At 45.6% G+C, this 288,358-nt stretch overlaps 4 protein-coding genes across 5 annotated transcripts in view; 2 read left to right on the top strand and 2 right to left on the bottom strand.

Moving 5' to 3' along the window:
* The window catches only part of Cdkn2aip (CDKN2A interacting protein), a 3,944-nt gene extending 2,922 nt beyond the window's left edge, over positions 1-1,022 (bottom strand). The window contains exons 1-2 of one of the 2 annotated variants that reach the window (XM_057752966.1): positions 620-1,022; positions 101-231 (exon numbers count right to left, since the gene is read on the bottom strand). In XM_057752966.1, coding sequence (XP_057608949.1) covers positions 101-231; positions 620-876 — 388 coding nt within the window. In that variant the 5' untranslated portion in view covers positions 877-1,022. The remainder of the gene's footprint in view (positions 1-100; positions 232-619) is intronic. The other variant, XM_057752967.1, reaches the window with a different exon arrangement.
* Positions 1,023-98,094: 97,072 nt separating this feature from the next.
* On the top strand, positions 98,095-98,757 carry LOC130863023 (claudin-22-like). The gene has a single exon (XM_057752903.1). The coding sequence runs from the start codon at positions 98,095-98,097 to the stop codon at positions 98,755-98,757; it is 663 nt and encodes a 220-aa protein (XP_057608886.1).
* Positions 98,758-100,245: 1,488 nt separating this feature from the next.
* Positions 100,246-102,375, top strand: LOC130862697 (claudin-22). Its single transcript, XM_057752432.1, has 2 exons — positions 100,246-101,033; positions 101,141-102,375. The coding sequence occupies exon 1, from the start codon at positions 100,314-100,316 to the stop codon at positions 100,974-100,976; it is 663 nt and encodes a 220-aa protein (XP_057608415.1). The 5' UTR covers positions 100,246-100,313; the 3' UTR covers positions 100,977-101,033; positions 101,141-102,375.
* A 19-nt stretch (positions 102,376-102,394) lies between these two features.
* Wwc2 (WW and C2 domain containing 2) lies at positions 102,395-272,333 on the bottom strand. The gene is made up of 23 exons (XM_057752431.1): positions 271,874-272,333; positions 196,377-196,486; positions 173,292-173,495; positions 172,076-172,152; positions 162,075-162,154; positions 157,610-157,739; positions 156,422-156,568; positions 155,201-155,274; positions 151,236-151,478; positions 145,521-145,610; positions 143,851-144,467; positions 139,925-140,054; positions 139,229-139,309; positions 139,065-139,151; positions 134,150-134,342; positions 131,763-131,927; positions 123,807-123,934; positions 121,440-121,632; positions 116,061-116,225; positions 114,463-114,555; positions 111,247-111,489; positions 109,098-109,225; positions 102,395-104,674 (listed from the first exon to the last, which is right to left on the bottom strand). Exons 1-23 carry the CDS (start codon positions 272,002-272,004, stop codon positions 104,608-104,610), a joined length of 3,576 nt encoding a protein of 1,191 aa, XP_057608414.1. The 5' UTR covers positions 272,005-272,333; the 3' UTR covers positions 102,395-104,607.
* Between the last annotated feature and the right edge of the window lie 16,025 nt (positions 272,334-288,358).

Genomic DNA, 288,358 nt, shown 5'->3' with positions numbered 1-288,358 from the left:
AAACTCTGGCTTGTTAAAAATTAGTAAGGACAGCAATTCCTAATTATATCAAGCTTATTTTCTAAACTCCTATGTATGTTCACATCTATGATCTGCTAACCATTGCTACTCGATATCCCTCTTTTCTTCACCTTGGCAACCAGTTCGTCTCGTGTGGTATGGATTGGAGCATCTGTCACTTTGATGCCTTCAGCCATACTAAGAATTTTATCCATAACTTTTTGAGGGTACCTGAAAAAGAAGCAAAAAGTCGCTTTCAAAGAAGTGTTTTGCGAAACGACTGGCAGTGTGCGAGGTGCGGGCCCTCGGAAAACTGCAGTTTCTGGCTGCAATCAAAGCGTACCAACCGCACGACAACTTTATTTCCCCGAGATGCCACAAACAAATGCCTCCGGCGCTCGGGAGGCGAACCCCTAAACCGGGGGTCTCCCGGGTCCCGTCGGCTGCACACACCCCGGGTCCCCCGCCAACACTGAGGTCGGCGCTGCCGCGGACGACCTCCGCGAGCCGCCGGGGCCACAACTTCCCGCGTTTCCCGATCCGCCCTCCGCAGCGACACCGATCTCCGGCAGCGCCCCTCGGGCAGCCCGGAACGGCTGCCTCCCGCTCCCTCACTCACCGGCACCCCAGGAAGACATGGTTTGCCCAGGCCATGGAGAAGGAGACGAGCTGCTGGAGCTGCCGACGGCGGCTTCCGCTCTCCGCGTCGGCCGCGGCTTCCCCGGGCGTCGAGGGGACCAGGTCTCCGGCATTGCGGAGCAGGAACTCCCGGCGGTGGCGCCAGTGTTTGTCCGTCTCGCCCTCGCAGCGCAGCGTCTCCGCCCAGGCGGCTACTCGCGGGTTCTGGCTCAGGTACTCGGCCACGTCCTGCGCCATGTTGGGCCTGCGGGACGAGGAGAGCGCGAGCGCACCGAGCCAAGGGCGGCCGAGCGGCGGGGCGCGGCCCTGTCAGCGCGGCCTGCACCGGCGAGCCTCCCGAGAACGCCCCTCCGGGCAGCCCGAACCCCAAACAACAGAACACGGCGCCGACGAACCGCCCACTTCCGCCGGCCGCCGGCCTGCTCCCTTTTATCACCTCGCCGCCGCCGCGCGCTCGCGCGTCCTTCCGGCGCCAGCCCGTTCTCCCGGGGTGCTTTGCGGCGACGCCGAGCCGCCCGCCACTGGGAGGCAGCGCGAGCTCGGCCGAGGCGGGGCTGAGGCGACCGAGGGGGAGGCGTCCTCCCGCCACCCTGCGAGGGCAGCGCGGCGCCAGGTGCGGCTGGGCCTCGGCGTTCCGGCGGCGCTTTGTGACGCCGCGCTCTGCGTCCGCCCCGGGCCGGGGACAGTGGGCGGGGCGTCCGCCTGCGCGTCTCCGCCCCCGGACGTTCGCAAGGCGCGCGCGGCCAAAATAAACAAAAGCTGGTTTCTCTGCCCGCGCCGCGTGCTATGGGAACTACCGAGTGTGCCGAGCCTCGGGGCGTCTGGGGACGCGGGGACGCCTGTGGGGTCGGGACGTGAAGGAATAACAAGCCTGCGACCAGGCTCTGGGCTTGATTTCCGCGGTTTCTTCGGTTCCGGGGTCCACCCCGACCATACCCGCTTCCTCTAACGTTTTTGATCCGAAAACCATAAAGAGCCCTGTGCCGACGGGCTCTGTAGCTGTATTCTTTGTGGAAATGAACTGTTAGCGCCAGTTGGGCCGAAGCGGAAATGTGCCTGTTTATCGCGTCCGCCCGGCCTCTCTCAGGGCAACGGTGTTTTTTTTTTTTTTTTTTCTGATTTATGTATGTGGATGTTTTCTTGCGTGTATGACTGTGCATCTTGTGCGTGCCTGATGGATGCCCTTGGAGACAAGAGGGTAATGGCTCTCCCGAAGCTGGAGTGACACGGGATTTCGAGCACCATGTGGGTGCTGGGAATTGAACCCAACTCTTTTGGAAGAGTAGCCCATAGTTTTTTTTTTCTTTCTGCTTTTAGGTGGTCACAGTTGAAAGTACCCGACAGTTCTGGCTTGTTAACGTTTCCAAGTCTAGATATTCGTCTAATATTAGTGAACTCAAAGCATGAGTGTAATTATATGTAGTAGTGATGAATTATAAAATTAATTTTCCTTCAGATTTTGTTGTGAAAATGCTTATCAGAATAATCAAGCAAAATGAAGTCATTTTGTTTCTAAACTTGGGTAACCATGAGCCTGTGTCCCAACACTGTTCAGCCTTAATAAATCAAGTAAAAAGGCCAAATTAGCCGGGCGGTTAGTTGAACCCCAGCACTGGGGAGGCAGAGGCAGGTGGGTCTCAGTGAGTGTGAGGCCAGAGTGACTTCCAGGACAGGCTCTAAAAGCTACAGAGAAATCCTGTTAAAAGAACCCAAAAAAAAAAAAAAAAAAGCTCTAAATTAGTGATGGGAAGCAGGAAATGTCTTTCAGTGTGGCCACAAAGATCCCCAGTGACACCCACCCCACCCCAAGTGGGTCTTTGGAGCCCTGAAATGAGATTCAAGCCAAGGAAAAGGATATGCATAATTAAAATATGTGCATTTAAACAGCCATCAGGGTGTGGCCCTGCCCATCATTGAATCTCATTGTATAAGGTGATTGGGACAGTGGTTAGAACCATAAAATCATTTTCAGGATTTCCTTCTCCATAAGATTCTTGGGGGAAATCTCATTTCTTAGGGGGTTTATTGTTTCAGTATTCTAATAGAATGAGACTAAAGAGCCTCTTTAAAATACTTTGTTTTTAGCCCACACGTTTAATCCGGGGAGGGGGAGGTCGGGTATGGGGCGCAACCAGCAGCCCGCTGATCTTTCTGAGTTCAATGTTAGCCTGGTCTGTAGAGCAAGTTCCAGGACAGCCAAGGCTACATAGAGAAGCAAGCCCTGTCTTGAAAAACAAAAGAGAAAGAAAAAGAAAAACCAATCAAACAAAGCTTCATTTCTATCAAGCCAGTTACAATTTTAGATAACAATTTTAGACAAGCAGCAAAAACGCAGCAGCAGGCGATGGTGGTGCACACCTTAACCCCAGCACTTTCAAGGCAGAACACAGGCAAATCTCTGGAATCAGCTTGGTCTGTACAGTGAATTCCAGGACAGCCAGGGCTACATAGAGAAACTCTGAAAGCAAACAAAACACCATGTAATTTATATACATGCTGGAGCAATGAAAACCAGCTATTTCATGAAAACTACATTGCCTTTCCAGCCATACCCGGAAGAAACTACAGCAAGTTCAAAAGAGAAATTGAAGCTTCACTGTTGTTATCCCATAGCTTTACCATTAAGTCTGAAAACTGAAGACTGTAGAAATGCTTACAGTTTAGAAACAATGAATTCCTTGACAAGGGGTTCAAAAAGAAAATACTCAATTTCATAGCTAACGAGACATTTTTTTCCCTGGCCACCCTGTGTCCTCCTACTGGCTGATTTCAAGGCCTTCACAGGAAAGCAAATATATGTAACATTTTAACAGTGAAGTTTTTCTCTTTGGAAACAGAGTCTTGCATTCTCTTAGTTGGCCAGAAACTGGTGATCCTTCTGACTCAGCCTCTAGAGTTTACCTGTCTCAGATTCTCACAGTTATAATAAAAGCAAAAATAGACTGAAAACTACAGTATTTATTTGCAAAAGTCGGGTACTTTACAGGAAAGATATATGTACTTTTGCTTTGGATTTTTTTTTGTTTGTGTTTTTTAAGACAGGTTTTCTCTGTGCAGCTCTGGCTGTCCTGGAACTTGTTCTGTAGACCAGGCTGGCCTCGAACTCAGAGATCCACCTGGTACTTCCTAGTACTGGCATTGAAGGCATGCACCACCACTGCCAGCACTTGTTTTGGATTCTTAAATTGTTCAGTTTAAGACTAGTGAGTGGCTCAGTGGCTCAGAGCCCTGTCCTCCAAGTTCCACCTCTGAGTCCTACATGATGAGCAGAGAACCAGCATCTGCTAATTGTCCTCTGTGGTGGTTTAAAAGAAAACTGTCCCCAAAGAGAGTGGCATTATTAGGAGGTGTTGCCTTGTTGGAGTAGGTCTTGGAGGAAGTGTGCCACTGTGGGGTCTCATACCTGCTCAAGACAAGACCAGTGTTAATTCACCTCCTGTTGCCTTTGGATCAAGATGTAAAGTCTCTCAGCTCCAGCACCATGTCTGCCTGAATGCTGCCCTGCATCTCTCCATGACTGTAATGGATAACATCTCTAAACTGCCAGCAAGCCACTCTAGTGATATTTTGTTTGTAAGCTAACAAACAAAGGTTTCCTGAAGATCAGGGTGCAGAGCTAAGGCATTAGTTAGCCATAGAGGCCAGGCAGTGGTGGCTGACACCTTTAATCCCAGCACTGGGGAAGTGGAAACAGGAAGGGTTATGGCTGGATAGAGAGAGGAAAGTAAGGAGGGATGAGACAGGAGCTCAGAGGCGGTCTGAGGATTCAGTCTGAGCATGCAGTCTGAGGTTTTGTAGATACAGCAACAGTCTGAGGATCCGTAGAGACAAGTTCTCTCTTCCAGTCTGACGATTCAGTAGAGGTAAAGGTCTCTCTAGGTCACTGCTTCTCTGATCCTTCAGCTTTTGCCCCCTAACATCTGACTCTGGGTTCTTATTATTGAGAACAATTAGAATTCATGCTACAAGCCACCACAACTAAATGTTTTCCTTTATAAGAGTTGTCGTGGTCATGGTGTCTCAGTGACACAAGTGACAACAATAATGATTCAAACTGGGTGTGGTAGCATATGTGTGGTAATCCCAGTGCACAGGAACTGAAGGCAAGAAAGCCAGAAATTCGAGGCTTTCTTGACTGTGATGCCGGGAGACTCACTCCATCTCAAGAAACCAAGGGCTAGGGATTTTACTCAGCACTTTCCTGGAATTCAGCAGGCTCTGGGTTCAATCCCCAGCATTGGAAAAAGGAATGTGTGTGTGTGTGTGTGTGTGATTTGAAATGGAAACAAAAAAGAACATTGATTGGCCATCATAGTCAAGAGGGCAGACTGTGGGAGGCAGGGATTCAGTATAATCAGGAAGCCTGTTTCTCTGGCTCTGTTGACCTTGCTTTTTCTGAATTAGCAGGGATCTCAATCCAGTTTTTCAAGGGAATGGCAAATGGTACTTAACTCACTGCATACACTCTTCAGGGCTCAGAGAACTCTGGAGGGAGTGAGCCTGTAATTCGTGACAATTTTTGCCTATCTGCTGAGGTTCCGCTGGGAATTTGTTGAGTTTCCTGGCTCATGTCTCTATGCCTTAAATAAACACTCTGACTAGGGGTATGGGATATTCTAATTATAAAGGTCTGAGTCATATTTCCACCCCAAGAATAATAAAACATGAGAAAGGTCAGAATCATGGAAGAAAAATAACACACTCAATACGTTAAAGAATTTACACCGGAAGCCGGGCGGTGGTGGCGCACGCCTTTAATCCCAGCACTTGGGAGGCAGAGGCAGGCGGATCTCTGTGAGTTCGAGACCAGCCTGGTCTACAGAGCTAGTTCCAGGACAGGCTCCAAAACCACAGAGAAACCCTGTCTCGAAAAACCAAAAAAAAAAAAAAAAAAAAAAAAAAAGAATTTACACCGGAGAAAACGGAGACAACGGTGCTGTGACTCTTAGGAAAGGTTTCCCTACCAAGCTGGGGTCTCACCCTGTAGTCCAGATCGGAGCTAGTTAGTGGTCCTGCTTCACCATCCCAAGCACTGGGGTTCCAGGCACCCCCAGTATGCCCAGATACCCACAAAGGTCTTAAGGAGTGGCGGTAGGCAGGGACACAGGACAGTGTTCTGGGAGGTGCTGGGGCCCAGAGGACTCCCTTTTCTCCACATTTTAACCAAAGTGACAAACGTTTTTTTAAATAGAAATTCTTATATCTCTTTATATGCTATTATGCCATTTCATCTTATCGAGTTCCACATTCCTTCTAATGGCAAAAGGATGAGGCATCACTGCACTTTCCCTCCCCATCCCTTGAGACATTCTATACTTTATCCTAGAATGGGCCTGATTTGAAGCTAGGAAGAACACACAGAGACCAGAGAAGAGTTAATGTCTGGAGGTGTGCAGTTCAGGATGGAGACGCTAATCAATCTGACCCTGATTCTCCAGAAAGTGAGATCTCAATGGGACCTTAAAGACATTTGGAAGCCAGTCTTTAGAAGTGATTAATGATTGTTTAATGCTAGAACAATTGTGGAAAGCCAGCAAATGCCTCTCGCCTTCTTGTTCAGGTCTCTGCCGTCTAGTCTGTATTGCTTCTTGGTGATCTGACTACAGAGAAGGTTGGTGATTTATGAAACACCTAGGAACTGAATCAAGACTTAGTCCAGGGCCTCGGATCACAGCAGGAAAGAGGTACTTAATACCCCGGGCATTTGGGAGTTAGCACTGTGCCTGCAGAGAATCATTGGCTGGTTAGAACTGCCCAACTTGAGCCAGGCAGTGGTGGCGCGCGTGCCTTTAATTCCAGAACTCGGGAGGTAGAGGCAGGTGGATCTCTGTGAGTTCGAGGCCAGCTTGGTCTACAAGATCTAGTTCCAGGACAGCTAGGACTGTTACACAGAGAAACCCTGTCTTGAAAAACCAAAACAAACAGCCAACCAAACAAAAAAAGAACTGCCAAACTTAAGAGATTGGAAAGTTGAAGGTCCAGAGGCTAATTGCCTTACCTTGGGCTAATTCTAGCCCTCTAGAACAGCCATTTCTTGCCCATCTCTGGGCCTTAGCTAACATCTTGTAACTAAGAGATAAAATCCTTTTGGAATCTATTGACTCAGCCGACCATCAGCTTCCACCCACCCCAACAGCTAAGTCTGTGTTCCCAGGCTATGGCCATTCAACATGGCTTCAGAATGAACCATAGCTTACTCCCTTTAAGATAAGAGCTGTGGTTTTTGTGTCAACAGCTTCAGGAAGAAATGTGGAGTTCTCTGCTCCCGGGGCTCCAGTGTATGGATGCATGGTTGCCGTGCTGTAGGCAGCATGTTAGCAGAAAGAAATAGTTCTGAAGGAACCCTGGGCTCAGAGAGCATACATCAAGTCACTTAACTTGGTTTAAGGAGTGTCTTTGTGAGTCAGACATTACTCAGTTCGAATCTTGGTTCCTCAGTAGAAATACTGAGGTCTTAGGCAAATTATTAACTTTTCTAAATTTGTCCCTCTAAATTTGTAAGATGTGGATACAGTCACTTAAGACTCATGAGGAAAAGCAATGCTGTATTTACAATGCACAGTACACAAATTAAACAGATGAATATTTGCTCTTTTTTGATATAGAGTCTCCTGTAGCCCAGGCTGACCTTGAGTTCCCTGTGCAGCCAAGTCCAGCTGCAAATTCCTGACACCCCCTCCTTTACCTTCGAAGTGCCGGGGCTCCAGATGTGCAAACCCAGGCCCGCATTCAGTGAGTGGACTTCAGACACCTGGTGAGTTTTTGCTTGGCAAAGCAATGTAGTCATAGTCTTGTGTTAATATGATTGAATTTGCTTTCTGCTTTAAAGTCCATTCTACCAACTGATGACAAGGGATTCCGGCCTCTCAAGATTTTGCTTTCTTTTCTAGAGGGTCAGAGTGTCCATAACAAGATAGCTCACACAGTGTTGGGGCACAGGAACTGAGCGTGGGAGCCAAGGTGAGGCGCTCCCCGACATTCCCCCCAAATTCATCTCTCTTCGTTGATTTTTACTGTTGTCTTTCTCTACATCATCTCTGTTCCTGAAATCTGGCTGTGCCCGACTCTGAGTTATACAGATTGTGTAAGACAGTGGTTTCTAAGGCGGTGCCTCGCCCTCTACCATTTAACAAGCAGCTTTTGACTCCATTCCGAGGGCGGATCTACAGACAACACCATCTGTCTGGCACCGCCCGCACAGTACAGGCTGATAAAAGACTTATTCCTGGGAATAGAAACGTTATTCAAGCGGGTTGAGACTACAAGGCAACATGGGCACATTAAAATACCAAAGACACCAAACCAGAGAACTTCTTATACTTGTGTCCCCTTCACCTGGGTCTCATCACATAGCACTGAGTAGTTTGTCCCCACTAAACCGTCATCTAATACCTGACATTGCGTCAGTGACCTGCTGTGGAATATTCCTTTACACTGAGATTGCTGTAATAAAAAGCTCAACAGCCAGTAGCTAGGCAGGATTTCCAAGCACAGAAGACGCTGGGAAGAAGAAAGGCAGAATCCACAGCCAGATGCAGAAGCAGCAGCAGAAGCAGTACATAGATGAGTTGAAGGAGCCAGCTTAATTTAAGTTGTAAGAGCTAGCTAGTAACAAGCCTAAGCTATTGGCTGAGCTTTTATAATTAATAAGAAGTCTCCCTGTCATTATTTGTGAGCTGGTGTCCAAAGAAAGCTCCACAGGCAGTGAGCTCCGGGTTGTTCATGGGGCTTTAGCTCAGGTTGGTCCCCACGGTTGGTACAGCCTACCCAGTTGTCATCTGCCCCTCTTCCCGCTCATTCTCTGGATGCTGACCTGCCCAGTTCCGCCCTTTCACCTATGTAGCCAATTACATTTCCACCTCTCATTGGCCTGGCTCTACAGCAGTGGTTCTCAACCTGTGGGTCTCGGCCCCTTTGGGGGTTGAATGACCCTTTCACAGGGTCGCCTAAGGTCATCAGGAAACAGATATTTACAATACAATTCAAATAGTAGCAAAATCACAGTTATGAAATAGCAACAAAAATAATTTTATGACTGGAGGGGTCGCTACCACATGAGGAACTGTGGTCGAGCGAGCGTCACAGCAGTAGGAAGGCTGAGAACCCCTGCTCTGCACCTGCAGCTGTTTCTCTGCAGCTGGATTGGGTTCATTATCCTATCAACACAGACTCTATTTAGATGTCTATCAGCCTGCTGCTGAGAACTCTGGAACCCTGCAGTAGCCTCTTTAACTTGTATCTATCCCTAACCCATATGTGTGATATCTTAGTAATCTCTCTATTGCCTCAGATGATGTTTAGTGGGGCTGACAGCGTCAGAGGCTGAGCCCGTGACCATCGTGACAAGGAGCATGGCCACAGGCAGGCAGGCATAGCGATGGAGCTTGTATCTGGTTCATAAGCAGAAGGCAGAGGGAACGGAGTGAACTTCTGGAATATTAAAGCCCACCCCCAAGCGACACATCTCCTCTACCAAGCCACACCTCTTAATCCTTCCCAAACAGTTCCACCCACCAGGAACCAAGTATTCAAACATATAAGGGTCAATCTCATTCAAACTGCCACATACATATATGGAGATAGATATATTGACTGCATCTGTGTGATATGAGAGTTTATATTACTAATTAAGATCACAATAAAAGAACCTGCATTCACCTCAGCTAGATTACCAACGTAGGTAGGATTATCTGGCAGGTTGCTGCCTTTGAAACTTTATCTTGTGAATTTATTGCTGTTGTTCTTTTTTAAAATAAATTCTAACACTATGAAAAGACAGAAACACTTTCATTTATGTTTCTGACTAGTTCACTAATGACACTGTAGAAGGACCCTCTCAGATTGATGCTTTCTTCCTCCCTGTCTCAGGCACAAATGATCAGTCTGTATTGCTCCTTGGACCTGTTGGGGGTGCTGGAGGAGGCTGTTGCTGTCCCATTTGCCCAGATGTGCCATACAGTTGTTTCTGTTATGTTCCTTTTGGTCATTGTGACAAAACATTAGAATTAAACAAAACAACTTGATGGGTGATCGATCTGGGTCATGGTCTCAGCAGCCTCAGCCCCTGGGCCCCTTGGCTCTGGAACCTCTAGGCTCTGGAAGACAGAGCATCCGGGTAGAAGAGCGCAAACAGCAGCTGAAAATGTGAACATGGCAGGGACGAGACACCTTTCAAAGACACGCCCTCAATGGCTCACTTCCTCCAATCAGACCCCTCCTTCCAGCTTCTACTGTCTTCCAGTATGGGTCCGTCAACGCAGTAACCCACTAATGAAGTCAGAGAACCTCGTGATCCAATCACTTGCCCAAAGCCACACCTCTGAGCATTGCGTGGGAGACCAAGTCTTTAATACATGAGCCTTTCGGAGGGACATTTCATATCCGAATCGCAGTCCATATTGTGTGAGGAGAAGAATATGTTCCCTGGTATCCCTGGGTTCGATGGCAGTGGGGTAAGGACTCCCAGATCTTCCTTCCCTCCCTTATGCGATTCAGTATTGGAGGTGGAGGCAGGACACAGGCCCTTCTGTAGGGAAACACAGCAACCGCCTAGTTCTCTTGTTTTTTTTTCCCAGATCTTTCTCTTTGGAGAATTTCTGGCTATAAGCAGCCTGCTTTTTGTTTTTCAAAACCTACGGTTAGTATGTCTTTTTGGACTTTGGTCTGTAGAAGTCAGGACATCACCTCTTTGGCCTACTACATTCTGCTGCATTGTGCAAGAGCCTACTTCCCAAACAAAGACCCTGCAGACAGATAAAAAAAAAAAAAAAAAAAAAAAAAGCTAGACCCGCTTCTGGAATACCCCAGGAAGAGAGAAGAGGGATCTCCTCAGCTATTGACTCTCACCCCTCCTCAGACATCAATACTGGAGTTTAGTTTGCTTTGTTTCTGTAGACTGGGTATATGTACCCCCGGCTGTCCTGGGACTCACTATATAAACCAGGCTGGCATCAAACTTGTAGAGATCCACCTGCCTCTGCCTCCTGAGTGCTGGGATTAAAGGTATGCACCACCACACCTGGCTCAGTTTTAATTTTAATGAGCAATTACTTCACCTCACGGAATGAGTATAATATGCCAAAGGCAAATGCACAAGTCAATAGTGAATATCTAGGTTGGCGGAGTCTTTGCTTCACTTAAGCAAGTATCTATTAATTAACTCCTGCCAAGGCTTAAGGCACAAAACCTAACAGGAGGGAAAGGAGACAAAGGGGCCCGAGAAGTGTTCAGAGAATGGAATAAATGGGAAGAACGAGCTGGAAGCCGGTGATGGGCGACCGAAAACCACATTATAAAATCTCATCCACTTCTCCTTTTGCCTTCTATGGGACTGTTGGTTGAGTAGGGATGAGTTTTGAAAAACCTCAATTAATTTTAAGGACGGAAACAAAGTAAGTGTTTTCCTTCTCACCAGGGAAGGCAATTTTGATGCTAAACACCTCATTGATGGCGGTAATACCAAGCAGTTAATTTTAAAGATGGGAACAAAAGCCGTGTTTTCCTTCTCACCAGGGAAGGCAGTTTTAAACACCTCATTGAGGGTAGCACTGCCAGGCTCGTTGGGGACTTGATAATAACTCCTATTGACAAGACAATACGGAAAACACAGGGTGAAGCCCCGCACTTAGGCGCATGTCACCCCCACCTCCTAGCTAGCGGAGGCACACTTTCCCTGTTTGCGGAAAGGCGTATTAAGAGGGCAGCGCATTCCAAATAGTTTTACAACGCCAAGTCCCGCGGAAATGAGTTCCAGAGCATACTGCACTGAGTTCAGGGAGACATGGTGTGGTGGAATCGAGTCCATGAGGCTTTGATGAGAGTGGGGTTTTTCTATTCACATTTGTTTGCTTGTTTGTTTATTTATCCAGGCTTTGGCATAAGAGGGGAATCTTCGATTTGTCACTGCCGTCTGGAGCTAGAATCACTGAACAGGGAAAGAATAAAAAGTTCTATTACCTCATGGTCATGGATTTGCCCCTCATGGCGGTGGGTGGGAGTCAGGAAGCATTTTGACAGAACTTTTCACCAAGGGAATGAGTGGAGTCAGGCACTGTAGTTGACAGCTTCAGCTTAGACTCCTAAGAGGAGCGGACTGTTCAGGGTAAGAAGTGCTATCATGGTCTCAGCGGCTCAAGGTCAAAGGATCCCCACCTTGTGTCACCCCGAATTGTCCTGAGAGCCAGTGATCATATGTGCTCAATTTATTGAGTCAGTAAGAAGATACAATATATTCACTAAAAACTAAAGCAACCCAGTTCTAATTATCTAATCGGAAACATTTGAAGACCAGCTGTAGTATGGTAGATTTCTCAGTCTTCTTGGGCCTGACTGAGACGAGGTCCTCACTTTTAGGAAAGGGAGCAAGGTTAGGAAACGGGTGTGGGACAGGCATTGACTAACACTTGAGTTCTGGGCCACCATTCTTTCTTTTCTAGAAGAGAAGGGGTCAGTGACCAACCACTTGAAGTTCCCAGTGTAGACACAAAGATCCTTGATTCCCAGTTTTGATTACTTCCCGTTACTATAACAGAATATCTGAGATAATAAGTTTAGAAAGAGAAAGGTTTTGTTTCGGTACACAGGGTTTTTGTTAGCTTTCTTTCTTTCTTTCTTTCTTTCTTTCTTTCTTTCTTTCTTTCTTTTTTAAAGATTTATTTATTGTGTATACAGTGTTCTGTCTGCATGTGAAGCAGGCCAGAAGAAGGTGCCAGACCTTACTACAGATGGTTGTGAGCCACCATGTGGGTGCTGGGAATTGAACTCAGGACCTCTGGAGGAGTAGCCAGTGCTCTTAACCACTGAGCCATCTCTCCAGCCCTTCCTTCCTTCCTTCCTTCCTTCCTTCCTTCCTTCCTTCCTTCCTTCCTTTCTTTCTTTCTTTTCTTTCTTTCTTTCTTTCTGTCTTCCTTTCTTTCGATTTATTTTTATGTATGTATGTGTGTTCATATATGTATGTTTACTACATATGTGCCTGGCATCCTTGGAGCCTAGAAAAGTGTGTCATATCCTTGAAATTGAAGTTACTGTCAGATTCAAAAGAAACTCCATTTCAGCATATTCCAAAAGGCAGAAGGGACAAGGGGCTATCTGTGGTGGCTGTTAGCACACCCAAGTGCATCCTGGCCTCCAGGCTCCCTCAGTGTCACAAGTACCTGTCACACATTTCCAAGTCCCTGTTAGCACACTAGCCTAGCCCTTCTCACATCCTCCCTACCCTAAACTCCCCAGTTGCTCATTCTCCTTACAACCCTGCTATTTTGGCTATGTTGTTGTCTTCCTCTTAATGCCTACTCTCCTGTTTTCTATCTTCTTCTTTCTCCTCCTCTCTGTCTCCATCTCTCTGTCTGTGCTCTGCCCTTGCTTTTCTCATGGCCATGACCAGTCTGCTGGCCGTGTCCAGTCTACTTCTTTCTCTTTCTGCTCTGGACTCTTCCAGATGCCTCTGACTGCCTCTTGTATCAACAACAAAAGTCTCCCCTTAACCATACTACAGTGTGGTCATGTTGTCAACTTGTACAGTCACAACTGTTGTGAGCTGCCATATGGGTGCTGGGAACCGAACCCCTGTCCTCGGGAAGAACATCTAGCACTCTTAGCTGCTGGCCATCTCTCCAGCCCCATGGATTTTGAAGGTTCCCGTTTATGGCCTTTTGCCTTGGGCCTGTAATGAGGCATATCACAGCGAGAGCCAGTAATGTAACAAAAACATTTACTTTATGGCCAAGAAGCCAAAGAGAAAAGGAGACCCCAAAGGGCACTGCCCTCTAGGCCACCTCCTGAGAGTTTTATACCTCACTCCCAACAATCCCATCCTAAGGACCATGCCTCCAAACCACAGGCCCGTGGGAGGTGCTCAAGATCCCAGAAATAATGTCCAGGGTACAAGGTGGTTTATAGATAATCATTGTGGAGATTGCTGCTGCTTGAAAAGACAAGAAGACAACAGAAAAGAAGCCTTCCCATACCCAAAAGGAGAGACCTTGGGTGCCAGAGTTCCTCAAATGAGGAACTGAGCCCAGGGGAGTGGAAGGCAGAACCCAGGACCCAGGTCTCTTCCCTTGCCTGGGAGGAGAACCTTGCATTAGATGTCTCTGGTCCCATCAGGCACTCTTGAAAGAGAAGTAGGTTTGAATACATCACAAGAAAATATGACAAAACAATAAGACAATGTCAGACAAATGCTCTGTTTTTGAGATTCTCGAAACTAAATGCTTTCTAGAAATAGAACGTGTAGTATTTTTATTTTGTTCCAGAATACTACAGATGCTATTACGTTAGCTTTCACAGTATAATGATGTTTCCCTGCTCAGAGTATAGTGACATCTTTCTCAAGACAACAGATGAACTTCCATAATTTCAAGTGTTAATACAATTTTTCTATGGACTCTGCCACATCACTGTCTAGAGAGTTCACTCTTGAAAGCTTTCGTTTCCCTTGATGGCAGGAGGTTTTCATGGCTGCTCGGTGTTTTCTCAGCTTGGGTGAGTCAGGGGACCTTTGTCATGGTCCTAGGCTCTGCTTCTTGATTTGCTCTCAACTGATACTGCTAACACTTCTTTGAGATCGAAAGAAACCCCACCTGCCAAGAAGTGCTCAGGCCAACATGTCCCTCTTAGCCCCCTCCAATGCACAGGCTAGAGACTCGTCTGTCTCTCCCAATTCTGGAGAGACACTTGGGGACAGCTGGATGTTCCCAGGAGACTACACTCAACGTCCCCAAACCAGGTCTCTTGTTTCAGCAGGAGTCAGGGACTACTCAAGCTTAAGGCTGCTCCCTGGGACTAGCTTGTTGCCCTATCTTGTGACCTTCTGAAGACCCTGGCAGAGCCCCCCCCCACCTCCTTCCCCGCCCACTGCTTGCAAACCAGAAAGGCTTCCAAGCTACAGTAATGGAAACACAGAGATGAGTCTCGTTTTTATAGTACTCGGGGAAATTGTCTTAGAAAATGGACTACTAATACTCTCCCTGATTTTTTTTTCTTTTTCTTTGTAGCCTGTCCTGGGACTAGCTCTTGTAGACCAGGCTGGCCTCGAACTCACAGAGATCCATGTGCCTCTGCCTCCTGAGTGCTGGGGTTAAAGGCGTGCACCACCACTGTCCAGCCTTTCTGATGTCTTCTAAGCAGTATCTTGGGGTTATTGTGATGGTGTTCACTGGCGGAGGCTTTGATGGATAGGGAAATACTTGCTAGTGTCTAATGTCAAGGTATAATGACAGTTTGGAAATACTGGATTAGTCAATCCCTGAAGCACTTCTTTGAGATCACTGATCCCAGGTCTGGAGGATGGAGAGTGGAGGTCTCTTTAGGGATGAAGGGAAAGTAAGGAAATTGACTTCAAATGGCATCTTTGTAACCTGCTTCATCTTTGTGATTTAGATAAGTCTCAGGGCACTGCTGGGCTTGTATGTGTGATAGAAATAAGTAAAGTTCTTGTGTAAATATATTAAAAACATTCAGATTTCCCCAGCCTCTTAGATTCCATTTCAATATCCTCCTGCTGCCTCAAAATATAGCTCACGCTTCATCCTGGGCTTTGAGACACCATCATGAGTATTAGTCATTGCCCAATGAGACAGGCATGGACCATATGGTAGACTTGGTGGAGTTTTCGTGGGCATTCATCACCGGATAATACACAATTTAATAACGTGTTCATTAGCGTTTTGCCTGCTGCATGTCTGTGCGAGAGTGTCAGAAACCCTGGAGAGCTGGAGCTACAGACAGATGTGAGCTGCCGTGTGGGTGCTGGGAATTGAACCCGGGCCCTCCAGAAGAGCAGCCAGTGCTCTTTGCCGCTGAGCCACCTCTCCAGCCCTGCATTTGCCACTGTGAAGGCTGAGTAAGAGCTTGTGCTCAGCTTGGAGCTCATGGATAAGGCACTTTGCCTACTTTCCAGAAACTCACTATACGGAGGGGACACAAGGCCATCAGATGTTCAAATGTATATAAAATATGCATAAATATCACACAAATGCTCCTCCAGGTGCTTTAGGGTTTCAGAGCGGAGGAGGATGAACAGGGTGTGTTTGAGAATGGTCAGGGTAAGGGCGGGTGGGGGTTTATAGAGAAGAGTGGATGGGCTATTAGAGGGCATGAAGAGAGAGGAGGAGAGGAGAACTCCATTACTATAATTGTTTGTCCTCAGGCAATTTACTTAAGACTTGCTTGTTCATCTGTGAAATGGAATAATAGCTGGGACTACATAATGGAAGGTTCTGGTGGGGTGCTGACATGAAAAATTCCATTCATTTCTTAGCACAGTACCCAGAATTTCGTGGCTTTTCCATAAAGAGTGCTGCTATTCATTGTAAACTGTTTTAATTGGAGTCAGTGCTGTGTGTTGGTGAGAACTAAGGGATGTGATGGGAGACAAACATAGAAGATTAGCAAGACGAGACGTTTGTGACTCTGTTGCCCCTGTTACTGCTCGCGCTGTGCCTTTGGTCCGATGTCAAAGTTTGGCTGTTGTTTTTGTTTCTGGAGACAGGGTTTCTCTGTGTAGCCTTGGCTATCCTGGAACTCACTCTGTAGGCCAGACTGGCCTCGAACTCACAGAGATCCAGTAGCCTCTGCCTCCGGGGTGCTGGGATTTAAAGGTGTACACCACCACACTTTTAGAACCCGTACTGTGTCTCTGTTATGTCAGCTTTACATTGCTGTGACAGAATGCTCAGGACAGTCAACTTGTTTTTTTTTTTTTTTCGAGACATGGTTTCTCTGTGGCTTTGGAGCCTGTCCTGGAACTAGCTTTTGTAGACCAGGCTGGCCTCGAACTCACAGAGATCCGCCTGCCTCTGCCTCCCGAGTGCTGGGATTAAAGGCGTGAGCCACCACTGCCCGGCAGGACAGTCAACTTGTAATGAGGAGAGATTTACTTTGACCCATGATCTCAGGGACTCCAGCCTATGGTCAACTGGCTCTGTTGCGTTATGGCCCGCAGTGAGACATGACATCATGTTGGGGAAGCACATAGTGGGGACCAGACGAGGGAACAAACCTCTCTGCACGGTGACTGGGAAACAAAAAGAACCAGAAAAGTAAGGTTTCGATATCCCTTCAAAGGGCATGACTTGAATAACCAGCCTCCCATTAGGTCACTCCTAAGAGTTCTGCCATTTCCTACTAGTGCTCCAGGCTGGTGACCAAGTCTTTCTCATACAGATCTTTGAAGAACACTTCCCGTCCAAACTATAACTCTGTTAAGAACCATCCTGCTGGGGCTGGAGAGATGGCTCAGCAGTTAAGAGCACTGTCTGCTCTTCCAAAGGTCCTGAGTTCAATTCTCAGCAACCACATGGTGGCTCACAACCATCTGTAATGAGGTCTGGTGCCCTCTTCTGGCCTGCAGGCATACAGGCAGACAGAATACTGTATAAATAATAAATAAATAAATATTTTTTTTAAAAAAGAACAATCCTGCTTAGAAAGCAGATGGCATAGCAGGCAAAGGGTGGGCGGGGAAAGAGAAGGCTCTTCCAGCTCAAAGAGTATTGCATCAAATCATGGGGATGGGCAGAGATCCCCCAAGGCAGATGGTTCTAGGTAGCCTGTACCAGAAACACCTGCCCGAGTTCAGGCAAAGAATCACTCTTGGGCAGTAAGATCGGTTCCACTCATTGATCACAGATGTTCATGGAGCGCCCTCCCCTAGGCCTAGCAGGCAAGGCAGAAGCAATTGCGATCTCAGCCTGCGGATGATCTGGGCAGATCTTAGGGCGATACCAGGCATCGAGAGCTACTTAGTGTCAAAGGCCAGAGGATGCTTGGAGAGCCAGAGCAGGGATCTACCGATGAGCAGCCAAGCCATACTGTAGGAGCCAGCCATGATAAGCTAAATATGAACAGACCACCCAAAGGAAGTTCTTTACTTCTAACCATTATCACCTGCCAGAGTAGGACTCAGCCATCGATAAATTTAATACATGCCTGAGTCTCAGTTGTTTACCCTGAAGCAATACTTGGTTGCAGTAAGGACCATGAACTAAGATTACCTGAGCACCACCCAAAAACAGACTCATTCAAAGGAAACGCCTAGCGTTCTAACCGCTGTAGATAGGATCACCTGTCAGCACACACTCACCAGGACACCCCTAGACAAATGTCAGCCAATCAGGGGTCCTAAACCTCAGAAACCCCTCACCCCCCACCTTTGCTACTATAAAACCCTATTGAGCTCAGGGCTCTCCATTTATTCCAATACATTGGACAGGTGGAGAGACTGAGTTTGCAAACTTGAATAAAATAAAAGCTCTTTGCTTTTACATATGGGACTCAGTCTTTTTGTTGACTTTCGCAGAGACTTCATGAATTTGGGCATAACAATACCACTCACCAATCATGTGATCTAGTTATCTAACATTTCCGAGTCTCATTGTTTTTGTTTCAAAAACGAAGTAATGAAGGTACAGCTCCCAGCGGTGCCACGTTAAGCGAAACATCATACTTGATCAGGTCACGACAGAGCACTGGCTTGGAGCACTAGCTTGGAGCACTAGCTTGCTCGCTCTGGAGGTCCCTGAGCCGTCCTGGCAACGGATTGTGACCAACCGGCTTCAGAGATGCTCTGAGACCTTTGGAAATGTGAACAGCTTAAACAATCCTGGGTTCTATTAGGCCTGAAGGCCGATTGCAGATTTCCCCCTCCGCTCTTGGAATTTAACACTTTAACCTGCCCCTGTGTGGGGAGATGCTAGATGGGACTCCCGGCCCTTCCTGCCTTGACACATTCCACTGCAGCACTGAAGAGCCGATAAATAGTAAAGGCTTTATCTGGACTCTCTGATCTCGGGATTTCAAAGACTGTTAGACAAATACCTAGCAGCAGATAAGATTCTTCCTCATTTCCTAGATAAATAGTCTGAGCCCCACTCGCCAGGGAGTAACAGATCCACGCGTGTAATCTAGGTCAAATGCGTCAGAGCGGAGAAAATGTCACAGATGGTGCTGACGCTATGCTTTTCAAATGCGCGTGGGGGTGTAAAAAAAATCACACGCAAAAACCTCTCAAACTGCGCATCTGTGGAGCTGTCCACACAGTCTGACTGGGAAGTCTGGAGGTGGCCCTAAATTCTGAGTTTCAATGTAGGCTGTCCAATGTAGTGTGTGTGTGGTGTGTAGTGTGTGTGTGTGTGTAGTGTGTGCATATTGTGTTTATTACATTTAAAAACTCCTGATCTAGAAGAATCAGAAGATTGTAACTTTTGTTGGATGCATGGTCCCTGGAATGGCCAAGGGAACCTCCTCTGTGGGCTTTATCTAGGAATAAAATCTATAAAATGCATGCCTCACAATTCTGTCCTCTAGGGAAAAGGCATGGCAGATGGAAACTCAAAGGTCTTAGGCTGTGTGTGTGTGTGCGCGCATATGTATGTGTGTTTGCACTGGCAGGATATGTAGCTGTGGCTGGCTCAGATTCACTACGTAGCCCAAGCTGGTCTCGGACTCATGATCCTTCTACATCCACCTGGAGTGCTGGGATTACAGGCATGCACCACTGTACCCAGACTAACTGCTTTTAATAATGAAATAAAACAGTTTTCTAAGGGTGAGTGTGCCCACTCCCAGGTTCGGTGTAGGACACACAGGAAACTACTGTGTAGCCTCTCTTCGAGGCACTTTGAAGTCAGGTCCTGTTGTTCAATGCGCAGAGTGGTAAGCTCAGGCAGGGGCTGCACGTCCAGCTTCAGAGGGCGCCTGGTGTTCCTTCTGTGGCTTTGTGACTAATCTCTACTTGATGCACACACACACACACACACACACACACACACACACACACACACACCCCGACCCGGGGTGAGAAGGACCTGTCCTGGCTCAATTTAGGTCCCGCTGTGAAAACCCATTGAGAACTATCTCTTGCCATCTAAATGATTATACATCTGCAAAGACTTCTAAGAAGCCCAAATTAGGGAACACAGTTCCAGCCATTGGACCTCTTGGCGACCACTATATTCTCTACTTCGTTTTGTCATAATTGGTGTCAGTCTTCACCACAATATGTCACCTGAAAGGGATGACTCTAGAACACACTAAGCCTTCAATCTTTGTTTAGTGAATGAATAAATTATATGACATTGGTCTGTTCATTTGATACTTAACTATTAGTATAGTTTAGTAAGGTGTATAACTACTATTGCTAACTAATTGTTGCATTTATTTACTCCTAAAGTTTAATAACTAATTGTGGTGCTTTGAATAAAAATGACCACCATAGCCTCATAGGGTGTAGCGCTATTAGGAGGTGTGGCCTTATTGGAGGAAGTGCTTCACTGTGGGCAGGTTTTGAGGTCGCAGATGCTCAAGCCATGCCCACTATGGTAGTCTCTTCTTGATGCTTGCAGATCAAGATGTAAAACTCTCGGGAGCTGGAGAGATGGCTCAGAGGTTAAGAGCATGGACTGCTCTTCTGGAGGTCCTGAGTTCAATTCCCAGCAACCACATGGTGGCTCACAACCATCTGTAATGAGATCTGGTGCCCTCTACTGGCATGCGGGCATACATAGAGGCTGAACACTATGTACATAATAAATAAATAAATCTAAAAAAAAAGATGTAAAACTGTCAGCTCTGTGCCCAGCACCATGTCTGCCTGCATGCTGCCATGCTTCCCACCATGGTGATAATGGACTGAACTTCTGAACTGTAAGCCAGCCCCAATTGAATGTTTTTCTTTATAAGAATTGTGATGGTCATGGTGTCTCTTCACAGCAATAAAACCCTAACTAAGATACTAATACTATCTTTTACAGGTGACTATAAATGATACATATTATGTATGTATACTGTAACACACATATACATACATACACACATATACGTTTATTGTAGTGGTTTAAATGGGAATGGCGCTCATTGGCCTTTTATTTTATTTTATTTTTGGTTTTTCAAGACAGGGTTTCTCTGTAACTTTGGAGCCTATCCTGGAACTAGCTCTTGTAGACCAGGCTGGCCTCGAACTCACAAAGATCTGCCTACCTCTGCCTCCCGAGTGCTGGGATTAAAGGCGTGCGCCACCACTGCCTGGCCTAGGCCATTTATTTAAATGCTTATTATTTAAATGCTTGGTCCCCAGGTGCTGGAACTGTTTGGGAAGGATTGGGAGGCATGTCACTTGAGGTGAAGTTTTAAAAGACCACACCATTTCCAGGCCATGCCGCCCACTGTGATGGTCATGGATGAACTTTAACTCTCTGCAATGGTGAGCTCCATAGTAAATGCTTTCTTTTACTTGTTGCCTTGATTATGGTGCTTCATTGCAGCAATGGAAATTCAACTAAGACATATATTATTATATATTTAGTAGTTAGAAGTAGAGAGGCGGCACAGTAGTTAAGAGCACTGGCTGCTCTCCCAGAATACCTGGGTTTGATTACCAGCACCCATGTGGTGGTTCACAATCATCGATAACTCTAGATCCACGGGTTCCGATGCCCTCTTTGGCCTCTGTCTCCATGTGAGGTCACTATAAAAAGTGTCTGTGGAATGACGTGTCACCAGGCTTGGAATATGCCAGCACCTTGGTCTTCCCAGACTCCAGAAGAGCAAGGAGTGAATGTCTATGATTTACAAATTGCCTAGTCTATGGTATTTTGTTATTACAACGGGAGTAGGCTAAGAACCCATTTGCACCATTTCCGCCCTTGAACAATGTTCTTTATTTTTTTTATTTTTATTTATTTTTTTTTTGGTTTTTCGAGACAGGGTTTCTCTGTGGCTTTGGAGCCTGTCCTGGAACTAGCTCTGTAGACCAGGCTGGTCTCGAACTCACAAAGATCCGCCTGCCTCTGCCTCCCAAGTGCTGGGATTAAAGGCGTGCGCCACCACCGCCCGGCTTGAACAATGTTCTTTAGCTAGGACGTTGCTTAAAATTCGAGCCTGTTGCGGATGTGCACGCGGCAAGACGTTCGTCAGATGTTGGTGCCAAGGTCGTACCAACTTCAGGAACAAGACAGGAAACCTTGTGCCGTCTTTTGCATGCCAGAGTGGTGCAGAAGCGCAGACTCCTGGCAGTTCCCACCTGGGCTGGCCTCAGGGAACGTGGGCAGAAAGAGGGACTGAGAACTCCCCTCCCTCAGGCCAATGCTCTGCTTCGCCACAACCCGTTCTGTGTCCAGATGTTTGCCGTGGGAAACAGATTGCGTCTCCAACGGTTTCCCTCTGGCTTGGAAGGTCAGCTCCATAGACATCAAAGTTCGCTTGTCAGAAGCCTGCAGATTTTCCAGTCTCTGTCCCCACCACTGCCCCGAAGCTGTCGCCGTCAGCTCTACACCATGGAAGGTAGAAGGGCTTTGAGTTGCCAATCCAGAGGGAAAAGGCCGTAGTGCATGAGGGCAGAGTCTATCATTGCCTTTCAAAATTGCATTTCCAGCTTGTCTTAAAAGAGAAAAGCAGCCTATAAGCAGCAAAGGGATTAGGCTCTGAATCAAGTTTTCTTTATCTTTGGTGAAGAGGCTTCATTGGAAAGGTTTTATCACAAGTAGGTTGACAGGCCACGACAGTCACTGGCTGCATTGAGAGGGGACCGGAAAGTAATAAAACCCCTCCCTATAACAGGCCCACCTGCGTCTGCAGGGTGAGCTAGATGTCCCAAGCAGCGGGGGTTGATGAGAATACATGGAGACAAGAATAAAAACCCAAATGTCTTGTTACAGCCACGCTTTTCATCCCGAGCCTGACAATTATATTTATCCATATGACATCTAACATGAAAAATGTCTACGTGAGGGAGCGAGGAAGAGTCATTTCACTTCATGAACTCCCCTCATTTCAATATATGGACATTTGCACTAAATTACATAATGTTTTTTTTTTTCCCTTCTAAATTTCACCTTGGGGTTTATGAACGGAATGCCATTCTGGCATGGTTCTAAATGACCAGATGAAGATTTATCATTGGAGTGTAAAGTGGCTGGGATAATACTGACATAGAAATAATTGCTTTTTGGTAGGTGGTCTTGCAGCTTTATGATTAGACCTACAAATTCAATGCCAGCAAGCTGTCCATAGACGCCTGCCCTGGATCTTCATGAAGAATGACCTGTTCCTCCCAGAATCTACCTTCCTGAGGCTCATGGGCTCCGACAGAGCATAACCAGGGCTTTGGATGAACACCCTTCCCTTGCTTTTCCAATGTCACAGCACACATTAGCATGTCACTGTCTTCTCATGAACATGGAACTATGCAGCTGACATGTTCATGTTTTCGAGTTGTACAAACAAAGAAATGGGGGTAACAGAATCATGTGCATTAAATTCTCCCCTTAGAAGTTCACAATATTTAAGAGACCGAAGCCCTCTCTAGGCAACCAGGTCCTGGAAAGGTTTTGTCCCAGGTGAGGGATGTCTCCAAAGAGCTACAAGGGCTAGCACGTATGCACGTGGCCCACAAAGGTGGGTGGCTATGAATATGCTTTTGACTGCATCATGGTTACTTTTCTATCGCTGCAAAGAGACACCACAGACAAAGCAACTTAAAAAAAGGAAATGTTTAAGTTGGGCTTGATGGTTCCAGAGGGTAGTAGAGTCCAAGGCTGTCATGGAGGAGAGCATGGTAGCAAGCAAGTATGGTGCTGGAACAGTAGCTGAGAGCTTACATAGTGAGGCAACAACAACAAGGCAGAGAGAGTCCAAAACTATTGTGGAGGGAGAGAGAGAGAGAAAGAGAGAGAGAAAGAGAGAAAGAGAGGGAGAGAGAGAGAGAAAGAAAGAGAGAGAGAGAAAGAGAGGGAGAGCCATCTAGAATGGTATATATAGGCTTTTGAAACCTTCTCCAACAAAGCCACCCCTCCTAATCCTTCCCAAACAGTTCCACCAACTGGGGACCAAGCATCCAAATGTAAGAGCCTATGGGCCATTCTTATTTAAACCACCAAGGGATAGAATGAAAATTTCATTTGAAGAACTACTCATCGGAAACTCTTTTTTTTTTTTTTAAGATTTATTTATTCATTATGTACACAGTGTTCAGCCTCCATGTATGCCTGCAGGCCAGAAGAGGGCACCAGATCTCATTACAGATGGTTGTGAGCCATCATGTGGTTGCTGGGAATTGAACTCAGGACCTCCAGAAGAGCAATCAGTGCTCTTAACCTCTGAGCCATCTCTCCAGCCCCATCGGAAACTCTTATATGTCAGTCCTGCTCTGGCTTTTGAGGAGATAGAATGAAGAGATACAAATGCTGGCTTCCAGCAATTTATGTCCAGTGGGATTTAGTAAACAAATAAGAAGAGTCATGTGTCTGTTAGCTTTCTTGCCTCTGTGACAGGTTGCCTGGCATAAAAAGAGGAAGGACCAATTGGCTCATGGATTCGGAGGTTTCAGTCCCCTGTGGTGGAGAGGGGGTGGAGGAGCCAGACAGAAAGCAGAGAGAGGAGAGCCTGGGGAAACAGGTCTAACTCTCAGAAACACAATCCCAGTGAACTCCCAGCCAAATTAGCACAGATGGAGATCAAGTGTGGATACCCAATGAAGGCTATTTCACATCCAAACCATAGCAAGAAAGAGCTGTAGAATGTTCACAGTAGCCCATGAGCAAAAGAACTGCCAGAAGGACAGAAACAAGATGATTTCAAGGAAGGTAGAAATAAATGGGCCTGATGCTGACAGTCAATGGTGGGCCCTACTCATCTCTGGCAGACGGAATGAGGGTGTGGCGAAACCAGAGATCAAGGTCCACGAGAAGCTAAGTTTTAGTCCTCTTACAGTGATGCTTATTAAGTACCTGCTTTGTGCTAGGCTGTGTATGGCCACTGGCAATGCCACTTTAGCCATTAATCAATGCCACTCCGGCGGGGAAATGTGGTACAATAACTCAGCCTCCACAACACAATTAGAGGGGCTACGCGCTGGCGCGCGCGGTAAATCCACCCAGGAATTATGCCGGCTTACAGCCTATTAACTTTTACCACTTCCTTAATACAAAGAGAATTTTATTACCAATTATGCAGCAAGTTAAATTAATATTTATAAGAGTCTCGGAGGCCGAGCGGCATGATGAGATTTCTAGACGTGCCTTGCTGGTGCTGGATTTATTTCCCCCTTGCCGCCCGTGGTCCCTCAGTGGGGATGAAAAACACTAAGTAACGGGAACCGTGATTCCCACGAAGGATTTCCCCCCTGAAAAGTGGAAATTGGGGAAAAGCCTTTAAAATCCAGTAAGAAACTTAGTATTGCTTACATTTCTATCATCGAGCTCGTATTTTAGTAACCCCAGGGAAAGTACCATGGAACTGCTCTGGCTGTCCCAGGCCCCGGGAAGTGTGTCACCTTTGGATTCCAGGCAGCCCCAGCCCCTGGGGTTTGTACAATGACCAAAAGTCACACCTTTTCCTGCCCTGAACTTGGCCAGGCCGGTGTCTCCTGAAAACCTTTGCAGTTATTAGCTTTCTTCATCTAGCGTCTTCCTCGTGGCCCAGAAAGCTCTTCAGAGGCAGCTGAGATCCACATGGCTTACACCTAGCCCTGTTAGGTAGGGGAAGGGACCTTTGTGGAAGGCAACAGATGGGAACTGCCTGGACTTTAGTCCCGACATCAAGGGACCTGGCTCGGTAGCCTCTTAGCTGTGTGAACTTGTACGCAAAGCTGGACGCGGTTTCTCCTGGTAAAATGGTGGCACCTTCCTTAGGAGGCTGAGCGAGGATGGAGGGGGCGCGCCTTCATCAAAAGCCAGTTCTTTCCCCTTAGCAAGGCTCCACCCCCTCCACACGCACCCCCTGCAGGGATGGGGTATTGAGGAGCTGGTGAAGGGAAGGGGAGAGGAGGAGAGGAGGTGAGGAGAGCAGGGAGGCAGAAGAGGAGAACTAGCAGGGTATATTGGGGGAGGAGAGGGTACTGAGGAAGATGAGGGGGGGAAGAGATAAACGTGAGTAGCTGAGCGCCTGTGCAGTGAATGACAGGGGTTAGGATGACTGACTGGACCGAGATAAGAAACCAGTCAAGCACCACGGAAATCCTTCCATGGTTTGGGGCAGAAAGTTGTTCTCTAGACTGGGGTAGATAAAGAAATGTCTCGATGGGCCGCACCCAAAGTAATGGCACACTGCTATTGGAGAAAGGTTTCTCTGTCTCCCAACCCAACCACACATGCAGGGCTGATACTGATGGCCACAAGGTCCCTGTGTAGGAGCATCGTGGCCCATCGCGGTTTCTCCAGACCTTCTGGGGGTGTCTTGTGAGCGTCCTGCTGCCGTACCTTCTCATGGAGAGGTGGGAATAACATCTACTCAGTCCAGATCGGGCTCAGACGGCATACCAATGACTCCATCCGAGTCTTGTGTGGTGAGCCAATGAGTTTATTGGGGTTGCTATTGGGAGCTAGAGTGACCCAAGCTGCTGCGTCCCTAAAATTCTCACCCCAGCCCAGGTGAGAATCTACTTATGAGGATGACATCCGAGGGATCCTCTGTGCACCTGGCAGGCAGCGCCACCCGGAGTCCTCCCGCGCACCCAGCGATTGTCTGCTGTTTATAACCCTCTGGGCGGGACCTTCTGAGTCCTGTGGCTTCCCTGTGTGTTTAGGAGTTTTTCTTCCTTTTCTTCAGGAGATAGTATTTCCGTTCTTAGGAAAGAGCTGTCCAGCAACCTCCTTATCCTTCCGGCACTTGTCTTGAAGGATGTTTGAGGGTTGTGGGGAAGCTTTCCTGGGGGTGAAAGGGAGACTGGGGTGGATGAGGTCTCTGCACAATGAGGCTCACATAGGTATCTAAGGCAACAGAATAGAGGTATTGGGAAGGAATATAGAAAAGTGTTCACCATCAAGGCTCCCAAACTCATTTGCTCTTAGTTATGCCGGCAAGGGAAAGTCAGGTTCAATGTTATTAACAAAGTTTAAACAAGAGTGGTGGTGGTGGTGGTGGTGGGGGGGAACGGGACGACAGACGACAGCAAATAGCCACAGAGAGCCCTTTGTAACAGTTTAGTAACATGAACAGACAAACCTTTGATAAACTCCCCAGAGAGCTTAAGTATTTCCCCTCTCTCATGGCCCAGGTAGCGATGCCAGCCGTTCATCCTTGAAACAAGATGACCTACTCCATGAGCCTCAATAAACCCTAATCCTGGAGGAAGGAAGTAGGGTCTGGTTTCCACACTCGCTTAAAAAAAAAAAAGGGCTTTGTTCCTCGGGATTTCTCTTCCAGGATTTGTAACACACGGAGATTTGATTTGGCAGGAAAAGCACCTTCTGAACACAAAGGGTTGTTTTACAAGCTTTGAGCTCCTGTCATTTCCCATTGCGGCCACTGGGTGGCGCTAAAGGAGCCGGGATTGCCAGTAAGACTTGCTTCCAACTCGTGTCGGAGCGATTTGGGGCAAAGTACCAGGACAGGTACACAGGTACCAGGACAGGTGAGTGGGTGGGAAGGAGAAAAGAGTCAGCTCCTTCTCGAGTCCACTTCTAGTATAGACAGTTCATGCTCCGTTCCCCCCTCCATATAAATAAAGAACGAAAGTGTGTTTAGAAAAGCCGCTTTTATTTGGAAAATGTTCTTTTTATTGGAGTGTAAAAGACCAGAGGAACTAAGAATAGGCAGAGGCAGTTTCATTCAAGTGCCCTACTATGCCCCTTCCAGTTTTCTGTCCTTCCAGAAAAAGTTAATGGCGGAGTTTTAAATTTACTCCCTCCGTCTCCTTCCTTTCTTCTTTCCTTCCTCCTGTGTAGTCCTCAGGCCTCGGCACCACCATTGCTCACCAGCAGCCTGCGTTCTGAGTACCAGTCCACCCCCGACGCCTCCCCAGGGACCAGCCGTCTCCTCCTCTCCGCTGCTCTAGGATCTCCGTCCCTAGCCCCATCTCCTCCTTTGGCTACTCTTGGTCTGTCTTTCTTCCCTTCTCAACAAAAGCTGACACTCCCAGCTTGCCTCTTGTCTACTCCGACGCGCTAGTTTGGTGTCCATCCCCGCAGCGCCGCTGAAACCCACAACCCATAGTCAAATCCAGAGATTGGTGCCATTTGGAACTACATTTCCCACAAAGCATTGCAGTAGCAGTAAAAAAGAACTTCAAAGACCCAGGTCATAATATCAGGCTTGGGCCTCAGAGACAAGGTGACCAGAGTTCTATCTTTCCATTTAGTTTACTAAGTCAGGGCAACCTTGGCCAAGTGTCCCGAGTTTTGAGTAGGTCCCCAAGATCAAAGGATCCAGAGGGGAAGATTTTCATTAGTCGCTGTAACAAAATACCTCTGAGCGGAAGATCTTAGAAGAAGAAAAGTGAGGGTTTTGTTGTGGTTGCTTGCTTGTCTTTGTTTGAGACAGACGCAGTCTCACACTTTATGGATAATCTGAAGTTCATTGTCCGTTAGGTGGTCTTTGAACTCTTTCTCATCTAAAGTTCACTGTCCTTTAGGTGGACTTTGAGCTCTTTCTCCTCCAGCATCAGCTTCCTCACTGCTGGGATTGCAGGTGCGCTGCGCCCCGGCGTCCACCTTAGCATGAAGTGTGAACAGGGGTCCGGCGTGCAAGAGGTTCATTGCTGCTCCTGAGGCAGAGGCTAGGGCAGCTGCAGTGGGGCAAGAAGACCGGCTTCCAAGGTGAATCACCCAGCTGTTGGCGAAGCGTCCAAGCTGGGGCTGGGGGAAGGGCCCTTGATTCTTGTCCCTGTAGCTTTTTATGATTTGAGTTTCTTCATAGTGTAGGAGCTAGGGCCCAAGGAAGATTCTTAAGGGACAAGGAATAAAAGTTGTCAGGTTTTTGTTTTAAATTTTTTTTTTAAAAAAAATCATTGTGTGAGCACGTGTGTGTGTGTGTGTGTGTGTGATATTGTGGCAGTGGCATGCACATGGAGGGCAAATGTCAACTTTTAGGAGCTGGTTCTGTCATTGCACCATGGTGTCTTGTGATTAACTCAGGTCCCCTGACTTGGTGGCAAGCCCTTTTACCCAGCGAACCATGTCACTGGCCCATGGCCCAGTTTTTAAGTCCCGGCAGTCTTGCTGTGTTTACGAACCGGCAGTGTTGTACCCAGAGAATTCTCTTCACTAAATGGTAGCAGAGCTGACTTTCAAGAGGAGCCCACGGAGACTGCCTCTCAGAGGGGGCAGCATCAAAGAATTTGAGCCTTTTTGGTTTTCTCTGTCGTTCCTGGTCTGTATGCTGACTCAGTTTCTCCCAGTGTCTTCTCACAAGACTCAGAGTCAGGAGATTCCTGCTCACGCAAGAAAAGCAAAATCATCCTGCCCCCAAGTGGATTTGCTGAAAACTGGAGACAAAACCATAAACAACTCCAAAAGAATATGAGAAGGAGAAGCCAAGCCGGCCCTGTTAGGATTCCCACAGACATGGAAAGACGGTCCGGGGAGCTGGAACTTGCCCTGGGTAGGGAGACTGGTGTTACATACTGTCTATGTAGACCAGGCTAGTCTTGAACTTACAAAGATCCACCTGCCTCTGCCTTCCAAGTGCTGGGAATAAAGGCCTGTACACCATGATGCCAAGCTTTGGACATGTTTGATTAGGAATCTGATTTGCCTTTGATCTGCTCTATGTAAACAAATTGGTTGGCTTAGTAACACATTCTAATTTGTTTAAACAAAAGAGGAGGCCATGAGCGGTGAGTGACACTTGCTGCTAATCTCTATGTTCAGAAGGCACAGGCTGGCGGTTCTCTGTGAGTCAGAGTCCAGCCTGGTCTACACAGTGAGTTCCAGGCCAGCCAGGGATCTATGGTGAGACCCTGTCTCAAAAAAAGTCATAATTTGGAGGTCATGTTTCAAACTCTGCCCTCATTTTTCTTACTATTGGTCCTTATTTTTTTAAGCTGGGACTCAGGGCATGGGGAAGGCAGTCACAAAAGTGGAGCGCAGAAGCTCATGACCATGGCCTTATGCCCTCTTTTATTTCTCTACCCCAATCTTAGGACTTTTTTGCCCATAGCCAAGGCCAAGCTCCTAGGAGAAAGAACAGCTGTCAGAAGTTTGAACTACTGCTCCTTCCACCCTCAAACAGCAAATGCTGGCGTTTTACGTAGTCTGACACCCCCCTTTGATGGCCAAAGCGTGATGGAGTCAAGGGAGAATAATGATTAGAAATGTTGGAGCTAATGAGTCAGGGTGCGTGTGAGCCCAGGGCCCACGGCGGCTGACCTTCCAATCCCGGAGCAGAATACCCGCCTCCTCTGTTATTGTTGCAGGGGGATTATTACTGTTATCGTCATCGGAATGATTTAGTTGTTTTGGTTTGTTTCAAAGGTAACAGAAATTCGTGGTCATGAGGTCCTGGCAGGCCAGGTTTTTCCCTCTGAGACTGGTGACCTAGAAGTGAGGTACCATGCCAACTAGGGTAGGCATCAGGGCGGCAGATCTTAAGCTGAAGCCACTAATTTGCTGGCCCAACCCTGCCAAGGAACCATAAGGGGTAATGACTCTGTCTCTTTCCGGACTCAGACCGATTTGAGCCTGTGACCTTTAGTGACACTGTGCTTTCCACGGCTGTGTACTGAAGGGGAGCGTGATGAGCGGTCAGTGAAGTGACCGTTTCCCATGATGAAGGCAACAAGGACATAAATGCCACAAGGGCTGAGATCTGCAGGGAGAGTGGCTCAGTCAGTGACCACAGTAGCGTTTACACCCGTCAGGTCTGTCTCCCTGAAACAGTCTTCCTTCTGCAAGCACCGTATTAATTTCCTCATGCTCACACACTCCTTCACCCCCATCAGTTCTGGGGTTCAGCAATGACCTTCACTCACTTTATAAATTATTTATAGGCCGGGCGATGGTGGCGCACGCCTTTAATCCCAGCACTCGGGAGGCAGAGGCAGGCGGATCTCTGTGAGTTCGAGACCAGCCTGGTCTACAAGAGCTAGTTCCAGGACAGGCTCCAAAAAACCACAGAGAAACCCTGTCTTGAAAAACCAAAAATAAATAAATAAATAAAATAAATAAATAAATAAATAATTTATAAATTGTAGTGAATCGGGTGAACTCTCATGTTTAAGGAATTTCTCCTCGAAGGGACGAAAGGACCCGGAATGTCACTTGATGTCCGCTTGGGATTCAGGAATCATCCCTTCAGGATCCTACATCTTTCAAAACTTGTCACAGGACTTTGTGAAGGGTCTGTCCGGTCTGTGCTTCAGCCTTGTTGGAGCATCTCAGTCAGAGGGATTGGGGAAATTTTGTCAGGTTTCCCACAGACTTTGCTGTTCCATTGACCAGGGCTCAGTTGTCGGCTACACTTTTTAAAATGATATTCATTCTTCAATTTAAATTATTTTTTATTTCATTTCATATGCATTGGCATTTTACCTCTGTGTATTTTTTGTCTTTTTATGTGCCAGCAGAGGGCATCAGATCTCCAGGACTGGAATCACAGATGTTTGTGAGCAGCTATGTGGGCTGCAGAAATCAAACCCAGGTCCTCTGGAAGTGTCAGACCCTTTTGCTCAAACAAGACTCTCCTTGGGGCTGGAGAGATGGCTCAGCGGTTAAGAGCATTGCCTGCTCTTCCAAAGGTCCTGAGTTCAATTCCCAGCAACCACATGGTGGCTCACAACCATCTGTAAAGAGGTCTGGCGCCCTCTTCTGGCCTGCAGGCATACACGGAGACAGAATATTGTATACATAATGAATAAATATTTAAAAAAAAAAGACTCTCCTTATATTTCAGTGTTAGTATCTAAAACGTAGGGGTTAGGGGCTGAAAAGATGGCTCAGTGGTTAAGGATGCTTATCGCTCTTCCAGAGGACCTGTGCTGTAGAATAATCTTTTTGTACACTGTAAAGATTTGTCACTTGGATTGGTTTAATAAGAAGGTGAATGATCAATAGAGAGGCAGGATTTTCAGGGCAGAGAGGACAGTGAGAAGAAGGATGGAGATAGGGGAAGAAGCCGGATAGAGTGGAAGGAGTCTGCACAAAAGATGGAATAGAGATAAAAACTACATGGTAGAATGTAGATCGGTAAAAATGTGGGCTAGTTTGATGGGTAAGAGCTAGTTAGTAACAAGCCTAAGCTATCAGCCAAGCTTTCATAATTAGTAAGAAGCTTCTACGTGGTTATTAGGGAGCTAGCAGGTGGGACAGAAAACTCTACCTACAGACCTGAATTCAGTTTTTGCCACAGAGGTGGAGCCCTCACAACTGCATACGACTCCAGCTCCAGGGGACCCAACACCCTCTTCTGTCCTCCTCTGTTGCCTTCACATATGTGGTATATATTCATACAGACACACCATATATCCACATAAGCAAAAATAAATCTTTAAAAGGCGAGGATGGATTAAAACACTTGCATCACATAGTTCACTGACTCGTTCCATCAAGATCTTTCTGCCTTAAGTCATTTTGGGACAGGAGTAGGAGGGAGGTGCGGCAGGTAGACAAGATGGCTCAATTGTCCTTTCTCACGGTGGCCTAGCGAATAGGGAAGGAAGCAAAAGAACAGGTGAGTTGAAAAGGTGAGTAACACCCATGCTTAAGCAGGCCCTCGAATGTGATATTTTTTTAGGCTACTGAGAAAAATTGGCCCATATTTTTAGGAGAACAAGTTAGCAACTTGTATTCCAAGATTTGCGGTCTTGGAGCCGGTTATTTCACAGGAGTGGATTTGCTGTTAATACTTGAATTCAAGTCGGAGGACAGCAATTGAGTGGATTTGCTCTTAATATCTGAATTGAAGTCAGAGGACAGCAGGGTATGGGCAGCTGCAAGTCAGGGACTGCAGGGGACACTGAGGTGCTCTCCACATGCGGGGTAGGAAGAGGGGATAGGGTAGGCTGCTGGAGCCCAAGGGGACCGAGGGAGCAGCGTCTGCAGGAGCCAGAGAAAGACAGCGGAGTCCAGACAGCTGGGGGGCGGGGAGGGGGATGGGAGACTGGATATAGGGAGATTGGTGCTGAAGTTCCTGTGTCAAGGTTGAAGGGAACCAAATTTCTCACAGTTTCTCACATTTCTCCAGAAATGGAGAAGTTGAGATGCCCGAGGTGTGGAGTGAGAAATGGGACTATGGATACAGCTTGATGCTAGCAAAGCTTACCAGGGAAAACAGCCCCCTTTCCTAGTCTCAAACACATCTTTTAAAGATCAATGGGCTCCAGCGGCTTTTGTTTTTGCCAACCTTCTGTGGTCAGTTCCTCTTTGATAGTGCTCCTTTAGTCTTGAATCTTGGTCAGCTTGCCCCTGCATTCCCAGGCAGGGGCTAATCCTTTCCCAGCTTCCTCGGTTTTAGGGGTTTTAGGACGCATAGTTTTCAGTCTGTCGAGTTCTCCCCCTCATGTGTTCCATCTTAGAAACCCTGAACCCCCGCCGCCCCGCGTTGACATGGGCTGTGATGGTTTTAATCCTTGACTGATTTGGTAAGCACCTGGGCGATTAGGCAAGCACACTTCTGAGTGTGACTGTGGAGGTGATCCCAGAGGGCATGGATCAAGGAGGGGGCTTGCTTTGTGTGTGGGCAGGGGGCTTGCTTTGTGTGTGGGTAGCATCACCCAATAGGGGGGAAAACTGGATGGAGTTAAAGGAGAAGAACAAACACTACCATTTCCAATGGTACAGTGCATGTCTATGAAATGGACATTCAATACGTCAAATAAAGTCAAGGGTGTTTTGTCTGGGGAGAGGGTGCGCTCTCTCTCCCTCCCTCCCTCCCTCCCTCCCTCCCTCCCTCCCTCCCTCCCTCCCTCCCTCCCTCCCCCCCTCACTCTGTCTATCTCCCTCCCTCCCCCCTCACTCTGTCTATCTCTCTCCCTCCCTCCCCCTCTCACTCTGTCTATCTTCCTCCCTCCCTCCCTCCCTCCCTCCCTCCCTCCCTCCCTCCCCCCTCACTCTGTCTATCTCTCTCTCCCTCCCTCCTTCTCTCTCTCTCTCTCTCTCTCTCTCTCTCTCTCTGCTTCCTGGATCCCATGAGGTGAATAGCTTTTATCATATCTCCTCCCACCCCCATGATGCTCGCCGCTCCTCAAACTCAGTGTAATGCGTTCAGCTGAACTTGATCTGAAACCAATGAGATGGGGAATTAAAATAAGCCTTGTATTCTTCTGAGGTTTTTATGTCAGGAATTCTGTCACAAAGAGAAAAACAAATACGTAGGCATTTCTAATTCACTGTACACTTAGTGTCTACTGCCTCTGGGGTTTGGGTGGCCCACTGCCTGGTAACTAGGAAGGCCTGGGTGGTTATACTTCCTTGTTCTCTGACTAGAAACCAGCCCTCCACCTCCACCAGTTCTCTGTGCCTGTCCATGGGGAGGCGGTGAAACCCACCTCAGAAGTGTGAGATAAGAAGGGATGGAAGCCATTGGTTTCATTGCTTAGAGTATACCTGGCCCAGAGTAAGTTCCCACTAAATCTGTAATATTATGCAGTATATATATATATATATATATATATATATATATATATATATATATAATGTGTCATCAGTCCCTCAAGATGTAGACTTAAATCGGCCCCCTGCCCCCATCCCTCGTTCAGTCTGGGGTGTCTCAGTGCCTTCTGGCTTTTTCAGCACTGCTGCCCTGGTAGGCTCCATGAACTTTTTCAATAAAGGAAGAGACATGCACTAGCACACTTGGGTACACACACAATGTTTAAATAATTAACCAATGGAAAATTAAGAACAGAGAGTTCTCGGTTGGGGCTGGAGGAAAGCCAACCTCTTTCACAAAGAGGAGGCTGAGTGGCTGTGGCAGGGCCCTGAGGGGCAGGGCCAAGGCCAGTCAGCCCGTGTGACTGCCCAAGGGAGGGGAACGCGGATGAATGGGGCAAACCGTGGGTACGTTGTTCTGGTGTTCATGCCTTGCTCAGCTGACCTTGGTGAGGGGTGAGAGCCCTGGCAGGGGGCCCCAGATAGTCATGACCAGGTCCATTGGTGTTCTTGTGTGGTGAGGGGACTGTGCAAGATCCAGAAAGCCCCACGAATGGCCATAAACTAGAAGGCCTCAGCCTGTCTTTCTTTGCTGGCACAGCTTCTGCCGCCCTGGCCAGTTTTAGTCCATGCTTCTGGTATACTGCACAAGCAGCACTTCATCATCTTTGCTGTCAGAGTCGGTCAGCGCGACCTCATTCCCGCTCCCTTGCTCGCCGCCAGGAGAAGCCAAGTGCCTCCTCCGGGAGACAGCTGGGGCTTGAAGGCCCTGCCTCAGCGGCTCCTCATCATGTCAAGATCTCCAAGCAGACACACTTATATTTCAACACTTATATTTGGTCCCATGTCTTTTTTTTAAAGGTTTATTTTATTTTAAACTATGCATATGTATGGAGTGTACACATGTGAGCGCTGGAGCCCTCAGAGTGCAGAGGTGTCGGAGCCCCGGAACTGGAGTTACAGGTGTTTGTGAACAACTCGATACTAAACTCAAGTTCTCTACAAGAACCGTGCTTGGGCCGGGCGGTGGTGGCGCACGCCTTTAATCCCAGCACTTGGGAGGCAGAGGCAGGCGGATCTCTGTGAGTTCGAGACCAGCCTGGTCTACAAGAGCTAGTTCCAGGACAGGCTCCAAAACCATAGAGAAACCCTGTCTCAAAAAACCAAAAAAAAAAGAACCGTGCTTAATCCCGGATCTACCTCTCCGGTTCCACTCCCTGTGTCTTTACTGGGGACGAGGAGAAATGGGGGAAGGACAGATCCTTTGGATCTTTTATTAGATTGTATGTATCATTTCCCATAATGCCCAGAGTCTGTTCCTTCACCTGCTTTCTCTTTACAGACTTTTCTTTCAAAACCCAGAGAGGTGGTTTGGCTGATAAAGGTGTCTGCTGCCAAGCCTGATGACCCAAGGTCAGTCCCTGGCACTCAGGTGGTGGGAGAGAACCAGCTCCTTTATCTCCACACATTTACCTGGATATGAGCTTAAACACACACACATACACCACAGACACACATACACAGACACATACACCACAGACACACATACACAGACACATACACATACACCACAGACATACATACACATACACATACACCACAGACACACATACACAGACACACACACCACAGACACACATACACAGACATACACACGCAAACAGAGACACACATACAGACACACACACATACATCACAGACACACACACGCAAACAGAGACACACATACAGACACACACACATACACCACAGACACACATACACAGACACACACACACACCACAGACACACAGACAAAGACACACACACATACATACACCACAGACACACACACAGAGACACACACACACTCACACGCATACACACAGACAGACAGACACACACGCAAACAGAGACACATACACAGACACACCCACTCACATGCATACACACAGACAGACACACATACACCACAGACACACATACATAGACACACAGACAGACACACACATGCAAACAGAGACACATACACAGACACACACACACTCACACGCATACATACAGACACACACACCACAGACACACATACACAGACACACACACACTTATATGCATACACAAAGACAGACAGTCACACACAGACACATACAGATACACATACGCATGGTAAAGAAATGCAGAAAAGAATTAAAACTCCTGTTTAGTAGCTAAACTTTTTTTTTTTTTTTTTAACTGTTTATACCTTCAGACAAGGTCTCTCTGTTGCTTCTTAGGGCTCCTCTGAGCCTGTATTTCCTGTTACTGTTGTGTTTGTTTATGCCATCGACAGTTCCTAAGTTACTGGCTGGTTCCACTCCCTGGGCGCTAAGTTCACACATTTATTATCTTAATATGTTATCTTCTTATCTTAACTGATTGTTTTATCTTCATGACCACCACAGATTCAGATCTCAGGATCTTGTTTTTCTCACCTCCGGAATCTTCCTGTCCTTCCTGTGGCCGTCACCTCACTCATCCTGCCCCTTACATCTACTTATGGGAAACAGTTCCTTAAGGACAAGCTAAACCTTAGGGTTTCTGCAGCTAGTTTGGCTCGTTAGTTTCAGTAACGCAGCTCCTAGTAACAGGGCGAACAGGAGTTTTGTTCGGTTATGGAACATAGAAGAACAAATCAAAGAAGAGTGGACGGACGGAGAAGGTCAGAATTACTCTGTCCTAGTTTGGTTTTTATTGATGTGATAAACCGTTGATGACAACCGATGGGGAGGAGAGGGTTTATTTCATCTTAAGAGTTACAGCCTGTTGGGGGCTGGAGAGATGGCTCAGTGGTTAAGAGCATTGCCTGCTCTTCCAAAGGTTCTGAGTTCAATTCCCAGCAACCACATGGTGGCTCACAACCATCTGTAATGAGGTCTGGTGCCCCCTTCTGGCCTGCAGACATACACACAGACAGAATATTGTATACATAATAAATAAATAAATGAATAAATAAATATTTAAAAAAAAAAAAGAGTTACAGCCTGTGGTGGTTTGAATGAAAATGGCCCCTATGGGCTCATAGGGAGTGGCATAACTAGGAGGTGTGGTCTTGTTGGAGGATGTATGTCACTGAGGGTGGGCTTTGAGGTGTTAACTACTCAAGCCAGGCTCAGTGTTCTTTTTTTTTTCTTATTTATTTATTATGTATACAATATTCTGTCTGTTTGTATGCCTGCAGGCCAGAAGAGGTGGTGCCCCATTACAGATGGTTGTGAGCCACCATGTGGTTGCTGGGAATTGAACTCAGGACCTTTGGAAGAGCAGGCAATGCTCTTAACCATTGAGCCATCTCTCCAGCCCCAGGCCCAGTGTTCTTCCCATCCCTCCTGCCTGCTGAGAAAGATGCAGACCTCTTAGCTACCTCTCCAGCACCATGTCTGCCTCTGTGCCGCCATATTTCTCGCCATGATGATAATGAACTAAACCTCTGAGCTATAAGCCAACCCCAGTGACGTGTTTTCCTTTATAAGAGCTGCTGTGGTCTCTTCACAGCGATAAAACCCTAAGACGTAGGCCATTAACAAGGGAAGCCAAGGCAGGAGCTCGAAGCAGAGACGGTGGAGGAATCGATTTCCTCTAGTTTGTTTAGCTACCTGCCTTTTATAACCTAGGACGGCCTGTCACACACACACACACACACACACACACACACACACATGCATGCACATACGCACACATACACACACACACGCATGCATGCACACACACATATACACACACACACGTGCATGCACACACACATGTATACCCCTCTACAACAGGAAGTTAGAAATCTGCATGTCTATGGATCCCTGCTGTATCTATTATCCATGACATCCCTTTCATGCTATACAAGTCTATTAACATATGCACACACGGATGTTAGATGAGTTATAATATTCCTACATACAAATCTGCAGTTAGAGTTCAAAAGAATCTCTGTATTTGAGAACAAGAATCTGGGCTTACCCAATGGTTTTGGGAATTCTACCTTCGTGGCCGAGAGCAGCCTTTTTATTGTCATATTGGAATAGGTCTTGGTTTCATGAACCAGGGTAGCATTGGAGTTCTTCATTCAAATTCTCTCTATAATACTTCCTTCTTCCCAAGGCACTCTATACAGAAACAAGTGTAACAAAGATGCTCCGTGTATTAGTTATTCATGGCCCTGCTCCCAAGCTAAGGATCCAAGAGACCCTGAAATCTCATACCGGCAGTTTATTTTGAAGATGAACCTCGGGTCTCCCTCGTACCTTTAGAGAACAGTAGTTTGCTGTCTTGAGCCATTTCCAAGACAGGCCTCAGCCTTGGTGAAATGCTATCTGGGGGCTGTAGCATTTTACTGGGTGGATGCCCAAGGAAGCCGAAGAATAACCGTGTGTGGTTTTCAACAAGATTGCGGGAAGCAATGCTAATAAGATTTCTCTGTCTCTCTCTTTTCATTCAGTATTTGGAAAGTCAAGAGGGTCTTTGTCAGTCTTTTTCCATGGCTCTCTTCCCAGGCCAGGGCTGGAGGGGGGTGGTTAATCTGAATTTAGCGAACCCTCAAGAGATAGGGTATGAAAGTCAGCCGGTAGGCATGCCCACAGTGCCTTGGGACACAGCGGACTCGGCATGTCGGCAGAGGCACTGAGGAGCAACTAGCTCGCTTTTCTCCCCAGGACGGCATATATGGAGTCATTTCTGAGGAGAGATGACAAGGAGAACGTTCTGTTACTCGGAGAGACAGCTGCTGTAGATTCAAGATTCTGAGCCAGTTTCAAACAAAGACGTTGCTCGCCGGCCAAGAGTGGACTCTTTCTTCCGGGTCTAGCCCCGCAGCCCCTCAGAACTCAATTCTGGGCTTTCTCTGTCTCGGGTGCTGTGCCAAGTACTTTCTGTCTTTGCTCGTTTGGTCCCCACCAACGTGATGGCTACGGTAATCTGCAGAGTTTAGCATTCCGCCTAAGATCGTACAGGACTGAAAGGAAGGAACCAGGATCCGAGAGCGAATAGGTGACAGGGATGGCAAGAGCTGGTGACGGGCTGGGGTCGGATAGGTCCGATGTGCCCTATAAGAGTGAGGCTTGACCCTTAGAGGGTGCTGGGTGAGTGGTACAGGCCCTGCTTCTAGGTCTGAGACCACACTTGAGGAAGAACAGCACGCACGTGGGTCACTTATCTGTACAGATTTTTCTTCAATGACTTGTCTGCCCATAGTCTTTGTCATTATTTTTTCTACCGGGGTTTTACTCTCTGTCTTGAAGATTTGTTACTTGTCTAGTCCTCAAATTAAAGGAGATGGTTTTGGTCTGTATGGTTTATTTCTTCTTCTTCTTCTTCTTCTTCTTCTTCTTCTTCTTTTTTTTTTTTTTTTTTTTTTTTTTTTTTTGGTTTTTCGAGACAGGGTTTCTCTGTGGTTTTGGAGCCTGTCCTGGAACTAGCTCTTGTAGACCAGGCTGGTCTTGAACTCACAGAGATCCGCCTGCCTCTGCCTCCCAAGTGCTGGGATTAAAGGCGTGCGCCATCACCGCCCGGCTATATGGTTTATTTCTTTAGCAAATCTTAAAAATACTTATTGTCTGAGCATGTACACGTGCTTATGCCAAGGTGCAGGTGTGGGGTCAAAGGACAAAATGTGAGACCAATCCCTCCTTAATAAAGCTGGATCTGCAGCCATCACTGCTTCTCCTCATGACTGGTGGGCCTGGAGCTCACAGTGTAGATCAGGTTGGCCTCTAAGTCACAGACATCTGCTCGCCTCTGGTTCCAGAGTGCCGGGGTTAAAGTTGTGTGCCACTGCAGTCAGCTTCTGATGTGTTTGTTTGAGACAGGGTCTCTATACATAGCCTTGGCTGTCCTAGAACTCACTATGTAGAGAAGGCTGCTGCTGCTGGTGGTGGTGGCTTTTTTACTCCTTTGCTCTTTGGACGGCTCATCACTCAGCTCTCAAATAAACAATACACACAGAGCCTCATTATTTCTTATGTATGCCTTAGCTTGGCTTATTTCTAACCAGTTTTTCTTAAATTATCCCATCTATCTTTTGCCTCTGGGCTTTTATCTGTCTCTATTCTTTATACCTTTCTTTCCTTCTTGCTCCATGACTTGCTGTGTGGCTGGGTGACTGGCCTCTGATGTCCTCTTCTCCTTCTTTTCTTGCTTCTCTTCCTCTCCTTCCAGATTTCTCCTTCTATTTATTCTCTCTGTCTGGACACCTCCCCACCCCCCATCCTTTCTCCTGCCTCGCTATTGGCCACTCAGCTCTTTATTAGACCATCAGGTGTTTTAGACAGGCAAAGAATCACAGCTTCACAGAGTTAAACAAATGTAACAGAGAAGAATACAATACATCTTTGCATCATTAAAACAAATGTTCCATAGCATAAACAAATGTAATGCATCTTAAAATAATATTCTACAGCACACAGAAATCTGCCTGCCTCTGTCTCCGGAGTGCTGGAATTAAAGGTGACTGCCACCATACACAACCCTGAGTTTTTTTTTTAAGTCAGTGTTTTTATGTATGACTTGGGAACTCTTGTAAAGAAATAAAGACCCAAAGAAATAGTTCACTGCTCATTACTGTCCATTGTAATCATGAAAGTTATGACACAATATAGCATAATCTCAAATGTTAAAATCCTGAAAGATCAAATTCTGTAAAAAAATCTAGAGTCCTCCCAATCAAATCACAATCATGAAAGATTAAAATCCCAAATGTTGAAACTGTAAAAGTCCAAATTCTGAAAACCCCAGTTATTTTGTGCTTGTGTCTGCTGTCTGTTCTCTCTGTCTCTGTGTGTGTTTATGTGTGTCTCTCTGTGTGTATGCAGTGTGTCATCTCTGTCTCTTCCTTTCTCCCTTCCTTCCTCCATTCCCCCCTTGTCCCCCCCCCCTTTCTTTTTGGCTATTCAAGACAGGATTTCTCTCTGTATCCTGGCTGTCCTGAAACTCACTCTGTAGACCAGGTTGGACTCAAACTTAGAGATCTGCCTGCCTCTGCCTCCTGAGTGCTGGGATTAAAGGTGTACACAATGACTACCCGGATTTTTCTTTTTTTTAAAGTCAGGGACTCTCAATATAGTCCTGGCTGTCCTGGAACTCACTTTATAGACCAGTCTGGCCTTGAATTCACAGAGATCCACCTGTCTCTGCCTCCCAATGCTGGGATTAAAGGCATGTATCACCACTGTCCGGCCTTTGTCTCTTTTTCTGTGCCTGTGTCTGTGTCTCTGTCTGTCTGTCTGTCTGTCTGTCTGTCTGTCTGTCTCTCTCTGTGCCTCTCTCTGTGTGTAGGGGCTGTATAAAGAGAAGAAAGCCAAATTCTGGAGAAGGATTAACTACACAATTCAACAATAATAAAAACGTTTAGTTCAAAATGTCACTTGTCTATGTCCCTAGTTGGTAAAACCCTAGGAGCTGTTAATGCATTCAGCTTGAATGAACTGTTAAGAAGGCAGTGAGAACACTGGCGGATGTCGAGGCTTGTAGTGGCCGAGGGAACAGACAGCAGTGTTGCTCTTCCACAGCTGTGTGGCTTGCATCAAACCTGTGGTTTTACATGTGTGCATCTTGAAGAAGTTTCATTTATTTATTTATTTATTTATTATGTATACAATATTCTGTCTGTGTGGATGTCTGCAGGCCCGAAGAGGGCACCAGACCCCATTACAGATGGTTGTGAGCCACCATGTGGTTGCCGGGAATTGAACTCAGGACCTTTGGAAGGGCAGGCAATGCTCTTAACCTCTGAGCCATCTCTCCAGCCCCTTGAAGAAGTTTCTATACTCAGTGACCATAGACAAGATGGGAGACCCAGAATATCATAGAAGAACTTCATGAGTGGAAATGAATGCCCACGTATTGTCTACAGACACCAGTCCCCTAAAGCAAAAGAGCAGCTATCTTGACTTTAAGTTTAAAATATCTTTGAGATTATGAGTTTGGTCAGCTCTCAGTGGATTCCCTCTATATGATCTATAATCTATCACTAAAAGTACACTTTTGTACTTTTAAAAATCATTCTTGGTTTTATTTTTTCAAAAGATTACATTTCTTTGGCCCTCTCTGGCTCCCCTCCCCCATTTTTTCCTTATCTATGATTTTGTTAGCTGTTTAAAAACTGTTTTTCCATACCACACATCTCATCCTTGTGCTATTTCCTATGCTTAAAGTTAATTTGAGGTGTGAAGGCTAGGAGAGAATTGTAATTCTTGTTATACATTTTGCAAATTTGACTTCAGGCAAGTGAATTATCACCGCGTGTTGACTTTGTGTGAAAGCATTATGCAGAAATAATTAACGAAAAATGTTGAAATATCCTAAAAAAGAAAAAAAACAAATCCAGAACAATGTCCTTTTTCTACATTTGTGGAAGACAAAATTTCTCAAGGTCTCAGCTCTCTGGTAAATTAAAAATTAATTTTAATATTAAATTTTAAATTAAAAATGCAATTAAATTTTTAATTAAAAATATTATGCTTGTTTATGTGCATGGGTATGTACAGTTCATGACAAAAGGGGGTGGCAGCCAGGAGCCCACTCTGCAGAATCCCTTCCCTCCACCTGTGTGTCCCAAGGATGGAATTCGGGTCACCATCCTAGGCTTAGCACTTTCAGCCACTGAGCCAGCTCACCAAGCCCAAGTGATGGTTTAAAGAACCATGAGCCTGGGGAAGAGCACACCAATTGATTAGCCAATACCAAATGGCCAGCCCTGAAGACACACGTGCATACATACGGTTCTATGGACGGAGCAGGCTGTATTCATACGTTTAGGAGTATGTAACAACAATTAAAGAAACGAAGGCCATGAATTTGAAAGAAAATGGGGGGTGTTACATGGGAAGGATTGGAGGGAAGAAAGGCAAGGGGGAAATGCTGTGATTATAAGATAAAATTTAAAAATTATTAAAAACAAAACAAAGAGCCCTTGTTGCCCAATGGTGGAAGGCTTACCTAGTATATATAAAGTTGAGTTCAATCTTTAAAATTGTAAAATACAAAACAAAACAAAAATTATTTCATTTCTTTTGTTCCCCCTAGAACTTTAGTTTTGGGATTTTTTTTTTGACTGTTCAGGATCTTGGACTTGAAAACTTTTTTCTTTTGCTTCTTCTTCTTCTTCTTCTTCTTCTTCTTCTTCTTCTTCTTCTTCTTCTTCTTCTTCTTCTTCTTCTTCTTCTTCTTCTTCTTCTTCGGAGACAAGTTTTCTGTTACATAACTCTGGTAGAACTTGAACTCATTACGTAGACCAGGCTGACCTTGAACTCACAGAGACCCACCATGCCCAGCTTGCTTACAATTTCGGCTTTTGAGATTGCTGTTTTGGGGACAGTGTCTTTGTGGATTGTGGCCCGAGCCATAATTTCTACACTGTATTGATAAAGAATAATTAGTTAAGGCAGCAGCTACACCGCATGTGGAGGCTGGAAAGATCGGCTCGCCGGGCCAAGGTCGCAGAATTTTTCTGCTTTTGACTTCTTATCTTTGCGAGTGAGGATGGGCCATCTTCCCAGCATGGGAGAGCTTTGATAGGAGGGTCTCACCTTTTGCTCCCAATAAAAAGCACACAAAGTCCAAAATGACCTTTTGGTACCTGCTGTTCTTTGAATATCATTGGCTCATAAGGTCAAAATGCCAGAAGAGAATATTTTAATCTCTTTGGGAGAGAGAGAAGAAAAGGAGAGAGGGAGGTGCAGACCGCCTTGGTGAGTTACTCTGTCTAGGGTCTGTAACCCGCCTGGCTGGTCAGTTATTCCAGGGTCACGGAGAGGTACCACCTGAAAGACATGGGCAAGAGAGAGGAAGAAGGCCAAGCATAGTTCTTGTCAAAGCCTCCGTTTATTAGAGTCATTGTTACAGCTTATATAGCCCCTGGATGAGAAGCTTGGGGGGCTGGGGCACGGGATCTTGCCGTGTGGTCCAAGCTGGTCATGAGGTCGTTGGCCAGGAGGTTACGATTGGTCAGGTCACGATTCCTTGGTCAGGAAGTCATGAGTTGACACACCTAGTTCTCTAGATAGTTTGGAATGTGAGGCGGCGGATTCCGCTAACAGATAGCTCTCTATTAACAGACAATTTGGGTGTGGGATAGGCTTTGTCAATAAAACAATTCTCAATACAATTGGGAAGTGGAGCCCTCTGCAAAACTCCTCAGGGCGGTGATCCCTATAATAATTTTGGGGGGGACATGGCTTCTGACAGGGAGGAAGGAAAGAAGAAAGAGAGAGATAAAGGGAGGGATGGAGGGAGGGAGGGAGAGAGAGAGAGAGAGAGAGAGATAGGATGGATACAGATTTGGCAGCTCCAGAGAGGAAGACAAGCAGACGGGATGAGATTTAATATCACTAAAAATAAGATAATACCCCTGAGCAGAAGTGATGACCTTAAAACACACAAAAGGGAAGAACGCTATTTGAAGCCGCAGTGCAAGGAAGAGCAAGGGAGCTACTTCCTCCCTGAAGCTCTGAGCCTCTCCCGTGGCTGCTACAAAGAAGGCTTCTATCGTCTGGGACTGTGTATGGAAAGGGTCCCTTGGAAAGTAGAAATGGCGGGGCCTGTGCCTGGCAGTACTTTTTGCTCTGAAATCTACTGCAGCCTTGCAGAAAGGAGGGCTGTAAAAAAATAAAACGTAAAAAACCAATGCTGAACATCACAAACAGAATATCCGGAATGCTGCAACCCCTCAATGAGACAGCATTGTCGGTTGGGGGAGTCACACCCAATGGGGCTCATTTTTCTACATTAGGGCTTAAAGTTGACCCTGGTTTGATATGGTTTATGCTGATGTGTTAGGGTCACCCTCTATCTATAGGGAGATATTCTAAGACCTTCAGTGCATATGTGAAATCACACCAATACCAAGCCAAAAATCCATAGTTTCCTATAATACTTACCTATGATAAAGTCAAATGTATAAACTAGTCTCAATGAGAGGTTAGCCACAATGATATACACTGTATAGTGTGGGTAAAGTTATGTGATATACTATAGTAAAGATACGATAGTGAACTTACATGTGGCCTCTCACAATACTTGATTGTTCACCCTTCTTATGGTGGCAAGAGAGGATAAAATGCTATGTGGTGAGATGAAGGGAAACGAGATGAAGGGAAACAACTCACGGAGACTTGGGTAGGAACATACCTGAACCTTATCCCTGGGACACTGAAACAGTCTGCTGAGTGACAGCCGGAAAGTGACTAAGGAGGGAGTAGCACATACAGTGCGGATACACTGGACGAAGAGGTGACTTATGCTCTGGACAGATCACTGCAGGACAAGCTCAGTAAATAAAATAAAAGCTTAGATGGAAAAGACAATGAATTAGCCGGGCGGTGGTGGCGCACGCCTTTAATCCCAGCACTTGGGAGGCAGAGGCAGGTGGATCTCTGTGAGTTCGAGGCCAGCCTGGTCTACAAGAGCTAGTTCCAGGACAGGAACCAAAAGCTACGGAGAAACCCTGTCTCGAAAAATCAAAAACAAAAACAAAAAACGAAAAGACAATGAATTAACTCAGTCTTCAATATAAGAAAGCTTTTATTCAAGTCATTATTTTTTTTGACAAAAAAAAAAAAGATTCAGCGTAATGCTACATTTCAACACTCTTTACCAAAAAGGAAAAGTCTGCAAGAGTGGGGTTGTGGGAGTCTGAGCAGATCAAGACATTAGCTCAGAGACAGGGAGTTTGTTCTTCCACAGACTTCACCACCTGAAAGCGAGGAGTTCTGTATGGCATCTCAAGCAAAGGACAACTCGCCAAAATAACGAAATGAAAAATGACTGTGAGGCTTCTTTACAGGAAACTTAATCCCAAGAGACACATCAGAGCCTGTTGGACCTGGGCACCACAGGCCCTGGATTCTGAATTCCCACCTAGGATCCTGGCTTCAGTTATTAAGCTTTTCTGTTCATTAGGTACCCTCCTCTTTCTCTTCTTCCAACTTCTCTGCTGAGATTTTCTTCTCTGTCTCCTCCGCCATCTTGTCCTCCTTTTCCTCCCCATCTCCTCCATCTTGTCCTCCATTTCCTCCTTGTCTTGTCCTCCTCTGCCTCCTTCATCTTCTCCTCCTCTGCCTCCTCCTCCATCTTCTTCTCTGCCCCATCTTCTTTCTCCTCTTCTTCCTCTCCTCCTTTCTTTTTTGCCTCTACCACTTTCTTCTCTTCCTCCTCATCTTCCATAAACCTCATCTTCCTGTTGCCTGATCTACTTCTCCTTCTTCTGAACACCTATTTCCTTAGGTCCATCCTTGGGGCTCAGTGCCAGTAAAGTCAATTCTGGGTATGACCCAAGAATCTAGACATTCAGCTGGTATCTCACATGATCCAGATGTGGGTCACAGCTACATGTTGAGAAATTCCAAACCAAGACTCATGGCTCACATAACGGGAGATACCTGACTCTAGTCTGGATAGCTTGCAGGAATCCAGACAGGTCCTGCAGCGCGTGTGAAGAACCCGGAGCGGATCTTTATGTCTTCTGGCCTCCATTCACTTCACATTTTCTGCTCTTCTTCCAGGTCAGGGGTGTGACAAGAGACCCAGGCCAATCAGAGTACCGGATCTCCTTAGCCACACACAGTAATCGTTTGGGAAGATGGCTCACTGCGCTGAGAATATGTCCTGGGCCTTGTTCAGGACTTGAGTCTGAGGGTCTGGTTGCTGGAGCCACAGGCTGCCATGAGTGGGTTATTTCTTTAAGAAGAGGCCAGAGGATGGAAGGTGCAAAGCCAGTTCTGATGGTATTGTTTAAACCACAGTACAGCCATATTGCTAAAGCCAGCCATATCCACTTTTGTATTTTGTTCGGTTTGAATGCGGGGAAAACCTCCCACCTTTTGTTCAGAGCAGCTTGAATGAGTTTTCTGTCTCTTGTCACTGCAAAACTATGACATCACGTGACAAAGCAGCTTATGGTAATGGGAAGACTCACATAAGGGCCACATGTTTGAGAAGAAAACAAAGTAATTAAATTTTAATTTAGATTAGAAGAAGCTATTATGGAGTGTCCTGGGGAGGGGGCATCACCTAATAATTTCTATTATCTGTTGACCATTGACTTATTAGCTTTGGGATTTCTATTCATCATTTCTTACCTGTTTAGGTGCACATGGTAAATATCTACATTTAAAATTGAAGAGGTAAAAAAGAAGTAAAGATGCTGAGGTTGACGCACAGAGAGATCAAGGTCCTTATCTGGGGCCTTACCGCAGGTAGGACCCGCATTGACACATCTCCTCTCTATATCACCAGCTTACTTGGGCATCTCCAAGATCCCATTTCATGAGCCTTCTCAGCTCCTCATTTCTTCCACTGCAGACCACAGTGTGCTCAGATTGCAATCTGCCAGCTTCCTCCTGCCCAGAAACTGACATGGAAGCTCCCAAGCCACAGGCATCAACGTTGACTTTTTGCTTCTTGAAACCGGCTTAATCTTCTTGGTGAGTGAATGAAAACTTGGCTCGCATTCCCTCAGGGAGCCCTCAAGTTCTCCTTGGCCTTCCTTGGAGCCAGTAGAGACTTCCCAGGGTCGCTGTTCAGGTCTGGGAAAGCATTGCTCCAAACAGGCTCAGTCTTGATTTGTTTCTCCCAATGCCCTGCTCTGCCCTGCAAAGGGACACCAGCTCACCCACATTGGGTCACTCCTGGGTGGTATTCTCTTTTCTCCTGCTCCTTCCCCTTGACCAGTTTATTCCATCTCCCTGCTACCCTCCCCCATTTTCAGGCTGTCTTCATTGGCTTCTGGATGGCAGGCTACGGGGCTACAGGAACTGGCGCGTGATTCAGTACATGGGTTGGGGGGATGCTTCAGGCAAGCAGCGTTGGGAACTATGCAGGCACACCCAAGTCCTTTTGATTCTTCTTGTCCTTCCTTCCTTCCTTCCTTCCTTCCTTCCTTCCTTCCTTCCTTCCTTCCTTCCTCTTTCTTTCTTTTCTTCTTTCTTTTTCTTCTTCTTCTCCTCCTTCCATTGTTTTATTTTGTTTTTTGAGACAAGGTTTTTCTGTAAGTCCCTGATTGTCCTGGGAACTCTCTATATAGACCAGGCTGGCCTTGAATTTCCACCTGCCTCTGCCTCCAGAGTGCTGGGATTAAGGGTGCACACCTTAATCCTGGGGAATGATTGGGATGTTGTGATCACTGAGTTGAAAACATATGCCAAATAACATGCTAAATTTACAATATTGCTTAAATCCTTCCACAAATGGTTAATTTAATGAGACCCATGAACGGCCTGATCCTTTTGTATTTAGCAAAACAGACCACTAACACTTAAACCTTAATGCCAGGGATTCTGGGATTTCCGGATTATTTGCATTAACATGGCTCCTGTTTTCTCCACAAGTCACCCACCCTCCAAAAAGGATTCCCCGCAGGAGAGGAGGGTCTTGGAGAGAGGAATCCTGGAGAGTCTGAGGACTTTTATAGCTTTTCTCCTGTCAGCTATCAACTGAATTTTATTGGCATTCTGAGTGGGAAAGAACATTCTGGGCTGTGAAGGGCTGACTGGCACTCTGTCAGGCATTAGCATTCTAGTGCGCCACCCAATAAATGCTAGTTTGGTAACAGCCAAGAGCAAACAGCAAACGCACTCCAACATTTTCAAACCCTCCTCGGAGGGCGGTTACTGTTCCTGGTTGGAAACTTCTAATTATGCTATGGGAACAGGGAGTGTCTGGGGGCAGGGTGTGTGTCGGGAGGAGGGGGGCGCGGGTTGTAGACGCGCATGCTCTCTCCTCCAAAGCAATGCTGGGCTCCTGAGTTGTGAGCTACAAGCTTCTAGCAAAATGCTGAGGCTAAAGAAGAACTCCATAAACATTTACTAATTAACTGTCATGTCTCGCTCATCGAAGCTAGAGATTTTATATCCTCTATCTTGTGAAAAGTCGGAGGTGTGCGTGATCCAAAGCCGCGATACCGTCACGCACTCAAAAAGCATTCATCGCTGTTGACGAAAGGGCAAACTACTTCCCGTCAGATCCAAACAACCAACATGGCTACAGCTACATCCTCTTGGCTCTTTGCCTCTGTTGCCTTTGGAGAGACGGATTCGTTCAGTGTTGGGGTTAATTACTTGTCCTACCATCTCAGGCGCTGGGGCCTGTTCAGGTCACTGAGCAGTTGTGGGGGCGGCTGAGAGGTTCCCTTGGGCTTCCGCTAGGGACTCGGGCTGCTGGAAGCACAGTTAGACTTTTTTTTTTTTTTTTTTTTTTTTTTTTGGTTTTTCGAGACAGGGTTTCTCTGTGGTTTTGGAGCCTGTCCTGGAACTAGCTCTTGTAGACCAGGCTGGTCTCGAACTCACAGAGATCCACCTGCCTCTGCCTCCCAAGTGCTGGGATTAAAGGCGTGCGCCACCACCGCCCGGCACAGTTAGACTTTTAAGGAATGGAAAACTTCGTGAATAAGCTGAGGAGAGAGGAACAAGGGCAGGTCAGGCCAGGCCCCAGAATCGGGCACCCAGAGTTAGGGAGGCTATGAGATGAAGCAGATGAAGTGGACATGGCAAGGGGAGGAGTGATTCTGAGCTAGCAACGAGGTCGGGGACAGTGTGACACGTCCCTTTTCAGGATCCTTTTCAAGGTCCTTGAAGTTCTTGTTACTCCTGAAAATGTGGACAACGTAGGACCCAGGCTTGACAAGCTGAATAGAGGCCTGAGTCTCAGTAGTTTACCCTGGTTCCGAGAAAGACAAACTGAAATTACTCAGGCACCACCCAGGAACAGACACCATCCAAAGGAAATTCCTAAAGTTCTAACCATTGTAGATAGGATCGCCTGCCAGCACACACCCATTGCTTTTCACCAGGACACCCCTAGACAAATGTCAGTCAGTCAGTCAGGTGTCCTGAACCTTGGAAATCGCTCACCCCCACCTTTGCTACTACAAAAACCCAACCCCAACTGAGCTCGGGGCTCTCTGACCACTCCCGTTTGTTCCCGGCCAGTGTGAATGGTGATTGATCCCCTTTTTTATTTAGCCAGGGGTGTTAGATCACGAATTGCAAGCTGTATTTTCTTCTTCCTTCCCAGGTGCACAGGATTTGGATCAATAAATTTTGGCAGTGCCTCTTCTGGGGAGTGACTGAAGGACGCAAGAGGAAGTCTCCAGACCGATTTTAATGACTTTGCTGGAGGCCACTTTTCGGGACCTGTCAAAGGTAGCCACAGAGCAATGAAAGGCCACACTGTTCTGGGTGATGCCCCTGGGCACCTTAGTATGTGAGGGTATGCAACAGGCCAGTTCTTGCAGAAAGATGTGTCAAGGCCAGTGTGACACCATACAGGTGGGACATGGGGGCCCACTGCAGAGGGCTGTCTCTCTCCTCTTACCCCTGAAGTCAGAAGGAGGTCCTCTGAGTTTATTCTGAATGTCATCCAAGAGTGTGCAAAGAAACCAGCAGGTTCGCTTGAGTACTTGTAGGAAAAGGAGACGGCATACTCTCTAGTCGGAATTTCTGCCTGGATCACGTGCATCATTCAGTCTACACTGGGCGAGCATAGGGATTAGTACCAGAGACACTGGGCACACAGCACGGCTTACATCTGGCATTGCAGAGTGAGGTGGTGCTGCTGTGAGGGGCTGCACAGGCACACATGGGAAAGAGAAGCCATTAGAAAGTGTCCTGACCTCTACAGAGTCTTTAGAAATCTTGAACAGCACTGTAGCCTGGTTGGGGACACTCTGGGAGGTACAAGCTTCCTATCACTCCCTAGGTCATTGGACCCTTCTGACTGTTGGCAGGATGGAGACAAGCAGATCCCTTGGGCATGCTTGTTGTTATGGTAAAAATAAAATGGTGCTGTTCCCCAAGTGGCTGTGTCCGGTCCCGAGACCACGGCGGGCCATGAAGGCAGCCAGTCCCAGGCAGAGAGCCCACAGCCCCCTGCAGCCCCACCCCCCAGCCCCTGTGACTCATGGGCTGCAAGGGCCAGTGGATCCTATGCAGGGAGCCACATGATGGGTGAGAGACCTAGATGGATAGGCAGGCCGGGCAAAGTGAGGTTGGATATTTATTTAGTGGGTGATGAAAGGGAAGGGGAGAGGGAGGGAGAAGGGGGATGAGGAGAGAGAGAGAGAGAGAGAGAGAGAGAGAGAGAAGAGAGGAGCCACGGCAGCAGTTACCTTTTTAGGAGAGAGACAGGAAGGGAGAGAGCTCAGGCTGGAAGCAGAAGGGAGATCTGCCTGCCTCAGAGGTAGATGGCAGGAGTGGACGGGCTTGTCTCTTAAAGGGACAGGACAGACCATTACACTAATCCCTTAGCCAATTGGTTAGCTCCATTTATGTGGTAAGGCAATACTGAGTATTGAACCCAGGGCCTCAGGTATTACAGGTTATTACATTGGGAGCATAGCCCCCCAGCCCCTTACATCCATCCCAGCCCCCAGGCCTGGGAGTTGTATTGGTCTGGACTCCAAATCCCAGCATGCCAGGCCCTGACCCCACCCCCAGGGTATTTAAGTGAGCTCCCAGAGGAGAAACACGTGGTCCGTGTCAGTCCCCCCCCCCCCCATGCCAAGGTTGCAGCCTCTGGTTCTCCCTTGGGGCCACCCAAGAGTGTAGGAATCCCATTAAATCTGGATATTTCTTAATTTGGCTTGTTGTGATTTGGCTTGATTGGGATTTTTGCATTGGCAGAGAGCTCGCCTTAGGAAAAATTCCTAACACAGGCAAGCATTTGTTATTGATCTACACCCTGGCCCTAGATCATTGAACTCTGTGTGTGCTAATGGAGTTGACCTGGCCAGGGACTGTGTTAAAAGGGAGTTGAAGCAAGTATGCATAGCAAAACAAAACAAAATAAAAACGACTTCAATATTATAACTTAAGAGTTTACCCTCCCCCCCCCCCATTTGTCCCAAACCCTAAAATAAGTATAGGGGCTGTGTTGGCTGAATCCTTAGTGTTTATCACAGTATCTGAAGGTGATCTCGCAGACCCCAGCACAACAAACTTGGCTCTGGCAGGTCTTGCCCTCCCCCATCCCCTTTTCCTTGTTAAACCTTCAGATTACATTCTTAAAGCTAGCTACCAAGGTTGACTCCCTTATTTGGCCACTTCCTCCTCCTGAGGCTGATCACCAAGGTCCAGCTCTCAAAGTAGTGAAGTTAAGCATTCAAAAGCCCCCTTTGGCTCAGCTAATTAACATGCCCAATCAAAACAAACCAACTCATCCTAACATGGAGTGTCCCCTTTCCCTTTATAAACTGCCTTTGCCTGTCGTCACATCTGCTCCTCCCTATCCAGAGGCAGCCCTTGCCCCTCTCCCTTGTTCCTTTCCCCTTCTCCCTCATCCCCCATCTCCTGTCTTTGTCTGTTATCCATGCCCTTTGTCCCTCTGGACAGATGCATCTCCTTTGTGCTGGGAACTCAGTCTTGGTGTGTCCTGTGCTGACTCTGGTCCTCCAGTAACAAGCACTAAATTGTAAATATTTAAGGATAGCTCATGTGTTGGCTATAGGATGAGCTTGGAAGGGCAGAGGAAGAGCTGTTTAGGTTCAAGACCAACCTGGTGTAGTGTTACTAGTGACATAGTAAGACCTTGTCACACCAAACAGAACAAAAAAGAAAAGCTGGCATAATTGGGCACCCTTAGAACCCTAGTGTTCAGGAGCGCAGAGCCGTAAGATGCCGACCTGATTCACACAGTGAGTGAGTTCTAGGCCAGTGAGGACCACAGAGTGATGTCCTGTCTCAAAAAGCCAAACCAAACAAGATAGCAACAACAAGATAGAAACCATTGATGATTAGCTGAGTGATTGGCCAACTCGAAGAACGACACTTTGAACCTCCTGAACAGCACATTTGCCATTAAAAAGGTAAGCATTTTATGTGGCATTGGGTGCCCAGAGCCTGCTTTCCTGACGTATCATATGGGGTTCTTTAGAACAGCAACAACAACAACATCTCAACATTATTTATTATCCCTGGGTGTGTGCAGGTGTGCATTTGTGCCACAGAATGCATTTGGAGGCCAGAGGACAAGTTGCCTGAGTCAGTTCTCTCCTCTTGTATGACTTTGGGGTGTGGTGGGGTGTCGGACTCAAGCAGCAAGGCTCGTGGGTCAAGCGCTCTTAGCTGCGAGCTTTCCTGCTCTCCTTACGGGATTTCTTCCAGCTTCATTCAAGCTACTTCTGTGTGGTGGCAGAATGCGGAAGATTCCAAGGAACTTTCGACAGGGCAGAATGACTTCCTTTTGGCTTTCCGTGGTGATGTGTGTCAGCTGTTTCCCTGGGGAGCAGACTATGCCTCTTGGTCTTTGTCTCCATTCTTCTGGTGAAGTACCAGGCAACTGAGTACTGTCGAATGGGGGTTTCTAGATCATGGTCCACGGATCGTTCTCTCCCAACGAAGTTCTTGAGGCTTTCTTCTCAGATTTGTTAAAAGCATGAATGAACGCCAAGTGTGGTAGCTTAAATCCATAATCCCAGCACTCGGGAGGCAAAGGCAATGGGATTGAGTTATATAGCAACTTGAGCTAAGGCATGAGAGCTCTGGGGGAGGGGTGGGGGAAAACTGGTAAAGCACGGAATACTTTCAATTAATTGTCTTTTAAGTGACCATCTGACTTATTTTAAATCCTTAATCATGGCCACACCATTGCCAGGTTTGAAATACATGGTAATACATTTCCAAATGACTTATCTGTAGGAGCATTTACTGGAGCCCCCACCTGAGCTAGTTTTCTGTTGTTCACAATACACGAGCAGCCCAGGACCAGCAGAGATGTGTTTGTTAGGGGCGATGGAACTTGCCAGGAAGTCTCCATGTTTGGGTGGAGACTGGAGAGACCAGGCGAGGCAACTGGGCAGAGCTGTACAGTCCCCAGAGAAAGAAGAAGCTGGGTTCAAAGATTCTGGGTGTCAGGAAGTGTGGTGGGGGCTTTTACTCCAGCCTGTGTCCTACCCAGTCTCTTCATGTATGTTTTCAAAGACAGAAAAAGGATTCGGAGTAAAAAAATCCAAAGTCCGTATTGTAATACTTGTGATGAAATACTTGGGCTGAAGCCATAATACAAAATATGCCTTCCTTTGGCAGAGTTTATTGCTCCATTTGAAACCCTGTCTCAAAAAACCAAAAAAAAAAAAAAGTAGAACTTTTAAAAATATACTCTCAAAATGTATTTACAATGTTTTAAAGAAGACTTCAATTTTAAGTAAGTGTGTGTGTGTTAGAGCACCTAAGTACACATGCTTTGGAGGCCAGAGGTATGCTCTCACCCCTCCAGCTGGAGTTACACCTGGTTGTGACCCTATGTGGGTCCTGGGAAAGGAAGAAAGCAAAGGGCCCTTAAGTTCTGAGTCCCTACAATGTAGCTTTAGAACAGTTAGATAACTATGTTGTGGAATATTAACTGTGTAAAGTTGTTACATTTGTTTTTGCTACCTTTGTTAACCATGTAAAGATTGTTACATTTGTTTCTGCTACCTTTGTTAATCATGTAAAGATTGTTACATTTATTTATGCTGCATTTGCTTAATTATGTAAAGATGTGTTGCATCTGTTTTACCTTGTCTGCCTAAGGCACCTGATTGTTCTACTAAAAAGCTGAACAGCCAACAGCTAGGCAGGAGAAAGGATGGGGGGGCTGGTGGGCAGAGAGAGTAAGTAGGAGGGGAAATCTAGGCTTCAGAAGAATGAGAGGAAAAAGAAGAGAGGAGACTCCGGGGCCAGCCAGGCAGCTGCCAACCAGCATACAGAGTAGACATACAGAAAGAAAGGCAAAAAGCCTCAAGACAAAATGTAGATGAAGAGAAATAGGTTAATTTTAGTTAAGACAAAAAGCTAGCCAGAAATGAGTATAAGCTAAGGCCAAGCATTTAGAACTAATAAGAGGTCTAGGGTTAGGGTTAGGGTGTCTCTGTATTTGGGAGCTGGCTGGTGGCCCAAAAGAAAGCTTGCTACAGAACTAGGCTTGGCCCTTCATATCCTCATCCACACTGTGTGTCCCAAGTCTGGCTAACTTCAGTACTAGCTTCCTTTAGTACTATGTCTGTTACTTAGTCCCTGAGACAAATCTATGAAGCCCCGGATGGAGTGAGTGTGGAATAGGAATGGAGAATTCCAATTCCAGATGAGAAGAAGCCTCATTGGAAGTGGAATAGAGAATTAAGAACCTTCTCTAAGAACTCAGGCCTCCTGGGGGCCTTCTATGCACCACGTACATTTAATTTTATTTACTAAGTGCAAATTAAATGCCTGGTACATACTGGACAGCTCATAACCTAGCTCATTTGGTCTTCCAAATGCTCTCATCTAAGAAAAAAGCAACTTAGGCTCAAACTGCAAAAACCACCCAGACAGTACCAGAGCCAGGGACACTCATCACCATAGCCCATAGAATTGGCCACAAAGGTCACAGAGGGTCCCAACCTGGCAGACTGGGGTGCGACCCAGCAGAGAAGGGAGGAAGCAGCTGAATGAGTGGTATGGGTGAAGGTGAGATGGGTGATGCTGATGGAAGTCTCTAGGTGGCAGAGAGGGAGAGGAAAGGAGGGTGATTTCAAAGGTGGGGGTGTCAAGATGGCGAGGAAAGACAGACCAATAGCTGATTCTCATAAAACAGTGTTTGAGTATCAACAGAACATGGCATATCAAGTTGCAGTAAGACTAAGCACCTCCCATGTATTAAGGCTGGGCAAGGTAACCCAGTATGAGGAGTAGGGTCCCAAGAACCAGCAAAAGAGTAGGAGGCAGCCCCTATTCCGCTGTTAGGAGTCCATAGAGGACCAGGTTACACAACTATATACTCAGAGAGCCTAGGTCAGTCCCATGCAGGCTCCCTGGTTGTTGGTTCAGTCTCTGCGAGCCACTATGACCCCAGGTTTGTGAGTTTTTTTGTGATGTCCTTAACCCCTCTGGCCCCTACCATCTTTTCTCCCCCTTCTCTGCAGGACTCCCCAAACTCCACCTAATGTTTGGCCTTGGGTCTGCACCTGTTTCCATCAGTTGCTGGATGACGCTTCTCTGATGACAATTGGGCTAGGCACCAATCTGGTCACAGGAAACGGCCAGTTCAGGCTACATACCTGCTATTGTTAGGAGTCTAAGCAGAGGGGTTCTTTCTTGTAGATTCCTGGGAGATTCCCTTGAGCCATGTTTTTACCTGGCCCCGAAACGCACCCCTTTGCAGTAGTCTCTTTCAGATCTCTCTATCCCTCTCCTCTACCCCAGCCTGGTCACTCCTGTGCCCACCCCCACCTGCCCTCAGTCCACTCACGAAATCTGTTTCCCCTTCCCAGGGAGATCTGGGCGTGCCCCCACGAGCTCTCCTTATTACCTACACTCTCTGGGGCTGTGGATTGTAGCATGGCTTTCCTTTACTTTACAGCTAATACCCCCTTTGAGTGAGTACATATCATGTTTGTTTTTCACGGTCTATCCTAAACAGAAACATGCCATGATTTGTTGACACTCATGGTAGACCTGCCCTTTCCTAAACAGAAACAGAGCAGGAGTGGGTTTTGGGGGGTAAAGGGGTAGGATCAGAGGGTATGGGTTGGGGGGAGGGACTGGGAGGAGAGGAGGGAGGGAAAATTGCAGCCAGGACATAAATAAATTTATTTTTAAAAAGTTGAAAAAAAAATCCCAACACCTAATGTTAATAAAAAAAATTTCAAACTAAAAAAAGGACAAAAAGCAAATAAAAAACAGCATTTGAAGGAGAAAAAGAAGAAAGAAAAACAAAGCACAGAAAACATCTCCACTAGGAGAGTGCAGACAGGGAACCCAAGAGGGGTAAGAAGGGCGAGGATGGGGTGGAAGCACAGAGGTTGTGCACAGCCATATATCCACGGTAGGTTTTGTAGAGAGCCGCTCAGTAGGTTTGGCAATCATATTGGAAACTGTGAACTGATGAGTCCCTGGACAAGCTGAACCTCCTCTGAGGCCAAAGGTTCTGCTTTTATTACTTAAAAAAAAAAAATTACCTCCTGGATGTTTAAAAGCCTGGAGTTTGCAGGCTAATCATTGTAATTATTCTGAAAGAATTTATTGCCTGTTTCTGTTTATTTAATTATTATTATTTTTGTTTGTTTGTTTGTTTTGTAGAGAGAAGACTCACTTCCCATTTTATTTTACAAACAGTTCATCACAGGAAACCTGCTGCTCCAGGACTATCTGCCCCAGGAACGCCCCACAGGATTCTGAGCACCTGGGGTTAAGATCATTAAGCCCAGGGCAGCCCTCCCCTCCCTGGAGTCCCTGCTAATTTGTACTTAAAGACCTCAACTCGAGCAGAGTTAATATTTACAGTGAGGTAATACATTATTTACATGGACTCTGGACACCCAAACATCTATAAATTCACATGTAGTTAACCTCCTTGGGCTCCCTCCTTTCCATCCTCATTAAGTCAATTCAAGACCTGTTCTATGATGGGATATAAAGATCTTTCAGTCCCTTTAATCCCAGCACTCGGGAGGCAGAGGCAGGTGGATCTCTGGGAGTTCGAGGCCAGCCTGGTCTACAAGAGCTAGTTCCGGGACGGGCACCAAAGCTACAGAAAAACCCTATCTCGAAAAACCAAAAAAAAAAAAAAAAAAAAACCTTTCAGTGATTTCATCCACAATCCCTTTAAGAGGAAGTGGAAGATGGTTGCTAAGTTTCCCCTTGAAAATGAGGCTTCCTTGTAGCCTTTAGAACAAGGAGTTCTGGCTAAGGTGATTAAGCGGGTAAATGACAGAAATGGGAGGAAAAAAATTATTGGCATTCTGTGCTTAGGAGAAATGGACTCCAACAGACGGAATCTTTTCTCAGCCTGACAAAGCTATGCTAGATCTCTGGGGCTACGTAACTCTGAATATGAACAAAGCCAAAATAAAAGGCAAATTTTGCTGTTTAACAACATACGAGCTCTGTAACATGAACAGATAGGTTGCATGTTGCACCAAGAATTCTTCTTTGGGGGGGGTAGGGGTCGACACAGGGTTTCTCTGTGTAGCCCTGGCTGTCCTAGAACTAGCTCTGTAGATCAGGCTGGCCTGGAACTCAGAGATCCACCTGCCTCGGCCTCCCCAGTGCTGGGATCAAAGGTGTGCACAATTGTACCTAGCTTTGCACAAGTATTCTTTTTGTTTTCCCTGTTTCTCTTGGCTTCAACATGTTCTTGTATTTTTCTCAGTGCCAAGGATCGAACCTGGGCGTCATGAATGTTAGGTAAGCACTGTGCTGCTGACCTATATCCCCAGGCCCTTCTGCTTCTTTTTAATTAAAACAATCATTGCATTTTTATTTATTTTGGGTGTGTGCACATGCCTGTACGGCATGTGAGCATACCCTATGTAGAGTATGTTGGAGGACAGTTTGTGGGAGTCAGGCCTTTGAGTTGCTTCTCACCTTTACCATGTTGCACAAGAATTCTTAAGCAACACTTTTCAAACAGTTAATAAAAGTCTGCCCTTGCTGTGACTTTTCCTGTATCCCCATGCTACCTGAGTACCCCAGAGGTCTAGGATTCCCTAAGTGTCTACTGCATACTCAATCCAGCTCAGGCCGTACACTCTGCTTGCCTTTGGGGACAGAAACCAAGAGAAACTCTTCCACTGCGTGCACAGCAATGAGATAAAGGAAATCAGTTGGTGTGAAAATGGCAACCCTATTCAATAGCTGGGGCAGTCAATTTAGGAATTTTATAGAAATGTTCTCATTATTCATAAGCACTAAGTAGCTCTATCGACTCAAATGCCTGCAAACTGATGATGGATGGCTAAGATGTAGCCTACTAATACAATGCAATTGTAGTCAACAATCAGAAGGAATGAAGTATTCGTGCGTTATAACACAGGTGAAAATTGCCAGTACTAGGAATGGCAGAAGGGCTGCTACTACAGGCCCTACAGACATTGAAAGCACAGTAAGGGAGTATTAGGAACAATTTTAGACCAATGCAACCAATAGTGTAGATGAAATTGGACAAACCTCAATAACTTAGAAGACCTGGCACAGAATGAGACAGAAAAAAATCTTAATGACCTTGAATTTATTAAACTTTATTGAAAACCTCACAAATTCAAAGCTCAAGTTGCTTCTCTGGTGAGTCTATCAAATTGTTAAGAAAAAAAATAACTTTCTAAAAAAAGAGAGAAAGAAACCACCTTCAATTCATCATCTGAAGCCAGCAAAACCCTAATATTTGTAATTGACAAAACATGATGAAATGGAAAAAAATTAAGGGTCACTATTCCTCATGAATATAGCTGCCAAAGTTCTTATCAAACCATTAACTAATCAAATCTAGCAATGTAAAGAATAAAATATCATGACACATAAATTTTATTCCAACAGCACAGAGCTAATTTGACATTCAACAATTTGTGTAACTTATCCTATTCATAAACTATAAGAAAACTATCACATGACCAATTCAAATAGATAAAATATATTGGGGGAGGGGGCTGGAGAGATGGCTCAGAGGTTAAGAGCATTGCCTGCTCTTCCAAAGGTCCTGAGTTCAATTCCCAGCAACCACATGGTGGCTCGCAACCATCTGTAATGAGATCTGGTGTCCTCTTCTGGCCTGCAGACACACACACAGACAGAATATTGTATACATAATAAATAAATATTTAAAAAAAAATATATATATATATATATATATATATATTGGGGGAAAATCAGTACTCATGAGTGTGAAATAAAATATGAACCAGAGTAGGCTAAAACAAGACAAATTGAAACAATAAACAACCCCGCCCCCCATTATCCAAACAGAAGAGAAGTCACCAGTGTCAGCCTGATAAAAGGGATCTACAAAACCTGGACCTTGCTTAATGCTGAAATACTGGATGGTTTTCCCCCTTGGGAAAACCATGAACGAAGTAGAATGTATGATTTTCCCATTTACACCCAAGGTCTTGCCTTCGCAGTAAGGCAAGAAAAAGAAAAGGCATGAAGAAGAGAAAGAACTCAAGTTGTCTGCATTTGCCGGAGTAAATGGTGGCTATAATTTGGGATAAGTAACCCTTACTAACTGAAGGTCAGCCTGTAGAAACTGCTTCCTGAAGATCCCAATTTAAACGCTAGTGTTCCTGCCAGCTGGTGGTGACATACGCCTTTAATCCCAGGCAGATCTCTGCAAGTTTGAGGCCAGTCTGGTCTACAGAGCAAGTCCCAGGACATCTAGGCTACCACTAGGCTACAGAAACCCTGTCTCAAAAAACAAAACTAAAACAAAAACAAACAAAAAAGCATTAAAAACTACCATTCCTGCCTTGAAGGCTTCAAGTCATGACAAAAGTTCCTGTTGTAATACAGGTACTGTGCGTATGAGGGATTACACATTTTCTTTTTGTATTTCAGATTTTGTTGCTGCTGCTATGTAATGGCATCTCACTATGTAGACCAGGCTATCCTCAATCTCAAGGGAGATCCACCTGCCTCCTAAGTGTGGGAATGAAAGCATTTGGCACCATACCTGGCCTTTAATCTGTTTTATAAAGTCACCCAGCTTGTGTGTTTTGTCATAGGGATTAAAACCAGACTAATACAGGCATTATTTTCTTTTGTGCACTGTCTTCCAGTCCCTCATCTTATGAATGTGCTTCTCCTGGATGCTGCCAGGTAGGTTCCCCTTTCCTATGCGGCAAATTCAGTGTGGATTAATAACGTACAACCACGGAGAGCAGGCCTTATCCTTTCCACACACCAGGAATATACTCAGCAGTCAGTGAGATCACAAAATTGAGAAGCAGAGGAAATGTAAGCAGAAACCCCCTCCCTAATCCCCTCTTAGTCTTTTGGGCTGTGCCTATCAGCCACAGGGGGCCAGGGTCACAGCATCCTGAGTTTTATCTCAGCTGACAGCTACTAACCTGTTTCAGGATCTCCTTATTCATCAGTTCATCCTTTTTTTTTTTTTTTGGTTTTTCGAGACAGGGTTTCTCTGTGGTTTTTTTGGAGCCTGTCCTGGAACTAGCTCTTGTAGACCAGGCTGGTCTCGAACTCACAGAGATCCGCCTGCCTCTGCCTCCCGAGTGCTGGGATTAAAGGTGTGCGCCACTACCGCCCGACTCAGTTCATCCTTTTGAGCAGTTTAAAGGAAACAGCATCCCGAGAGTTCTGTAAGCTCCTGAACTTGCCTTTGTTTTTTCTTAGCCCACATCGCCTGTAAATCTTTATATCTGTTTATTTCTGACACTAATTCCTCATCTTACGTGTGGGTTCTTTCATGTCAAGGATCCTTCTGGGGTGCCAGATCAGCAACATCGCAGAGAGGCACGGACTTCTACAAAATGAAACAAGTCAACACAAGCTCCCAACATCCATCGTATATGCAGCGGTGTGCTAGATAAAATCCACCCTCTTTCTCTTAATGCAACCTATTGAATGACGTTAAATACGTTAAAGGAAAGACAGATGTTTCTGGGGAGATCTGACCAGGCAGAGTTAGAAAAGGCTGTTTTATTGTGGAGGCTTCACTTATGAAATGTCAGGCCAGTTAACCCTTGAACTGCTGTCGTCTCAGTGGCCAGTTAAACATACGCAGAGAGACCTTGAGACTTCGCTCTGAGAAGAGCGAGCATGGAATGGGTCCATTTACAAAGAAAAGAAAAGAGCCGGTGCTGAAACAAAGCTCCATGGGAGGGGACAGAGTACTAACCCCAGCGTCCATCTTCCAGTTTAGACTCACTGGTGGAGGCTTTCCTTCCACCGTGGTCAGAGACATTTTATTAAGTTATCCTTCTGATCCTCATCCTGAAAATGTTCATTAAGAAGAAAAAGCCTGAAAATTTCCTTCCTTTTCTGGATCTTTTATGATGTTTGTAAGATGTTTTTATGATGTGCATATGTATGCAGGTTCCCGTATGTGGGGGCAATGTGTGCTTGTGCTTGTGGAGGTCTTTGTGTGTTGGCACATGTGTGTGCATGGGCTTGTGGAGGTCAGAGGTTGACGCTGAGCGTCTGCCTTCATCGCTTTCCTCCTTATTTTCCTGAGGCACCCTCTTGTTGAACCCGGCACTGGTCAGTCCAAGCAGTACTGGCCAGCTCGCCCGGCAGATCCTCTTTTCACCTTCCAGGTGCTGGGTTGCGGTGAGCTGCCATAGTTTCCTAACTTTTCTGTGGATTCTGGGGATTCGAACCCTGGTCCAGGCTCTTGTGGCGAACACCATATCCCCTGAGCCATCACCCCACATGTCCTTGAGTTTTTGAATGGATTGTGTTTTATTTCTCTGATCATATGTCAGCGTCATTAGGAGATGGAGGATCAATAAGCCTTCCACACCTGCTACCTCTCCCGCTCATCCTCCCCCCCACCCCTTCCCGAGGATTCTTTAGCTTCAGCTCTTCACAGGTCTCACTCCCAACACTTGTCATCCAATGCTTCTTTTATTGTATCGCTCTCATTTTTGAAACACTCTGTTCTTGTGTCTCACACTTTTAAAAAATCCCCCACAGCCTCCACAAGCAGCAAGGCTTCCGCCTCCTCACACCTCAGCATGGAGCCAAGAATATCTTTCTTACAGGCTTCGCTGGGGGTGGAGGTAGAATTGAGGATGCTGGCATCGGATGAGTTTCTGCCTTCTGAACCAACCCATTTACCTGAACGATTTTATATTTTAGTTCTTCAAATCAAAGTGTAGCTAGCCCCTTACAAGTAGAGTGTTGGAGCTTGGAGAGATGGCTCAGTGGTTAAGAGCACTTGTTCTTGCAGAATGTTGGGTCTCATGAGGCCCAGTGTAACTTCCTGAGCCTAACTTGAGTTTGGTGAGGCCCAGTGCAACTTCCTGAGCCAGCTCGAGTTTGGAGAGGATTGACTCAGCACAGCCTGATCTAGGTCCACCTCTGCCCACCCACCGTTGATGTGGCAGGATATTATTGTCCCTTATTCCTCACCCCACCCCAAGATTCCAGCCCACTACCTCAGCCCTGTATAAGTTCCTGCCCTAATGCAATAAAGTGAGTTCCTGCTTCAACAGACTCCTGACTCAGTGTACGTTTCCCTCCAGTGGCCAGCGTTTGGATCATCGACACTCACCTCCTGGAGAGACCGACAGGACCAGCTCTGCCTCAGCCCTATCTGCGGGAGTACCCAGCAGATGAGGACCCTCATTTAGTTACCAGCATGCAAGGCACCTAGCGGCTCACAGCTATCTGTCTCCGGTTCCAGAGAATCTGACACCCTCTTCTGACCTATGAGAGCATCAGACATGCATGTAGTGCATACACATACATGCAGAAAAAACATCCATACATATAAAATAAATCTTTTTTTAAGGTAGAGAGCGCTTAGTCAAAATTAGCTTTTCCCTTTCAGCAGCATGAGTGGTCAGCTTTTGGTCGTGTATTTGGACACAAATCCAGCTTGTGGCAGACATGTCATCACTCCTTGCCTACAACCTATAAAGTCTCCCTGCTTTCATTTGTGGACATGGCTTCTCCAGCCTTGATCTCTGGAACTGGAGAGGCTACCCAAAATTTCCTTTGCTCAAATAAACCTGTTGCTGTATCTTCCAGTTTGGCTTGATCTGGCTTACTGCATCAGCAGAGAAACCTATTATGAGAGGCAGAAGGCAGAAAACCTATTAGAGACCCCAAAGCTTCTCCCCTGCAGTGACACGCTTCCTTCAATAAGGCCACACCAACTCCAACAAGGTCACACCTCCATATAGTGTCATTCCCTATGAGTATATGGGGGTTAATTACGTTCAAACCACCACATTCCACTCCCTGGCCCCCACATGCTTGGTAACAATATCACACAATGTTCAACTTCAAAAGTCCCCGTAGTCTATCACAGTCTCAACAATGTTTAAAAGTGCAAAGTTCAGAGTCTCTTCTGAGATTCATATAATCTCTTAACTGTAATTCCTTATGGAATCAAAATAAAAAAGCAGATCACATACTTCCAACATACAATGGCACAGGAGATACATTACCATCCCAAAGGGAAGGGAGCACAGTGAGGAAAGGCTGGACCAAAGTAAGACCAAAAACCAGCTGAGCAAATGTCAAATTCTGCATCTCCACATCTGATGCCAAAATGTCCTTCTAATCTCCAGTTCCTTTCAGCTTTGTTGACTGTAACACACTTCTTTTTTTTTAAAATATTTATTTATTTATTTATTATGTGTACAGCATTCTTCCATGTGTGCCTGCAAGCCAGAAGGGGACGCCAGGTCTCATTATAGATGGCTGTGAGCCACCATGTGGTTGCTGGGAATTGAACTCAGGACCTCTGGAAGAGCAGTCAGTGCTCTTAACCACTGAGCCATTTCTCCAGCCCCCAGTAACACACTTCTTTCCCTTGGGCTGGTTCCACTCCCCGTTAGCAGCAATCCTTAGCCAGTATCGATCCCACAACTCTGGCGTCTCTAACGTCTTGAGTTCTCCAAGGCAATCCAGGCTTCATCTACACAGCTACACAAACTGGCCTCTCTAGGCCTCCCTTCAGGGACACCCCTGACACATGCCTGGTCTCAGCAGCTTTCCTTAGTCTTGGAGGAAGGTTCCATACTTCGTTTCTTCTGGCCTTGACTCTAAAGCCAGAGCCACGTGGCCAAGGCTGCCAAGTTCTGCTGCGTGTTCTGACTGGAGCACAGTCCACTCATTCAATTACATCTTCTCCAGCTTTCTGCATTCGTGGTTTCCTCCTGAGCTTGGCTGCCCTGAAACTGGATTTGTAGACCAGGCTGGCCTCAGACTCACAGATCCACCAGACACTTCCTTCCAGGTGCTGGATTAACAGCATGGATCACCACACCCAGCTATAAACTTTTCTTTAATTCCTTTTCCCGAGTTGGAAATTTAGCTGGGTGGGATCTTGCCCTGTGGTCACCACTCTCTTTATTCCATTTCCTAATCTGTTTATCTCCTAACACAGGATTAACTTCATTCCCCTTCCTGGTATTCCCTTCCTCCTCAAATTTTACATTTTGTAATTTACCCTGCTCAGTTCACTCCTTTTCACTATAAATCTATATAAACTTGAACACTAGTAACTACATGACAGAGTCTATACTAGGCTATGTGGAGATTTCCTCTGCCAACAGAATTAATCCAAATGTCTTCACTTTCACTTTAGGCAGACTCTTCAGAGAAGGGCAAAATGAAGTGGAAAAATGAAAATGCTGCAGGATCCCGGGTGACGGCAGGTCCCCGAGTGGTGGCTGCAGGCCATGTGGTGACAGGAAGTGGGTCCCAAGAGCAGCCAGTCCCAGGCAGGGACAGCGCAATTCCCTGAGTGGCTGCAGTGGGCCACGAGGAGAGACAGACAGATGGGAAAACCAGGAGACCATGCTGCAAGGCTCTGAAGGCAGCTGGTCGGGGGCAGGGAGACATGCAGTGGCAGGTGAGAGACAGAGACATGGATAGGCACACCATGAAGAGTGGGGTTGGATATTTATTTAGTGGGTTATGGAAGAGAAGAGGGAGGAGGAGAGAAGAGCAGAGAGAGGAGAGAGAGGGAGAGAGAGAGAGAGAGAGAGAGAGAGAGAGAGAGAGAGAGAGAGAAACAGAAACAGGGAAGGGGAGAATGGAGCGAGGCAGCCTCTTCAGGGGAGAGACAGTAAAGGAAGTAACTCAGGCTGCAAGCAGGAAGGAAGATCTGCTTGCTTCAGTGGACAGAGGAGGGAGTGGGTGTGACTTGTCCCTTAAAGAGACAGGACAGGTCATTACACAAAAGACAGTAACATTTTTTACCAAAATATCGTGAGACCAGTTGTTAATCCCACTGGTCTAGAATAGGACCACCACCACAACTTATAGCCAAATTTGAAGCAAGCATTAATTAAATACTGGGCAGGTGGATGGGCTCTGGCCAGGTCCATACTGGGTTCCCAGGAAATGGCCCTGAATCACAGCGTGCAGGAGTTTAAAGAAAATGTGGAATATTCCTTTGTACCGTATGAATATATGCTGCTATGATTGGTTTAATAAAGAAACTGACTGGCCAACAGCTGGACAGGATAAGGTGTTATACCCAGATTGTGGGTGACCCCTCAAAGACCATCATGAAGACCAAATCTGTATGTAAAAGTCAAGAGCCTTTATTCAAGTTTAAGCTTGGACTCTCCATCTGTCTGATACAGTGATTGAGAGCAGAAAGTGCCCAGCCTGGGCAGGGTAGGGTTTTTATCATAGTAGGTTAGGGGTGAAGGAATTTTCAGGGTTCAAGGTCCTGGTTGACTGGCATTAGTCTAGGGGTGTCATGGCAAAAGGGGAAAAGGTGTGTGCTGGGACCAAAGACTGGTGATCTTATCTAACGGTGGGAATGTTTGGATGTCAGGTATCTCCCCTTAGATGCTGGCCCTCCCTGAGTGGTGTCAGCTTATGCCTTTTCCTGGATCCTGGTGCTGCCTGCCAGTAGGCTGAAACTCAGGCTTACTTTTTAGCTGGTTTTTATTAAGCCTGTCATGGTCAAGCTGTTCTGGGACCTACAAAGCTTAGACTGGAGAGCCAAACTGAGACTGCCAGGATGAAGAAGAGCAGAGTCAGGAGTAGCAAGCAGACACAGAGAGAAGCAAGATGGGCATGCCATACTGAGAAAAGGTACCAAGCCACGTGGGAAAGTGCAGATAAAAATATGGGTTAATTGAAAATGTAAGAGTTAGCTAGTTATAAGCCTGAGCTATTGGCCAAACACTTAATATTAATTTTAAGTCTCCATATTGGTTATTTGGGAACTGGCAGGAGGGAAAGAAAAGTCCACCTACAAGGAAAACCCATAATTCATTGCATTTTCCATCAGGTCCAATCAGGGGCAAGCATACATCCTGACATACCTCCAGCCTACATCCTATCGGAGCAAGTGTACATCCTGATGTATTTCCTGCCTGTGAACCTTCTACTCACATGTGATCAAGCACATCCTGTGCAGATGGGTCAAAAAAATTCATTTAAGGAAGTGAAAGCACGTGGGTGGCTTGTATCTCCCATAAACATTAGCCTCCAGCATTTTAGGAACTCTCTGTCCTTGAGCAAGAGGTTTGCAGACCAGAGACATTTTTGTTTCATGGATCTTTTAGGCTTAGTAATTAAAACTTAAAATGTAATTTTGGCTCTTACACAGTCTCTATGCCACATACTAACATTCTTCTCCTCTGAAATCTTTTTGAGACATGCCCCCACGATTCAAATAACCCTCACCACTGTCTTCCACGCTCCTACAAGTATAGCCCATTCAACATCATTTAAAGCATCCTACTGTTTTCCTAATCCAAACTCCCAAAGTCCAAATTTCTCCAAACAAAAGCATAGTCAGGCCTATCACAGCAATATCCCACTCCTGGTACCAACTTCTGTCTTAGTTAGGATTTCTTTCGCTGTCAAGAAACGCCATGACATGGCAACTCTCATAAAGGAAACATTTAATTTGTGGGGCTTACAGTTTCGGAGGTTTAGTCCATTATCATCAAGATGGGACTTGGTGGCTTGCAGGCAGACATGATGCTGGAGAAGGAGCTGAGAGTTCTCTATCTTGATCTGCAGGCAGCAGGAGGAATCTGTCCACATTGGGTATAGCTTGAGCATAGGACACCTCAAAGCTGGCCCCCACAATGACACATCCTCCAACAAGGCCACAACTCCCTATGAGCTTATGAGGGTCATTTACATTCAAACTACCACACTATCTCACCCTTATCTGAGGAGAACTCTCCTCTCTCAACCCCCCTCAGACCCTTCCCCCCCTTTTCCATCTGATCTTCCAAGTGAAGAAGCCACTACACAGACCCTAACTGTTGAATGTTTTTCTTCTGATAAAATCGACTGGAAAATGGCTAAGTTTTCAGGTCTGCTAATGTATCAACTGAAACACACAATAACTTATGATCATGATATGACTATAGACACTCATTGAATCCCCGGGTACTGGACTTCACAGAGTAGAAACTCAACTAATACAAGTTGAATTTGAATGAGTGAATGGGTGGCCTTTGATTTCTCAGATGAATTTGTAAGCACTGTCACTGATAGGCTTGTATCCCGGAGGAGGCTAATGAAGTCCAGCTTCTCGGGTTCTCCTAGACTAACCCATCACTCACCTTTGCCCTTATTTATTCCCTCCATCACCCACCCGAAGTCTCCAAAGGGTGCCTACTATGCAGGCAGAGTCAAGAGCAGATACTGCATTAATGGACACAGATCCTGGTATAGCTGCCCGCCCTGAACTCACACGCACAGTGGAGGGCACAGTTTAGGGGGCTCAGGAGCTGGCATCCACGCTGAGATGGGAAGAACCCCAAGGGCCCTGCGTCACAGAACAGTGAGATCAGGGAAGTTTGGACAAAGGAGGTTACAAAAGACCAAGATCAACTCTTGAGCAATATTCTGGAGGCGTGAAACTCGGGTATCACTTCAGGCAACTATGCAAATGGTGTCATGCGATAATACGCTCAAATTAAACGCTGAAAAAGCCCGATTCCATCATGCTGGTGCAGTTGTTGTTTGATCTCCCTACAAGTAGCTAGCGGAATAGCAAAGTAAGCAGACACTTCTATGAATAATCCAGGGATGTTCTGGCCTCTGGGACCAGTTGAAGCGTCTATAAATGAGAGATTGACTTAATAAACTGTGGGAGGGGAGTCTCTAAAATATAATAATATGCAACCATTTAAAATGATGTTCCATATTCACTGACAAGGAAAGATGTCCACATGGCAGGCCCTAGAAAACTAAAGCCTGCGAAACTAAAGCCCAGTGCTGTGCACATCTGCTATGGCATCTGTGTGAGATAAAGAAGGAAAGGAGGCTTTAATTTCTTTCGTTAAGTTTCTGTAGTATGTGAATGTTAAAAAGTAGGGTTTGGAGCTGGAAAAGCTGCTCAGAGGTAAAAGCACTTGCCACCTTTGCAGAGGAGCCTTCGCACATGCGGAGAGGGAGGTCTCTGTTCTCTTCCTGCTCCTAGGTCGTTGATCTTGCTGGTTAAGGGAGCCATCCTGATGACCTCATTTCACCTTAAATGTCTCCTTAAAGGCCCAGATTATAAATACATATTGGGGACCGGAGACTCGACATCCAAATCAAATTCTGGGGAGAATACAGCTCAAATGATAATGGGCAATAGTTGTCAGTTTCGTAGCCAGGAAAGAGAAGAAACTAAAAATTGTAAAATAGAGACTTTTTTCTTTCTATACACAGAGAGAGAGAGAGAGAGAGAGAGAGAGAGAGAGAGAGGGAGGGAGGGAGGGAGGGAGGGAGGGAGGGAGGGAGGGAGGGAGAGAGATGCACAATCGTAACCTGATGTTGGCTGTCTGAAGGCTCCTAAACTCCAACCCTCTATAGGTTGCCTCTTCCTTTAATGTGCACCCAACCTTTCTTGAATCTTTACCCATGTCTAGACCGAGAAATAGAATCTTTCCCACCCAGAAGTCCACATATGTCTTCTTTTTTAAAAAAAATAATTTCATATTTTTATGTGTCTGGGTGTTTTGTCTGGACATGTGCTTGTGCATGAATTGCATCCCCAGTGCCTGTGGAGCCCCAAAGCAGTCATCAGGCCCCTGGCACTGGAGTTACAGATGTTTGTTACTGTCATGTGGATGCTGGGAACTGAGTCTCCTCCGGAAGAGCAGCTAGCACTCTTAACCACTGAGCCGTCTCTCTAGCCCCTCCACATTAAGCTAGTATGAATAATACATTTTACCTCACATGTAAGAATTCTGTAATTGCTCCATCTTTAAAAATAGCACGTTCCCCTTCCTCTTAAATGTTTGCAGATACGGGGTTTTGCCACACCTGTGTGATATTTGCTGTATTTATGTATACACATGCTTATGCCTCCACATCCGAGGCTCAGTTTTTAAATACTCAAAAGGGTCAGTTTCTTAAGAGTCTGTTCCCATTGCCGTTGTGCAAGCTTCAGAGTCACACAAGCCAAACAAGAACACATGGTAAAGTATTTTGGGGTTTGGCACAGGAATTTCGTAAGAAATTTCAAAGCCTCTATGTCCCAAAGTCTATTTGCAGACGAGAACGCAGAGCCATGGAAACCAAGAGTTTCCATTCTGCAGGAGGTGCGGCCACACGTAGTCTTCGGAGTTCATATTGAGAGGGTTCCGGCCTGGCTGATCCGTACAGCCTCCCTTTGAGATCGGAGGGTTCCACTTGCTTGGGCAGGACTCACAGATCCAGAAGAAACCGGATGTTCTCCGACCCCCCCCTCAACCCCAGCCCCACCCAGTGTGTTTACCTATGATTTATTCTCTCGTGTTGCACGCTACGGATCAAGGCAGGTTTCACCCTCTGGTGACCCCTGATAATTTAGCAAATCTGACCTCCCACTCCTGTCTGCCTGTGTCCGACCTGGAAACATTTCACGGAGCATTCGGAGAGGAGTTTGTGCTTAAGCATGCAGAAGACATTAATACTGGAGGCAGCATAAATCCTGCCTCCAAGTCTGGTCCAGGAAACACGATGGACTTATTGCTGGTCTCCATGTTTTAGGGGGACATTTATGGCAACAGAAAAAATAGAAAAAAAAAAAAGGGTCAGATAATGACCCCGTTTAGAACAGCCATTTAGGACCATAAACACGTGTCCTCAAATAAATCTGCCGATTACCCTTGCATCAGCCTGACAGCCCGGCCAAGTGGCTTGCTACAAATTCTACAAAAGACCCATTCACATCAGGGGCTGCAGATGAAGAAATACAATCGGCAGAGCCCCGGTCAGAAAATGATTGCACAAAATGTAAAAGAACTAGGCGTACATGCAGGGTTTGAGGTGGGGTGGGGGTGGGGACTTTGCAGGAGCTAGCCCTTAACATCTATCCAGTTACCTGCACAGAATCATAAGGACTACTTCTGGGAAAAAATGGTTCACAATTTGAGTTCCTCACAAGCCTGCTCACAAATATTTTCAAGATCACAAAAGCAAACAGAGTGGAGTTTCTTTCAGATGCAGTAAGGATGAGGGTGGCCGGGGGGAGGGGGGCGGATTCTGGGCTGTTAACTCTTCTGAGGCTAGGCTATTTGAAAATCCTTCAGGGTATTCCTGTGGCTTTTAGGATGAAATTCAGCTTCATCAGTCTGGCAGAAAAGAGCCATCCTGGGTTTGACTTTATGCTCTCTGCTCCCCAAGAAGTCTCCCGGGAGCTACTCCAGCCAGGCGGAGCCACCTGCAAATGTTATTTGCTCCCTGGAGACTTCTCCCTTCTTGTGTCTTTCTTCTTCTTATGAAAGATGCTTTTCACTTAGGTTCATTTTATCACCCCAGAGTATACGAATACCTGTTCATCGGGACACCGGGGCTGGTACTGACTGTCTTGTGTGCCAGAGCTATATATACATATATATATATATTGACAAGCAGGTACATGTACTTAGTTTCTACGGTGTGCTATGATTTTCTGAAGCTCTTTGCATATTTTACCTCCTCAGACCCCCAACAACATCTCAATGTAGGGGCTAAGTAGTAGCCTCATCCCCCAGGTTAGAAAGTGAAGGCATGGAAGATTCAAGTAACATTTTCAAGGTAAGGTGCAATGAAGTATACAGGTCAAGAATTCAACCCTTAGAGTTGACTCCCAAATCTGTGTCCTGGCTGGTTTTATGTCAACTTGATGCAGGCTAAAGCCATTTGAAAGGACGGGACTCTCAGTTGAGAAAATGCCGCCATACGATCTGACCGTAGGGCATTTTCTTAATTAGTGATTGGTGGGGAAGGACCCAGTCCATTGTGGATGGTTCCATCACTGGGCTGGTGGTCCTGGGTTCTACAGGAGAGCTGAGCAAACCAGTCAGCAGCACCCCTCCATAGCCTCTGCATTAGCTCCTGTCTGCAGGTTCCTGCCCTGTTTGAGTTCCTGTCCTGACTGCCTTCAGTGATGGCCAGCGCTGTAGAAGAGGAAGCCGAGTGAAGCCTCCCCAAGTTTCTTTGGCCATGGAGTTTTATTACAGTACTAGTAACCTAACGAAAACAGTTTGTGTTTCTTTTCTTAAATATAAACTTTTGAGTGTTCATATGATGCTTGTCTGGTCATACATGTGAGTGTAGGCGTGTCCGTGCCCCTGTGTTTGTCTGGGGGTTACAGGATAACTTTGGAAAGTGGTCCTTCCCTTCTACTTTTTCTTTCTTCTTTTTTCTTTTTGGTTTTTCAAAACTAGGTTTCTCTGTATAGCTTTGGAGCCTGTCCCAGAACTTGATTAGTAGACCAGGCTGGCCTCAAACTAAAAGAGATCCACCTGTCTCTGCCTCCCGAGTGCTGGGATTAAAGGAGAGCACCACCACCACCCACCTTCCACTTTTTAAAAAAATGTATTTATTTATTATGTGTACAACATTCTGCCTCCATGTATGCCCACATGCCAGAGGAGGGCACCAGATCTCATTACAGATGGCTGTGAGTCACCATGTGGTTGCTGGGAATTGAACTCAGAACCTCAGGAAGAGCAACCAGTGCTCTTAACCACTGAGCCATCTCTCCAGCCCCACTTTCTACTTTTTTGAGACAAGACAATGTGTACGCCCCACTGGCCCTTGAACTTCCAAGAAGTCCCCTGTGTCTGCGTCACATCTCACTGGGGGAATGCTGGGATTACAGACTAGTACAATCACGTCCAGGTTTTATGTGGTTTCTTGGGATTCAAATTCAGATCTTCAGACTTATGCTTTATCCACCTAGCCTTTCTTTCTTTTTACAAAAGTAATTCTTTCAGTGAGTATCCAGAATAAAGGGGTTCACGGTGACATTTACATACGTATAGACCACTGAGCCTGTGTCTCTAAACAGCATCCTGGGTGGGATTGGAGAGGTAGATGAAAGATAGATGGTGGAAGATGTTCTTGATGTTAATTTTGGCCCTCCCTCCCTCCCTCCCTCCCTCCCTCCCTCCCTCCCTCCCTCCCTCCCTCTCTCTCTTTCTTTCTTTCTTTGAGACAGAATCTCACTGACCTCAATTTTTCATATATGAGGATGACTCTGAACTTTAATCTTCTTGCCTCTGTCTCCCAAATACTGGGGTTACAGGCATGCACTACTATACCTGGCTATCAAACATGATAGCCAAGAATCCTACCCGCTGGTCTATATCTCCAGGCTTAAGGTGAACTCTTTCTGAGGCTGGAACTAGCCATCGGAATGGTAGGTTTTAATTTTAAATTTTATCTCTGGGAATAGCGCTTAGTGGTGAGTGCTTGCCTAATAGGCACGAAGTTATGGGTTTGATCCTAAGCGCTGGAGGAGGGAAAATATCAAATTTCATTTCAACTTCTCTTTCCTATAGTTTCTACACTTTCCCTTTCAGGTCTTGAATGCATGTTAATTTTCTTATTCATTCGGACTTGGATTTTATGAATGAACAAACCACCTCCTTGGGATTTTAAGATGCTTTTTCCGGGTGCACACTAGCTCAGAGCAGGCCATCTGCATCTCTGTCCAGCTCTTCAGGTACCCAGCATTGGGGGCTCAGAATTGCTGGTGCTGTAGTTTCTAACAGGTGCATTTTAATGTCAGGCATAAGTGCTTTTTAGGTAGTAGAGACCCACTCTGAGATTATAGATTAGTCCGCTGTGATCCAGTTTCTCTGCATTCATCATAAACACCTCCTAATGAGATTAAATCTTAGCATGCACAGTTACCCGCTTGGTGTGCTTCCTCAGTCCATCCAGATAGATGGCAATGGCGAACCTGACCTGATTATTTCATCAAGATGAGGTGAGCTCATTGAGAGAGATTGAAACCCAGAAAACATCACAATTCACTCACAATTAGGTCAACGTCATGGACGAAATCACAAACTCTACGGTTAGAACAACCCTCCCATATACCGTGATGTCTGTTTCCAGCATGTTCTTAATCGGTTCTTTTGAACAACGCATGCTCTATTTGAAGGCTTGCTGCTTTGATCTCAGACAATGGTAGCCGTTCATTTATTCAGCCCTGCAGCTGCCTTCTCCTTGCTACTAAAATTCCTTCATTGGAATCACCCCGTCGTTGGCCTAAGCCATCCATTACAAGGAGTTTTAGACATGCTACTGATAACCCCGGAGGAGGGTCGCACTGTTTCTCTTTCTTCCCTTTAAGCTGCTTCTCTATTCCAGAAAGCTCTACTTGACACTCAGGAAGGAGATTTCATGTCTCCTCTCTTACAATGAATGGATTTGCGTTTGGTTCTAAAGCCCGGGACCCCTGGACCTTGGACCCCATGAAGTCTTATCCTCTGCTGCTGGGTTTGTGTAAGTTAATACAGCTCTGCAGAGAGCCTTGTGGCAATGTGCCAGGAGCTCTGACCAAAATTACTACAGGCTATTAAAGAATTACCGTCTACCGTTAACTATTAACATTCAACAAATTATCAGGATTATAGGTTGTTTGTGCAAATAAGTGTATTCCTAGAAATTTACCTTAAAGAACCATGGCTAGGTCAAGTGATTCGATGACAAAGGCGCTCACGGTTTATGAGTGAAAAGCTGGAATCACTTGCTCTCACAATAGCAAAAGGGTGGTTAAATTAACTTGTACGTCGTGAATCAATGTTGGGGACACACCAAGCAAATGAACTGGTTTAACATGGTGGTGGGAAAAGTGATTTAAGATGCGGTGTCAGTCGGCTGGAAATAAAAATCAAACCAAAAACCTAAACCAAACATCAGCCAAGCTGCTTTCTGCCTCTGGACCAAAGGGACTTGGCGGGTGGGCGGGGTTGGGGAATATTATTTTAAGGTGTGTTTCTTTTGTTTATGCTGTGGAACATTTGTTTAATGATGTAAAGATGGGTTGCTTTTGTTTACGCTGCATTTGTTTAACTCTGTGAAGCTGTGATCCTTTGCCTGTCTAAAACACCTGATGGTCTAATAAAGAGCTGAATAGCCAATAGCGAGGCAGGAGCAAGGATAAGTGGGGCTTGTGGGTAGAGAGGATAAATAGAAGGAGAAATGAGGAAAAGGAGGAGCAACAAGAGAATAAGGGGAGAAGAAGGGCACGGGCTTGCCAGCCGGGCAGCCAGCCGCCAGCCCGCCCGCCCGCCCGCCCGCCCGCCAGTCAGCCCGCCCGCCCGCCCGCCCGCTCGCCAGCCAGCCAGCCAGCCAGCCAGCCAGCCAGCCAGCCAGCCAGCCAGCCAGCCACAGAGTAAAAGTAAGATACGCAGAAGCAAGAATAGGAAAAAGTCCAGAGGCAAAAGGTAGTCAGGATAATTTAAATTAAGAGAAGCTGGCAAGAAACAAGCCAAGCCAAGGCCAGGCATTCATAACTAAGAATAAGCTTCCCTGTGTGATTTACTTGGAAGCGGGTGATGGATCCCCCCAAAAAGTCAAGGAGTAAAGAGCCCAAAGAGTAAAAGAGTAAACACACACACACACACACAACTATGGTGGGAGGGGGACACCAAATTCATAACAAGAGAAGGTGGTACAAAGACTTGAGGAGTGACCAACTGTCAAAAGACAGTCCCTTGGGGGAGCCCAAGGGCATCACAGATCAGAGTTCAGGGGAAAGAAATGCTTCTCCCATCCCCTCATCCCTTAGTGCTGGCCTCTGAGCTAACAATACTCATAAAGGGGCATGGGCCCTATGAATGGGGTTCATTGGTGTCAGAGGGCGGATGAGGAGGGCAAAGGTGAGTACTTGGGGGTAGGGTGTGAGATTTGTGTGCCTTTCATAACAACTTCACACAAAGGCTGAGGCTCAAAGCACAAGCATTTACTCCCTAATTCTAAGGCTCCAAGTCAAGGTATTGACAGGTCTCACACAGTTTTATATCCCTCTCCTTGCTCCTGGTGACTTCTAGCGAGCTGTGGCATTTCTTGGGCTTGTGTTGTCCCCAAAATATGTGTTGAGAACAATCCTTAATACAACCGTGTTGCAAGGTAGATTTAAAAAATATATTATTATTTTGTTATTATTAATTTAATTACATATATGTGTGTGGGTGAGTGCAGGTGCCCTCGGAGGCCAGAATCCTCAGATTACCCAGCTCTGAGGTTGCAGGCGGCTGTGAGCTGCCAGTCATCGGTGGTAGGAATTTGGGTCCTCTGCAAGAGCAGTGGGCACCCTTAGCTGCTGAGCTGCCTTTCCAGCCCCATGATGTGAACCTTTGGGAAAGGAAGAGCCATGGCACTCTGTCCTCCCTCACAAATGATCCAGTGAAGACAATTAAAGCGCTTGGGGCTGGGGTTTGATCTCTGGCTCTCTCTTGTCGTTTCCTTTCCCTTAGGCCATGGGATGATGTAGCAAGAAGGACCTTTGCCCAGTGTGCCCTCAATCCTGACCTCTCACCTCTACAACCTTCAGCCAGATAGATTTCTGTCTATTGTAAATCATGTAGTCTGTGGGGTTCTTACCATCAAGCGGACTGAGAAAACCCTGTCTTCCCACTTCTCTACCCTGCCTCTTTAAAAAAAATATATGTATGTGTATGAACATCTTGCTTGCATGTATGTCTGCATGCCACACGTGTGCCTGGTACCCGTGGAGATCAGAAGTGAGTGTTGGATCCCCTGGAACTGAAGTTATGGATGGTTGTGAGCTGCTGTGTAGGGACTTGAACCCAGGTCCTCTGCAAGAGCAAGTGCTCTTAACCACTGAGCTCTCTCTCCAGCCGTTCCTTGTTTTCTCTTAATGATGCTGGGTTTAAGGACCACACCAGTAGTCTAAGATTTCTCTTCTTACATCTGCTAAGGTCCTTCTTCAGAATAAGCATACCTTCCTAGAGGACAGGACAGACATCTTTTGGTGAGCATTATCAAACACAGGCAAGCAACTGATGTCTGGCACAGCCGTAAGATGTTCATGCAAACACAGACATATAAAGATGACAGAACAAGAGACAATGAGTTCTTATTCAGTTTTCCTGCAGGAAAATCACACACCCATGTATGTCCACAATGGTGCTCTCTGTGATAAAACAATTTCTTGTTGTTTTTATTTGTCTGTGGTTCCCACATGTCAAAGGGGATGGTCATTTAAAAATATTTTGAAGAATAAAGAAGAAATTGAAATTATGATGCTGTATTAGTTTTGCAGTGTGAGAAGGAAAAGCTGAACTGGGTGTGGCAGATTCCACTTATCATCCTAGCATTTGGAGGGAAGGCTGGGGTGGGAGGACCTAGAACCCCAGGCCAGCCTGGGCTGTGTAGCAAGATGCTAGAGAGATGGCTTGGTTGGTAAAATACTAGGCATGCTAATGTAAGGTTCAGAGTTCACATCTCCAGCATCCAAGAAAGAAACCTAGTGCGGTGACATTTGCCCATAATCCCAGCTCTGGGGAGGTGTTGACCAGACAACCCTGGGGATCAATCTCTTGAACTAGTGGACTCCAGGTTCACTGAGAGACCTTGTCCCCTGTCCCAAGAAGTGGAGGGACATGGAGAAAGACACCCTGGCTACCATATCCATACATGTCCACAGGCACTTGTACATGTATGTGTACACACGTGAACACAAACACACATACCACATTTGCGTGCACACACATATAAATAAAAATTTTTAAAAAGGAGGGAAAAGTAAATAACAGAAGGCAAATAAAGAATAAAAAAGTAAAAGAATAAATGTAAAAGCCTGATAATAGTTAGTGCTACGATCCATGTGAAAAAATTAGAATTTGTTCACATTGATAGATGAAAGGTGAACACAGTAGTCTTTGAGTGTGGCTAAATCATAAAATTATGTATGTTGCAATGTGACACAGGTTCCCTTCCTAATGATGTGAAGGAAAGCAGACATTTATGCTTCATTTTGAAAACCCAGAACAATTTGCCTGTGCTCCGTGGAGCCATCAACCACCTGCTTTTGTGCCTTCCCAATAAAGGAAAGGGCTTCATCTTGACTTTGACAAAACTGATTTAATTGTATTTGTTGGCTCCAACCAAAAAGCGAGGGCTTGAGAATCTCGTGCCTACAGGTATCTGAATACTTTGACAGACACTTGGCCTTCAGCCACACCAGAGGGGCAAGTTTTGGCTGTGCTAATGCGGCCGGTGGCATATCCTGCAGAGTCGGGCGCTGAGGCTGGGAAGACCCTGGGGTTGGGTGGAAGTCCTTAACTGCTCCTGGCAGAGGGCAACCTCAGCAGATAGTCTGAATCAGCAGACAACTTCTAATTCAGATGAGATCTGCTCTGTGTGGCGTCACTTCAAAATTTGTCAGAATCTCTTCAGGTTACCAACTACCATGCAGAGGGCCTAGACTTATTAAAAGTTTGCGCCTTTTTTTTCTCTCACCTTCAAGACTGGTGAAGGAATTATCTTAACTTTGGACTGTGTGAGGATCAAGAGGTACGACCCTGGAACTGGAGAAACGCCTTGACGTTTGAGAGCAGTGACTGTCCTTTCTCAGGACTTGGGTTTGACTCCCAGCATCAACATGATGGCTCACTCTGGTCTATAGTTCCAGGGGACCCAATGCCGCCTTCTGACCTCTGTCAGAGAGGTCATGCACGTGGTGCACAGATAATGCTTGTAGGCACAACACTCACATACACTAAAGGAATGAATGAATAAGGCAGAGCCCTGTCCTGCATTGCTTCAGGCTGGGAGAAGCTGGGCACCTTGCACATTGGACAAAAGAACACCAATGTGAGGGCTCCAAACTCTGGACCGCCTTGAGAGCAGGGAAAGAAAAGAGTTGACCAGAGCAGAAGGCGGGATTTTGCAATCCTTGGTTTGATTCTTCTACTTGTCAGCCTGCAATGGTCCACATCCCATCAGAAGGGTCCCCCCCTCCCTGGGATTATTTTACATACATGGACATGTCTGAGTTATTGATGCCATCTCCTGATGGATGCAAGGATTTCATGCCCCTTAGAAGAAGACATTTAAGTTATCTCAGGGCTGGGGCAGAGTACCCTCCTGGCATGTGCGAGGATTTGATACCGGACACCACACATACACAAATGAGAAGTTATTTTGTATTTAAATTCTTATTTTTTTCAACTGCTGCATGTAAAGCATCTGAAGTAGTTTTCTGGGCAGAAGTGTCATTGGCTTCGCCATAGCAACCCACTGTGTATTGACGAAACAGTAGCCTGAGGTGTGCATGAAGGGGAGGCATGGCCCTGGGAGTCACTTCCTGTTGCATCAGTTTACTCAGTGAAGTAGGAAGCAGTCATAGGGCTCTCTTCTGTCCCTTGGATGGGTAACAGAGGTGAGAGGGCCAGAAGAGGGGAAAGACTTCCTGAAGTCCCTTCCTTAGGGAAGAGGCGAATTAATGTGAGGCTTTTTGATCCTTAGAATGTGGCTTTTCATTGCCTTGTGCAAGTCAGGGTTTCTGATCATTCACTTGGTGGCTTTCTGATACTCCAGTTCTGACCAGTGTTGGGGTCACCCAGGGGCTGCTCTCTGACTACCTCGCTCTGAAGTAATGGCATGCACCCATCCAGGACAGGGCTGCTTGCTTCTGCATCCACATATCCCATGCATCTTTGGCAGAGTGTAGTTCCGTTAAATATCACATTCACTGATCACATAGGAGTAGAACTAAAGAGTGATTCTTGTTTTTGTTTATTTTACATACCAACCACAGTTTCTCTTCCTGTTCCCTCTCATTTACCCCTCCCCCCCCCCATTCCTTCGTAGTCTCCATTCAGGAGGGCTAAGCCCTCAGATGGGAGTCAACAAAGCACGGCACTTCAACAGGCAGCACCAAGCTCCTCCCCCTTGCATCAAGACTGGGGAAGGCTTCCCACCATAGGGAACAGGTTCCAAAGACCCAGCTCATGAGTCAGGGATAGTCCGGGCCCCACCGATAGGGGCCAACAAACAGACCAAGCAACACAACTGTCGCTCACGTGCAGAGGGCCAAGGTCAGTCCTGTGCAGGCTCCCACTAGCTCAGGTGAGCTGTCTCTGTGGGCTTCCTGGTCATGATCTTGATACTCCTTGCTCATACGCCCCCTCCTCCCTCTCTTCGACCGGACTCCCGGAGCTCGGTCCAGTGCTTGGCAGTGGATTTCTGCATCTGCTTCCATCAGTTCCTGGATGAAGGTTCTCTGACAATTAGGGTAGAGCTATTTTGAAGAAGATTCCTTCGATGGCATAAGAGGAACTAGAGCAATCACCTGAAACTGCTCTCCTTTCAGGTGTTGGTGAAGCAACTGTAATAGAAATCACAAATGGGACTAGAGAAATGGCTCAGGGCTTAGAAGCACTTGCTTTGCTTTCACAGGACCTGAGTTCAGTCACTGGTACCCATGTTAGGCAGCTGCCTGTAAGTCCAGCCCCATGGAATCCCATGCCCTCTTAAAGCTTCTGTAGGCACCCATTCATACAAGCATATACACACAGAGACACACACAGCACACATACACATGAATAAAAAGAAAGCTAATATTTATTTTCAGGGGGAAGTGGTGGGGTACTAGGCACAACTATATGTGTGTGTGTGTGTGTGCGCGTGCGCACGCGCCTGTGTGTATACATAAATGTATTAAAGAAGATTGGCACACTCTGCTCCTGGGTTGCTGGAATGGAATGCCATAGTCTGTCTTCCACCTTTAGCTCAGGAGGGCAAGTGACAGGAGCGGTGTTAAGTATTTCCTGGCCAACTAACCTCTCTGCCAACGCAAATAATTCCAATCAGACCAAATCAGATCGAATTAAAAGACACACAGATGTAATGGGTGCCAGCACTCCTGGGTGGCCCCGAGAAAACCCGGCGCGGGGGGCGGGCGGACCGGACCGACCACTGGAGAGGAAAAAGGGGAGACCACGTGTTTATTTTCTGGGGGTGCAGTTTAAACAGCCTGTGGGAGTGATCTTTACCCTCGCTGGGGAGGGGTCACTGTTTGGCGGGCTTTCTTGGAGGTGGAGTTTGGACTGAGGCAACTCCCAGGGGAGGGAACCTTGGAATGGAGGGCTGGGGGAAGCCCCAACTAAATAAGCGGGGGCACACATGAGGCTATTATACGAAAGCCAGAGAGCATGCTGCACCTGGAGGACGCATCCTAAGCCAGGCATTAGTGGGTGAATGGGTATTTATGTCTTTGAGAGTGAAACAGTATGATCAAGGTAAACATAGATCATTTTTTATCACTCCCCGAAGGAAGAAGCTGGTTACATGACTAACTACCAGCCTGATGCTGTGTAATGTGGGCGGCTGCTCCGCTCTGCAACGTTTTCATCCCCGGTCTCCAGTTTACACGGGAATCTGTGCGACCTCGCAGTTGCTGTAGGCTCGCGCATGCTCCTTCTAGCTGTTCTTTTCCACCGCGGGCCTCGGACTCAAACCCACAGTTTGTGATATTCAGACTTCAGACTTACGTGCTCCCAGGGGTCAGGCAGATAACACGAATGCCTGAAGTGAGAACCACCCATCCAGACACGCTTTAAATGTATAGGACTGCATTTGGAATTTATAAATATAAATACATGTTTTCCTATTTTGCTTTGTTTCATTGGTAGAAAAATGCGTCCCCTCCTCATTTATCTTTGTTTTTTCCCCCCACTTTGGCTGGAGACCCAAGTACCAAGCAGAGACAGAGTCAGGTTTGTGGGACCTGAAACAGGCACAACTTTAGAATTTACTTTAAGACAAGAAATGTAATATTGAGACATCCTCATGAGCAGTTCACCCTGCACTTTAGATTGTTCTGTGACCTCAATCTGCACAGGCATGAAATCAAATAGCATTCCGCCGAAACACAGTTCCCTAGCTTGTGTGCACTGTCTCGCCTTGGGGAACGCTTGTGTCCTTGGGTTATTTCACTGTGTCCCTGCGATTTTGTAGGAGGTACCGGACATCATCAGGGCAGGGGATGTGACAGTCAGCCCAAGACTTAGTTTAGTGTAGTGCTTCAGAGGCATAAAACCATTCGTCTCTTTTCTGCCTGGAGCATTGCGAGTGATTTGAAATGGATAAATCCCACATTACACAAATTCCATAAAAAAAAGAAAGAGGCTGCATTTATCGTGGCATGTGTTGATGATGAAAGATGTTTCAAACAGGAGAGGCCTTTTACTAAGACAAGGTGTTTGTGGTTCGGCATGGTTCACACCTGTTTACTCTGTTTCCAGTGCTTCTCCTCTGAGGTCATTCATCTAGTAGCTGGGCTTTCCTCTTCTGGCCCGTGTTGCTGGGGGAGTTGGTGTGTAATGGTGGGTCCCTAGGGTTTCAGACACTGCAAAGATCAGTAGCTCTTGATTCATGAAACATCCCAGAATGTGACAGGAGAGCGGGCATGACAGAGCTACCTCAAGATTAACCTGTAAAAGCAGCCTATTTGCAGATGAAGGCAGGAAGCCCTTACCGATCCTATTGTCATCCAAGGAACAGAGCGTGTGCAGAACACAGTCCATGCAAAACAGAGGGGAGGGGGAGATGGAGAGGGAGAGAGAGAAATAGAGGAGAACTAGACAAGATCATATCATATACCACATGGCCCAGTGCTTTTGGGTTCTCCCTATACCACCGTCATTCTTGAGAGTGCTTTTCCTCGTTTACAAAAACCTATTTTATTTTAGGTTTATGGGAATTTTGCTTGTATGTATGTCTATGGCACCCCGTGGGTGCCTGGCATCATGGAAATGGGTGTCAGGTACCCCTGGAACTGGAGTAACAGAGGGTTGAGAGCTGCCATGTAGGTGCTGGGAATGGAACCAGGTTTCTGGAAGAGCAGCAAGTACTCTTAAACCACTAAGCCATCTCTCTTGTTTTTTCTTCCTTAATAATCTGTCTATTTTTAGTCTGTGCCTAACTTAAAAAGGGTCACTTTCTCTCCGTTTGATAACTGCTGGGACTGGCACCTAACCTGTGCTATTTTTTTCTCTTAAACTCTAAAAGAGGTCTTTGAGCTTCATTTTGAGTGAAGTTTGCTTCTAAACTCTCTCTCTCTCGCTCCCTCCCCCACTCTCTCCCAAGATAGGGTTTTTCTGTATAGCCCTGGCTGTCCTGGATCTAGCTCTGTAGATCTCAAATTCATGGACCTGCCTGTCTCTGCCTCCCAAGTGCTGGAATTAAAGGTGTGCACCATCATGCCCAATTACATGTCTAAATTCTTATATTTTTTTCTTATTTAGTTTTTATTCATAACCATAACTTAATTCTTCAATCTGTCTAGACTTGGAAGGGAATGAGAAAAATATGGAATCCCAAAATCTTCAGTGAGAGCAGAGATTATAGGGTACTGTGAGCAGATGGGACGGGAATCTTCTCCTGAGCTACAGAAGGAATGGTCTGGTGGGTAAAGATACCTATAGCCCAAAAGAATTAGAGTTGTCCACAGTCGGCAATGATGATCTTGCTTGTCTTGCCATCCTGGACCAGAAGACTCCATGGCTTCCATTGATACTCATGCCTTCTTTCATCTTCCCAAGACCCCATGTTTGCCATCCAGCCACTTAGTCTTGGTGGTGCAGAGAAGAGACCTGGGAAGCACTATTGTTTGGTTCATCATTTGCCGTGGACAAGATGTCAGGACCTGTGTGGTTTAGGATGGTGTTCTCATCTTCAGATTTCTCTCCATAGATGGACGGACCTGCCACCAGTGCTATTATGGCATGTGAAGTCACCACCCTGACACATGCATGAATCCTGGTATAATCCTGAGAAAGGGGGAACCCTTATATCCAAATCCTTTCTTTCCAATGTTCAGAGTGAACTTTCACCTCAAAGAAGACATGGCCCAAGGGCTCTCGTGAGGAAGAGGGTCATTTGCATGAAGTCAATGTAAACCCAGACAGGGACCACCATCATTTTGTAAAACTTCAAGAGGAGATCACCTAATCTGCAGCCAGTCTCTATTCTTCCCACCTTTCCTTCTCGTCCACTTCCTCCTGTGGTTGTCAGCCTCAGAGTAGATTTTTGTGACGATCTGAGGTTGTGGGGTTACAACACGACCGTGTATGTCAACCAGGATGGGAAGGTATTATTTGAGTACGGTGAGGTGTGACCAGAGACCTGGCTCACATCAGGATGTGGGAAGCAGGATTCAGTGAAGAAATGTCGCAGTGTTTGGTTTGTTCAAGGAGGGACAGTGCTTTATTAATTGGCTCCCCCTGCCCTCTCCCTCGCCACTGTACTAGACGCAGGCTACTCATGGGGGAAAGAGGCTGATTTAGCTTGTGTTGGGCAGTTTGAAGTTCTAATTGCACAGCCTGGCTGTATAGCAAGGGCCTCCTGGGCTGCAGCATTTCGTGGTAAGAAAGTCAACAGCTGACGCTAGAACAAGGTGTTACAATGTGACCCAGAGAAGAAACACTTGTGAGTCCCATCATCTCTTCTGAGAAAAGGCCCCAGTGACCTACAGATCTCTCACTAGGACCCATTTCCCAACAGCACCGCTTTAGAGATCCAGTTTTCAACCCATGAAGCTTCAGAGAGACCATGTCAGGACCAGAGGTGCCCTTCCACTCCTGAGACTGGAGAGGGTAAATGGGGTGGGTAGGGAAGGGAGCCATAGAACGTAAATGAAAGATGGCGGTTGGGGGTATATTAGACAGGGTGGGGTATGGAGGAGGAAACAAGAGAGAGAGAGAGAGAAAGGAAGGGAAAGGAAGAGGCAGAGAGGCAGGCACACCTTTGTGAGTTTGAGGCCAGCCTGGTCTATATCACTAGTTCGACACCAGTCAGGGCTTCAGAGTGTTAAAGAACAGGCCTGGATGAGGTTAGCAACAGCCAATCCTGGAGTAAGAAAGAACAACAAAGAATAGTCCAATAGCAATATCTAGGGTAGCCAAGATGAAGAACTGACCAGGATGTCTCTCAAGCCACGAATGAACAGACACCTATGGGGTGGGAAGTCCTTCTGTATATGTGTTGCTTTTATTGGTTAATAAAGAAGCTGCTTTAGGCCAATGGCTTAACAGAACATAGCCAGGCTGGAAGAGATATATATAGAGAGTAGGCGGAGTCAAGGAGACACCATGTAGCTGCCGCCAGGGACAGACGTGAACCTTGCTGGTAAGCCACAGCCACATGGTGATACACAGATTAATAGAAATGGGTTAATTCAAGATATAAGAGCTAGCTAGCAATGCTTAAAGCTATTGGCCAAGCAGTGTTATAAACAATATAGTTTCTGAGTGATTATTTCGTGGTCTGGGCAGCCCGGAATGAGCAAGCAGCTTCTGTCAACACACCTCTATAATAGGATAATAGATAACAAAATGAGTGAGGTGCCTGCTCCAACAGGGATTAAATTTGAAAACGTGATGCTAAATGGAAGATATCGAACACATATGATCCCGTGACGTGACAACCAGCATAGGTGAATTCATGGAGATGAAAGACCCCCCGAAGGATGTCTTTCTTCTGGAGAGACCCCCTACCCAAGGACCAGTCGAGACCACTCGTGCGGATGCAAACAGCAAAAGGATTTTTTATTCTGTCATGACAGGGTCCCTCAGGTTCGGGATATGAAGGACATCCACAGCTGTTACAGCCCATCTTTTAAAGCAAAAAGCCACAGAGACGGGGGGGGGGGGACCTGTAGGTTGTTTTTTAACTTATTGGATTGGCTTATTCAAAAAGGCTATTACCAATAATTAGCTGGAGAGTGATTACCAGATCAGATGAGGTAAAGGGAAACTTCTGAAGGTCACTTTGCCCCTTCCCAGGGACTAAGTCAAAACATCAGTAACTGAGTCAACACCTAAGGGTTATCATGCCCCTATTCAGGGAGATGGAAAGTTTCCAACATCTCAGTACGTGCATGCATAGCTGTTATGTCCTTGGTTCCCAGGGGAGGTGGGGAAGTACTGAGAGTCATCAGAAATGACTTTAGATTTTTCTTAAAGTTTTACATTTTCTTAGGGTTGAGGGGGCTTACAAATGCATTTAGAGTCTTTCAGAGACAGAATGGTGGTTGCATAGACAGTGGCTGAGGCTGGGAACTTTCTTTTCAGGGCCATACAGGCGCCCTGAAGTTGACTATGGGGGTGATGGCTCAGCTGAAATATGTGAAAGCCACTGCATTTCACACCTTTAATAGATGAGTTAATGGTGCATGGATACAGCTCAGCAAAGCTGCTATTCCTCTGGGCTGGACTCTACCGTGGAAAAGCGTGAGTGGGGCCTGTCTCTTGTCTGCCCAGGAGTGGTTGTGAATGTCTTCTAGCTAACTAGTAATCGGGCCGCTGCTCGTTCACTTTTTTTTTTTTTTTTTGGTTTTTCGAGACAGGGTTTCTCTGTGGTTTTGGAGCCTGTCCTGGAACTAGCTCTTGTAGACCAGGCTGATCTCGAACTCACAGAGATCCGCCTGCCTCTGCCTCCCAGATGCTGGGATTAAAGGCATGCGCCACCACCGCCTGGCTGCTCGTTCACTTTTGCAGTGAATGCCAGTCCAGCAGAGACAGAGGAGACGGCCTTCTGCAGTACAAATCTTGTCTGTTCTTGCTGAGTACCGCATACAGCAGAAAGGAGGCTAGCTGCCTCTCCTGCGTCACACTGGCCTGCAGCTCAAAGAAAAGGGCCCAGGGTTTTCTGTCTGAGTTTCATGCACAAGGCAGACATGTTGTGTAAAGCAGACATCACGAGTCAATGATCAGAAAATGTGAATGTTAGCTGGGTGTTGGGATGCACACCTTTGATTCCTGCACTCGGGAGGCAGAGGCAGGCAGATCTCTGTGAGTTCAAAGCCAGCCTGATCTACATAATGAGTTCCAGGAAAGTCAGAGATACATAGTGAGACCCTGTCTTGAAACACCCTCCCAATAAATAAATAAAATAAAATAGAGAGAGAGAGAGAGAGAGAGAGAGAGAGAGAGAGAGAGAGAGAGAGGAAGGGATGGATAGGTAGGTAGATGGATGGATAGGTAGGTAGATGGATGGACGGATGGGACGGTGCATGAAAGCAGTCAGAAACGGGTATAAAATATTTCATGTTAGTAGTATCTTTCATGAATTTGTCTCCTCTTAAAAGTGAAGTTTTCCTTCCTGCATATGCTGTCAGAAATCTGTGCTGGAAAGAGCCTGAGCCTTTCTCCTCCCACAACAGGAGCTGGGTAAACCTGCCAAAAAGCATTGCTTCTGCATCCTGCCTCTGAGCCACAGCTGTAGCTGAGCTGGCGAGCCAGCATCTGCAGGAACCATGCTCAGTGACCAGAGCCTGCGTTCCTCTTAGCTACAGGCCAGCAGGTCAGCAACATGTGATGGTACGGAGAGAGGCGTGTGGGAGACAGAGTCATTCAGCTATGTTGGGGAGAAACAATGGGTTTCACAGGCAGGCTGTCCAGTCAAGCTTGCCTGCCAAGCCCTTTCCATGGTACAACCCCCAATTTTAGAAGACTCAAGCTGTAAAAACTTTGGACAAGGGCGTCTGGTTCAGGTCATGCACAGTAAGAAAGAACTCACACACAGAAGCATTGAAGCTTCACTTCTCTATAGGTTGGTGGGGAAGACAAGAGCAGCTCATTTGTCCAGAGGCCATTGTGTGTCATGGGATTCCACACATTGCCACCAGTGTCCTCAGTCACCTTGGGAATCCTGATGTTCTACTATCTATCATAGATCAGGAGACAGGATGCTAAGCCGCCCAAGGTTGCATACTTTTAAGTGGCAGAGTTAAGCTTCGAACCAGGGTCTTTCTGATTCTTAAGCCCATCTTCTTATGTTATCCTTACATCGGCTTGTGATAGATAAAGAGTCTGTTCTGCTTGGAGGGTTTTGTGGAAATCTTTGTAATCCTTCTGAAGAATACCATTTAAATGCAAATATTAAGGTGAATTTTTAGAGGTAATGTTTTGGATGTGAGATGTCTTTCAACACAGTTTCATGGGTTTTTAATACTGGGTCCCTAGCTGAGGGTGCTGTTTTGTGAAGCTGGGATTCCCTTGCACATGGGGTCTAGCTGGCAGACATAGGGCCATAGATGCAGGGGTCGTCGGTCATATCTTGGTTGGGTTCCTGCCTGAGCTCTTCGCTACCTAGTCCACTGAGACATAATCAAGCTGCCTCACTCCCTGGCCCCCTGCCTCAGCACTACCCTGCCTTGATTATAATGGGCCACATCCTTTCAAACTGCTAGCCAGAGTAAGTAAACCTTCCTTCTTCAAACTTGATCTTTTTGGGGTGTTTGGTCACAGCGATGGGAAAAGTAGCTAACATAGCCTGGATGGACTAGTGCTCTTTTGGGCCCTGTGGCTGGTAGGTTTGAGTCCTAATGACCCCCAACCCCACCCCATAGCTGGCGGAGTCTGTTGCTCTGGAATGCTGTTTCTGAATAAATAGGAAGCAGGTGTGTTACACGCAGTGCGTTTTTGAAGGAGAAGGCTACCACAGAAAACACCCCGCAGTGCCTGATTTTCTTTCGCATTGAAATGGAAGAGCGACTTCAACCTTCCTTAGTGACCTGTCTTCAGGAAACCGACACGGAGCCACCCACGGTGAGAACAAAGAGCGCTGTGTCTGCGGACACAGGTGTTCGTGCAGCCGCGAGTGAACCTGGACGGCTGGGAGACCCGTGCTCCCCTCCCACCCCTAACCCCGCTGCACGCGGCTTCGTTGCTCTGCATGACTTTGCGCGGAACTGCGCATCTGCCAGAGCCCCTGGCTGGCACGGGAGCGGTGTGCTGCTTCAGGGGATTTCCGCCTGAAGTCTCTAGAGAGGTCTGAAGGGCATGTAATCTGAATTCCTCCAGTATGTCCCAGGATCTTTGAGGCTTGGTGAGTCAGGGAACAATTAAAACAGCGTTTCTCCTCCGCCTCCAAGAGTGCCTATCAATGCTCGACAGGCTAGGGTGCTGGGTCTGAAGAACCCAACGTGGGTACTGGTCATAACTTCCTTTCTATTGCTGTGATAAAAACATTTTGACCGAAAGCAACTTAGAGGAGAAACGGGTTTATTTGCCTTACAGTTCCAGGTTACAGTCCACCATTGAGAAAGATCAGGGCAAGATCAAGCAGAAACTGGAAGCAGAAACCATGGAGGATGAGGCTGGAAAGATGGCTGACTGGTTAAGAGCACTAGTTGTTCTTTCCTCTGAAGTTCAAGTCCCAGGTTCAAGTCCCAGCACCACACGATGGCTCCTCTCCATCTGAAACTCCAATTCTAGAGGATCGGATGCCCTTTTCTGCTCCTTGGGATCCTGCTGTACTCATGCAGGGCACTTAAACTCACACAAGCACATACACATGAAAACAAAAGGCAAACACACAAACGTTATGGAGGGATGCTGCTTGCTGTTCTTCCTTGCAGGCTCCTGCTTAGCTAATTTTCCCATACATTCTAGGACCACCAGCCCAGGGAATGGCGCCACCCACAGTGGGCTGGGCCCTATGACATCAATCAACAATCAAGACAATCCCCCACTAGGTAGGCACAGGCCCATCTCTGATCTGGGGATTCTTTCAGTAGAGAGATTCTCAGGTGACTCTAGGATGTGTCATCCTGGGGGTTACAGTCGAGTAGGACAGATGTGGGGGTTCATTTAAATTCCTTCCCATGGATGGCCTGCTTTAGCCATCAAATATGCATTCCCCCAAACTGATCCTATTTCCATGTGACACACAGCAGCGATGTAAAAGATCTGTTTACCCCCTTATGCCCAGCGCCTTACCTGTAGCAACTCAGGTAACACTTGTTGAAGGAACTGGGGAGGTGGCTCAGTCAATGAAGTGTTTGCCAAGCAAGCGTGAGGACCGAGTTCAGAGCCTTAGCACCCATGTAAAAGCTGGGGTCGTGGTGGAGCGGATGCAGAGGCAGGCAGATCCCTGCATCTCCTGGCCTGTCGGCCTGAGGGGATGAACTAGGTTCAGTGAGAGACCCCGGCTCACGAAGTGAAAGGAGAGATGACCATGTATGTTCATGCGCACACATGCACTCTTCTCCTGAGCACGCAGTGCACCCCTTATGTGCACAGAAACACATGTTGGATGGCTGGCTGGTGACACTGCAGGTTTCCTATGGCAGGTCTCTCTGGCTCACTGCTGCCTCTGGGATCCCGTGAGTTGCTAGACACCCACCTCGATGACAGTAGGTGCCAACGGCTGTTTCTCTACCCTGGTTTGTGATGACTTCTCCGTCTGTTAACTGGAAATGAGCTTAGCCAGAGAACTGAGAGTGTAGGTTAATATTTAGAAAGGATTTACAAGGTAAAGAACCCAGTTAATCCCAATCAGGAGGTCTTTTCTATTTGTGGAGTGGGTGGAGACTGTGTTCCAAGTTAGGACAATTCCCATAATCCTCCTAAGCCCCCTTTCCATCGCAGTCACTAACTTTACTTCTACAAAGTCAGGAGATGCTTCTCACAATGTCAGTGTCCGTTGCTGGAGGACACACTTGGGGTTCAGACTCTGGTCTAAGAAATCACCATAGAAAATAAGCGCCAATAGGCAGCAAACAAGCTTTAAGACAAAATGGAGAAGCTATTGTGACAGTGACCAATGATGTAAAAGATTAAGGCTAGACATGAGCAGGCCTGAACTTGTCTCTTTGTTATGTTGTTCCCAAACCAATGGGTTGCCTTCTTTAAATCTCCAATTCTTTATCTGTCAAATGGAGGTGACAATCATGGGATAAAGCAACCTCCAGTGTGTACTTACAAGTTCAAGCAGCTATGGCTTGCCTTTTATGTGGATACTGGAGATTTGAACTCAGGGCCTCAGGTTTGAACAGCAATCTCTCTGACTCACTGGACTATCTACTCAGCTCTGGAATTTTATTCTTTTGAGCCAAAAAAAATTTCATCATGTATATATACTCTCTCTCTCTCTCTCTCTCTCTCTCTCTCTCTCTCTCTCTCCATTCATCTATCTATCTATCTATCTATCTATCTATCTATCTATCTATCTCTGTTATCTATCCAACTATCATTTTATCTATCATCTATCGATCTACCTGTCACCTATTTATTTATCTACTATCTTTTTATAATCTATCTATCTATCTATCTATCTATCTATCTATCTATCTCCATCCATCTGTCTCAATACTGAACTAATACACAGACTAGCTATAAAATCGAACTAATCAAAGCAAGTAGAATGTAGAAGACTTTAAAGGTAGTATATGTATAACAGGAGGGGCTGCTTGTCGGGGTTTCTGTCCTGCCTGGTTCCCACAGCCAGCAAGTCCCAAAGAAATTATACAGAGAGGTCTATATTAGGTTATAAACTGATTGGCCCATTAGCTCAGGCTTCGTACTAGCTCTTGTAGCTTATATTAACCCATTATTCTTATCTATGTTAGCCACATGGCTTAGTACCTTTTTCAGTGGGGCAGGTCACATCCTGCTTCTTTGGTGATCTGGGCAGGACTGGGGAGTGAACTTCCTTCTTCCCAGAATTCTCCTGTTCTCATTGCCACACCTCTAGTTCCTGTCGGGTTGTCCCACCTATACTTCCTGCCTGGCTATGGCCAATCAGCGTTTATTTAAAATGTAACTGACAGAATACAGAATTGTCCCCCACCATATATGTGGGGTTTTTCCTCCTAACCACTGACGTCCTCAGCTGTGGAGGCAAGCTGGCACGTTTTGGAAGCCTGGGACAGACTATCAGGAGCCTCATCAGTTTTCAGGTAACCCTAGAAAGAAACAGTACAAATCAAGTAGGATGTGTTACAGGCTGGGAGCTGACAGAGTCCCACTAGCCAAAGTTGCCCTTGCCACCCATGAGCCAGTTCTGCCCTTGGCTTGCTGCTGAGGCTAGCATCAGTGGGCATGCTGGATGTTAGATTCCCTAGGGTTCTCAGACCTAAGCTCCAGGCAGTGAGCCTAAGGGCCATGGAATTCCCAAGGTCAAGTTTGGTGTGCTTGATTGAGATTCAGTAGAGCGGTTTTCTAACCTGCAGAATTTATCCCCAGTCTCCTGCTGACACCGATTTGGAACACATGGGTCCACTGCAGCGATGTTTTGGATGTGTCTCATCTTGAGCAGCTCCTAAAGGTCTTGGGGATACGGGAGATGGCTGTTGGATGCAACCATCATTAAATACTGAATTATGCATACTTGTATAAGCTACATTAAAAGCAAAGATATTTTTTATTCTCAAAACATCACTTCTTGGACTGGGGAGTCAGGTTTAGTCAATAAAGTTCTTGCTTTTTAAGCATAAAGGACCTGAGTTCAATCCCTAGAATCCATGTGAAAATGCTGGGAGTGATGATGTGCCCTGGTCACTTCAGTGCTGGGGTGTAGGGACAGGAGGATGCCTCTGACTCAGTCGGCCAACCTGTCTAGCCTAGTTGCTAGTCTCCAGCTAATGAGAGGACCTGCCTTAAAGGAGGTAGGTGGTTGTGAGCATGATGCCTGAGGACAGCCTTTACTTCACACACACACACACACACACACACACACACACACACACACACAAAACTTCTTAACACTTCTTAATTATTTTGCTTCATTTTATCGCAGTGTGTGTCTGGGAGTTATTCATATCCATGGTCTCCATGTGACAAAGAACTCTCGTGATGGCTGCCGCGCCCCTGTCCCTAGCTCCCAATTGGCCAGCTGAGATGGACCACAGTGAGGATGCTCGAACTGCAGGTTGTGGCAGAACCCACCACCCAGGCTTCTCAACCCCCAACGATGGGGCGGAACCCAAAGTGCACTTGGAATAAGCTTCTTGGGAGAGATGACATTCTAACAGAGACGTGAGGGATATCCTAGGTCACCGTTGGGTTCCAACAATTCATGCTTGGGCTTCAAAGGTCACGACACACCTCTGGCACCACCTGTAAGTGTCTTGGCCCTTCTATGCTCTGGACAACTGGCACTAAAGGTCTCTGGGCAATGTCTGGTGCACAAAAGAGCTTCACCACCGCTACCCATAGCGGTGATTGACAGAAGGGAGTTCATTCAGCCCAGCAGATTATCTTTTTCCCCACATTTATTTTTTCGCCTTGCATGCTGCAGACAATTTAGTTTTGCACTCCTGTGTATCCTTTGCAAAACCTTTCAAAGACACCTATGAACACTCCAGTGTTGTTGTACTTTCTAGTCTTTTTCCTAGACTGCAAGAATGTCCATGCCCACCAATCCTGAAACAGGATGCTCTTATATGCAACCCAAGAGGCCTCAGCAGTGTATCCTACCCCACTGCAGCTGGTATTGTCAGATGTGCAGGGACAACTGGTGTCAACATCAGTAAGTCATCGGGCACAGCATCCATGGGAGCCATCAAATCCATCCACTGCATAGACATTTTGATAAAATACAAGGTGTGGGCACTGTTGGGTAGAGGGTACTGAGGAGCCTAGACCTTTTGAATGAGCTAAGAATTGCTGTTTACTAGGATTAGAATATATTAAAAACAAAATAAACTATAGCTTTTCTTTTCCTTTTCCTTTTTGTTGACAGGGTATTGCTGTCTGGACTAGGCTGGCCCAGAATGTCTGGGATCAGGTGTTCTGCTTCGGTCTCTGGAACTACAGGTTTCTTGAATCAAATGGAGTTGTGTTTGGCAGGAAGAATTCCTTTGTCTTTTCTGACATGTCAAAGTGACTGGGAGAAAGGGCAGACCCTGCAGTGAGTGTGCACACCCAAGGTGCTGGCCACAGAGGCGGAAAATGGCCTTTCCCATAGCTGGCTTCACTGTGGACATCCTTATTGCAAGGTCTCCAACTGTGACAGAGGCTTATTTCGTGACTCACATTTGACCTGTATCCTGGCCCTGTACTGGAGCACACACCATGGAATGGTAGGCTTGGTCTCTAGAGGAGGAGAGATTATTTTAATTGTTTTTTATTTTTATATCTGTCCATCTGCCTGTCTATCTACTTACTTACCTATAATCTATTTACCTACCTACCTATCATCTACCTATGTATGTATGTGTGTATGTATGTATGCATGTATCTATCTCTCTCATCCTATCTATCTATCTATCTATCTATCTATCTATCTATCTATCTCTACCTATCATCTATCTATCTATCTATCTATCTATCTATCTATCTATCTATCTCTACCTATCATCTATCTATCTATCTATCTATCTATCTATCTATCTATCTATCTATCTATCTATCATCTATTTTTTACCTACCTATCTATCATCTGTCTACCTATCTATAATCTGTATATTTACCTACTTATCTGTCATCTATCTATCTATCTATCTATCTATCTATCTATCTATCTATCTATCATCTATTTTTTACCTACCTATCTATCATCTGTCTACCTATCTATAATCTGTATATTTACCTACTTATCATCTGTCATCCATCTATCTATCTATCTATCTATCTATCTATCTACCTATAATCTATTTACTTACCTATCATCTATCTATCTATCTATCTATCTATCTATCTATCTATCTATCTATCTATCTATCATCTGTTTATTTACCTACTTATCTATCATCTGTCTGCTTGTCTATCTCTACATGTATGTATATGTGTGTGAACATACCACAGCATATATGTAGAGGCCAGAGAACAACTTGCAGGAGCCAATCTCTCCTTCTCCCATATGGGTTCTGAGGATCAAACTCAGGTTCTCAGTCTTCATGGCAAGTGCCTTTACTCGCTGAGGCATTTCATCCACCATGGAGGGATTTCTTTTTTAAAGGATTATTCTGGCAACAGCAGGTCTCGTCTTCCTTTTGACCTGAGGCTCTACAGCCCCCCGATGCTGTCTTGTGCTTCAGCCCATGGTTCTGTAGTCTTGCTCTCCCAGTGCCCCGTTCCCGCAGGAGGACCTCTGCTGCCGGCTGTAGGAATGAGCAGGCAGAGCCGGCCCTGCCCAAGGCCCCCAGGCTCTTTGAGCAGCAGTCTGGCCACTGTTTGTCTGTAGACAGTTTGGGTGTGGCTTTTGGGTCTCAGGTGATACAAAGAAGGGCTCTGGACTTCACTGATTAGTTTATAAAATGCAGATGTGATCACGCCACACGCTTGCTTATGACCTTCCCAGGTCCTTCATTATCTTTATTATCTTTGTATTGAAATCCTGGCGCTTGGTATTAAACACTCCGCTGCCCACTGCAGCCTCTCGTTCCCAGGGCATCCTTGCTCTTCTGAGTTCCAGCTGCTCTCACTACAAGGGGCTGCTTCACTGAAGGCCCCAGAGTAATGGGCCAAGAGATCAGAACTAAGTCCTAAGTTAAAATAATTTTTTCTCTTTTTGTTTTTTGCCAGGCACTTACTATGTGGACATAGACTGGCTCCTCCTCCTTCTGCCTTAGCGGTGCTGGGATTGCAGGCTGTTCCACCAAATGCTCCCTCCCTCTTTCAAACTTGCCCCTGGCATTTTCTCATATTTTAACATACCGACCTATGTCAGGCATGAGCAACACAATCTTTCGATTTTCTTTTTGTTTGAGATGTTATGTAGCCTTGACTGATCTGGAATTCACTGCTTAGACCAGGCTGTCCTGGGACTCACTGAACTCAGCCTGATCTGTCTAGCAAGCCATGGGATCAAAGGTGTGCGCCACCACGCCCAGCCTCTTTCAGCACCTTTGTGTCTTCAAGTGTCACGCAAATGGCAGAATCACAAAATACACGGAGATGATTGTCTGAAATAATAATGGTTTGCTGTGGTGTGTTTATCTATGCCCTGGACCAAATGCTTTGTCCTGATGTGCGATCCTCAGTGCTAAAATTGTGACAGGCCCTGGTCTACTGGGATGCAGGCTCAGGTTCTCTTTCAGTGCGAGCTGACTTCATGACCTCTGCTTCTCCTGAGTCTCTGGGTCTGTCTCTGTGTCTCTGGGTCTGTCTCTTCTGTCTCTGGGTCTGTCTCTCTGTCTCTGGGTCTGTCTGTCTCTGGGTCTGTCTCTCTGTCTCTGTCTGTCTCTCCCCCGAGACAGAAGGAACACACATGGAATAGTGGGTGGGTAAAAACATCTGTTCTCTGCCTGAGTGCCCCCTCCATCCCTACTCTAGAGGTGGGGGCCTTCTAGATCTGTATCTGGGGTTCCTGTCCACTTGCTGGCTGCTTTCCCGGGCAGATTTTTCTGCCTTGTGGTTCAGGTATCTGCCTTTAAGCCCCCAGCTCTTAATTTTTATTTTATTTCATTTATTTTTTTAGGATCTGGAGAGAAGGTTCAGTGGCTGTTCTTCTAGAGGACCCAGGACCCAGGTTTGATCTCCCAACACCCTCATGGTGGCTCACAACCATCTGCAACTCCAGTTCCCAGGGATCCAACACCTTCTTCTACCTCACGTATGTGGTGCACAGACGCACACGTAGGCAAAATACCCATATGCATAAAAATAAGATAAAATAAACATAAAGCAATTAAAATATATTTATTTATTTACATGTGTGTGGAGTGGACACACCACTGCATATTTATTAAATGTGCGTGCATGTGTGTACACATCACTGTGGACTTGTGGTGAACAGAGGATGACTTCCGGGAGTTGGTTCTCTCCTTCCACCCTATGGGACCTGGGAGGGAACTCAGGACCTCAGACTTGGGAGCAGGGGCCTTTACCCACTGAGTCACGTGACCTTCTTCAAAGCTCTTCATTTTTCTCTGGCCCCCAATTTAGTTGTTTGCCAAGGATCTTTTCCCCCTCAAATGAGGACCCCACTGGGCCATAGTGGGACTGCGCGACTCTTCTTGGTTGCCTTTTAGGGACTTAATTCTAGGCCAAACCACATTCATCAAACACTGCTTTCAAAGCTGTAAGAAGTGAGTGTGGAAGGTGCAGAGAGACCAAACAGGTCCAGCTGACCTCCTCGTGGAGCCTTCCTGAGGCAGGGCATCCTTGGTTTAAACCCATCTGGGACAGAGAACTCACTATCTCACAAACGGCCTGTGCTCATTACACTTTTAGGAAGGATGTTTCCATACGATATCAGTGCTCTCCCCATCAGTGGTTGCTGCTAGGACCACTTCCAACCTGCCAGTCTCCGCAAAGAAGTTTGAGCTCCATCTTATCCATCTCTTGGCAGGCCCGAGGCCCAATGCCAGCTTTTTCTGGATCGTGTGTCTCTATCCAAACTCATGGCTTGCTTCATCACCCTGAGGACATTGACCTAGTCCAAGGGATTCTGAAAATCTGCACATGGAAGTGCTTGGGCTAGCTTAATGGTAGCGTGCTTGCCTAGTGTATGTTTTGCCCTGGGACTGAGCCTAGCACTGAGGAAAGAAAAAAAAAGTCACGTGTTGGCAAACCTATTTTGAAGTGCTGGAAATGGAACCCAGGGCCTTCTGCTCTTAGTCAAGGACTCTGCCCTTGAGCTACACCTTCAGTGTGACGGCCTTAAAAAATCAGCTGAATGCAGACAAAGAAAAAAAATAGAATAGCATTCCCTCAAATTCTAAGGCTCCTGGGCTTCGGAGCCTGTGTCCATGTCATGAATGTCTTTCTCTGGTCCTGAACTGGCCTTGCTTTATGCTCCACAAAGCACAGTGGTCTTCCTTCTCTGAGTTACACTCATTCAGGCGGCGGCTCTGAGAGAGGGGCTGGCCCCTGCCAGACATTCAACAGCGCTGGGAATCTGGGGCACGCGGCCTTTTGTGCTGGCCTGGGACCCAATGTTCTTTGAGGGGTCATGCTTGTCTGAGGTATGCTTGCAAGGTGTGGCCTGAAGCAAAACAACGAGATAATGCCTCAAAGGTCAGCCCCATCGTGACTATTCTCATAGCAGACTTTTGCTCCTCTGCATTTGCAAGTGAAAGAGGAAGGGATGCTCAGCTCTGGGCAATAAACAGCACCGGGAGACACCAGGCTTTACCCAGTGCCTAATGGACAAGGATGGACCAAAGAGTAAAGAAGAGCTGGAGTTTCCCATAATGCCTCTTTCCTCTCTGAGTTTCTCTGGGCATCAACCCAGGTCCTTTTCATTTTAATTAATGTGGTGAACCAGGCTCTGACTTTCAAAGGAATCTGAGGAAATCTTCCTGCCAAGTCCTGAGGGAATCGCCGTGACACTCAGGAACACGGGCCTGTGTAGGTTAAGGAACGCTGAGAATAGATTATAGGGAAACAGTCTACCTTTCTTTACAAGGTCCTTGTTTTGCTGCATCCCTGAAATCTCAGATGCAGCCGTTACAATGAGGGCCTGTTGCAGAAAGAGCTGACCTTTTATCACCACTTAAAATCTAATTAATCCATACCGAAGCACAAAGATTTCTGTTGTACGTTAGGGTGAGGGGTCATAGAGGCCTCTTTGTTCATCTTCAGACTTATACCTGTCAAGCGTTGGGGATAGAATGTTACCAAGCAAATTGGAAAGTAGCAGATCAAATCCTTATCAGAAAGCCTAACTCACAGTTTTTAACAGATTCCTTTACCCTTTACATGAAACACTATATTCAAGAGGAACAAAAACGTATTTCAGAGCGCCCAGAGAGTGAATGACCAAAGCTTATATTCCGGGTGGCATAGGATCAAGACCGTCACACCACTGTCAACCACCAAGGGCAGCAGATTCTATAGAGTGGCCGAGCTGCACTCTCTGCCCCAATGGCTTTCATCTTCAGAACGGCCATGCAATCTGCAGGGCTTTCGCTCTCCCTGCTAGGATGGGTCCTGGCCATTATTACAACGTATCTGCCCCACTGGAAGAACCTCAACCTGGACCTGAACGAGATGGAAAACTGGACCATGGGGCTCTGGAAAGCCTGCGTCATCCAGGAGGAAGCGGGGAGGCAATGCAAGGGCTTTGACTCCTTCCTGGCCTTGCCAGCTGAACTCCAGATCTCCAGGATCCTGATGTCTCTGTCGAATGGGCTGGGGCTGCTGGGGCTGCTGGGCTCTGGCTGTGGCCTGGACTGCTGGAGGCTCGGAGAGAGCCAGAAGGGTCTGAAGAGGCAGATGCTCATCTTGGGAGGGCTCCTGCTCTGGACTTCGGGCGTGATGGTCCTGGTTCCTGTCTCCTGGGTGGCCCACGTGACGGTTCAGGAGTTCTGGGATGAGACCCTGCCTGAGATTGTGCCCAGGTGGGAGTTTGGGGAGGCCCTTTTCCTTGGCTGGTTTGCTGGCTTCTGCCTGGTGCTGGGAGGATGCCTGCTCCACTGTGCAGCCTGCTGGAGCCCGGCTGCCCCCGCCTCGGGCCACTATGCAGTGGCAGGATTGCAAGACCACGGTTCGTGTCTGGAAAACGGAACTGCACAGCCTCAAGTGTAAGCCACAGGCGGGGACTAGTCATGTCTTTTGTCAACGATGACAAAACGTCTCTGTTATGTAACTTAATTGTTCTCGCTTTTTAAAAAAATAAATTCATAACCTTTTTCTCTTAGTCTATACTAGAGGTTTGCCTCTCAAATCTGAAGAATGAAAGGAAGTTTATCTATAAGGAGATCATGATGGCAAACATTATGAAGCTATGTGTGGAGGAAAAATGTCGTTGATTTGGTTATTTAAAGCAGTGTGTGCTTCCCAATACAGTCAGTCCAGTGCTTTGAGGTATTCGTTTGTGGGTAAGCTGTGTTGCTGTTTGCACATGGAAACCATAATTTCCTTCTCCTTCCTAAAGAAAGAACTAACAATCTGCAGTCCAGTTTATTAGCAGAGCCACGGGCTAAGTCAGTCACCAAATGCCACCTCCAAGGTGATTCTACTCTTGCTTAGATGTTCCCAGGAGCCTTCTGAACTCTGAGGACTTTAGGAAGCTGGAGTTCCTGGATGTTCTGGTTGGACCTCCAGAACACTGTGGGTTTTTACTATTTTTACGTCGTAGCCAATCTCAGTCCTCATCTCTTTACTCCAAAACTTCAAGCTTAAAAAGGAAAAAAAAATATTTCCAGCAGGAGTTTGTTCTTACTATCTAGAGTCTCTCAGTTCATTTGTCAGAATGAAAACTTGTGTGTTCAGTTCCAGACGACAGACGTGGACAGATGTAGTGAAATGGGAGCAACCATGTTGACTTGGACCCAAAGGCCCTGTTGCTTCTCTTCCCTACAGCCTAAAAAGCTAATTTCAGCAAAGAAACAAAAAACAGAAAGAAGAAAATTCCTCCAAATTCTCAGAGCCCGACAGCTATTTATGGCTTATGCATGTGACTAACACAAAGGCGTGCAGATAAGTGAGGGCCGACATGGCTTCCTGCACTCTGCACTGTGTAGCCAAAGAATTTTCAAAACAGGCCTGATTTAAAGTCTAGAGGGATTCCTGATAAGATTGATTTATTTGGTTAAGAAATATTTCTCTCTGAACCTTTTTTTTTTTTTTTTGCAAAGATGGTAACACCCAGTATTATCATAACACATGCACAGAAACTCTAACAGATGAAAATCTGACAGGTGTAATTAGCAGAGCACAAAGCAGGAGGAGTTGAACCCGAACCTTCAATTACGAGTTTTTTTTTTTTTTTACATTTAGACTTAATTCTCCGACTTGTTAGGAGCGTTGGGAATGTGAAAGCCAGGTAAACCTTCACAATGAAAGGATTAGCACAACTTGACCTCAGAGGCTCCCTGACAAAGTGCTCTGCACAAACTTCAGCCCACAGGACACAAACACAGCCCCGGGCCACACCTTAGCATTGCTGGTTCCTAGCAGTGTTTCCCTGTCCTCTTCTGAAACCTTTTCAACATGGACTCAAACAATAGTAGATCTGGCAAGCGTCCTCCTATACACACAATGCAAAACTATGTCTAAGCTCTGCAAGAGCTAAGTGCCACACTTTTTTACAGCAAGCGCGGGGCAGGAGTCGGGCTGGCTCAGGCTCGCGGGACGTTCTAATGGGCTTGGTTTTCCGGAAAGCCACGCAGTCCGCTGCACTTCTGCTAGCCCTGCTGGGATGGGTTTTAGCCTGCCTCACCAACTACTTGCCCCACTGGAAGAACCTCAACCTGGACCTGAACGAGATGGAAAACTGGACCATGGGGCTCTGGAAAGCCTGCGTCATCCAGGAGGAAGTGGGAAGGCAATGCAAGGACTTTGACTCCTTCCTGGCCTTGCCAGCTGAACTCCAGATCTCCAGGATCCTGATGTCTCTGTCGAATGGGCTGGGGCTGCTGGGGCTGCTGGGCTCTGGCTGTGGCCTGGACTGCTGGCGGCTCGGAGAGAGCCAGAAGGGTCTGAAGAGGCGGCTGCTCATCTTGGGAGGGCTCCTGCTCTGGACTTCGGGCGTGATGGTCCTGGTTCCTGTCTCCTGGGTGGCCCACGTGACGGTTCAGGAGTTCTGGGATGAGACCCTGCCTGAGATTGTGCCCAGGTGGGAGTTTGGGGAGGCCCTTTTCCTTGGCTGGTTTGCGGGCTTCTGCCTGGTGCTGGGAGGATGCCTGCTCCACTGTGCAGCCTGCTGGAGCCCGGCTGCCCCCGCCTCGGGCCACTATGCAGTGGCAGGATTGCAAGACCACTGTCAGCAGCTGGAGCTGAAACACGCCAGCCCAGAAACCTAAGCCAGAGGGATCAGTGGCCTTTCTACTCTTCAGCAGGTGCTCGCTCCACCGGACTTGGTAGGATCTCCTGCTAAAATCACCCCTACTCAGTGTGACTTTGAGTTTCTGAAATGCATACTTCCTTTCTGTGACTATTAACTTCTAAATACAATTTCTTTCTACAGTTGCGTCTTTTCTATTTGGAGCCAGACGAATCAGGACCTTTTGATGTAATCGGCCATTAGTGAGCTTGCGAACTCTGTCAGCCTTTAAAATAGGCTGTGATTGCACACACACAGGGAGTGGGTAAACCAAACATTATACGAGCGCTTTTGTGGCTCTGAAAGGATCGTTCACGTGGAGAGGAGTCATGTGGGAAACAGACGTGGTGTTGACCATGTATCTAAAGTATCTCATGAAACTAAGATCTCAGTGGATACTTATTTAAAACACATGACAACCGAGGACAGTAAAAGCAACAACAACAACAAGAACAAAACACTTGCTTGGTCCTGAAAGGACTCAATGGGACACCCCCTTTTCAGAGACCTCTCTCTAGAGAGTTCTTTCCACATCAGAAACATCCATGCCTGCCTCTGAACAGAGCGGTTCTTGTGGGTTCTGGGAACTCAGGTAGAATCTGTCATGCAAAAGTGCATCTCCTTCTGTCCCTGTGTGGTGGGGTTGGCTCTGTGGCAGAGGTCGTGACTGGCGTGTGTGGGTGGGCACAGTGCCTCCTTTGGAAGAACGCTGCCAGCTGGGGTAGGGTAGCCGGGGGCCACAGACTTATCAGTCCTTGTTTCCCTGGAGAAACGAAAATATCCCATCTCGTTTATCCTTGAGATCTACAGTCTAATCAAGAACTGTTCATGACAAATTTTTGGCCTGAGGAATGCTTCATGGAACATTTTATATTTGCTTGGTACATGGTTCAAGTAGATTCTTGTATTTGTGCCAATCAGGGAAATCAGCTGAACAGTAAGCAACACTAAAATACAGTATTAGGAAATATGTATCCTTGTTTTTTTTTTTAAAAATTACTGGGTGTGTTTTCATAAACAAATGGAAAGTGCAGCAGGGGAAGACAGTCCATGTGCGGTATTTGAACACTTTCACACACAGTGCAGATGAGAACAGAAACATATGCAGGGTTCAACCTGATTAAACATTTCGTTCAGTCCTGAGCTTCTCACACTTAATATAACATAAATTCATAGCAATTTTTAAAAAAGTATTTAATTTGTATGCTACAGAGACTCAGCTAAACTTTGTTCATTTGGCAAGTAATACTCTTTTTGTATCTGTAACACTTAAAAGTCTGATATATAGAATTGTAATAATATACTGATAATCCAAACTTGAGAGCTAAATATTAAATTCTTTTTGTCCTGTCCAGAATAAATTCTACCTTTAAAAATATTTTTAATAACATTAAAATTTTTATTTTCCCATATGGTTTTGTGATTGAGTTAGTAAGATGATTTTGAATCGTGGGTCAATACAAATGCGGCGGCCCACGTCAAGCTGCGTGCGGGGAAAGGATTCTACTGGAATAAGTTCCTCTCTCGTGGTAGAAATGAGCATGTTCTGTGAAATCAAACCAAAGCCCCCAGTCACAACTGTGAGCTACCAGCCTGAGACACACTTTATTCTTTAGTACTCGTCTGAGACATTTTGTAATACAAAAAGTTAGCAATAAAACTGATGAAGATCATAAAGCTGTAACACTCCAATATAGCCTCTTGTAAGCCCAACATTTAAGATGGCCAGAACCAAACTATATATTAAACAGAACATAAATAAGACCGTAAATAAATAAATGAAAATAAAATCGTACGGTACAAACTACACAAAATTCTACGGACAGGTCCGTGGGCCAAACTCTGCTGCTGAAGACAGCTGACCTTTATTTAGCACTGTATTAAATAAACCTCTGCTGTTCACAGTTGACCTGGATGGGGGCACTCCAGCTCCCTCCAGTCACCTCCAGGGCAGACCGGGCTCAGTCTGCCACTAGGCTGTTTTCTGTCCCAAGTGCTGCCACGTCCAGTTACATCTTCTAAGAAGTTGGGTGTAAGCTGCGGAACATTTAGGGGAGAGACGACTGGAGTTTTCGGTGCGGTAACTGATAACTGAAGTTCTGGCCGAGTATACATTTTGATTCTGATAGGACGAACTTTCTAAAATCTGCATAGATTCAGGAAAATAAAAGTTCTTACTAATGGGGATTCCAGCAGAACATAACTCTTCTTAAAACAGATTCTTTTTCTTGCCTAACTTTCTTTTTAAAATTCCTATAAAATTTTTTTGCATTAAAAAAATAAAAATAATTTAGCTTGCTATATAAGATGGCTCACCAAAACACAGCTTCTTCCAGTATGACAGACTAAGTAAGTATGGTTTAAATTAACTAAAACCTATGTATTTTAACACTTTTATGCTGAGTCTTTTTCTTTCCTCTCCCTTCCTTTCTTCTTCTTTTTTTTTTTTTTAAAAAAAAGAAGTGTCCTGTTCTGGTTAAAACCTAACCCGGAGAATAGGATACTTTGACCAATTTCTATCTCGTTTGTTCCCCCAAAATATATATAAGTGACCCAGTCCACACTCTCAGTACCCTCAGGCACACCGTTTTTGCGTCCGACTGCTATGAATCACTGAGAGACTCCCCTAAAGATGACAGCAGCAACATAGTTCCTAGTAAGCCTAGAAACCTGTGGACGAAGGTTCTCTTTGGCCAGCTTGATCTCAGCAAGATGCGCCCTGTCCTCCGACCTCACCTACTGAACATGGGTGTGTCCCCTCCACGCCCCATGCGCTGTGGGTGTGTCCTTTCTGCTGGGTCTGCACTGTCATTAGAGCCCAGGGCCACCTCATGCTTCTCTGTGGCATTGCCTTTATCCCTAGGACTGGTGCAGGCCAGAAAGACAGCCCTGCAGGTTCAGATTGCGTTAGAAGCAGAGGCCACATAAGCATCCTTGGTGTGTTTTTCGGGAGCTGGTGCCCCCTTCCCTTTCTGTCCTAACCACAGCTCTCTACAGTAGGACTATACCTTGACTTTTCATGTTCTTGTATTCAGCATTTCACACGTTTTGTTTGCTCCAGACAAGTTTAGGAGGGCAGAAAGAAATGTCTTGTGGAAATGAGAGGGCCAGACCCAGCTGACGGAAGGGACGCGCCTGTTTCGGGTGGACACAGGGCGATGCTTGCTTGCGAGCACCTTCAGTGGGGAAGTGTGCTTTCTAGCTCAGGACTCTGGTTTGGTGTGAGCAGCTTCTCAGTCTCCTGCGCAGCTGCCCCCTGCAGTGGGCTCAGCAGGCATGCACTGGGCACCTGCGGCCTCTGTTACACTTTGCACAGTGAAACCCAGGGGTCTCACATACACACTGTGCCACACGTGGGGACCAGATCACCCCGTTTCCGTCCGTTGAATTCTTTTTCCTTCGCGAAGCATGTAAGAGTTACATTCAAAGGAGCTTAGAGATTAACCTGATGAAACTGGTGAGAAACCAAGTTCTTCAAGAGTTGACAGTTAGGTTACAGGCAACAAAAGCCCCGCCCCCCAACAAAAAATAAAAACAACAAACAGCAAATGTTCAGCCTTTGACCCTCCCGCGAAAAGAGAGCAGGTGGGGAGTAACATCAAGCCACAGGGTCACACGTCGTCAGCTGGCAGGGACGGAATGCTGATCTTCGCTCGCGTGAAGTAGGCTATCTTCTCCCTAGAGAGAGAGAGGAAGAGAACCACTCAGCATCATCCTGGGAATTCTGAGAGCCCCAGGGCGGTCTCCACAATCCCAGAAACTACACTTAAAATCCTGAGAGCCTTCAGTTTTAATCATTGTTTATAGCTATTTTTATTTAGTGTTTGTGTAAGGGGCGCAATGCCATGGTGTTGGTGTTAAGTCAGAGGAAACTCCTACCACTTGTGGGAGTCAGTCCCCTCCTTCTCCGTGGGCCCTGGGGGTTGAACTCAGACCACCAAGCGTGGTGACAAGTGCCTCTCCCCACTGAGCCATCGTCCCAGGCTGTATCTTCCTTGCTTTAAGGGTGGGTGGCACATTCAGTCCTTCTGGCTCTAAGCCCCCTACACACTAAGTCACTGTGTTCCCCAAGGGTTCCCAACTGAAGAGCATCTGTAATCCATCAGGGGTGTGGGGCTGTGTTTGGATATTTCTAAGGTTAGAGAAGCTTCAAAAGGGTCAAAATGCTGAACTGAAATTTCCAGAGTCCTTACAGAATCCGTGATACCAGGAAGTTTGTCAGAACAAACTCATGTGAAAGAAGGCAGGGACGGGGACACTGGGAGAGACACATGAGGCACTGTTCATGTTTTTCTCAATTGCTCTCCACATTATTATTATTTTAATTTGTTCATTACTTATATTTACGCGTGTGTGGAGGTTGGAGTTGGTTATCGCCTTCTATTATGTAGGTCCTAGGGATCAAACTCGTGTTGCCTGCCCTGGGGACAGGTGTCCTTACCACTGAGCCACCTCGTCAGCCCTTCACCTCTGTGTTTGAGACAGGGTCTCTTACTGAACTTGGAGCTTGCTGATTCAGTGAGACTGGCTAGCCAGCAAGCTCTAGGAATCCTCCTGTCTCAGCGCCCGCAGCAGCAGTTACGGGCCGTCTCACTTCCGTAGGCGGGTGGCGGGGGACCTATCTCAGGCCTCCATGCTGAAGAGCAAGTGTCACTCACTGAGCCACGCTCCCAGCCCCCACCTGACCATCTCAGGAGGGGTCACCTGCACGCCAAGGGGAGACTGACAGGGTGGTAATCACGTTAGGAGAAGGATAGGGAAAATAAGATTTCAGGACTGTACGGTGACCAATGGTGATGGCAGCTTATCTTTTTACAAGACCTCACATACATAGCCGTGCTTGGCAGCTGGGAGGAAGGACTAAGGTGCCCCCTCCCCCCAACACACAAGAAACGGTGCCGATGGAGTGAAGAGAGTGAAAGGCGGACACGGGACAGAGTTATTTTATGACACAGCTTCCTCTACAATTGGCTAGTTCCCTAAAAGACAAGTAATGGTGTTAAAAAGGCCAGAGACTGTCGTCATGATTCCTGGGAGGCCACAGGACCCCGCTGAACCCTGCGAGGATTTAACTACACGGTCAGGTACAGCGCCTGCCTTCCTTGCTGACTGGACTGAGCAACGTGGCCCTCAGGGCCACTGGGCTCAGGGCTCCGCAGCAGGCCCACTACTGACCCACCAGCTGCTGCTCCTCCCTCTCACTGCCCTAGGCACCAAGGAGCACATTCAGCTATCACAGATGTCACAGTCCCTACACGGTGTGTCTTCCCTCAGTCCAACATGTGCATTCTCATCACGAGCTTCGTGATATCAATGGGTTGGCCCCTCTCCCTCCCCCTGAAGAGAGGGTCTCACTGTGTAGCCCCAGCTGCTCTGGCTGCCCTGGAACTCACTGTGTAGACCGGCTGGCCCTGAGCTCATAAAGATCTGCCTGCCTCTGCCTTTGACCTGTTGGGCGCGTGCCATCATACCAGGACAGGCAGGGGGGTTTCTTATGGGAAACAGGGATGGTTATGCATTCTTTACTTTGGATTTTAACAACGGGAAGATGTTAAAGATTGTCCATGGTTGGCAGGGCTACTTTCTGTGGAAGGCGGCAGCATGCTGGGTAGGAAAGCCCAGTCCTTTACCTGTACATAGAGGACCTTCAGCACCTCAGCTTCCTGCCCCTACTGTGGGACAATGCTCTTGAACCCTGTATTGGTTTAATAAAATGCTGATTGGCCAGTACCCAGGCAGGAGGTATAAATGGAGCAACCAAACTAGGAGTGTTGGGAGCAGTGAGACCCCGGATCCTGAATTTCTTGTAATCCCCCGATCTGAGTGCCTATAGCTGCTCTGGGCACGAGACCTTCAGGAGTTCCTGATGGCAGGAGAGTGGTTTCTGGTGGGTTTGGCTGGGGCATGGCTATCTCTATATAATCTGCCCCTGAACACAATAAAGGGGGCATTCTTGGGGAATTCAAGGATGACCCGGGTCGCTGTCTGTGTGTGTCTCTGTATTTTAACCTCCAGCCCCCTTGCCCGAAGCTCGCGAACTGGGTGTCAGCACACAGAGTGCAGTCGGGGGTCGCGGAGCGCGGCATAGGAGAATTCTGGGAAGCAGAAAGGCTCAATGTCAGCCTGCAGTCACTGATGCAGAGGAAGCAAGATGAGAATGTGTCACTGATAAAGGTACCAAGCCATGTGGCTAACAAGACAAGAATTATGGGTTAATATAAGAGTTAGTTAATAAGAAAGCCTGAGCTAATAGGCCGACCAGTTTATAATTAATTAATGCAGGCTTCTGTGTGTTTCTTTGGGAATTGGTGGGACAGACACCTCTGTCAACATGCCCCCGCCTCTGAAGTCTCATGTGCCTGATGCCAGCTCCTGCCCTTCAAAGCTCCCCATCCACCATGAGTCCTTCCTTTCTTGCTCCCAAACAGCCTCTCTCCCAATCCCTCTCCATGACCTAAAAGCTAACTGGTTTTCTTTTTCTCTCCTTTTACATTTATTTGTGTGTGTGCACACATATGAGGGAGAGGGGAAGAGAGAAAGAGAGAGGAGGGAAGGAGAGTCTGTGTATAGGTGAGCACGTCACAGTACACATATGGAGGTCAGAGGACACTCATGGGAACTGGCTCTCTCCTTCCACCATGTGGATTCTAGGCAGGCATTGAACTCAGGTCATCAGGCTTGGCTGCAAGCACCCTTTGCCCACTGAACCCACTGAACCATCTTGCTGGCCCAAGCTTAGAAGCTCTGTGAGGATCTCTCTATATGAAATCTAAGTCAAAACTAAGATGAACATAAAACAAGTAGAGAAAGCTTTTCCTGTGGACCCTCCTATACTTGACCAAGCGGCACGGTCTCTGAGGTCCCCATGTCACATGATCTGGGGACATTTTAATTCTCTTCTCTTACATCTCAGTGTTCAACAGTCTGTCCTTTCCGGTCCTTCAGCCCCAGGACCACACTCTGAGCCCCTTCCAGCTCTTGAACAGTCCTTTTCGCCTCTGCAGTGCCCAGCGGGTGTCCTCTCCTGTCACCTTTCCCCTGCTTTCTGGGATGTGTCGCCTGTTTCTACCGTGGGAACTCTCCTCATGTGACCCTTAACCCTTCCAGAGCTTGATTTCTGACTGTCCACTGGGTGGAGTTACCTGGCTGGCTGACAGCATGGTTCACCCAGGCTATGCAAAAGCAGGATGCAGGAAGTCCTCACTGTGAACACTCTCCTCTCCCCTGCTCTCTGCCTCAGTCTCCCCTCCATGCCTCCAATGCCTGCCCCAGCAGGATCCCCACCGTGACTTTTGTTCTCAGAGACCTGGCTTCCTCAGTACTCAAAACCACACCTGAAATCCTTCCATGTGGTGTTCAGGCCCTGTGGAGTCTGACAAGCTCGCCTGGGACAGCTCTGTCTGTGTTGTTCCTCATAGCCACCACAGCCAGTGCCTCAAGACCTGGTGGAATCCTTCCACAGTGGACTCCAATGGTGCCCTCCTTGAGCTGACCTGTAGAGCCTGCATATCTGGCCTACACAGACTGGAGTTCTCCCCAGATGCTCTCACGGTCCAGATTCATCTGCATGACATGAAACTGCTCTGCATGGCCCTGCAGGGGCTGTGGACCTCGGTCCTGTCAGACTGGGGTCCCCGTAGGAGCAGGAAGCATGTGTTCCGTTGCAGTACTGTGGGGGTCAGCACAGTGCAAGGTGTGTGTGTGTGTGTGTGTGTGTGTGTGAGAGAGAGAGAGAGAGAGAGAGAGAGAGAGAGAGAGAGAGAGAGAGAAAGAGAGAGAAAGAAAGAGAGAGAATGGTACCCAAGGAATGGCCAGAAAATGAGCGAACAAAATCCCCCAAAAGATCCGTGGCTTTTGTGTATTTTTCTGTATCCTGGGTGAAGCTTTCTCAATGAGATGAACTCATGACAATCAGAGGTTCTGGGCTGCTGGGGAGACAGGATCAGTGGGTGTTACCTCAGCGTGGAGCGCATGTACAACAATATTCATACCAGGGACAGACACAGTGGTAAGGGTCACTTAGTCCTGAGGTGAATTCTTTTGCAATCACGGCACAGGAGGGGGCCGCCACAGAAGGAGCTGGTGCCCGGAAACCACTTACCTGAAGGACTGCACCTGCCGGGGCACCTTCCGGCTCTGCTCTCGCAGCCGGCACACATCCTTGGACGCCTGCCTCATCAGTTTCTCTGCGTTCAGGTCTTGCTTCTGCTCTTCTTTCGTCTGCTCAGCCTGGCAGAGGAAATAACAATGGGGCAACAGATAAGAGTCTTGATTAGAAACCTGGAGACGTGTTGCAAGGCTCAGCTGGAGGCCAAGGCGCGCAGCCAAGGGTGGCTTTTGTTGGGCAGTAGGGGACAACAGTCACATGCTAGGCTCCTGCTAATCTAGGTGACGCAATAACCACGCTTAAAATTTTTACATCAGGCAAACCTGAGGACTCACAAAATCAAAAAACAAAACAAACAACAATGAAAACGTCAAACAACAAAAACCTAAAACTGAGAACCACTAGCGTTGAATCGGTAATATTTCAGTAAATACACTCACAAACTCTTTCCTCCCCAGCCCCGTTTCCCTGTCAGGCAGCTAAAGAGCTTCCTAAGTGCACCTACTAAGCAATGGTGCATATAAGTACGGGGCTCCAAGTCCCACACACAGGGACACACCGCGTGACCTGCTGCAGGCTAAGGGACAGATGGACCACCATCCATCCATTCTCACATCCCCTTAGTCCCTTCTGGCACCAAGTTTTCACTGCCCCCCAAGGCTTTACTACAATTCACTCTGTGTTACTGTTGTATTAGACACTCACACACATATATTTTAATACAAATAGACCAATAATATTGTTCACTGATGGCTGCTTCCCCATTTCCTCCATGTGGTCACCTAATAAGCAAATGCGTATGGTCGCCTTTGGTAGGGATATTCTGTGTTGGCAGTGCTGAAGATGGCGGACCCTGTGGCTGACTGATTTCGAATTCCCTTTTGAGCACTTCCTAGCTCTGAGTCTGAGGCAGGGGCTTGGCTAGTCCTTAGGCCATAGTTTCTTTGGGGGTAAGTACTCCAAAGGGTTAGGAGTTTAAAGGAGCTAACCCGCAGAAATCACTCAGTGTCTGAGTCAGCACCAGTAAGCCTCCCGTCTCAGTGTGAGTCACTCCCGTTGTAGGCTACAGTCTATTAGAGGGGAGGGGAGGGTTGTGAACAAAACAGATATAGTTCAATGAATGAGAAAAAAGAGTAGAGTGTATTAATGATAAAAATTAAAAACAATGTTAATGTTTTCTTGGGTTAACTTTTTTTTTTCAACTTAACATTAAAAAACATTTTAAGAGCGAGGCACAGTGGCTTGGAAAGCTACCTAGGAAGACTGTAAATTTGGGATAGCCTGAGCTACACAGAGGGTTCCAGAAAAGCCTGGCGTACATAGAGACTGTGTTTCAAGAACAAACAGGTTCCCGCGGAGCACTGGAAAAGCGGAGCAAAAGAAAAAAGGGCTGCTGGGCTCACACCCGGCAGATTTATCCGTAAACATTAGCCCGAGGCGAACACGCCCCCAATGGGTGGGGCTATGTCCCTACATTGGAACTTATTATGTAGACCAGCACTCACAGACATCCACCTGTCTCTGAATTCAGTGAGGAGCTGTCTCAAAACAAAACCCCAAAAAACAGAAACAAATCTCCACAATAACAACAATACACCTTTAATCCCATCGCCTCGCGATAGAGGCAGCTGAATCTATTTGAGGCCAGCCTGGTCTACACAGCAAGTTCCAGTCAGGGCTACCTACTGAGATGCCCCATTTCTTTATTCAGTCACCTTATCTTCTAGACATGGTTTTAGGGTGAAAGGCAAATGCATGTGTACTATTAAAGTGAAATGCAATCTTTTTTCCAGGAAGGAAAGGGAAAATTTAGAAACATTAAAATTAGCAGCGTATTTATACCTCCTGTGGCTGAGTGGACTCTCCCGAGCGCTGAAATGTAAACTGGGTACCATTTGCGGAAACGCCCAAATGCCACACGCTCCCTTCCTGTCAGGAAACTACAGAGCTGCCTTGGGGTCGGGTGGGCAACCACCACCACAGCAGTGTTTGGGCAGGAAGGACACTACAATGGTGGGGTGGCCGTGCCCCAAATCCTAGGAAAAGGATGGGAAGATGCCCATGTTGGGACCCTCCTCCAAGGTGCCTGCCCCTAAGGATACATCTGCACCAGCCCCTGCTGGGGTGACCCAGAACTCCATACCTGCTTCTCTGCTTGCTTCAGAAGCTTCTGGAATCTCTCATCCTCCAGCACGCCTGGGGGAAGGTCAGTCTCTCCCTGAGCTTTCAGTTCCTCCAGCTTCTGCCGTAAGTCCCTCAGGGCCTGCAGCTCGTCGTTGAGGCGGCTCTGGCGGGTCAGCGAGGCCTGCAGGTCCAGCTCCAGGTCTAGAGATGTGCGCACAGGGCATTCCTGAGCAGTCCTCCTGAGGGAGGGTTGGCAGACGGCCTGTGGAGGGAGACACAGCAGATGCCCCTTTCCTACCTCTGTACTTCCTCATGTGACAGGACGCAGAACTGGTCATGTGGCTTGCTTTGGCCAGGTATCCCCTCGGGGAGACACTTGCCAACGTGCTGCGAGATCTGTCATTTCTGCCTCCCGCTGGGGACACAGCAGTGACCAGAGGTGGAAGCTCCTTCAGCCTGGGTCCCATGAGAGCAGCAGGGGCTGCTATCTGGCCAGCCTGCCACTTTAGTAGCTGAGCATGCAATGAAGCTGAGCCATTGTAAACTACAGAGATCTCAAAAGTGGGTGCTAGGTAGTCTGATGGCCCGGGTTCTATCCCTGGAATCCACATGGTGGGCAGAGAAAACCAGCTCCTCAAAGTTGCCCCTTTTCCCCACATACATTAGGTGGTAACCTTACAAACAAACAAACAAACAAACATAATTAAAGTGATTTTAAGTGGATAGCACAGTTCATGGTGAATGAAAAGCAAATGCATCACAAGATGGTTATATAGCCTCTAGGTCAGGACACCCCTGCGGCTCGTTCCCGAGCTACCAAGGCTGTGAGTGTTGGTCAGAACGCGGTGGAGATGGCCTCTGTCCTACAGTCCAGACGTTTACACTCCAGCTCCTTCCCTGACTTCCTACTGTGCGGTCGGCTCTCACTACTGTCTTCCCTAGAGCCAGTCTATCCGTTTATCAAGAAATCATTCCCAGTAGACAGGAGTAAATGCCTGCTGGCGGGTGAGTTCGGGGATAGTATGAGGGAAAGGCTGGCGTCTCTGGCCTTGATGAGGCTGCAGGCAGCGGTGAACTGTGAGGCGGAGGACTCGGGGATGAGTCAGACCCGCCCAAGGAAGAGAACTTAAACTAGGCTGAAGATAGGCTGAAGAGGGTAATGGAAGCAGGGCCACAGGAGAATTTCTGCATGGATTCACACGGTGGGGATGGGAGCTGAGATTTGGAAGAACGGGGACCACGTGGCACAAGTGCTCTGGTCTGGAGATGGGAGTCACCATGGTGGTCATGACACAGGATGGAGGGGACCTTTTGTACCTCTTGGACTGAGTCCTCACCCAAACTAGAATACTTGTTTTTCCTTTAGTCACCCTGTGAATTGAACTTGGGACCTTGTAAGTCTAGACATCCTACCAGAGAGCTACACCCCCAGTCCTCTTTCTATTTCAAGGCAGTTTTACTAAGTTTCATGTTGGTCCCAGACTCACTTTGTATGCTGTCTTTGAACTGTGATCTTCCTAGTTGGCCTCCCAAGGGCCTGGATTATATAAGGGCCTTTTTCTGCAGTGGGTCCCTCCAAGATTAAAGGGTTGGGCTTTGTTGGTATTCACACTGGGTCTGTGGGTTCCCTGTGAGGGATGAGTAGACATGTATTCACACCTCCCAGGGACAGTGTCACATAACAGGCCTGCACCACCTGGCACAGCTTGGGATCTCATGACTAAATATCCTGGCTTCCGTAACATTGTCACTAGGTTTCCTGTACCCAACCCCTACCTTTTCCACACATGCCAGCAAAAGAAGAAACCGCAAGATGTGTGAGCGCCTTGAACACATGACTTGCTTTCAGTCAGATCCGCCTCCCCCCATGATGGCTCATGGGTAAACATGCTGGCACATAGGATAGATGACCCAAGCAAACAAGCTGGATCATCAATGAGCATACGTCTCATTTATACAAGACACAGACAGAATTGCTCGGACGCTCACAGGCCAGCTAGGCTAGAGCACAGTGAAGTGGTGGGAACAAGAGGGACCTTGTCTCAGCGAGGTGGAAGACAGAAGCCAACTCCCAAAAGTCGTCCTGACTTTCATATATACTGTGGTATGCATATGCCTGCTACACACACACACACACACACACACACACACACACACACACACGTCAGCAAAGGTGCATGAAGCCTCCATGAGGACTAGTGTACAGTGGTGTGTAGGTGATCGGTGCTCAGCAGTGAGCTCTCACTTATTCTCAACACAGCTGCAGCACGCCGCAGCTGGCTCCTCAGAGGCAGTGTGAGGAGGGCTCAGGACAGCACTGCCGAGGGTCCTCACACTGTGACAGCCACACTGGCAAATCTCTGCAGTGCTTTGTACGCTCAAGCCCTCTACAGCTTCCCTGCTGGGATCCCTAAGTCAGAACGCTACCCTTGCAGTGTAAAAGCCAGCTAAACCCCAACATAAGCAACATTTCAGAACGTGACTTTGTCTAGATCGAGGGGTTCTTAAGTTTATGAGTAACCCAGCTCTACTCAGGTCCTCAACACTTCCGGTTAAAACGCCCCAACGCTGCCATCCCCTAAAAGCAAGAGCTGCTTCGGAAAGAACTGAGAATTGTCCTAACCATATTAACTTGCAATCCCTAAAAATAATTATTTTTGCAAGTTATAAAATGTCTTCTGCTCCTCCATCCAAAAGGGCTGAGATCCTCTCTCAGCCCCGTCTTACTACTTCCTGTCTCCTATCTGTCCTCAGTCCTCCAAAACCTCTATGGTTAACTCTGGTCAGCTAGTGGCTAGCTCTGCCCTCTGACTCAAAGCAAACTTAATTGTCAGAATGTGAACAAAATATCCCACAACACCCCTTGTCTCCCCAAACCCTGCACAAAGCACCCGTATGCTACTCCTTTGTGGAATATCTGCTCCATCAGGGAAGGTGCCAGGTTTTACATTCTCCCACAATCATTCAAGAATGGGCATGGTGGAGACGCTGAAGTCCCCATTAGAAATGGTGGTTCAATTCACTGACACTGGGGGCTTAGCAACCACCTTCTCTTAAGACACTGCAAACCAGTTTCCAAACCAGGGACAAACACGTCCTCCCCGGCTCAGTAAGTGACTCCCAGCTGCAGCTCCATGAGATGCAGGGCTTCCGTCACCAGCCTGAGAGCCAGGAGTGCGGACACTCAACCCTTCTGGAAGTTATGGTCTCCAAGTCTGCCTCACGGAATACTCACCCTTTTAACCCGCAAACTGCGCCGTTCCGTGGAGTTTCTCACAAACAAAGACTTTTTGGCCAAGGTTGAGCTGTCACTGTCACTCCGATTTAACTGGAAACCAGAGATAAAAAGGAAAGACGATAATTACAAAATAACCAACGGCTAGTGGCAGTCAGAAGAGAGGGGTTACAGAACAAAGCAGGGAGCGAGAGACAATGCGAACGACACCTTCTTTCCCCTTCACTTCTGTCCTGGGGATCAAGCCCAGGGCCACTCTAGGGAACTGGTCAACCACAGAGCCACGGCCGCAGCCCAGGAGCTGTATTTTTTAAAAAAATCTTTCATAAATAATTTCTTCCCTATTCTTTGGTTTTCTGAACTTAATTTTCTTAAATATCCCCAAGAGCTGCCTCTTGGTAGCAGTGTATCAAAGTCTGGATGTAAAGGTTTTACGAGGCAGCGAGTTCTGTACTTGTAGCTAACCGTGGTTTGTTTCTCTAAAGAGCCTGTGCTGTTGGAACACACGCTCGCTCCTCCCGGGGCTCAGGCTCTGCTGAAGGTCACCTTATCAAGAAAGGCCACCCGGAGCCCTGTGTCCACTCCAGCCCCCACTGCTCTTCTCTTTCCCACGGCATTGATTCCACCAATAGCAGCTCACGGCTTCTTCAGCTGCTTAGTATTTATGCTCTGAGTCACAGACAAGAACCAGAGTTGTGCAGACGAAAAGGGGCGAAGTCTTTGCTTCTAGGAAAGTGCTCAGTAAAGATCTTATTGCCTGGATAAGTTCAAAATTTTAAAAGTATCTGCCTAGCTGTATGTGATACTAAAGCCATTTACTACAGTTCACAGTAATTTATCAAGTAGACTTTGGGGAAACTGACATCAACCTCACGATTTTCATCCAGGGACTATGAGTCTGATTCAGGGACGCAAGGTCTTAGAATATAATCCGTGTTGTAAAATCCAACTCACATTTTCTCTTCAGCATGATTAGCGTAGTTAGAAATGCATATGAAATATATAAAACATTTTTTAAAATATTTATTTATTTATTATGTATACTATATTCTGTCTGTGTGCATCTCTACAGGCCAGAAGAGGGCACCAGACCTCTTTACAGATGGTTGTGAGCCACCATGTGGTTGCCGGGAATTGAACTCAGGACCTTTGGAAGATCAGGCAATGCTCTTAACCTCTGAGCCATCTCTCCAGCCCAAATGAAGTTATTTTTTTTATTTTTTTATTTTTTCGAGACAGGGTTTCTCTGTAGCTTTGGTGCCTGTCCTGGAACTAGCTCTTGTAGACCAGGCTGGCCTCGAACTCCTAGAGATCCGCCTGCCTCTGCCTCCCGAGTGCTGGGATTAAAGGCGTGCGCCACCACCGCCCGGCTTAAAACACTTTTCTTAAATCATTTTATGTTTCTAAACATAGAAGATCAACAGTTTTTAGCATCTAAATCCTTACACTTTACTTCTTTGCCAAGTAAATTACATTAGAGCCAGCAAGACATTGTGTGTATGGGGGGAAACAAACCCACTGAAAAGGACCCCCAGGGTATGATGTTCTACACCTGCTGTTTGTGGCCCTTAGTGTCTTCAGGCAGCACTGCCCCTTACCCTGCAGATGTACTGGTTCCGCTCGCCTGGGGAGAAGGTTTGTGAGCGCACTATCACGCTGCTTCTCACGAAGGGATGCTGTCGGGAGCTCAGGCTGCTGCGGTCCTTGGGGCGGACCGCCATATTGCTATCCACTGCTTCTTCGGTATTCGTCTCCTTATCGACCTGCAATGAAAGCTGGAGATTCAGCAGGAGCGGGCAGGTGCGTGTCCTGCGTGTGCCGCTCTGCTAGGGCAGCGGTTGTCAGCCTTCCTGGTGCTGCCACCCTTTCATACAGTTCCTCGTGTTGTGGGGACCCCAACCATAAAATTATTCCATTGCTACTTCATAACTACAATTTTGCTACTCTTAGGAATCGTAATGTAAATCTGTGATACCTGCAGGCTCTGGAATATGCGACCCCTGTGGTGGGGGTCATGGCCCATAGGCTGAGAACCACTGTTCTGGGGAGTTGAGCAAATAGTTCAAGTTAAGCAGAGACTCTTCGAGCACTGAGAGCAAGGCTGGCCCTCCAGAGCACCGTGTTTCAGAAAGGAGAGAGGAGAGGGAGACTTTCCTAACGGAAATGTGAAGACTCCTTCTTGGAAAGTAGGAGAGATGTATCATCTTTAAACACTGGTTCTCTTTGTCAGAACAAGGTATAATGATAAAAAATGATTAAAAATCCAATACAGTGGCTGGAGAGATGGCTCCACAGTTAAGAGCGCTGGCCGCTCTTGTAGGTTCAAGGTTCACTCTCCAGCATCCACATAGCAGCTCACAACTGTCTGCAACTCCAGTTCCTGTCCTAGTCCCTCTTCCGGCCTTTGTGGGCACTGCATGCACACGGTGCACAGACAGATGCAGGCAATGCACCCATAAACATAAAATAATAAAGTAAAAAATAGATGAAAACAACAGTAACATAAAATTGCAGACCTGTGGAATTTGCAGTCATACTAAATGAATAACCACTGTTGTGGTTTCAGTGGGTCTTTGGAAATCCAAGAAAACCACAACAGAAGAAAAAGTGGAAATGTCTCCCAACACCAACTCCATGAACAAGCAGCTATCTGTCTTTTATTTTTAGTGAGTCTTCACTCTTGAGTCTTGGACATGACAGATCCCCATTCTGGACGTCTGGATTGTAGCAGAAAATGCAGGCGTACCCACCAGTCAGCCTACCTGGCACACTGCACTTGAGTAGCCTGTAGCTAACATGTGACAAGTCTGCACTCTCCATGTCTCCTTTAATATGCGACTTCTGCGTAGAGGCCCTGGTTGTTTGAGCGCTCAACGTGCTAACAAAACACAATCAACAGGCTCCACTATCTAAGTGGTCGCCCATGCAAATACAGCAGATGCTGTTCCCTGAAACCGGCTCCAGAGAGATTTATCTCCACGCCTTTTGCTGACACGCAGGCTCTGCATCTTGTTGGGGGATTGTCCTGGTAATGACGGCACTTGATATATTTCTTACCCAAGGGATCAAGTTGCCTGTTTCATAATCATGGATCCAAAAAAATAAATAAATAGAAGAAAGAAAGAAAAGAAAAGGTCCCCTGGAACTCTCAGGTAGGCTCAGTGTACAAAGGTGTGGCTCTTTTTAAAGGCCCTGCTGTATAGCTGAGCATTTGAGCAGTTGGCACCTGGTACAAATGCCTGCCTCAGGCGGACACAACATTCCAGTGTTGGGGCAGGTAAATGTGATTGCTGGCTGGTACTGCTGGCATGAGGCCAGGCTCTCACGGAATAAAGGGGGTGGAGCCAGCTGCTAGCAAGCCATATGCTAAGCAGAGTCAGGCGGTGGGAGCCTAGCAGTTTAAGATTTGGCTTGAGAAGCTGCAGAGGCACAAAAAGTCAGGTACAGTGTGTTTAATAGGTTTAGGTGCTTTAAAAAAAATAAAGAAAATGGGTATAGACATTTATAAATAGTTTAAAAATAATAAAGTCTTTAAAGAAAAGTAAAGTAATATAAAAAGAATAAGTCAGGTAAAGATGGAAAATGCACATGGCTTCTGGATCCTGTTGGATTCAGATGAGCGAACGGCAGCTGCTGAGAAATGTTGGATTATGGACGGGGATGCTGAATTAAACCAGCCTATATACTTTAAAAATACGCTGGTTTCATAATGGAAGTCAGGAAATGTGTTGCATTTGGGGAGAGGCTATGCCTTTGCTTCCACAGGAAACAAAAAGTTACGGTTCTCTTCAACATTAATGAAGATCATATTTGGATGGAGGAGACCTCCTGAAAATCTTGGCTACCAACATGAAGAGAGAACCCAAGAAAGACTACAGGACAGGTGTCGTATATGCAGATCCCCCTCCTATGGGAGCAGCTCTGAGACTGGGTGAGCCCTGATAAATCTGGCTACAGAATCCTCCTGACTGATCAGTACAGCCATCCTTTCAGATAGATACATTTTACCTGACTTGTGCACACCACCCACACATGCCATACTTGTGTTGATGCAGAAATATGTTGCCTTTAAAAGTCTGTTTTCAGGAAAAAAAAAAAGGACCAGACACCAACAAAAACAAGCAGTCCAGGTGTTCCAGCCTCAGAATGCCTCTGTTGCAGTTTCCTCAAAATTTGGCATCCAGAACAACTCCAAACCTGCTAGCTGAGATGGTCCAGCCTCACAGACCACTCCAGCTAGGACTGCAGGAAAGTCTCTGCACTTTTCTTATTACACAGAACCTGGACAACAAATGATGCAGCTATCTTTCCCAGGACTTGACCGTCACCTCAATTTTCTCAGGGTTCCCTAGAGATGCTGCCCCCTCCCTCCAACCCCAGACAACAGGAAGCATTCTAGAGAATACAACTCCCATATTCCCATGAGGTGGGATGGGTGGTTTTTAGTCATTCAATGCATTATGGATGTTTGTCATCATTTAGGGGGGCTGGTTACAAGTTGTTGATCATGGTCAGAAAAAAAGCCAGAGAAAGGAGATTAGATTCAGGGATCTCTTTCTGAAGGGAAAAGAGGGAGATACAGAATGATGGGATAAAAGGGTGGACTGTTGAGTCTACTTTTGAATAACCACTGGTCTCAAATATTTTACATTGGTATGAATTTTTATATATTGATTCAAGTTTAAGGTTATTTTTGTTATACTGTGTATATATATATATTTCTATTCTCATTTAAGGTATTTTACCTATGCAGTTCATTTAAAAATGTAATGTAAAGTTCTATTCCTTAAAAGTTATTATTATAAATCATTTAGGATAATTGAGAAATCCAGGTTAGTCATCTATAACAGTCAAATTTGTGGCCATATTAGGTATGCTTTCAAGGTCATACAGAAATATATTTTAGATAGATAGATGGTCTTCAAACACTTCAAAGACCTACAGAATATGGCATTTAGAACATTTTCATAACATAAGGCTTCTCATGACAGTGAGACATGTCTGCTTCTGGCAGCGTCAATTTACTTCAAAAAAGGATGATGAGGATCAAAGAGCCGTCATATAGAGTTTGCTTTCAATGTGGCAAAGCTAGCCATTTGGGCAAGAAACTGCCCTTGTCTTGACTACTGACAGTATACTGTGCAAACTGGACAAGCAGGACACAAAAGAAAGTGACTGCCAAATTTTGCCAAGACAAGGTAGGATGGTCCTCCAAAATTCCAGCTTTATAGAAAATTCTGTCAGATATGCCAGACCTGTAGGTTGAAGATGTAGCCGCAGTGTTGCAGAGGAACCCTGGGTGACTGTCCAGGCAGCAGCTGCTTCTGTCATTTCTAAAGTTTTGGAAGTTGTTTGCTTCCTGATTATTCAGGTAATATTACGCCCTTCTTGGGTCTCTGATGGAGTTGAAAATGAGGTAGTTATAGTTATAGTTTTCCTTGCTACCGAATTCACAAAAGATATAAAGTGTATAAGGCTGAGAGACATAAAAGCTTAAATTGTTTATCTGTGAAAATGTTTTGAGGTCTAAAAAGATAGTTTTAGAATGGTAATATAAGTTATGATAAAAATGGTTTGGTACAAAACTTTAAATTCAGCAAGATAAGATAGATAATATAGTATTTTCTCCAAATATGCCAAATACAAATAAACTGGACATTATAAAAGTAATTTAACTGATAATTGTTCTTATTGTCTATAGTTTTATTATGTTAGAGTTAAAACTTTTCCTTTTAATTTAAATAAAATGGGGAAATGGATCTGAGTGATGGTGGTGCATACCTTTAATCCCAGCATTCAGGAGGCAGAGGCAGGTGGATCTCTGTGAGTTCGAGACCAGCCTGGTCTACAAGAGCTAGTTCCAGGACAGGCTCCAAAGCCACAGAGAAACCTTTTCTCAAAAACACCAAAAAAAAAAAAAAGGGGGGGGGGAATGTTATGGATATTTGTATATTTGTACATGGTATAAAAGTGTATTGTTGTGATTGGTGCAAATGAAAAGCTAAACAGCCAATAACTAGGCAGGAAGATGTTATGGGGATACTTCTGGAAACAGAGCGGACTCTGGGAAGAAGAAAGAGGGCCATTTACAAATGAGTCAGATACATAGAATGGGACAGAGGTAAAAGTCACGTGGTAGAACGTAGAGTAATAAAAATATGGCTAATTTAAGTTATAAGAGCTATCTAGGAACAAGTCTAAGCTATAGGCTGAGCTTTCATAATTAACAAGAAATCTCATTATTTGGGAGCTGGCTGGCAGGCCAGAGAAAGACTCATCACACCTGTGCCTGCCCAAGTCAGCATGATCGTTCAGAGGTTTCAGCTGGGACTCCAGCCAGCCAAGATGAACTTCAAATTCTTCATGTTTAACACTGAAGTAAGATTTTGAAACTTGATACCATTAAGTAGTCCCTGTCCTCTGATGCCTCTAAAATAGAAAAATACTTGTTTGAGACAGAGTTTTGCCATGGAGTCCAGGCTGGGCTGACACTCATGAGGGTTGGGATCACAGGAACCACCACACCTGGCCAGAAAATACTTGCTTTGCTTGTTTCTGCCATTGTTTGTTTTGAGACGGAGCCTTGTATATCTCAGTTGGCCCTGAACTCGCTACACAGCTGGGCTCTTTCTGCCTATCCCTCTTCTGAGCTCCAGGGGTACAGCTACGCTGGGGATCACATCCAGGGATGTACACATTGGACCAATCCAGCTGTTTTAACAAGCACTCACATTTAAGAGATATAAAGTAGTGAGCATTGCTTCTGCCAGATACAAAGGAAAATTAATATTCTGAGCCCATGTGAAAACTGTGAAGTGTTTTCAATGCTCTCTGTGATATTCTCATAAAAGCCTTCCATAGTCAGCTTTGGGGCCCAAATCCTGGTTTAGGATGTACTCGAAAGAGAAGCCAAGCACCCCTTGAGTACATGGCGTCTACAGGGGTTTTGCTTTAGGAGGGTGTAGCAGAACATTTACCAGGGTGGGAATTCCAGTTGGTGGCTGAGCAGGGTCTGCAGCAGGCTCGCTGTCTTTCCTACACTGGTCTTCACTTGTCTCGGGCCCAGTAGTGCAGGAATTTGGGTCTTCTGTGTGACTGTCCTTCGCCAAGTGAACTTCAGCCTCCTTTGTGGCCACAGTTTCATCAGAGGCCTCTCTGAGCATTGTTAAGCTATGGTGAAGCAAAACAAAAGAAAAATGAAAAGCCATTTCTGGTCCGGCAGGCATACTCCATGCAGTGAGCCTGGGCATGCTAATCTGAGAAGTAACAGACTCATACACGTCATTCAAGACGTGCTGTAACAGCTCAAAGTTCTTAACTGAGTAGATCAAGGAAAGTAAGTTCTCATTATAAGTACCAGGAATCCAGAGTAAAATCACCAAAGTATGGCACAAAAATGTTCATCTCAATGTTAAGTTAAAAGTTATGAAATTTGATCAGGTCTCCAGATTTTCAACAGAAATATTCAAGGACCACATACAAATTTTAATTTCAGCATGTAAAAACATGACATTCACTAACTTGGCATTACTTGGTTGGTTACAGAATTAATCATGTAACAATTGGCTATTCTTAGCTAAGACACGAGGATCACGTTCATCATCAGGCAGGCACAGACCTGTGTAAAGGGTTGTGACTGAGCTGTCGGATGACGAATCACTGCCTCACATGCCCATTAACTAGAGCTGTGGGGTGGATTTGGGTGGTGACAAGAATGTGACCACGCGGCTGGGAGACAGCCCAGCAGTGAAAAGCATTAGCTGATCTTCCAGAGGTTCCAGGTTTGTTTTCCAGCACCCAGGTAGTGACTTACAAGCCTCTGTAACTCCGGATCCAGAGGGGCAGACTCCCTCTTCCGGCCTCTGAGGGTACTGCATGCGTGTGGTGCACATGTATTACGCAGACCATATGCATAAAATAAAAATTTCAGAAAATATTTTAGAAGAACACGACCAGAATTTATACAGCGTGTATACGAGTATTTTGAAGGCTACGCAACGTGGCAGGCTGTGCTGAGTTTCATGTCCTAAGAATAGAAAGAAGCCTTTTCACTGACTTCTAAATGTCAAGCCTTAATTGCAATTGGTGACATATTGGCAGATTGACACAGACTAGTTATTAAATGTCTAGCCATGAAATGAGCACGAGGGAGAGCAAGCGATGACTACAGTGAACTGAGAGTCCCCAGCCCCCTTCCCAGCCTGCTAAGTACAGTCCTTGAAATGCGAGGTGAGTCGTTCTTTAGAGCCTGTGGAAAGCTCCGTGCTTAAGACGCTGTGATAACCCTTTGCATCCCTGGCCGGGTGCAGACGGCACCCACTGAGTGTCTCCACGCCTTTGTACTTCACTGCTGGAGCCCTTCCTTCCAAATGTCCTTGACAGCAACATTTGTGTCCTTGGCCACCCCGAATCTCTAGCATGTGTCGCCTCTGCATGAACACACACTCATACAAGTACGTACACAAACACACCGACAGTAGTCCAATCACACCTAGTACAACGACTGCACGCAGATCTGATCCCAATGTGCTTATATATGGAAGATAATAAATGCTTCTGTTTTGCGTATCACTAATATTTATTTTTGGAGAAGAGTGAAAACCTGGGAAGACAGCCTTCCCATGCAGAGACAGATGATACAGGACAGGGCCATCCTTAAAGGACGGGTCACTGACACCGAGGAGGAGACTGAAAGGATCAGGGAGGGACAATACTGAAATGGTCACTCGGACACTCTTTTCTAAACAGCAACTCTGCCTAAATGACATGGCCAGTCAAGAGAGAAAGGAAAGGAAAAAGGCCACTTTTATTAAACTATCTATGACTCTGTAACAATGGTTCTCCACCTTCCGAATGCTGTGACCCTTTAATACAGTTCCTCATGTTGTGTTGACCCCAGCCATAACATTATTTCACTGATAATTCTTAAGTGTAATTTTTGTACTGTTGTGAATCGTAATGTAAATATCAGATATGCAGGGCATCTGATATGTGATCCCTATGAAAGGGTTGCTGGGCCCCCAGAGGCATCCTGACCCACTGCTCTCTAACACTGTATCGCAGCTTTCTAAATGGATAGCGTAGATAAAAACAAAAGCCTAGGAAAACAGTAAACATCATTACTGGAAGCAAGAAAAAAAAGCATGGTTGCTTTGCTGATTTTGCGACTATCTTGCTGTTTCTTCCTCTAACACTCTAGTGACCAGGGAGAGTCTACAGCCAGCGCTCCCTGCTGTCACGTTGTTTGCCATAAACTGAACTAGGAACCTGTAAAGGCCCCAAAGCCTCTGAGAAACTAAGGATGCCCTGCCCTGGTCTGAGCGAGAAAAACTGTGGCCATTTACCAGTCTCCCCCTGGGACCCGCTGTTCGTCAGGCCTCGGCTCTCCCTCCTCCTCCTCCTCTTGGGCCAGTTCTTGTTCCACAGCCAACAGCTCTGCTGAAGTTCTTGCAAGCAAGGCTGACACGGCATCCTGCAGAACAGAAACCGTATGGCAGTTAACACCAGACATGCCGACTGCGGTTCAGAAACTCCTTGGTTGCAGGCTTACACTTCCAGCTGTGAAGAGCCAGCTGGTGCCAGACCCGGTTCTCCCACTGCAAACAAGCATGAAAGCCCAACACAAGGAAATAAAAAACAAACACAAACTCCCTGATGTTCGAAAGCAAGAAGACTTGACAGGGGCCATCGGGGCTGGGGGACTGAGGTCCCTGAGAAAGCAAAGATGCAAGAGAGGTGACCATCACTGCCAGTCTAAGGCATTAGCAACATCGACGTGAGGCCCGCAGGCTAAAGAGATGGGGTGCCTGGATTCTGGGCCCCACAGGCATAAAAAGACTGCCATGGAATGCAGAGCTACTACGACAGTCCACGCAGTAGGGCTGGGCTGGACGTCACCCAGGGTGTGTCTAGTCAGGCTTCTGCCTTTCCTAAGCTGCATCTGTACAGATCAAGACAGAAATAAAGCCAAAACCAGCTGCTAGCCGCCTGGATAGTAGCAGCTATTTTATGCCTCGCAGGGTTCTGGAGGGAGAAAACTTGGATTCACAATCCCCAGGTAGCAGGCACTTTCCCGTGTGGTCGTCTGCCTTCAGAAGAACCTCAGCTCATCTCCAGAAGAGTGCTTCAGCTGGAGCTTTCCAATCCCTCATCCAAACAGCCAGCATTCCGCTAACTGCTGGTGGTGAGAAGCCAAAAGAAACAACCGACAACAGAGGCAGACCCACAAGTGATCCAGACACAGCAGCTTTTCAGAGACAGCAATCAGGCTTTTACAAACCGTATAAAGAAAAACTGATGAAATTATGAACCATTCTTCTAGGATGAACACAAAGAGAAGCCCATTGGTGCCCTGGAATGAAGCCGCTGCCAGTTACGGAAAAGAGACCCCTTGCCAGCAGAGGACAGAGAAAGGGGGCGTCACAGTGTAGGAACCCTTACACTGTAGCCTGGGCCAGGGATAATATGACATTATAGGGCCACGTCTATGAGATCATGAGAAAGGATGGGAGAGAAGTCATGACAAACAGCCACCAATGGGGATGACAACTCTGCCGAGATGACCGGGGCCCCAGTCACTCTCTCTCTCTCTCTCTCTCTCTCTCTCTCTCTCTCTCTCTCTCTCTCTCTCTCTCTCTCTCTCCTCTCTCTCTCTCTCTCCTCTCTCTCTTCTCTCTCTCTCTCTCTCTCTCTCTCTCTCTCTCTCTCTCTCTCTCTCTCTCTCTCTCTCTCTCTCACACACACACACACACACACACACACACACACACACACACACACGGTGTTCAAGGACTTTGGGCACTGATCACCCTGAGAGTTGAGGGGACAGAAAAACGGGGAGCAGTCTGCACCCTTGGAACCTGACACCAGAGGCTGAGCTGAGAGCGCCGTGAGGAAAAGCGGGAGCACATTATGGAAGTCTGAGGGCCATAGGTCCACACCACAGAACAGTACCCCGCGGATCAGCACAGGCTGTGGAGACCCAGTTTGATAAAGGGGTCTGAAGTCGGCTGAGCCTTGATGCTCTCCACCCTCTGATACCATGGCCACTGCCAGGACAAGGACAAGCTAGACAGGGACCCTCAGACCAGGGCCACAAGAAGCTGGTGGCAGAAGTTGAGGCAGCATCCTGCTGAACTGAACAAAGGTGACACAGGTGGGTGGGCTCTATGGGGTTTGCACACCCACTGAGCACCCAAACACCAGGCACAGGGTGGTAACGCTCACTCCGAGGAAATCAGACTGAGGGAGCCTGGCAGAAAACAGTCTGGCCACAAACCTCCTCCGGAGGACACAGCGGCTTAATTTTGCTGAACTGCTGGGACTAGCAGCTCTCCTTGTCACAACCTGCAGGGTCTGATTAGAAAAACAAGCAAAGGGGAAAAAACCCACGCTTCTCCAACAGGGAAACACACAAAGGGCACAGTACTTTCTAGTTCATTTTACTGCCTTCTTATTTTTATTTTAAAGATAGTACTCCTTCCAGGACAGCCAGGGCTGTTACAGAGAAACCTTGTCAAAAAAAAAAAAAAAAAAAAAAAAGCAAGAAAAAAAGAAAGAGAAAGAAAAAAAGCAGTTTCAACCCGTGGGTCACGACCCTTTGGGGGTCAACCCTTTCATGGTGTCTCCTAAGACCATCAGAGAACAGATGTTTACATTACAATTCATAACAGTAGAAAAATATAGTTATGAAGCAGAAATAAAAATAATTTTATGGCTGGGGGGTCACCACAACATGAAGAACTGTATTAAATGATTGCAGATTTAGAAAGGTTGCTTTAAATCTTAACTATATTTAAATTTTTATTGTGAATGTTTTTGTACTTTAGTTGTAGTTGGTACAACCACGGAAAAGGTTTTATGTCTGTCCTTCCTTTTTCCAAACATAATACACAGCATTTTCTGCTGGGTTTTAACCTAGTAGCCACACACTTTCCTTTCACTTTTACTCTCTGCTCCCCCTACCTCTCACCTCACTACTTAAATGTGGATACTCTTAGCCTAAAAAGACTATAAACTGTATTTCTCCCAGCCAGCATCATAAGGCCCTACGGGGGACACAGTAAGGTGCTCAAGTGTCCCCCGCTGGTGATGGGGAACTGGCACCCCACCCCACCTGGTACCTCGGTCAGCTCCTCCCACCGCTCAAAGCAGTATCTGAGCAAGAGCAACTCACCAGGAGTTATGAAGATGAAACAAAGCAGTGGGGAAAGGAGGGAAAAACAAAAGAGCGGAGGACGTGGTGCCTACCATCGGATGTGTGAAACAGAAGGCACGGTACAATATGTCTTGGCACAAGCCAGCCGCCAGTATGGCAGCACTCCATCCACCAAGACACGCCAGCACCGGAAACACAGGGTGAGTTAGCTGACATGCCAGAAAAAGACCCCAGGGTCCTTCTGAAAAGAAACAGCGTTCATCTAGAGGGTTCAAATCAGCAGATCCGTAAAGAAAAGAAATCAGCTCAGGATCCAGACAAGGAAGTCACCCACGTGGTGGAATGGTCAGTGACGTGAACAGCACGGAGGAAACGGAGACACTGAGAGAGAACCAAACATAATTATGTAAATTAAAAACCAATCAATTAAACAGCCAAGAGAGATGGGAGCAGCATCAGGAAACTAGGTGAAGCAAGAACACATTGCAGGGATGGACGGCAAGGTCCAGACAGTACATACAGACACACAGGAAGAAAACCCTTCAATGACTATGACCCAAGCTCCCATGATGCCAGATGAGTCAGCTATCAGGACCGGTCACCTCACATCCTATGCAGAGATTATTTTCAGAAGGATTACACACTAAATCCGAAAGAAAAAAAAATCCGAGCTGGGTGGCGGTGGTGGCGCATGCCTTTGATCCCAGCACTCGGGAGGCAGAGACAGGTGGATCTTAGTGAGTTCACAGTCAATCTGATCTACAGAGTGAGTTCAGGCTCCAAAGCTACACAGAGAAATACTATCTTGAAATCCCACAACAAAACCAAAAACAAACAAACAAACAAAAATCCTCACACCCTGCAGGCAAGTAGTTCTTAAAAAGGAAAGGATGGAGCCTAATGGGAAAAATTGTCAGGCAGTTTCATTAGAACCGAGTGTTTCCATTCACCCAAAGATGACATTATGAAATTGGAAAGGTAAGTCATAGAAAGTAACAGACACGCGTGAGAGATTTATTTTCCAATACTCATTTCCAGACGTATGGACTCAGATCAAAATACAACAAAATACAAAAGAAAATGAGTTAAAAACTAGAATATACGCTTTGCAAAAGGTAACCCCCATTTAGCGGTGTGCATTTTATACTCAGGGAAGTGACAATGAAAGACCCAAGCTAGTGCTGCGCACACACCAGAACAGTCAAAGAGGACAGCAGGAGTTTCGTCGACTATATGTACACAAATTAATAGCAACACCGCAACAAGCCCAAATTAGGAACAACTGGGATGCTCAGCAGCAATAGAACAGATAAGCTGAGATACAGCAAAACATCGCCGAGCAATGAGAGTACAGGAGCTATAAACTACATAGAGTAACAAGCAAGTTTCAAAAGATGACAGACACAGGAGCAGACTCCAATCACAACAAACTCAAAGTCACGTAGGACAGACAAAGGAATGGGGGAAGTTTTCTTTGGGAGACTGTGGTAATAGCAGGATGGGGGACAAGCGAAGATTCTGAGGCGACAGAAACGCACTGTGATTCAATGTGAGCCAGAGTTACACAGGTGTCATTGCTTTGCCATAAATTCTGACTGTTTGGGTAAGGTTTGTGCACTTTGTTACAAATCTTTCCACCCTCCTTTCCCGTAAAATAAACACCAGAGATAGAGGTTAGAAGACGGTAAAAAGTGAAGTAAAATTCATGTAACTGCACTATAAACTAGGCAGGACTAACAAACGTCCGTAGAAAATTCTCAACAAGAATCTTTCTCAAGTGTACACAAGACATTCTCTAGTATATACGAGGCCATAAAAGTGGCTTCAATAAATTCAAAAGGACTTGAGTCATGCTAAGTGTGGCTTTTTGGTCACACCGGGATAAAATTAAAGACCAGCAACAGAAGGGAATATGAGAAACTAAGGAATATGCAGAAAGTAACCTTCCCAAGCAGGCAGAAGCCTAAGGCAGTTAGTTGAGAAACCTGAGATGAGAGGAGAGAGACGCCTGGGAGGCTCAAGCGGCGCTGTCAGGGTACTTAGGGCTGTAAGCATTTACCTTAACAAGAGCCCAACTTCCCACCTGAAGAACACATCCTAGAGCAAGTAGAAGGGAACAGCAGACCAAGGAGGAAACTCACAGCAAGTAAAATCTAAGTTGGTTCTTCAGAAATGCCCCAAACATTAGCAAACCTGTAGCTGGCCTGATCAGGAAAAACAGCGGGAGGTTTGCAACACTGAGTTTTGGCATGAACGAGGTAGGGTCTCTTGGTGTTTCGGTTATGGGCCTAGCTTTTAACAGCTCAACCTCTTAGAACCTTTCAGCAAGGAAGTCGATTATGAGAAAATATGAGCTGTTATATATGAACAGATTAAGATGGTCTTGTGAAATAAGAACGTTCCTAAAAAGGCAAAGACACCAAACGAATTCAAGACCAACACTCTGAGAGTCAGAACAAATAAGACCTTGAATTTTGAACCAGACTTCTCACAGCCAAGGCCCATGTGGCTGCTGGACCCATCAGACTTTTAAAAAATTAGTAGCAATATTCTCCCAAATTCCTCCTAAATGGAGACGAGGAGGGATTGCTTCAGTGCGCGTTCTCTGAGGGCAGAGGAGATGGCTCAGTAGGTAAAGTGCTTGCGGTACAAATATGAGGACCTTTGTTTGACCCCCAACACCATTCAAAGTCCATGCCCACTTGTAATCCCAGCACTGGGGAAGCAAAGACAGCTGGATCTCCTGGCTAGCTGCTCAGCCAGCCTCGCCAAGTTGGTGAACCCCAGTTCCAGTGAGAGAATTGTTTAAAAACAAAAACAAACCAGGATGGATCATGCCTAAAATGACTGACACCTGAGGTTGTCCTCTGGCCTCAATACACATGCACACATAGTGGATACATACACACACACACACACACACACACACACACACACACACACAGAACCACAAAGACATAATAGGAAATAGACACAAGAAAGCAATCATCATCAAAGTATTAGCAAGCTTATTTCAAAGAAACAAACACACAAAAGACAACACATACTAGGGCTTTTTTGTTTTTGTTTTGTTTTGTTTTTAAATCAAGTAAGATTTACCCCAAGAATGCAAGATTAATTTAACACCTAAAATAAAACAACAACAATTGAATGAAGGATGGAGAATTATATGGAAATCCAAGCAGATTAAAAAAAAAAGTATCTGGCAAATTCAAGAAGTCTTTAATGATTAAAAACATTCAAGTACCTAAGAAAAAAAGTCTTTCTCAATCTGATAAAAGGTATGTCTGAAAAACCCTTCATCATTCCATGGTGAAAACTTCCCTGTAAAATTAGGAGCCGGAGCTGGAGCCATGCTCCGTGGCTGAGAGCGCTTGCTGCTTTTCCAGATCAGGTGGACCCGAGTCCCTAGAATCCCTATCAAGCTGCTCACAGCTCCAGGGGATCTGATGCCCTCTTCTGGCCTCCACAGGCACTGTGCACTCATGCATGCGTGATGTGGCACAAACACACAAAATCAGGAATAAGATAAAGATGTCTGCTTTTGCCACTCCTTGTGTGTGTGCATTTGCACATGTGTTCAAGTGCTCATGGATGGCTCGCCAAGCAGGTGAGGCTGTCTGGCTAGGGAACCCCAGGATCTGTCGTCTCAGCCCTGTCGGGACCACAGGTTACTACTTCCTTTCTGTGACCTGGATTTCTTGCCTCTGTGCCTTGGCCACAACATACACTACAATACCGCAAGAGGGCTGGGAAGGGCTCTGTCGGGCCAGTGCTGCCCTGAAAACAAGACCTGAGTTTGCATGGGATCCCACCAGTGGGAAGCTCCGGGAGACACAATTATACATTCGCACACAAATGGATGAAACACGTCCCGCCCCCCCCCCCCCCACAGGCTGGTAAATAACCCAAATGGATCAGATGTCTATATGAAAGACTTTATAAGGACGACATTGGATAAATCTTTATGCCACGATGCTAGTCTTAGCTACGACACAAACAGAACAAAAGGAGAGAAGACGGGATGGGAAAAAGACAAGGTGCATTTCATCCAAGTCATAATAAGCCTTCGTACTGCTAACAAGAGAATGAAGACACCTTGCAAAATGAGAAAAAAAAAATCTCTGCAATAAAATTACCTGAAAAGGGACTTGTACCAAGACAGAAATCTGGATGTGGGGGCACACACCTATGAACCAGCACACAGAAAAGCTGAGGTAGAAGGATAGCAGAGTTAGAGGCCAGCCTGTGGCTGAGACCCTGACACACATATATTCTCTCTCTCTCTCTCTCTCTCTCTCTCTCTCTCTCTCTCTCTCTCTCTCTCTCTCACACACACACACACACACACATGCACACTTTCTGCACACATACACATTTTATAATTCAATAGTAAAAAGCAACTACTCTATATATTTTGAGGATAATTACTCTGTGCCCCGGCAAGTGCAGTCTACACATGTCCCCACGAACACCGGGGGACCAGTTTTCATGGCAGCCCCATTCACAGGAATCCAGATGTAGGAAGCCCTCAGTGCACATCGGTGGAGGAGGGGGAAGCAAACTGGGACGCCTGCACTAGAGCGGTTCACTAACACTGCCCCTGGCCTCAACACTACTCGGCTGAGTGCAAGCAGTGGGTCGGAGGAGAGCAAACCTCGCATTTCTTCAGTTATACGAAATGCCAAGAATGAGCAAACTTCCAGAGCAGGGAGAAGTGACAGAGACGCCACAGGTAAGGGGGCTTCTCCTGGGACCATGACAATACTACTTTACTCAAGCCTCTGGGAGGGGGGCGGAGTCCATCTTTAATCCCAGCACTCAGGAGGCAGAGGCAGGTGGATCTATATGAGTTCGAGGCCAGCCTGGTCTACAAAGCCAGCTCCAGGACAGTCAAGGCTGTTACATAATGAAACCCTGTCCTGCAAAACCAAAACCCAAAGCCTCAAATACTCTTTATTTGTGGAGGTATGATGCAGGTCCCATTTGAATCTACCCTGGAAAGGCTGCTGGGAGCAGAGAGGGGCAGAGAAAGGAGGAAGAAAACCTCATGAGTGACAGCAGGCCCGCTGGCCTCCACAGCCGGCTCCCACATTGCACTTCTGCCTCTCCACCGTGCTGCGCTGCCTTCCAGGTGACTCACCAGGTCTATAGGACCCAGGCCCGGCTCCTCTGAGTGGACGACAGGCGCCTCCTTTTCTTCTTCATTCTTTTCGCTAGGCATTTGCTTGGAAGGAAGTAAATTATACCACAGCATGAAGATCTCCTTGGAAAATGGTAGATCTGCCAGGCTGATCTGAGTCCCAGCCTATGGAAAAATGGAAGAAATAAAGGGAGAGAAATGAAACGTGTCAATTCGTCTTTGTGCTCTCTGGTAAGGCAAAGTATGACCGGGCGAGCTTGCCTTAAAGCAGATTCGACACACGACTGGTGACATAAAGCACGGGCTGTGCATATGTGTATGTCTGGGTGCATGTATGTGTGTGTGTGCACGTGTACATGCACACATGCACCTGTGTTTGTGCTCATGTGCGCCTGTGAGTGCTTGAGTGTGTGTGCGTGCACTTTCGTGTCTGTACACACCTATGTGCAGTAGACGCAGGATAGTTCCCTCAATTTCTTCTCTACTATTGTTAATTTATTTGCAATAGACAGGGTCTCTCGCTGAACCTGGGGTCACGGTCCTAGGATCCACCCGCCTTTACCCGCCAGTGTGGGGCTGAAGGCATGCACCACGCATGTGCTGTGCTCTGGACCTGGATCCTCAGGCTCTCGGCCCATGGGGCTGGCCATCTGCCCTGTGCAGGACCAGTGGGTTTTTAAAAATCTGGGCATATCGATATCTTTAGCTATGACTCAGTTAAAAAATAATGCCCAATCAAACTAGCAATCCTGGGATTATTCTGTAATGCTAAACTTTCTCAACTAATTTCCTCAATGAGTAAGCACATAACTCTTTCTAAATGTAGAATTATATTTAAATGGAATTAAAAAAAATAAATGAATAAATGACTAAGTAGAAACCAAAGTGCTTCTTTTAATATGTCAGAAGAGGGACTTGATTATGACAACACATTCATTATTGAGAAACTGAGACTGCTTTGCTCTTGAATGAGTATGTAGCAAGAGCTTTTTTTAATCCGTCAGTTACCAGAAGGCAAAAAAAAAAAAGGAACGATAAAAGCAACTTCAGAGCCTCACAGCCACAGTGAGAGTCTAATCTCAGCTCCGCTGCTTCCAAAAGGTACCAAGGAACACATTACATATTTAGTAATCTTACCGGAGCCTTTGACACGTAGCAAGCAAGCATGGTGGCCACGGTACTGACGCCTGTCTGAGGCCAACAGGACGATCTTGGTGCCATTCTAATTTGATTATGAGACAGTATTTCTCTCTTTTCTTCAAAATACGGAAGAAAAGGGAAAATATCATCCTTTCCCTGTGGTCATCGTTAAATATGAGTCTGTCTCCTACTGGACCAGAAAGACACGGCTGCTCTGACCACAGGGCTCCTGTCTGGTTGCCTGCACCTGAGCAGGCCATCTAGGGGGAGACGGAAACCCAACGGTGCAGGACAGCATGCTAAACACACAGTTTCTGTCCCTGATCCCTTTTAGTCACATGCTTCAACCAGTAGTAATCCCGTGGATGACCTAATGCGGTGGAGAGGCAAATGGGCTGAGCACAGAAACCATACACTCAGGGTCTTGCTTAATTCAGTTTGAGTCAGTGAATGCGATGGGATGATTGTGGATCCCCAGCTCCATCATTTACTAGGAGCACCCCACTTTGGTAGCTGTTCATCCCCAAATGGAGGGAATCAAGTTTCTTTTCTTTTTTAAAAACCTTTATTATTTATACAGTGTGCTGTCTGTGTGTTTTGCCTGCATGCCAGAAGAGGGCATCAGACCTCATCATAGATGATTGTGAGCTACCATGTGGTTGCTGGGAATTGAACTCGGGACCTCAGGAAGAGCGGTCAATCCTCTTAACCTCCGAGCCATCTCTCCAGCCAAGGAATCACATTTTCTACCATCGGACTTCCATGATACTGTTCCAGGTTTTAAGCCTTCAAGGAGCTTTATATAGGAAGCACTCCACATCCGCGGTTAGCATCGGGAGGTGCAAGCCCCGTCCATAGAGACAGACGTGGCAGAGGCAAAGTTCTTCCATAGTCAAACAACAGGACTGGAAAGTCAAGCTTTACGGAACCTTATGACTTATAAGCAGATTTTAAAGATCTGGAATGGGAGAAAAACATTTTAGAAAAAAAGAAAACCAGGGCTGGTGAGATGATTGAGTGGGTAAAGATGCTTGCTACCAAGCCGGGTGACTTGTGTTTTAACCTCCATGGTGACAGGAGAGAACTAAGTCCCCGAGTTACCCTTTCACCTTCACGTGCGTGCCTTGGCACGTGAACACAGCCGTATTCAGATAAATAAATAAATGTTAAAAGGAAAACCGCAGTAGCTGTTGCTGGCAGAGCCATAATAAGACACTGTTCTCTGAGAGCGATGGGAAGGCGCCTACCAGGCATTCTTCCCTGCGATGTTTACTGACAGAGCAAAGATCCACTCTCAGGGTCTTCTGCTGCAGGGCCGCCTGAGAGATGGCCACCCTGAACACATCATTGTACAGCACGGATTCCGTGGGTGGATGGACTTTTGTTCGAAATAGGCAGCTCACATCTGCCGAGGAGGGAAGCACAGCAACCCTAAAATACCTGCGAAGAACAAGAACGGAATGAATCTCCTGGGTGCTTCGGTTACCGTGGGTCCGCAGCTGTCATCCGCAATTAGCCATCAGAGAGAGAAAACGAGGAAACACGGCGAGCATTATCAGATCAAAGTGCCCGGCCATAGTGCGCCCATGCGCAGCTGCAGACATTCTGTTCTTATTCACCCGTGCCCGCTGGGCCCTGAAACACCAAAGATCCAGCCTGTCATCACCATGAGATTACAGCAAAGGCGTGGTGGGGAGCCAGGGGGAAGAGTCTCAGGGCTGACACCCCTCATCCCACACACACATCAACTTATAAGTAAGTTGTTTCTGAGGTGAGGAGGTGGGAACACGCTAATGCAGGCACTGGTGGGTTTCTCTCCAAGAACCCTCATCCTGATCATCAAATAAGAGATTGTTGAGGAACAAGCTGAGGAGCGGAATATATTACCCTACCAGAGACAAAGAGAGGCTAAGGAGCATATTGTTAACAGGATGGAAAACAGATGAAGCCGCAGCTCCAAAATACCATTGTCTAGCATCTCCGGAGGGGAGCAGTGCGAAAGGCGCAGAAGGACCGCATGCTGTGCGAATGCAAAGGCAAGACTGTGAAGCACAGCGGCACCGTGCCCCCTGCTCCTCCGGGAGTTCTCTGACAATCTATAAAGACTCACAGATCGGGAAGCAGCCTGAGGGAGTTTCCTCCTAATTCAGAGAGAGAAATCCACTAAATCTCTCTGCTTCCCATTCCCGTCTAATTGATAGTCTAAAATATGCCCCTTTTTTCTAGTTAGAGAAATCTGTAAATTCAGACCCAAAACTTTTAGTTCTCGTTATTTTTAATTTTATGTCAACACTGATGACAAAGATTCAGCACTAAACTCCAGTGGCAGATGATGAAAGGCTCCTCCCAGGGCTGCAAGCTCAGGAGAAACGAATCTTTCTTCCTTTTGCCTTCATGCTAGAGAGGGCAATGGAAGGAAGTGGTGGTGTCCGTGCCTTCCGCCTTCAGGTCTCAGCTACTCTACACCTACCATCTAAGTGTCTGGCGCATCTCAAGATGCTTCCACAGCGACAGGGCTGAGCTGACGAGGTCTAGAAGCGGAGGCAGGGGCTGGAGGGATGCCTCAGGGACTAAGAGCAGGGACTGCTTTCCAGAGGACCTGGCTTCAGTTCCTAGCTCCCACATGGCAGCTCACAATCATCTGTGACTGCAGTTCCAGGAACTCAAAGCCCTCTTCTGGCTTCTGTGTGTACCAGGTATGCATGTGGTACACAGACATACGTGCAGGCAAAATACCCCTATACATAAAATCAAAATGAATAAATATTAAGAAGAAAGAGGAGGAGGGCAAGGAGGAGGAAGAGGAAAGGGAAGAAGAGGAAGAGGAGGAGGGAGAGGAGGAGGAAGAGGAAAGGGAAGAAGGAGGGAGAGGAGGAGGAACAGGAAGAGGAGGGAAGGGGAGAGGAGGAAGAGAAGGGGAAGGAAGAGGAGGAGATGGAGGAGAAGGAAGAGGAGGAGAGAAAGCAAAGGAACTACAGATAAGGGCACTTTGCTACCCACTCTGCTACAAGAGAGACCTCTCCGACCAGAGCCAGTCAAGCTGTCACCAACTACCTGAACACCAGCTTTAATTTGTTATAATTAGTGTCAAAAAATAGTTTTAGAGCCAGGCATGGTAGCCCATAGCCTTGATCCAGCACCTGAGAGGTGGAGGCAGGAGGATCAGGTGTTTGAGGCTACCTCGGAATATATGAGATCTCTCAAAAACCCAAAACTGTTTTCCTTTAGAGATGAATAGTGCATGCGTGCGCGCATACACACACACACACACATTATCCATTCTTGTGTTGATGAACAACTAGGACTAACTATTCAGCTCTAAAGAAAAATGAAATCACAAAAATTTCAGGAAAATGGATGGACTTAGAAATACAGTATTAAGCAAGGTCCCACAATCTCAGAAAGAAAGAAAATCCCACAGGCTCTCAGTCACGTGGAATCTAACCAGTAATACATGTACATACACAAACGAATGTACCTGTGGGCATAGGTTACCAGGTAGAAAAGTGCACAAGAAAGGCTCAGCAGTAAGGGGAGAGGAAGGACCGGATGTGGGCAAGGAACATGGCTCATGAGAGAGGACGTGTAAATTCCAACTCCGTTATAGATTTTTCATTTTTGTTGGTGGCTAAGAACATAAATTTATCTTCAATACGGAAAGTATAAAATCCAGTATGAAGGCTCCACGGCTCCTGTTCTGTATGGCTTCTCTAACTGCATAGAAGTTCATTGAGTTATACGGTCTCTGGATCTGGCAAACTTTGATTGGTGATGTTTTTTATTTGTAACTTTTTAAATAATGAAGTTTAAATTAAAAGAAACAAAAAGAAAGGAAGGAAGAAAAAGAAAGAAAGAAAGAAAATTAAAGTTAAAGAAAGGACAACAAAGTCCTCAAATACTCGGAACTAAGGAACACTTCAGAATATGGTGTGTGGTGATACTTTTGGTGGTGTCATTATTCAGGCTTACATATGACTTTAAGAAAACGCTGCTACATCTCAGGAAGTTCAGACCAAGTAGACAAGTGAAGTGACTGGGGAGCAGAAGTCTATGCTACACGGCCAGCTGGCTCCTGCCTTACCCTGGGGCCACCATGCCTCATGAAGGTCCTAAAGGATGGCTGGTATAAACAAGATAGAACATTTTTTTTTTGTTTGTTTTTTTGTTTTGTTTTTCGATACAAGGTTTCTCTGTGGCTTTGGAGCCTGCCCTGGAATTAGCTCTTATAGACTAGGCTGGCCTCGAACTCATAGAGATCCACTTGCCTCTGCCTCCCGAGTGCTGGGATTAAAGGTGTGCACCACCACTGCCTGGCAAGATAGAACACTCATATGTGAGAAAAAGGCATAGCGTCTGGGAGAGATAGCTCAGTGGTTCAAGTATTCGCTGCTCTACCAGAGGATTCAGGTTAGGGTCCCACACCCACATGGCTGCTTACAGCATCACTTCTGGAAGATCTGATGCCCTCTTCTGGCCTCCATGGGCAACACAGACTGCGCATGGTACACAAACATTTGTGCAGGCAAAGGTCCATACACATAAAATAATGTTTTAAATAAAATAAAGAAAGGACATGGGCAGGAGAGATGGTTCCACAGTTAAGAGCATTTACTGCCCTTGCAGAGGACCTGGGTTTGGTTTCCAACACTCACACAGTGGCTCACAACCATCTGTAACTCCAGTTCCAGGGGATCTGATGCCCTCTTCTGATCTCCTTGGACACCGGGAACACACATGGTACACAGACATATATGTAGGACACGAGTGTAGGCACACAGTAGTTGGTTCTCACTGTTCCGTCCCCCAGTCCTGCTAACTCTGACCTGGCTTATTAAAGACCTTATTCTCTGCTATCACAGAGACTGGAAATGAGCCTGTCTTCCCCAAATGTGCTCTGTTGACGCAGCCGGGGCCACCTCACGCCTACTCCCTTGCTAATCATGATGAAGTGGGTCCCCATGCTCTACTTCAGGAAGTCCTCTGAGCCTGCTCTCCTCCTGGATCCTGTGATGCTTCAATGACTGTCCATACTCAACCACCTTTCTGTTAGCACCGAACAATCTCCATCTAGCTCCGCCTCTGCACTTCCCCCCAATCTGTAGGGAAGTGAACTTAACAGTAACCTGTTAGTAAACACCTAGGATTCTTACACGTACCCCGTCAGAGTCCTGGCCTCTGAGGAAGACACAGTCATTAAGGAGACAGCCGCCTGGCAGGATATGGAGTCATGGGGATCACTCCGCTGCTGTTCTATCTCTGTCTCTGTCCTGCCGTGTTCAGAAAGGAGGTAGACATGCAGATGTGGTACTCTGTGTCACACCTCCATGTGCTCTTCTTAGAGTCACTGAGACCCCGGCTCTAGGAGACTGGCGGGGTGCAGCTGAGAAAACAGCTCTCTCAGGAAGTAGCCCCCGAGGCAATGGGTGGTGGAGAATTATATCAGCACTTTGTTGGAGTTCTTGGTCTAACACGGTAATGGGACTGCAGCTGAGCAATCACTGGTCACTGGAAGTGACCACGGGTGGTGAAGACACGCTCCTTCATGCAACACAGACTGTTTTCTGTGGCGGGCTTGATGTAATCACTACACAGCCATGATGACATCAGAAAAAAATCTCTCCAAACTGACAGTAGCCACGACTATGCCATAATAAAAACTGAAATCATATTTCCAGCAATCGGGTCCCAACACAGCCTCTGTCAAGGAAAGAAACTGTATATAAAGTTTTGATTCCTAATCTTAGCCATAGCCATCGGGAGAAGAGCTAATCCTAGTTCCCTTTGCCCACATTTCCCTCCTCATCTTTTCCTACGGTTGCTTCAGATGCAATCAGCCTGGCTATTTCTCCCCATAGCCTTCGTTTTTTGTTTTGTTTTTAACTATGTGTATCTGTGTATATCCATCTGTTGGTATCTGCAGAGGCCCAAGAGGGCGCTGGTGCCCCGGAACTGTAGTTATGGGTGGTTGGACGCTGTCTAATGTGGGTCCCCTGGAAGAGCAGCAGGAACGCTTACCCGCTACGCCATCTCTCGAGTCGCCCGCCCTCCCGCCATATCCTCATTTTGATGAACTGTTTGCTCAAATGCGGAATTATTGTGAGGAGAAAGTTTTAAGCTCCTCAGTTTGTTTTGTTGTTGCTGTTTTTTTCTGACTTAACTTACACTTTTGAAGAATGAGGTATAAGGAAGGCGTGGAGATTTCGGAGCTGTGCTATAAACACCATGAAACTTGAGCTTTTTGTGTCGTATCTGTCAAAAGAGACAAAGAGTCAAGCAGAGTAACCACAGCCACTGGCCAGGCCCCTCCCCCACCCTCCCCGGCTCACCTGAGTCCTATCTGCACCTGGGCAGTCTCCACAATGGTGACGTCCTCTTCACTGTAGGGCATGTCCTCCACTTCACCAGGCCTAGGCAGGAGCAGGCGGACAGTCAGTAAAGTGGATTTTGCCTTCTCTCATTTTCAAGGGCGACATTAGCGGCCCTCCCATCCCACTTCCATGGAACTGATTCCCGTGGAAGCTACTGATTCAGGCTTCCTCAGCTCCATCAAAAATCTGACTTTGAGCCAGGCGGTGGTGGTACATGCCTTTAATCCCAGCACTCGGGAGGCAGAGGCAGGCGGATCTCTGTGAGTTTGAGGCCAGCCTCGTCTACAAGAGCTAGTTCCAGGACAGGCACCAAAGCTACAGAGAAACCTTGTCTCAAAAAAACCAAAAAAAAAAAAAAAAAAAACTGACTTTGAGCTTAGGGAACAAATTTTGCGATGCCTGGCTTTCCTGAGTCCCGGGAGGCTATCCCACTATCTCAGGGGCTTCCAGATATGTGTCTAAACAGGCATTCCATGTGTAAAACAGCATTGGCCAATCACCAAGATCCTCAGAAAAAGCAGTGTCTGAAACCTCAGGTCAGCTGCCTCTGAGTACAGCAATCTGCTTGTCATTTTCACAGCTGGCAGGACGCTTCTTGTAGGGGACCACACCTTACAGGGTACGAGCCTGCCTGGCAGGCATCAAGGGCCTTACTGTTTCATGGAGGCTTCGTAGACACCACTGTCTCCAGCCACGGACTCGTCAGAGGCAGCGGCTGACACACGCGCAGTTTTGTCTCCACGCAGATGGAGTCCTCCTCTCTTGGGAAATGACTTTTCCACATCTAAGGTGGAGAAAGCGACAGCACCATTAGTTTCTTATGGGGAAAAGCATAAAATGCACCATAGAAGCCCAAAGTACAACTTTCTTCTTAAAGGGAATGCTGCTCCCCATATTACTAGATGGGGTGAGACTGGATGCTGGGATTCACACTGTCTGGGACTTGGTTACTTGGGAAAAACTGTTTCTGCTTCTGCCTAAAAAAAATTATTTTAAGCTTTTTTAAGTGTATAGAATGTTTTGCCTACATTTATATAAAGACACCATGTGTATGCAGTACTCATGGAAGGCAGAAGATGGCGTTGGATCCCCAGGTCTGCAGTTGTGAGCCACCTGGGAACTGACTCCAGTTCTCTGCATCAAGTGCTCTACCGTTCCCCCCCCCGCCATTAAAAACAATAAAAAAAATACAGACGTTTATGGTGTATGTGTGTGTGTGTGTGTGTGATGGATGTGTGGAGGTCAGAGGACAGCTTGCAGGAGACAGCTCTCTCCTTCCATCGTGTGGGATGGAATTCAGGTTGTCAGTCTCGGATGGAACCCACTGGCCCATTTCACAGGTCCTTGCTGTAAAATATTTTCAGGCAAGGGACACACAACTTCCCATTATCCCCAGCTTCTTGTCTTACGCATCCATGAGCCACTACAAACTCTGGCTAAGCAACCATGTGCCCCCATCAAACACTGCCACTCTTTCTACTTGGGTGGCACTTGCTCCCCGTTTCTCTCTACATGCCGCTTCTCCTTCTCCTGTGCTGTTCTCCTAACAGGAATGAAAGAGAACACATCTTTGATTTATATGAATGCTCACCAGCTACTACCACTAAAACAACAGCAACAACAGAAACCGAAAAACTTTTTTGCATGTTACTGAATCTTTAGCACCAGCTGCCACTTCACTTTTATCTCTAACTCATATTCCTCCGCCAGCATCCTGCAGGGAGCGAGGCGCAGTCACTTAAAGCTGTCCTCTGTACTGCGGTAAGCTGCGAGCCCGTGAGTCTCTTTCATCCTCCCGCTAGTGAGCCCGAGTGAGCCCGCGGAGCGGTATTGGTATGCATTTGGGCCCCTCTGAGCCGTGACTTGACATCCAGTTAAGATGTTTCAGTTTTAAGGCTTCAGATTACAGGATTGATTGCTGCATTTTCTCTTTCATTTCTGGCAGTGGGAATGCTGTTTTCTTGATGATGAAGGGCCTTCTCTTTGCCCACCCCCTTTTGCGAGGGGTGAAGGTGATGACATGATTTATTGATCACCCCCAGGAATAACCGTAGCAGTCTGAAAACTGACTTTGACAATGACAGAGACTGACTGTGGGAAGACGTCAGAGTTATTCCACCTTGGTTTCTGTCATCCGGCAGGGACTGATGCCAGGGAGAGCAGGTGGTCTATAGAACGGACTGGGCTTCACCTGTGAACACGAGCAGTGTCCTTCCAAGAGTGCCCCTCCCTTTACGAGGTTGGAGACGTTGCGGTGGCCTGACACGCACCTTCTGCTGTTTTCAGACAGGAAACTGAAAGCTAACTGCAAACAAAGCCCTTGTGTGCGTTTTTCCAAGTGACTGCCTTGAGGTGCTGGAGATGGAACCCAAGGCTTCAGAGGTACTAGGCGAGCACTCGGCCACCTTTAACAGCAGTGCTGTGTGACACTTAAAAGGTTAAAAAATGGTTTCGTGGGAATTTCCTTCAGCACCTGTCTCCAGCCACAACGTCATCAACACAGGTGCTAGCCAAATGCAGGCATTAGGAACTGGGGAGCCATGTAACTGGAGGGCGGCAGGGGGAGGGGGCGGCTCAGGATCATCGTGATGGCCCTTGCGCCGAAGGTTTTGGGACCCTCCTGCTTTTTGAGCATCTGCCTTTATGTACTGGGTTCACCATTTGATGGGATGTTGAGAAATACTCGCTAGAGAATATTCCAAATACATAAAGGGCAGAGTCATGAAGTGTCACGCCCTGAAAGGCACAAAAGCACATAAGAACGGTGCAACCACAACGTATGCGGCCTTCTCTCACCCCCCAACCCGCAGCGTGGTGTGGAGAAAGGGGCACACCAGTGTTCATGACCTCTCACCACACAGGGCAACAGTTACCACACAAACTGCGCGTGTGCGCCAGGCAGGTTTGGATGCCATGCATGGTCTTGAATTCTATGAGGTAACTGTACAGACGAGGAATGGGTCTGAACAATGGAGAGAATGGATGCTCACCTAAAACAACCAGAGAGGCAGGTGGAGAGGATGCAGGCACGGCTGCTCCACTGTACTGCTTCCCACGGGACCCTGTGAGGTCCCACAGTGGCTCTCCATTGTGGGAAGCCATTATGGACACATCTCCCATGTGGATTTGTGTGTGGGGCACTATTTTAATAGAATAACCTATAATTCATTGGCACATCCCTGAAAGAAGGCATACGAACCGTAGGAAGGTCTCATCCACTCCAGTTCTGCCCCAGCCACTAACAAGAACACAAAACTTCATTCAGTATCAGAAACCCCTAAATCAACTTGCATCTCGATTGGCCAATTGATTAATACTTAGAATTCCTACACATGTGCACACCAATAGAAACCACTCCTTAAAACAGCAAGGACAGGGTTCTGCATGGGCTGCCCTCTCTGCATGGTGGGACATGCTGACACATGCTGACTGAACAGGGCTTCCCAGCACGAGCCGAGAGTTTGCTTTCACCTAGCTTCATGCTGGCTAGAGAGTGGGCTGTCCTCAGAACCCAGGACAGCACTACACAGCAATGGTACCCTCTGCTCTTTACAACCCATGGCACACACTGGAAGCTTCCCCAGTTCGCAGGAGAGCAACATTAATAAACAGGTACTCATCCCAAGGGCCACTCGGCCCATCTTCCTGGACCTGCAGCTGCGAGAGCAGCCAGCAGATGGCAGAGTGGCTCTGGACACTGGACTATAGCCACCAAGTAACTGGGGCAGAAGGGGAGTTTGGCACAAACCAAAAACTGTTTATATAGAACTCCCCAAGCAAGCTAAACACTAAATCTTTGTGCTAATTAGCCGGCATGCTAATGACTTTGATTTCTTCTGCTTTGGACAATTTAAAAAAGAAAGTCCTTATTTTTTTGCTATTTCTGAACCAGGGTCCAGGTGGAAGTGTGAACTGCTCATAAAACACATCCTAGGCACCTACCACCCACAGAGGGCCCGGAGTACAGAACAGGCACCCACGGTCGAGTCTATTCAACAGGAGGGCAATATGTTTTCGTATGTGCATGTATGTTTGTGTACGTAGGTGTGTATAAAGGTGTGCGTGTGTGTCTCGGTCAGCGGCTGACACTGGTGTCTTCCTCGGCAACTCTTCGCCTTACTTTTTGGGACAGAGTCTCTCACTGAGCCTGCAGCTCAGCAGAGCAAGTTCTGTCGTCTGGCAGGAAGCCCCAGGACTCCACCCCTCTCTGCCTCCCGAACCCTGGGATTACAGGTGTGAGTGGCCATAGTGGCTTTTCCGACCTTCATACTAGCACAGCAAGCACCTGACAGATTTCACCATCTCTTCAGTCCCAGTTTTTATTTTGTGATTCTGGGGAACTGAACCCAGAGTCTTGCACATCCTAGGCAAGACCACCACTGAGCTATAAATATGTCCCCTCTCTAGAATGGCAATTTAATTTGACAGAGAAGGAAAGTCTAGGTATGGAATGAATGCTCTTCAAATGAACACCCTGGAGGATGAGAAGGGAGCCATACCCTTTCCTTATATGGAATGAGTGATCCAGTCCTTCCTGAAATGGTGCAGGGCTGTGTGGGAAAGCAAAGCTCAACACTTACCTGTTGCTCCTTCATACAGCAGCTCCCCCGCACATTCGTCAAGGTCTTTATCCTCTAAGAGAGACTGGGATGCTCCTGAGTCTGAATCCAGCAAGACCTGATTTTCACCAAGGCCGATGTCGGCAAAGTGGCTGCTCAAGCCGCAGTCCTCAAAGTCAACGGAGAACTGGTGCACGGAGGGGTCGTGAGGGGACACTGGAAATGTGCTGTCCGAGACCAGAGGGGAGCCGGGAGGGGACAAGGATGACAGAGAAGACCTGGAGGAGAGGGACGTCACTGACTTGGAGGCTTCCGTCAGTGGGGGTGTGTGGCTGGGGGCTGCAGCTGCCACGGTACACAGTCCGCTCTGGCCAGGCTGGCTGGGAGACTTGACCACCTCGTTCTCGTGGATGGTGGTGATGGGCCCAGAAGGAATGTAGCCACCCTTCTCTTGAAGAAGGAAGTCCAGTTTATACTGGTAGTCTGCGTCCATCTGATCGCCCTGGCTGCTGTAGTAGAGCTCACTGGAACTGAGGGAGTTGAGAGATCCCCGGCTGGAGGTGTTCAGAGAACCGCGGCTGGACGTCAGGGACCCCAGACTGCTGCCAGACGACATGGACAGTGTGCTGGAGGAGAGGCTGGGGAAGAAAGCACAGCACAGTGCACACTGACTCCTTCAGACAGGAAGAGAATGGCAACGGCGATGCCCGGGAGTTACATCTACAACCTGGGCATAGGAGCTCGCTGTTTGAACCATGACTTCCCTACTCACTCATGAATATTAGCAACCTTCCTGTCCTCATACACCCCAGTAATTCTGGTCTCTTTAAACAATACACAGCATCTGGCCAGGAGTGCTGGCGGTGCACACCTTCAATTCTAGGACTTTAGAGGCAGAAGCAGAAGGGTCTCTGTGAGTTCAAGGCCAGCCTAGTCTACAAAGACAGCTCCTGGACAGCCAGGGCTACACAGAGAGACCCTGTCTCCAAAATCAGTAAATAAATGAGAAAGTAAATAACCATTATATATATAAAAATTTGACAATGATAAAGGCGAGTAAAGTGGATCTCTGTGAGCTCAAGTCCAGTCTGGTCTACGAGTGAGTTTCAGGACAGCTAGGGCGACATGGTGAGATCATTGAACCCAACCACAGTGAAACACCTTAAAATTTTAAATCAAATCAAACGCATGCTTGTAAGTCAACTTGCAGAGCCATCCTCGCAACCTCACACTTCAACAAGACTGGAAAAGGCTGACAGCAAGTGTCAGCATCGCAGCCGTGGCTAGGAAGACAGGGCGGCGGACCCACGAGCCCCCTCATGTAAGAATGAATATTCTAATCCGTGTAAGAAAGTCACGGGCAGCTATTTCACAGTGGATTTCTTCTGTCTCCCTTGGTGAATGAAGGTGGGGTAATGGCAGAAACACACTATTTCCAACATTCTCACTGACAGACAAGGCGAGCCTCACCTTCGGCAGGAGAGTTCTGAATGCACTCCAAACTTAAATATGGAGTTTATGGGGGGAGGGGGGTTTGAGGGAAATCTGTTTCTAAATTTGGTGATTTAAACATTAGTGGAGCGGGCATAACTTATTTGTTTACTTTTAAGCAGCAAAAACCAACCAAAGAGGAACCAGGGCCTGCCTGGGTGCTGGGAAAGACGCTCCCTTCAAAGGCCCGCCATGCTCACCTTCTGAGCTGTGAGTACAAGGAAGTAGTTAATTTAGTAGTCTCCTCAAGCTTCCCGAGCAGCTCTTTTCTTTTCTCTTCTAATTTCAATCTAGAAAAAAAAAAAAAAAACAAAGAAATTAATTTTCAAATGATAACTTAGAAACCCAAACTAAGCAAAAGAAAAACTCAGTATCCCAGAATGATGTGTAAGAGGGGCATCTGGACGAACCTGATAGAGGACACCCACAGCAAGGGGCGGAGCTTCACAGCCACGGTAAATGGAGCTGGAGGGGTATGTCCAGTCCCAAAGCCAGGAAGACTTTTAAGTGCTGGCAGTGTAAACTTTTCTCAAGTTGGTAAATGATTTGGCCCCAGACATGGGAAAAACAATGACAACGTTGACCACAGCAAAAACCTAAACATTTGGATACCATTAGGTAGCGGAGTGTAAAAGGCCACTGGAAGCACTGAATTTAGCAGACATTGCTGTGAAATCGCACTTAACTACCAAAACTCCAACACTAATTTCCCGGGAGGTTTAGCACTGAGAGAGATGGATCCAAGAGGCTGCTGTGGCTAACCTGCCGAGTTACAGTCTCACCAGGAAGTCCAAGAGAGCCGCCTCCCTAGCTCCATCCTGCCTCACCTGGAGCAGATTATCATACAGTTAGAGTACTGGAGAATTTTATCTCGAAACAAATTCAGTTCAAAATAGGTCACACATCCAAGGAAAAGCTTAGTGCCTGCACAAATCCCATCAACCGGGGTCCTGACGCGTCATCCGGGGAAGGCAGAGCTAGGTGCCCAGCCTGGGATTTGCTGTTTGGGAGCCCGGGATCCTTTGGCAAAGCCACCGGCTAGCAGGGCTCACCTTTCTTGGCTGTGAACGATGCTTATGATCCTTCTGTGTCTACCTGATAAGGCGGTTAAAGGGATCAAGGGGAGTAAGGCCTGGGAAAGGGCTCAACAGGCCACAGAACAGCGCCATTTGTTCATAGCCCTGCGAGGTGGCGATACACACAATAAGACACATGGCTTTGGAGGAAAAGAAAATCTTCCCAGTTTCCAACCCTTTGAAATTTTACACACATCTTGGGTAGTGAGGAGATGGGCACGTTTTATTTATAGGCACCTATCCCTTTGATGTGTCGACAACACAATTTCCATTATATGTTACAATTAAAAAGTAATTCTTGCCATTTTCTGGAATACCGACATGGCTAATTCTTTCATAACTTTTATAACTTCATTTTTAAGAAGAGCAGCCTATTTTTTAAAATCTCCTAAACAAATCAACTCAATCAGGAAGAGATATTAACGCAAAGATGAACTGATTGGGAAGGCACAAAGGTCTGGAGACAGCCCAAACACTGCCAAAACATGGGCCTCTGGCAACAGGAGACATACTTCAGAAATAAGTAACATTTAAAAATCAAATATCAATTTTATTAATACAAAGGCATTTTCTCATGTCCTAAGGGAAACATTGCGGAGGATAGTGTCTTTTGTTCTCAAGGTCATAATGACACTCAGGGGCTGCTGGGCCAGCTCCTGCAGGCTGGCTCGCTTTTGTGCTCATGTGTATTCTCGTGTGTGTGTGTGTGTGTGTGTGTGCACGCGCGCGCACGTACATCAGAGGTTGATGTTTTATTTTTCCTTTTATTTTATATGTGTGGCTGTTTTGCCTGTGTTTCTGTCTGTACACCACATGCATGCATTGCCCGTGGAGGTCAGAAGAGGGTGTCAGATCCCTCGGGACTGGAGTTACAGCCAGCTGTGAGTCACCATGTGGGTGCTGGGAACTGAAACAATGTCCTACAAGAACAGCGAGTGGTCTCTCCAGCCCCATCTTATCTTTTGAACTGTTGGGTTCACTGAACCTGGCCCTTATGGACTGGCTAGACTGCCTGTTCAGCTAATCCCCGGGATCCACCCTTGCACTAAGAATATACACTTGTAGCCATGTTTGGCTTTTTTAGTTTTTGAATGCAGGTCTATGGATGGAAAGTCAGGCCCTTGTGCATACAAAGCAGACACTTTACTGACTAAGCCATCCCCAAAGCCTCTACTTGAGTGTTCTTGCTCACATGCTCCCTCCCCCAGATGACGCTAAGGTCCCAGAGGGTAGGCATTGGCTCTTCCTCTCTCCTCTATACAAACTTCTTGCTGGTGCCACTAGAAGGGCGGAAGGGCGGTAAGGGCGCTGTGAAAAGCCACAGAGATCTTGGAGCAGGGCATCAGCTACTGCCCTTAATGGACTCATCAAGCTGTCAGTTGAGGGCAGCTGGAAGTCTTCCTCAGGCTAGGTGACAAGGTCTTGCACACCCAGGGAATTATAAATATGGCCCTCTTCCTGAGCTTGGCTCTCTATGCTCCTTCCCAGTCCTGCCCATCCAGTTTCCTCAGAGAGAAAGGGGCTCATTAAGGGTACCCCTCCACCCTGTATCCGTCCTGATTCTCTTCATTGCCCTTCAGGTTGCCCTTGGCAATGTAGCAGGCCACCATCTCTTTCTGTGCCTACCTCAGCACTCCAAGGGAGGGAGGTGCTGCCTCTCCCGAACTCACAACTTTCCACCTGGGAAGCGTTCATGTCATCGATATAGTAAAGCAGTCTCCTTTCCATTAAAAAGTAAAAGTAGATGGCACTCACGTGCCTGGCCCATTTGCTTCAAATAATCTTCAGATGCCTTAGCAAAAAAACTTTTAAGTAATCCAGGTGCACTGATGATTTTGGGGTGAGCCCTTGGAATTTGTGTGAAGCAGCAAAGATCTGTCAGCTATAGGAAACCACAGTTTACAGAGCGCCAGTGCTGTGGGCCAAAGTATAAAGGGGTACAGGACTGGAGAGCAATTTCTCTTTGGTCCAGCTCGGTGCAGATAAGCTTTATTACCGCTAGAGGGAGCTGTCTGCCACTGCTGTAGGGCTCACTGCTGTGCTATACAGCGGCAGCAGAAACGGGGGTCAGGATACAAAGGATGCCTGTGAGATCATGTGAGTTTAGTGTCTTTGGAGACCACAATTTGAGTTCATCCCTGAAAGGATGTGAAACCCACAATGGGATGGGAAACAGGAAAGCTTAAAGCAAGGCAGCAGGAAGCTTGCTTTGGTGCGTCAGCACCAAGAAACTGAGGGTCTGATGCTGACAATGTGCTCGATGTTACCCGGTGAATTCTCCTTCCTAGGGTGTTGCTGGCCACCACCTGCTCTACCACAGAGGAGGAGGAGGCATGGTTTACAGGGGTAGGCTCTTACTTACCCAGGTTCAAGGACAGCTGAATCGAAGCAACTAGCGAAAATAAGACTATATAGTAGAATGCAAGGTAAAGAATAGGTGATAAGCGTCCAGAAAACAAAAGCGTAAGAACAGCCAGGCCCTGCTGTGCTGTGTCTGCTTGGGGAGCAGAGGACCCGGCGCACACTGCAGCGGAAGGCTCTGCTCCTAGGACATGTGGAAGGGAACCGTGAGCAATGATGGGGGAGCTCAGCTGATCAACAGGGACATCTGAGTGCCCCCTCCCTTGCACTGCAGCAAAGCGATGGGATCTGCCCTTGACCACGGACACTAAAAGGAAACTTGCATGCACTTGTTATGCCAAGTGGCCGGACTTCCAGAGGGCTCAGAAAACCTGTGATATACGAACAAAAGACAGACATGCCTCCTCATTTCTATTGGGTCAGTGGCAGACAGGCTGTGCAGGTGAAGTCAGCTAAGCACACTGTCTATTCCCCACATGGCCCAACCCCATGCTGCTTCTCACTAAATATTATCATTATTGTATATACATACTATGTAGCTCCTGCTCCTGCTGGGTCCCAACCTGCCACTAGAAGTTTGACAGTCTTTATGTGTGTGCAAACAAAGTGTAACAGTCACTCCAGGACGGACCATCCCTGATGGAAAAAGACAAGCAGGATGCCGGCTTGCTTGTAAATGTGGATAAGATGAACACGCCCCGTCGCCCTGGAACAAAGCTAAAGGAGGACCAGCGCCTTTCCAGACTCCCTCACCTGCTGCAAAGGCGAAGAGAGACGTCCACTGAGCACGTTAGAGGAGCATGGAGACTGGGAGTCTCCACAACCCTGGTCACATAATCAAGGATTCAACCAACTAAGGAAAACTGAGTTTGTACTGACCACCTATGGGCCTTTTTCTTGTCACTGTTCCCTAAGCTATACAGCATGACAACTATTTCCATAACATTTATTTTGTGTTAGGAATTCTATGTAATCTAGAAAGTGTTCAAAGCTTCTGAGAGGACATGTGTATGTTTTCTGTTAACACTACACAATTTGTAAAGGGGAATTATGGCTTGGGTATCAGGGAGAGGTTTTGGAACCAATCCCCGGGACATGAAGGGAACAATCCACAGGATTTAGAAAGTGCTGTACAATGTAAAATGCACTGGTGTTGTACAGAGGAGACACAAAGGCCACCCGCTCTTTCTATCCACTAGTGACTCTTCGCTGGAAAGTTAAAATATACAAATGCAGAGCCGAGTAACTCACCCTTCCCGTCTCCTTACTCTTGTGCCTGTGGGTGCTTGCTGTCTGGGTCCTTCCTCACACCCAGAACTAATTCTTCATTCACCACGAGGCAGAGAAAGCAGAGGAAGGTGGATGAGAAGGGGAAACAAGGCAACAGCGAGAACTTGGTCGAATTCCTGCAGTCTGTAGAGATCTGCCTCGGACTACCCGCTCATGTTCCCTAAAACGAGGGCGCTGCAGCCACGTGGAGCATCAGCAGGACTCCCCAATGGCTAAACTCAGAACCTGCACATGCTAAGACCTAATCAGGAACCGCAGATTTCTCCCTCCCTGCCCCACCATTCCCATAGTTTAAAATATTTTAATGTTTAAAACTCTGGACAGTCATTGAGAAATAGGGATTAGAAGGCAAGCGGCAAAGGATGAAGAAGGAAAAGGAACTGGGTTCTGGATGGATGCGTGCACTCATTTCCAGGTCGCTGGGGCAGACACTTCTCCTGTGCCGGTCTAGGATGCGCACTGGTTCTGAAGGGCCACAGATTGCCACCAAACAGGTACCCTGCTACAGCAGCCAGCAACACAGATCTGTCCAGGCACCGGGCTCGGCTGGTGTGCTCACACCCGAGGGACACGTGTGTCCTCTGATCAACAGTCCTGCCACTCTGCTTGCAGCACTGGGTACTTTTGAATAAATAACCCGCGCCTTCCCACAGACAAATCAGAAAACGCTCAGAATGTTTGCCTCTGCTTCAGAAGCAAGAACAAGCCACATGCGAGGAACATCCTGTGACTGAGTAAGGTGTCAAAGAGAGCAAGCTGTCACTTCCTTTCCTTCTGAAATTAAAAGCAATAAACATAGGGCTTCTTGTCAGTATTGAAAACGAGCCTAGGAAGGCTGCCCTGCTTCATGAAGTCTAGAGCGTCTTCCCCAGAGAGCAACAGTTTACAGCTATTGTTATCAGGCTCGCTCAGTGATGGACTGCACTCCTGATTTTATGTCAACATTCCTTAGTTATTCGACATCTGTCATGAGCACTTTCCCATTCCTAATAGACACAGAGGAACTGATACTCCAGGGCATGGGAGGGTGAGCTTTATTGCTCTGCCAAAATGAAATTGTTTTGTGCTGCTTCTGAGTCCATGAACAGCAGAAGTTATATATAAGATTTCCAAACCTGGGGAAACGTCACCTTAAGACACAACCACAGGTTCAAGTCACCCTGTTCCCAGAAACACACACACACACACCTCTCGGCCAGAGCCCTGCTCGGCAAGCCCTGTGCGGACATCAGCTCCTCCTCCAGTCGCTGGCGCTCTGCTTCCAGGCGGTCCAGCTCGTCCTGCGTGCGTTTCTGCGGGGTGATGAACTGCAGCTCTTTCAAAAGCTCTTCTTTTTCCTTGATCAGCATCAGCTTCTCCTTCTCGACATCCAGGGCCCCGGGCCAGGCCTCGCTCTCCAACTTTGACAGTTCAATTTTCAAGTTAGCCATGCTAAAAGACATAGAAGACACAAGTGTTTAGGACTCCTGGGAAAAGGGAAATCAGCCCAGGTTATGTCCTGGTGCAATTGCAATCTACATCTTCCCAGAGAGCAAGGAGCGGTCACACACTCCAGGTCACGTGAACGGAGCATCTAAAGTAGAGTACCACAGGCAGGCATTCCTAATGTGTGCAGGGTAATGGGAGGGCTAGCTAGAAGCTTCCATTAAGAAACAAACAAACATGTCAGGGTGCCCCAAAATGCCAGGTTGTAGGTTAGAGTACTTGGGGTAAAGCTTCTGTACCCCAGTCAGATGGTACTTCCAAAGCTGTGTAGAAACCGAGGTAGCAGCAGATCACAGAAGGAAGAAATGAGAAAGACAGGAGAGGAGCCTTGGTCAACCCATATGAAGGCAAAATCAACTCATTAAGGATTCGTATCACCAAAGATGATGGGCAGGGCCCCATTTCCTCCCACCCCACTTTTCTCAAACTTCACACTGGGAAATCTCCCCTCAGTGGGACCTTTGCATGGTAAGCATTAATTATTGAGTAATATTGGGCCATCTCAGGCGTTACTGCTTCTGACCTATGTTCCTATCTGGTTATTGGGCTGCACAGGGGCAGGTATGGTGGACCTTAACCCACAAGGCAAAGGCGGCTAGCGTGGCAACCATAGAGTGAAGGGGAAAAGCACCGCTGTAAAGCCTCTGGCATCACAGTCTTGGCTGACCCAGGACCTCCCGATGTCTCGAGTCCAGTTAGAGATGGTCAGATTCACATAACTCCAAATTCAGCACAAACGCCGAGTCTCCGGAATGAAACGGACCCGCCCTGCAGCACTACGAAGCCAATCACGACTTCCCATGGACTGAAAGTTGATGTCTCATCGGCCATAGGGCAAGATCCAGACAAACACCACTGAAACCCATATCCCTACATAATACATAAACCAGTGGACGAAAGCTTTGGCTGCTGTGGCGGCGACACCAGACAAGAGGAACAGACAGAAAAAGGGATGAGTTCCCCTGTTCTGAAGGAAGAAACTATAAAGGAAAGGAAGAAACTATTATGAGAAAAAGCTCAAAACAAAGATATAAACAAAGCAGGTCTGGACCCCTGTGCCTTAAGTTTCTTACTGTGGTTTTTTTAAAAAGCAAAAGTTATCCTGGATTGGTACATATGCAGTGTGCTTCTCTTTCCACCTCCGCTGCACTCACGACAGGTGTAACATCGGCTATTCTTCAGCTTTAAACACAAAACCAGAAACAACTGTCTCCGCGTACTGGAATTAATCATCAAATCGCTAAATAAGCATGATATTATTAGCTTCGTTGAGCACATAAAACAAAAGCTGGAGGAGAAGACAGGCTCAGGGAAGAATTACTATGTCTTCCCTTGTTAAGAACTGAGGAGGAAAAACGTGTTTTCAACACATGCAAATTCCCTTGAGAGTCAGCATCTCTGAAACCCTAAAACCAGCTCCAAATAACATACCACAACAGCCAAATGGCGAAGAAACAATGGCCTAAGTTTTGATGTGCCCAAAGCAGCTAATTGAGCTGGGAGTAACAGCGAGGCACAGGGAAGAAAGGTATCTATTTATTACTTGAGGGCACACGATTAGGCAGACATTGGATTTTATTTTGGAACGGGCACACAGATGTGGCGGGGAGGATGTGGAGGGGACTTCCGGGAACTAGGCAGGGGAGTGTCACACAAGCGCTAGAGGTCACTAACTGTTAGAGGTGATCACCATGGAGGGAAAGCTCACGGTGACCCAAGGCACCTAAGTCCTTAAGAAGACTTGCTGCAAGCCCAGGGCTCTTTAATTCTGAGTTACGGCCACGAGCCTTCAGAAAACAGGACATAAATCTTGGGCTCTGTCCATGGCAGAACCAAGGAGTTCCGGCTGTTACAGGGTTGGCCTGCTCACAGCGAGAGGACCCTTGACCACGCCACCCTGAGGAGCTGTCATAGCCTGGGCCTCCATACCAAAGACCAACCCTCCAAAGCTACTGAGGGCAAGCTCCCAGTTCTGTTCCTGGAAAGGAGATAATATAATTAAAAAGGCTTTCCTAGCCTCAAGACATTTAAAATCTACCAGGGGAAGTTAGAGACATTAAAATTAGCTGACTTAAATGTCACTCAGAATGACCAAGGAACTTGTTCAAGGTCATGTGGTTAATCATTTCTGGAACGAAACTTGGATTTCTGTTCAGTAAACTGAAGACCCAGGTATTATCTGAAAGACTGGCTAACACAGAGGCAAATACTGTAATACAGTAATATTCATTTCACTTTGTTAAAGCCAAATAACCTCTAAGACCTGTGGTCAACTGCTTTAAAATTTTATCGTCTCTAGTAATAACGGACACATGCGAATGTCTGAGGGTCAGGAGGGTCCTCTTTATGGTAGGAGCCTCAACACTCTGGGAGGGCCCCCTGGTCTGAGGAGAAACAAAATACATTCCTTAGATTCTTGTAAGGTGACGATGCAGTTTCTCCTAAAGTCTCCTGAATGGTGACAATCAGTGGCGTGTTTAAGCTCTTAAAAGACAAATAATGAAATCATCGGTAGCAGAATGACCTTCACCGTCATTCTGATTTTATAAATTTGAAGTTGAGTACTTGTGAATTATAGCTTATGTTTGAAAATATTCCCTATGATCTGTAATTATGTCCCCCTCTTCCCCGAGAAAAGCCGCCCACAAGTGTTTAGTTTTGTTAGGTCCCCGCTTATATTTATGCCTCTTGGATGCCTGTGCTCTGAAAACGAAGCTGACAGTAGGTCTGACCTGTTTGGAAATTAACTCCTGAATGGGGCTAAGAGTAAGAATGAGAGGATCCACCTGGCCGGGCGGTGGTGGCGCGCGCCGAGGCAGAGGCAGGCGGATCTCTGTGAGTTCGAGACCAGCCTGGTCTACAGAGCTAGTTCCAGGACAGGCTCCAAAACCACAGAGAAACCCTGTCTCGAAAAACCAAAAAAAAAAAAAAAAAAAAAGAGGATCTACCTGCCACTTCAGGACCTTGTGGTTTCTTGTGCTGAACCCCAGCAGAGTCAAGGAATTAAAAAGATGAGAACCCAAGAGCTTATGAGATAACGGAGATTCCCGCCTCCTTCCCTGACTGTCAGCTGGAGCAGACACGCAACACCTCCTAGGTAGCAGTAGAGAGCCGTCAGGATAAAGGGCAACTCAAAGGTAAGTCCCAGCAAAGGGGCAGGGCTGGGCCACTGCACAGGGCTTTGGCCTAGGAAACAACCATCTTACTTTCAATTGGATGCATGATACAAGCTCCAGACTTTGTTCCCAAAAGGGAAGGGGAAACCTTCATCCCCGTACTTCTCACTAAATTCTCCTTATTCAAGCTGGGTATCCAGCGCACGTCTTTAATCCAGCACTTGGGAGGCAGAGGCAGGTGGATCTCTGAGTTTGAAGCCAGCCCGGTCTACAGTTTGAGTTCCAGGACAGCTAGAGTTACATGGAGAAACGCTGCCTCAAAAAAAAATAAATAAAAAGAAATTGAAATTCTCTTTAGTTTTGAACTTTGCAGGGGGTGGAGAGAGAGCTGAAGACAGGAAGCGGCCCTCACAGGCTAAAGCCCCAAGGGCAGGCTTGGCGACAGCAGCAGGGAGCGGGCCACACTGGTCACCACAGCCGCAAAGATTAATCCTGAAAAAGAGACCGTCCTTGGAGCCCACCGACCACGGTGAGCCAGTACCTGGCCCTCACCTTCTTTTGGCTTCTTCATACTGGAGACTCAGCCTGACCTTCTCAGCTAAATTTGATCGGCTCCGCACTCCAATCTAGTAAAAACAGAAGGAAGAAAGTCAATTAACTCTGCTAATGAATGAAGTAAACGGCTTTTGTTTCTAGGAAGCCCGAGTAATTGAAAAGCTGGAGAAAATGGCTGTGAGACGGGGAAGCTCCAGTTAAACCTCACTCACTCAGCAGGGGAAAGGCGTCCTCACCCGGGCTCATCTGTTTCGCAAAGAGTTTCGCACTGCTTTCAACACAGATTAAATCCAAGACAAAGACACCAGGCAATTGTGTCTGGTGTCTGCGAGTTTATGAAGGGTGTGTAGGTCAATGAAATTTACGAAATGGAACTGATTTCTTTGCCAAAATTTCCATTATTTAACTCATAACTACATGCAATGTAAATTAAATAACCTCAGGAGTTAATTTCCAAACAGGTGAGACCTACTGTCAGCACGATCTGCTTCATTTTCAGAGCACAGGCATCCAAGAGGCATAAATATAAGCGGGGACCTAACAAACCTAAACACTTGTGGGCGGCTTTTCTCGGGGAAGAGGGGGACATAATAATATACAGATCATAGGGAATATTTTCAAACATAAGCTATAATTCACAAATACTCAACTTCAAATTTATAAAAACAATTTCTTTTTCAAAAACAAGAACTCATGCACATGGACGTGTGTGTGAGAGAGAGTCTATGGCGTGAGGAGGTGTTTGGGGGAGCCACATCTGGCTGTCAGATCCCCTGGAGCTGGAGTCACAGGTTATGAGCTGCCTGATGTGGGTGCAGGGAGGCTCTGGCAGAGCAAGAGACACTCGCAGAGGCGGAGCCGTTCTCCAGCCCCTTCGCGTCAGCTTTGAAAGCACCTCTATGGTTTCCATTCCCCTTAGTGTTTATAAGAAGTGACTCCGGTTCACATGCCTGTAAACCGAGTTGGGAGGGGATTAAACTGGGTGGTAATGTCTACCTCCTCAGTAGCATCTGTAAAGAGATGCAGCCGGGGATGTTCCGGCTGTGCGCACTTGGCACTTTGATGCAGAAGACGAGGCTGAATCTGGAGGGCGAGACACTGAGTACCTACTCTCCAGCTCTGGTTAGAGTCCCTCCCCACCCCCTCCCCTGTGCCCCTCAACTCCCCCTCCCCTAGGGAAGACAGCATTGGGGCAGCTGATGTCCTCTGGCTACTTACATCTCCAGAAATGCTTGTCTGTGACCCAGCATCCAGGGTCTGTCGGGACAGAGAGAGATGGGAGTTCACAGGACTAGATCTCAGGTCTGGCTCCGAGCTGCCCATGTTCTGGTCCACATGGAAGCGTTCCTGCAGCTTAGCAAGACTCTGTCAAGAAGCACACAGCACCTCCTAAGACTACCACGCAGGAGGGCAGTCCTCTTCCATAGTACCACTGAAGGGAAGGGCTCTGCTGGTGAGTTGTGACTTCTCTGTGTATTTTGCACAGGTGTATGATTCTGGAAGTGTGTGAGGGCATATTCAGCAGGTGGCCTCCCTTCTCCTGTGGGTACTAGAATCTAGCTTTGTATTGATTTGTTATACATGTATTTTGTGTATGTCTCTGTGTGTGAGAGCCACATGTGTGCAGGTGCCCATAGAGGCCAGAAGAGGGTGTCCGATCTGGAGCTGGAGCTACAGATGGCTGAGAACTGCTTGATATGGTGCTAGACATGGGACTCAGGTCCAAGTATCACTACTGGCGCTAACACTGGACGGAGACACAGACTGAAGCCTGGCTAGATGTGATGAACCCCTAATGTCTTCTTCTTTTTTTAAATTATGAGGTAGAGGGAAAGGGACAGAAGGGAGATGTCCTCAAGACAAGGACAGGGCTCTGACAGGCACAGATATTCAGACTGATCATTGCCAGCTGTCGCTCTGTGTTTCCCTGTGTGAGGATGGATCTGAGGAGCTAAGATCTGCAGGCTGGAGACTGTACAGAGAAACAAAGGGATCAACTAGCAGCTCTCCTGGAGGTAACAGTGGCTGCTCCTGGCTGGGCCAACGTCCCCCAGCCCAAGAGACATATCCATTACCTACTGATGATGGTGACACACTCCCGTGTGCCCTAGGTGAGGGTCACTCGTAGGGAGAACCCTGACAATCTAGATCCCACACAAAGCTTCCATGGGTTTAGGGGTGTGCCAAGACACAAGCTCTCCCTATGGATTCCAGGCTCCATCTCCCCCGACTCTACTCAGTCTAGAAGGACATCTGAGCCCTGCCTTCACAAGGGACACAAGTTGGAAACCAACTCATTCTCCATGTGTTCCTCAGAGCCTGTAACTATCCAGGGTGGGCACAATCAGCAGGAGTAGGGAGAGCGTCCCGGGCCCGAGTGGACAGACACGGACGCCCACAATATACCTGCATCAGATCTTGCTTTTCCTTCTCTCCTGAGCTGATGGCTTTTCTGATAGACTTCAGTTCCGTCAGGATGGCTTTGGCTTCACCAAGTTCATACCCGCTCTGGCCCCCGGACATCTTTTCATCAATTCTGTTAAGCGAGGAGGAGGTGAAGGAAAAGTTTTATATAAAAAGGTAAGTGCAGAGGAACCGCTGGCTTTGGTCCCTTCATTAGCAGACAACCTTGCACCATTGCTCTCACAGGACACCGCACAGACCGAGTGCCACCTCCTTCCCCTCATACTCGACTTCTCCACCCACTGCATCGTATCTTAGCCCTCCTACCCACTTTCAGGCACACGCATATTCTTGGCTGCTCCCGAGGCTGGCTGAGCCGGTCTTTACCACACTCAGCCTTATCTGTCAGCCAAGAAAGAAAACTGGCAGGGACCAGCCACACTGCAGCAGCAGACGCAGCAGCGGCCACTGACGTTCCCAGGCGTGAGGCCCGAGCAACACCTGGCAGAGCGGCGGCGGCATGGTGAGTCTCTAGTAAGTGCCTGGCAGGTCTTATTTGTACTAGTGAGTCTCTGGTGATATTTGGATTGTGCAGCTTCTTGTTTCTGTCAAACATCTAAAAAGTATCTGCTAAAGCTATGAATTGAGATGAGACTTCTTGCCTTGCTGAATGAGTTCGAATTTAGGAACAAGACAGATGGCAGCTGTGCCCCTCCGCCAGTGTGTATTGAGTAAGCAGCTCTTCAGTGAGCCAATCTGTCCCGGGTCCCCATGGATGTACATCGTTATTACTGTAGGCTAGAGGACCTGGAGACTCACTGTTTGGGAAGGGCTCAACCAAATCTCCTACTTCTGTTTAAGAAGTTGTTGGATCTTCCGGTCATGATCAGCATCCTGTTCTCTTCAGTTAAGGCCTCTCCAGGGTTCCTTCTGGATACACCTTGGGTTTTACTTACAGATAATGCCTCTGCCCCAGCAGCCTGCAGCTCTACACAGTTTCTCAGACCTGCTTTGGGGCTTGCTTATCATGGGCCCTCCAGAGAAATGGCAGACACTGAATCAGAAGAAACGGACCCAGAGCTCATCTGGTTTAAGCCATTTAATAATTAATATGCACCTCCAATGTGAGCGGTGCATCTGAATAAAACACGACACCGTCTCAATCACGTTGCCAAACAAAGTTAACTCAAACAAGTGCAGTCTGTAGATAATGCATCTCCCCGAGTACCATTTTAGTGAATATTTTATGCTACTGAACAAGCAATTAAGCTTTTAAAAGCCTAGCAAAATAAGGTTGATTATAAGGTCATTTGATAATGAAGAACAGCAACAGAGTCACAGAATTCCACACACATAGACACACACACAGTTTAGCGTAGGAAGTGGGCCTTGGTGATCCCATTGTCATTTTTTCCAAATGAAGAACGAGGCTGTGTGTGTGTGTGTGTGTGTGTGTGTGTGTGTGTGCTGGAAAGCTTATGCAAATTTAACTCTTAAACCACACAGAACAGCTAGCAGGGCCACTATCCTAAAGTTCAGACCCTGGCTGAGGGCTCTTATGACCAATAAGCTAGAATATTTCATGAAAACAACATTGCGAATATTGCTTAATTCCACTTATTTGGGAAGAGATTTATCAATGCAATCTTTGGCTCCTCAAAGAATTATGCCCGCCAACCTAACACAGGTGAAGGCTCACTAACTGAAAGCAAAACTGTTTCCAGATGATGTTTGCATTTTCAAGCAAGGCACTTAATAAATTAAAAGCAAGCAAACAAAAACTGGAGACAAACTGGGATTTCATAAAAAGTTTACATGACACAGAAACTATGTCAAAGTGACTTTCAGAGCAAGACTGATTTCTTCCACACGTGAAACCCTCCGTATGTAATGGTAAAACATGCCCTTAGCTCAGAAACACACTTTGCCATTTAAAAATTAAAACCCAGAGTCCAGCTAGACTACTGGGTTAATTTTCTGAGAGTTTTTCATTTTGATGGAAACTTCTCGGCTACCTTACTGTATTTGGAACCCTCCCTCAAACCTCCCTCCTTTAATGTTCGTTTCTACCTCGCGTTTCCTGCTCTCTCACTCTTCCTCCGCGTTCTCTTTCTCACGTTCCTCCCTCTTTTGACCTGACTAGGAAAATATGAAGTAGTTTAATGGCTTATTAACCTTTTTGGTGGCTCTTGCTATACAGATCCATAGGCTTAGCCACCTTTTGCCTTTAAAATGAAGTTCCATGCTTTTATTTCTCTGTGTTTGAATGAAATGAATCTTAATTTTTCCCTATTTTTTTTTTTTAAACTTTAAAATGTTTACTCTATATTGGAAAGAGATTTTCACTGGTATGCCTCCTCTGGAAGACTTGCTTCGGAGCCGGGTTTTCATGGGGACCACACTTGCTTTTGATTTGCTAAGTGTTGCTATCATTTCCCATCTGGGGAGGCACAGGGTGTTCCCAGGGTCCTCCTAGACACAAGCCACACTACTGTTAGGCTGCCGTCAAATTTGTGGGCATAAACCGAGAAACACAGAAAGTTATTTATTAACCCAGCATAAAACTGTTGTGCCAAGCAAAAGGAAATCAAGGATAAATCACATTATAATTCAAGATTCATTGACAGGATTCCTGTCTGTGCTGAAGAAGTAAAATGCTACAGAAAACTGTCGCAGACACAACAAATAAACAAATCTTCCGTGGCGTTAGCACGGAGGTTTGTTTTAAAGTCTGGTCTCTGGTCTACCAGTTATTGGTCAGTGTTTTAGTGGTACAGAGGCAGCAGCTGGAGGATAAGGCTTTGCTTTGTCTATACCTGAGAGCAACAGGGGAGGTCTCTGTCCTTAGATACTGTACCCTTCTGTTCTCGGTTCATTCCGAGAGAAAGCCGGCTTTCCACACAGATGTCTATTGTTTTCTCACGGAATGCTACGACAGTCTTACAGATGCCTCAGATGGCCACGGGAAGTGTTGCAGGAAAACTGCTTTCAAACAATAGAGTATTGTCACACCAACACAACATAACCCAGAGAGTTTGGCTAACCTTTAACCCTGAGTTATAATTTCATGTATCTTAAAATGTCTAACTATTTTGTGGCACTCTTTGTTTGATCTCCTCTTGCCGCAAAGCCCTGCTGTATGTGGACACACGATTACTAAATAATGCATCTAGGTCATTCTAGTCTGCAGTCAGCCGAGGCTGCTGCAAGTCTAAACTGGAGACTTACCGAGAGACCACCAAATACACCTGGCATTGGAGACCTGCAGCAGATGTCTCCAGACTTCCTCAGTTATTCTAGCAGCAGGTTTGGGGAGCACTAGGGTGAGTGGACCTACAAGGGTGTCAGTGCCCCGATTCTGTGAGGCAAGAAGGCCGAATCAGAGCAACAAAGGCCTGAGATTACAGTCATGTGCCTGACTTGGTCAAGAGTAGTGGGTGGGTGGGCGTCAGAAGCACAAGTCACCATTCAGCTTGAAGAACAATCAGCTCATGTTAGGCCAGTGACAGTCACGAGCCTTACTTAATGGGAATAATGCCTTGGATGGCAGCAGATTTTCTAAGAACAGAAGGCAGACTAGGCAAAAGGAGCGAAGCTGGGTACTTCCCAGAGAGGTGGCTCCTGTGTGGGCCTGGCATTGCTAACACACTGCTGAGGAAGCTGAGAAACCTATCCGAGCATGACACCAGCCAGGAGGATCCCTAGGAACACTGCCCTGCTGCTGCTGGCACACAAAGCAGCTGAAGGCTATTAAAGGAGAGCTTTGGCACTTTCTGTGGTCATACAGTTATGGAAACCACAGGCTTCTTCTGCGAACCAGGGACCGCAGGAGGCAGTGTCTCGGGTGAGCCCCGCATTGTTGGGTTAGCATGAGCCCACTCAGTAGAGAGCAGGGGCTTCTTTTAGAATTGGCCACCTTTTTGTATCTGCATTTCCATTTAACCTGGCCCATCTAAACGCTACCCCAGTGGCCCACCTTCATTTAGAACTGGAAGGCAAAAACCAGAGGGAATGCGGCAAATGACGAAGACTGGGTTCCTTTCGTAGCCTGACTTGCCCTTAGGGGTGTCAGGCTAGAATCCATACAGTCACTGGGACTGACAGAAAGATGGACAGAATCCCAGGGAGAGCGCAGACTCTCAAGCCAAGCTCTCCAGTCTAGCCATCAAGGCTGATGTAGACCACAGTCTGAGGGAAGCCGCAGTGGGCCAGGACTCTAGGACAAAAAGTTAACATTTTCACTTTGGTTTGTTTGGTTCATCTTCAATGACTAAGTTCAGCCCTTTTCAAAGTGTATGGATTTTTTTCAAGGTTTTTTTTTTTTTTAAGTTGATTGCTTTTGGCACAGTGCTTTAAGCCTTTTACTTTCTATGTGTCTCTGAGAAATCTCCCATGGAATTGCTGTATCTGTTTTTTATTAGGGAGCTTTGAATTGTTGTAACGTCGATGTTAGCATTTTAATACTCACTGCTGCAGTGTTTCAAAGCCTTGCTCTTTGTAGAGAAGTTCTTGCTTCATCTGGGAGAGTTCTCTCTTCAGCTTTTTAACCTTCGTGAGAAATCAGTGGCCATTAGTGTTTATAAATAATTAGTATTAGCACATTATTTCAAAAGATCATACGTGAGTAAGCTAAGAAAGATTTTAATACTTCTCCATCACATAAATTCTATGGGAGGTTTATGAGTTATATATAAATTATCAGTGATGTACAAGCACCACTACTCACCCTCACTTACTCAACATTGTGACGAGCTGGACATCATCCTGGCCTTGACTTTGTGTGGTACAGCCAGTCAGGGTCACAGTAGAGCTTGTAGCCACATACAACTAACTCTGTACCCTGGACTTCTTTGCTTCCTTTACTGGGCTCTGCATGGCCAGCCATGCCCTGGTTTCTCACATATGCCCACTGACACATGCCTCAGGGACCACGCACTCATGCTAACGACCCCTTTGCCCTATGCTCTGCCCAAGCCTCTCAAGGCTGACTCCTCCCCCGCATCTCTTCGAGTTAGTCCACTGTCACCTGACTTCGCAGGCCACCCTCCCTATGTCGCTGCTCTGCGTTATTTATCTCAGAGAATTATTCAAAAACTAGCTGCAAGAGGGCACTGTCTGCCCTGGGGACAGCAAGCTGCAGAAAACCACAGGTATCCCCAAAGTCCACATGGGGCTAAGAAAACACATGATTAATAAATACTTGTTATTGCACTGACAGAAATACTTTTCCTGTGATATTCCTTGTTAACAGTGACAGGACAATACGACAGCTCAGAAAGGTAGCACGTGCCTGGTGTTGAGTGACAATGTACTGTCAGTCTTCATAAGAGCAGGGGACACTCATTCTCACATATCAGGCTACAGCTTTAAGTATTAAGCCTCTGTTATACCATGCTTTAGTGTGTTTCTGAACTTGTTCAGTTCATAGTGTATTCAGAAACCCCAGGGAAAAGACAAAATGAACTGAAAGAGTGGGGAGCAAAGTAGGAGGGGACACGCACAGTGGATGTGAGAGAGGTCGGCAGACAAGGCAGGAGCCGTGGTGAGTTGAGCATGGGTGTAAACACAGTACCCGGGTTAAAGAAGATACCCAGTATTTTCTGTCAGAGCTCAAGCCAACGTTTCACTTTGTGTCCACTCATATTTTATCAGGGGAAATAATACAAGCAATTATATTTCAAGACTCAATTTGTGCCGGGCGGTGGTGGTGCACGCTTTTAATCCCAGCACTCGGGAGGCAGAGGCAGGCGGATCTCTGTGAGTTCGAGGCCAATCTGGTCTACAAGAGCCAGTTCTAGGACAGGCTCCAAAGCTACAGAGAAACCCTGTCTTGAAAAAGTCAAAGAGAGAGAGAGAGAGAGACTCAATTTATAACTACAAAGAGAAGTAAGAGCAATGCTATTAGGATCCAGAAGAAAGAAATGACTTGGGAATGACTTGGGGTGAGGCGGGGCTGCCTGAGGGAGATGGAGGTGGCAAGGAAGAGTGGTGGAGCATTCCTGGTGCATTGGAAAGGCATTCACTATTAGCATGTCAAACGAGCCATGAGTAATCAGTAGCTCATTCCCTGTGTGCTTGTGTACCTGACAGCGTTCTCATGCTTTTTGTTAAAAAGACAATAACCCTTCTACTTAAAACAACAAAGAAGAGTATATCAAACAGTCAATAGCAACTCAGAGAGATGGACTGAAAGCTCTTACCCTTGAAAAGAGAGTTGGTAAGCACTGTTATTGAGACCATGTAGAGCTGCGGAATTAAACCAATCAGTATTGCACACTGAAAACGGAGTATCGTACTTAGAGTCATTTGGAAGAGAGCGCAGATCAATTTAAGTGTTTCAACTATTCCGTATCTCAGGGGCATTAGCACTCCTCACATTCACCACAGACGTGAAAATACTAAGTGTCCATCAACAAAGAGTAGAGGAAATGCGCTAGACACTCACACTGAAATAGTACTCAGGCTCACAAAGTCAAAAGATTCTACAGTATGTGTTAACATGGATGGGCCTTGAGGACTTTACGTTAAATAAAAGAGGCCACTCAGAGAAGAATAACTAGCACACGGTTCTCCTTACATGAAGTACTCAAATTAGTCAGACTCACGGGAGGGAGAATGGCTTCTAGGGACTAGAGGGACGGGCGGGGAGCTGCTGCTCAGTGGGTAATCATTTGTCACTCGCACTGTGTAACGGGGCACCTACACCAACAATCCAGCGCTGCACACTCAACGCTGCTGGGGCTCGTGTCAAACATTCCTACCACATGTAATAAAAACTGAGACTTTAAACTCTAGAAATAATCTCGGGCCTCTGGATTTCATTGTGTACTGGATGGTGACGACACACACTGCTAGCCTGAGCTGTCTCTACAGGCACATCATCTAGTTGGTCTAACATTAGCACAAACCTTTCTGTTTTAGGGTGTCTGGTACATTACCTGGATGATTCTTATTTCCCAAATATCAATTTGAAAATAAAATGGACTTTATTTCTTAATTATGAAACAATTCACTCCCATTGTATTGACAAACGAGAAGAGATCTGATTTCCAGCCAGCCATTCTTTCTTATTGTTCTTTGGTTTTGTGAATATGGAATTAAGTAAGAATTCACCCACATTTCTTCACTCGCTATGGAAAGGTCACGTGTTTGCTTCTGTGCTCCACTCCAAGCCACCCTCAGATGCAGGGTCCCAAATGTAAAAACGTGAGCCTGAAGCCCCGCTGGAGGGCTATGCCGGCAGGGACCTGCACACCTAGCCCGCTCTCCACAGAGGTGACGACGGGTAGTTCTATTATCCAGGCATGATGCTAATCACACCAGTATTCAAGTCTCACAACGATGTGTGATATCGACATTGTTCCCGTTCTTACCATAGAGGTGAGCAGTATGGGACCTGCAGAGGAAACAGTGGGCAGTCTAGCAGAGACCAGGCTGGAGCCCAGGGGAAGTGTTAAAGCTCCCGTTAGAGTGGCACCTGTGACCCTTTCTCCCACGGGAGAGTCATCGATCTTCCCTGGCCCAGAACGGAAGACAGGGTCAGCCCACACGCCCGGAGTCGGGGCTTCCTCTTAGCCTGAATGACCATCTAATCTTATGCACCAGTTTCCTCGGATCAAACCCGGAGTCTGCAGTGAGAGGCAAGAGGCCCAGGGCTTTGGTACATTCCCTGCATTGTCTACTGCTAAGCTAAAGCCACTGACATTTTTAAATTGACTTCAAAGTTATTTCTGAAAACTGGGAAGACGCTGTGGTCAAGCACTGCGCTTCTTCCCGCTGTGCAGTCCTAGTGCACTGCTCTCTTTCAAGAGCAGGTGACTGAAGAGGGTGACAGGAATAAGGTAAACCCGAAACCTGTAATGTAAGCCTCTGAAAGATCAGGAGACAGGCAGGTTTCCCAGGCTGCCCCCGAGGTGAACCTGGCAGCATTAAAGCTATAATGAGCAAAATGGTATTTTACTAATGAGTACCTTCCCCTTTCGTGGTCTCTCCATTGTCTTGCGAGGAGCTCCTCTATAAGACAAGAAAGGGCAACTGTCAACCTGCCCCTTCTGGAAATCTCTCTTGACTACTGCTCCTAGCCTGAGCCAAGACTGTACTACCCAGCTCATCAACTCCAGATGGTCAGAAGACCAAAGTCATCACTTCTAAACTTAAAAACAAGGACAACGGAGCTCCAGATGCTGTCTGGACCATTTGTGAGGGCCAATTAATGGATTTTTGCCATAAGAAATGGGATGAATGAATGAAATGTTTTTTAAGCCCCAATAAAAGTTTTTATTGAGAAAAAATATATTAACATCTATGAAATATACTGTCTGAAAATAAAAATAATAGCGAATAATGTAAAATTTCTCTACAAACACGTAAAATTAACCAGCAAGTTATTAGATAACCCAACAATTCCACTCCAAGCAAATAACCAGAGAAATGAAAATGTATCTGCACAAACATGCATGCATGTATAGTCACTGGCTGATGGAGGGCACATACAGTATGCTCCCCAACACTACTGATGGATGCTGCCACTACCCGCAGGGACCTTTGAGACATTATGGAAACAAAGACAACTAAAGTGGACAGAACGTTACAGATGTTATCGCTGTGAGAAGACACCATGACCACAGCAACTCTTACAGAGGAAGACATTCAGACTGGGGGCTTGCTAACAGTTTCAGAGGCTCAGTCCATTATCATCATGATGGGGGCACAGTGGCATGAAGGAAGGTGAGGTGCTGGATTTTGCTGAAAGTTCTACATTTTGATCCATAGGCAGCAGACACACACACACGGGGTGGGGGGGCTTGGCATGGGCTTTTGAAACTTCAAAGGCCACCGCCATGACACACTTCCCTCAACAAGGCCACATCTCCTAATCCTTCTCAAACAGCACCACTCCCTAAGCATTCAAATATGAGCCTATGGGGGCCATTCTTACTTAAGTCACCAAGCAGTGACATCTGTGTGAAATGGTCACAACACACATGTCTGGGGAGGCTAGGTAAACCAGTGGCTAGAGTCTGGGACTCGGGTGCCTGGAAAAGGGAAGTGTGTGGAATGAGTCACTGCTAATGGGGTCAGGCTTCTTTTCCTGGGGTTCATAAAGACACACACTGCATGTTCTCTCTCCTATATAGAACCAGCTTTGAATGTGTACATAGGTGTGGGGCTATCTGCCATGATACTAGAAAGGGAACCATGAGAGAAAAAAGATAATAGAATATATATGATACGAAACCAGACAGATGGATCAAATGGTTCAGGGAAGGGAGAAGAAAATAAAGGAGGGAGAGAGGAAAGGAGGGAGGGACAGGAAACAGAAACAAATTATGTTTCAAAGTGCCATAACAAAACCCAATGCTTTGCTAATTAAAAATAGTATTTAATTTAAAATAAAAAAGGAATAAAAATGTTAGGACACGTGACAGAAATATAAAAGATAATGAGACTGTTCTCCCTTATCCAAAAAAAGGAGCCTACTCTTTCCTATACAAAGTATTTAAATCTCGCTGTGGTGCAGCACACCTTTAGTCCTAGGATAGGAGCAGAAGCAGCTGGGTCTCTAGTAGCTCCAGGCCAGCCTGGTCTACACAGTGAGGTCCAGGACATAGCGCTGCACAGTAAGACTCTGTTTCAAAAAAAAAAGAGAGAAAGAAAGAAAAAGAAAAGAAGGAAAAAGAAAGAAAGCTTTTAGTGTGCTTCTATTTATTCTCTGAGAATTTAAATAAACATATAATGTATTTCCAGCATATTCCCTCTCTAATCCCAATAAACTGTTTTTAATCTAAGATAATTCTCTTTAGTATGCTTTAAATTTTCTTTTCCTGTTCTGGATGGTCATCTAAACCGATCATTTGTTCCCGGTCAATACTGTCTGATATACATACATACACACACACACACATATACATACATACACATATACATACATACATATAGTCTAATACAGAAAGACACTATATCCTTTCCTAGAGAAGTGAACTGCATTTAATTTTGTAAAAGGCTGCAAGCACAGCAGAATGAGTGTGTTTGAGAGTCAGAGAGGAGAGACTAGTGACTTACATGAGTAAGAAGAATCTCCAAATCGCTCAACAACACAATGTCGAGGAAGGAATTCATTTGCATATATTACTTAGCCTGCGGTACAGAGCCCTTAAAATTAGGCAAAGAGGTCAAAACCATTAGAGAAATACAGAAATAAAATATCATTAAATCCATGAAATGGTTGTTATTTCTTTTCAAGGCCTGACACTGATTTTTTGAGGGGAAAAGAAGGGCACAAATGTGCTTTGAAATTACCTTGAAGTTCCTAGCAGGGCATGAGGATAACTCTGGTACTGGACAGTCTTTTCTCAATTTTCTCTTCCTCTTTTTCTTAGCTATATAATTCATAGTTTCATTCAAAACCACTAGGAAAGTTGTACTGTATTCTTCAGCCAAATATCATCTATTAATAAATAAATTGGTCTAAACATTCTAAGAATAAAACATCTAATGTAAATGCTGGGCTTACAAATTAGCACTGGTCATTATATCTCAGAAGTAAGGTCAGCAACATCGGAAACTCAGAAGTAAGTCAAAGGCTGTGTGTGTGTGTGTGTGTGTATATGTGTGCGCGCGCGCCTGTGCACGTGTGTTTACACGATGATCTAATAGGATTTCCCAGGCTGGCAGCGGAGCCCAAGCAGGCTGGCTAGAATTCATACAAATACAAAGATCTTTCATCTGTAGTGAAAAGTCAATTGTTGCTTGTAGCGATTCATGTTACATGGCATATCTGTATTCAAGCACATTGATAGGACTTCTATTACATTATTTACAACACTGCTTAAAGCGTGGTATTTTGTGTTAATTATCTCAACAGGAGACTCCAGAGATACAGTTGTCATGAGTCCTCAGTCACACTGGGGGGGCTTTTTGGTGATACATCTAAGAGGTATCACACTTTGGTAAGCTACCCCTCACCCATGTTCCTACTATGTGACCCCAATAGCCCTCCTAGATCACCAGGATGGACCAAGTAAGGATAGTCTCTCTTTTTTGGTTTTTCTTTTTTAAATTGCTTTCATTGAACAGCTATATATTTTCTTCCGTTCCCCTCTCTTCCTCCCCTCCCTCCCTCCAAGTAAGGGTAGTTTCTTTAACTTATTGATGTTCTATCTGGGGTGAATTGGCACCTGTAGATCTTCCCAGGAAAAGCCATACAGTAACTTGGTAATATTGCTCCATCAAAGCAATGAACTATGAAACTAATGTTTGTTTATACTTAAAAACTGTCAGCGTGATTTAAAATGCAGGTAAGTGATGGAGTGGTGCAGTTAGTTCCTTCATCAACTACCACCTTCAGACAACAACCTATGAAAGGAGACTGTGCGACCCCAGAGACTCTATAATAATACCCACCCCTTCCCCAAGTGCTACCCAGCCAATCGCTTCTTCCCCAAGTGCTACCCGACCAGAATTAGAAGAGCTAGCGAAGCCAGCCACACCAGCCACAGTGCTCAAAGCAGGCTCCAAAATTACAACAGCAGCAGAGTCAGGGGCCTGACTGCTTCCGAAAAGCATTTTCTACTGTCCATCTATCTAACGACAGAGATAAGGGCAAGAAGGAAAAATGTCTCACATCTTCTTCTTCACAGACACACCTTCCCAAGGCGGGCAGCTCTCTCTGGTTTACCTTGTAGTCACAAGGAAACAGAACAGGTAAAATATATAATGCCCTTAATTAGGACCAGACATCCCGGCACAACATAAGCTGTGTCAAAGACTCACTAGGAAACAGGTCTGGGGATGTGACCACATGGGGGTGTCCTGACATCCCTGATTGACAGGACCCTCTTTATGGTTATCTGTATGAGGGACCTTAGATTGTTTTTGTTTTGAACCCCATCCCAAAGTTTCAATATTTTCTTCCTTGAATGCACAGACCACAGAGGTGCTGTGGCTATGTCATATGATGATTATGAGAAATGGCTAATATTTCAAAGGACAGGAGTGACTTTCCGTAAAGTCACAATTAAGTAGTAGCAAAGTTTGGGCAGAGAGCTTTAACAAAAAATACCTTCATTCCCACTTCCTCAAAAATAAGCTATCTAATAACGAGAAATAAATCACAGTAACGTGCAGACATGGCACAGAGACACAGCCCAAAGCATATGAGCCCACTGCACAGCAGTCTTGAGAAATATAGGCAGACTGACAGACTAGAGGGTGCATGGCACCCTGAAGACTATTTACTACAAGGTGACACAGATCGCTTCTACACACGATTTCATAAAATAAATGAAGAGAACCCAGACTTCCAGTAGATGGAATCTGAGTTTGTGCTTTGGGGATTTTGTTTCTGTGTTGTCCCAGAGCCTGAATTAAGGTCCTTGCTCTACTGCTGAGCCACATCCTCAGCCTACACGCAAACCCACATGTGAACTTTCTTTATGCTCTTTTTCTGAGAATCACTGAGTAAACTGTAATAAACCAAGCCAGACCAGCCACCTGAAGATACTGGAGAACCACTAAGCCCACAGGACTATGCTAAAGGCCCCACGGTAACGGGAGCGCAGCAATGACCCACACATGGAGTTCTTTCCTGGGGACCTGGCTGTGCAATAAGCAGAGCAGCTGGAAGAATACACAGTCGGGTTCTGGATACAGAGAATGACGGGTAGTCAAGCCCACACAGCTCAGGGGAGAGGCTGGGAGTTCGGTCTCAATGAAGCTGACGGGGTTGGCAGGAAAAGGGGTGTCCATGAGCTCATGGGCAGCTCTGAGAGCTTTGCCCTAAGAGATGGGATAAACTGGAGATAGAGCCCACCGAGAAAGGGAGTGAAGACTGGATTCCGGTCATTTCCAATTCTGGATTTAAACCATCTGCTCCCAACCCAAATGCCACAAGAAGCAAAGATGAGTGCTCTGAAAAATGCAAGATTGTCCAAAGCTTAAAATTATTTTTGTGACTGCACATGTAGTATATGGTTCTTAAGAAGTAAGCATCTGTAAGGATCAAGAACTGACAAAAAAAACCCAACAAAACAGCAGACTAGACCCAAGGACCCAGAAGACAAGAGAACCAGATTCTGGATTAATCAAGGCATGGAAATGTAAAGTACTACTGCTATTTTGGTAATATATATATATATACATACACACACACACACACACACACACACACACACACACACATATATACACACATATATATGTATATGTGTGTGTGTGTGTGTGTGTGTGTGTGTGTGTACAGCGTGCAGAATGTGGGCAAGGAACTAGAAACCAAATAAATAAATAAAACCATTGAAATCAGAATTAGAATTGGCTGAAATAAGTGATAATGATAAAACTCTTCAGGTGTTTGAAAATGAAGCAATGTACTCTGTGATTTCTCAGAGAGGCAGGGAATGATTTGAAGCACATGATAGAAAAAATTCAAAATTCCAAACCTATGGAATGTAAACAAAAGTCATGGGTATTAAGTAACTTTGAGCCTTAATGCAAATATTTGGAAGCAAGAATGGTTAAAGCTCTGGCAATACCCACCGAAAAACAGGAGGTGGGTTTGTTTGTTTGTTTTGAGCCACTTGCTAGGCAAGCACTTGGCCAAATAAGCTAGCCCTACCAAAAAATGTGTTCATTCTTTGACATACCAATTCCACTATTGTATCAAAAGAAGTGTAGCCAGGCGACGGTGGCGCATACCTTTAATCTCAGCACTCAGGAGGTAGAGGCAGGCATATCTCTGTGAATTTGAGGCCAGCCTGGTCTACAGAGTGAGTTCCAGAATAGCTAGGGTTGCTACACAGAGAACTCCTGTCTTGAAAAACAAACAAGCAAAAAAAATGTGTACATGTATGCACCAAAAGTATGTAGGATGTATACATAAAGATGTTATTAATTGCTGTAGTGATAATCTGCTGCAGGACCATGTAATTATTACATATGAACAGCCCATGTGATCCCCCAATCAACGATAAACAAGATCGGTATTTAGCAGTTTGATCAAAATAATTAGAGCAATGATCATCAGGAAATAATCCTATCAGAGAAGGAATGACAGACTGACAAGGTAGTTAGTGGAAACTGCAGACACCTTTTAAATGCCAGGGCACCTGATGAAAGAGCAAAACGTCTCAGAAGACAGGGAGGGAAAGTAAATTATCAGGATGCAGGTTTCCCTTGCATATACTAACTGCTAATAAAAAAGTCCGCAATGGAAATAAAGGAACCCCAGGCTATGGCCACACAACCTGAAGGTACCCGATCTCATTTGATTTCTGAAGCTAAGCAGGGTCAGGCCCGACGGGAGACAAAAGTCATCCCAGCCATCCTTCAAACAAAGGAGAAAGGCCACCCAACAGGGCAGAATGGAGATGTTTCTTTCAGAGGCAAAGATGGGAGGTGATTTCTTATGATTTCTCCATGGCCTGAGCTTCTAAGCACTTGTTCAATCAAGAACCACAATGAGAACAATCTTACCCTTAGTCGCGTGGTGGAGATCTCAGCTTTTAAAATATCAGGATCATATTTAGTGCTGGATGAAGACCCTGAGAAGACTTTTAAGAGAGAAAAAAATATCATTTATTAATTGCAATAATCGAAAGCTTGGAATCTACTGATTTTAAAAGTAAAGTTTATGGACGAGACCTGATATCCCTTAGATAGGAGGCTATAGCAGAAAGATGGCAAAAGCAAGTGTTCCTGGGCCAAAGGGCAAGTTCAAGGACAGCTTACACAACTTAGTGAGAGCCTATCTCAAAGTCAAAAGAGGCTTGCAGACATTGCTCAGGGAGTGGTCTAGAACACACCTAGGATGTACGAGGCCTTTCCTGATCCCTGTAACACACAGGCCAAGATGTGTGTTCTTTTGTACAAACAGCTTGTCCTTTTCTTTTAGGAGATAGTCTCACACACTTATTTCAAGCCTATTTTCTTTTTCTGAAACAGGGTCTTACTATGTAGTCCAGGCCAGCCTCAAAGTTGTAGTGATTCTCCTGCCTCAGCCTTCCAAGTGCTGCCTTCCAAGGCATGAACGACCAGGCCTGGCTCTTCAAGTCTCTGTCATATTAAAAAACAAAAAAAAAGCCTCGGGATACAAAAATACCGAGAGGAACTTGTCCTGATTCCTTCAAGAGATCTGCAGTGCAGCTCCCTGGGTGTCTAACGACGTAACAGTTCTGAGCCTATCCTAGCTGCCCCTTTAATTCAGGCCAGCTCCAGATGACTGACAGGTGAACACAGGAGAGGGAGGGGACTGAGTTGCAAGTCCCAGTCCCTCTCTAGGAGCAAACATCATCTTTGAAAGACTCAAATTTGGGCTGCAAAGAGCGCCTGCTGCACCTGCAGAGGACCTGAGTTCAGTTCTGAGCACCCATGTTGGGCAGCTTGCAACTCTCTGACTCTAGTTCTAGGGGTTCAGATGCCTCTGGCCTCCTTTCCTTGTTCTGACAAGAGAAATTTACGCAAACAAAAGGCAACCCGGCAGAAGCCGATGCCTAAACGGGGAGATTTGTACCTCAAGTGCGGATGGGCATTTCCCTGAGCAATCTGTTGGGAACCCTCATCTCTCATGGCCTGGAGGATTTTTGCTGAGGAGGGAAAGGGGCTCAGAATTTATCTCCAGAAGTGTGAGTGGCTTTCATTCCTCTACAGTCTCATCTTCGGATCTGGAGGTGACCAACCACACAGTACTCACGGCTTGTGCGAGAACTTGACTTTTCCTTGTAGGCGTCATTTAAGCGGACGTACTCGTCGAGGGCCAGCGCCAGCCTCTGTTCCTTCACGTGGTACAGCTCCTTCTGCGTCCTGAGTGCATCCTGGGCCACAGAGAGATAGTCCTTGAGCATCCTCTCCTGCTCGCCCCGCCACTGTTTTCTCGGATCTTCAATCTGTGTGGTTTCTGAAAAGATAGTAGGTGGAGTCTGTGTTGAGATTTAATTATGTTTGTGAGACTATTCACCGAGGAAGTAGCTAGTTTAAATTCTTATATCCTCTAAAGTGTCTACCAGACACATCTATAAATTGTCTAAAACTTGGAAATGGAGTTGTTTTCTTCTATTAACCCCAAACCACCCTTGGTCCTCCAACTGCAGTCCTCGACAGAAGTGCATCCTAACTATACGCCCCTCATACAGATAACACCTATCAATCATCCTTTTGAGAATTCTCTGTGTGCCCAATACCCAGAAAACAAGAGCTAAATTATCATCAGTATCCAAGGCCTTGGATATGTGAGCCAAATGGACTTTTGAAGGGCTAGACTTCCACTGACCTAACCAGGCCTCCTGCCCTCTCACCCAGCACATCAGCGCTACCCTGGCCTGGTCCATGCACCATCACTGTCTCTCAAATTCATGTTCACACCCACAAAAATCAAGAGAACATTGAAGTTTTAATAGCCACTTTATTCAGTTATTATACGTCTGTTGAATCTATAAATATTGGAGTTTATATTTCTTTATGGGCATTTTATTTTTCTATTTTTTATCAATAAAAATTCATTATTTTATCAAAAATACCAATCACCCTGTGGTAGATTAGCAAGTTTAAAACAATTAAAAGCCAAAGCCACCTTGCTCTTGCTTTAAGGAGAAAGTCCCTTAGTGACTGAAAACTCTCCAAACCAATGATAACCTCTGCCAGTGAGAGATATGGGCCCTGGGATGGCTCACCCTAACCATTTTATTTTATAATAGATGCATCTGCCACACACTGGTGTCTTACTTGGGGTAAACGGCGGTTACAAGCAAAGTGCAGGGTCTGTGACTCTGCAAGGACACTAGTGCAGTTGGCAAAGAGACACTTGTGCAAAGTCACAAAAGAATGCACACTTTCGGCCAGAGCTCAGTATTTACTCACTCGGGAATACCTGCCCGCAGACACTCATTAGCAGCTCTATTCACAGCACACAAAGGCCGCCCCTTTACATTACAGTATGTAAATTGTGGTTTATCCGTACAGTAAACACTACTCAGAAATAAAAAGAGATACAGACAATATACATGTGTGTATCAGACCCCAGCCAACAGTTGTTGCATAACCCATTTATACGAAATCCTGGTCAAAGGCAAATCAAATCCAATGACAGAAAAGGGATCAATGACTACCTGAGAAGTACTTGCTACAGTGGAGGCCAAATGTCCTTTCTGAGGGGACAGAAACACTCCATATCTTGGTTATTACAAAGGTTACGTGGCATATATCTGTCAAAACTCATGAATGTAAAACGGATGCAACTCATTGTATGGTACACCTGCACAGAGTCGGTCTAAGGAGTTTGGAATGTAGCTCACTGGTAGAATGCCTAACATACACACACACAACCCCTCCTCCCCCAGTAGTGCAAAAGAAAAAGCTACTTTAAGCAAATAAAATTTAAAGTTGATTACATATACTTTTAAGAACTCAGATGAATGACTAGCACATTACAGAAATGCGGGGCTAGAAAAATGGCCCAGTGGTTTAGAACACTTGTTGCATCTGCAAAGGACTTAGGTTCAATTCCCAGCACCCTCTTGGTAGCTCACAACCATCTGTAACTCCAGTTCTGCAGATCTGACACCCTCTTTTGATTTGAGTATCAGGAATGTACATGGTGTACATGCAAGACATATACACACGTGGTGCACGGTTAGACATATACACACATGGTGCAGTGCACAGACATATACACACGTGGTGCAGTGCACAGACATATACACACATGGTGCATGTGCACAAACATATACACACATGGTGCATGTGCACAGGCATATACACACGTGGTGCATGTGCACAGACATAAACACACATGGTGCAGTGCAGACATATACACACGTGGTGCACGTGCACAGACGTATACACATGTGGTGCATGTGCACAGACATTTACACACGTGGTGCATGTGCAGACATATACACACGTGGTGCACGTGCAGAGACATATACACACGTGGTGCAGTGCACAGACATATACACACGTGGTGCACGTGCACAGACATATACACACGTGGTGCAGTGCACAGACATATACACACATGGTGCAGTGCAGACATATACACACATGGTGCAGTGCACAGACATATACACACGTGATGCACGTGTAGACATATACACACGTGATGCACGTGCACAGACATATACACACGTGGTGCAGTGCACAGACATATACACATGTGGTGCAGTGCACAGACATATACACACATGATGCACGTGTAGACATATACACATGTGATGCACGTGCACAGACATATACACACGTGGTGCACGTGCACAGACATATACACACGTGGTGCAGTGCACAGACATATACACACATGGTGCAGTGCAGACATATACACACATGGTGCAGTGCACAGACATATACACGTGATGCACGTGTAGACATATACACACGTGATGCACGTGCAGAGACATATACAGACGTGATGCACATGCACAGACATATACACACGTGGTGCAGTGCACAGACATATACACACGTGGTGCAGTGCACAGACATATACACACGTGATGCACGTGTAGACATATACACACGTGATGCACGTGCACAGACATATACACACGTGGTACATGTGCAGAGACATACACACGTGGTGCATGTGCACAGACATATACACACGTGGTGCAGTGCACAGACATATACACACGTGATTCATACAGACATATACACACGTGGTGCATGTGCACAGACATATACACATGTGGTGCAGTACACAGACATATACACACGTGGTACACGTGCAGACATATACACACGTGCACAGATAGATACACACGTGATTCATGAACAAAGACATATACACATGTGCAGGGAAGGCTGGGTCCTCTTGGGGCTAGGCGAGGCCCTGAGTGACTCACAAAAGTGTCTAGTTTGGTAGGACACTGCAACCACTGCCTCACACCTACAGTCCTGGCTTTACAGTCACTGGCTTATAAAAGCCGAGCTTTCTCCAAGGCACGATTTCGGAAATACTCATTTCAAAACTATGAATATTTTAATACACAAAAGGCGAACATCTCATGTAATTATTGGGAGTAAATACATGTTACAGCCACTGTCTCGACAGATGCCCTGAACGGGCAGACCCTCCATATCAGAATCTTCAAGGACAAGACAACGTGGAGCAGCCGTCTGGGGAATATGGCAGATGCACAGAGATCACTGAAGAAGAGCCTAACGTGTCAGCTGGATATTTATACACTGGCTGTAACACGGCCTCTAATATCCTAATGGTGTTTAGATTAATTTCCAGTATTCGCACACATAGGATTGTACTCTGCCTCAGAGTACAGAAAGCATCATGTCACAAATAGGAATTTACGGTCCTAATGTTTCCATCAGGCTGGAGAGGGGACAGCACTGGGCTCCCTTTCTTTCTCCACCCCACCCCTTCCACCACAAGTGAGTCAGCTGCCATGGCATGGGTGCCCAGTGAGAAGCTCAGTCTGAAAGGGTGAGAAGGCCTGTGGCCAGCAGCAGAAAGGAATACTGCCAATACCCACAGCCTGAATTTCGAGCAGAGTCTTCTCCATCAGAGCCTGGGATAAGTGCAGCCTGACACCCTGGCTATGAGTTTATAAAAGCTGTAGCCAGGACAGCTAAGCCTTACATGCTTCAAGATCCACAGAAACTGTACAGTAACGACTATTAGTGATTTGTCATGATGAGCTAAGTAACCATTAAACCAATCAAGTGAAGAGAGGCAAAGACCTGGATGCTTTTAGTTAGAAACGTAAGCAGGCAGCCCTCAGGCCCAGCCAGTCACATGTGTCCTCATGTTTGGGAACGGGCACACGTAAGCACATATTTGTCAATAGCTAAAAGGCAAAATCTGCTACAGCATTAACACTCAAATTAGTGAATTAAAACAACACTAAAAATGAAGATAATAACTGTGTTTTGGATGAGGCTGAAGAAACACTCAAGAAGACTGACTGGGATTTGTTACAACAGAAGCAGGAAACATTTATATTTCCGAAATATTGCACAATTCAAACATGAACCACAAAGAGAACTCCCAAAGGCATCTTTGAAGGTTTCATAAAGCAGGGCTAGGCTCATCTCCATCTGTTATATTTGCTGAGTAGATTTGAAAAGAATATTTATTAAATGTAAACACACAAGAAGAGTGTTTCACAAATGTGGTATTTTCTTTTTTTATTAAGACCTTCTGGCCTTGGGAGACCACTATATCATAACGCAGTGTAATTTGCATGCTGTCTGCTATATTAAAGAAGTAATCTATTACACACTTTAAACATTACATATCTCAAGAGAATTCACATCCCATCAGTTTCATCGATGTGGGACTTTACAGACAGGGAACACAAAAGCTTATCATGGAAGGCGACATCGCACTTCAGAGAATCGCGTTTCTGCCTATAATGCAGATTTCCATTCTTCCTGCTGTGCTCAGAGGAATGAATGAAATAAATATGAACAACTTTTCTCATTGGCCTTTTTACACAGTATCTGCACAATTTTCTTGTTGCCCATCTCTTCCACATACGATTATTAAGCACCTACTGGATTCATTAGACAGAATAAGATGTTGGAGGAAATCACAGTGCACAAAGTAAACAAAACCCCACAAATTTAGAATAACTGTCTTTAAAGAAGGATGGTTGAGAATACAGCAATTTAGAGCATTCAGGCTTCTGATTGAAGATCTGATGCCAGGGAATCCAGCTATAATTAAATAAGACACCAAGACATCCCAGCCATCTACCTAGCCCCGGTGGATGTCATTACTCTTCTCCGGTAATGACAATGGCCCAGAGAGTTCCTTCATTATCTCACCAAGCGATCTCCAGCTTCTTCTTCCCCCTTCCCTCCCCTACCTAAACTCCACCACAGGCTATCTCTTTCCAGTTGAGGCGACCAACCCTAGAGGATGAGCCGGCGCTTTCTGCAGGTGGCACAGGGACACTTCAGCAGGGAGGGACTCCCACCTGACCTCTGCTCTCAGGGCGACCTCCACCCTTCCTTTCCTCACACCTCCTAAGCCACAGTGAGCCACAAAAGAATCTGTGCAAACTCGTGCAAGGATCTTAACTATACTGTAGACCACTTGACAGAAATGCGAGGTTCTACTGCCAAAGGGCAACCCCTTTGATATGACAGCATTGAAACCTTTTGTAGTGAAATTTTCATATTACATGAAAGAAAGAAATTTAGAAAGTGTGCCGGGCAGTGGTGACGCACGCCTTAATCCCAGTACTCGTGAGGCAGAGGCAGGCGGATCTGTATGAGTTCAAGCCCAGCCTGATCTACAAGAGTTAGTGCCAGGATAGCTAAGACTGTTGCAGAGAAACCTGGTCTTGAAAAACCAAAAAAGAAAGAAAGAAATTTAGGAAACACAATAATTGTACTTAAAAGCAAAGCATAACATAATAACATAATTATTTTAAAACCCCAAGTATGAACATGTTTTGCCTCAATAGGAAAAGAATTGAGGAGATGCACATCTGAGAATCAGGAAATCAGTTAGCCTAGGTCTTCTGAACACGTGTCTTTCCCTTATCCCCATTTCTATATTTCTGTACTACTACTTTTACAGAATCTATAATAAGGCTGCCATGGATGAGCCAGGCAAACAGAGAAGGGAAGAAAGCAAAGGCACGAGTGAGAAAAAGCATCGTGAAGACTGATGGGAGGATTCTGGATTATTTTCCATTTAGTTTTCATAAGGGCCCAAATGTGTGTGATAATACAAGAGGGTAAAAAAATACTTTTAAAAGACCTTGAAGACAACACTGGTTACAAGTTTCTCACAGGTAAAATCTAACCAATGAAGACAATCAGGAGGAAACAGACAAGAGGAATGTTTGACAGTAATTGCAAAGGAAAACATTATGATGGGTAAAAGGGAACACAATAAGGGGAAAGGGGAGAAGGTCACAACTTTGGGAAGGACAGTTTACAAATATTCAAATGGTATATACGTCAAACAAATGAGGAGAGAAAGAATACAAAGTTGAAGAAAAAAATCTGAAAGTTTAGAAGGTGGAAGAATCTATGTCAAATCTACATCTAGGTGGGAGAAAAATGTGGAATATATAAATTATCATATTTTCAATTTAGCATCTCCTCCCACGCTCCCAGTCAGCTATTGGGTCTGTCTGTTATACCTGAACCTGAGCCACAAATGAGTGAGAGGCATTTTCAACTGATGGATCCCAGAGCAGTCAGGACCTGGGGGCTTGTGGTGGTTTGAATATGTCTCCCATAGTCTCTGGTATTTAAATATTTGCCCCCCCCCCACTGCTGCTGCTTGGAGAGGTTTAGGAAGTATGGCCTTGTAGGAGGAAGTGTGTCACTAAGGGCAGGCTCTGAGGTTTCAAAGCCACAACACTCCCAGGTAGCTCTCTTTCTGTTTGCAGCTTGAGATGTGACACCTCAGTACTCAGCTCCCATTTCAGTCATGTGTCTGTACCTACTGCCTCTGCTCTACCCTCGTGGACTCTCAACCCTAGAACTGTAAGCCCCAAATAAACTCTTCTATAAGGTGACTTTGCCGTGGGGTTTTATCACAGCAGTGGAAAAGTAACTAACACAGGAGTGTGCTGGCAGAGCCAGAAGCTGACAGCTCCCATGCCCGGAGAGCTGGGGGCCAAGTGTTCCAGGCTTCAGAAGCAGAGACTAAAGACTCTAGGTACTGAGTAGTAGGCTCAGTGCTCTAGGTTTGAACTACTAATATCCCTGCCCAGCAGCGGGTCCATTTGCTGAACGGGTCTTGGGTATTAAGACCTTCAGCTCACACAAAGGCTAGCAATTACATCTTTGGGTGCTATGCTATGAAGGCCCTTGATCCTTCAGAGCCTCTATACTGCTTTCTGTCTCCAGTGACGACAGCCCCCGTCATTTCCCCCATGTTTGCGTCGTGCGCTGGCTGCCCCCACCACTCTTGCGTCGTGCGCTGGCTGCCCCCACCACTCTTGCGTCGTGCGCTGGCTGCCCTCACCACTCTTGCTGCCGCTGTCACGGATGCCCTGCTGCCTGTGCAGCTTCCACTTACGAGCAAAAGCAATCAAAAAGACCACTCAGGTTTCGGAAGTAACCAAACACTCTCTGGTAGGATTTAAGGCCTCCACTACAGGGACCGTGCCTGGTTCTGTTGCAGATCTGGCCAAGAACCCAAGACTGGGGAGCTCAGGGGCCTAACCTACTACGACCATCACTCTGCTGGATGTACAAAGTATCGAACTGTTCTCTATCCCGATCTTTATCTCCATATTCTCTACAGTGCATAGCAGTTAATGCAGCACTCACAAAGATCATGCAGAGAATACCAGTCTGCGGAGAGCTCAGCCGTCAATGGGACATCCATATCACTGCCCTGCTTGAGGTCCAGGAACCATGGTGCTGCAGGAATTCCTACTGCCAGTAGCCTTTAAGTTACCCACCTACTTGGGCGTGGCCTCTTATACTATAAACGCCCATGTAAAATGCCTCTGGCCTCTCTTCAGGCTACAGGATTCAGTTGCTGTTCCCCATTTGAGCAGAGGACTGTGATCTGCGAGTCTACCCCTAAGTAAACAACCCTTTATTATACTCAAATCTGAGCCGTCTTCATCTGGCGCCCATGTGGATCTGACTCCACACCTACCAGGTGGACCGGCTTAAAGGCCTAACCAGTTCACAGCCCAGAAAGTCTCACACTCCCACACACTTGGCTTGCTTTTACCTACGAAAAACAGTTTTTTGTAAACCCCTGCCACATCAGAGCTAAGTGCTTGCAGCAATTTGGAAATTTCCCAAGCTAGAACACTGCTGTGTTCCCTGCCACATGGCGACTTGTGCAGCTTCCAGTTTGTGCTCCCAGCTCGTGAGTTCTAGGCTTCTTGCTCCAAGTACAGACTTGATTTAATTGCTTTTAATTTGTCAAACAAAGCATATTTCTCAGTATTTAACCAGCACCAAAGCAGGAAACCAAAGCGGTGCTGGACTGTGCCTGGCTCCACTGGTTGTGCCACCACTAGTGACGATTCTGCAACCACGATACCTGCTGGACAATAAAGATTATTACACCTAAAACAATTTACCGGACCTTATAACAGGTAAGTATTTTATTAATTAATAAATCAATAACTTGAAAGTTATATAATGGCAGACAACATTACCATTGAGTATTTTACTAACTTTTTTTGCTAATACTATGAATTGTATTCTGCAAGGTTTATTTGGTTATTGTGATACATCCATTTATTGGATATGGGACTCAGTTTTCTTCATATTATATCCTTAAGAAAATGACTTGATAACAGAGCCAAGAATGAGGCATTTTCAGAAACGATACAGTATTTACAGACTAATAATGAACAGCTAGCTGACAGGATCACTACCATTGAAAATCAAAAGTTACCTGAAAAAATTGATACTATTAAAAAGGGTAACATTACTTTGACAGACAAAATTGAATCCATGTCAAAGGGTACTGAGAAATTATCTGAAAGAATTCATACTGTTGAATTTGACAATCAAAATTTGTTAAAAAGTTATGATAGGTCAGCAGATAGAGTATCTCTCCAGGATGGCAATCTGCAAGATATCCAAATAATGTTCGAGGATGAGATGTTATCTTTAAACGAAAAACTTCAGACCTTGGAATCACATGTGCAGAATGAGGACCAGAAACCAGGTGCCTCAATGAAATCACTAGAAATACATACAGGCCAGGAGATTCAGGCTCTACAAACAACAGTAGTAAAAAGATTTGAAATGATTGAGGAAATTATTGGAGCTGATGAGCAGGGAAAGAAGGCACAAGGATAGGACTTAATATCGCCAATAGTTGTCAGAGATGACTTACTCAGGGTTTTAGCTTCCTACACTGTAATCTACTCTGACAAAGCATCAAGTTCTAAAGGCCCAAAAAGATCTAATGAAGATAGATGGATACCTATAGAAATGAATGATCTAAAAGAAATTAATCAAGCAGTAGTAACTTATGGCTTGCATTTCACATTTGTTAGGGAGATGGTAAAGACATGGGCTTCTAGCATTAAAACTAGTCACAAGACTGGCTTCATTTAGTTTCAGGAGTCCTAAATGATGGGCCTTAATTGATATGGATATGCTATTTCAGAGAAGAGGCAAAATTTTTAGAATGACAGGGAAGCAAAAGGACTTGAGACTTCCCAAGATCAAATTCTTGGTAAGGGCACTTATGCTGACCCACAGGTTTAAGCTCTTTCTGATGAACAAATCTTGTCCCTATGCCACAAATAAGCCTTAAGTGCTTGGGACAGAATTCAAGAACCAAGAAAATAAATTGAAGCATATACCTGGGTTAAATAGGGCCAGAGAGAACCCTTTAGTAACTTATTACAAAGATTAACTAAGGTTATAATAGGAGTAACAGACCCAGATGACAGACGAGTACTTATTGAATCTCTAGCTTAATGCAAAAAGATACTTGGGCCTTTAAAGGTTATATCAATGCCAATGGATGAATGGATCCTGCATACAATGAATATTGAGACATTTGAGTATAATACTGAATCTTGGGTAGGAGAAGCAATTTCCAAAGGAAGGAGGAGACATCAAATTCCAAATGTTTTAATTGTGGTAGAATAGGACATCTGAGAAGGGATTGTAGACAAGGAATTCCTAGGAATAATGTCTCCTCTGGGAATGGCAAAACTAAAAGTTATCAATCTTCTGGATTATGTAGGTGTGGCAAAGGCCGACATTGGATCAATTAATGCAGATCAACAAAAGACAGACAAGGAAACCTGATACCATCTGGAAACTTCTTTTGGGAGGGGGGGCTCTCACAGTTCCCCAAGTCAAAAGTGGTCCAGTCACTCCAAGTCACTGTGGAGGGCATGTCTCACCAGGAAAATCCAGAGCCTTCTATAAAAAAAAAAAAAATCAAACTGTTCTGGATGATGGAATAAACATAGAGGATGAATCAAAAATTTCAATAGGAAATAGGAAACATATATTCTGGAAGACTTCTATAAATGATCAAAGACCAAAGATAAGAGTGTATATAAATGCTATAATAAGTGTAGGTTTGATAGACATGGGTATGAATGTGAGTACCATTACTCCAGAATCTTGGCATCTAAATTGGCCTCTTCAAGAGGCAGATGTTCATTTCCTAGGAAATGGAACCCTATCTCAAGTGAAACAAAGCACAAAATGCATAGGGCCAGGAGGACAAAGAGGAAGGCTGAGGCCTTGTATCTAATATTGCAGTGAATTTATGGGGTCATGACCTGCTGCAGCAATGTAATACCCAGATTAGCATTCCTGCAGTACCAGAAACTCATATTTCTGGGAAGGATATTTTAAGGTACTATACACAAAGGTCACCAGCCATTCAGGTTGTACAAGAACACAAAGAAACTATCAAACCTTTAGAGATACCATTAGCCCTATCTTTAAAATGGTTAACTGAAAAACCAAGATGAGTTAGATAGTGGTCTTTAACAGAAGAGAAACTGTAAACTTCAGAACAGCTGGTACAGGAGCAACTAGATGCTTACCAGACTGAAGAATCAACCAGCCCTTGGAATTCTCCTATATTTGTTGTTAAAAAGAAATCGGGTAAATGGGGAATGGTGACAGATCTATGAGGTATCAACAAGGTAATTCAACCTATGGGTCCTCTATAATCTGGAATTCCTCTACCTTCTTTATTACCAAAAGGATGGTCTCTTATTTAATTCAAAAGATTTAAAAGATTGTTTCTTCACTATACCTTTACAAGAAAAGGACAGAGAAATATTTGCCTTCACAGTGCCTACTTTAATAATTCTCAGCCTACTGGGAGATGCCAGTGGATCGTCCTTCCACAGGAATGCTCAATAGCCCCACCCTGTGCCAATACTATGTAAGTCAGCCATTGAAAAAAATACGCAAAAAATTTTTTCTAAATCTATAATTTACCATTACATGGATTACATTTTGCTATCTGATTCAAACATAGATACTTTAGAAAGAATGTTTGAAGAAATAAAGTTTTGTCAAAATGGGGATTATAAATTGCTCCTGAAAAAACTCAGAGAGGAGATTCTGTCAATTACCTAGGTTATAAAATAGGTTGACAGAAAATTAGAACACAAAAAAAGCACAAGTTAGGAGAGACCAACTACTGGCTTTTAATGACTTTCAAAGATAGTTAGGAGACATTTCCAGTCTGTTGGGATAACACCTGATCAAATACTTCATTTAAACAAAACCTTAGATAGTCCCAGAGAATTAATAGCAGAAGAGGAAAAGGAACTGATTGTCGTTGAAGAAAAATTATAGGAGACACATGTGGATAGGGTGAGTCCAAATCTTAATTGCATTCTAGTCATATTGCCTTCCAGAATTTCCATAGGAATTTTAATGCAAAGGGAAGATATTATCTTAGAATGGATCGTTTTACCACATAAACAAAGTAAAATAAAAACTTATGTGGAAAAAGTTTCTGAATTAATTATAAAAGGAAAATTGAGACTTTGTCAACTAGCAGGTAGAGACCCAACAGATATTATTGTGCCTTTTACTACAGATGAATTTAAAAAAAACTATGAAAAGACAATGAACCTTGACAAAGAACTTGTGCTAATTTTTAGGAGAGATTAATAGCAATTATCCCAAAAGTGATAAAATTAACCTCATAAAGAGAACCTTTTGTATCCTTTCCCACATTGTACGGAACACACCAATAACTAGACCCCATACATTCTATACTGATGCAAATAAATCAGAAAAGGCAGGTTACAAATCAGAAGGTTCAAGTAAGGTGGAACAAAGCCCTTATAATTCTGTCCAAAAGGCAGAATTATATGTTATTCTCACGATCTAAGGGATTTTAAAGAACCTCTTAATATAGTTACTGATTCACAATATGCAGAAAGAGTTGTATTGCATATTGAAACTGCTGAATTTATACCAGATGATACAGAATTGACTTCATTATTCATACAGGTTAAAGATATAATCAGGAACCATAGAACATTTGTCCGGCAATGGATGGAGATAGAGACAGAGACCCACATCAGAGCATTGCACTGAGCCCCCAAGGTCCAGTTGAAGAGCAGAGGGAGGGAGAAGACGAGCAAGGAAGTCAGGACTGCAAGGGGTTGGTCCACCCACTGAGACAGTGTGCCTGATCTAATGGGAGCTCACCAAACCCAGCTGGACTCGGACTGAACAAGCATGTGATCAAACCGGACTCTCTGAATGTGGTTGACAATGGGGGATGACTGAGAAGCCATTGATAACCGGGATTTGTTTCTACTGCATGTGCTGGCAAAAAGCCTAGTCTATTTGGATGCACACCTTCCTAGGCCTGGATGGAGGGTGAGGGAGGAGGGTGAGTGGGGGAGCGTGAGGGGTATGGGAGGAGGGGAGGAAGTGGAAATTTTTGAATGGAAAAATAAAAATATATATAAAAATAAAAATAATAAAAATAAAATAAAAAAAAGATACAATCAGGAATAGGCTCTGTCCCATATGCATAACATACATCCGATCCCATACAGGTCTGCCAGGTCCTCAGCACAAGGTAATGCAGAAATTGATTATTGATTGGAAGTGTGTTGAAGTCCTAGAATTTCACAAGAAACACCATGTCAATAGCAAAGGCTTAAAGAAAGAGTTTTCTATTACATGGCAACAAGCTAAGGAGATTATAAAGAGGTGTCCTACTTGCTCTTTCTATAACCAAACACCACTAACTGCAGGGACTAACCCAAAGGGAACTCAAAGGAATAAAATCTGGCAGATGAATGTCTTCTACTTTAGAGAATTTGGAAAATTAAAATATGCACACCACACCATTGACAGTTATTCAGGTTTTCAATGGGCAACTGCTTTGAGCTCAGAAAAGGCTGATTCAGTAATCACATTTATTAGAAGTTATGGCCATCAGGGGCATACCTGCATGAATAAAGACAGATAATGGTCCAGCATATGTCTCTTAGAAAATGAAACAGTTTTTTGCTTATTATAATATAAAGCATATTACAGGTATACAATCCTACAGGTCAGGCAGTTATAGAAAGATCAAATCTAACTATAAAGGATATGTTAAACAAACAGAAAGGGATGGAAAATACTCCCAGAAATAGATTACATAATGCTTTATTAACCTTGAATTTTCTTAACGCTAATGAGAAAGGAACGATGGCAACAGAGAGCCATTGGATAATAGAAAAGTCTTCTGAATTAAATCAGCTTGGTGTATTTCAAAGATGTGTTGACATCACAATGGAAGCAAGAAGATGTTCTGTGTTGGGGAAGGGGTTTTGCTCTGTTTCAACAGGAGAAGAAAAGTTATGGATGCCATCAAAATTAATAAAGATTCTGTTTGAAAAAGAGAAATCTCTTAAGAAAGAGAAATGATGTCTCATCCACAGAGGTGAAGACCAATCAGGTGGTAAGGAAACCTCATAAGGGTTGGGGCAGGGTTCTGTTCTTGTCTTTGCAGGAAAATACTCTTCTTCAAAAAGTCAAGAGACCTTGGACATTTAGACGCCTAAGGAGGAAAAGATAATTATCCAGATAGGATCCCCAAGCAAAGACAATTATGACTTAGGAGGACAGGTCATTCGAGGGTAAGAATCCATGAATATTAATTAGAATAAGTCATGACTCACTTAAAAATCAAAGCTGGCTTTGAAGTTGGACAATGGCTCTGTCCTTCTCTAAATCTAAGCATGTTGTTAAAAGAAAAACTCAGTTTCTGTCTCATGCCAGGAGCCATCTGGTATGGAACAGAAAGAAGAAAGAATTTAGAAAAAAATTTATTTTTCTTCTTACCTATTTTTGTCTCTATCGTACCTTTCATTGAATATATGTCGGTATAAATAATGTTTTAAGTTTTCCACAATGAACAATAAATTATCCTGCAGTAATCTTTGAAGTTTCCAGGAAGAAGATGGGGCCCCACAACAACAACTCCACTTGATTGATATGATGTCATGATGCTGATAGTGCTACTATAAGACCTGTTTTGGGTACCACCTACTCAAGATGGTTGCGACTTGGTTAGCACAAATGGTGCACTTTTTTTTTTTTTTTTTTTTACAACATTCTGGCCAGAACTCCAAATAGGAACCTCAGAAAAACCCTACCAAATACTCGGAGACTATTTGCAATTATACCAACAGTAATCTTGAAACTTAACCATCATTTTACTTTCACAGGATCCCATAGAAAGAACATTGCCCCCATGACAGCTGGAAGTAATTCTAGAAGACAATGTCCTCTCTCCCAACAAAGTTTGTCCTCCGGGTTAGGGACATCATTTAGGGGTTGATTATAACTGCTATAGGGTTGGGGGTTGGGAGGAAATTATGTAAGGTCAGGGATCTCTTTGGGAAAAAAAGGGGAAATTGGATGGGATAATAGATTAGTGTGAGCTTACTCACACTACTACTAATAGTGAATAATAGAGTGAATACTTGTGAGCTATTATTTATAGGCAATTTACATTGGTATAGATTTTTGTATATTGATACAAACTTAAATTATATTGAATATGTTCCTATTTTCATCTACAATATTTTTATACCTAGGCAAAGTTATTTTGTCATATTGTATGCATGCATGCTTCTACCTCTGATTAAGACATTTTGAATAATGATATAATTTTATAATATAGTTATCATATTTCATTATACATTTCTACCTCTGATCAAGATACTTATACATTATTTACATTTTGAGGTCATTGTCCTCATTCACTGCACAGTTGTTTAAAGATTGTTTAATATTCTAAAATGAAGTCTTAGTCTTAAGTAATATAGGTATTAATATAGGTCAATAATAAAGGTCCATGTTTCTCATACTTATAGTTAGACTAATCAGGTTCTTTTAGATACACAGAGATTGTATTTTACAAAGATAGGTAATCTTCAATGACTTCAAAGAGCTGTAGAATATGGTATTTAAATAACTTAGGGTTCTGTTGATGTGAGACAGGATTGCTCCTGGCAGCACCGATCTATTCCTGAGAGAATGTTGAGCACTGAAGACATCCCACTTGGAGCTTGCTTTCTTCTTGGCAAAACTGGCCTTTGGGCAAGGAACTGCCCAGGCATCGACCACTGACAAAATGCACAGTGTCTGGACAGGACAAGCAGGATAACAAGAAAAAAGACTGTCAAATCTTGCCAAGACAGAGTTTAGATGGTTTTGAAATTTTTCCTGCTGTTTTTAAAATAGGTTGCCTTGGTCATGGTGTCTCTTCACAGAACAAGAGCAGTGACTGAAACGAACACCAATGTATTTTCAACGACTCGGTAGGTGAAGAATATCCACACAAGAACTGGTTCTGGAGGGACTGGGACAATGGCCCAGCGGGTAAAGAGCTTGCTGGGAAAGCATGCGGGACTGGTTCGAATCCTCAGCACCAACACAAGAGGCCAGGAACCCTGTGCTTCTAAAGCCCCTCTGCGAGGGAGTGAGGCAGATCCCAGGGGCTCACCGTGGGGCAGTCAAATCAGCGGGCTCCAGGTTTCACAAGCCTGTTTTTAAAAATAACATGAACAGCAATAAAAAAAGACACATGACACCAACCCCTGGCCTCTAACATGCATGCAAAGATGCATGCACCACACATGCACACAGATGCATGCAACCAGACATGCACACTAGAGAAAGGAAAGGACGGTTCAGGAATGATAGAATATCTACGGAGGAGAGAGAGAACCCCAATTCCTTCACACAAAACTCAGAAAATAATTTGGTGTGGAGCAGCAATCTAAACTGTAAATGTTTCATTAAAAAAATATATGATAAAAAGCAGAACACGGGGGCTGGAGAGATGGCTCAGTGGTTAAGCACATTGCCTGCTCTTCCAAAGGTCCTGAGTTCAATTCCCCGCAACCACATGGTGGTTCACAACCATCTGTAAAGAGGTCTGGTGCCCCCTTCTGGCCTACAGACATGCACACAGACAGAATATTGTATACATAATAAATAAATAAATATTTTTTAAAAAAGCAGAACACTTAGCAACTTCTCAAAGGAAAAAAAGATTTCTTAGAACTCAAAAGGCAGAATACATTTTTAAAAATTAATTGGACTTTAAAAATCTTTAGCTCCTCAAAATTGCTGTAAGAAAACAAAAAGAGAAGCCATAGAATGGAAGAAAAAGGTTCTCAAGACTTTAATGTAGAAAACACAGAGTTCTAACAACTCATTCTTGAATGACTAAAAACATGGGCAAAACATATGAACGAATCCTCATACACAGAAAAGTATACACATACATTACGGCAATGGCATACACAGAAATGTATACACATATTCACACAGCAGAGGCATACACAGAAATGTATACACACACATTCACACAGCAATGGCATACACAGAAATATATACACATATTCACACAGCAGAGGCATACACAGAAATGTACACACATACATTCACAGCGACGGCATAAACAGGAATGTATACACAAACATTCACACAGGAATGGCATACACAGGAATGTATACACATACATTCACACAGCAACAGCGATGAATACATTTAGAGACATTCATCATCCCTGGCCAGCAGAAGGATGCATATCACAACCACACAAGGGACGATTTCACACACACCCGAAGCAGCTGAAGTTTAGGATGACAGCAGAACAAGAACAGACAACGGCTAGAACTTTCCAAGACTAAGAGTGACAAAATTAAAGCCTCACGCGTGTCTTGGGTCTTTATACTACACACGGTGCTGTCTGTCCACAAAGGGCAGCTCACTGTAGGTGACACCCATTCACAGATGTATCCACACAGCCATATACTTCCAGGGAACAAAAGCCAAACCCCTACACACAGCGGTGTGAATGGATCTAAAGCGCCATTCCTAGGAGTTTTAGAAAAAGATAACATTCATCTTTGGGGACAAAGTTCAGTTCCCATCGTATTGTGCAAAGGCTGATTGCCAAGGACTGAGACAGACCTCCCCATGACTAAAAATGTACACATTTTGTATGTAAATTATGTATAAATAAAAAGCTGTTTCTCTGACTACTGCAATTGTATCCAGAAAATAAACTTCTACATGAATTCACTGGAAATGACAATAGCAACAAGCAAAAACTCCCATCCTGAAAACCTCAAGAACTTGAAAACTTTATTTTATTTTTTTAATTAATTTATTAATTTAATTATTAAAGATTTCTGCCTCTTCCCCGCCACCACCTCCCATTCCCCCCCTCCCCCAATCAAGTCTTCCTCCCTCCTCAGCCCAAAGAGCAAGCAGGTTTCCCTGCCCTGTGGGAGGTCCAAGGACCACCCACCTCCATCCAGGTCTATTAAGGTGAGCATCCAAACTACCTGGGCTCCCACAAAGCCAGTATGTGCAATAGGATCAAGAACCCATTGCCATTGTTCTTCAGTTCTCAGTAGTCCTCATTGTCCGTTATGTTCAGCGATACCGGTTTTGTCCCATGCTTTTTCAGACCCCGGCCAGCTGGCGGCAAGTTAAATCATGTTCACGGTATCATTATAATAATCACTTCCAAATTCCCTGTAGATGGTACCGAGCTTTCAACAGGCTCCTTGGGAGAACTAACAAATTGACTCTATAGCAAATACACCTATCTACATGGTCTAAAATCACCAATATACACTGGAAAGTGAGCAGGAGCCTCTTACACCATGATTCGTCAAACACTCAACAGAACTTGGAGAACAGAGAAACACACAGCTGAATGGAATAAGTAGAGTCACACCGGGAGGGACCACTTCTGACCTAGGCTCTAAACCAGTTCAGTGAGGAAAATAAAGATGGATCACACGTGAATAGTGAGCCATAAAAACTTAAATCTAGAGCCAGGCAGAGGCAAGGAGAATTGGGAGTTCAAGGCCGGCCTGGTCTACAGAGTGAGTTCCAGAACAGACAGAGAAATCCCGTCTCGGCAAAAACAAACAAACAAATCACCAACCAACCAAACAAAACCCTGCAAGCCTAGAAACAGTCAAGGGAGCCCTTATCGCCTATGGCGATTTTTCAGCCAGAACACAAACCACCACCCATAAAGGAGAAAAATGGTGGTGTAATAAGTTTCATCAAAAATAAATAAATAAATAAATAAATAAATAAATAATCTTTTAAAGGTGAAGGTTTGTAGTTACCATTATTAAAATGTGTGTGGTGGGTGTCTGTGTAGGTGAGTGTGGGTGTCTGCAGAGACCACAAGTGTCCTAACCCTTGGAGCTGGCGTACAGACAGTGTGAGGGCAGATGCCCAAGTCTATGGCCGGCACTCTGGAAGCTCACCCGGCAGGTTGGGCAGGAATCCAAGGCCAGTCTGGCTACAGATAAGTCTCTCTTCAAAAAATGAAAATAAACAGATACATTTTTAACATTTAAAAAGGAAATCAAAATTCTGCTTCTCAAAGTAAGTACATCCAAGACTTGAAAACAAACACTAGCAATGCATATATTTGATAAAGGACTCATGTACCGAATACGCCTATAAGAATCCCTACAACTAAAAAGATCTCAGTTAAAAAATAGGCATGGCTTCAACTAGACATTTCCTCAAATTAAATATTCGAGTGACCAATAAACACAGGAAAGGATGTCTGACATCACTGATACTCCGAGGAAAGGCACATGAAAGCGATGGTGTCTCTCAGGCCCCCTAGGATGCCACCATCACTAAGTCACATCAGCAGGAGGCAGATGCGTAAAAGAAGGCTGGGAGCCGGATGGGGAAGCGGTGAAATTCCCCGGCTAAAGCCAGAGCTGTGACCCAGCCATCCTACTCCTGGGTATTTATCCAAAGTAGGATCTCAAAAGATTGTTTTCACACCCATGTTGACTGCAACACAATTCACAGTAACTCAAAGCTGGAAGCAACCTAAATGCCCATCCCCTGACGCATGAGCAATACAAATGCAATGTAAACCCACCCTCGACTATGACCAAGCTTGCAAAATAAGGGCATCCTGCCCTGTGCTACAGATGACACGGAGGAAATTTCATCACACGTTCTTACTTCGACAAACAGATGAGGGCTCTTAAAGGAGTGAGCCGCTTACACCTTTGAGAATGATGGCCGCCATGGGCAACTAATGGGCGAGGAGACGCCATGCTATTGGTCCCCAGGAGTCTTCTAGAAATCTGCTGCCCTCACAGCAGTGGGCACAGAGTTAACACTAGCATACTGTCCACTCAGAAACTGTTGATGAACTGCAGCGTAGCTCGGTGGTGGAACATTCTGCCTGGCTGCCGGGGCATGGCATTCAGTTACAGACATCCTGGCATGCCCTTGCACTCCATCATACAGCTTAAGATAAAAAGTTTACATTTTTTGTTAGTCTTTTAAAAAAAAGCTTTAAAAACAATGCTCACAACAGCCTTTTTTATGATAGCCCCACCAGGAACAATTTCAATTTCAAAATAGATTCTTAAATGGAATACTATTAAGCAATAAAAAGAAATATAATACAAATGACATCATAAAAGAAATGAAGGAGTCCACTGGTATGTCCATGAAGTGTCTAGGTTTGTTGTTTATTTTAAAATTAGTTTTTCTCATTAACATTCCCTATTGGCAAACTGTTCGCATGTTTTGAATACCAGTTTCTTGTCAAATATACTTATAAAGCATACTCTATCATGCCATTGTTCGATTCAATAGGACGGTTTATTTTATTTGACTTGATGTATATGTGCCTGAGTGCATGTTTGTACATCATACATGTGTCATGGGAGGCCAGAAGAGGGTGCTGGGTCTTCTGAAACTGGAGTTGCAAGGTTGTGAGCCTCCCTTGTGGCTGCTCAGAACCGAGCCTGGTCCTGTAAAAGCGCAGCAAGTACTCTATCTAACCTGCTGCACCATCGCTTCAGCCCTAGAGCACAAGGTTTTGTGTTTGTTTTTAAAAACATGCCAAATAAAAGAATCTATTTCTAGTCAGGCACGAGGAGGCAGAGGAAGGAGGAGCTCTGTGAGTGTGAGGCCAGCCTGATCTGCATAGCAAGTTTCAGGACAGCCAGGGCTACATAGTGAGACACTATCTTTCTTTTCCTTTTTTTCTTTAAAAAAATAAAAAATCAAGAAGTCATTGTTTTTTAGCGCTGAGTAGTACTAATATGTATATATTCCACACTTTCTTCATCCATTCTTCCATGGAAGAGCATCTAGGTTGTTTCCAGGTTCTGGCTATTACAAATAATGCTGCTATAAACACAGTTGAACAAATACTTTTGTAGTATGATAGGGCATCTCTTGGGTATATTCCCAAGAGTGGTATTGCTGGGTCCAGGGGTAGGTTGATCCCGAATTTCCTGAGAAACCGCCACACTGCTTTCCACAGCGGTTGCATAAGTTTGCATTCCCACCAGCAATGGATGAGTGTACCTCTTACTCCACATCCTCTCCAGCAAAGGGAGCAGGGAATCCTGACTGCTTTTCGGACTGGAGACGGAGGGGGAGGGGAGCGGGACGTGGGGAGTGGAGGGAGGGAGAGGGAAAAGGGAGGTGGGGAGGAGGCAAAAATTTTTAATAAAAAAAATTACATAAAAAAAAAGGTGGGTTGGAGAGATGGCTCAGCACTTAAGAGGGCTGACTGTTCCATCAGAGGTCCCTGTTTGGGTGGCAGCATCATTCCGGCCCTTGCATCCATAAATACAAAGACTCTGGGCTATTCGGATGGAGGTTCCATCCCAATCCCCCTCCTCTGGCATTGCCTCAATCTAGACTCTGCCTCTGAGAAAGCATGCCAAATGATGACCCCTCCCCAGGATGCTCAAGACCACTCCCACAGGGTATTTAAACTGCCCCCCAGAAAACAAACATGTGGCTTTTCGGTCTTCCTTTCCTATCTCCTCATTTTTGGGGGGTGGGTTGGAAAGCCATCAGGGAACATGGTATCTACTAAACCTGGGCTTTTCCTAATTCAGTTTGATTTGGTCTGATTTGGATTATTTCATTGGCAGAGAAGCTTATTGGGGCACAGAGACTTTTCAGTCATGAATTCAATTCCCAGCAACCACATGGTGTCTCACGACCACCTGTAATAAGATCTGGTCCCATTGCATACATAATGAATGAATGAATGAATGAAGAAATAAAGAAAAAGAAAAAGCTCTCCTCCTCAACCTTTTACAGTGAGCTCTACAAAAGGCAAATTTAAGCTATGGAGATGGAAATCTGAACAACACAGCAATGGTGAGGAAGGGCTAACAACAGAAATCGTCTGTGTCTTGATGAGGGAAAGCTATAAAGGAGTAAGGGCTACATGCTGGCCAAAGTTCATTGAGAAACTGCAGTGTCTGTGCAGTTGTGTGTCAACACTCCCATCACTAAAGGAAAAACCACGGCAGTGCTGAACTTTCAAAAGGCCACTGTCCCGTGGCTGAGGAGGAGCCGTCCCAGGGAGCAGTGCTAACTCTGTGCTTGCAGAGGACCCACGATGGTCCCAGCACAGAAGCTCAAGCCTCCTGCAACTCCAGTTCCAGGGGATGCCATGCCCTCTTCTGGACTCCCCGGCTCCTGCACACTCATGCTGCATGTAGACTCCTGCAGGCTCACACATATACACACAAATAAATCTTTTGAGAGTGACTCCTACTGGTTATAGTAATAGTATCTTCTAGGTGGGCGCAAACAGGCTGCCCTGTCTTGGGGCCACGTGCACACACACTGTGAAGGTAGCAGGCAAACAGGAAACATGGCCTGAGGCTACATTCACTGTCAAGGTCAAATCCTTCAGTGCCGCCGTTTCAGAGTGTTTTGCTGCAATACTAATGAGCAACCAAACATTCATTGTTGCATTTTTTTTATCTCAATAAAGAGGAAATAATGCTGAAACTATACAATGTCAAGACACAGCATCTGTGTGCAGCAGCTGCTGAGAAGAGATAATACCATTTGCTCCCGATAAACTACTTTGCAGGAATGTCTCAAAGATTAATGAGTTTGGCAGCTGGGGCGGGGGTTACTTGTTGCTACCTCGGGTCCTTCAGGGCATAGTGAATGCGTCAGGACACTGGGGCACAGTGCACACTTAATAAATAAGTAAATAAAATAAATAAAGCAAAGTGGTGGGCTTAAAAATTCATGTCCTGATAGTTAAGGTTTTATATATTCAGAATGTTGCTTTTTGAAGTATGACATATGCTTGAAATGCAGTAAAATCCACAGCTTTTCCTCTGCGAGTTCCACAGCACAGCTCTCCCTTTGGGAGTTTACCATCAGGAGCCCAAGGATAAACACACATGCCGCGGTCACTGCCTCCAAGAGTCTCGTGAGACGGTGAGGAATCAAGAAATGCAGACAGATACAAGTGCAAGATGACAACGCTTTTACTTTGCCCCAAGTACTTAAGTGGGCACTCAAGTTGAATATTAGTCATTAAAAAACCAAAAAATTTTGGTTGTGAGCCTAGCTTTGATGGCTGAGCCATCCCCCTAGACTCTCTGCATTTGTGTGATAGCTGTGCAGCTTGTCTATAAGATCAGGACCTGTCCTGGTGCTTAGCTGGCTTTTGGGAACCGGTTCCATGCTGGATTACCTCGCCCAGCCTTAACACAGAGGGAGGAGCTTGGCTCTTTCTCAACTTGTGCTATGCTTTGTTGACTCCTGTGGAAGGTCTGCCCCTTTCTGAACAGAGATGGAGGAGGAGTGTGGGGGGGTGTAGATAGGAGGGGAGTCACCAACATGGAACTGTGGTCAGCATATAAAATAAGTTTTAAAAATGCGAATTAAATTTTAAGAACCCAAGAATTTAAAATAAGGCAACTTCCTTTATAAAATGTCCATCCTTTTGTATGAGTGACTACAGGTTTTTGGAGGTTCGATTTCTGATACACTGTATTTCACCAAAATGAACACTTACTGTTGATGTGATCGATGTAGTAGGCACCAATCTGAGGGTCAAACCCTGCTTCCCATCCCCATGGCAGCTCATCCCCGACACAGTCAGCGAAGGACAAGGGCTTCGTTAACCTACAACAAACCAGAAGAAACACACTGTCACATGTCCATCAAATCAGACGGGTCAAAGCGCAGGTTAATTCTAACTGTGAATTAGGCACCCAGGTTACATTTTCTTCTCGCTCTCAACTGTTCCTAGAATTTGCATTATCGCACCTGAGATTTATTTTCAAATTTCATTTGTGTATGTGTATGCGCATGAGCACTCAAGTGAGTGTGGGGGAAAGATGCCCTGAGTTACAGATAGTTGTGAACCAAACGGCATGGGTGCTGGGAACCAAACTCTGGTTCTCTGGAAGGCTGAAGTGCTCTGAACCTCAGAACTGTCTGTTTCTTTTCAAGGACAAAATAACAGAAGCAAATATCTAAAAATGTAGAAGAGATCACTCCTAAAACCAGAAGATGAAACTCTACTAACGAGGCAGGCCATCTTCAGTCTCAGAACCCCAGACTGACAGTGAGGAGAGCTGGGACCCGGCTGGAATGGTGGAGCAATGCAGAGTCCCAGGAGGAGTAAAAGCTGCCCCAGGATTCAAACTCCATCATTCTAGAACTGATATAGGGACTTCTGAGACAAAAATACGCATCAAGGGGCTGGGGGGAGGGCTCCGTCGACAAAGCACTTGTGGGGTTCAGACCCCAAGTCCCCACACAGAACTGAGTAGCGCTAAAGTCCACCTGGCCTCAGAACGTGGGAGAGGGGGATTCCCCAGGAGAGCTGGCTAGCTGGACCAATAGAGGAGACAAGTTCAAGACTAAATGAGAGACCTTGCTCAGTAAATTAGGTGAAAAACAATTAAGAAAGACCTCTGGCCTCTACACACATGTGCACTTAAGTACAAGCACACCTCACACACATCCAAGCATGCAAACGCGCACTCACACCACAGTGTGTGTGTGTGTTTGTGTGTTTGTGTATGTGTGTGTGTGTGTGTGGTGACTACTCTCTTTAAACATACATCTCAGGCTAGTCCAGTTTCAGCTGTGGGTAGTCTGGCTGATTTAAAAGTCTAACTATAGCACCTGCTCTAAGGTCTCCCTGAGAGGAAGGACACACATCTGCTGGAACCATGTGCATCCAGTATTTGTACATATATCAACATAGTCTCGCCTTTCAAAACTGCCTTAGGCTTTTTCTCTCAGGAGAACTTTCTGGAGACATATTCTCTTTAAGACTAACTCCGCAGCCGGGCAGTGGTGGCGCACACCTTTAATCCCAGCACTGGGGAGGCAGAGGCAGGCGGATCTCTGGGAGTTCGAGGCCAGCCTGGTCTACAAGAGCTAGTTCCAGGACAGGCACCAAAGCTACAGAGAAACCCTGTCTCGAAAAACAAAAACAAAACAAACAAACAAACAAACAAAAAGACTAACTCCGCATTGTGGGGTAAAGGGAACACTCCTGCATTGCTGGTGGGAGTGCAAACTGGTACAGCCCCTTTGGATATCAGTGTGGCGATTTCTCAGAAAATTAGGAAACAACCTTCCTCAAGACCCAGTAATACCACCTTTGGGAATATATCCAAAGGATGCTCAACTGTGCCACAAGGACATATGCTCAACTATGTTCATAGCAGCATTGTTTGTCATAGCCAGAACCTGGAAACAACCTAAATGCCCCTCAACCAAAGAATGGATAAGGAAAATGTGGTACATTTACACAATGGAGTACTACACAGCAGAAAAAACAACCGAAAATGACATCTTTAATTTTGCAGGCTAATGGATGGAGCTAGAAAACATCATTTTGAATGAGGTAACCCAGACCCAGAAAGACAATTATCACATGTACTCACTCATAGGTGGTTTTTAAACATAAAAGCAAAGAAAACCAGCCCACAAATCACGATCCCAGAGAACCTAGACAACAATGAGGACCCTAAGAGAGACTTACATAGATCTAATCTACACGGGAAGTAGAAAAAGACAAGCTCTGAGTAAATTGGGAGCATGGGAACCTCGGGAGAGTTGAAGGGAAAGGGAGAGGCAGGAAGGGGAGCAGAAAAAAAATGTAGAGCTCAATAAAAAAAGTTTTTTTTGTAAAAAAAGACTAACTCCACTTTACCACCTCTCTCTTTAAAGCTGATGGGGGTAGGGACTACGCGGTCTTCCTTCAGCAGAATACGGTCTAGACATAATTCCAGATTGTCTTTCCCTTCACATGCCTCCTTTAGGTTCAGGGATGTCCCTTGGCTGCTGAAGCAGTCATGGCAGGTTGTTGCTGCAGGTTGGGAATGCCCTGTCACAAGGAAGTCGCCATCAGTCAGCACGTCTTCTGATTGACTATGACTTCACCACACTGGCATTGCTCTTCCATACGAAATCACCCGCGTCCCTTCTGCCAGTGCTGAGGCAAAGCAAAAATCTCATATAGATTACTTTCCAAATCACTTCATCTATCAGAAAATGGCATGAGAATTCCCAACGGCCCGTCGAGGACACAAGACCCTGACACCTTCATAGTCTGGAAATGACTTTCAGAGCACTGGCCTCTGAAGCCCACAAAATCCACACTGAGGGCAAGCAGCTCTAACACAGCCAGGATGTGAGTTTTACTAACTGGGCATCTCTTTCTCCTTGATTTCTCTCTAAAGGTGGCAATCGCCCTGTCTCCACGTGCCCTTCCTGCAACTCCTCGCCTAAGACTCCTATCAGAACAGAAAGGGATCATACAGGAATGGTTTCTATGCTACTGTAAGTGGATATCAGCACAACCTGGCATGAGTTCTCCCGTTGGCTCCTAAGTGGCACTGAGGCCTGTTCCATGTCACTGTGCTACTGAACAGAGCTCCCTCAAGATCCACACCATCAACAGGAGCACACATCTTGGGTTCTAGGGTAGATCTACAAACTCTGGTCCTAGCAACTTTCTAGGTATCTCTCTCCAGGTATTTCTACTGCGCGAGAAGGCTTAAGAGCCTCTAACTTATAAGTTTAAGAGCTTAAAATATGGCACCAAAGAGATCTGGGTTCAAACCCTTGTCCTGAAACATACCCACTATACCACCTAGGGGAAGTTATTCACTGCAAGAGTCCAGTCCATGGAAAAGGACAGTTGAGGGGGGATTGAAATGGGGGCTAGTTAGTTTTATGCCAACTTGACACAAGGTGGAGTCATTTGGGAAGAGGCAGCCTCAGTTGAGAAAATGTACAGGACAGGTTGGTTTGCAGGAAGCCTTTTGAACATTTTCTTAAGTGATGATTGATATGGGAAGGCCCAGCCCTGGGAGCTGGAAGACAGCAAACTGAGCCAGCCATGAGAAGGAAGCCATCAAGTGACACTCCCCCACGGCCTCTGCATCAGCCCTTGTTCCGGGTTCCGGCCCTGGCTTCCTTCATGGAGGACAGTGACCCTTTCCTCTCCAGCTTTTTTTTTTCTCTTGGTGTTTTTAATTACAGCAACAGCACACTAAGACAGCTAGACAAGGTAGGGCCTGGTGAAGAAGAAACTTCAAAATGTGCTGAAAGAGTTAAATGAACCTGAAGCTGTAGAAAGCACTATGCTCAAACGCAACAATTTGCCCAGTTTGCTGAGCAATTGTGGAGTAGGCCTCAATTTGAGTTTTAAAAAAAAAATCATGCTGTTAGAATTGTACTCAAAATCTACCTATGTCATAAGCTGTCCAGGAAAACAACATTTTTCTTTTGATAAAGGAATTATATGCCATATCAAAAGTTCTCACGCCAAATAAAGTGACCTTGTCTACCTCCGCCACCCAAGGAATGCCTCTTGACCTCCTGTCTAGAAGCACCTGCGTGCGTTGCCCAGCTAGATTTGAGGATTCTCATTTCCCTGCTGTCGAAGGAGGCTGTCAAATGGCATACAGCCTGAAGAAAGAGGAGTGAGGAGACGGAAGGGCAAGGTTAAATGACAAGAGAAAGGCCGTATACCTGAAAGCTGCCAAATCGACACACGGAAACCTGAGTGTGGCTTGCACAGTCACTACCAGAAAAAGTTCAAAAGCTTCGGGCCGTGGCAATGATCACAGGTGTGACGGCCTTGTTAACATTATGAACAGTTCTGCTTGTCCCTCTGAACTGGTTAGTGAGCGTTCATTAGCCCGTCACTGTTGGAAGAGCAGATTGCACTTGGCAGGTAGAAATTTGACTGGGAGCTCAGGGAACCAGTCCTTCAGAAGTTCTCATTCATGAAAACGCTAACGCAAAGTCTTCTTTACAGAGTTCCTTCAAAATTAGACTTCATGATTTATTTTCTTCATCTGGACAGCGTAATTTCTGAGTACTCCACCCATAAGGAACACCACTAAGCACAGATTATAGACGTCCAAATTTAAAGACTGACCATCAGATTAGAACACTGTCCCCAGGCACCAACACACAAAATCCCCAACCCCCGCCCACCTCTACTTCGGACAGCTGCTTCCTAACCGCTCGCTGATGGCATCCTAACCACTAGCTGATGGCATCCTAACCACTAGCTGATTGCAGCCTGGAAACGACAACCTGGAGGGTTCAGTCGCCCTTGGCACCTGGCTCTGTAGATATCTCATGAGCACGCTCTGCAAAAGCAACACTTGCAAGCGATTGGTTTTTGAAGCAGCACATCATTCATGCTGTTGTCTGGGGACCAGATACACTCCTGACAATAGTTTCAGTGCTTACAATAGTCCAAGTCCCCCCCATCCACTAGACTAAGTGAAAGGAAAACATGATTCCATCGCATACAGTTAATGTGCAATCCATAAATCCATAAGACCAGCAGGTGGACGGGGAGAGCGTGGGACAGACAGACTCTTGATGGGCTCCGTGGAGAAGTGGGAATCTTTCAAACTGAACACAGGTAGGTCTGGGGTTGCCCGGAGCTGTGGCTGCATTAAATGTCACTGTACTGTTCACATAATAACTGTTAATCCCCGTTCCATAAATGCTGCCTCAGAAAGCTGTTTTAAAGGGTAGTAACAGGTATGTAACAAAGCCAAGACTCCTGGTGAATAAAGTCCTTTCACAGGAGACAATAAATAATTAAAAACCAGGAAACGTTCAACATCCCTAATAATAAAAAGAAATGCCAAGGGCAACACCAATGAGGCTGCATTTTAATCCTATTAAGCTATCAAGGTTTTAATCCTATTAAGCTATCAAGGTTTGGCTTGGTTTTGCTTTATCTGCACGAGGAAACTCAGCTCTGTGATAATATGGGGAAGAAACCAGGTACCTTCATTCAAGGGCTCTTATGAAACAATCTGGCAGTATTAAAAACAAACAAACAAGGCAAATAAAAGAATGTTGGTCAGTGAGGCAGCTTAGCAGGTCCATGACTGCTGACTTAGTTCAGTTTCAGAGCCCACTGTGGAAGGAGAGAGAACCACTCCCAAAGGTTGCGCTCAGTCCTCTGTATTTCCACCTGAGTTCCTTAGATACACTCGCTCTCTCTCTCCCTCTCTCTCTCCCCTCTCCTCCTCCTCCTCTTCTTCTTCCCTCCCTCCCTCTTTTTCTGCATGCATCTCATAATAACAAAGTAAACTATTTTTTCTAAATGTTGATTCCCCATCATGCTATTCCGCTGTCCAGGAATCCTCAGCTACCTGTTCACCCGCACAGAAGTCACCACCCACGCATGTTCTGTGCTCTAAGCCTCCCTCAGCTTTGCTCTAGCCTGGTGTCCTTAAGTACAAGGGCTGCCTGCCTCATAGCATAGATAGGATATAATAAATGTTGGTTAAATAAACGACAATTAGAAGAGAAGGCTGTGGGATGGTAAGTTATCCTTTCCGAAAATTATCATGTGGCTGGGGATGTAACCCCAGCACTTGGGAAGGAAGCAAAGGCAGGAGAACCTCTGTGAGTGTGAGGCCAGCCTGATCCGCATAGCAAGTTCCAGGTCAGCCAGGGCTACAAAGAAAGATCCTGGGTTTTTTGTTTGCTTGTTTGGTTCTCCCTCTCTTTTCTTTTTGCTTGTTTTTAAAAATGGTCCATCTGATTACATTAACAGTAAGTGTTTGAGCAAATAACCATGATATGAAGGCTGGCGTCAAGGCGACACTTGACATACTGCCTGGATTGGGACAGAGAGAGGAAGTCTCCCGGTACCGCATCAAAATTTGTGATTTATTTTATATACTATAGCTGCATTATGAACCAGAATGAAAAGCAGACAGAAAGCGAAGACGTAACAGCGTGTATCTTGGGGTTCCAGCACTTTGGCAAGTGTTTCTCTTCTCTTTTAGTGCCTTTACTGCACAGGAGGAAGAGAGCAGACTAGTCAAGCAAACACTTTAACCTGACCTCTTCTCTCTGCTAAGAGCCAAGAATATTTGCTTGTCAGATTATTTGGTTTTGAAAGATGGTTTGAGAATGCAAGTGGCCGTGCCCGCCAAGAAGGCAGGAATGTCGGCAAGAAAAAGAGGACTTCTTAAGTTATTCTCCAAACAAACAGGAGTGCACAAGACGGCCTCCTCCCCCAACCTGGAGCTCGACACCACAGGATGGAGCCCATCCAGGGAGGAAGAGTGGAGAAGCTTGAGCGCTCACGCAGGGGATTTGTCGGGACAACACAAACCCACTGTCCATCTGGAGACGTTCCTGCTACGCCTCCTTTAGAGAGACAGAAATGACTGAAACGGACTTGTATGCCTTTTATCAAAATGGCTGAGCTAGGAGGATTTTTAAAAATCCCTTTATTCTTAATATAGAGGAATAATCTCAGTTAACAAGATGACATTTCCTCAGGCTGTGTTTGTTGAATAACTAATCATATACATGTGTATAAATATTAAAAATACATAGGTTTTACAAAGTTGAGATCATACTAAATAAACTATACACCCAGCACAGTTGTGAGCCTCGACTTTACAAATGCACCCTTTAGGGGCTGGAGAGATGGCTACATGGTGAAGATGGCTCTTCCAGACGACCCAGGTTCAATTCCCAGAACCCACATGATGACTCATAATTGTCTGAAATTCCAATTCCAGGGGATCGGACAGTGTTTGCTAGCTTCTGAGGACACTAGGCATGCACGAGATGCAAAGACACACATGCAGGTAAAATATTCGTACACATTTTTACAAGAAAAAAAAAGAATGCCTTTTTTATATTTTCACTCTGACGACGCCATAAACCAATAGCACATGCTATTATTAAAGCACCTCCATTACCACAGAGTGGCAGCTATTGCCAATAGCTTGGTACTTTCCAGTTCATAAATTTATATGCTTTTAGAAAATGAAAACAGGGCCACTATCCACATTATTTCTAGGTTAGTAGTTCAATAGAAGTTACCCTCAGCCCATTGCATTGCTATCTGCGCCCATTGTGTGGCTGCGGCCTGTTTCTACTATATACTTTCTTCTAGAGAAATCTTTGTTTCAGTGAGCATACTCACAAATAATTACAGCTTCCCTGTATTTTTACTCTGGAATTTACTATTAAATTCCTAGTAGTTGGACAAAGAATATGCACATTTTTCAAGTTATAAAATGTCAAAAAAAATTAAGTTGCATAACCCCAACGTGTGTTAAACATGCTTTTAAAGATTTACTGGTAGTAAGACACTGTACTCCTCGGGCTGAGGGGATAGCTTAGTAGGTAAGCGCTTGCCTGGTGAGCATGACGACCTGAGTTCAATTCCAAGAACCTACCTTTCAAATAAAAAAAGGCAGCTGCGAATGGTTGGTGGTTTGCATTTAGAATCAAGGCATCGGGGAGTTGAAGGGTCCCCAAGCCTCCTCAGTCAGCCCAGCCTAGTTGGCAGGCTCCAGGCCAACAAGAGACTCATCTCAAAGGAACTCGGATGGTACCTGAGACCATCCTCTGAACTACATGTGCACGCACGTACATATGCACCTACAAACGCACATAGAAACAAACACAAACATACAGACACATACATTACAGAACAAAATAAAAACATAATTCTCACAGATGTTCTCTTGCATGGGCTTGGCTCATCCATACCCACTACTCGCTCCTCCAACAGAAGAGAACTTATGTGTACCCACATCACACCAGCCGGAGATAATCTAGGGTTGGGGTAATCTAATTACTACTCAGAGGAGGATACCTTATCTGAAACACTTCAGACCAGATCTGCTTCTGGTGTGTGGGTTTTTTTAATATTAAAAATACATGAGATAGTCTGGATATGGGACCTGAGTCTAAACATGAAATTCACTTATGCTTCATATGTGACATACACACATAGCCTAAAGGTAATTTTATACAATACTTTTAATACTTTTGTGCATGAAGTAAGATTTCATGGTGTGGAATTTTTCCCATGTGGTGCTATGTTCCAGGCTCACCAGAGTTTGGATTCTGCAGCATTTTGGAGCTGTGGCATTCTGCAGCAAGGTCCGACTTGAACTGTGGCTGTACCACCTGTGGGGAGGTAACAGCAGGAAGCAATTCTAGAAAGCGACATCCTCTCCCCAACAAAGTTTGTCCTCACGGTTAGAGACACCATTTAGGGGTTGATTATTAACCACATAGGGTTGGGGTGGAAATTATGTAGGCCTAGAGATCTCAAAAGAAAAAAAAGGGAAGATTGAATGGGATAATAGGTAATTTAGTGTGAACTTATTCACACTAATAATAATAATAGTAAGTAATAGAGTGAATACTTGTGAGCTATTATTTATGGACAATTTACATTGGTATAGTTTCTTGCGTATTGATACAAGCTCAAATTATATTTGTTATTTCTGTTTACAATATTTGTATACCTATGCAAAGTTATTTTGTCATATTGTACACATGCATGTTTCTACCTCAGCTTAAGACATTTTGTATATTGATACAATTTTAGGATATATTTATTATATTGCATTATATATTTCTATCTGATTAAGATATTTATACATTGTTTACATTTTGATGTCATTGTCCTCCTTTACTGCACAGTTGTTTACAGATTGTTTAATATTCTGACATGAAGTCTTAATCCTTAAGTTATACAGGTATTAAGTATTATAGGTCAATAGTCATTCATGTTTGTTATACTTTAGTCAGACTAATTAGGTTCTTTAGATACAAAGAGATTGTATTCTACATAGATAGGTAACCTTCAGCCACTTCAAAGATCTGTAGAACATGGCATTTAAATAACTTAGGATTCTGTTGATGTGAGATATGATTGCTCCTGGCAGCACTGATCTATTCCTGAGAGAGTGTTGAGCACCAAAGACACTCTACTTGAAGTGTGTCTTCTTCTTGGCACACTGGCTTTTGGCCAAGTAACTACCCATGCCTTGACCACTGACAAAGTGCATGACATCCAGACTCGACAAGCAGGATACAAGAAAAAAGACTGTCAAATCTTGCCAAGACAGGGTAAGATGGGTTTGAAAATTTTCCTGTCTCTGAAAATGGTCTGTCAGTTACTCTAGGCCTTAGCCAAAGTTGGTTGCTTCAACATTACAAATGAGACTTTGGGTTATTGTCCAGGTAGTCAGTTGTCTCTGTCATCTACTGCACATTTTGGAAGCTACTTGATTGCACTTCCTGCCTACTCAAGTAATATTCTTTTCCTTCTCAGGCTTTTGATGGGGTTGAAGATTAGATAGTCATAGTTACTGTCCTCTTATGATCTAGCTATGCCATTTCCAATATAAGACTCAGATTCCTTAGGATACAATGTTTATTAAAAACATTTCATATATGTTCCTTGCTTAATATTGTTTATGCTGGCTATAATTCTAATCTTATACTTGATATCTGTTCCTAGTGTATATAGTTTTGTATTGGGTTTGGAATTCTCTTATTTAAACAAAAGGGGGAGGTGCTGTGGGAGCTCCTTCCGCTCCTCCGGCCAATAGCCTTTAGATACCAGCCCACTTGGGCATGGTCTCTTATACTATAAATGCAGCTGTAAAGCATGCATTCTCTCTCTTGCTTCCGGCTCTCACTTCTGGCTCCTAGACTGTGTTCCTGTTCCCTGTTTGTGCAGAGGACTGTGATCTAGGACAGAGATCTGTAAGTCTCCCCTAAATAAGTAATCCTTTATTATACATAATTCTGAACTAGTGTGGGATTATTTTGTAACTTCCTCCATCAGCCAGATCCTTAGGTGCTTGATTTTCTTCTTCTTAAAGTTGCATCAGTTGGCCTTTGTGATCTACAGCAGCTCTCAATAAATAAAACAGATATTTATTAATCTTTTGATGTCGCAAGTATTTCATGAAGATACTACTTATCTCCTAACTTTGTTGATGAGTGAAGGGATGCTTTATTTATCTACTTGCTTACTTATTTACTGGTTTTTTGAGATAGGGTTTCTCTGTGTAGCCCTGGCTGTCCTAGAACTCGCTCTGTAAATCAGACTGGCCTAGAACTCACAGAGATCTGCCTGTCTCTGCTTCCAGAGTGCTGGGACTAAAGGCGTGCACAACTGCCGCCCAGCTGGGATGGTTATTTTAAAATTCTGGGAAGGCTAATTAGCCAGTTAGTGGGAGTAAAAGTTAAACCCTAGCGCTTCCTTACACCAGAATTAATTCCAGATGAGCCAAGTTACGTGTGGAAAACGAAGGTGACTGAAGAAAAAAGGCAAGTGTGCAAACCTACAAGGAGAAAGTCTGTGTGAGGGCCCTTGAAAGATTCTGGGCCTGTCCCTTAACTTGGCGTTTCCCCTATGGTCCTCTAACGGCACATGGCACAGAAGGTAAACCCCAGGTAGACAAAACCATACGGTAGAATTCTGTAGGGCCTTGAGCTTATGGCATCGCTCTCTTTGTTGCTGCCTACTAATAAGTAGAAAGGTATTGTGAGCTGAACATATTTTCTCCTTGGGCTTATCAGAAGGGATATAAAAATGAAATATAGGGAAAAAGTATGACTATAAGTTATTTTATATTGCAACCTTGTTTCACTATTTCCATGCTTGGAACAAGGTCTTAGCTCACTAGAAGACTACAGAGTTGGTGAGGTGGTGCAAGTGATAAAGGCTCTAGACACCATGCCCTATGATATGAGTTCAGTTCCCAGGGTTTACATGGTAGAAGGATAGAACTTTTTTTTTTTTTTTTTTTTTTTTTTTTTTTGGTTTTTCGAGACAGGGTTTCTCTGTGGTTTTGGAGCCTGTCCTGGAACTAGCTCTTGTAGACCAGGCTGGTCTCGAACTCACAGAGATCCGCCTGCCTACTGACTACTGCAAGTTGTCCTCTGACCTCCACATCATGCGCACGCGCGAGCACACACACATGCACGCACGCACGCACACACTAAACAGATAAATGCAATTTTAAGACCCCTTCCAAAACAAAATTTACAGATGGTTGTGAGGGTAAATAAAACTTACTTGACCAAGAACAAACATTTAATTTGATCTTTCTCTCTCTCTCTCTCTCTCTCTCTCTCTCTCTCTCTCTCTTAATAAAACTTACTTGACCAAGAACAAACATTTAATTTGATCTCTCTCTCTCTCTCTCTCTCTCTCTCTCTCTCTCTCTCTCTCTCTCTCTCTTTCTTTCGGTCTGCAGCAGGGAATGGCAAAACCTGGCAACCATTAACTGAGGAACCTGAGTCTAACAGTGCTCTCTGTGTTGGACTTTTTAGCGATGCAAAATATCCAGCTCCTTTCCCAAAAAGCCGGCGTGTCAGCTCATTAACAAGCTCTCCACACATTCCGAGTCCTTCGGCAACGATGCTCTCTCCAAGGAGACTGCTACTCCATTACAGAAGCTGAAGGCTGGCTCCCTCTGCCATGATACCAAGATGTCAGACCCAGAGTTCAGTTCTACCCTCTGGCAGTTTATCCTGTACACAACGGCGGCCTCCGGTAGTCACCATCTTGTGGCGGACAGCGGTCCACAGTGGCGTCTACACACTTACTTGGGAAACAAATTATGTTTTGTTGCATTTTATTATCACACTATCATAAAATTCAAGTAATGCCCATGAGGCAGTGATGGGGAGAGTGGAGTAGGTAGGGAATTCAGTTGAACACAACACAATCCTCATAACACAGGCGCGGTGTGTCAGTGTTAGAGTCCTGAAGAAAACCAAGCATTTTACCTTATCTCTGCTCCCCGGCTGCCACAAAGTGAGCCCTGACGTGTAACAGGCTGTTCACCCAGCTATTCCTGCATCACCACCATCCTAAAGCCAACAGCCCGCGAGCCACGTGCAGACACTCCCGAGGACAGTGAGCTACCAACCTGCGCTCCTTTGAGAACAGAACGGTATTTAAGAGATAAACCACTGGCTTTTCTCTTACCTATCTGAAGACTCCGCAGTTGTTAAAGGGGTGATGTTCAGAGGTAAGGAAATTGGCCTGCTGGGGTCCACCTTCCCAGGAACCTTCCTCACTCAAAGTTCACCTGACTGCTCTGCCGACAAGAAAATCTCCTGGTCTGGCCCATTGCTAGTCATGCTACAATATAATAATTCTAACGCTGCATTTAATATGGTTGCCAAAAATTATTGATTTAGAGTTTTACAAATACCCAACGTCAGGGAAGAAACAAAAAACTCTAGTTCCGAAAAACATGAGATAAGATAGAAAGAACAGGAAGACTCCAGTATTTCACAGCTCAGGAACAGGTTGAAGCAGAGCCCTGTGACTCCAACTACTGAAAAGTCTACCAATAAGGAGACCAGAAGAGGCCGAGCAAACCCGGTGAACTGAAGACATGGGCAGGGAAAGCACACTCAGCTAAGGAGGCCCCCACACCAGCACCCCGCTCCTGCTCGCCCATCGTCAGCCCTTTCCTCTTTCTCACCATGTTTGTCCTTGAAGACTCAATATTCTTAAAATTAGTTCAAATACCTTGCTGAGGAAGCTGTCACCATCTTTAGGATGACACTAATTAATGACATTTTAGAAGCTTTGAAAAACACTTTCCCATTCCGATATTCCACAGTGTTTGCATTTCTTGGTTTGTGCAGCCCACAGAAGACCTACTGGTTTTTCATCTTTGTATGCCAAGCGACAGACATCCCTTCAGGAAAAACAATGAGTGTGTGGTTTGCAGCCAGCTGTTTCTACCTGCCAACCCCACAGGACTACTGTAACTAGAATAAGGTACAGTACTTGATATTTCCTCCCAAACCTTTTCAAGGTTGCACCTCTCTCTCTCTCTCCAAACAATCCAGTCTTAGAAGATGGCAGGAATGCTGAAGTCACACCCTTCCTTCCAGGCGCTTCCTCACCCAGCATCCCTTTACTGAGTTCAGTCCTACAGGCTGATCCACAGAACAGACACAGCTCTCCGCCACCGCCTCTCTTAATCAAAGCTACTAGCGTGTGCTGCCGGAACTACCACCCAAGCTCAGCACAGCCGCTCTCTGCACTCACTTCTCCACACAGCAGCAGCAGTCTTTTGAGAACAACTTTTAAAATCGAGTCATGAAAAACGTTGGGAGGATCCGCTCATGACCCTTGCTCCCAGCACTTGGGAGGCAGAAGTAGGCAGATCTCTGTGAGTTCTAGAAGCCAGCCTGGTCTACTGAGTGAGTTCCAGAACAACCAGAGCTACAGAGCGAAACACTATCTCCAAAAACAAACAAAAAACAAACAAAACTCAAACTATGAGTAGGAAATCTAAAGAATACACCTCTGCAGATCACTGCAGTGTTGAGCTAATACCCAGGTTCCCCAGTTCTCCTAGACAGTACCATCTACAACAAGTACCCGTCTCTCTGGTCTTTACAAGGAGCCAGGAAAATAGAAGGCAAGCTTTTTAGAGTAATAATATGCTTTGGTTTAACTCTCCACCCGATGCTGTGCTTTGGACGTCTCATGTTGGTAGCTAACACCTTCACTGTTGAGACCGCAGACGCTTTGGTAGTTCCAGCACAACCTGGTGTTGTTGGGATTTTAATTGTACCCAAACAACACCATATCAAGTACCCTTGGATAAGCTCTAGGTTAGATACTGACTAGCATGTTGTCCAATGCAGGTTTATCAAGGTGACCTCGGAAGAGTGGCACCTGCCTCCCAGCTGCGCACGCGCGCGCACACACACACACACACAAAGTATGTGGGCCAGTGACTGGAGCAAGGTGCTGGACTTTGGAAAGTTCTGGGTTGCCACAGTCCCAGAGTCTCTCTTTCTGAAAAGAGTGTTCAACTATGTATCAGAGGTCTAGTTAGTTAGTCAGGGCCTCTAGTCCAAAGGCATAGAAAGCTCCAGAAGAGTTAAGGCCTGATGCCCCTGGGGAAGTGTCTGAGCTTTCGATTCCACTCTGGTTTTTTTCCTTTTCTTATTCTCACAGCGACTGATGCATTCAGAGACAATGCAAAAGAATCTCACAGTGAATTGTAATTCACTGTCCACAATGTAAAGCTAAAGTTTTAGCAAATCTCAACTCCGTCAACCTTGCTGGTGTAAATGAACCCATCAGCCTGGCCACAATAGCAGCGCATGCCTGTCAGACTTATGAATACACTTCCAGGTCAGAGATCGGCCTGAGGTAGAGACCGCTCAGCTACGCACAGGCACTCCAGGACTGAAGGCCACTGTGGCATCAGACCAGATTCCTAGCCAATCAAATCCAGCCCGAATCTTCCAAAGAAAGTTTTGAGAAGGTAAATGAGTCAGACAACTTCTGTACACCTGCCGCTCTCACACTGGACAAAATGCATACCCAGACAGATTATACATCTGCATACGTCACAGAATGTCTGTATACATTTTTTATATAGGATGCTTTACCTAAGATGAGGGGACAGTCCCCTTATTTACATTTCCTGAATCCTGATGGACGCCAAAGGAGACAACAGGCATTTAAAGTTTCTGGCTGGGATCCCACAACGTCTGGGTCTGAAATTATTTCCTATTAAACTTACAAAATCTGTATGTGTTATCAACATGAGAATCTAATTTGACGTCTTTGTAGAGGATGTAATATTTGACCAAGACAGATTTGGGTTTTGAACACACATTTTCGTGACTGATCGACTGTGTCTGATCCCACCTGACTCATGGTTTATTTCCTATTTGAATCGCCAATGGACTTGCTGGATGGGCGAGGGGTCACTGGAATTTACAAGTTGCTTGTTTCCTTAGCAGAGCAGACCAATACGAGTGTGCTGTCTGCCACAGACCCCTTCATGCCTGACTGATACCATCTTCCTCCCGGTACACCCCCGTGACTCCTGCAGTCCTGGGAAGACATCAGCGGTTGGTACCCTCCCCGTGCCCACCGCTCTCTACTGGTGGCTTCCATAGGTCACACTAAGTCGTTCCCACAATACTTGCTAGCTTTTGTAAGTTACTAAAGCGCCGTGTACTGGCCCTGCGTACAGATGGAAAGAATCACAGATTCTCTAAAGCGCCTAGATTGGAATTTCAAGAATCAAATATCAGAAAACTGAGCAATGCGCCTAAGCAGACTAAGGAATGGCATTAACATGCTACAAATCAATCCCATACCACGAGCCTGCTTTGCTCCTTACACATATGGCTGGGTTTTTCTACTTCTGTGGAGACTTTTTGGTGGTGTTTCCTCCTCCTCTCTAGCCTGTTTTCTTCTGGCAGAGCACCAGATCCGTCAAGCACTAAAAATTAGACATATGGAATGCGAGGAATGTCTGATAACTTCGGAGATCAGGCCTAGTCATACACAGAAATGCATGCCCTTTGAGCTTAGCCTCAGATTCAATTTGAGGCAAACAAAAGTCATGAGGCTGAATGCTGGCAAAGGGGACAAGGTGACATGGGCTAGACTGGGAAAGCTCTAAATGTAAGTCTCCGTCACTGCTAACATAAATTCTGTTTCTTTATTCTAAAAGCTAACGAACCATACAGACCAGAGCTTCATTGAGCGTTAGATAAGTAGTGCAGGGGTTAGGGAAAAAGCCACTCTGGTTGCTGTACAATAAAACGTGTTCTGCCCCCACATGCTTTCACCAACCCCTCCTGATCAGGGCCACATCTCTAGTAATTTAGCCAATTCTATAGGTGCAAGTGTGCTCAAGATTAAATAGAACCAAAATCAAAACAAAATGAAACAGGAGATTGAAGGATTTGCTCTATTCAAAAAGCGAATGTCAACTGAGGTGTGTTTATCTCAACTCAACTCTTCTTTTCTCCAAGCCAGGGTCTCTCTGTGGACCCTTGGCTGTCCTGGACCTTGTTCTATAGACCAAGCTGGCCTCAAACTCAGAGGTCCACCTGCCTCTGCCTCTGGGATTAAAAGTGTGTGCCACCATATCCTTTAATTGAGCTGTGAAGGAAAAAAATAAAATGTGACAATAAAAGTTCTTAAAGACTCAACTGGTTTGCACACAGGTGTCGGATGACACTACAGGGCCATTTTTAAGTTTCTGCCTGTGTGATGATATGTTCTTTACAAGAATGCATCTGTTTTTGGGAAATACACGCTAACCTCTGACCTCCACATACACTCAAGCACTCCCCACCCCCATACCTCTGACCTCTGTACACACTCATACACTACCCCCCACACATACAAGTAGGAAAAAATAAAATGTTTTTAAAACCCCTAACACTGGGAAATGAATCTATAAATATTATTGTAAAACAAAGATAAACACTGAGAGAAACTTCTACATGTTCTGTGGTTCGCCCTGTGGAGGAAGACTCGTGGAGGGGTCAATAGTAGGGTAGGGGCCTTGAGGTGGGAACCCACTGTGTGCTCATTTATCATGTCCAGATACAGCCAACTAACAGGAAGCTGTAAAATCGTTAAAAATAATTCCCCAACTCTCATCTTCAAAGTCATAAAACTTCCTGCTGTCTCTATTCATTGGTTGTAAACTCGTCCCTAAAGAAATCTCATATAAAGTTTGAAAGTTAAAAATTTCCTAGATGTAAATACAGTTTCCAGAAACATGAAGCATCAGGATGTCAGCTACACAGCAGCCTTTGGGGATACAGCCCGTTCTAGCGAGTGTGGGCAAATGGTGAATATAAAAGGCATGCCTTGCTCTTTGGCTGCTCTTCTGTGTTTTGGTCCTTGTATGTGTGTTGTATGCATGTGGGTGGGCGCAAAAGAGAACACGGGTCTCCATCCCCGAGTTACTGCCTCCCTCTCACTCTATGTCTCTGCCTTACTCCCCCGAGACAGGGTCTCTCACTGAACCTGGAGCTTGTGGTTTTCCCACTGGTTGGGTGGCCAGGAAGCCTCAGTGACCTTTTCTCTCTGGGGTTACAGGTGTATATGACCACGCCCGCTTTTACACGAGTGTTGGACACTTGAACACAGACCCTCAAAAACTCCTACCCCCATGCCATCTCCCCATTCTGGCTTTATTTTTTTATTTGTTTATTTAGGTCTTTGTTTTGCAGCAGGACACTATGTGTCCCCAATCTGACCGCAAACTCATCAACCTGCCTCCTGCCTTAGCCTCCACAGCATGTTTGGCTTTTACTTAGACGCTTTTTTCATTCAGTGTCCAATTAAAAGATCCATGCCCTGCACCCTCAAGGAGGTTAGAGCCCACTGGGAAGATAAAGCATACCCAAAACTGTTTGTAAGGCAAGCGTGGGTGCTGGGCACCTTGAAGGCAGCAGAGAAGAAATGGGGGTGGCTGGTGTCCCTGTGGCTGTATTTGAAATGGCTGGCCCACAAAACTCTCAGTCACTTCCCCTTATTTTAGAAAGCAGCAAAAACACACTAACTTAAGCCAACCACTCCTTCCAAATGCTGTTCTGTGACCGTCCATGGAGAGCACTTCTCTGTGCAGTTCCCAGGCCTGCTCTGGGTAAACAGGGGAAGCAGCCATAGGAGAGCAGGAGTGTGCCCGCTCTGGCGCCCTCCGACCTTACAGCAATCCACAAACCCCAAACCAGCCCTCCTCTCCAGTCTTGCCCATCACAGGGGGTAGACTGAGGGCTCCTTCTGCTGAGCTGCCTGAGGCTGGTCTGGCCTGGGAGGTGGTCCCCTGTTGAGTTGTCAGGCATCAGCTCCTAAAGCTGTTTTAAGCCAGTCGACAGATCACGGGTCTTTTCTAGAAGGAATCCGACCAAGGGCACAGCGACTTCATCTACCATTCCTGTCCTTTTGGGTTAATGAGCATTTGGAACGCTAATCCTCTTGGCGCTATTTCTGCAGCAGCTTTGTGTTCAATTGGCCCAACAAACCTACTATTCTCTAAATAATGACCCTGTTTTGAAGCACAAATTTGTGTCCAGGAGAAAGTGTTGATTTATAGGAACTTGTCACCTTAGGTGAATGTCTCCCTCCCTGCTACATTAAGTAACATGGGATTAGGCTTGAAAAAGGCTGCTGGGCCAGAACAAATTCTCTTAAACATTGTTTTTTGTTTCTTTTAAATACAGTCAATAAACACAGCAATGGCTGGTTGGAGACGGGGAAGGTGGACACTTTGCGTGACACTTCTTCACGGTCTTGAATCCCCGAAATTACCTGCTGCTTTAGCACACACTGTGTCACATACACAAGCTGTGATGTTTTCATCCCACCCATGGGCGGTCCATGGTCATGCTATGTCTCTCCAATGGCCACCTTTTAAAAAATGGTAAAATATTATCCATGAAAGTATAAAAACATATAAATTATGTCTTCCTCAAACCTTAACACTTTTATAGTGACGCATATTTCATAAGCAAAGTAAAATAAATTCCTCACATGCTAATTTATAAGCTTAATCATTTTGTTACAGTCATTATTTCCATTTTTAATAGGCTTTCTTTTTCACATCATAAAATATGATTTCATACTTAAAGATAGTTTTTATCTTGAAATATTAATATTTGGCAGATTTAACACAGGCCAAAATGTAAAGCTCTTCCCAGTGTAGAAGAATAATATCTATTGCCTTTGTTTCCCATTCTTCTCCTTGGTTTTTTTTTTTTTTTTTTTTTTTTTTTTTGGTTTTTTTGAGACAGGGTTTCTCTGTGGTTTTGGAGCCTGTCCTGGAACTAGCTCTTGTAGACCAGGCTGGTCTCGAACTCACAGAGATCCGCCTGCCTCTGCCTCCCAAGTGCTGGGATTAAAGGCGCCCATTCTTCTCCTTAATGGCTTCTTCCTCCCCAGCATGCACTGGGGCACTCAAGGGCACACAAGAGGAGTCTTGCATAACAGACTCCCTTCATGTCTGCTGTCCTCAGAATTTCTAAGCTTCATCATCCTTTAAGTAGAACAGATATCTTCATCACAAAGCCAAGATTCAGAGAACCAAAGTGAATCCTAGAGCTCCCAAAATACAGCTCTGCAGTGAAGTCAAAGGCCCAACACTGTCTCTCTGCCGCTTCCGGAGGTTCTGCCATTTAACAACGCTTGTTGTCAGCGTTTTCATCTGTGAAACAATAGAACTGGGGTCAAATGCCCAGGGTTAATTCATGCTTGAAGACTTAATGGTTTCTTGGGTTCACTTCAGGTTGTAGTAATTCACGTTGTGTTCTCTCACTGACTCAAACAGAAGTCTAAACGACTCTTAGTTGGCGGTAGGCTCTGACAATTTTGTTTTAAACCTCTGTGCCCCAAATGAACCCTTTAGTATTATCTGGCAGGAAATACATGTATCTTTTAAAATATTTTTTTTTTAAAAAAATATCACTCAGGGCTGGAGAGATGGCTCAGTGGTTAAGAGCATTGCCTGCTCTTCCAAAGGTCCTGAGTTCAATTCCCAGCAACCACATGGTGGCTCACAACCATCTGTAAAGAGGTCTGGCGCCCTCTTCTGGCCTTCAGTCATACAGACAGAATATTGTATACATAATAAATAATGTTTAAAAAAAAAAAAAAAAAAAAAAAATATCACTCATGGCCAACTAGATAAAATGTTAGATATCGTGTCTGGCCTTCAGGGCACTAACAGTTCGACCTTAACTTGCCTTCCAGTGTCTCCAGTGATCCCTTTACTGTTCCTGGAGCCACAGTCCTGTGGAAAAGTGTTTTCCTGAGCCCCTGTGTTTAATGTATAGCACTTATCATTAGCTAGACTGTTCTGTCCACATTAACTCTTCAGGTCCTCCTAATTCTTAGAAGACCGCATAATTTATCCTCCAAACTGGCACAATTCTGACTCTGAGAGGGAATGTCTATGGGATGAGATAACAAGATCAGAAGGGAGCTGCCAGAGAGGGAACGCAATAGTTCCCAGAAAATCCATCAAATTCACACTTCACAGAAAAGAAAGAAAAAAGAAAGCTCTCATTCATCTGACCTTCGGTTACATTTGTATTTCGTTTTATTTATTATTATTTCTGCCACATAGTTGAGCTATGTGTATAAAAGTTTTTTTTGCCTAACCCAGTCTGAGTCACGCCATGATTCAACATTACACTCCTCTCAATGCTTAGTACATAGTAGGTTGGATGATTTCCTAAGTATGTCTAACTTCAGAAGGTTAAGACTTGTCTTCTGGAAACCAACATAGTTCCCACAGAGAGGAACCAAGAGGTTGAAGAAATGGTTTGGTGGTTAAAGCACTTCCTGCACAAGAACAAAAACTGGAGTTCGGATCTCCGGAACCCACAGCTGTCAGGTGAGCGTGGTGGCCCACTTGAGATTACAGCCCAGAGCAAGCTGGCTAGGGATACTAGCCTAATGGCTACCCCGGGGTTTGATGGGGAGATCCTGCTTCAGTGAATGAGGTGGAAGAGGAACTGAGGAAGACTTCTGACATCCACCTCCAGCCTCCACAGGCACCTGCACACACATGTGCCGACACATGTCTACATGCATGTATACGACCATACGCACACAGATACATGGAAAGGAAAAAAAAGAAACCATATTTCTTGGCTGCATCAAGGACCTGTCTCCCTTTGGTGATGCCCTCTGTTCACTGTACTGACACACTTCTTTGGAGTCCCCAACAAATGTACATATAATGATGTTAAATTAGCACACAAAGGTATCACCCAGCCCCTTGGAGCCGTGATGACAATACATTAAGTTCTGATACAAGAAAAACTGGACTCTGGGCTTCCATGAGGTATGTCATGAAAATCATTGCTCTGTCTTAGCAGAACTTCAGAGAACACTAGCTCTCTGGACAGAAGGCCAGGGATTCAACACAGTTTTGGTTACCCTGGGTCCCAAGGTATTTAATCTGTATTCACTTTTTGTTATGTACTTGAGACAGCACTTGGGGATCCAGATCTGTTTGCATTCATCTTTGTATCCTGCAGAGCGCACAGAAAAACAAACACCAGAAATATTAAATGAATAAACACAGAGTTAATTTTGCAATCGGTAAGCAAATGTTGTGAGCTTGGGCCTTGACTGAACTGAGAGTTCTGCTGGCCAAGCTGAAGCACACTTGAATAGATGCCACCTTGCCCCAGCTTCATTATTTACTCCAACTCCTCAATATGCAAAACTCTATGAGGTGGAGATAATGAGTTTCCATTTTACAAAACACTACAGGTCACAGAAATGGAAATCACTGTCCATAGTGAGTTATTAAGGGGCAGCCAGTTCTGAAACCCAAACAGCCAGCTCAGTCTTGACCCACCCAGCAATACAGGTGTGACATTTACCTAAAGAAAAAAAAATTACACTGGACTGTAGTGGTGCACATGCCTTTAATCCCAGTGCTTGGGAGGCAGAAGTAGATGGATCTCTGAGTTCGAGGCCAGCCTGGTCTGAGTTCCAACAGTCAGGACTGCACAGAAAAACCCTGCCTCAAAACCACTACCACTCCCCCCCACAAAAAAGGAAAGAAAATAAAATATTTACAATAAATGTACCAAATGTATTTCCAACTTCTATTACTTTATTGAAACCGAGAGAGATCTAAAAGAAAACTTTTCCGAGCCTCTGTTCTTCAGGGGCAGGAGGGGCAGAGTTTAGCATCCTGGGAAGTTAGAAGTAGAAAACTTCTAACACAGAATCCACTTACTAGATTCAACGCAGACTCTGAGAGCTATGTGACAGTGTGACATTTAATAATAATAAAAAAGCTGGCACGTTAAAATGCTGCAACCATCAAGGTGTTTTGGAGACATTATCACCGAGGCACGTTAACGTCTGGAATGTGTCAAACATATATGGCTTTTACTAAAAGTTGTGAACTAAACAAAAGCACAATTCAAAACTCAAAGGCTTATTTTGGGCCCAAATGTGCTTCATTAGACGATATTCAAAGACAAAGATGTAGGGAAAAATGAAAACTTACATTCTGGGCCAGTTTTTAAGGTTCTATAACTACCTGTCGGCTTCTACGTCCTTTGTAACAGTAATTAAACTTAAGCCTCAGTGGGCTCTGTTCCCATTTGCGAGACGTCTGAAGGCACGAGAAGTATGTGGCGTTTATATAACAGGAAATATCTAAAAGCATTCTGCTGAGCTTTCCTTCCCCCACACCCCCTTCCACACCCAGGCCTTAAACTGCTCAAAGGGCCTGCTGTATGCTTCCAACAGCTAACTTCAGTTACTAGTAAAAACCAACATACCTATTCCTCAGTTATCCCTCAGTTATTCCTCAGTTACGTTAGAGACCGCGTCAGCCCCGCAGCTGTATTTAGGGCTCAGGCAGCTTCTCGGGCCCAGCACCTGACCCTCGGTGCTCAAATAGTTTAAAGCCACGCAGGTCAAATAAGCTCTTCTGGGGTCATCAGGGTGGAATTTAGGAGGAAAGAAAGCTCACCAGCTCAGCTTCCCATTCTCCACATACCAAACCCCGATCAAGGGGCCCTTCCAGCATCTGACATGAATGTTGGGGAACACTCGAGTCAGAAGAGGCCCTTTCACCCCTTTCCACCAGCCCAGCCCCCCACTCTGACCTACTCCCAAATCAACTTTGCCCAGCCACGGTTTGAACTCCCATCGGCATTTGCCCCGACAATATAAGGCTGAAACAAACACAATGTACAGAATCGGTCCAGGAATGTCCGAAGTGTGTCAGAGGTGAAGACTGGACAGTATTCAAGGAGCTAAGCACCTCTTGATTATTAGTACCCCAGTTCCAGCACTAGGAACAGATGGCAGGGTCTTTCTCTATTAAATGCCAAAAAATGCCTTTTCTACAGAATTCTATGGCCACCGTGCCATGGGTACATCAGCTGGAGGCTGTCACACAGAACTGACACACAGACAGCGGAGATCAGCCTCTGCATTTGAAAACATGTGCCCATGCTTGCAGAAGCCAATCCATGTCCAGAAATTCCGCTCCTGGTTCCACCATAGAGTCTTTTCAAAACAGTGAGTCAAGCTGGCCTATGACCCATTCTGAGACCCTCGCCCACCAAAAGGGCTGTCTCTGCTGGTTCCAAAGACAGGCATATCATCAAAGGGTTTCTCACCCAGTGTAGACTTGGTTTAAACGTTTTCTCAAACTGTTCTTGATTTAAAACAAAAGCAATCAATCAATCAATCAATCAATCAATCAATCAATCAAACAAACAACAACAACCTGACAGTGGTGGCACACCTTTAATTCCAGCGCTTGGGAGGCAGAGGCAAGTGGATCTCTGCAAGTTTGAGGCCAGCCTGGTCTACAGAGCAAGTTCTAGGATAACCAAGGCTACCAAAGAAACCATGTTTGACAAACCAAAAATATAAAAAGTAAATTTTAAAAAATGAGAGAAATCACTGATTTTGTTTTATTTTCTGTCTTTTGAGCTTTTAAATAATTTTTTAAAAAAATAGTATAAAATCATGTGCTGTGGAACACCTGACTTTACAAAGTCACATATTCCCAAATAGAGAGAGAGGAGGATTCAAAACCATGCAATCTGACAAAAGGAAATCAGAGCACTATGTGACTCTGCGTGGACCTTCTTAATTGCAGCTCACAGACATCGTTTTGCTCACACTGTGAGAATTTTAATTTCAGCTCCATTTTCTCATTAGCTGCAAAAACTCTAAAAGTACTGTTTTGTTAAATTGAGTCAATCCCAACTGAATAAAGTAATTCAGAAACTTCAATTGTCCATAGGAATACTAATTTCATTTTATCTAAAATTAATACATCCTAGAACATTTAAAGTAAGCCACTCCCACCTGCCAACTTATTTGATGATTCAATTCTAATTAAGCTATAAAATTATAAGGCACCCAAAAGTGAGATCACAAACCACTTTTGTTCTATGACCTAGAAAAGACCATCTCTTCATAAAATGGATAATATCTAAATTGATTTTTAATAACTTTGAGTACCATCCACATTGAATAACGTAAGACAAGGGGTACTTCCAAAGTAATGTAGCAATGGCTCCTCCTTGGGTTAAGTCAAACAATCAAAATGAAAAACAATAGAGAAAAAGCGGACATACCCTAACGGACAGAGCTGTGCTCCCAAAACACTAGCTTAGCCTTCAGCTTCTTTGTTAGATTGGCCCCAAGCCAAACCACAGAGACAGTCCTGTATCCTCCCTGTCACAAGGTATGCTTAGTTTGGCTTTGACTGGCGCAAGCACCACTCCACAGCCAGCTCCTGTAGCTGTTGCTCCAGGCCTCCTTCCCCCGCCCCTTCCAGGGCACAGAAGGGTGGGAAGCCTTGCGGCTCGGGCAGGAGCAAGTCCAGGGACTTCAAGAGCTGCTGCAGAAGGAGCGCCTGGCCAGCCGTCACCAGCACCCTCTGCTCACAGTGGGCACTGCGGTCCCGCTCCCCAGGCACTGATTTCCTGACCTTCCCACGGGTCTGCCTGCTGCTCTCCTGCTCACTCCTCACTTTCTCAGCGATGTTCTCCTGGAAGGAACCCCCGAGGAAACAGCCTCCAACAGCGCTCGCCCCGCTTTCTATGCCTACACAACCACATGGTACTTGAGAATTAGGACTGGGAAACTGGCACAAAGAGCTCGCTCCTTTGAGTCCATCCCAACCCACCGGAGCACACTAGAAAAGAACATCAATCAAAACATAAAAAAAAAAAAAAAAAAAAAAAAGAACACAGAAAATACTAAGGGTTTCTTGGGACACAAGAGACAGATGATTACATTTGAAAAGAGATGACTTTCAACCAGACCCTGGATCTGCAGAGAAGATGCAATGCACAGGGCTCCAGAAACCTAGCACCGACCTATAGTAATTGTGTGTGTGTGTGGGGGGGGGTACAGCTCGTGATGCTTAGGAAGAGTAGAGGCCTGTGTGGGTGGAAGTTGGGGGTGGGAGAACACAGGTCAGACTGTGTTCTCGCTCCGCAGCCTGACAACTTAAACTCCTGCCGTTACACCAGCTGTCAGGTTTGTCACTTGGAACCACACCTGAGGAAACAGAGGCCACGCCAGAAAGAAGGACACCTGGGGAAGGCGCAAAATCCTGTGCGTGCAGGAGTCAGGCACAGCCGTAAGCAGATGCTGGAGTCTGGCCGGCGACACAACTCAGAACTGCACAGGACATATGGGTGTCGGTGCGGTCCTGGCGCTGAAGGCCCAGGAACAGAGCCACACAGAGACAACAGAACAGTGGCTAATGACTGCCGGAGGACAGCGGTGGCAGTTAGTAACGGCAAGTCTCGTCTTACGCGGTAGCACCGCACAGATGAATGTGCAAGCCGAGGCTATCCAGAGTGATCTTAATAATTAATGAGAAGACACTAAAACTGTTCAGTGACCCTTGGGAATCTTCAACAAAAGATGCGTTCAAAACTCTCTATAAATTTATTAAGCAAGAAAAAAACCAGCAAGGTATCAACAGGGCACATTACAGCTTAAAACATTGGAAGCATTGAGAAGTAGTGTTTCCGCCTTTAAGAAAGGACAAGTGAAGGCAGGTTTGCTTCCTCCTGTTGTAGGGTGAGGACAGCAGCGCCCCCTCCCCACCGCATCCCACCCCTGGGGAGTCACAGCCCTCCCTTTTAGTCTGGAAGGACGCTCCATCCGGGTGCTTTCAGGGATGAGCTCAGGTCCAAGGCGCCTGTTTAAAGGAACTTACTCGGTTGTCTCACTGCCTTTGAGACGCTGTTTTATGCTGAAAAGTTCGCCTTCCTTAAGTTCTTGTGGCTTTGAGTCTGGACCGGTGACGACATAGCACTCCTATAGTCAAATGCTTCTTCTCCAATTCTGGAGACGCTCGTCTCAAATCTGGCAGGGTTACTTGAACAGCTTGCATGGCCAAAGTTTCTGCCACACTGCGTATATCACATAGTTTCTTCCCACTAGGATGCCTGAATATTTTCTAATGTATGAAAAATGTTGTATTTCTTCCAAAGCTCAGCCACAGAAATGCACGTTTTCAATCACCTGTCTGAAAGGCCACTGAGACAAGAAGCTTTAAAAGCCGAAATAACTTCTTGGATCACTGGCTGGATTAATAAAACTGTATCTGTCAGTTTAAGATTTGAAGAGACTCTAGGTAACAGATGACACGGAGAATTGTATGCTCATAAATAACATCACTGCACCATTTTAAATCTGAACCCAGACAGGAGTGACAAACATATAAGGAATTTGGCTCCAGAGTGTAGGTTGAACACTGGTGATTTATATCACCAACTCTTTCAGCTAGCTGAAGGAAAGGCTATTTTAGCTCACCCTCACAAGACATGCTTATGCCAGTGACTGGAAACAGGTCCCCAACACCCCAAGAAGCACCAAAGGAAGGGGTGACAGTACACGCCATTTTTAAAAGTCCATCTTGTTACTCTCAAGAGCACACTGCTGACAGGAAAACAACATAGGAACTCTTCAAGACAATTCTATCTGCATGACCGCATTCTACACAGCCTCTGTCACCACCATAGGTCACACTTTTACTGTCCAAGCTGGTCTGCTTCCCTCCAGCCAACCTCCCGTTTATGCTCCCATACCTTCATCAAAAGCATTTTATAGGTATTTATAACATAAAAAAATTAGGATCAGACATCTTCCTACAATATCCGAGATCCTCTATTGGTCCTCAGATCTCATTTATGCTAAATCTAGCTACCATGACTACACCCACCACAGCTCTTCCCTAATGATCCCAAACCCACTAACTCACAAAGCCTGTTCTCACTTGCTCAAGTATCTCTTGATCCATGGTAGATAGATGAGACAGACAGATGGGTGGATGGATGGATGGATGGATGGGTGGGTGGGAGGATGGATGGATGGGCGGGTGGATGGATGGATGGATGGATGGATGGATGGATGGATGGATGAAGAGATGGATGGATGGGGGAGGGTGGATAGATGGATGGATGGGTGGATGGATGGGCGGGTGGGTGGATGGGTAGGAGGATGGATGGATGAAGAGATGGATGGATGGATGGATGGATGGATGGATGGATGGATGGAGAGATGGATGGATGGATGGGGGAGGGTGGATAGATGGATGGATCGGTGGATGGATGAAGAGATGGATGGATGGATGGATGGATGGATGGATGGATGGATGGATGAAGAGATGGATGGATGAAGAGATGGATGGATCGGTAGATGGATGAAGAGATGGATGGATGGATGGATGGATGGATGGATGGATGGATGGATAGATGGGTGGATGGATGGATTGGTGGATGCATGAGTAGATTAGTGGATAGATGAATGGATGGGTGGATATGAATGGATGGGTAGATGGACAGAATGGCTGTCCCACTAAGTCCTAATATTTCCCTTTCTATTTAACTACTGTGTCATTAACATATATTATAACACATATGACATACACATATGACATCTTCTAGTCATTTACTTTCCTCTGTCCTTTCATTCTTCTTATTACTGTGTTTTGCAGGCATCTATGCAGATGCTTATGACAATGCAATGGGGTACAGCAGTTGTGAGGAAAAAGGTATCAAAGGAAGGGAAGTTTGGGGGAAGTTGTAAAAGCGACACCAGTACTTAGAAGCCTGGTGACTACAGCGTGCACGAGAGACCAAGGAACCAGAGCAATTCTGGGTGCACTGCCCACTGAAGGGCTGTGGTTCTGACATACTGCCGCTGGCAAAATATCTACTGTTTCTCTAGAGTCTATAAGCAGAAGAGGTGGACTGGGAAAGACAAGTGATGAGCAGATAGCACCACCACAGACAAAAGACTGCGCTCCATCCTAATTAAATAATACAAATTATTTAAAAATGATCATTGGAACCAGGCAGTGGTGGCGCACAGCACTCAGGAGGCAGAGGCAGGTGGATCTCTGAGTTCGAGGCCAGCCTGGTCTACAAGAGCTAGTTCCAGGACAGACTCCAAAGCTACAGTGAAACCCTGTCTTGAAAAACCACAAATCAATCAATAAATGGAATGATCGTTAGATAGATCCAAAGTCCGGAAAAAGAAGAACCTTTCTGGGAGATGCAGCCATTATAAAATGAGCACATCATGAACACTGAAATCCTGTAGGGGAGTCTGGAGGTTGTGCCCAGTTCTTCCTTCCTCCGTAATTCCATCCAAAAGACATTCCCTAGGAGCCGCGATTCTCAAGAATGGCATAGAGCTTAAATACAATTTTCCCGATTCAATGCAGTCAGCAATTGCTATTGTATTTTGAGTGGGTATCAAATCAGTGACCCTGAATAAGCCTTGGCATGAGGTGCTCCCTCTGTATGAGAAAGGCCAACCTGGAGGTCCACAGCAGGAGTTTGTTACAGTCTATACCACAAAGCACTACACACAACAAATGCATTCCTAAATAGGACAAATAAATTAGGAACTCTAAACATAAGCCCCAAATAAAGTATTTTAATTACAGATATCCAGATTAATATGGGGGTGTAGTCTAATTTAAAGGGTACTGAACAACTCTCTTGGTTATGTACTTACTTATTCACTCTGACCACACAGATTCCAATGCCAGAGATGGCGCTGAGTAAAAGTGTGTGCTGCTGAGTTTGACAGCCTGAGTGTAATCATAACCCACATGGCAGAAGACGAGGGCCAGGAGCTAGAGAAATGGCTCACAGTTAAGGGAACCTGCTGCTCTTCAGAAGGACCAGAGTTCAGTTCACGTGGGCCAGGCAGCTCACGGCCATCTGTAACTCCAACTCCAGGGGAGCTATAAGTCATCTTAGTTATGGTCTTTTCGCACAGCAACAAAGAAAACTGATACAGTCTCACCATGCAGCTCAGGCTACCTTGGTACTCACTGTGTAGGCCAGGCTAGCCTCACACGGTTAAGCCTGCAGCCTCAGCCTCCTGAGTGCTAGGACCGCACTGCCACACTCAGCGCGGCATCTATAAATGCCCGTTTTAGTGCTATTACCAAATAATGGGTTTTAGGAAGATAAAATACTAGGGAAGAAAACTGTTTAAGTTACCCAAGGATTGATCTGGTAGTATTACCCCACTTTCATATCGCTCCCAATGAATCTTGAATTTTAATAAACGTAGAGTAAGAAACATGTTTAATGTCTTTAACTTAGATCAGATCTTAGCCATGACTGAATGCATTGTTTCCCATTTAATATTATAGAAGACACTGCATAGAGAATTTTGAGGTCCATCTCTGATTCCCTTGGTTAAGCTGGCTGAGTGTTCACTAGACTCTGTATGTGTGGTGTGTTTCTGCATGTACCAAAGGTGGCTATTTTTTCTTTCTCTTTCTTTCTTTCTTTCTTTCTTTCTTTCTTTCTTTCTTTCTTTCTTTCTTTCTTTCTTTCTTTCTACAGGGGTGGGGTAGGGTTCAAGACAGGGTTTCTCTGTAGCTTTGGAGCCTGTCCTGAAACTAACTCTTGTAGACCAGGCTGGTCTCAAACTCACAGCAATCTGCCTTCCTCTGCCTCCCAAGTGCTGGGATTAAAGGCATGTGCTTGGCTTGTTTTTCTTTTCTTTTTTTTTTTTTTAAGTTTTTCGAAACAGGGTTTCTCTGTGGTTTTGGAGCCTGTCCTGGAACTAGCTCTTGTAGACCAGGCTGGTCTCGAACTCACAGAGATCCACCTGCCTCTGCCTCCCAAGTGCTGGGATTAAAGGCGTGCGCCACCACCGCCCGGCTTGTTTTTCTTTTTGAGATTAGTTCTTCTTGGATGGTATGTAGCCCAGTCTGCCCTGGTCATCCACCTCTGCCCTGCTGGAATAATAAGTGTGTGCTGATATGCCCATCTTGGTTTTGTTCCTTGCTTAAGTTGTTTCTGCCTTTCAGAAGGTGGACACACTTGCTTCTTTAGAAACATCTTTGCTGTCACTCTTAGCAATAAAGTGATTATCCATATTCACGCCCAACTTCTGCTCCCAGTTTGTACCTCTGCCGCACTGAGTGTGGCAGTGCGGTCTATACTGCGAGATCAAGGAACCTCTGAAGTCACACTCTCATGCTAACGGTGAGCAAAAGCTAAGAAAGAACCGGGGCAAGAGAGCACTCAGGTGCCAGGCTTCAGATTCGAGATACATTTAAGTCTATAGTAGCACTGAGTGATAAATAAAGCGGTCTAGCTGTGTGAAGGGCCCTCCGCTACCAGGAGCTCATTCTGCTGTGTAGATGAAGGAAGGAAGAATCCCACAAACAAGCAAAGTCAGCTATAACAGCCTTGAAGCTCAGGAGGCCCGTCTGAATCTCAACAGCCTGGCAGAAACACTCTATTTTAGCCACTCACGAGAAGCCAGCCGGTGCCTGTAGGTTCACAGAGTCCCATCTGTTTGCTTTCCAGTAATGTTAAGATGGCCTGGGTAGGAAGAGCGTTGGGTACAGTGTAACCCCGACCAATGCCAGACCCCGCTTCAACACTGTGGAAGGCAAGAACTGACTCCCAAAGTGGTTCTTTGATCTTCACACATATACTGTAAAACCTGTACTCACACTTGTACAAATTATACACACACACACATGCACACATGTGTGCATGTGCACACACACACACATTTTAACAGGAAAAACAAAACAAAAGGCTGTCTGATTTATTTACAAATAATTTGAAAATCAATATTGGTAAGATTTTTTATAAGCCATTTACAGTCTCTCACTATGAGGCAGTTACGATTTTCAATGCTTTTCAAGTATGTACAACTGAGGGAGAACAAGAGACACCTTGCCACAGAGCCGCACAGTGGTAACACAGAGTGCCAAGCTTAAAACCCTGCCCTGGACCACTACATCATGCTACTGCATGTCTGCAACAACTAACCCTTATCTTCATCTGCAGAGCCCTAAGCCACTGGGAAACTGGAGGGGCACAGCATCTCCTGTTGTCATATGTCCTTGGGTTTTACTCTTGGTAGATCTTGTCACTTAAGCAAAACCAAATCTAGCCAGTATTGGAAAAGAAAGGGGAAACACGGTGGCTTCAAAATGATGTTATTGAGACAACCCTTGTTTCCGATTGCTAAAGATAATCATGTTTGTTTGGTTGTTATCGTCTAATTACAATGAACAGTGTTCCATGTACAATGAGCTTCTTAAACAGACCTTGTCCTGTTACAAACAATTAGTACGGAAACAACAGAAACCAGAGCCTCTTATTAGTGAGACATATCGGGAATAAGTAATGACATCTGGGATCACACATTTTCTCTCTCCAATTAATCCTGGCAGTCATGGACTTAATTATTGCTTTCAGATATTAATTTTATCCTTCAAATGAATGACTGAACGCTCCATGATTTGAAATTAATGTCAAGCAGTTTTCTTGACCCTAGAATGTACATCTTAGTATCAATCTTCATCAAGATGCTCTCAGTTCTGTAACTTCTTTCCAGTTGGCAGCTGAAATTCCAAAACAGAACTTTAGACACAACAGTGAGGTTTCCTCATCAGCGATCTCCAAAGATCCCACTGAAAGCCACGGTTCCCCAAATTTCCACCTCACGTTGCTGCTACAGCCACTTCCTTTCCGTGTCTGTGTGAACAGCAGAGGAAACTGATCCAGCTAATGGGATACTGACGAACCAACTCACCTACTGTCTAAAAAGAATTCATCTTTGCCCCTTTTCGGATGTAAGGTCATTTAAACAGAGGAGCAAGCACTGGGGTTGGCTCTGAAGATGCCAGTGGCCTGCTAACTGTTGCCACGCCTGAAGGTGCAGAAGAGCCCACTAGAGTTTCCTTCCTCCTTTCTCCAGGGCCAGTCTTGATCGCATGTTCCCTTGCTGCCTGGAATTGCTGTTAAAAAATAGTTCAAGCTAGGAACACCAAATGGTGTAAAATCGTCACTTAACTCAAAATATACATCACTTTCAATTTTAGTAAAAACTTGAAATGTATTTCATTTAATAATCTAGAAAGAAAGTGGCACAACACTTGCCTAAAAATGTATATTATTAAAAATACATAAACCTCCAAGAAGGACAGAACTCACTACTCTACACAGTTCCCAATTATCCAAATGAAGTGCATCTCTGCTTAGCAGGCTAGAGTTACCAAACACGCTCCATCTCCAGGCAACTCTAATAAATTAATAATGGCTTCTTAGAGAACTGCAGGGCAGGATTCTGACAGGCAGACACAGCAGAAGGCAAGTGAAGAGCAGAGGAATGGGCTGCGGATCTCTGCCATCCACGGCAGTGCATTCTGCTAATGTGATGAGGATGACTCTTCTGAGCCCAAATGCCACGCCCGAGTCACCCACTCACTATTCATGAATTCTTAATGGAAGTCAGAGGCTGTCAGGTTGATGGAATGTTAATCCAACGAGACACAGTTGACAACAAAAATCAGTCTGTTAAAGAACTTCAAAATGAAACACAAGTGTGACTTGAAGAAATGATTATTACTATACTTCCCAGCTGGTGATGACAGGATGGATTTCACTGCTCATTCTGGCCTGGACACTGGATTTTCCTATGCTACTCTTGATATTGCTCATTCTGGGAAAAAATGGCACTTTCTTGGTTTTGACTTCACATATAATTTATGGAAGGAAGCTGAACATTTCTGTGTTCGCCTCACAGGATACTGAACAGTGAAACCACCCAGCCCACACCCTAGTCCCCTTGGGTAACATCAGCCTGTTGCTGAATGTTGAGCCAGAACACATGCCACATGGCTCCATTCCAGGGCTCCTCGTACTGAGGCAGACTAGGAGTGTGTCCAGGGCAAGCGATGCATCCACAGAGCAGGCAGGGCTTACTCCCCAAGTCACCACTGAAACATCATTTTGGTATCACAAAATGCACACATGTATTACTTAAAGGAAGACAAAACTGAAGCAAATCTTTAGAATAGCAGGAAGACAGAATATGAAAAAGTTTATTTATCTGAAAGGACCTGAACACAGACACACACACACACAGACACACAGACACACACACACACACACGAAAACTCGGTGAAATGACGACATCGACCCATTCACAGGCAGAGTAAGACAAGAGCGTGAGAAGGGGATGTCCAACAACAAAAAGTGTATGTGGGGCACATAATTTTGCTTATTGTAACTAAATCTGTGCTGCTTATTCAAATGCGTAAGAGTAATGTCAAACATTTATTGAGCACTTCCAACAGTAAGGGCCACTCTATGCTCCTTACCAAGAACATCCCGCAGGAGGCCCTTCCGCCCCACCTAGCAGACCCTCCGCCATCCTGCCTTTTCTGTAGTTCTCTTCATAGCACCGCCTGGGCTGCGCCTGGGCTTGTTAAGTAGGCATTAAACAGGCGTCCCTCCACTGCGGTTCACAGTCTAGGTGCCCAGGGCTCCCTCTGATGGACTACAGTCTACAAGTCTACTGGCAATGCCTGGCATGTAGTAGGATAAATAAGACCTGGTAAAGGAAAGACTGCTACATGCTATCTATTTCTTTAGAAAGGTCTAACATAAGGACATCATGTATAATTCATAAAGATATCAAAACTGTACCCCCTCCATGATAAACATCTCACAGTCCACAGAAAGGTGTACTCCAGAGTATACTGCCACATGTAGAAGAACCAAGAACCTTAAAACAAGATCAATACAAATATGAACCTGACTCTTAGTGACAAATTTTATGAAAAAAAAAAAAAACTTGACTCTGAGCTGGTGAGATGGCTCGGCTGGCCAAGGCCCTTGCCACCGACCCTGACAAACTGAGTTGTCAATTCCCAGGACACTCAGGTAGAAGGAGAGAACGGACTTCCATATGTGCAATGTGGTACACGCATGCACACACAGACACACACAAATCAATAAATATTTAAAGCTTGAAATAAATCAATAATCAGACTAGATCAATAAGCTGAACTAACTAGAGATCCTGAAGAACCTCCTACACTTTATTACGCTTTGCTGTCCCCGTTGTCTCTGGCGGCGGCAGGATGTTATGGCCTGCACTGTGTACTCATTCTGGAAGCTGGAACTCTCAATGGGACTCTGTTTGCAAACAGGTTCTTAAAGGAGGCCAGGGGTCCCTGGCTGAGCAGGACTGGGTACAGCAGGGCTCACAGGGCCTCCTGTATTTTGTTCCAGCAACAGAAGCAGCCTACCACAATACTTTACGCCTTCTGTGGGAGTCTGTATCTTCCTTCAAGTAAGAAGGAATCCTGCCCTGTGCATCTCTCTCAGCCTGCAGTCGAGGACCCCTCTCCTACTCTCTCTCTTAGGGAACGAGACAGACAGACAGACAGACAGACAGACAGACTGTGCAATAACTGCTTGAAAAGAAGATTCCCAATGCTACATTTAGAAATCTTGGTTTTGTGGGTCTTGGTCCAGGCACAGAAAGCCCACTCTTTGACAGGAATCCAGATGGTTCTGAGGCAGGTTGGGCCTCCTTGCTGTATACCAACACCTACAACCCACGCATGCAAACTTACTGAGTATCTATGCACACCGGGAGTGCAGGACACACAAAACAGGTCATGTTTTCAGGCTGGCATGTGGGGACACAGATATGTGAATGGCTATGTGTGTGTGCATGTGGCATCATAAACTACCCTGGTTAGGGCAAGGTAGATTATTTCAAGATCAGAAGCAAGTATAAAATCTCTACAGCTAAGACTGACCAAGTCCCTTCTTACTCCCCATGCCCCACAGCCTGTGCACAGAGCCTTGTACTTTGTCACGGCTCGGGTTTAGGCCCAGGAAACACAAAATAAAGAAGCAGAAATATTTTCTAGCCTACTGGTGAAATGGAGTTGGTATTTACCAAGAGGAAAAATAAGCAGCTAGGAGTGGGAGAGAGATGTGGAGTTCAGTCCTGGACACGGTCAGGATGAGAGCTGCTGTACAAAGGGGCCGTCTCCAAACCAATACCGACTCTGGGCTGGCCGCACGGCACCCAATCTGAAGGTTGCTGCCGTCCAAGCTTTGCTTTCAGATGAAGGAAAGCACTGAGTGAGATTCGGGCTGCAGTCCTAATGTTCCCACTCCCAATGATGTCAGCTGCAGATTCTTTAGACAGCGATGAAATGTGAACCTCCAGGTAGCTAAGCCACCAAGGGACGTCTCTGTTTTCACCCTGCTTCCCCTGATCATATGGGAATAACGGGGATTCTGAACTCTGAACCACTCCTAAGAGTGAAACTTCATTAAAGAAAGGTAGTCATGACTTGGATCATAAAACTTAGATGCAGCCTCCTGCAGCTGCTCACGCTCAGTTAGACCCCTACACTGCTGTGATGAGCCCCAACTACGGTAAGCTGCCACACTCCCCATCCCATGGCTAAGTCACAATACAAGGAACATGAGGTACCATTGAGCCAACTCATGCGCCAGCCACTACTGTAGTACCTGCTGGGAAATGTCCGGCGGTTACAGTAGAAAATTCACACACAGAGACCATGTCTGACCACATGAAAACCTTTGTCTCTGAGCTAGCAAGAAGAAAGATTTGGGCTGAGAACTGAAGGATCTGAAAACAGATTTTCACGTAAACAGGGTAGCAGAAAATTGGTGAGTTCGAAGTCAACAAATTTCACCACACAAATGCCTTCGCTTTCCCTGTGGAGTGCTGTCGCAACTATCCAGTGTTGTAGCTGAAGAACAAAGCAGTCGCAGGTAGTACATTAAACATCAGGCACTCCTGTGTTCCGCGAAAATGCCATTTACAAAATAAAGGCCCTAGGTCAAATTTGGTCTGGAGCCCACTCTGCTAAACCCTGAAGCAAGCATGAGTTTTCCTGATGAGTTCACTCAGAGTGTGACCAAGGTGAGTCTAGTCCTCCACTCAGAGTGTGACCAACGTGAGTCTAGTCCGCCACTTGGAGTATGACCAAGGTGAAGAATCTAACAGTAAACCCTGCCACTAAGTTTGGATGCCGGAGACCAGGCTGGTGGCCCACGCCTTTAATCCCAGCACTCGGGAGGCAGAGGCAGGTGGATCTTTGTGAGTTCGAGACCAGCCTGGTCTACAAGAGCTAGTTCCAGGACAGGCTCCAAAACCATAAAAAAAAAAAAAAAAAAAAAAAAAAAAAACAAACAAACAAACAAAAAAAATTGACAGTGACTCTACCTAGACAGCCAGGGAATAGACTATCCCAAACTCGAGCGCTAAGTTGCAGGGCTTAACCCCCCATAATTAGTACAGTACAGTTTTCAGACAGGTTTTATACTTGGTATTATTTTCTATAGTGGCAAAAAACCAACAATGATGACAAAACCCCTAACTACAGAATTTGATTCCAGAAATCTTTTCTGAGAGAGCCTCAAAAGATTAAAATGCACAAAGTCTCACTGAAGACGAACAGCAGAGCCTGGCACAGTGGATACACTTCTAGCCCAAACACTCAGAAGGATGAGGCAGGAGGATCAAAGAGTTGGAGGTTAGGAGGTGAGTTAACTCACCTGGTAAAGTTTTGCCTTGCAAGCCTGAGGACCCAAGTTCAATCCCCAGCATACAGGTAAAAAGCTAGGCATGGTGGCATGTGCCTGTAATCACAGAACTGAAAAAGTGGAGACAGGCCATCCAGTTAGTGTGCCCCTGGTCCCAGTGACACTTGGTGGGGGTGAGGGGTGGGGCTCCTGAAGAACGACACCCAAGGTTGATTCCTCATCTCCACACACAGCATTCACACCACTGTCTTAGTTAGGGTTTCCTTTGCTGTGAAGAGACACCATGGCCACAACATTTCATTAGGGGTTGAGTCCATTATATGTATGTGGGAAGCAAATCAACCTGTAGGCAGACATGGTACTGGAGCTGAGAGTCCTTAGGCAACAGGAAGTGAACTGTCTCATGGGTGTAGCTTGAGCATAGGAGACCCCCCCCCCCCCCGCCCGCAGTGACACACTTCCTCCAACAGGGTCACAACTCCCATCAGAGCCACTCCCTTTGAGAACCATTTTTTTTTCAAACCACCACACTCACATATACACAAAGACACACAAACACATATAAGTAAATAAATGACAAAACATGACAAGAAGCAAATGTTCATTAAAAATGCAAAACAATAAAACTCCTGATTGGCATTAAGAAATACATGTGTTTTATCAGCTCTGAAAACAGAATTCACCTTAATAACCTGTGACACCCTGTAATTAGCCACTTTAAAGTGTCTGTGTCCCTGAAATGCCACTCACTTCAGTGGCATTTTAAGTGTGGAAAAATAAGGCACTAATGAACTGAAACCTAGCAAATGCAACAAAAACTGGCGATTCAAGACCAATTCAAGTTTGTCCAAAGAATGCAAGGCCAGCTTAACATTGGAACATGGGAATATGATATGACTTGGGTCTCCTTCCCTCCCTCCACATACATATGCATACCATGTGAGTATATCAAGAGAAATAGAAAAAATCAATATAAAATTCAGCAACCATTTATTTTATTTAAAAACAATGTCCATGGTGCACTGCAAACAGAAGGGAATGGCAGTCATGACAGCTTGCTTGAGCTGGGGCAGGGGCGCCCCCTCCTCTCCCAAGAAAGGCTTGGGACAGACACATGTGCCGATGATGCGTCAGCTGAATCAACCCTTCACAGTTCATCCCAGCATCCAGAAGCAAACTTCCCTGGCCTGATAACGGTGCCTACAAAATACCTGTGTGGGCTGATGGCCTTCCCTGTGGGATTTGGACCAAACAAAGACGACCATTATTACTGTTTCAGTTCAACCCTGTACTCCAACTCTGAGCTAGAACTGTATGGTCACGAAAAGGAATAAAAGGATTAAGGGAAAGCAAGGAACAACAAAGAGTCATTGTTCTTAAATGGTATTATTGTCATCACATAAATAATCTGAGGGACTTTCTCTACCAAATGTCAAGACTTTCTATACTGAAATACTGAAGAAAACATGACATTAGTAAAAGACTGAATTCAACAGACTAATGGAAGTTATAACAACAAAACACACACACACACACAAACATGAACACTTGTAAAAGCTGGTGCTGAATGGCACCATTTCGCCTAGTGACAACGCTGGGCGTTTCAGTACCCGGTACTGCAATAAGAGCCACAGAGCAGGGAAAGAAAGTCACTATGTCCAGAAGATAACACTCAAAACCTCAGGAGCTAGTGACCCAAATGTGAAAGATAAATCTTCAAAACTTTGCAAAGAGATACAAAACACAAGATTCTTGAGCAAGGAAAAAGAAAGCACGATCACAAATTAGAGGTTTGATAAATCCAACTGTATTAAGAACCGCTATGGATTTAAAAACAAAACAAAATCACCTCAGGGCAGGAGAGATGGCTCAGGACCTTAGAGCACTCGCTGCTCTCCAGGACCCCAGTTCAGTTCCTGGCACCCACAGGGGAAATCAAAACCTTCCCTAACCTTAGTTCTAGGGGACCCAACACCCTCTTCTAACCTCTGTGAGCACCAGGCACACACACAGTACACAGACATAATGCAGGCAAAACACTCACACACATCAAATAAATAATTCTAAAGACTAAAAGGGAGCTCCATAAAGATGGAAGGCGGAGGAAGGGAGGGAGGGAGGGAGGGAGGGAGGGAGGGAAGGAGGGAGGGAGGGGAAAGGGTGAGCCTGAAACTAGGTGGGTACTTGGAGCACAAAGAACCCACAGGAAATTATCTCAACTATATAAGGAACTTCTAAGAATCAATAAAAGTGTGGCCAATAATTGGAAGAGCGAACAACAATCAACCAGGAAGTGCAAAGGAAAACCAATGGCTACAAACAGAAAAGTGGGTTCAGCCTCCTTCTCTCCACAGAATCCCTCTGAAAGAACATGCGTTGGCCGAAATCTGTGTTTTAAGTGAACCAGGCATTTGGTGGCATATCTGAGAACTCTTTTCACAATAGGAGGCCATAAATATTTTCAGTTTTTTTTTATAATTTTGTGTTTTGGGCTAGGAGTCATCTTGTTTTAATTTCTAGGCGCAATGTGAACATGTTTTCAGATGCCTCTGTTCAACTGTCCCGACTGTTTTTAAGTGTCAATCTGCACACGGCAGACTCCACAGTTGTGTGGTCCAAGTTCAGAACCGCACATGTCCATGTGTGTGTGCATGGTACTTTCCTGGAGAAGCCTGGCTGCGACAGTTTCTGGAACGGAGAGAACAACCCTGCCAGCTTCACCCTTCCTTCATGATAGTCTCTACTGTCTTTAGTTTTTGGAGTGCTGGGGCAAACTCAGGCCTCTCCAAAGCCTGGAAAGCACCCTCCACGGGGCTTCACCCTTGGAGCTGTGTTGACATTTTTATCGGAGTTGAAATAAATCACTTTGAGAAAAAAAATGACATTTTTGGAAGGAATTCTTTATTATTATGTACAAAGATTAGCAAGATGTTTTTCATTAGGCTGATAATCTAAATAATCCATTCAAGAGAAGTTGCTCAGTCCAACATAATGATGTCCACGCCCTTTGTACCTGCAGCAACACGGCTGGCCCGTGTTCAGCCCGTCCTTGCCAGCACACCAATCAGTTCACAGCATGAAATCTAGCTGAATTTTGAGGGTGATCCAGTAGATCTCTTGGTGACCCATCCTGCCTTCAGACAGCCAAGGAGGGACAAGGTAAGAAGTAACATTTTTTAAAGTTATTTTTATTGAGCTATATATTGTCTCCGTTTCCCTCCATTCCCCTTCTACCTGCTCCCATGGTCCCCATGCTCCCAATGTACCCAGCGGATCATATCTTTTTCTATTTCCCATGTAGATTAGACCCATGTATGTCTCTCTTAGAGTCCTCTTTGGTGTCTAGGTTCTCTGGGATTGTGAATTGTAGGCTGGTTTTCTTTGTTTTATGTCTAAAGCCACTTATGAGTGAGTACATATGGTATTTGTCTTTCTGGGTCAGGGTTACCTCACTCATTATGATGTTCTTAACATGCTTATTATTCTAGTTCCTGACTCTCTTTCCCTATCTCTCTGTATGTCTGTATGTCTGTCTACCTATCTCCCTGGTATCCTGTTCTGGCCTCAAACTTGCCAAGTAGCTGAGAACGACCCTGAACTGATGATCCTTCCGAGAGTTGGGACAGCCCAAGTGTGCTCCCATGCCTGCTTTACTCGGTGCTGAGGACGAAGCCCAGGGCTTTGCACGTGCTAGACAAGCAGTTTACCACTTGACTGCATCCCTAGAGCCAAGACCCCATCGCACTTCTTCACATTTTCCTTGTTTTGTTTTGATTAGTATTTTGGCGTTTTCAGAACACAGCATCTGCGCATATTGAAATTGATTTCAGCCTCTGAAGCGCTTACAGTTCTCACTTGCCATTGTCTCCTGTTTTGATTCAATGCCCTTACTCCACCCAGGTGGAAGAAGAGCCCTTGAGTGGCTTTCTTCCAGAGTCTGGTACAGAAAGTGAAAAGGAAGAGGAAGTTTTCAATAGGGGAAGCTGACAGACAGGACCCTCATCCAAACGCCAGTCAGCACCGACTGTGTCCAGGGTGGCAGGTGACGAAGGAGGGAGCCAGTCGCGTGTCGTTAGTCTAGTTAGGCTTGACATACACTTGAATAGTTCCATATGTTCCCTCTGTACCTAGAAAATGCTCTTGAACCCCCCAAAAGCATACTGTAAGCATCATCCCAGGGACTGACCAGAGGCCTGTGGCCGCAGCCATCCTGGCCTCCTTATGATTCTGAGGTACAGGAGCTCCTTTGTTTCTTATGGAGCAGAAACATAGCGTTTCGGCCCAGAATCAGATGCCACATCGCAACTTTTAGGTCTGGCAGTAGTGGCGCACGCCTTTAATCCCAGAACATGGGAGGCAGAAGCAGGCAGATCTCTGTGAGTTCAAGTCATCCTGGTCTACAAGGGCTACTTCCAAGACAAGCTCCAAAGCTCCAAAGCAACCCTCTCTCTAGAATCAAAAACAAACAAACAAACAAAAAACTCAAACAAACAAAAAAGCAAGAAAGAAGGAAAGAAAGAAAAAAAGAAAAGAAAAATAATTTTTAAAGGGAAGGGGCCTCCACTTCTAGGCACCATTTACCTTTTAACTACCCGAGACGGCAATTCTAGAAGCAGAGCCTGTATTTCTCCAACCGCTCTCCACACAAGATGACATGCTTCAGTTAGAGCCTGCAGTCAGCCTTAGCCACAGGGATGCAATGTTGGCATAAAACTCGGAATGACACACACGTCAAACCCCAGAGAGACAGAGGCAGCTCTCCAGTGTTCGGCCTCTCTCTACAGATTCAGTCCCAAGCTGCTGTTAGTCAAGTCCAAGGAAAACACAGGGCTTCCATCCTGGCTGATGTAGATTAGCCTGATCTGGGGCGCAGGGCCATGGGGACCCCAGAACTTCCAGGATAATCCCTATCCACATTACCTCAGGTCTCATACCCTGCCAGACACACATTAAGGTTTGGCTAGTTGACATGTAATATGCAGACTTTATATCATCAGATCCTAATGTGTCAACATTTAACTGAGCAGATTTTGAGTCGAGCTGATTACCGTCATGCTATGGTTTGTGGTCCCCATAACCATCCTTCTAGATTTAGGAAACTATCTATGGGAAAGTCAGGCTAATTTGGGTATAATGAAATATCACAAAATTTATTGTCCTGGTCTGGTTTCTGCTGCTGTGATAAACACCTTGACGAAAGGAGCTTAGAAAGTGTTTATTTGACTTATGGGTTACAGTCCATCACTGAGGGAAGTCAGGGCGGGAACTCAAGGAAGAAACCTAGAGGCAGGAACTGATGCAGAAATCATGAAGGAACGCTGCTTCCTGCCTTGCTCCCAAGCTCACATTCAGCTACCTGTCTCAGATCACCCAAGACCAGGGGTGTCCCACCCACAGGGGGCTGAGCCCTCCCACATCAATCACCAATGTCCCACAGACATGCTCACAGGCCAGTCTAAGAAAGGCAATTCCTCAAATGAGGTTCCTCGCTCCCAGGAATGTTAAGTCAATAACCAAGATTAGCCAACACAGACATACTTCTGAGGTATAATGAGTGGATGCACACTGTTGTACAACTACTAACTGTGATACAGAAGATCTCTGGGGGTAGTTTGAAAGTAATGGGCCCCCATAATCTCATAGGGAGTGGCACTATTAGGAGGTGTGGCTTTGTTGGACTGGGTATGGCCTTGTTGAAGGCAGTGTGTTACTGTGGGGGCGGGCTTTGAGGTTTCCTATGCTCAGGATACCACCCAGTGTCTCAGCTGACTTCCTGTTGCCTGTATACCAAGATGTAGCCAGTATTACATCTGGCTGCATGATAATGGACTGAACCTCTGAAACTGTAAGCAAGCCATTACAATTAAATATTGTCATTATGAGAGTTGCTGTGGTCATGGTGTCTCTTTACAGCAATAGAAACCCTAACTAAGACCGTCTCCAACACCCCCAGAAGTCCCTGCATCCTTCTATGTGGCAAATCTGTCTGAGAGCTTTTAAAGACTGCCATATGTACTGAATTATACCCTATGGAGTCACCTGAATGTGGCCCTTCACTTAGGACAGGCGTCCTAAATAGGGGAAGGAGCATGATATTCCTTCCAGGAAGAAGGGCTAGTTCACAGAGTTGACAAAGCCTGAGATACTGCATCAGAGTGGGTCCTCCAAGAGACCACTGTACATAAGGAGCTATGTATCAGCAGTGCTAAAATTCCATGGGGAGGAGCGGGCAGTGGGGAGGAGTATCTGAGAGAGCCGGGCAGTTATAAGCACTTAGCAGAATGTAGAGATCCGTCCTCACTGCTGCATGCATCAGTAGTTAGCTCCTTTCTCCTACAGAGCAGTATTTTTGCTGTGGAAATGTCAGCTCATTTATTCAGTAAGTGAAGGGGTTATGCCGCAATTTCTTTAAAAGAAAGTTCTGGAGTGGAACGCTGGCCTGTGTGTTAAAGGTGTACTATGTCATCTACTGACATGGTTATGTCACACTTTTGGGGACTTCCAGGTCCTCCCTGTCTAGGGGAGGACCTGCATCATCAGAGCTCAGCTTTGGTCACATCCAATAGGACAGTGGTAGCCATGGATGCTGAACACCTACCGTGCATTTACTCCCCACCAGTGGCTCACCCTGGGTCAAGAATCAATCTGAATGTTGTGCCTGCTTTTTACGGATTTTTTTTAGATTGAATTGTGGAAAAGAATTCGGTTTGAATGAGGCTAAAATGAAGTAAATTATTAAATTAGGAATCTGAGTGGAAGGAATCCATCTACTAAGCTTCGCGTCCACCACACAGTCTTTCTGATAGGCTTCCCAGTATGTCCGGCTAGCATTCAGAGTTTCCAGGGTTACCATAGTGTTTCCTCAACAAGTATATGGTGGGGGGGAGGGGGCAAACATTTTTAAGCTATGCTTGGGTCAAAAATTCTTTGACTGATTCCTCCTTAATGAGCTAAATGCCTCACAGCCCATGGGCCCTCACCATTTCTACTCCTCTGTGGTATAAGAAATCAGTACTAACAGAGAAGTACAGCTATGCTTTAGAAGTGCATAGGGAAGGGGAGGTGTGTGTGTGTGTGTGTGTGTGTGTGCATACATATATAAAAACACAGATCAATAGATATGTATGTATACAAGTAAATATTTTAATTAATAAGCATACACAGATTTTTTTTTAAATAGAGAATCCCTATGTAGTCCTGACTGGCCTGGAACTCAGAGTTCCATCTCTCTCTGCCTCCTGAATGCTGGGATTAAAGGCATGCAGTTTCTCACATTTTAACCACAATTCCAAGGAATAAAGTGTTATTGTTGGAAAAGTATGAATTAAAAACACTGTTGTAAATGTGTGTGTGCCACACAACACCGTTAAGAGAGCAGCACAGAACTAAACGACAGGTAACTGAAATCAATACTCCACGGGCAAGCGGAGGAACCGCAAAGACGACTCCAGACATGAACATCCACGCTGAGCACCGCCCTGGAGAAGGTGGACGGCAGCGCGTGGTGCACAGTCAAATGCAGGACTGGGGGACACCAGCAGAACCCCACAGTCTGGTGCGTGTGTGCGTGTGTGTAACAAAGACACTGGCTAGGCTGTAGAGCAGCCAACACCTTGGGAGAATATTGAACAAATGAATATGTTAAGTTTTGTTATCAAATAGCAACCTCTACAAAGTGCTCTGGTAGAATTTCATAACTACTCTATATTATACATCATTTTCTCTAAGATTAAAAAGAAGTGGGGGCATGCTTCTTGGCACATTTTACCACATCCCCAGTTGAGCCAAAATTTCAATTACTATTATTATAAATGTATGTTAACTGTGCCATGGTACTTCTCAACTTTGTATCCTGTCTCCTGAGCTCGGGACAGCAAGTTAAATGACCTCTCTACGCCTCCACCCACAAGACTCAGAAACACCTTAAACTCAACATATCTAAGAGCTAAACCCATATTGCCAAATGACATCCCAGCCTTCCCAAATACTAAAACCAGGAAGTCTAAGCATCAACTCTCACGTCTACTCCTAATATCCCAGCAGTCCCTTTGTGTCTTAATGTTAAATCCCTCTTTATAAACAGCCACGTCCTACCCATCTCTAGGCTACTATCTGGTTTAAGTCTAACCGCTCGCTGCCTGAGCTGCTGCCTAGCTTGTTACCTCCCTCTGCAGTCTACCTCCCTCATCAACTCATTTCTACTTGCCATAAGCTGATTAGATAAAATTCATATTTATAAAACATAATACCGCCATAGAAAGGAATGAAATAAATCTTCTTATACTTACATGAAATGTTATCTAAAATATGTTAAGTCAAAAAAAATGAAGAAAAACTATCTATTTAACATTTTGTATTGAGATTTTTTTTTAAGATTTTTTTTTTATATTTATTTATTATGTATGCAATATTCTGTAGGCCAGAAGAGGGCACCAGACCCCATTGCAGATGGTTGTGAGCCACCATGTGGTTGCTGGGAATTGAACTCAGGACCTTTGGTAGAGCAGGCAATGCTCTTAACCTCTGAGCCATCTCTCCAGCCCCAAAAGATCTCTCTTTTTTTTTTTAAAGATTTATTTATTTCTTATGTATACAACATTCTGCCTCCATGTATGCCCGCACGCCAGAAGAGGGCGCCAGATCTCATTACAGATGGTTGTGAGCCACCATGTGGTTGCTGGGAATTGAACTCAGATCCTCTGGTAGAGCAGCCAGTGCTCTTAACCACTGAGCCATCTCTCCAGCCCCTGTATTGAGATTTTTTAAAGGTGAGAAAAAATATATACCTATGTGTCTCAGTGTATAAAATCAAAATGGAAGGCCACACAAAAAATGGTAGCATCGTTACCTCAAGGCAAAGGAACTTGAAGAGGAGACACAATATAGCTGCAACACTTTTGAATATCAAGTTATATAATTATGTTACCTAGTGTCCTGGATACTCTTGTTTGTCAACTATACACATCCTCCAGTCATCTGAGAGGAGAAGCCTTAGATCAGACTGGCCTGTGGGCATGCCTCTGGTAGACTATCTTGACGGTAAATTGATATTGGAGGGCCCAATCCACTGTGGGCAGCACCACCCCTAGGCATTTAGTCCAGGGTCATTTCAGAAGCTAGCTATGCATGCACCTGTGCATGAGCCAGCAGACAACATTCTTCCATGGTTTCCACCTTCAAGTTCCTGCTGGAGTTCCTGCCCTGGCTTACCTCAATGACGAACGAGAACCTAAAGCTATAAGCTGAAATAAACCCTTTCTTTCCCCAAGTCGCTTTTGGTTCGTGTTTTATCACAGCAACAGAATGAAATTAGAACCTAGTCAAAAATAAACAAAATCAAAAGCAAAGAAACATATATCTTGTTGCAATGATAAACCATCAAGACCTTGAGCTAACTTTACCCACGTGTCCAATCTAAGAGCAAGTTTAAGTTGCCTGTCTACCTCCACCCCTTTCTTAACTTTCAAGACATGAAGTTTTTCCTGTTCAGACTTTGCAGGGCTCATTCCCTCTGGTCCTGAAAACGGTCTGTGCAAACCACTTTTAGCTCCCTCCTACCATCCTCAAGTTTCCATGTGAACAGTTCATCTTTATTCTTAGGACCTAATGTTTGTTTTTAAGCTGTGCGTGCGTGCGTGCGTGTGTGTGTGTGTGTGTGTGTGTATATACGCATGAGTGCAGTGCCCCAGAAGACGATGCCAGATCTCCTGAAGTTGGAATTATAGGTGGTTGTGAGCCTCCTGATATGGGTGCTGGAAACAAAACATGGGTCTTTTACTAGGACAGTATACTTTTAACCACCGAGCCATCTCTCCACACCCTGTAAATGGTACTTGTTGAACTCCAGGAGGGCTTCTCTGACTCCAAGTGTAACTCAAGGGCCACCTAAGACATTGTCATTAGATGCTTTATTTAGAGACCTTTGATATATATTTATTAATTGAGATATCTTTGGATACTCATGAAGCTTAAGGCAGAACCACTACTCTGTGTTTTCTTGTCCAACTAGACTCCTGACTCCACTCGGGAAGTAGCCCAGTCAGTATCTCACAGCACCAATGAGAACAGAAGACTGTCCGCAATAACTGGAGTACGTATTTGTGGGGAAAGGTGAAGGTAATGTCTCATGATCTGGAGAAGCAGACGGGAACTGGCACAATGTCTGGCCGGCTGCCAGCATCCAGACATCAGCTGAATGAGCACACACACAAAGACAGACCTGGGCTTAGAGCCAGCTTCGACACCTACTGACTGGGTCACCTCAGACAGGTCATTTAACCTTCTTACACCTCCTCATTAAATGGAAACAGTCATAGCTGCCTCTTGGAGTTCTGCAAAGACCTAAACGAAGTACCCAAGAATGAAATGGATCATTAGTGCCCAGGAGAAGCCAAGGAAATGGCCACGGTACCTACAGCAACAAGTGGACGGACCCGAAGTTTATATCCCTTCTGATGTAAAAGATCGTTCTGCCATGAAAAGCAAAACACCTTTTGTTTCGCAGAAGCGACACACACTAAAATAAAAACAGAGAATGCTAAGACCAAACCACACAGCAGCAGAAGGTGTAACGACTGCATTTAGAAGTGTCCAGACAAGAAGAGAACACAGAAGTGCTGAAAGGGTTAAAAAAAAAAAAAGCCAGCTCTGCACTCAAGTGAATGAGGAGGGAGGGCTTATGCATAATAGAGAAAGGACAGATGCTGCCTGGTACAGAGATCAGATGACTGAGAGATAGGCCTTTCATAAAAGCCATCAAAGAAGTGAATGCTAACCTTCGCTAGGAGAAGGCCAGGAATACACAGAGCCAGAAAACAGACATCTATATAACACATGGAAAGACTGAGTACATGCAGTCTGCTGGACCGGGACTGGTCGGCTCACCCACCCTGCACAGTACCAAGCCTTGGGCGCTATGTAAGGTCTTGGCAGCCACAGGATGAAAAGTAATTCACCCTGTCAGGAGGATCAATCCATTCTTCAACAACTGGAAGACTATAAGGAAGTGCGTGCTCCTTCTCTGGATCCTCTAGTTCTGTTTCTCCCGCAGATGAAATCTAGTATTTTGTTCACATGACAGACTTCCAAAAACCCAGGCTAATGTTAGTCTATGCATATGATCTCAACATAATTGTCAACATGGCTTTATCCAGGACTCCTAAAGGGTCTTGGTCCAGATGGTGAAATATAAAATCATCGCCAGACGGTGGTGATGCAGGATCTCCGAGTTTGAGGCCAGCCTGGTCTACAGAGTGAGTTCCGGGACAACCAGGGTTACTCAGAGAAACCCTGTCTTGAAAGCAAGAAGAAATACATACGTGATCATCTAGTTACAAGACATCCTCCCTTGAAACAGTCTTCTCTGCATCAAACCAGCCACGCCTCCTGCTACAGATTTCTCTGCCTCACACCAACCCTCTAAGCCCTTGCTCTGAATGAGTTCCAATCAACTGGGGTCCCTAACCTAAAAGTGATCTTCCAAGTTTAGGGTCACAAGAAAATGCAGAATGTATTCCATTCCTCTGGTCACAGAAGGTCACCTAAGCAGAAACCATGTCACATCTTACCCAAGTGGAGTCCGAGTTGTAATCCAAGCTCTACTATCTTTTTCCCTGCACTTCCGCTTCCATTCATGCACTTAGACAATTAGGTCAGTCACTAATATGGCTGACAAAGACGCTGAAGATGTTCAAATTTTGTGAACTATGTCCACTGCGTGAGATTATTTAGAAACATGCTGTTTGACGATGGCACCTGTAAGCCAATACAGAATATCCTGACAGTAACCGAAAGGACTGAACGGAACTGAAAATGCACTTACCAGTTTATTCACCAATTCATTCGATAAATGCAATTTATCAAATATCCCTGATACTGAGTTGTTATTTTTCTATAATTTATTATTGTGTATGTGTACTGTGTATGGTGTGTGTGCGTATGAGCACACACATGCTGTGGCACACACACGCAGAGAAGTCACGGACAACATTTGGCAGTCAGTTCTCCTTCCAAAACCTTGTTGAGGTGGGGTCTCTATGGATTCTCGCACAGGACTGCAGCTGTGCGCCACCTGTCTTCCACATAGGTGCCGGGGGACAGGACTTAGGCGTGTACCACTGCACTATCTGACTGCCCCCAGCACTGGATTCACAAACAATAACTGTACAGTGCAAAACAAGGGAACATCTTTCACGGGCAATCAGAACACACATCATCCAGGAAAGAGCAGAGGATGTGCCCCAGAGGTGGCACATGAGGACATAATTTATTTATTTAGTGCTGTGCTGAGACACATGACCAAATATCAAACCATACAGTGGCATCAGACAAACCCCAATTGAGGAACACGCTAATCCAGCTCATCAGAATTGTCAGTGAGCATCATGAAAGACAGAAGCGGATGATGGGTGCCCCAGGGAAGGAAACAAAGTTGAGGTAAGAGAAAGTGGAGAAGAGAGTCATCTGGATGGAGCCACAGGAGGGGGTGGGCTGCAGGTGGGGAGAGTGGAGAGCCTGAAAGTGTGGAGGGTGCTCGTCCCACAGACACTGCGAACGCCACTCTGACTAGACACATGTGGCTCTGAAGAACTTCCAACCTGAAGTGAATGTGGCCAGACTGTAAAGAAGCCGTTACAGAAGCCACAGTGTACAGCTAGCTGTCATGTAGCAATCACTCGCAGACAGACCACATACACATACACATCCACGCAGTCTTGGGCCTAATGCCAAACGCAACAAGGGGCTGAGGAGAAGGCTCAACAGTAAAGCACCTTTGGGACTGAGTTCAATCCCTACAAGCCACTTAAAAATGGAGCAGTGTCACGTGCTTATAGTCCTGGTTCTGGGAAGACAGGCTGGCAGAAACTTGGGATCACGGCACCCACCCCAGCTTAACATGGGAGCTCCAGGTCACAGAGGAAGACCCCTATCTCAAAAGACAAGGAATGAGGCTCCTGAGGAACCACACCCGATGTTGACTTGCATCAGGTAAACCTGGACCCTGGGCTACCAAAATTACAGGGAACCCCATTCTAAGAGTCAGGCAGTGCTGCCCTTGTCTCTGCAGGAGTGGTTCAGTGTGGTGTGTGGTCTCTAGACCAGCCCTGGGAAGGCCAGCATTTCTATCTCACCAGCAGTGTGCACTCCCAAGAGTCAGCACACCCATGCTGTGCCCTTAGGAACAGAGGCGGTGTACTCCTTCCCAATCTAATGAAGGACCAGGAGAATAAGAGTGAATTCTCCTGGGACACTGAAGATACATAAAACACCTACAAAGATGGCACAGGTCACTATTTTGAAAATAAAACAATCCCTAAAATGACACGCTAAGTTGAGCGTCAGATATTTCAACAGACGTGATGCTGTCTGAGGGCACAAAGGAAGCACTGAAAACCCGACATACAAGTTTTACACTGAGCACTAAACAATGCACTGGTCAACTAGAGCTCTTTGGTTTACAGATATACACAACTGAAAATAAAATAAGTCTTTTAAAAAGTACATTAAGCCGGGTGGTGGCAGCGTACGCCTTTAATCCCAGCACTCGGGAGACAGAGGCAGGCGGATCTCTGTGAGTTCGAGACCAGCCTGGTCTACAAGAGCTAGTTCCGGGACGGGCACCAAAGCTACAGAGAAACCCTGTCTCGAAAAACCAAAATAAATAAATAAATAAATAAATAAATAAATAAATAAGAAAACTGGGCTCAGTTCCCAGCACCTAGATGGCAGCTCACAGACGTCCAGTTCCAGGGAATCCACAACTGTCTCGAGCCTCTGCCAGCACCAGCCACACACATGTTGCACAGACATACAAGCAGGCAAAACACCCATACACATGAAATAATAATAACAAATAAAGCTTTTCTTGAAGTACAATAATATTATCTTCTCTCATATTAAACAAGTAAATCATCCTTATTAATTAAAATTAAAATGAATAAAACATAACAACAAAAACAAAATCTCAAATTACCATTAATTAAGTTTTCAAAAACTGAAAGTCAGTGTAGAAGGCCGGGTGGTAGTGGTGCACGGCTTTAATCCCAGCACTTGGGAGGCAGAAGTAAGTGGATGTCTATGAGTTCGAGGCCAGCCTGGTCTACAGAGCAAGTTCCAGAACCGTCAGTGCTACACAGAGAAACCCTGTCTCAAAAAAATAAAAAATAAAAATAAAAGCCGAAAGAAGGAATAAAGGCAAAAAGTAAAAAGCATTGACTCTGTGATAAAAAGAAATTAAGCTATTATTACCAAAATATCTGAGGGAAGGGAGTTACTTTAAGAAAAGATGACACAAATAAACAATTATGTAACCTAAGTAAGGCAAGGGGGAAAGGAAAAGCCAGTGATGAACTGCATTTAAATGAGAACAGGAAAACTGCCCCATGTAGAAAAAGGGCAAGAATAACCCCCAACCCTAAACAAGTTCAAGACCAAACACACTCTAGACACCAACCACAACACCTCGCTGCAAGGAACACCCTGCTGCAAGGAACACCACACTGCAAGGAACACCTAACTCTAGGAAGCGGAACTACTCCAGAACAAGAGAAGGATGGAAAAATCCAAATTATAGAATCAGAACCATGAGCTGGTAGACAGAGCACGGGAAGGCGTGGCAGGGTTACCAACACCCATTACCAATAGGTGCTTGGGGACTTAGCCTGGTGGTAAAGCAGGGGCCTTGCAAGCGCAAGGCCCTACATTTGGTCCTCGGCACTGGGGTGGGGTGGGGTGGCAGGGGTCATAAAATATTAGCACTAGAATTAACAGAATGTAGTCATATACATTTTGGATCAAAATTCAAAGTTAGGAAATCTATTATTAGTAAAATTTATCATAGTGATGCCTTAAATCACAAACTATCTCTACATAGGGAGAAGCATGCAGAAATAGTCAAAACACATGCTTAATATTCATTTAAAAGTAAAGACAAGGCTGGGCAGTGGTGGCGCACACCTTTAATCCCAGCACTCGGGAGGCAGAGGCAGGCGGATCTCTGTGAGTTTGAGGACAGCCTGGTCTACAAGAGCTAGTTCCAAGACAGGAACCAAAAGCTACGAAGAAATCCTGTCTCGAAAATTAAAAAAAAAAAGTAAAGACAAATGAAAATCTGTGTCTATGATACCAAAATTTACTTTTACTTTTAGATTTGGAAACATGAAAACTTATAGAGACCTTTTAGACAAAGCACTTTTTGCCCGTCCCCCTGCAATCAATCAATCACATGATAAAGTCGTTTAAAGATACCTACAGCTGAAAACCTTGACAGTTTTTTCACAGCAATATTTTACTACTATTCTGAGGATGTTGACTCCTCCTAAACTCCCCTTCAGACTTGACTGGTACTTGGGTACAGTTTAAAGAGTTTCCCTTGGTGAAGTCTCTGCCTGGGCTCTATTTGGAACTGAGCAAGGCAGCTCCATCACCCGAGTTTCCTCCACTCCGCAGAAACACTTGGCATTAGGCTAAAATACCTTCCCGTAGCAGAAAGGAAGTAGACTGCTGCTTCCAAGAGCCATACAATTACTTGGAGGCTCCTGCAAACAGCTGCTACAACAGCAACAAAAGTAATTACAAGTCGTGTACATCACGGCATGCTTTGCAGACACTTGACAAGCTGCCCGCAGTCTCTGAAGTTTGTTCCCAAATGTGCTCAGCTTCCAGCCCAGTGGGTTCTTTAAAAAAAGGCAGAGAGAGGCTGGGCAGAAAGACAAGAGAGGTGGAGGGCAGAAAGGTAAAGGAGAAAGCAAAGTTAAAGATCAACTCAGGGACCCTGGTCAGACAGAGAAGCAGAGCTTGGTCCAGCATCCTTCCTGAATGAGATTAACTCAGTTCTAAAGTCAGTTCCCAGCAGTCTGGCCTCAGGGATGCTGGTTGGATGGAGCAGCAGAACCTGGTCCAGCAGAATTTATCCCTTCAGAGTTTATCTTCCAAACCATCAGTCATCTTTTCCAGTTTGGCTGCCACTGCCTCAGCCAGCTCTTCAGGAGTCTGCCTCCTTGAGTTTGTCAGTATGAATCTTTTAACTCTTCCTCTTCTCCGGCAGTGCCCAGATGGTCCTGCCCATCAGTGTGAACCGTTCACCCAGCTCGCCATGGCAGAACTGCCAGCTTATCTTACCCTTCCCATGGATTCCAAGTCTCCTTCAACAGTCCTAACTACCAACTTTCAAACCACCTTTTCTGCACTGAGCTCAGTTTCTCAGAATTCGGCTGCCTGGAGTTTCATCCCGCATCTTTTAGAGCCAAGTTTTCAGTGACCTTCGTACCTCTCCCACTGGCGGTGGCAGCTTTTCCTGCTTCTTCCAGCTTTCCAGGACAGGGCAAGGTGAACCAGAAGAGTCCAGCTGCTCTTTAACCAGATGGATCCTACAGTTCAAGGAGACCACCTCACCCTGAGCCTGTTTCCTTTCTCCCCGCTTCACACTGGAGGTGTCCCACTCACCTTTCAGAGGCAGAGTCTGGGTCCTGCACTAACAGGCGGGTGGCGGTGACCCACCCTGGGTACCCACCCAGCTGCTTCTTGACCTCAAGTTTCTGCCTCCTCTGTTTCCCAGTCAATGGCTTTTAACAAGTGGGGGATAGCTCGACCTCACTCATTTTCAACACGATATGAAAATGCTGTTTCACTGTGCTATCAGCTGCATTTCTCACATCGGGTACAACCATCAACTCTTTCCAAACACGATGCTGGAAGAAAGTGCGGGAAACGAGGACTAATTCACAAGTTACTAGGACTATAAATCGATACAGCCTCCCGGTAAAGCAACTGCAAGCAAGTGATGCATCGAAATTTAAAATGTACGTATCTTTGACAGCCTTTCCAAGCCTAGAAACGGCTGCAGTTCAGAGGCACATGGCAGTGTCGATAACATGCATTTTAGAACAGAAGAAATAAAAACTGGAGGGCTGGAGACAGTTTCAGTTTCTCTATTCTCTCTGAAAGGGTAACAGCTGTGCAGGTGACACAGTTCAAATGAATGAGGGCGTGCTGATGTGACTTGGCCCTGGCCTTAGTGAGCCTCCCCAGGGTTCAGTACTGTGGCGTTGGTCCCCACTGTGGCTGTGCTCTGGGGTAGTGGGGCTGTTGAAAGGTTCGTGTCCTGGGAGGTCCTTAGGTCAGGGGGATGTGCCTCACAGTTGCCTAGTATGTATAAAGGCCTGAGTTAATCCCCAGGGCTGCAAAACAAATAAACAAGTGAAAAAAAAAAGGAAGAGGGCCGGGCGGTGGTGGCGCACGCCTTTAATCCCAGCACTCGGGAGGCAGAGGCAGGCGGATCTCTGGGAGTTCGAGACCAGCCTGGTCTACAAGAGCTAGTTCCAGGACAGGCTCCAAAACCACAGAGAAACCCTGTCTCGAAAAACCAAAAAAAAAAAAAAAAAAAAAAAAAAAAAAAGGAAGAGGACGTGTTCATAAATGAGAGAATATTCTTTAAAAAGTTCAATACTCACAAAACAAGAGCACTATAGGGAAACCTAAGTACAGAGGGATCACATAATCTCTAAGACCTACCAGGAGAAAGAAAGTCAGTGTAAAATAATGTTACAATTGTGTTTAAAAAAATCTTTTATAGATAAGTTGCTTATAGAAGCATGCACGTACATACATATGTGTAATCTGTACATGCAGAAATTACCTTTGGAAGAACACAACAAGAAAGCCACCACAGGGGGCTCCTTTGGGAAGAGAAATGGGGTTCCAAGAGCAATGGAAGATTTCTTTTCATTGACTATATCTATTAGAGCAATTCTTATTACTTTAATAAAATATCTGAGCCTGGAAAAATTTATAGAGAAAAGTGGTTTAGACACTGGGGTTCTGGAAGTTCCAGGCCATTATCACCAGCTGGATCCTGATGAGGAGCTCATGGGAACAAAATCACAAGGGCAGGAGTCTGTGAGAGGAGGGCCAGACAGGAAGCCACTGAAAGATGGGTGTGAGCGCCAGCCTCTGCAGCCACTCGGTCTGCCAAGAACTACTAGGTCCTAAAAGAACTACGTTATTCCCTTCAGATGGCAGCATCCCCTGACCTAAGGACCTCCCAGGACTCGAACCTTTCAACAGCCCCACTACCCCAGAGCACAGCCACAGTGGGGACCAAGGCCACAGTACTGAACCCTGGGGAGGCTCACTAAGGCCAGGGCCAAGTCACAGCAGCACCCCCTCATTCATCTGAACTGTGTGCCCTGTACAGAAGTAATACATTTAAACTCATTCAAAGGGAAGAGGGTGGCTGGGAGAACCTGTCCTCACTCCAGAGGGGGTGAGAAAAGGCGCATTTCCCGGTGCCCTGAAGACAGTACCATGGTAAGAAGAAAGCTTCAGAGCTCAGCAGAGTCAGTGGGAGGACAAAGCAACAGATTTTTTTTTTTTTAATGAATACAACAACAAATGAAATTAGGAGTCTAACCCTAGGGCTACTGAACAAATTCACCTCCAGATGTGGTAAGAGTGAAGTGAGATGAGGCGGGAAGGTGGCTCAGTCAGTCACGTGCCAGCCACACAAGCGTGAGAATCTGAGTTTGAATTCCCAGTACCCACATAAAAATTTAGTTGCAGTAATACACGCCTGTAGCCTGGGCACTGCAGAGGCAGGAGGATCTCTGAGGCCCGCTGGCCTGCCAGCCTAACCAAATCAGTGAGCTCCAGGTCCAGTGAAAGACTCTGTCTCCAAAGCTAAGGTGGAGAGCCAATGAAGAAGACAGCTGGAGTAAACCTAGGAGCACACACACACACAAATAAAATAAAAATATTAATTTAAAAGAATGTGAAAGTTTAAAGTAAGCATGGCTTATAAAAGTACTAAGGATAGGGGCTGGAGAGATGGCTCGGCGGTTAGGAGCACTGACTGCTCTTCTCAAGGACCTGGGTTCAATTCCCAGCACCCACATGGCAGCTCACAACTGTCTGAAAATCCAGTTCCAGGGGATCTGACACCTTCACACCAGTGCACATAAAATAAAGTTAAATAAACCATAAAAATTAAAAAAAAAAGTACTAAGGATAAGATGGATTGTTTACATTTCTATGAATTACAACATATTGCAAATGTTAGAAGATAGAGGTTACACTCATAATGTACACCAACTCCTAGCTGCCCCTTAAGTGACAGGTCTGGAAAAACAGAAAGAAATCCATCCTCACTTTTGCTTAAGTTACAACTTAGCCAGTAGACACAGAACACACTCATACACTGCCCTTAACCCAAACAAATCAGTTTTTCCATTGACAGGGACGATGCTTGTCTGAGAACCTGCTAATATATGAAGTCAGACATACTGACCAGTGGAGCAGAACAGACAGGTGCCTAGAAAAAGCCTCCAAGGCCACACAATGGGATGCTCTTCTTAGAGGCGGGCCAGGTAATTAGGAGAAGCAGTTCCTCAAAAGGATTTCACTGCAATGGCTTTGGCTCTAAAATATCCTCCACCGTGTTTGAACACTTGGTCCCAGTGATGCTGTCTGAGAACACACACACGAGGACGGGGACACACACACACACACAGAGCCATGAACTCTACCCTGCTTTCCCCATCACGATGAACTATAACCCTGCAAACCATGAGCCCTCCTTCTTTGAAAAGAACCAGAGGACTCATTTAGCTTTTGTGGGCCAAGCTTTCTCTGTCCCCCTTCAGCCCTGCCATCAGAGTAGGAACACAGGCAAGCTGTGAGCAAGCGGGCTGTGTTACGACAAAACCTCACTTATGAACACTCAGATTTGAACTTTATAGCATGTTCAAGTCACTGGGGGGAAAAAGAAGCAAGGTATTTTCAGTTTAGATGATCTTCAACTGCAGAAACATTCAACTTTTTAACCTGGACTAATGTTTAACTCAATCAGGGAATCAAGTGGTGCTATTTTAACCCAGCAAAACAGGAAAAATAGAAACTAAAGACATTCTCTCCATTGGCAGTCCTGCACCCATAAGCAACTTTGTACCTCTACATTGGGGTGACAATCATCACAAGAGATCAACACATCGAGGACTTCATCACATCCTCTTGCAATGTCATTCTTTAAACCATGATTTGGGAACTGTGGGGCAGTTCCTGCCTGCCACATGTGGCCTAGCTCAGTCTCCAATGCTACAAGAGATAATACTAATGTATTTTATATATCCAGGTCTGTCTTGTACCAGAAGAGCTTAGACAATTTTTATAAAGATAAAGGCACAGTAAAGTTAAATAATTTTAATATTTTTGTACTCAATTACAAACCTGAAATATTTGAACTTTTTCTTTCCTGTCTGTAAAGGCAAAGTTTTATGAATTTATGTATAGAATCATTTCAAGTGGCCACAAAAACTATTGAATAAACTTCAACTTCCCGCAATCTGCTTCTGTTTCCTCCCAGAAGGGCCATTAATAAAGAGTCCTCGTTCAAAAAGAGTATTTACAGACGTCAGAGGGTAAGGCTGCATGCATTTGTTTCAACTCAGATGAAACTGCGGTGGAGCTCTTTGTATCTCAGAATTAAACATCTTTTCACTATCAATTCATAGCATGTCATCCTTTATGCCACGATTTCATGAACACGAATACAGGAGCTTTTCAATAAAATGCATAAATAAACAGCCTTTCAGGTAGCTGACCCTAAAATTCTCAAGATAACTGGTTTTCCAACTGAGTCCTCATTGTCCTAAGACCAGAAAAGGAAAACCAGTTTTCCTGTTTTTTTAATCTCCAAATTACTGGTTAGCTTAGAATGATTTAATCATGAAGTTGTGAGACTTCCTTTCTTTACTTGTGAAAATGGTGTTTCTCCACACAGCCGGTTACCACCTCTAGCGGAAGCAATGACCTCGATGTCTCCCTTTCCACTGCAGTCTTCTTCCCTTCAAAGCCGGCATCAAAAGCCAGCGCATGGATCACTTATTTCCCAATCAAGCATAATCCAGGGCCTTTTACAACTGACAACTAGATTATCCTTAGAGTTTAAAAACTACCATCTTGGCCGGGTGTGGTGTCACACACCTTTAAGTCCAGTACTCGGGAGGGAGGCAGGGACAGGCAGATCTCTGTGAGTTCAAGGCCAGCCTGGCCTACAAAGTGAGTTTCAGGACCGCCACGGTGACACAGCAAAATCCCATTTCAAAAAAAGGGGGGAGGGCTACCATCTAATTAAGGTATTCAAAATGTAATTTAAATATTTGACCTTAAAAATATGACTTTTTAAAATCACTGGGACACACATGGGCAAAATGTACAGCTCCATTGACCAACATGTACGTGAGCACGCTCCTCCTGAAGATGGACACTCCGCTGGCCCTTCCAGAATCCCTCACGAATGATGTCACACTATCACCTCAGGGTCTGCTCAACAGAGCTAGGGCAGAGGAGAGCTGCAGGGAGAGGACAAAGTGCTCCTCTTCAGGGAGTGCTGGGTCCCAGGAGGGAGACATAAGCCACTCCTCAGCACTGTGGCCCTGGCTTCCTCAGTCCAGCCTACTTCCCGGTGCTTCTGAGGAGACAACACACACACACCTATCCGTGTCCCAAGGCAGGGCTTAAGGCAAGCGTCTGGACTCTCATCCAAATGGGCCCGTCTGTGTTCTCCACTACCACCACTAACTTAGGTAAACACTGCTGAGTGCAAAAATCACAAAGAAATATAATCAAAAAATCATACAACAGAATCAAATAACAATTCTGAACGGTCATCAGGAAGGAGTTTGATCAACTTTGGACCAGATGGTGGAAGAACTGAAAACCACAGCAGGGAGAGAGGAGATAGCGTTGTACGGGAAGGAAAGAAAGAAAGAAAGAAAAAGACTATTTAACAAGTCAGGAAATTTCAGGTCAGTCGTGGCTTCTCCAGGCAAACCACTAGGCAGGCTTCTTTTAGATCACAACAGCAAATCCAGTCAGACCAGTGGCTAAAATACTCAAAGCTCAGCTACCCTGACAGAAGCCAGCAAGCCTCGCCTCATTTGAATAGTATTTTAGGAATGTTCCGGCGCTGAGTCCGGGACTGTTTGCGTCCTTCTTCCTTCACCACAATTATGGTCAACTGGTAGTTTATGTCATAGGTAACACACACAACTCTGAAGGAGGACTATCTGAAGAACCTGCTCAAATCCATATTTGTCTCCAACTCCTTTTGAGAGGGAAGGTTAACTTTTCCAACTGTTGCTCATAGCAACACAGGGACAAAAGATTTTTGCATGCATAATCAAAGCGTTTCATTAGAGTTCACAAACTTGGCTCTCTGAGGAAGGAGATGGTAGAAGCGCGAGGAATACTGGATGCCCCAAGAGAAGCAAACACGTGGGATGATGCTCAGTTATCACAACACCGAGAAAGTACAGTTTGTAGCAGGAAGAGAAGTGCGCTTTCTCTTCAATCACCCTTCTAAGAGGGTCCCGCCAGGTGAGGCTCACAGGCTATGCAAATAAGCGAAACACCGGACACCCTCAGCTTCCTCCATCTGTAATCTATAAGGGCTTTTGCTGCGGATCCAAATCTAAGACAATTAAAGTACACACTAACATGGCTGACATAACAATATACTGGCATGACCCTCCCCACCCCACCCAAGATTTAGGACCAATTATAAGTGTCAGGGTAGAGGAATCCCAATCAAGGTCTGTAATTCACCATCTGGAGTGGGACTCAGGCTGGCTCACACCGGGGATCACGTCAGGTTTGCCACTAATGAAGAGAGCTGCACAGGAAAGGAAGGACCTGGAAGCAGCCTCGGCTTTATCAGAAAAAGGTCGGCTCCCTCACAGAGGCAGGGAGGGCACAGCTTGGAGGGTGCGGGTGGTGGGAAGTGGTTCCTGAGCCTAGGCAGGATGAGGCCGCCATCCAAGGGCAAAAGGGTTTTAGAACCCTTTTGACAGAGATAAAGAGGATTTATCTCAGCCTCTGCAAGAAGCTAAAACACTGCAACAGGCAGATGCGACAGACTTAAATGAAGCTGCTTTTGCGCAGGGTCTCTTGCTGTGTCCTGAGGGGGGATAAACAGATAACGCTGTGCAGGATTTCACTAAGTGGTACCTACCCACTCACCTGGGAAGATTACAGAGCAAACTCAGATGGCAGTGGTCCAGCCGGAGGAGGCAAACACGCACACATGACGGAAGCTAGAATCAAGTGGAGCAATTAAAGTCCTGCGAGCTATGGACAGCTATGCTGGGAGATGTTTCACACAATGAAATTTAGATTAAGTCCTATAAAGTAGCTATGATTCCCAAGTCCCAGACAGGAGGGCAAAGGCCATACAAGGAGTAACTTGTAGACAGCATGTGGCCTTGAAGTCGAACACACAAACCTAGTTCCGCCAGGCTTTCAGAGCTTTGTGTCTTCAGGACAAGCACTTAATCTTTTTTTTGGGGGGGGAGGGGGGTTTCGAGACAGGGTTTCTCTGTAGCTTTGGAGCCTGTCCTGGAACTCCCTTTGTAGACCAGGCTGGCCTCGAACTCACAGAGATCTCTGCCTCCCGAGTGCTGGGATTAAAGGCGTGCGCCACCACCGCCAGGCTCAAGCACTTAATCTTGTAAATCAAGTTCCTAAACCAGAGGGTGTATTAACTTGTTTTTTTTTTTTTTTTTTTCTTTTTAAATCTTTTTCCAGATGTGGCTTCTCTGTATCCTGGCTGTCCTGGAACTCGTTTTGTAGACCAAGTTGACCTGAAACTCAAAGAGATCCACCTGCCTCTGCCTCCCAAGTGCTGGGATTAAAGGCATGTGTCACCACCGCCGGGCTTTAACTCACTTTTATAACATGAAAATACTCAAAACTGGCTCTAACTTTATTTTTAAAAAGGTCTTGAGGTTCAAAGTCAAGGCACCTTCTACTTAGCTCCGGTGAAGACCTCGTGGTGGGTGGCATCACAGTGCAGGAAGCCAGACGGACAGGAGTGTGGCCAAGCTGGTTCCCTCTTAAGTGGGTCCCTCATAAGAGACCTTTGACCCTTTCTGCAGATAAGCCCCCAAAGACCTAAGACATCCCCTGAATCTATAGAGGACAAATTCAAAGCTCATTCAAACCATAGAAGCGGGTGGTAATGAGCCTATGAAAGGTTGCATGTGTCCAGTAAATGACGAGTTTGCTGGCAGGGGACACTAAAATCAACAGCGAACAAGACATAGTGCCTGCATGTGGAAAGCACAGTTCATCCTTGTCAGTGAGGATAAGACGGGTGACGATGAAAAACATTAAGCCATCTTGCCTAGAACAGTTCCAAACACAAAGACACTAGAACATGCCTCCAGGCCTCCAGCTTCTCTAATACAGCAACTGCTACATCTGTTTGAGAGAAGGCAGCAGCATAGTAGGGCCTCCTAAACCAGAGGAAATGTTCTCTATCTGCACACTGGGCTACTGCACCTTAAACTGTGGCTAGGGAAACCCCAGCATGAGTTGTTCAGTTTCATTTCCATGAGTTCTGGGTAAACAGTCACACTCGCCTAGAGGCTCTCATGCCCTGAAGCCCTGGCCTGGGAGCTCCCTGGCCTTTTCTCAGGCCTTCACCATTTAGTCTCTCCCAAAATCTCCAAGTGGATGGAGGATCTTAAATGTAGACACTCAAAAAACAAAGGACTTCCCAACTCAACGCAGCGTCTAATGACGCCACTGTCACTTCACCGTGTCCAAGGTGAAGAATGAAGAAAATTATTTTCTTTGCCCTCCCCAAACTAGAATATAAAAATCTATGAAAATAAGACCTTACTTATTTTGTTCAGTGCTGTGTCCTCGTGATCGATGTATCTGCTTGGCGGTTTCAATATGTTTGATGAGTTAGTTCATGCATATGTGCATGACTGACTATGGGGTCATGCCAGCTGTACTAACAAGGGGCAAATGGTTGCACCTTGAAAAAATTTAGGAAAAGGTCCTTGAAATGCTTATGTCTCATTGTTATGGGTTCAGAGCTCCGCAGTGCTGTACCCTGTGGGGACAGAGCTCCGCAGTGCTGTACCCTGTGGGGACAGGTCATCGAAGCAGGAGCAGAAAGGGGGGGGAGGGTACACACACAAAGCAGGTCTCTGTCTTCATGGGCACAAATAAATTTTACGAAATCATTAGTGATGCAGACATGCAGGTGTGCTCGTTACATACGCGACACGAGGAAATCCATCAAGAATGCATCTGCGTGCATCCAACAGGCACCCGTCAGAGCGCAGACACCCACACTGGCGCTGGGTATCCATAGCAAACCCGGGCACTGAACAGTCTGCCAAGTCAAACTCCAGTTCACATTTTTACTGTCTTAAGAGAAATATTATAAATTCCACCACTCAGCAGAAATGAAGGGAGCGAAGAGGAAAGTGACCATAAGATCTGTTTCAACCAAATTCAAATTCCCTGATAATCGGGACACAGGAAAACATGCAATTGGGCCAGGATTACTGACCACCCAAAACCTCACCTGGGGCAGGAGGGGACAACAGAGTTCGCACAACCATTCTCCTCACAGGTTCAAAAAAAAAAAAAAACCAAACTCTTATCCACATGCAGAGGAAACCGCAGGGTTAAAGCTTTACACTAAATAAAATTGTGTGGCCTTCAAATCTGCAGCAAAAGTTGCCTACCGTGCTTAAAATTTTATTGAGGGTCACTGCCACTTAATAAAACAGCCTGCTTATAGGACATAGAAACATCAATAAAATACAAAAACAAAACAAACAAAAACCACATTCCATGGTCTATTAGCTGGGCAGCATTTCAATCAGGAATCCACAGCACAACTCTCTATAGCTCAGCATTCAGAACTCTTAACCACCACAGGCCTCTGCTCACACGGAAGCAGTGAAGACTACACTTCTGTAACTCCTCAGAAGCTATGGGGGAGAACCAGTCCCCAGAGACTGGTCTGCTAACCTATAAAGGCCCAGGAAGTTCTACTTCCAAACACTCACTTTTTTTTAATGAGTGTTTTGCCTGCAGTCTGTGTACCACATGCATGCAGTGCCCTCAAGGGCCAGAAGGGGGCATTAGATGCCCTAGGGCAAGAGTTACAGACAGTTATGAGCTGCCCTATGAGGGCTGGGACTTGAACCCAGGACCTCTGGAAGACTGGCCAGTGCCATCACTTCAACCCCCAAATATTCTCACTATTATACTTTTGGAACTATGAGTTATTTACTAAAAGTCGGGCTAACAACACAAAAGTAAATATAGTATATCAGGGGACGTCATTGACTATAGCAAGTTTCAGCTCTCTGCAGAGTAAGGTTGATACATGGGATTATTTTCTGTCTGGTCATCGTCATCAGCTTGTAATCATATAAATAATACCAATAGTAAATAGTGCTATAGTAAAGTTAGTATCTCCAGAGCAAGAGGAATACCCTTGCAAGTAGGAGATCCTGAGTTCAATAGCCACAACTCATATGTCTTGTTTAGGGTACTACTGCTGGAAGGAAACACCGCGGCCAAAGAGACTCGGGAAGGAAAGGGTTTATTCAGCTTACACTTTAGCATTGCTGTTATCACTAAAGGAAGTCAGGACAGAAACTCAAACAAGGCAGAATCCCAGAGGCAGGAGCTGGTGCAGGGACCATGGAGGGGTGCTGCTTACTGGTTTGCTTCCCATGGTTTGCTCAGCCTGCTTCCTTACAGTAACCAGGACCAACAGCCCAGGGATATCACCACTCACAATGGGCTGGGTCCTCCAGCATCAATTGCCAATTAAGAAAACGCCTTTCAGGCCTGCCTACAGTTCCATCTCATGCTGCCATTTTCCTAATTGAGGTTCCCGCCCCTCAGATGGCAGCAGTTGGTGTCAAGATGACATAAAACTCTCCAGCACACCAGGTGAAACACTGTATGTGTTACACACTTGTAATCTCAGCCCTAAGGAAGCAGAGACAGGAAGGTCCCAGGAACTCAGAGCTTCAGGCCAGCTGAGAGATCCTGCCTCAAAGGAGATAGATGGTATTTCTGGGGTGACAGCCAAAGCCGCCCTCTAGCTAAAGACACACACACACACGTTCATGGCACATCTATCTATACAAACACACATGCATGCATCACACACACACATACTTAAAAATCTAGTATTTCCATATATCAAGACCTAATACTACATTTATGCCTCCTACAATGAACTGCAATTGTGCCTTTAAAATTTGCTATTTTTTGTTGAATGGTTTTCTGTGGTGCTATCTTGTTTGTACTCTGACAAATAAAGTTTGCCTGAAGATCAGAGGATGGAGCTAGCCACTAGTTAGCCATAGAGGTACGGAGGTCTGTACAGACAGACAGGAAGTAATATGGCTAGCGAAGAGAGGAATATAAGGCAGGAGGAGACAGGGGCTCAGATCTTTTTTGGCTGAGGAGTAATCAAGTTAAGAGCTGACTGGGGCTTGCTCCTTTGTCTCTCTAATCTTTCAGTATTTACCCTGATATCTGGTTCCGGGTTTTTGTTATTAAGACGATTTAGAATTTGCAAACATGTGGCACCCAACTTCAAGGCATGAATTCACAAAAAGCCACTTGCCTGTGGCTTTGCAGTCACTGGCTCACACTGAAGTCTCTCCCGGGCCCCACTGGAGTCACCACCTTGTTGGCTAGGTTTTTCTCTCTTTTCCCCTAAGCCTCTGAGAGAGTTTGGGATTTTTTTTTTCTTACAGCCTCTTTGCAGTAGACTCCACAGGCCCCAAACTCCAGAGGTACCTGGGTTCCAAATGCCACAGCCAGACTTACCCTCCCCAGACTGGCTGGCTCTGCCTTCAGGTAACTCCTGCCACACACTCTTGCTACACCTGCTTCTTCTGCACAGACAGCCCCCTCTCCCCTGAGGGTTGTGTGCATCCCCCAAAATCCCTCCTTGAGCTGCCGCCACACTAAGCAGCTGCCGCCACACTAGCAGCCCCCTTGATACCCACTCAGGCTTCTGCTGTTAATGAAACCACCACACACTCAGCTCACAGCTACATGCTAATACCTAGAGCTGTTCATTGCCTGTGTCCTCTGCTCAGACACACTACAGCCTCACATTTCACCGTCATTATCGGCAGATTTTGTGAGAAAACTGAGAATTCTTTTTTTTTTTTTTTTTTTTTGGTTTTTCGAGACAGGGTTTCTCTGTAGCTTTGGAGCCTGTCCTGGAACTAGCTCTGTAGACCAGGCTGGTCTCGAACTCACAGAGATCCGCCTGCCTCTGCCTCCCGAGTGCTGGGATTAAAGGCGTGCGCCACCATCGCCCGGCAAACTGAGAATTCTTAAAGGGAGAAATTAGTCAAAAGAGAGCGGTTTTTTCCCATGTTAAAAAATGGGAAACACTATTGTAATGAAGAGAGTTGGTCTTTGCATGATTACACAATGCATAGTTTAAATTTGGAACCAATTAAATGAAGGGATAATCAACTTAACTGGAATTGACCTAACATTAATTATCATTTTGACAATCTTTATTGTTGGTTTGATAACTCTTGGTTTATCCTTTAAAAAGCTGGTTGATAAAAGTGCCAAGGTACAGGGCTTAGAAAAACTTATTAAAATAGATCCTAGAAATACTCAGAACCAGACAGAGGAGTTTAAAGGGAAACCAATCTCAGCATTGCATTATAAGGTTAGAGTGAATCAGCCTAAGGTTTTCAAACAACCAACTTTAATTTACCCAGTAACCTCATAGGAAATGCCATATTATAAATATCCCAAGGCTGCACAAGAGCTGAATGGACTCCTGTGGAAATGTTAAGATTTAAGGAGACTCAAGGAAGTGATAGTCTCATGAGGCATGCATTCACCTTTATGAAGCAGATGTTAAACTCATGGTCAACTTGTAATAGAACTGTCTCTCAAACTGAAGAGACTTAGTTACAGGGGTCTTGGAGTCTGGTCCTCAATTACAATGGAAGACCTGGCAGAAAGAGGAGACTGAGAGAAAGAGAGGGAGGGAGGGAGGGAGGGAGGGAGGGAGGGAGGGAGGGAGGGAGGGAGGGAGGGAGGGAGGAAGAGAGAGAGAGAGAGAAAGAGAGACTAAGACATTGAACGATGAAGTAGGGCTAGAGGTATGAAAATCTCCCAAGAACAACTTCTTAGAGAGGGAGATTATGCTAATGTACAGATGTAATCTATATGATAAACACACCCTGACTTTATGCTGTGTAGCAGCTTTGAATGCTTGAGACAGAACTGAAGAAGTAGGAAGGAAAATCGAGTCATTTACTAATGTTATAGAGGGATCAAAGGAAACCTTCACTGATTTCTTACAAAGATTGACTTCAGCAGTAAATAGAATGATACCAAATTCAGAAGTTAGATAATAGTAATTGAATCTCTCACTTCTGAAAATTCTAATGCACAATGCAAAAAGGTAATTAATTAGGTTGTTAAAGACAAGATCAGCACCCTTGGATCTGAGATAATCAATACCAATTCTCATAACCATGATTGATGCTTGGATGGGAGAGGTGATTTCCAGGGGTTTGAAGGAAAATCAAAAGGTCAAGTGTTTCAATTACTGTAAACAGGGTCACCTAAAAAGGGACTGTAAACAGTGCGTAACTAGAAACAACACTTTTTCTAAGCATAATCCAAACAACACCCCTCCCTTTTGGATTATATAGAAGGTGTGGCAAAGGCAGGCATTGGACTAATGAATGTAGATCAACAAGGGACAGTCAAGGTGACCCTTTGCCATGGAAGGAGAAATACCTTGAAGCTCACAGGGCCCCCCCCAGGCCAAATTCAGTTCAGTTGTTTCCTGTCATTCTGGAGAAAACTCCTTCCCAGAGCAATTAAAGAACCTAATGTCAACTGTAAGAAATCATACTGTTTTGGATGATAGAACAGCTATAGAAAATAAAACAAAAATTTTAGGAGAAACCATTGAAACTGATAAAGGTTAGATTTGAACAATCTAAACTAACTTATATGATTATCAAATGCTTCTCTAGCTGGGCAGTAGTGTCGCCCACCTTTAATCCCAGCACTCAAGAGGCAGAGGCAGGCGGATCTTCGTGAGCCTGGTCTACAGGAGCTAGTTCCAGGACAGGCTCCAAAGCTACAAAGAAACCCTGTCTTGAAAAACCAAAAAAAAAAAATGCTTCTCATTTGATCAGATATAACTTCCCAAAAGGGAACCTCCCCAAAGTTAGGGTTGGGGCGGGGGTTTTCTTTTTGTCTTTTCAGGAGAATAAAGGTATCCACTGGACAAATGAGGCATCTGAAGAAAAAAAACAAATCATCCAGAAAAAAATGCCCCAAGGAAAAGTAAATTGACCTATGAGTATATCACATTTCAACAGGATAAAATTGCATAAATCTTCCCAAATGTTTGTTTCTACTTTTCTCTACAGACATATAATGCAAATGGTCTTTTTGTAGTCCCAATTCAGTTAAAACTTAAAGTTGCCTTTGGAGTTGGAGTGTGGCTCTCTCCATCTCTAAATCTAAGCATGCTTGTTAAAGTAAAATCCAGAATTTCCGTTTCATGTCAGAAGAGCCACCTGATATGGGATAGGATAAAAACCAAAAATAAGGGACTATTTTATTGCCACTAATCTTATAATTCTGTTTTTATTTTGGTTCTTTCACGGCTTTTCTTAAGGTATAAACATCTCAAATTTATAAGATTAACATATTTATAATATGTAATAATATATATTAAATTTTTTGTTATGATATTAATGGTCACATAGAATACTAACTAATTCTAGAAAAAGGCTTCATTATCTTCCTATACATGACTTCAGGTTTAAATCTCTATCACGTAACTAGGAGTTTAGTTTTCGTTACTCTGCAGTACATAACAGAGTATTTTTTTAACCTCTTTGAGATCTGTTGCATATGACATTTAGAATGTTTAAGTTTTCTGCAGTGAACCAAGACTATGCCTAACAGTGACCTTTGAAGTCTCCAAAAGGAGGATGGGTCCCCACAACTACAATTCCACCAGGACTATGATAACACCACTAAGTTGACAAACATCATCTAAAGACGGGCTTTGGAGTAAAAACTACTCAGGACAAATTTGAGGTGGCTAGCTGAGATGGTCCAGCCTCACAGACTCCTCCAGCCAGGACCTGAGACACTCTGCATTTTCCCATTGCACAGAGACTGGACAACAGGGCCCCCCAAAGATGTCATCGCCCCAGATAATAGAAAATAAATTTAATTACACAATGCTCACATTCCCAAGAGGTGGGTGAGTGGTTTTTGGTCATTCAATGGGTTATAAGTATGTGTCATTGTTTAGAGTGGTTGGTTATAAGTTGTTGTAATGGTCAGGGAAAAAGTTGAGCAAAAGAGATTAGATTCAGAGTTCTTGTTTTGAAAAGAAAAAAGGGAGCATATAGATATGGCAGGATTATAAAGTATAGATTATTCTATTACTTTTAAAAGGCAACTGTTTTAAATATTTCACATTGATATGGATCTTTGTATATTGATGCAAATTTGAGATTAATTTTGTTAACATACTGTACATATATTTTCTAATCTTGTTCAAAGTGTTGTACCTATACAGCTCATTTAACAATGCAATGCACATTTCTAGTCCTTGAAAGTTACTATTATCAACTAATTAGAATATAAAGAAATGCAAGTTAGTAGTTAGCCATTCCAATCAAACTGGTAGTCATATTAGTATGTTTCTGAAATCAAACAGATATATTTTAGATAGATTGTCTTCAAACGCTTCAGAGATCTATAGAAGATGGCATTTAAGATGCTTTAATAACATAGGTTCTTTTCTTTTTTTTATGACAATGAGACATGTCTGTTCCTGGCAGCACCATACTTCAGGGAAGATGATGGGCATCGAAGAAACTCCATAGGGAATTTACTTTCAGTGTGGCAAAAAGTGTCCTTTCCTCAACTATGGACAGTATGCTGTCCAAATTGGAGGAGCAGGGCACAAAAGAAAGTGATTGCCAAATTTTTCCAGAACAAGGTAGGACAGTCCTTCAGAATATCCTGCTTCACAGAAAAAACTGTCAGATAGTTAGGCCTGTAGGCAAAAGACGGATGCTCCAATGTTGCAGGGGAACTTTGGGTGATTGTCCAGGCAGCCAGCCAGTTGTTTCTGTCATATCTCACATTTTTTGGAAGTTGCTTCCTTGCACTCCCTGCTTACTCAGGTAGTATTATTTCCTTCTCAGGTCTCTGATGGAATTGTAGTTAGAGTTATAGTTTACCTTGTTACCAAATTCAGAAAAGTCACTAAAGAGGTATAAAGTATATAAGGTTGAGAGAGATTAAAAGATAGTTTTGGTGCCGGGCAGTGGTGGCGCACGCCTTTAATCCCAGCACTTGGGAGGCAGAGACAGGCGGATCCTTGTGAGTTCGAGGCCAGCCTGGTCTACAAGAGCTAGTTCCAGGACAGGCTCCGTAGCTACAGAGAAACCCTGTCTCAAAAAAAAAAAAAAAAAGCCGGGCGATGGTGGCACACGCCTTTAATCCCAGCACTCGGGAGGCAGAGGCAGGCGGATCTCTGTGAGTTCGAGACCAGCCTGGTCTACAGAGCTAGTTCCAGGACAGGCTCCAAAGCCACAGAGAAACCCTGTCTCGAAAAACCAAAAAAAAAAAAAAAAAAAGATAGTTTTGGTAATTTAAGTTAGAATAGAAAGTGAATTAGGCACAACCTTTTGGACTTGGCCCTTTTTTGGTTGAGAAGTAACCAATATAAGAGTTGGCTATGGCTCGTTCCTTTGTCTCTCTGATCTTTCAGCATTTACCCCATACCTGGTTCCGGGTTTTTATTGTTAAGACCAATTACAATTCGCGCTACTTTTTTTTCCCCATATCACTACGCACAATTCTTTTTACAAGTTTTCTAAGGCTGGGCAAGGTGGTGCGGACCTGCACTATCAGCACTAGGGAAGGTGAAGCAGCAAAACCCAGAGGTCAAAGCAGCCATGAGCTACAAAGGTTCCATCTCACAAATAAAATCCAATGGACCAATGAGATGCTAGAGAATCAAGCCTGATGATCATAGTACATTCCCACAATGGAAGAAGAGAACCAACTTACAAACATTGTCCTCCGACTTCCACACTGGGACAGTGGTATCTAAGACTGTGTGCACATGCCTGTGAGTGTGTGTGCATGTGTGTGGTGTGTTACAGATTACAATTCAAAGTTTTTTTGAAAATAAAAGGGCCTTGGGAGATAGCTCAGAGGGTGAAAAGCATTTGTGCAGATGTGAGGACCAGAGGTTGGATTTCCAGTACCCACATGAAAGCAGGTAGACATGGAGACCACCCAGAATCCTAGGGCTCGGGGAAGCGGAGACAGGGTATAATGGCTATTCTTGGTTGTCAACTTGATTACATCTGGAATTAACTAAAACCCAATGCAGCCGGATTCACCAGTGAAGGATTTTTTTTTTCTTGATTGAATCATTTGAGATGAGAAGTCCCACCCTAAACCCATATCTTTTCAAGTGGAACGTTCCCCTTAAATCTGGACCCACATCTTTTGATGGCAGCCTATATACAGACATGCCCATTCTTGACCTGCTTGCCCTCATTCTTCCTGACAAGTTCATTCCTTCACTGGCATTAGAGCCTACCTCTTTAGGATTCCCAAGGGTTGAGTTGCTAGCTAGGCTACCTGAAGTTGCTAAATTCTGGGTTCAGAGACCCTGCCTCAATATGTAAAGCAAAAAGCAAGGAAGGCAGATATTCAACATCAACTTGAGCTCTTCACACACATGCAGATAAATATACAAGTGCACATACAACTAACACATACATACATGCACACCACACCCACATACATACACACACAACATCGTCACCATCTTCTTCTGACTTGGAAGTGGAAGCAGAACCTTCAGAACCACACAGAAAGCCGAATGCCAACCTAGGCTAGAGACTGTTTCCAAAATAAATACAGTAATAGCAGTGGTAATAATAATAAAATATATCTGATAGGTGTCTAGTATTTGTTAACTTACCAAACTAAACCTTGGTTGAGCTACCTGCATACCATAAAAATAATCTCTACTTCAGGCTTCCAGGACAAATGTTGGTTTCAAGCCAACATACGAGGTGACAGACACACAGGATCACCAACTCCCACATCAGCAAGATGAAGTGGTCACACCCCTAGGCAAAAAGCCTCCTTTTCTATAGGATTTTACCAAGAAAAGGAAGAAAGCGCCACTTGCAAGGCAGAGCAGGGCCTGCAGGCAGCTCCCACCCTTCCCAGTGTACCAGGCTTCCTCTCATTAACTTTAAATACCACATGTCACCATGGCTGGCTGTAGCTGACAACTTAGCAATTTGCAGCTCAAAACAAATAACGTGTTTATAAATACCAGTCTTTCTTGAAAAACCAACTATTGTCCTGAATCTTACAGCAGAATTAAACTGTAAACTGCAGACCATTAAAGTCACACAAGAAACCTTAGTCATTCAAATATGCCAAGCAACTACCGCTCACTCTGGCAAGCACAGTAGCGAACTGCTGAGAACTAGAAACACTTCTATGGGGATTCTAGGAGACATCATAGTTTGGTTTAACACTTCCTCAAGTGATTAAAAACCAAAGGCTTTTCACAACCCCGCCACAACTTCAAACACCATAATCACTCGGCTAACTCCCAGCATCACTTGGCATGCAGGCACTGAGGCTGCTGGGAAGGGACAATATGCAGCAACTCATGACCGCGGCAGTACGATTAAGAGTGCTGGAGCTGACGGTGGGTTTTCTGCTCTCATAAGTAATTCACATATTTATATTATCCTTCGAAATGCAGCAGCTCACTTCTCTCATTAGTTCTAATCCAACTGGAAAATTGATTGTCTCTGGTTGTTGGTAGCTCAGGGTATTATTATTATTTTTTTTTTTGAAAGCCTGATAAGAAACTAAAATAGGAGAGTCTCGAATTACATTCTTTCATTGATCTTAGCCTTCAGTTATCTGACCCGAGCAACATGCAGTTCACATCTACCACACACAAAGGACACACAAGGCAGTAACACGGAATTAAATTTACAAGTTAGCCATGGGTCAGTCCATTTACTTGCTCTGATTTGAAAGGAACGGAGATTCAGAGTTCTGGGATCCTAAGCATGTGCCACCTGAGACTGGAAAGACGCAGGCTGCTCTGACGTCAGCGATGCGTTCAGCCCGCTCCTTCCTCCTCCATTCATGTTCCAACCACCACGCAAGCCTCTCTTCACTTGGAAACTACAAATTGCTCTAAATCTAACCCTAGGCAAAAAGTTACAGGGTAGGGTCCATCGGTCTTAACATAAAATTGCTCTGTGTGGCAACCTGTAAGCTTCGCTGGACAAAATTATTGTATTTCTGGCTAGCATCCAGCACAAGGACAAGAAGTAATGCAAACCCCTGATGCCTGCTCGCTTGGCCCTCTACTCAAGAGGCCACGAGCCCTTCCCATCGTTTCTCCTGTGTTGAAGGCAGTGCTTTAAGATACCGGCCCATTTGGCCGTGATCTATGGTCCACCATAAATACCAACTGGTGTGGTCAAAGACTGTTCATGGTGAACAAATAAGAGGGGAACAGGAGAGAGAACTCACAAAATAACATCCTTAGGAAGCAAAGCCTCCAAGAAGCCAACTAACTGGGTAAAAGCTTGACAGCAGTGGTTCTCAACCTGTGGGTCTCGACCCCCTTGAGGGTTGACCCCTTTCACAGGGGTCACCTAAGACCATCTGAAAATACAAGCATTTACATTACAATTCGTAAGAGTAGAAAATTTAAAGTTATGAAAAGCAATGAAAATAATTCTATGGTTGGGAGTCACCACAACATGAGACCCTGTATTAAAGGGTCATAGCATTAGGAAGGTTGAGAACCCCTGCTCTAGGGAGTGACATTGTCTAGTACCAGATCCTGACTCCACACTTGACCAGTAGCTTCTCTGATTCTGGTTCCTCTTGATCATTGTGAGGTAAGAAAACCCTACCTCAGAGAAGTGAAGGGAGAATAAAATGACATCACCTCCACAGAGCCTCGTAAATGTGCTGTGGCCTCTACGGTTATCAGGGTTCCCCTGAGTTAAGTTGTTAGCAGAGGGCTGGAGAGATGGCTCAACAGTTAAGTGCACTGGCTGCTCGTCGAGGGAGCCCAGGCAGGGGTCAATGCCCAGCACTCACTCAGCAGCTCTCAAGTATCCGCAACTCCAACCCCAGGAGACCCCAGTGCCCTCTTCTGGCCTCCAAGGGTACTACACACTCATGGAACAAATAATAATACTATCTGGCTAGGTCCTAATCATGAGCTGGGGAAGATCCCTAGGAGGATGTGACATTCACATTTTAGAGTCAATGCAGAACCTCAGCTCAACTTAGTACATGACAGAGTGGTAAAAGGTCTAGTCTATCCCAAGATCATGTGGGATGCATGTCTGCATCATGTGACCAAGCTCCAAAGCCTTAAAGCACCCAAAAACAGGGTCCCATGTTTTTTAGCTCCAGTATTCCTTGAATGAACTTAAGTTGCTGTGAAATCCCAGCCTCCTCCCATGCACTCAGCATAATTCTCTGTCCAACCAGAAATACTAGATGAATTCTGATGAACTATCAGGAGCAAAATCCTCACTCTTAACGGAATAAAAATAACAATAACGATGACAAACTCATTCCAACCACTTTAATTCAGTGACTTTAAAGATCCCAAACCGCCAAGAATCCTGTATCTCAAGTCATTTTTCTTTTTTCTTTCAGGATTTGCAATCTGATCATGCAGAAGAATCCATGAATTCCCTACTGGCCAGGGTAACATCTCTCTGTCCATGTTTGCTGTGTAGCAAAATTAACAAGAGTTAGTGATGACTCCAAGTATCTACTCTAAGCAGTTCTAACACTAAGTAGGAAGGCTCGCTGCTTCCTATTCAGTTACATGAAAACAGAACATGTCACAGTGGCTCAATTCACAGAACGTCTTTTAAAGTTCTCATACCAAAATCCCAAGTAATTCAAATGTGTATCCCCAAGTAATTAAAGGTCTAACAGCTGCGAGGAAAACAGGAAAAGAGAAGTCAACTTAGTCAAAACTGTTTGTCGCCAGCATAGTACTTGGGTCCCCCTTTCCAGCTGAACGCAAGCAGCGTGCCGGGCCTGTGAAAGAAGCCCAGCCATAAAACTTCGCTTTCCACTCTCTTCACCCAGCCGCTGCACATTCTTAGAATCCTCTTTAGGAGACGAGAGGCAGTGACGAGACATTTGTGAGCTGAGGCAGCAGCGGGTGTAAAATGCCTAGAAAGTACAAGCACGTGCTGCAGCTTCGGCTGCAGTTAACCTGAAACTCCGAGTATCCGAGAGCGGAGAGAGCGGCCGCACGCACAACTGTAAAAGTCAAATATTTATACAGCTGCCTCACAAACCGCTGCTGTGTGCACAGCATCGGCACCGACATTAACTATCTGTTAAGTAGTTTCAAAGTGCAACAGAGAAGTAGCAGGCTTGGGGCCTGAGGTTTACGGCAACTCCTATGCAGGGAGTGAAGGACCTCAACTTTCATCGGGCCAGCAATGGCCCATGGGGCTGTGAGGAGGTGGGGCCTGGGCACAGGTGTCTTTCCCAGCAGGAGGGAAACCTAAACCCATATCTTCATGGATAATTTAACAAGGATTATTCCACAAACTTATGCTGTCCGGGACTTTCTTATAACGGCTCTTTAATAGCTTTCAAATACAATAGTCCTCGGAAAAGAGCAATTGGGAGCATCAAGTAGAAAAACATTTCCGGTTCAAACTAAGCCGGGAGGGCTGTGTAACAGAAAAGCACCCGAAAAGGCTTTATAACCCCCCCCCTTGGACCACAATGCATAAAAAATCAGTAACACTTTTCAGAAATGATAAAACTTCAAATGACAGGGGCATCCTTAAGGATATAATAAATTTACAACGAGGAACTAACCTGGCATGGTGGCCGGCGCCTGTAATTCCGGCAACTAGGAGGCTGAGGCAGGGGGATCGCTGTGAGTTTGGAAGCAGCCTGTTACACAATGAGTTCCAAGTCAGCCAGCCTGAGCTACATGCAGTATGAGGGTCTAAAAATATAAAATAAATAAAAAAGGAATAGAGTTTTCAAATTTACAAGTAATAGTGTTCCTTAGTAATTTTTTTTTTCTTTTTCTGAGATAGGGTCTCCCATAACTCAGCCTGGTCTTGAACTCAGGATCCTCCTCCTACCTCACACGTGCTGAGTTTATACAGATGTGTGACACCATACTGCGCCCTCCTAGTGGCCTTCTAACACCTTTAATTCTAAGAAATGCTCCTCCTCAGAGTAAAATGTAAGTTGGGGGACAACATTTTGGGAGGTCCCACAAAACATCATGAGTCTGTCTGCTTCAGATCTCCAGGTAGGAGCAAAACGCTTGTAAATTGAGAGACCTGTGCGAACTCAAGCTCAGCTCAAGTCTGGGCTCCCCTTAGCCCAGTTCTGTACCAGTGCTCATTCCACTTCAACAAGAAAATCTGAGCAAGCTATCGGGTGAGGAATAACAGTAAAAAGCAAAACTCCCAAACAATGTGCTTAAAATCCGAGGGGCAAAGCTACGAAGGTTTTGCCAGGAGTGGGGCCCCTCTTCATGTTCCGGACCTAGGGCATGGATGGGGGTGAGCCCTCGCAAAAGCTTGCAGTCAAAGCTCAGGAGCCAAGGATGGCTGGAGAGATGCCACAGGTGGCCCAGATGGCTAGTTGCTCACTGTGCACTTAGGCCTCCGGGAGGCCCCGAGCCCAGAGTGCCTTGCAGAGGTCGAAAGGTGCCCTCTGCCTCCCTCTGACCAACTTTAAAGCGCACGGGAGGTCTAAAGAGGACTCAAGTATCCCCCACCCTGAGCCGGTTAACTGGACTCCGGGTGTCAGCCCAGAGCACCAATCCAGCCCTTCCCTTGGGGGCAGGGAGTGTCTACAAGTCCCGGAGGGGCGTGGGGAAGGCAGTGGGCAATGGGGCCCAAGAAGGGGCGCCTGGCGGACAGATAGGCACAGCCACGCTTAGGCCGGCAGTCCCGCGCCTACCCCAGGGACCTCAGGGGTGCAAGGCCGGCGACGCCCCACGCCCCCCGCGCCCGCCAGGTCTCCCAGACAACAGCCGCCGCCGCACTTCCGAGGCGGGTCCCCGCGCCCGGCCGGGGCCCGGCTTCCCACCTGTCCCGGGGGTCGATCCAGCTGGTCCTCCTGGTGTTGTGGTCGATGTAGAAAACCTTGCCGTCGTAGTCCCTGGCCTCCTCCCAGCCCCGGGGTAGCGGCAGCTGCCCGCTCCCGGCCCTCCTAGGCATGGTCGGCGGCCTCGCTGGCGAGCGGAGCCTCCATAGGGACAGGGCGCTGGGCGCGGCGGGAAGGCGGGCACCGGAGAGGGGCGTGCAGGGCGCGGGACGCGCAGCGGGCCACGCGCGGGGAAGCCTCGGGAATCCCTGCTCTCAGTCCTGCCGGGGATCAGTCCACCATGTCTGCTTCGGAACAGGCGAGCGAGCCCTCCTCCTCCTTGCCGCCGCTGCCTCCGCCTCTTCCTCCTCCTCCTCCCCGTCCCCCTGTGTCCGCCGAGGGTCGCGGCGCCCAGGCTGCCCCGGCCGACGCCGTCTGGGCTCGGATCCGGGAAGCTCCGCGGTGCAACGGCCCGGCGGCGACTGGCCTCCTCATTTGCGTGCGATTAGCATACGCCCCGCCTCCGGTCCGCCCCGCGCTCGCCTCATCTGCATGCACATTCCTCGCCGCCACATTCCTGAGCTTAACCCTGCAGCTGCCGGGGTGGCCGCGGCGGGACGCGGGGCTGCAGGGCGCTTGGGGGAGGGGAGGGGAGGAGAGCGGCGAGACCAGGTGGGAGGCGGGAGGGCGAAGGAATGCACTGCTCTCTCCCTCCTCTCCACCCCGAGTTATCTCTCCTTTCGGCCAGACCCTTTGGGGATTTCGAGTTTCGGGACGAGAAAGATGGCAAAAGAAAAGTCTGCAAGCTTCTTGACCTCCTTCCGTCTTCTAGGGAAACCGCAAGACTTTCGAGAGGAAAGGGTGGGGAATGCTGTCCTGGGAAGAAGTCCCAACAAACAGCGAGGGCACAGAAACTACCCCCCACGCCGCGCCCCGTGCCTTGGCGGTTCCCGGCGGTGGGGAAGTGTGCAAAAAGCCCTGAGAGTGTGTCCGGGGCGTGTCCGGGGCCCGCGGCGCCCTCCGAGCCCTCTGCTGGGAGTCTGGCCCTCGATGACCTCACCAGGGACCTCGCGGGCCCCGGGGAGCAAAGTAAAGGCGGGTCCCCGATCCGTGAGCGCCGCGACACGTCCGCCCTAATGGCCCACGGGGAAACTCCGGCCTGATCCTAAGAAGCGACAGGGCCACCCCGGCCGCAGTCGCAGCCGCTCGCCACGCGCGGGCCCTGGGGATCCGAATCACGCGCGCCTCCCCGCCGTGTCGGGGCGCTGCACCAGCAGGGTCAGGGCCCTCTGCATCTGGCGTTCCTAACTGGCTCTAAGTCCAAGGGACATGGCCGCGTCCAATATTCTAGTCCCTTCTTCCAGCTGTATGTCCTGGGAAGTTCCCCACCGCAATCCCAGACGGGGCCTAGGAGGTGTTGACGATCACCCCGCAGGAAGCCCAAGGCAGGATTCAGAGGCCACACTTGCCTTCATTAAGGGTCTACCTGGTATGAGATGTAGATATTCTCTCACAAACATTTATTTATTTAGCTATCAAGCGCTGTTCAGCGCTGAGTGGGAACCGGACATCAGACTCCTAAGGAGACAAAGCCCTGGCAAAGTCAAGACACTGAGCTTGCAATATCCCTTGTCCTTCTGTCTGGGAGAGAGGCTTTCTGCCCCCAAACCTTTAAAGCCTGCTGTGCACAGCCACCCTTGTTATTATTCTTCCGGGTCTCTGAGCAGATTCTTTTGGAATGGCAGTACCTTAGAAAGAAAGGCCCCAGAACCCAGTCATTCCGTCACTTAGTGTGAATTCCCTTAACCCTACCTGCTAAATATAACAACAATGTAATAACCTGCTAATGTAACATCTCATTTTGTCAGGACCTGGCGTCAGCCAGGACATTTTCTGTGTCGCGGCATTTGCTGAAGAAGTTGTGCATAGAACTAGACACTAAGGGCCTAGACTTGAAACAAGCTTCAACAGGAGGGGGGGGAATCTTAGGAATCAGGAAGAAGCAGTTTGTGCACAAGCAGAAATCTGAAATCCCCCAGAAACTAGAAAGCCAGGAGTACTAGGGGGAAGGAGAACCAGAGAGAAACAGAGGTCCCCAAGAGAAACTGCTCAGTTCATCTTTCTAGGTCTTCCCCAATAAGGCCAAGGCCTCTGGAAACTGGGCTTTGTGTCTTTGTCAGGGAAGTATCCACTCCCTAACCTGTATTCTGCCTCAGCCAGTTAATCCGGAGATGACCGGTCAAAGTCCTAGTCCTCAGGGGCCTGACGCATCCTGGTGGGTAGCAAGGGCGCTTTGCTGGTCTAAAATCAACTCTTACCCTAGTGATGTGTGAGGGTCTACACTGATTGGCCCGTTCACAAGCCGAAATGTAATCAGCAACTAAAACCAACGTCCTACTTTGAGTCTTGCTTAGTGAGTTTCTCCCTTCCCCTGAAGAATTTGAAAATATTTATGGGCCTAGCGTGTCAACACTTTAGAATGCAAATGCTTACTGGGATGAATTCCACACAGGAGTCCTCCATATAACTAGGTTTGGGAAGCTCTCGGCTAAATATTACTCAGTTTCTAAAGAGTCAGTGAGGACGCCAAGTGGCTCACAGCGTTCGGTGGCAGTTACTGTCCCATTAGTCGTCAGACTTCAAGAAGAACCTCTAAATAGACAAAACTTCGAAGCAAGAAGAAACAGGCTCACTTCTGATGATTGGCACAGGAAGCATTGGACAAAAACAGCTCGAATGACAGGGCTGCGGCTTGCGGGCCTTTTCTGTTTGAATCAAGTTCTGAGTTCATGTAATCCCTTTGGAGACTCCCTAAGGGTTAAGCAATGAAACTTCATTTACATTCATATCTGCGAAATGTACAGATCGTCTGCTTCTAGGAACGGCACACTTCGACTTGCTGTGAGCTTCAGATGATCCTGGACCAGGAAAGGTGAGCAGACAGCATTGGGGATGCCAGATTACCACGACTGACCACCAAGGAATCTATTCGCTGGCCCTCAAACGTGCTTTTTCCTGGTTCTATATATCCACCAGTGCTGATAGTCTGTTGGGATGCATTACAATACACAAACTAGAAAGGGGCAATGTATAACTGTAACCTCAGCAGCTAGGGGGCGGAGACAGAAGGGGCCAGAGCTGAAAGCCAGCTTTGACTACATAGTAAGTCAAGACTACCTTGGACTACAGGAGACTGTCTCCAAAACAAAACAAAAAAACAAACAAATAAAAAACCACAGACACAAAGGGATATAGCCCCAGTGGTGAAGTGCTAAGCCAGCAAGCCCTCTGCTCAGTCTCCAGCATGGTATAAAATCTGACGTGGTGGCACACTTTTTAAAAGAGGGCTGGGGAGATGGTTCAGTGGGTAAAAGTTGCGCACAAATGTGAAGAGAGTTTGGATACTCGGGATCTTCTTAAAAGCCAAATCCTAAACTGGGTGGAACATCTGTAATCCCAGCACTCCTAAGAGGAGAGCGGAGGGGAGGCCCTTGGATCAGTTAGCCTGGCCTACATAGAAGAAAAAACAGCAAAAAGACTGTCTCAAATAAGGTGAAAAACAGACCTACACCCGAGGTTGTCCTCTGACCTCCACACACGTGCCCATTTTCACACACAGGAATGTATATATTACATATTATATATTTTATATTATATAATATGTATATATGTACATATATTACATATTATATATTTTATAATATTTATAAATATATATTTAATAATGTATATATTACATATTATATATTTTATATTATATAATATGTATATATGTACATACACATACATATGCACACATGTGTGTATACACACATACATACACACACAAATAAGGAAGCACATAAATAACTATTATAATACTTCAAATATTGTCATTACATCTGAATTTGAAACAGGCATAATTTGAATCCAGCAATCCTAGTGCGTGATACCTATGGAGTCTAAAGTTCCCAAAGATGTGTAAGGATGTGTACTGGAAATTATTTGACGCTAATAAAACCAGAAAAGTTCACTGGAGGCTATTAATAAGGGCTGATTAAATGAAACTCTAGGCCGGGCAGTGGTAGCACATGCCTTTAATCCTAGCACTGGGGAGGCAGAGACAGGAGGATCTCTGGGAGTTCGAGGCAAATCTGGTCTATAGACTGAGTTCCAGGACAGGTTCCAAAGCTACAGAGAAACCCTGTCTCCAAAACACCAAAATATAAAATAAAATAAAGTTTAGCTATCTATATACAGAAAATATTTTTAAAGCATCAGGTAAGCACACCGTATGTTCTTATCTAAGAGGAAAGGGGACCCAGTTATATTAAGCAGAGAAAACTCAAGAGGCAAAAAGACACTTGCTAGGTAACTTCAGAGGTATTATAATGCACTTTGGGGGGAGAGGACGGATGTAAAGACCCACACAGCTTCCCTAACACTAGTTCCACGTCAAAAGAAGAGCACAGCCCTTAATGGAGGGAGGCTGCAACAAGAGAGGAGCTGCCAGGGAAATCCCATCAAAGAACTAGACAGGAGATAAATGGCTATGAGAAGGGTGAGGGCCTGGATGTGATACCAGAATGGACAGGGACATGTTTATAGAAATAAATGAACAAGTCAAGTTCAAAACTGCGCCTGGGGTGAAGGAACCCAAGACGGGCTGGAGCCTGTCCAGTTAAAGAGGTCACCGTGATAGCATGCCTTTGAGATAGAGGAGAGCAAGGATTAGAAGTCAGGCCTTGGGGGTTGAAAAGGAATGACCTGGCAGGAATTTGCAACTGATTAGATTAAGAAGGGAGAGGTGAACAGACCAGAAGGAGGAATCTGGGCTGTGTCCAAGTTTTTAGGCTGTTAGAAACTCAGAACTGGGGGAGGGGGGAAATGAGGGGAAATGAGGAGAGATGAGGAAGTCCACGGAGGAATCTGATATAGGATTTGAGTGCAGAAATTAGAGATACTTGGCAAAGGGGTGCAGCTCACTGGAAAGGCCAGGACGTCCGAATACCGGCTGGAAGTCTGTAGGTTGCTGAAGCTACAGGATTGAGTCTTGAGGAGGAGGTAAGGCAAGTGGAACGGAATTAAGTAGCCTGTCTATAATCCTATTCTTGGCTTGCACCTCTTCGGTAAGATGATACCATTTTGTTTATTTCTTTATGGCCTCCGCTTCCAGTGAGGTGTGTAAGAATTAGTCGCCAGTGCGGAAATCGACTTCGAATGAACCATTGTCCACAGCCTTTACTGTTCTGCTAGGGAACTGGTTCTGTGTAAGGCAAGATGAACCGGTTTCAATATTTTAATATTCCTTGTTTTCTCAAGGAGATCAAGGATTATATAAATGGAAATAATAAGTAAAGAGGACACACTCTTCCTTTTTATTTTTGATTTCTGAATCAAACTTATGAGTTTTTGTTGTTGTTGTTGTTTTCTTTGGCTCTTATGCAACCAAACTAGTTAAATAGTGTGTTTAGTTATTATAAATAGGTAACCTAGTTCACATTTCCTAAGCTTTATCATCTAAAAAGTTTTTCAGGAGCTAAGCAGGCTGATCTTTAAAAATCCCCAGTGCTGGGCCAAACTGGAATCTCTCATTACCATAACCACTTCTGTTCAGTTAATTATTGTACCAACACCTTAGGCCAAAACAGTCATTTAGACTCAAAAGTATGAGACACCAGCCAGATAGGGCTTTACCTAGGAGACCCCAGTGAGCAGACTGTGGGATTACCAAGAAGATAGTGAACACCACCAAGAGCCTCATCTCAGCTGAAGACTGTGGTTCAGTGGTAAAGTACTTGCCTAGCACCCAGAGAACCTAGGTTTGGTCCCTCACCTCCATCAAAAGCCAAAACCGACTCATCTTACAAAGAAAAGATGCTCAGCTGTCTTGATCTTGTGTAAGGCTATTAGACGACCCACTGGCATACTCCGGGATAGACATAATAACAGCATTTTCTTTTCATTTTTGCCATGTTTAATTCGCAGCTTTTCCTCCATCCCAACCTTACGCTGTAAGGAAAAGCAACCTCTTTTTTTTTAAAAAAAAAAAATGTGATTGCAGAAGCTACAGACATGGTTCACTGGGTAAGTTTGAATCCTCAGGTCCTACACAAAGCTAGGCATTGTAGCACCTGTCTGTACTCAGACACAGTCTTCCTAGCAGGTGGGAGGCAGAGGCAGGAGACTGCCCTAGAGCTCACAGGTCAGCCATCCTGACCTATGCAGCTATGAACAACAAAGAGACTATCTCATGTCCTGTCTTTTCCTTTTGAGACAGGGTTTCTTGTTGTAGCCCTTGCCGTCCTGGAGTTCTCTATGTAGACCAGGCTAGCTTTGAAATCACAGAGATTTTCCTCCTGGGATTAAAGGCATGAGCTATCATGGCCAGCCAGAGACAAGATGGGAAGACAGGTGTCCACACCAGAACCAGAAGTCTTCTGGCCTCCCCGTGGGCACTGTGGTGCGCTCTCTCTCTCTCTCTCTCTCTCTCTCTCTCTCTCTCTCTCTCTCTCTCTCTCTCTCTCATTGTGTATCCTCATCTCAGTCTTTTAAAACTATTTCTGTTCTTCCTCCTCCCTCTGAATTTCTCATTAAAATGTTTATCTTGGAGCCAGTGAGCTAACTCAGCATGTCAAGCTTGCTACCAAGCCTTAGCGTTAGATTCCTAAGAACTACGTGGTGGAAGGAGAGAAGATTCCAGATTCCAGCTCACTATCTTCTGATACCCCTCACTCCCCAACCCCTACACACGGTAACTAAATAAATGTAATAATAAATACCTTTACTCTGTTTAAGTTCATCTTTCTGTCAATGGGATACAATGTAGCAGTAAACAATTGAAGTACAGCTACACAAAACCCTTTGAGTAACTCTTTACAAATGTGATACTGGGAACTGCAAAGAGGACCCCCCTACATCTCCCTCTCCTTCAGTTCTTGTCTTGTAATGTTGATTTAATAGTGTGAACCTATCTCTGAGAAGAGTGTGGCCTAGGTCTGTAAACCCAGCAAGGAGGTAATGGGAGGTGAAAGGAAAAAAAAAAAAACCCTGATATTTGAAGCCAACCTAAGATGAAGAGACACTTGTCTCAAAAACATCACAAACACCCTTGATCCAGACTCTTGGGAGAGAGTAGGAGATTTATCCTCCTGTAGATAACAAGTTCAAGACCAGCCTGAAAAAAGAAAACAAAACAAACAAATAAACAAAAAAAACACTGTCTACACCATCACCACATAGAAAAAAAAACCAACAATAACAGAACTAAAAGAAACCTATCTATAGTATAATCTGCCAAATTTATTTTGATTTGAGAGATAGTCAAATTAAATAAAGAGAAAAATATTTAATGGAAAAGTGGTCTCCTAGTCGTCATTCGTTGTCAGTTTGAGGCTGGGGCCATCTGAGAGGAAAACCTCCACTGAGGAAGTGCCTGAATCAGACTGATCTGTGGACATGACTGGGGTGTTTTCTTGACTGGTAATTGATGCCAATAAAGGAGAGCCCAGCTCACTGTGGGTGCACCACCCCTTTGCAGATGGACCTGGGCTATATAAAGATGCTAGCTAAGATGTTAGGGAACCAGAGAGCAAGCAGTGTTCCTCCGTAGTTCTTGATTCCAGGCTCCTGCCTTAAGCTGCACCCCCACCCACACAAACGCTACAGAATTGTCTTCAAATGTGAAGATTGCTCAACACCTATTCCAACACTGGGAAGCTTTACCCAGTGACAATGTGCCAGCCATGAACACATTTAGTGTAGAGGCAAATACTTTGTTCAAGATGTTTCTTCTAAAAAGAATTCAGTAGTTCCCTTGCTAGTTGACAGGTATATGTAGACAAATAAGATGAGCTTATAGTAAAGCTATGTCTCTCCAAACCATTAGCCTATGCCAGAGCTACAGGGTCTCACTCTGTAGCCCAGCTATCCTAGAACTCGCTATGTTGCCTAGTCTGACCTTGAACTCATGGCAATCCTTTTTCTCAAGACTCCTAAATCTTAGGATCACCAAAAATAAATAAATTAATAAATGAACTTTATCTAGTTACTAAATAACCTTAGTTTACAAATGGCCTTAACAGTCCCATAGGCATCCTGTAGTGCTGGCAACTTCTTCACAAGCGTAAGGGACCAGTGTTCAATTCCTAGCCATCACGTAAAGAAGCTAGGTGTGGTCGCATGCCTTTAACCCCAACACTGAGCAGCAGTGAGGGAAGCAGAGACCTAAGAGAGCGATAGAGGAGAATATCTAACACCATCCCCCGCTTCCACTTACAAGCATCCACACAAGACATTCAAAGGTGTCAGACAGACAGACACAAACACATGCACACACACACAAATGTGGGATTCCCCTCTGTATGCTGTGAATACCACTGGCTAATACATAAACTGGCTTGACTAATAGGGCAGAGTAGAGCTGGGGCGGGGGAACTAAACTGAATGCTGGGAGGAAGAAGGCAGTGGAGAGGAGAGAGAGCCATGGAGCTGTGGCCAGAGACAGACACGCCAGAACCTCGCTGGCCTCTATCTTCGGAGGCCCTGTCCCCTGTGGCTGCCAAACCTTGACCCCTCTCCCAGAAGGGTCAAGGCAGCCCAGGTGGTCATGTTACCGGCTTCCAGGTTCCCCTTGGGGGAGCACCCTAGAGTGCAAGAATCCCATTAAACCTGGATATCCTTTAATTCAACTTGTCATGATTTGGCTTGAATGGATTTTTGTGTCGGCAGAGAGCTCTCAATATTCCTAACAGTGATGATACACTGGGTTAGTTTAGGATATATGAGTTAGCCAGAAATACGCTTAAGCAATCGGCCAAACAGTATTGCAAATAATACAGTTTCTGTGTGGTTATTTTGGGTCTGAGCTGCTGGACGGTTGGGAAACAAACAAGCAGCCTCATACAACACACACATACATACACAGATGTGCGCACCCCACATTGGAAAGGAGATTGATTAGATTGGTTGACAGGGTGCAGTCTGGGTAGTCCCACAGTGACTGTCTCACACAGAGAGAGGCCAGGAATCCTGTTGCTGTTCAGCCCATGAGGCTGGGTGATTCAACAGCCACAGTCTCGCCTGGAGGCCTGGGGGATTCCTGAAGTACGGTTTGCTGGTCTTCAGTCTACAATAAAATCTTTTTTTTTTTTTTTTTCTTTTTTGAGACAGGGTTGGTGCCTGTCCCGGAACTAGCTCTTGTAGACCAGGCTGGCCTCGAACTCCCAGAGATCCGCCTGCCTCTGCCTCCCGAGTGCTGGCATTAAAGGCTTGTGCCACCACCACCCAGCCTACAATAAAATCTTAAGAACTTGCTCTCTCTCTCTCTTTCTCTCTCTCTCTCTCTCTCTCTCTCTCTCTCTCTCTCTCTCTCTCTCTCCTCTCTCCTTCCAAGGTCTCAGATCTCACTATGCCGTGTATCCCTCGCTGGTCTGGAACTCTATATGTAGACCAGGCTGGCCTCAAACTCACAGAGATCCTCCTGCCTCTGCCTCCTGAGTGCTGAGATTCCACAACTATCTGGAAGTAGGTTCTAATGTAAGAGAAGGAATGCTTCAAAAATAGGATAGATGAAAGATGAACTTGCCAGCGAGAGTGAAGACAAGCAAGCCAAAGGAAGTTCCCTCCCTCCATGTCCATTTATCTGGGCTTCTACCAGAAGGCATCACTCACATTTGGGGGTAAGAACCTTCCTGCTTCAAATAGTGAGAAGGGGTTCAGGCTCCTCGTAGTTTGAATGTGAAACATCCCCTACAGACTTAGACCCCTACTTTGTGGAACTGTTTCAAAAGATTTTAGACTATGCAGCAAGTAGAGCCTTACTGGAAGAAGCAGGGCTTGTGGGGGAAGGGTGGGGGTGGGGTGGCACTTTCTGTTTCCTCTCTTGTAGACCGCCTCGACGGGTTACTCTGTCTAGGGTTTGTAACCCGCCTCATGGCCTTCCATCTCACATTCCTGCTACCTTGCCATCTCTCCCAAGATGGCCTGTATCCCCTCAAACTGTAAGTCAGAGCACGCCCCACCCCTGCCACCTTCCTGACACTGTGTCACAGCAACTAGAAAAATGACAAACTCACTCCTCTTAAGTTCGCCATCCCAAAGCTGGCGTCACCTGTTTCTCTAAGGACTCTGGTTCCTCTGAGAGGGGAAGAAGTATTTAGACAGCAGAGTTGGGCAGCTAGGTGGTCTCACTGGTGCTGTGTTTAGACATGTTTGCACGCCTGTCTAATTCACACCGTTCTTTTACTTTAAGCACTATCGTCAGCACCAGGGCACTTCTGCTTCCTCCCCATGTTTGGAGCACCCTTCTCCAACAGTGGGTAACCCGACCCTCTTCACCCTAACACACAGATGCATTGCATCAACGTCTCTGGGCCTCTGGGTAGAGCCATCTCCCAGAACTGTCTCTTCCCTTCATTCACCCAGATGACCTCCTTACTCAAGCCTCCATACCTTATGACTGGCCAACTCCCTTATCAAAACCTTCCTTACACATGCATAGGGGTCCCCTTCACTCCCCAAGCTCCAAGTTCCCACACCAGGGCATCCTGTTCCTTCATCCGTTCATCTTCTTGGGCTCTGATGTGGTACCCAAAGCCTTTCTCCAGGAAACCCATCTTTACCCTGTTTATCTCATTCCCCACACAAGTGGACTTTTTTGTGCCCCCTGGTCTCTGATAGCAACTCCAGGGTGCCCCTCTATGTTCTTGCCCTTCTGGTCTCTGGAGGTTCAGCTCTCCTAGTAGGACAGCATCTTCTAACCCTTAGTGAACATTGACGTTTTACAGCGAGCTTCTACAAATGCGCAATGCCAACTCCCAGGCCCAGAGTCTGGTCCCATTGTTCTGAGTGGGACCTCAAGGTCAGCGTCCTCCACAGCATCCCCAGGTACTTCTGATGCAAGTGATCAATGTGACCATTGGAGAAGTATCTCTTGTGGGCTGGACAGGTACAGACACTTAGTGGCAGACTTGATGACTTGAGTTTGATGGTACAAGGAGAGAAGCAACTTCGTTGAGTTGTTCTCTGACCTCCATAGGCATGATTCTCTGATCTTGCATGCTCTCTCTCACACACACAAACAAATAAATGTTAAAAAGCTTTTTAAAGAATAAATACCTTTTCCATTTTAAGTTACTGAATGAATAATAAGCACAGTTAGTATTATGACATGCCTTGCCTAGGTATCTGCCAGAACAGCTGTACCAATTATAATCCCTCCAGCAATGCACAGGAGCGCCATCATCCTAGTTTCTCTGATACTTTCCTATTGTGCTTCCCCAGTGCTCTAGAAAGTTAGGTGCTCAATGCGTATGGACTGGGTGGACCATCTTCCCCCTGGGCTTTAGTTTCCTCATATAGAATCAGGTCTTCATCCACGTTTGCCTGGCGAGGAGTCAGGTGGAATCATTGTTTAAAATACCTCCTCACAGGCTTACGTTATTGCATTGGACGTTCTGGGGAAAGAGAGTCAGAATCCGTACGGTTAGGCATGACCTTTAGCTTTTCTAGAATAAGAGCCACGTGCTGGGTGGCTGTTTCGTCAGCTTATCACAAGGTAGAGAGAGTCATCTTGGAAGAGGGGACCCCACTTGAGAAAATGCCTCCGTAAGACTGCCCAGTAGGGAGGTCTGTGGGGGCTTTTTCTTATTTGATAATTGATGTGGGAAGGCCCAACCCACTGTGGGTAGTGGCACCCATGAGCCGGCATTGCTGGGTGGTATAAGCAGGCTGAGCCATGGAGGGCAAGCCAGCAAGCAGTATGTCTCCATATACACACCCGTCAGGGTCTCTGCTTTGGTTCCTGCCTCCAGGTTTATGCCTTAAGGTCCTGCCCCAACTTCCATTCAAGATAGACTATAAACTGTAAGCTGAACAAAGTTTTCCCTCCCCAAGTTGATTTTGATCATGGAGTTTTATCACAGCAAAAGAAACAAAACTAAGACATTCTATGTTCTTTCCTTGATGAAGAGGATCATCTAAATGTTCTCTCCGGATCTGTAATATTTTAATTTTTCCTAACCATGTAGGACCTCATTTAATAGTGGATCAATAGGCACACATCTCAAAGGAACTAGCACAGGCTGCCTACAGAACTTGCAATGTGCTGTCCTGCTGAAAAAGTATAAACTATGGGTTCAGAACACATCGCTGGCGTCTTTGTCAAGCCTAAATATTTCAGATATTTTTCCATTTTTAAAGGAAGTGTCACTTCAAAGATCTCAAATATTCCTAAGATGCCAAAGCTGCATGCCAACCCTGTTGCCCTGCTTTCTCACTGGGGATATTAAAATGACGGAAAGCTACATAGTGAAATAAAAACTTCACACCCGAGAGAAGATCTGACTTGACACTAAAAAAATTTCAGGTTTTGAGCATAAAGAAGATGGGTGTAGCAGAAGACAGTAGTGATGGTAAGAGGAAGCAGAAGCGGCCCCTAGAGGACAGGGGTGCAGCATGGAGGAGCTGCCGTTAAAAGGCTTCCCGCAGGGGCACACACTGACCCTTGGAGAAAAAATATTACATGAATAAATTTTTTCCATACTGGGATGATTTTACTTTATGTGGTATAATGATTTTTGAATGTTTACAAACACTTTTAAAACTCAGTCACCAGGCTCCTGTTGACTATTGACTAATTTGTCAAATAAATTTGACTGAGCCTTTCTAAAAAGTTAATTATTTACACTTTACTGCCAGCAGGGCACCACCGTATGTGTTTTTCCTGTGTAAACTCATTTAGTCCGTGCTAGGTTCAGTCTTCTTGCTTTCTCTTTCTTTTCTTTTTTCTTTTTCTTTTCTTTTCTTTTCTTTTTTTGAGACAAGAGCATCTCATTCCCCAGTCCAGACTGCTCTGGAACTCACTGTATAACCTGGTCTTGTACCTGTAGCTATCCACCTGCCTCGGCTTCCTGAGTATAACCTGTTTCGTAAAGCAAAGACACTGAAGCACAGGTGGTTGAACTTGTTGAGCCAAATAATCCAGCCGGCAAATCACGAAGCCAGGACTCAAGCCAGGGACCGGCCCCGATGTCTGTGTCCGAGCTCTCCACTGCTGCTGAACGGCAGGGAGGAGGGCAGCAGCACGTAGTTTGTTGCAGGGCTTCACAGTAATTGAGTTAGATATGCTAGAAGCATGTTGGGTACAGGCGCAAAAAATGCCATAATGAAGCTCATGATTGTGTGTGTGTGCGCGTGTGTGCACATGTGTGTCTAGGTATAGGCACCTGTGTGTACACGTGTGCCGGCCAGCAGTTATATTGGCTATCCTTATCTATCACTCTTTGTCGTATTATTTTTTTACTTAGTGAGGCAGGTCTCTCATTGAACCTGGAGTGCGCCATTTCTGCTACCCTGGCTAGCCGGTGAGCTCTAGAGACGGCCTGTTTCCAGCTCCCAGTACGGGGCTTGTAGATGTATACCTCCGTACCTGGATTTTACATGGGATCCAGGGCTCCCGATTCACCTCATACCTTTACATCAAGCACTTTGCCCACTAGCTCATCTCACTATTGGAATATTTTGACCAGAAGAATAAGCAACATGGAATTGGATTATAAACCAGGCAAGGTATGATGCTATAGTCCCAGTACTTGAGAGGAGGAGACAGGAGAAGCAAGATTGTAAGGTCATTTTTGATGACGTATGGAGCGCAAGGGTATCTCAGATTACCGCGTGAAACCCTGTCTGAGCAAACAAAACAAAAACAAAACAAAAAAAAACCCAAACGTATTCGATTATAACACAAAATAAAATTATACATGAGTACAAATACGAAATAATGATTGATAGTTTGGTTGAATAAATGAATGAATGAGTAGGAGCAGAATGAGTATGACCTGGAGGTAGTGACACCATGGTTAAAGTGGAGTAACTTCACAGTGGCAAACACTACCTAAACCTAAAGGTTACCATGATTAGCGATAGGTCACATGACTAGTGTGGCTCCCTGATATACGGTGCTAAGAAGGGAAGTCCGTCCCATCAAGTGTTTTTCCCCCTGAGCCCCTAACTCCATCTAATCATGGGAAGACTTCAGTTAAACCCAGACTGAGTCTACAAGTCAGGAAAGAACAGAGAAGATTGAGGAGCTGGCAAGGCTGGAGTAGACCCAGTGGTGTGATGACAAAATGTTCCCTGGACCGGAAGTCAGTGGACGGCAAAGCACTAGCTTTCTTCCTGGGACAAATGGTTTTGAAGGCTTTTAGCACTACGGGGGATTGGGTGCAGCTTGTGTGTGAGCATTCCACACCATAAACCACAGATGCAAAATTAGTCCAAATACAGGCTTCACTAGAGGAAAATAACTTAGGAGCATAAAGACAGCTTCTTCAAAAGAGCAAACATCAAATCAGCCTAAGAAAGATGCAGTGAGCTCTCTTTGTTGAAAGGCATTTCTAAATGTATGAAGATAAATAATCTTTTTTTTTTTTTTCAGGAGAAGTGTAATTCTTTTCCCGTGATGAAGCTGGCCTTTGTAGCTTCAAGGCCTGTGATTCCACTTTGATAGGCATTCAATTTAGTTCAATTTGTACAACTCCGGTAATGTCTTTAGTTACTTTTTTATTTCTGCAGGGAGACATCTTGACTGGGGCATCTTACAAAAGGAAGCATTTAATTGGGGGCTTGATAGTTCCAAAGGGTGAGCCCATGATCCTCACGGCAGGGAACACGGTAGCAGGCAGGCAGGTACTGGAGCAGGGACTGACAGCTCGCATCTTATCCACGAGAAGCAGGCAGAGAAATGCAGACTGGGCCTGGCATGGGCCACACTTCTTCCAGCAAAGCCACAACTTCTAGTCCTTCCTGAACAGTTCACCAGCTGGGACCCGAGCTCAAACATAGGAGCCTGTGGAGGGTATTCTCATTCCAACCACCACAGAGGCCAAGAAATACAGGGCTCGCGGGCTATTTGAAGCACCATGTATTTACTTAGTCTGCAACAATAATCTTTATTGTATTGTATACAGATCTCATGAAATAACATTTTTTTGGTAAAACAATAGTTATTAGGGTTTCAGAATACACAGAGACAATGTTTTGTGTTTGTTTGTTTGTTTGTTTTGGTTTTTCGAGACAGGGTTTAGAGCCTGTCCTGGAACTAGCTCTTGTAGACCAGGCTGGTCTCGAACTCACAGAGATCCGCCTGCCTCTGCCTCCTGAGTGCTGGGATTAAAGGCGTGCGCCACCACCGCCCGGCCATAGACAATGTTATTTTCTTCTTTGTAGTGTGCTGAGAGTCAGCCGCAAGGCCACACTCGGTTAGGGTTCTGACGCTGGAGCACATCCCACGTCCAGAAAAAAATTCTTTTTTTTTTTTTTTTTTTGAGATGGAATTTCTCTGTGTATCTTTCAAGTCTGTCCTGGAACTCACTCTGAGGACCAAGCTGATCTCAAACTCATAAAGATCCGCCTGCCTCTGCCTCTCTAGAGCTGGGATTAAAGGCGTGCGCCGTCACAGCCTGGCTCAGAAAAAAAAAAAAATTCTAACAGTACTAATTCTTTTTTATTTATTTTTTATTAAAAATTTCCACCTCCTCCCCTCCTCCCATTTCCTTCCCCACAGTACTAATTCTTAATAATTTTGTTTTGCTTTTACAGTTTGTATGAGCTGACATTTTCTTTTAAAAATCCAGTATTCTTAAATGTCTCTTTTGTGCAAGATTATACAATATCTTAATCAAGGCGGGGACAATCATGAGTTAAATGATCCATAAATATAATTCTAGACCAAATTCCATCAGCTATCTCAGATATAAAACTGAGGCGCATATAAATACCTATTTAAATTTGCAACGCAACACATCTGTGCACCAGCCTTAGACAGAACTTTTTGGTCTTAAAAGTCAAGCATTATGCAGAGGAAATAAAGTCCAACGGTTCAGACAGCTAAATACAGAGGAAGCAGATGGTCGCTGACCTGCCATAGAGGCCAGAAAATTCTCCCGTCTATTTTGGTTCTTATATTGTAACTAATAAAAAGTCATTTCTTCTACTATTGTGGTTGTAAACTGTATAATATTATACTTTAGATAGATGATAGATAGATAAATAGAGAGATAGAAATATAATGTATAAACCTTACGACATACACACACATATAATGAAAAAAGTACATTTTGTTTTGTTTGAGACAGCATCTCATGCAGACCAGGACAGCCTCAAATTCACCGAATAACCAAAGATAACCTTGAACTCCTGATCCTCCTGCCTCAGCCTCCCATATACCCCTTCTTATAGTTTGAGTTGTTGAAGTATCATGGACAATATAGTAAGAATTTATAGAGCATTCAATAAAACAGACATAAGAGGTTGAGTAGCACAGAACTGATTTGGGCTCAATGACCAGAGTAGCCTAAGTCTGGGATGTTTGTGACTAAATTGGTCCACTAGAGCCACCTATCAACTGTGCTTCTTGGGTTTCTGGCTAACTGAGAGAAGGCAGACACACATGCCGTAGTATTAGGACTAATTTGCACTTAACTGTAGAATGGGCGCCATAGCAAAACC

The sequence above is a fragment of the Chionomys nivalis genome, chromosome 20, assembly GCF_950005125.1.
Source record: "Chionomys nivalis chromosome 20, mChiNiv1.1, whole genome shotgun sequence".
Taxonomy (NCBI): Eukaryota; Metazoa; Chordata; class Mammalia; order Rodentia; family Cricetidae; genus Chionomys; species Chionomys nivalis.
Note: the sequence above shows the minus strand (reverse complement) of the source record. Positions and strands in the feature narration are given on the sequence as shown.

Coding starts and splice junctions, on each gene's coding strand:
- Wwc2 (XM_057752431.1), bottom strand. CDS start 272,004: ATGCCTAGGAGGGCCGGGAGCGGGCAGCTGCCGCTACCCCGGGGCTGG. Junction 173,496..196,376: donor CTACATCGATCACATCAACA/GTAAGTGTTCAT, acceptor CTATCTTTTCAG/AAACCACACAGATTGAAGAT. Junction 151,479..155,200: donor TATGAAGAAGCCAAAAGAAG/GTGAGGGCCAGG, acceptor TATGTCTTTTAG/CATGGCTAACTTGAAAATTG.
- LOC130863023 (XM_057752903.1), top strand. CDS start 98,095: ATGGCTTTCATCTTCAGAACGGCCATGCAATCTGCAGGGCTTTCGCTC.
- LOC130862697 (XM_057752432.1), top strand. CDS start 100,314: ATGGGCTTGGTTTTCCGGAAAGCCACGCAGTCCGCTGCACTTCTGCTA.